The 288,358-nt window shown below is 34.6% G+C and overlaps 5 protein-coding genes, 1 long non-coding RNA gene and 1 other non-coding gene across 12 annotated transcripts; 4 read left to right on the plus strand and 3 right to left on the minus strand.

Moving 5' to 3' along the window:
- Positions 1 to 3,790: 3,790 nt before the first annotated feature.
- On the plus strand, positions 3,791 to 19,700 carry KCNE1 (potassium voltage-gated channel subfamily E regulatory subunit 1). Its single transcript, XM_074300688.1, has 2 exons — positions 3,791 to 3,938; positions 18,145 to 19,700. The coding sequence occupies exon 2, from the start codon at positions 18,179 to 18,181 to the stop codon at positions 18,566 to 18,568; it is 390 nt and encodes a 129-aa protein (XP_074156789.1). The 5' UTR covers positions 3,791 to 3,938; positions 18,145 to 18,178; the 3' UTR covers positions 18,569 to 19,700.
- LOC141565178 (U6 spliceosomal RNA) lies at positions 19,497 to 19,603 on the plus strand. Its single transcript, XR_012488872.1, has one exon. It is a non-coding gene; the product is annotated as a U6 spliceosomal RNA (small nuclear RNA).
- A 20,579-nt stretch (positions 19,701 to 40,279) lies between the features above and the next one.
- SMIM34 (small integral membrane protein 34) lies at positions 40,280 to 53,537 on the plus strand. The gene is made up of 2 exons (XM_074297354.1): positions 40,280 to 40,366; positions 52,450 to 53,537. Coding segments are annotated over exons 1-2 (312 nt in total). The 5' UTR covers positions 40,280 to 40,365; the 3' UTR covers positions 52,761 to 53,537.
- A 7,434-nt stretch (positions 53,538 to 60,971) lies between these two features.
- C3H21orf140 (chromosome 3 C21orf140 homolog) lies at positions 60,972 to 61,983 on the plus strand. Its single transcript, XM_074300689.1, has one exon. The coding sequence runs from the start codon at positions 61,037 to 61,039 to the stop codon at positions 61,784 to 61,786; it is 750 nt and encodes a 249-aa protein (XP_074156790.1). The 5' UTR covers positions 60,972 to 61,036; the 3' UTR covers positions 61,787 to 61,983.
- Positions 61,984 to 70,435: 8,452 nt separating this feature from the next.
- Positions 70,436 to 87,454, minus strand: SMIM11 (small integral membrane protein 11). Of its 4 annotated transcripts, none has more exons than XM_074300692.1 (5): positions 87,359 to 87,454; positions 85,864 to 85,929; positions 80,231 to 80,279; positions 73,212 to 73,393; positions 70,436 to 70,599 (listed from the first exon to the last, which is right to left on the minus strand). In XM_074300692.1, exons 3-4 carry the CDS (start codon positions 80,249 to 80,251, stop codon positions 73,226 to 73,228), a joined length of 189 nt encoding a protein of 62 aa, XP_074156793.1. In that variant the 5' UTR covers positions 80,252 to 80,279; positions 85,864 to 85,929; positions 87,359 to 87,454; the 3' UTR covers positions 70,436 to 70,599; positions 73,212 to 73,225. The 4 variants fall into 4 exon arrangements, with proteins under 4 accessions (XP_074156793.1, XP_074156792.1, XP_074156791.1 ...); XM_074300691.1 differs by lacking the exon at positions 87,359 to 87,454 and adding an exon at positions 86,862 to 87,296; XM_074300690.1 differs by lacking the exon at positions 87,359 to 87,454 and adding an exon at positions 86,862 to 87,280 and having other exon boundaries at positions 80,231 to 80,342.
- A 275-nt stretch (positions 87,455 to 87,729) lies between these two features.
- KCNE2 (potassium voltage-gated channel subfamily E regulatory subunit 2) lies at positions 87,730 to 143,826 on the minus strand. Of its 3 annotated transcripts, XM_074297355.1 has the most exons (5): positions 143,634 to 143,826; positions 97,750 to 97,847; positions 92,119 to 92,151; positions 88,687 to 88,722; positions 87,730 to 88,566 (listed from the first exon to the last, which is right to left on the minus strand). In XM_074297355.1, exons 1-5 carry the CDS (start codon positions 143,752 to 143,754, stop codon positions 88,180 to 88,182), a joined length of 675 nt encoding a protein of 224 aa, XP_074153456.1. In that variant the 5' UTR covers positions 143,755 to 143,826; the 3' UTR covers positions 87,730 to 88,179. The 3 variants fall into 3 exon arrangements, with proteins under 3 accessions (XP_074153456.1, XP_074153458.1, XP_074153459.1); XM_074297357.1 differs by lacking the exon at positions 97,750 to 97,847; XM_074297358.1 differs by lacking the exons at positions 92,119 to 92,151; positions 97,750 to 97,847.
- Positions 143,827 to 148,949: 5,123 nt separating this feature from the next.
- On the minus strand, positions 148,950 to 211,095 carry LOC141559484 (uncharacterized). Its single transcript, XR_012487432.1, has 3 exons — positions 211,035 to 211,095; positions 149,833 to 149,964; positions 148,950 to 149,457 (listed from the first exon to the last, which is right to left on the minus strand). It is a non-coding gene; the product is annotated as an uncharacterized LOC141559484 (long non-coding RNA).
- Between the last annotated feature and the right edge of the window lie 77,263 nt (positions 211,096 to 288,358).

The following is a 288,358-nucleotide window of genomic DNA, read 5'->3' on the forward strand; positions in this document are numbered from 1 at the left end:
TTTAACAACTAATACTTTCAAAGAAAAAAATTGAAAACAGAAAGAGAATAAAATCAATAGACTCAATCAACATATTTTAGTCAATGTGTATTTAGAATATGCTTACTTCACTTTATATCTGGCCATGTAGATCCTTCCATGCTTCTCTGTATTCATCATATTTATAGTCTTAACACATTGTTTAGTCATTCCCAAATTAATGTATACCTACTTTGTTTTCAGTTCTTTACTATCATAAAAAGTGCTCATATAAATATTTTAGTGTATATGAGCCTTTAAAAAAAATCAATGAAAACCTTGGGGTATGTTTCTTAAATTCTTAATACTTTTTGTTAAGAAAAATGAGGCTTCAATATCCTTCCACATGGATGATTTCTATTCCTGATTCTGTTTCCATTTGCTGGTGCTCAGGAAAATTTGAAATTCAATCACATCCTAGTTTCATTTTCCTCTTTTTGATTTAGGTATCCCTCATGTGTCCAACCAGACCTCACTTAACAACTGTGTTCTATTCCCGCTGTCTTCTGCTAATGATGTTCTTCTATCATGAAAGGGTGATTTCCTTTTTCTTTTTCCCTTATTTTTTGTCTTTTGTTAAATTTCAGTTGTTTTTTTTTAATGAGTTCCTGCTTTGAATGGTTCCTGGGTCTACAATGAAATCAGAATGGAGTCCCTGGGCACCAGAGGAGAGACAAATACAAATAGAAATCATTTCTTTGACTAGTAAGAGAAACCATTCAGAACCCTTTTTACCTATTAACTCCATCTCAAGTGAAAGTTCTTTTTGTTACAAAGAAAATGCAATAAAGGATTTGTATATGTGCTGATTTTCCCCCCACTTAATAGTATTTTATTTTTTCCAATTACTTGTAAAGATAGTTTTCAACATTTATTTTTATAAGATTTTGATTTCCATTTTTTCTTCCCTTTTCTCTCTCTCCCTAATACAGCAAAGCTTTATATTAAACATATTTCCACATTGTCATGGTGTGAAAGAAGAATAAGAACAAAAGGGGGAAACTAAGAGAAAGAAAAGAACAACAAAATAGAGAAAATAGTATGCTTCAACCAGATTCCATAGTTGTCTGGATGTAGATGGCATTTTCCATCATGAATCTTTTGGAATGTCTTAGGTCGTTGTATTGTTGAGAATAACTAAGTCAGTCTGAGTTGATCATCAAATCATGTTGCTATTATTGTGTACAATATTATCCTGATTCTGCTCACTTCACTCAGCATCAGTTCATGTAAATCTTTCCTGGTTTTTCTGAAATCTGAATGCTCATCATTTTTTATTGAACAATAGTTCTCCATTATATTCATGTGCCACGATTTGCTCAACCATTTCCCAATTGATAGTCATCCCCTCAATTTCTAATTTTTTTGCAACTACAAAGAAAGCTGCTATAAAAAGAAAATGCAATAAAAGATTAAATAAAAACACTTTTTTTTCCTCCATGTGTTGAATCTGTACTCAATTTTTAAAGCATGAAACAATGTCCAGGAAGCTTTCTAATCTCCCAGGAGTTAACTACCTTTCTCTACATGAACTTCACAAAGGGATTGAACCTATATTTTTATCAGGGTATAAAAATTACAGATTACCTTATCTGTGATTTAGTCTTAGAACTGTCTATAATACTGAAAGGGCAAGTGACTTGCTCAGAATCACTTATCCAGTAGGTATCAGACCTGAGTCCCTGAACCCAGGTCTTCCTGGCACCAAGGGCAGCTTTCTATCTGTGATATTACACTTTCTCTCTCCTAGATTTCTTATGTCACTTTGTTTTGTACTACTTTTATATACTCATATTGTATTTTATATTATAGATGTTCACGTACAGATTTTGTCCCCTCACTAGACTGTAAACTCTAAGAAGGAAGAAACCACATTTTACTTAAGTTTTCTATCTGCCTTAGCACCTACCATAGTGCTCTAAACACTATACGTTTTTCTGTCTGTGGAATTGTAGACTGCAGATAGTGGTGACAGGGGCTATCATAGATTCCTGACTAAAGACAGTAGGGAAGCATGGAGTTAGCAGTGATTGCACTAGTTTGTAAGGTCTTTTTCCCCTCTCATAAGACAACTAAGAATTGAATACGGAGGACTCCAGGAAGGGGATAGGAGGAGAGGATAACTACTAAGGGAGTTTAATGGTGGGGGATGAAAGAGGTATTGAATAGGTACCACAAAGTAGATTACATTCAATTGCAATGCAATCTAACATATTTATTGAGAAGTTTTCAGTTCATGAGGATTTGTTTTGGTGATCTTTTTGGGGGCATGGTTTTTAAATGAAGTGTCTATTATTCTGTCAATTTGGGGGTGATGGTGAAGGAAAAAAGTGTGTAAGCTTTTTAAGGTCATATAGTTAGCATATCTTGTTATAAACTTTTACAAGAAAAAGACATTAATGAAAGCAACACAAAGATCAGTCATTGGGAGGGGTGAGGTTAGGGAGAAAAAGGAATTCATTTCAATCTGGTTATGTTTGACTTGTTTCTGTTAATGGTTGGTAAGAATGCGAAGTTTGTGCATACCCTTTGACCCAGCATTGCTGCTATTGGGATTATATCCCAAAGAAATACTAAAGAGCGGAAAGGGACCTGTATGTGCCAAAATGTTTGTGGCAGCTCTTTTTGTTGTAGCTAGAAACTGGAAGTTGAATGGATGTCCATCAATTGGAGAATGGTTGGGTAAATTATGGTATATGAAGGTTATGGAATATTATTGCTCTGTAAGAAATGACCAGCAGGAGGAATACAGAGAGGCTTGGAGAGACTTACATCAACTGATGCTGAGAGAAATGAGCAGAACCAGGAGATCATTATGCACTTCAACAACAATACTGTATGAGGATGTATTCTGATGGAAGTGGAAATCTTCAACATAAAGAAGATCCAACTCACTTCCAGTTGATCAATGATGGACAGAAATAACTACACCCAGAGAAGGAACACTGGGAAGTGAATGTAAATTGTTAGCACGACTGTCTATCTACCCAGGTTACTTATACCTTTGGAATCTAATACTTAATGTGCAACAAGAAAATGGTATTTACACACATATATTGTATCTAGGTTATATTGTAACACATGTAAAATGTATGGGATTGCCTGTCATGGGGGGGAGGGAGTAGAGGGAGGGGGGGATAATTTGGAAAAATGAATACAAGGGATAATATTATAAAAAAATTACTCATGCATATATACTGCGGGAAAAATTCTAAATAAAAAATTATTAAAAAATAATAATAATTAAAAAAAAAGAATGCAAAGTTTAATTTTAGTGGGAGAGGATCACTGCTTTAACTCATTCTTCCTCCTCCCCCCTATCTCTGCCTCTGAAGAGGCTTTCAGTGAAAGGTGAGGCAAAGGGTCCTTAGGAATATGGTAAGCTTGTTCAGACAGTTGTTGAAAATTTCTTTGGATTGTTTTCCCAGTACCACTATTGGCTGAAATCTTGAGGAAGTTTCTTTATCTTTTGGAAGATTAGTCTTTCTATGTATTATATTTGTCAACATATTTGTTTAGTACATTGCACTCAGTGAGGTCCAGGGTGGTTCAAACCAAACAGGAAAAAAACCCCTTTGGTCAAACTGGGACAGAACAGGGTGAAGATTTTGCAGGTGTGGGTCTCATAAAGCGAAGCCTGAGACTTGCTCCATCAGAGACTGGTGGAGTCTCTTGGAAGGTGCACAGTTAGTTTGGGAACCCAGACAAGATCTTGGCAGGCGGGCGGAGCCAAGATGGGGAGTGGGGGAGGCTGGCTCCCTAAGAAGCCACTTTGGGGCGGAAACACCCTCGCAACACCTTTCCTTCACCTGCCAGAGGAGGGAGCGTGGCTAAGAAGGGTTTGCTCTGATCCTAGCTGCTCCGAGCTCTGCTCTCAAGCCGCAACTCACCTCAGTTCTCTTCTCTTATGATATATTTAGGTAAGTAAGAGGTTTGTGCTTTTAGATTCCGCGGGGATACTTTATTATTCGGGCCTCCAAATCTTGGAACTTAATAGGAGAGATTGCCTAAATGTGGAATTTCTGGTCCTTTGGACAGAGACTAAGTTACCATTCACCTCTGTTCAGCCAAACTCATTCTTTTAAGATAGTGAAAATATTTACCTAGATCTAAGATTTAAAATTATCTAAGTATTTTAAATATTCCATGGAAATTGATTTAGTGTTTCAGAAGTCTCAGCATACAGTAATACAGTTTCTATTAATTACAAACTATTCTTATCTGTTCATTAAAAGAGGCGCCCAATAATTTCTACTAGGTAGCTTTGGGGGTGGGATGGGGGCTGAAGGGAGGTTGGCCTGAAACATCTCAGCCTTCCTACCTTCACTTTACACTTTCAGGGGGACTAAAATAATTATTAGAATTCAGTGGAAATCTTTGCTTTCTGATTCTGGGAAAAAATATTCTTCTGACTCAGAAGATTGGATTTAGGCATTCCTCTGACTCTGCTACTTAACTAATTTTGTGATACTGAGCTATCTCCATTGCTTTGGTTCTCAGTTCAAAAAAAAAAGGAGATGAATTAGGTAACAATCAATCACTCCTTTGAATTCTATCATTCTGATTGTGACACTGAAAAAGATGTTAGCTACAGGTTTAGATTAGAAATTGTATATCAGGTGCCTACTGGTAGAGGGAATTTTTCATTATGATTTCGCTATACTAATGACATTGGAAGTTGAGAACAAAATATATGGTAAGCAATGCACAGTAGGAAGCACAAAGAAGTTCCTACAAAAACCCACATAATATACTAATAACTGAGTTAAATCTGAATCCTACATCAATAATCCAAATGTATAAAATATGGATTACTATTTTGTTATTTTCAGTCATGTCCAATTTGTCATAACCTCATTTGGGATTTCCTTGGCAAAGATATTGGAGTGGTTTACCATTTCCTTCTCCAGCTCATTTTATATATGAGAAACTGAGGCAGACAGGATTAAATGATTTGCAAATAAGTAATTACAGCTAAGGTTAAGTGTAGCAAGTAACTATCTGAGACTGGATTTGAACTCAGGAAAGTGAGTCATTCTGAATCCAGGTCTGGCATTTATTGTTCCACCTAACTGCCCATAATATTATTCATGACATATTTATTTGGACTTTCCAGAATATTACATGCAAATTGGCCAAATGCATATTTGAATTATTGTTGAAAAAAATGAATGGCTTAGTGATCATTTACCCAAACATTTATAATCTGCCAAAATATCCTTTCAGCAAATACCTTAACTGATACATGGTAAAGAAGAATAAAGATGTTTCAAGACATATTCAATGTCTTCAATATTAGAGAAAATAATTCCTTCTGTTTTCCTCTGGTCCATTCCATTTATATTGACTATAAATGACTTTAAAAATCTGTTCACAAATATGACTTATTCTAAGGATAAATTTCTGGAGATAAAAAGTTTTTATGATATCATGAGGAGATATCAACATCCTTTGAGAAGGAAAGGGATTGATTGGATCTGGGATTTCATTAGTATATGGGACTTTCAGGTAAGAAAACTCCCTCTAAAATGCAGTTGCTGGCTGTAATTTTGGTCTTAAAAAGTTGCCCAGAGCACTGAGAGCTTGAGTGGACTTGGCCTGGATCATACAGTCACTTTGTATCAGAAGTGAAACTTGAACTCAGATCTCCCTGGATTTGAGGTAGGCTTTCTATTCCTTATGACAAGCTTCTCACAGTCACTTCTTGTTACCTTGATTATTCCTAGTAATTAAATGGAAGGAAATAGTGTGGTTTATTAAAAACAAAAAGTCATAAAATCATAGAAATGTAGATTTAGAATCAGAAGGAATCAAATAAAGGTCATTTTGTCCAACCTCCTCTCCTCCATTTTACTGATGAAGTTAAGTCCCAGAGATCACACAACCTGTGATTTTCTCACAGGTTTGGGATTTAAACCTAATGTACTATATCACTAGATATGCTCTTCACTATAACACATAATTATTAATGCTATTATAATTATAAATACAGAGTGTTCCAAAAGTCTTATACCACTTTAAACTATTAAAACTTAAGTTATTTCAAATAGGTGTATTTAAATTATTAAAACTTAAAGCCACATTGTGATGCTTTGGGACATCCTGTATTTAAGTTATAATTTAAAATGTATCCTAATTTCTATGAAATACTCAATTTTGTTGTCTAACATTGTTTTCATTTATGTCACCATAGCTTTGTCATAGTAAATCCCAATCTCTGTCAGTTCCTACTTTTCTGAAAATGTTTCAAGTACAGTCCAGAAGATGGACTCACAAGCGTAAGTGTGGAGAGGCTTACTAGAATAAAAGCCTCTATTTTTCTTTGGCCACAGAAATTAATGAAAAGCATTTAATAAATGTGTGGAGGAGGGACTGTAATTTGTCTGCTAAGAAAGCACCCACACTGAAGAAGCCATGAATCTCTGAAGTTTTCAACAGATTAATTTATTATTAGCTTTGGTATACTTATTACTACTTTTGATACTCCAAAGAGGATGATATGAATGGCTGTGATCCTCAACTTCATGGCAACGTGTATATGTGTGGATGGCTTAAAAAACTCAGCAAACATGCCTATTTTTATCTGCAACTTTCATTTGGACAAACACCTCTGTTTATGATAAGAGCCTTAAAAATTTTCAAAGCTCTTTACAATCTCATTCATGTTTCACGATAGCACCAGTTAGGCACTGCAAAAGTCACAAAGATTAAATGACTTGCTTTTGGTCATACAACTAGTACATGTGACACGCAGGTGAAATTCAAACTCAAGTCTTCTGATTCAATATTCTAGCCACTATATCACAATGACTCTTTGTATTCTAGAAAATTATTAATATTTATGAAGATTTGGGGCCAAAGCTACAATTTGCCTTTGACTCTTGGTTGACTAGGGATTTCTATACACAAGGACCCATAATTTCTCTGAAACATAACCTAGTCAGGCAATTTTATGAGACCACATCCTGGGAAAGTGGGCTTTTTTCATGGATACCTATAAAGTTGTGGAGTTTTTACCTCCTACTTTTTTTCTTGCAATTACCTCACCTTATCACCCACACAAAAACTTCTTTAGGATGCTGCTGTCATTCCTTCTCCACACAAAAAGAGCTTTATCTGTAATACAGATGCCAGGAATCATTCTCTTTTCTACTAACTTCTCCCTCTTCCTTTCTGCCATTTGCTTACATTCTAAGTGGATATATAAAACATGTACACAAATAAGTATAGGAAAATTGTACAGTTTCCTGAAGGAGAAGGAAATGGCAAACTTCTCAAGTGGTTTTCTTTACCAAGAAAATCCCAAGTGGGATCATGAAGAGTCAGAAACAATTGAAATGACTGGATAATAATAAAAAAGGAACATTGAGGAAGGATATAGTCTGATAACTGAGCTGAGCCTAAAAGGAAGTCAAGGATTCTGAGAAACTGAAGTAATAGCTAACAATAATAATGGCAAGTGTTTAGGTAGTATTTACAATGTGCCAGGAATTGTACTTAGTGCTTAAAAATTATTTCTTCATTTGGTTCTCACAACAAATCTAGGAAATGATAGATATTATTATTGCCATTTTACAACTAGTAATTTCTTTCAAAGTTTCAACTGTGTCTCTTATAGACAATATATTGTTGGATTCTGGTTTCTAATCAATTCTGCTAACCATTTCTGTTTTATGGATGAGCTTATCCCATTCACATTCATGGATATGTGATTACTAATTCCTCCCATCTTAGTTTCACATCTATATGCATATACACACTTATACACATTATATAAAGATATATATATATATATGCATATACACATTATATATACATTTTCCCCTTCTTTGAAACAATTTTGATGATAGTGAGGTTCAAGACTTGCCTTCTATCATTTTTCCTTTTTCTTCCACTATAAAAGGTCTTCCTTACATATTTCTGTTATGTGAGAAAATTTCTGCCATTCTATCTCTTCCTCCCCCCTTCTCTCACTGCACCCCTCCACTCTTATTTATTTGAGATGATCCCAACATAATTGACTCATACTCATGGCCTCTGTTTTTGAAGACTTCTTGTTATTGTCTTCTTACATGTCCTAATAATGATAAAGTTCTTAGAAGTTACACATATAGGAATGTTAAAAAAAAAAAAAAAAACAGCTTTATTGAGTCTCTTTCATGTTGACCTTTTTATTCTTCTTTGAGTCTTCTATTTGAATTTCAAATTTTCTATTCGGCTCTAGTCTTTTCATCAGGAATGATTGAAAATCAACTATTCATTAAATATCCATTTCCCCCTGAAAAATTATATTCAGTTATGTGTAGATGTGATTCTTATTGTAAACCTAGTTCCTTTGCTTTCTAGAATATAATATTCCAAACACTTTTCTTCTTTAAAGGGGAAGCTGTTAAATCTTGTGTAATCCTAATTGTGCCTCCAAATATTTGCATTGTTTCTTTCCATCTGCTTACAATATTTTCTCTCTTTGGAATTTGGCTATAATACTCCTGGGAATTTTTATTTTGGGATATCTTTTAGAATGTGATTAGTGGATTTTCTCAATTTCTCTTGAACCCTCTGGATCTATTTTTTTTTTTTTTTTGGAGAATTTCTTGAAATACAATGTCTAGGCTTTTTTTCTGTTGTTCATAGCCTTCAGGTTATTCAATAATTCTTAAGTTATCTATCAATCTATTTTCCAGTTTAGTTGGGTTTTCTGATTTTTAAAAAATTTTCTTCTGTCTTCTCATTCTTTTGACTTTGTTTTGTTTTATTGTTTCATGGTATCTCATGGAGTCATTAGTTTCTGTTTTCTCAATCCTAATATTTAAGGAATTATTTTCTTCAGTGAATTTTTGTGCCTCTTTTATTCTTAGTCTAATTCTGTTTTAAAAGTGTTATTTTCTTCAATAATTTTTGTGCCCCTTTTTACCAAGCAGTTAATTTTCTTCATAATTTTAAAAATCACTCTCATTTTTTCCCTCTACTGCTTTTATCTCTTTCTTTAGCTTTTCCAAGAATTCTTGTTCGTCTTGGATCCAATTAACATTTTTCTTTGAGACTTTGGTTGTTGCTGTTTATGCATTGCTGTCTTTTTCTGAATTTATGTCTTGGTCTTTCCTGTGATTGTAGTAGCTTTTTATGATCAAGTTCTTTTTGGGGGGTTGGGGGGAGGGAGGTTGCTCATTTTCCCAGTACACTTCTTAACTTTGAACTTTATATTAATATTGGGCTCTGTTCATCTGGGAGGAACTTTGCCAAGGCTCTTTTGTGCATCTGTTTTCAGAGAGAATTCTAGAAGTGTGTCAGTTTTCAATGCTTACAAAGTAGTATGATATAGGTGGCAACTGCTATATATTCTCTGCTCTTTATCCAGGTAAGGCTGTTGTTTCCTTTCAGCTGGAATCACTAGTGCTCCTTTTAACCTTGAAACTGTGACCAGATGTCACACTCACCTGCAGCTTCAAACTCTGAAACTATGATCAGACCTTTTTTTGGAAGTGCTAGTGTTCCTCTTTGCCTTCAAACTATGACCCAGAACTTCATGAGGGTAATAGACTTTTCAATCAATGCCAGTTACATTCAATGCCAACAAAAAGTCACCTGTAATCTCTTTCCAACCAGTTGTTTAAATCTCTTACCATCTCTAGGTGGAAGCTCCCAAAGCAGCCACTATTAGGGGTGTCCTCCACAGCCCACCTCTTGTCCTACTGCTATGCTCCAGACTAGCCCTTTCTCCCCCTACCCCAAGTTTCATAGACCTCTCCTTCTGATATTCTAAATTATCTTAATGCTGGAAAAATGTCTCACTGTGACCTTTTTTCTTGACTCTATTGCTCCAGAATTTAATTTGATTTGTTTTTGCTTAAAATTATTTGGAGGGAAATGTTGGGAGATTTCAGCCAGGTTGTTGCCCGTACTCTTGTAATCTTGTCTTCCTCCATTTCCCTTTCTTTCACTCACTGAAAAAACAAAAACAGAAAATCATTATAAATACAGATAGTCAAGCAAAACTAATTCCCATATTAGCAATGTATATATAAAAAGATTGAATCTGCACTCTAAGTTCATCACCTCTCTGTATAGAATATTTCATTATGATTCATCTGCAATTCTGTTGATTTCATTGGATAAATCTTTCAAAATTATTTGTCTTTACAATATTGTTATTATTGTTTAAATTGTTCTAATTGATTCTGTTCATATAAGTTGCATTAGTTTATACAAGTCTTCCCAGGTTCCTTTTTAAACAATTCATTTTTTTTATAGCACATATCATTTTAAAACAAATCTTCATTTTTATAGCACAATAGAATTCCATCACATTCATATATTATAGCATGTTCTGCCATTTCCCAATTGATGGGTACTGCTTTCCAATTTTTTGCCACCATAAAAAGAGCTACTATAAATATATATGTGGATTCTTTCCATCTTTATTTGTTCTCTTTGAGATTTAACAATTTAGATCTTATTCTTAGATCAAAGCATATGCACAGTGTAATAACTTTGGGAGCATAGTTCCAACTTGTCCAGAATGGCTAGACCAGTTCACAGTAACACCACATACCAAGTTTGTTAATGTACCTGTTTTTCCACATCCACTTCAACATCTATAATTTTATTTTCTGGTCAACTTTGTCAATCTGATGGATATGAGGGGAACACCGCAGAGTTGTTTTAATTGGCTTTTCTCTAATTTTTAATGATTTATAATTTTTTCATATGGCTATTGATAGTTTGGATTTCTTTTTCTGAAAACTTGCTATACATATCTTTTAACCATTTGTCAACTGGGGAATGGCTCTTCTTTTTATAATTTTATTAAATTGCCAATAAATATTAGAAATGAGATCTCTAAAGGAAAAGCAAAAATGTTTGTAGCAGCTCTTTCTGATACAGCAAAGAACTGGAAATTGAGTGGATACCCGTCAGGTAGGGAATGGCTGAGTAAGTTATGGGATATGAATGTAGTGGAATACTATTGTTCTATAAGAAATGATGAGCAGGCTGATTTCAGAAAAGCCTGGAAAGACTTAAGTGAACTGATGCTGAATGAATTGAGAAGAACTAGGAGAATGTTGTTCACAGAAACAGCAAGATTACATGATGATCAATTGCGATGGATTTGACTCTCCTTAGGAATGCAGTGATTCAAGACAATTCCAATAGACTTGATATGGAAATTGCCATATGTAACCAGAGAGAGAGAACTAAGGAGAATAAATGTGGGTCAAAAGATAGTATTTTCATCTCTTTTTTTTTTTATTTGCTTGGTTTTTTTTTGCTTTTTCTTTATTATGTTTTTTCCCCTTATAGTCTGTTTTTCTTGTACAACATGACAAATATGGAAATATATTTTCTGTATTGGGGAGGAGGGAGAGAAGGGGGGAGGAAAACAAAATTTTACAAAAATGAATGTTAGAAACTACCTTTACATGTATTTTGGAAAAATAAAATGCCATCCAGAAAAAATAATTTAAATCTTTATCATAGAAACTTGCTGCAAAGAATTTTTCCCCCAATTTCCTGCCTATCTTTAGTCGCATTGGTTTTGTTTGTATAAAAACTTACATTTTCTGTAAACAAACTTGTTCATTTTACTTCCTGTGTGTCCCTCTCTATCTCTTCCTTGGTCATGAACTATTCCCCTATCCATAGAACTGAAAGGCAATTTCCTCCTTGCTTCTCTAATTTGTTTATGTTGTCACCTTTATGTCTAAATCATGTACCCATTTGTCTTGCTATATTGTTGGCTTGTACCTGGTTTCTGATATATTGCTTTCCTGTCTTTCTAACAAATTTTAAAAATCAAATTATAAGCTTTGAATTTGTCAAATATTCTACATATTTGTTTGCTTCTGTATATTGTGTGCCTAATCTATTGCAATGATCAACCTCTCAATTTCTCATCCAATACCAGATTGTTTTAATGAGTATGAATGACAAACTTCCTTTTTCACAGTAGAAATATTGGGTCAGTTCTTGTTGCCTAAGTTTTTCCTATTTGCTCACTGGAATAAAAGAGTCTGGCTCACTAAAAGGGGCAACATAGGATTAGAATATAGCTTTAGAATCAAAGGGAACCATTCAATTGCCATCTAATCCACCCCTTTCATATTACTGATAAGGAAATGAAGGCCTAGAAAGGTTACGAGGTCACACAGCTTTAAATATGAAAATATGACATTAAGATTCTCTCATTTAGTTCAGGAATTCCCATCTGGGGAAAGTTATTTTCTTTCAGAGAATCTGTGGTCTCTCTTTCTTTTGTGCTGCATATTTTGTCAGTTACTCTTCCTTTCTTTCTGTCTTCCCAACCACAATTAATGAAGCACAGAAATCAGAAAGCACCTCTGATTCAATAGGAATTAGTGTGACCCTGGGCAAGTCACTTAATCCCAATTGTTTTGCAAAATGAATATATAAATAAAATTATTATTATTATGACTGTACCCAACCCTCTCCTAAAATCCTATTCTTATTCCTCCTTTTGATGTGGAAATGATCCTGGGTTCTTGAAAGCAAATTTAGCACAGAGTGCTAGTTTTAAGAAGTTCTATCAAGTTGTAAAATTTTGACCCATGAAAAACCAACATAACAATTCTACAATCCAAGATCAAACTAATTAGGTAATGGAGATGTTCTTTATCAAAATGTTGGCCACTAAGGAATGGTTTTCAAAAAATCATGGCAGTGTGCTATAGTATAGTTTCAATTTTAGAGTCAAATGGTCTGACTTTAAATTCTGTGTCTGTTCTTTGTTTCTCACTCTATAAAATGAAGGATTTGCTAGATAGTCTTTTTAAAGCCTATTCCAGATCTAACTGTATGATCCTATGATTCTAGTTTACAACATGGTTCTCTGAATTATGTAAAAAAGCAAGTTCTTTGACCATTTGTATAGATGATCAGAATCTGGTGACCAAAGGACACACATTCATTAAGCACAAAATGAGAAGTAAATGTAATAACGGATTAAAGTGCTATATCACTACAAATTAGCATATAAATTGTATTATTCTCCTTATACGCAAATTGATAAATATGGCACAAAGAAGTAGAGATTAGAACTTATATAGTATAAATTTAAAGAGATAGCAAATGAGAAAAAGAAGATAAAGTCAATGGCTGCATTGGTTCAATCAGTTGACAAATTCTTTCTAAATAATAAGTTATCTCTAGTCAAAAGAATATAAATTCTGCAAAATAACTTTTTAGAGTTTAGGATGCCCTTCTTGATTTTATACATCTTAATAAAATTTTATTTGCCAAAAATGTACATTGCAAAAATTTCCAAGCAAACTATTACAACTTTCTTAAACAAAGCTAAATGATAAAAATCAAAACTAGATATTCTTCTAAAACAAAAACAACCAAACCCCTGCATTTGGTTAATCTATGTGGTTGAGCAACTTACTTTAGCACTAAGCAAAAAGGAGCACAATAATAGTTCACATAATATCCTCTTTAAGGTTATAAACCATTTCAACTCTTAACAATGCTATGAGGTAGGTGAGGTAGGTGAGCCAAATGTTATTTTGACACAAGAATACCATTATTATAGGTGATAAAATTCTCAACCAAATAACAGGTTTCTTGCCTCTTTTATCTTCTGTCTCTTTCTTGAATCTTTTCTGTACATAGGCATTATTTTTATTCATCTCTTTCTTCCATTTCTTAATGTTTTCCTATTATTATTCTTGGAATATGAGGATAAAATAGATTATTTAACTTGGCTACAAAAGTGACAGAGCTAGGATTCCTGACTCCAAACATATTGTTCTTTCAAATATATTATATAAATGGTGTTAGTGAATGTGATAATAGTATTTATTATCCCTTTTGTACTCATAAGTAAGCTGAGATATCAAAAAGCCAAGGCTTCCCTGAAGTCATGCAATTTATAACTAGCATGACTGCAGTTCAGATCTGCTGGCTCTCAGCCCAGTTCCCTTTCCACTAGATTCTCCCCTGTGGAAGGAAGTTTAGAATCAATTCTAAGATAGGAAGGAAGGTGCCAGTTCTGGCAGAATGTTTGTTCTAAAAGCTTTTAGTCTGTTATCAGTGCAGATAATTAAGTTAGTATGGGAGTAATAAGGGAACATTTAATACAGGGTGTTGACTTTGGAGAACAATTTATTTTAGTTCTCCAAAGTTCATACATTTTCTCTCTCTTCTTGAGGATTATTGGAAGTTCTGAGTTTCACACAAAATTTATTGTCTACTTTACATAAATTTATTGTCTACTTCAGGTCATTGGCATTCTATCACTTGCAGCAATACAGGCTAGTTTTCTTATATTACTGTTTATAGGATTGATTTCCATCATTTTCAAAATACTGGCAGCTGTTAAGGGAATTCTTTGGCAAATACTGGCTCTATTTAAAATATTAGAGCAACAGAAGAAAAGATGTATACATGCATGTATGTATGAGCTATTTATATCTATATCTATATCTATATTTATATCTATAGACAGCAGGAGCTGGTAAGGAAAACAAAGCTGGTTTACCGGTATTTGCTTTATTTTATTTTCCCTTCTTTTTGGAAAGAGGTAGAATATATGCTTTCACAAGACATCTCTCTCTGTGTTTCCCTTTTGCCTTTAGATGGGCCCTTCTACTTCTCTAAGGGGGCAGTGGAGAGGTGGCAGGTAATCACATAGCCTCAATCTAAAGTTCTGCTTGTTGGGAAATTTAGCAAATTTCCAACTATTTTCTAGATCTTATCACATTAGCATATAACTGAGAACTTTGATGGAGCTTATCATAAGAACAACAAATATTTATTGGGTTCTAATTATGTTCTAGTTCTGTGCTAGGGCTATAAAAACAAACAAACGAACAAAAAAACCCAAAATACGCAATAGTTATTGCTCTTAAGGACCTTACATTCTATTAGGGAAAAATATCATATACTTGGAAAAGTAAATAGAAAATATATACAAAAGTAATTTCGGGATGGAGGGTTCTTGCATGGGGGGGGGGGGATTCAGGATAGATTTCCTGTAGAATAGAATCCTATGATGTAGAACTAGAGAGAATATATTTTAGGCCTGAGAGCCTTTAGAAATGCATGGAGGTAGGAAATTGAATGACAGGAAAGAAAGACCACATACTAGTTTTATAGGAATGATGAATGCATGAGAGAAATGTATAATAAATCTGGCAAGATAGACTGGAGCCAGATTGAAAAAGATTTAAAGGCCAAACAGAGGAGTTTTATCTCAGAGGCAAGAGACAGTTTCTCTCGGAGAACCTGGAACTTCTTGAGCCACACAATGAAATAGTCAGATCTGTGCTTTAGAGTTTGACAACTGTATGGTGGATGGATTGAAGAGGTAGAAAGATCAGAAGCAGGGAGACTAATTAGAAGGCTATTACAAACTGTATATACCATACAAGATTATACAATGATCAATTCTGATGGATATGGCTCTTTCCAACAATGAGATGATTCAGGGCCATTCCAATGATCTTGTGATGATGGGAGCCATCTCTATTCAGAGAGAGGATTGTGGGAACTGAGGGTGGATCACAGTATAGCATTTTCACTCTTTTTGTTATGATTTGCTTGAATTTTTTTTTCATTTTTTCTTTTTCATCTGATTTTTTTTGTGCAGCAAGATAATTGTATAAATATGCATGCCTATATTGGATTTTATATAGATGTATATATATATATATATATACATATATATATATATATATATATATATATATATATATATATATATATATATATATATATATATGTATATATATATATATATATAACCATGTTTAACATATATTGAATTACATGCCATCTAGGGAAGAGGGGGAAAAATTGGAACACAAGGTTTTTCAAGGGTCAGTGTTAAAAAATTATCCTTGCATATGTTTTGAAAACAAAACAAAACAAAAACTTCAATAAAAATAAATTAAAAAGAAACAAGTTGCATATATCTTTTTATCTAGCAGTGTCTCTACTAAGTCTGCATCCCAAAGATATATTAAAAAAAGGGAAAAGGACTCACATGTGCAAAAATATTTGTAGCAGCTGTTTTTATTGTAGCAAGGAACTAGACATTGAGAGGATGATCATCAGTTGGGAAATGGTTAAATAAATTATAGTATATGAATGTAATGGAATATTATTATTCTATAAGAAATGATGAGCAGGCTGATCTCAGAAAGGCCTGGAAAGACTGAACTGATGTCGAGAAGTGAGTAGAACCAGGAGATCATTGTACACAGTAACAACAAGATTATGTGATAATCAGCTTGTGATGGACTTGCCTCTTTTCAACAAGGAGGCACCCTAAGACAGTTCCAATAGACTTTAGATGGAAAGTGCCAAATCACATGCAGAAAGAGAACTATGAAAACTGAATGTAAATCAAAGCATAGCATTTTCACCTTTTTTTGTTTTTATTGTTTTCATTTTTTTTCCTTTTTCCTTTTTTCCTTTTTGATCATATTTTTCTTGTTCAGCATGATGAACATAGAAATATGTTTAGAGAAATTGCACATGTTTATCCTATATTGGATTACTTGCTATCTTAAGGGGGGGGGAAGAGAGAAAGGGAGAAAAAAATTGGAACAAAAATATTGAAAACTATCTTTGCATGTATTTGGAAAAATAAAATACTATTTAAAAAAAAAAAAACAGAGTAGCCTCAAACTTACAGTAATACTGGCAATGAGACATAAGATACAAGTCTTAAATGGCCTGGACAATACAATAACTTCAATAAGTTCAGCAGTCAAGTTGATCTTTCTAATGAACAAATCCCATAATGTGTGATAAGAGCAGGAATTTCCTGATGCAGCCCTTTTTGTCTCTATTTGGAAATGTGTCTGGTCAGTTGGCCAGCATTTGTGACTCACATGGTCTTAGTCACTCACCAAACCTGAAAGGCACAGACTACATGTTGTGGGGCCTTTTATTACCCCCAGAACAGAGAGCTCCATCAGGAAAACTGTGGCTAATCAGATTATGGGGGTAGGTGGAAGAAACATTACTACTATTACATAGCATCTCTTTAAGGCAAGATTCTAAGAATTTTCTGGAAGCTCTTTCAACATTTAAATTAATAGTATTCGTGTCATCGTTAGTACTAAGAAAGAGAAAGGAGAAAACAAAAACAAAATAAAAAAGTGAAGTTGGAACATTCTCTCTTCCCTTTGGAAGGACCAAGTATCAAGTCTTTTATGTTATAGCCCTTCTAGAATGGATAGTACTAAGGGGGGATGGGAAAACAAAATAAAACAAAAATAAAAATGTTGCAGAATGCAAAAGCCATACCACCTAAGCCTTTTCTTCCTCCTTCAGAAAGATTAAATCTTAAAGTCTCATAGTCTGTTGCTACATCTTTGAAATTCACAGTAGGTCTCCTGATGGAGAGGGGTGATGAAGAACCAAAGCATCACTAATAATACCAGTGCTAGAGCAATACATAATGACATCTCAGAGTAGTCACAGATTCCTTAACTTGATATGAAGTAGTGGTGATGAACAGGAGCAGCTCCAAGAACATCAAAGCCTCTGCATTGACACTACTGCATAGCCAACTATTCTTCATCCTGCTTCAGGATGAGGGGGAGTGAAAGAGACTAGTATGTGAAACCTTTATTAAATAAGTATTAGCTTTGTTCTACTTGAGCTGAGTAAGGAAAACAAGGAGCAAGGGATGAAAGCTTCAGAGATACAGATTTAGTCTTGATGTCAAGAAAAACTTCCCTGCAATTAGAAGTGTCTAAAAACATAATAGAGAGCCTGAAGAAGTAAAGTTCCTCCTGAAGCAAAAGCTAGAAGACCCCCTGCTGGATATGTTATAGATGAATCAAGATGGGATTTAGACTTGATGACCAATGAAATCTTCCAAATGAGATTGTGTAGTTTTGTGAAGTTAAACTTCTGGAGGAGATAGTGAGACAGTTCTCTGCATAGGCTTTCTAAGCCAATAGAAGAGGAAGAGAAGAATGAAGAAAAAACAAACAAGATTTAAAATCCTTTATCCTGTCCATAGCAAATGAATAAACAAAATAAAAATTAAATTAAATATTAAAAATAGCATTAATAGCAAAAGAATTCACCTTGCATGATACTTTGAATAAAATTTAATTGAATTTAATTTTTTTTTTACTTTTCTTTTAGAAATCACTAGGAAAGCACCAATCAGGAACCAAGAATGACAATGATTGCCCTGTCTAATAGCACTGCCTCAAATCTCTTCCTTTCAAAACCAGTAGAAGAACATATCCAAAGAGTCAACCATTCCTCAAGTGCTACAGCTTACAGTGCTGGTGCTGAGTTGGAAATCTTGTACATTCTCATGATGCTTGGTTTCTTTGGCTTCTTCACCTTTGGCATCATGATGAGCTATATCCTCTCCAAGAAACTGGAGCATTCCCATGATCCATTCAATGTGTACATTGAGTCGGACACATGGCACAAGAAGGACAGAGAATATTTCCAAGCCAGGATTCTGGAAAACTACAAGGCATGCTATATCATTGAAAACCAGTTTGTGGCTGAACAGCCCAATATATACATTCCAGAAGAAAAACCCTTATCCTGAAGGGTAACATTTTACCTGAAATCTCATTATCATGTAGATTGATTTAGCTCTGATATTTAAGCACCCACAGGTGATTGCGGACTGGAGGATGAAACAATAAACTCCTCCCCAAACCTCTTTTTTAGAGGGCTCAAAATTGTCCAGTTGCCTTTATTTCCTATAAGCTGCTCTGCTTAGTTTCAACTTCCCAGCATATCCTGGTACCAACTATTGTCCAGTGGCTCCCTCTCCATTCCCTTCTCTTTTCTGCATCCTTTTATGTATTGTCTTCCCCTATTAGATTGTAAGCCTATTTAGGGCAGACTTTCTTTTTCTTATTTGTATCACCTGCACAGTACCTGGCATTTAAAAGGCACTTAATAAATGTTTATTGCCTGATACCTATTTTTATTTCTGGATGATTAGACCTGTAAGTTGATGTTTCAAACCAGATTATGTTCAGTAGTTTTATTCTCTTATTCCTATTACTGTGAATAATTTGTATTTTTGTAGTTTATGTGTTTGAGGGGTAATAGAGACAAGATTAAGATATTTTGTATTTTTGTTGCCAAAATGATTGTAAATTTTGTAATTTAAGTTGTAACCCTTCACTGACAATAATTTTGGGATCCTGTTACTTACCACAAAAACATTCCCACTCTCTCATATCTACCTCCCACCCAGTCATACAAAAATCCCCAAAGCACCCATTAACAAAGTATGATCTTGGAGTCCCTGAGACCCAACCTCTCAGAAGTTCCATGAAGTCAAAACTGTTTTCATAATAATATGAAAATGTAATTTTCCTATTAAAATACACCTCCTTTTTAAAAAAACATATGTCTGAGGCCATATTTTCTTCATATGCTTCAATAAGTACAACAAATTGCAAGGGTTTAAATGCAGAAGTAAATATGAGAATCCAGCTTCTTTGAGAATCAATTAGAAAGTGCTTGCTTTGGCAGCACATATACTAAACTTGGAATGATATGGAGAAAGTTGTCATGGAACCTGCCCAAGGGTGACATGAAAATTTATGAAGCACTCTATATTTTTTACTGTCTTTTTATTCTGGGGTTTGGGGGCCTCTGTTTTGCAACATGATATGGAAATGTTTTGCATGACTGCACATATATGATCTATATCAAATTGCTTGCTTTCATAAGGAGGGGAATGGGAAGGGGAAAAGGGGAAAATATGGAACTCAAATTTTTAAAAAATGAATGTTAAAAATTTTGTTTATATATAATTAATAAAGTTCAATATAAAAAGACATTTGCAAGACATTAAAAGACATTTTTCAATAATTTTTTTTGAAAAGAACATTTACTTTTCATAAAAATGTTATCTGTTGACATGTAATTAGTTTATTAATGTTATTTTAAAGGAATTAATAAATGTTTTAAAAATTGATTGGGTTTAGTGTTTAATCATGTAAATATCAATAAATATAAGCCACATAAACAAAAGATCTTTAGGGTCTTCACTAGTTTTTAAAAGTATGAAGGGGGTTTAAGACCAGAAAGTTTGAGAACCACCACCCTGAAAAAAAACTTAAGTCATTTGATCCTGGATAAGTCATTTAAATTCTCCAAACCTCAGTATGGAGGTTTCTAAAATATTTCTAAAATAAAAAAAAAATTTAAAAAAAAAATATATATATAATATATCTCAATGGCATCTACTTTAGAAGGTTGTGTTGAGAAGTAAATAAGTTAATATCTATAAAGCATATGAGCTATGAGCTATTCTAGCAGAAGACCTCTTCCTATAGGGAAGGGATGAGTACTAGAGAGAAAAAAAAAAAAACAAACTTCTCTAATTTAGTGGATATGATAGTGAGGAGTCAGTTACTCCTCCCCCATTGTTATGCACAGACTTTATTCCACTTCAACCTGAGGAGAGCTGAGCTAGAGGTGGCAATCCCTATTTAAATAGCATGCCATAATACTAGACATCATTTGAAGAAATATTAAAACCCAAACCATCATCCACTTTAAAAGAATGCCTCTAAGAGTGGAAGGGGAGAGGGATTGCTGCTGAAAGCAACTGTCATACCATGCATGTGAAAGAATTTTTTATCCAGCAACCCTGACCAAAGAGAAATACAAATTTTGAAACAGGAAGCCATTAAGTTGACCTTTAATTGTGACCCCACTTCATCTTCAGCAATCATCAGTGCTATCAGCAGCACAGTATTCTTGTGAAGAATAAAATCCCAGGAAAATGAAAAAACTGGGGCTATTATCCTTTAGGATGATATATAATTCAAGAGATGATGAAAGTCAGTCTGAACATCCTTAGACATAAAAAGAAGCATCTAGGTACTGAATTTCTCCTTCAGAAGGAAAATATGGCTTGAGAGTGATTTTACTTATTCTTTTTTGTAAATAGTGATTTTCCACATTTGCTTTTGGAGTCAACAAACACTAAAGTCCATCCTAGATTCATCATTCTGTATGGAAGTGATGGCAAATTCTTTAGGACCTTCCCAGCAAAGCTCAATCCTACCAGGTTTTTTACCATGTTAGAAAGGCTGTTTAAGTGGGAGTCAAGTGACACATTGGATCCCTGTCATTCAGAAACCAATCTAACAGGTCATAAATTCAGAAAAAAATTAATACCAGATTATTTTGCCATCAAGCAACTAATTTTTCACAGCAACTTACCTAGTCAATAAACATTTATTAAGTGACAGACACTGTGCCATATGTGTACAAAGAAAAGCAAAAGGCAGTTTCTGCTCTCAAGGAACTCCTGAATATAGACTCTTGGCATTTGAAATGCTTCTTTTTTTGGATGCATGTAGTATTTTTTCTTTAAAATGGGAATTCTGAATTTTGAATATGACATTCCACAGACTTTTCCTTTTGGAATTACTCTAGGAAGTGCTCAATGGATTCTTTGCTGACTGTTTATTTGGATAGTTTCTTTCCATCGCATGATTTCTTGAAATGTATTATCTAGCCTTTGTTTTATAATTCATAGTCTTTAGGGATTACAGTAATTAATGAATTACATCTCAAGCTATTTATAGATTATTTTGTATAGTAAATATCTTCCATTTTCTTCTTTTCTTTCAATCTTTTGACTTTTATTCAAATAGATTTTTTGCTTCTTCATAGAGTCATTGGTTTCTGTTTGGTCCATTCTAGTTTTCAAAGAGTCTGTTACTTGAGTATACTAAATTTTTTTTTCTAAGCTATTGATTCTCCTATTTTTCTCAAATGTTTTTATTTATTCATTCACTCATCTATTTGTCTATATGTTTATATATGTATATATATATGTATATATATATATATATATTTATTATAGCTTCTTATTGACAGAACATTTGCATGGGTAATTTTTCAACATTGTCCCTTGTAATAACTTCTGTTCCAACTTTTTCCTTCCTTCCCTCCACCCCCTCCCCAAGATGGCATGCAGTCTCATACATGTTAAACTATATGTTTTCTTTTTTATCACTTAATTTCTTTTAACTCATATAGTCCTTGTGGAAAATCAGTTTTGTTTTGTTTTTTCCTTTGAGTCTCTGCCTTCAGTTTTTATAGTTATTCTCTTTTTCATGAAAGTCTTTTAATTTGCAATAATTTTTATATTGACCAATGTTTTCTTTGATTTATTACCTTAATTAGGACTTTCTTTGAAGACTTGGCTCTACCCTGTGCTACAATTTTGGGTGGGACAGTCAATCCTCTTTGGTCATATCTTGGGTCACTTGGATTTTGTGCTAAACTCCTCCTCCTGGTATTAAAGCCCCTGGACTCTTGAAGCTCTTAGTCCTGGATCTTCAAGATTCTCTCTGTTGTTTTAGGATAAGTTGCTAGGGACCTTAGATCTCTTGGACTTGGAATAACCCAATCTAAGTGTTTATAGTTGCTGCTTCTGGCTACTGACACTTCCTGTCACTTCCAGGGTTCTAATACCAAGGTTTCTGATCATGGTGGACTTCTCTTTAGGGAGCTATTTTCACTGACTCTTCATTTCCCACCAGCTGCACTCCTTGAATTAGACTCCATCATATCCCTGTGCCTAGCAGCTTTGTCTCTTGCTTTTTACCCACTTCCTGCTTTTCAGCTTCTTTTTTATGTGTTATCCTCCCCAAAAATATTATAAGCTCCTTGAAGGCAGGGACTGTATTTTTCTTATTTGTATCTCCAGTGTTTAACAAAGTACCTGACATAAGATACTTAATGTTTATTGAATGCCTGATTAAACACAGGATATACAGGTACCTTGCTGATTGTGAAAATTGGAGACCTTTGTGCTTATATTGCCTTTGGTGGAATCCCTTTTCTTATTGCCCTCAGGCTTTTAGCTAACTTCTTGTGGAGTAGAAGTCACTCACTATAGTTTCTCTTTAATTTTCTTGAGAATATTCACTGTAGTGTGAACTTCAAATTCTTGCTGAGTAAGTATATAGAAGCTGAGGGGTCTGCCTCTTGTTCTGGAAATAAATATATGCCACTTAATTTTCATTCTATTTGCTGTTGTTTCTGGGCAAAACTTACTATTGCTTTATGTTTTAGAATCTCTGAAGATGGACAGACCATAGACATTAACAACTAGTATTTTTCTTATCCAAGAGATAAGCAGAAGAAAACTTATTACCTAGCTACAACTTCAGCCCATAAAAATTCTGAAACAAATATAAGATATCCAAATTCTTTATCAAGACTTTTCATGGTACTGGTAGGAAATACAAGTAAGCATATTGATTTAAAAGTATTCTGTCTCTAGCTGTGTAAAACCTGGGCAACATGCTTCTTTACAAAATAGTCCCAGAGATTAGTGAGGGCCTGGTAAAAAACAATGAACCTCAACCAAATAAGTAGAGATTGATGGACATGTCTCATCAGACTCTAAGTGAAAGAGTGCTTACCAGTTCATACAAAGACTGTTTGACCCAGATGACTCAGAAATGGACATTTCAAGTGATGATGACAATATATAATAATGTTTAATAATGGAATAATAGAATGATTGAACCCAGAGGCAACACCTATTTAAACTATATAGATTCTTAGGATACAGATATATCATTTAGTATACTTCTGTTTTATTATTTTCCTTTCTTTGTACTTATTTACATTCTATATATTTTGTGTATGTAGCTACATTAGTTTGTTTACTGTATTTTGTGCTTTGTTAACTGTGTGTAGTTCTAACAAATAAGAAATAAAAAGGTCATAGAAGTAGAATGGATCTGAGAGGCCATCTAGTCTATTTTCCTTATTTTACAGATGAGAAAAGGAAAAAGCAGAATCTGGAGAAAACTGTATACAGAATAAGGTCTGGCCAACAGAGTCAAAAGGTGCAGAGAAGACAAAGAGAATGAGGACAGAGAAAAAGCTATCAGTTTTAGCAGTTGGAAGAGCAGTTTCAGTGAAATGCTAGAATCAGAAGCCAGATTGCAAACAATTAAGAGATGAGTGGGTGCTGAGGAAATGGAGGCAATAGTAGTAGGAGTTTGGCAGTAAAAGGCAGGAGACAGAGGATAAAAGCTTGAGCAGATGGTAAGATCAAGTGAATGTTCTCTAAAGATAGATTAGATAAATGCTTCTTTTCAAGTTGTATAGAAGGAGTCAGTAAATGGAGAGACAAGGAAAATGAGAGAGTTCAATGGGGCAAGCACAAGAAGGCTAAGGGAAGAGATGAGATTGAAATCACAAGTAGAGTGATTGATAAAAAGAAGTCCTACCATACCTTTCTTAGAAATTGCCATAGGGAGGAAAAAGAGAAGAGTTTTGCTTTGTGAAACAGAAAAGGTGATTGAGCTCATGATAGATGGACTAATTTTCCTAATAAAATAGGAAGCAAGAGAAGTAGTGGACGGAGGAGCTTGAGTAGAGAAGGGAAGATTTGGATAGAATCTAGATAGAGAGCTAATCAAAATGGAATAAAAACTTTGCCACTAATAATTAGAGGTCTAATTGAAATTAGGAGACTTAGGGGCAGCTAGGTGATACAGTGGATAGAGCACCAGCCCTGAAGTCAGGACGACTTGAGTTTAAATCTTGTCTCAGACATTTAACATTTCCTAGCTGTGTGACCCTGGGCGAGTCACTTAATCCCAATTGCCTCAGCAAAAGAAAAAAAAGGTGACATAAATTTGTTGCTAGACTTTTAGTAGTATAGGAAGAGGGTGGATAAAAAAAGAACAGTTGAACTTGTAAATTATAAAGTCAAGAATCAAAAATAACAAGAAGAAAGAAAGCCTCATTCAATTGAAAAAAAAAAAAAACTGCTTTATCTTTGCTGAATATTCTTTCCATGCTATGATTAAGTAAACTTCCTTTTGTTAACTGTTGTATTATCTATAAATATCTTCTTCCATTACCATTCTTAACCTGAAGAGCCAGATCAGTCTGAGTCAGGCCTTGTCTACAAAAAGTTTTATTTTGAATACCCCAAATATTAAGGCAGGAATGTGGAATAAATAGAAATTCCATGAGTCAGCTGCTGAACTCCTTGAGAAAGAAAGGAAAATGTTGTGAAAGTCAGTAGAGTACTGCAATAGGAACCCAGATGGATAGATGGATAGAGGATGGATGGATGGATGGATGGATGGATAGATATAAAACATTTCAAAGATAATCGAATACTAAGTAGTAGTAACAAAGGAAGGTTCTTGAAGTAGCAGTGGAAGCAAGAAACATCCTAAGATTTTCTGTTGGATCAGTGTGTCAAGAGGTATGAGAGAAAAAATAATCTGGAAAGGTAGCCAATTATGTAGACAACAACAATATGGAAAGAGTATGAGAGGAGATCTAGAGGTTAGTGTGATATCTATAGGGAGGAAGCTCCAGGGGACACTTTTGAAGGAAAAGACAAAGGAAGGATAGAAATCACCTTGTGGGGGATGATAGTATAGGGAAAGGTAGTAGGTAAATAGGGTTTCTTCTCAACCGATATCATCTCTGAGTTTTAAAGATTATGAGAGCAGATCGTACTAGTTTGCTGAGTTTAGTATACGGAATGTTTATTTGACAAAATAAATTCAATTGTATAATAATGAAGGATGGTATTGAGGTGGGCATTCAACTTCTGAATACTTGGTAGTGGGAAATTCAGACTGAGAGTCTATGGATGATAATAACAATTATTGTTATTACATATGATATTATTATAGCTAACATTTATAGAATGCTTATTCTATGCTATTCTGAGCACTTTAAAATCATTTCATTTGATCCTCACAACAACTCTCTGAGACAGGTATTATCATTTCCCTCATTTTACAGATAAGGAAATTGAGGCAAACAGAGGCTAGATTATATGCTTTGGGTGACACAGCTAATGAATGAATGACTAAAACCAGATTTAACTCAAGTCTTCATGATTCCAAGCCCAACACTCTATTTATTCCCTGTGCGCTTGAGTGTCAAGTAAATAACTTGTGTCTATAGCAAATGGATTGAATTCATATAGAATGTCAGCTCAATAAACTTGGCTGTTGTAAGGATTAAATGGGATAATACATGGAAAACAACATATAAATGTTAGCTATGTCACTATTATTACTATCCCAAGAAGGAGCGGGCACATTCAGAAAATATTGCACAAAAGGAGAATGCATTTGGCTCTTGGTTGGACCTATGAGAGTTACCATAGTCTGGGTGGTGCTAATCCTGGATAGGAAAGGCATCAAGTTTTGGCAGCACTAGACTTAGTAAATGGAAAGTCTCCATTGGTCATAACCTGTGGCCTGCTAACATGCTCCATGTATTTTTCCATTGTCCTTGAACTGTGAGAGTATATTATCTCAAATACACAATAGTGGCTTTTTTGTTTATAAGTTTCATGATGATATCAAATAACTAAATCAAATTAATATTGTCTATAAAGGATGGGCATTCCTTACTGCTTATAGTTCAAGTTCAAAGATCAGATAAATGTTATAATGTGTGTTCAAAGAATTAGAGTTAAATGTAAACCTGGAGTCCCCTCATTTTAAAGACAAGAAAAACAAGTTATTATAACATTTAGAGCATAAGGTACAATATCATTCAATAGTAGAATTGGGATTCAAAGATAAGTCTTCTGATTATATTCCTGTTCTATTTCCATCATATTAACAAAGTAATATTGCATGAGTGAGCAGGCTCACAGATTAAATAAAATATATCCAACTGTAAAATAGGTCAGAAAAAAAACATACTAAATCTGTTAATTGCAGTGTTCAATCAGCTAATTATGGCCTACAAGTAGTAAGCAAGAAGGATCTGATCTTTGGGGGAGAAAAATAAAGTAATTCTGGCAAAATTCTGATTACCTAAATGGAGTGAGAGCATCCAGATTTCTTTTATCTACTCCATTAAAAACTTGAAGTTCAAACTAGACTAAATAATGATTAAGAAATCCAATGAGAAAATATAATAAAAGATTTCTTTCATTTCATAACTGCACAAATCATCAGAAGTCTACAGTCGATAGGAAAGAGAAAAATCTAAGACAAACAGAACCCAGACTATCAGCCCAATCAGCAGGAAAACAGAGATGTATAGCCTGCAAGACTCTATGTACAGATGAAACAAGAGCAAAGGGCTTTCTGAGAAAACCCTGGGAAGGTCAAAAATTGAAACACTGGCAACCCTGAGGAAATGCAAGGATCAGAGCACCATGGTGGCTTTTATACTGGAGACTCAAGGCACCCATGAGCTGTGAGATCTGCAGTAGTCTATTCTGAGACACCACAGAGATTCAGGATTCTGAAATTCGATGATTCAAAGGCTCTAAGATCAAGAAATGGAACTCAGTATTGAAATCCAGGACACCTAGGGTAAGACCAAAGAGAACTGACTACTGTATCTAAAAGCATAGCAAAGGTTCAAGCTTGGCCCTAGCATAAAGCCCCAATGCAGGAACTAAAGCTGAAGAGATGAATAAATCAAAGAAAACACTGACCAGTGTTTAATAATAATAATAATACTGTAGGTCTAGAGATTTTCCTCTCTATCTCCTCTCCTCCAAAGAAGAAAAGAATAGTTTTCCTTGCATAAATGAAAAGATTATACAAACATAGAAGAAGGCATGGGGGTAGGTGGCAAATGGGAGGGCAGAGCAATTATTAGATAAACCTCACTCATTAGAAATGGGCAAAAGAAACTTGACCACATACACAGAATTTGGCATAGAAATACATCAAACTTAATGGGAAAATAAGAAGGAATGGGAGAGGGATGTTAAAAGGGAGAATTTGGAGGTAAATTAGCAAACAAAATGAAACTTCATGATCCCTAAAGGGATACTTAACAAGGGACAGGAACAAAAAGCAAAAATCTAAGGAGGTGTCTGAGACAATTGGGAATGACTGAACAAATTTGGTATGTGAATGTAATGGAATATTATTATAGTAAGAAATGATAAGAAACAATTTCAGAGAGTCTTGTGTGGTATGACCTGATGCAGAGAAAAGTAAGAGGAACAGCAGAATAGTTTATATAAACACAACAATATTATAAAGAAAGTAACTTTGAAAAATTTATAAACTTGATTAATTCAATATTCAACCACTTCTCCAGAGGACCAAAAATGAAACTACCTCTGCATACATGATTAAATAAAAACTCAGAAAGTGACATACATTTTTGGACATGGCCACACGTGATTTATTCACTTGGTTATGTTTATTTATTACAAGAATATTCCACCTCAGCTTCTTTAGATTTTTAAATGGGGGGAAGGGCAGAGTTGTCATGTAATAGGAATGAAAAAAAAAAATGAGAAAGAAAGGCATCATTGAAACTTTTTCTTATGAGAATAGAACAAGTCTTTGGGGATTGGCTTGGATCATTGTATTTCTGGGAATAGTTAATTCACAATTCTTCATCTAACAATATTGTTGTTACACAGTGTACAAATTCTCTTGATTCTGTCTTATGAATCAGTTCATGTAAGTCTTTCCAGGTTTTTCTGAAATCATCCTGCTTGTCATTTCTTATAGCACAATAATATTCCATGATTGTATGGAACAACTGTTATGAATATGATACTTTATATTTTAAAATGACTTCTCAAATACTTGTTAGCTGTATGATCTTGGACAAGTTAAGACCTCAGTGCTTCAGTTTCTTCAGTTATAAAATGGGGAGAATCATAGCACCTACCTCTCAGGGCTTTTGTGAGGATCAAATGTGATAATATTTGTCACATTACAATCATACTATAGCTTGTTTAACCATTCCCCAATTGATGGATGGATGTCCCCTCAATTTCCAGTCCTTAGACACCCAAAAAGAGCTATACATTTATATATCTATATCTATATATATCTATATATAGATATATATAGATATAAATCCCTTTCCCTTTTTTGGGGTATAGAACTAGCATTAGTATCACTAGATTAAAGGGTATACACAGTTTTTATAGCCTTTTGGGCATAGTTCCAAATTGCTCTCCAAAATGGTTGGATCAATTCACAACTCCTCCGATGCATTGATGTCCCAATTTTCTCATATCTCCTCCAATAACCAATATTTTCCTTTATTGTCACTTTGATAGGTCCCAGGTAGTGTTTTAGAGTTGTTTAAATTTGCATTTTTCTGATAAATAGTGCTATAGAACATTTTTATGTGACCATAGATAGCTTAGATTTATTAGCCTGAAAACTGATGAAGTATACTATCCATCTACAGAAGAATTGATACTGATTGAATACAGATTGAAGCATGCTATTTTTCACTTTCTTTCATTTTTTTCCTTTTATTTGAGTCTTCTTGTACAAAATGACTAATATGGAAATGTTTTACATAATTGCACATTATTTGCATAATAACATAATAAGCTATATCTGATTGCTTAACATCTCAGAATGGGGAACAGAGAGGAAAGAAAGAAAATTTGGAACTCGAAACTTTAAAAAGCCTAGTAGACCTTTAAAATAAAAAAAAAATTGTAATTCATTATAAACTTTTTTTAAAGTAAATGGCATGAAATGAAATTTCATATGTAATTCTTTTTGTATTTTGCTGCATATGTGGAGATGTTTTGTGTGTTTAGATTCACAATTTAAAAAATAAAATTAAAATACAATGTTGTACCGACACCATCTTGGACTCTGAAGTAAATGACTGAGGAACAAACAGGCAATGGCTGCCATCTAGGGGCCATCATCCAATATCAATCTTGAAATGAGTAATTGAAACTCACTTATGTGATTAAGAATAAAGGTTTGTTCAGTATATAAAAAAACACATATACAAATTTACCTTGGAATTGACCCCCCCAAGAAACTGGCGAACTGCTTAAGACTAGAAACACCCTTAAAGATCATTTTGTCCAGATGTCTTATGATATTAAATGTAATAATTCTTTCTCTCCTATCAACCATATATCTTAAATTCATTAAATGTGTCAAAAGTAGAATTGAATTCATTTAAAAGATTATAGAAATATCAGTCTCACTCCCAAGTCTTGTGCCCATTTCCATCCCAAGATTGTGCTAGCAGCCAAAATCCATCAAATATTCCTTTAATATGAATTCTCTCCTGTTGACTTCCTGTTGCCATCTTGAGATGCAATCATAAACAACTTGGAGTAAGGGCTTTGTGTAGCTAGTGGCTTCAGTGCTTAAGTAAGCAAAGAGCTTAGATTGAAGATACTGGTTGTAACTACTCCTATAGGAGCTGAGTTAAAGCTATAAAAAGGTTTTATTCCCCCTGATTTTATTTTGTACTGTTTAAGAGTAACAGGTACTTCTACATTATTTTTATTGCTGTTTTCTTTTATGATCTAGTTTTGTTTCATATAGATCATAAGTATTTTATATTACATGTTTGAATTGCCAAGGAGCACTGGTGGATGACAATGAGTGCAGAGCAGATCTTCAAACATGTGTAACTAGAAATGAATCCTTATACAGTTCCTCTTCAATATCATTTGATTATGTTGGAGGAGACACCAAAATTAGGGCAGAAATCTCTCAAAAGATGAATCACTCATTTAACCGTAGTGACAAAGAAGTATGGTAAGGAGAGATTTGAGGCAGGAAGACCAACCAGGTGATGAGAAGTTGCACCAGGTGATGGCAGTGTCAGGAGCACACTGATAAGAAGCAGAAATAATAGAACTTGGCAAAAAAATTGGCAATAGGGGTGAGATGGGAGAATGAGGAAGCAAAGATTCAAGGTGACTGATCAAGAAAATGGTGATAACCTCCATAGTATTAGGAAAGTCAGAAAGAGGGGATGGTTTGGGGGGGGGGAAATGAGTTCAGTTTTGGATATTTTATATTTAAGGTGTCTATAGGAAATATAGTTATAGATGTGCAATAGGTAGTTAGAGAGTCAGGCTGGAGGTCAGAAGAGAAGTTAGGACTGAACAACTAAATCTGAACATTTTTCATAAACATGTTCAATGAATACATGGGAGCTAATGAGATCATCAAGTGAAATAGTACATAGATTAAAGGGGACCAGGATAGACCTTTAGGTAATTCTTGTGGTTAGGAGCATAACCCTGATGAAGATCAGCAAGGGAGAGTGAGGAATGGTCAGACTGACTGTGGTCAGACAGCAAAGAACAGTGTCATAAAAAGCTAGAGAGAAGAGATTATCAAAGACAAGAGAGTGTGTTAAAGGCTACAGAAAGATCAGGAAGAATGAAGACTGAGGAAAAAGTCCATTAGATTTGGCAATTAAGACATCATTCATAATTTTGGAGAGTAATGTTTCATTTAAATGATTGGAAGGTTGGAAAGTGAGAGGGAAGGAAATGTCAACATCTATTAGAACCTTTTCAAAAAGTGTGGCCAAAAGGGAGGATAAAGCATGATAGCTGAAATGGGATTAAAAGAAACTGTTTTGAGGATTGGGAGAAATGGGCACAGGGAGTCATTCAAAATTAGAGAGAGAAAGAAAAAACAAACAAAAAAGTGAAAATAGTATGCTTTGATCTGCATTCAGGCTCCATTTTTCTTTTGCTCAATGTAAATAGCATTTTCCTTTCTAGTGGCTTTCCCCTTTTGTTCTGATTCTTCTTTCATGGCATGATTAATGTGGAAATATGTTTAATATGATTGCATATATATACAACTTTTATCATATTGCTTACCATCTTTGGAAGGGGATTGGACAGGGAAGGAGGAAGAAAAAAATTTGGAAGCCAAAATCTTATAAAAGTGAATATTGAAAACTAACAATGTATGTATTTTTTTTGGGGGGGGGAATTCTATTAAGTAAAAAATAAAGTTAACCATAAAAAAAAAAAAGACTAGTGAGAGAGTAGGGAAAATAGAGGGGCAATCTGTTGAAGTCAGCCTAAAATGTAATTATTTGAGCTTACTGAAGGAAGTACTTATAGAGAAATATCTATTTCCCACCCAATAAAACTGCATATCCCTCAGGGCTATTTTCTGCCACCTTTTTTCTTCCATTTTTCTCCTTCTACGTTGTACATTTATTTCAATAATCTCATCAACTCCCAAGACCTGAATCATTATCTCTATGTAGATGAATATCTAGTCTATCCATCCAATCCTAATCTCTCTCTTGAAATCTAGTCCCATGTTTCCAAATATCTGTTGGAATTTCTCACATATATAATATGATCATCCAAAATCCAAAATGTCTAAAGTAGAAATCATTATTTTATCAAGTAGAACTACTACCAAATATTAGAAGGATCTCTCTTCCAATAGCGTCTTACATGCATATGTTAAGATTATAGGAAATTCTTTGATACCATCCCAAAGATAATTTTGTTCCATGATACTCAAAATGTGATAGTTTCCTCAATTACAAAACGCTGAAACTAGATTCTAAGGTTCCTTCTAACTCCAAATCTACATTTTTTTTTTCAATAGGAAGTTTTGGTTATAGCACCTTCTCCCCACAGGGTGGCAGAGCAACTAGCTATAAAATATAAGTATTATCTAAGCTAGTGGTATCCCTAGCACTTGCATAATAACACTTATTTAATTATACATTCCCCATCTTCCACCAATCTAAAATTTGGCATAATTTATATATATATCTCATGATATATGGTATATATTGGTATAAATTATGGTACCTAGACTGGTTTAGCTTTGTTTTTATAAAATCTATCTTCAGAGTATAAATTTGTGATAGGAGCAGTGTTTGAACTGATTGAGATCAACATTTTCAAGTCCTTACATGAAGCTTCTCCAATGGAATTATCCTATTTGATAATACAAGTCTTGGAGAGCAAGGACTCTTTTCTCTCTTTTTCCTTTTTCCCTTTTTTTCTTCCCTTTCTCCTCCCCCTTCTCTTTCCCCTACTCTTTCCACATTCCTTTCCCTTTCCCAGAGAATCTGGTGTTAAGTGGATTACTTTGCCTCTCATTACTGGGGACTAAATGAGTTACTTTTTTTTTTTTTTCCCCTCCCTTCAGGGGTTTCCAGTATCATTGAGGAGATTCTGCCTTCTCTGCCTTGGGCTAGATTCTCCACCAATTATATTCTTAATTTTCCTAATCCAAGTACTACATTTAATCTCTTACCTGTCAGATTAGTTTTTAAAAAGACATGTTCATGTCAATACCATAGAAAAATAAACAATTTCAGCCCCAAATCTAGGGGATATTAATTTCCTTAAACTTAAAATTAAATTAAAATTTTCCTTCAGTCTCTGGAGAGAGGAGAGTCAGTAAATTGTCCCTATATAGTGTTAGTTTTAAATTCAAAGTCAAAGTCCCTCTGGCTTAGTTTTCAGCTTCTCAAGGCTTTACCTTCATGTTTCAACGTCAGGCTGAAATCCTGATATCACTTTTGGATTTGGCTGGCAAAGACAAAGAGCATGTCCTAGTCAGGTAGTTTTAAAGTTGCAGGCAGATCCAACTATGTAGCTATTGGAAAATGGTGACTCTCAACCACATGGTAGGTCAACACATAATGCCCACACGCATTCCTCCTGTTTCCTAGAAGCAGGACCTTGATATCTCCAATGCGGGTGCCTCTGAACAAGTGGGATTTTATTGTATTTTTAGGCAAAGAACTGTTATATTAACTATAAATTCTTATCTAATCTATAATTATTAGCTTTCTTGGTATTATTACATGTATTTGGAACAAATAAAAGTACCCTTTAAAAATATTCTAAAGTTAATTTTTAAAAAATAAAATTTGACCTACTTGGAATTAGCACAATTTAATTAGTGAGATTTTCTGGCAACTATTTGTAGGAGGAATTTATAAAAGATTTTATGTTGAAAGACAGGTTTTGTTATGTTTCTAACATGCAATTGCTGCTGCTGAACTGAACAAATGGAATTTCCTTATTTCCTTACAAATTATGTAACACTTAAGTACCTAAGTATTGCTAAATTCCTAGATCAAGAATTCTTATTCTCATAAAGGGACCTGCCTTGCTAAGTCTCCAGTACTTGTCCCTAGAATTTCCTCTCTCCAGAAAATAGAAAGGGGGGGAGATGAAATGAATAGCCTGTTCTAAGCAGTCAAGGTATAACGTATTGTAATAAATAACATGTAAAAGTTTTTAAAATTGATTTTAAAGAATATATGGGTAAAGATCCATTGAAGAGCTCATCATCTTCCTAAACAGTAATTGGGGTTGGTTGGATGACCTCTTTGACTTTTGCCATTTCAGTGAAAAGATCCGGGTTTCCATCCCATTTTTTTGACCTATTAGCGGTCACTAGTCACTTTAAGTAAGTCATTAAACTTTTCTGAGCCTCAATTTCCTTTTAGGCTTGTTGTGAAGATGAAATGAAATGTTGTATTGTAATACCAGAGAAAATGAGCAAGATAGAGATTAGAGAGTATTCAATACAGAATTTATTAAGTGCAGAGATTTACTGGCACCAAATGGATCCATGGTTGGTCCCAGGGCTCAACAAGATATCGTCTTAAAGAATCCAGCCCTGAATATTGGATACAGGATTCTTTTATAGGGTAACCAGAACAATGACATAATGGGGGAGGTACTTGGATGGGGATGACCTAATGGGGGGAAGAACCTAAGATGAGGATGACATAATAGAGGCAGGCATAATGGAGAGAGGTACTGGAGAGGCTCCTGAAATTCTAATGATATCTAAAATGGATAAAGACCTTTATCCCACCAAACATTAAGAGGAAATATGTATAGCCTAAGGTCTAAGATATAAGACTTTTATCCTAACATTAAGAGGGAATGGTTATAACCTGAGACAGAGTAACTGAATAGGACAATTAGGGAAACTGGGTCAGGACATTAAAAGAACTAAGGCACAACAGTATGAGTGTATTAAGCTGTAGAAAGGGATGTAGAAAAGAGCTATAAAATTATTTCAAGGGAGAATTGAATTAAATACAACTTTTTTACTATCTCTTCTTTTTACCTCATTTGCTTTTCTAATTAGCATCTTCTTGTTTTCTCTTCTTTTTCTATTTTTTTTTCAATGTTTTTCTTTCCTTGGGGCTTCATTATATCTTTTGCCACTAGACCTCTCTAAAGTCTTAGGAGAAAAGAGATTTTCTTAACTCAGCTTTATTATTCTCTCAGTTCCAAATACAATTCTATAAATTTATTATTTTATCCATTAATCACTATGTTGACTCTCATTGTGATGCCATTAGAAATTCCCAAACCTGAAAGGATGAAAATCCCACAAATACATCCCTTCTCCTTAGAATTTTTTGACTCTTTCTACATTTTGTTTTCAATTTTACCCTGAATATAATCTTTATACATAGCCCTTTATATAATTCTTATAGCAGAGGCTCTCTACTAAGATGAAGTTCCCTTGCATACTTTGTGTCCCTTTCAATTGTTTGGTTCTTTTTTACTATGCCCCATTGAAACTGGAAACTCTAGAATTTGGTATTTCTTAAGAGAAACTCTCAGTTCTTTTTATAAACTGGGTCATATAGCTTCAATGTATGTATGGACTGCATAGAATCTTGAGAAATCTCATGGTGATCTATAAGGAGGGTCATCTACCTTGCGGCCCCAAGACATATAAAGAACTAAGAGGAATGACTATTAAATAACAAGTTATTGGGAAGATTCAAGATTTTTTCCCCCCTTTTATATCCTCATTCTCTACTAGATTAAACCAGCAATTTTAGGACAATGCTGATAATGAAATTGGATTAATTTTTCCCTCAATTTGATTCAGATCCCACTCCAGTGGAGAAGCCCATTTTGTTCTACTCAGGCTTGTGGGTAGAAGGGATAGATCCTTTATCTAGATTGCTTCAAGGCTAGGAGTATTCTAGAAGGCTTAAGTGATCAAAGTCATGTCTCCCAGCCCTTCACTAAAATAAGTCTACATTGCATCATACCATTCATTCTTCTCATTAATTGTTAGCCAATCAGAGTTGATTGCCCCTCTCACTCTTCCAAGGACATATGAGCATTAAATGGATTCCATGAGGGGTCTTTGGTTCAGGAGAGATTTCCAAATTCTTTAATTAATTATCTGCTAGCAATAGTTAATAAATAAAATTATTAATTATCGAGAAACTATGTCTCTGGAATTTTTTGTATGTTACAGTACTTAAGAGAACTTCCAGAAAAAAAGGCCAATTTGTATTCTCTGTGCCTATCTCTGTTGCTCTTTTTGCCTGCAGCTTTCTCTGCTCCTATATATAGTACTCCACCTCTCTGTGGCCTCCATATCTGTCAATTGTTGCTCTACAACACAACATTCATTTTCCAGCCTCTGCTCTGAAAGTCATACAATAATAATCATCAGTACTAGTTAACTCCCTTCCCACATACTTGCTAGCATCTGGTTTATGGATTGGTAATATTAGAATCTCTATTCCATTGCTTAAAGCAGTTTATAGCTCTTTCCCATATCTATGGCATTGAATGACTTGACACTATTTTAGATTTTTGTAGTTTTGTACTTGAGTTCTATAGCCACACATATCCTTTCCAGGTGGCTGTGGGAATATCTTTTTTTTTGGATCACTGAAACAAATCTTCCAATCCATATTAGGACATAGTGACCATATCATCTTTTGTTTTTGTTTTTGTTTTTGTTTTGTTTTTTCACCTGGACAGTATATTTTCTGTCAAATCTTCTCTTGATTTGTTGTTGTTGTTGTTGTTGTTGTAATCAGGCAGAATACTCTCATAAATTTGTCTTTTCACTTTGGGTTTTCTTCCTTGACAGCTGGGCAGGTTTATGAAAATAGGCAGGTTTTTTTTTTTTCATTTTATATAATTAGATAACAAAAACTCTACCAATTTTCACATTCCCCATTTTTTCACATTACCGTGATTTTCCCTAGAAGAAGACAGGTCTTCTTAAAGGTACCTTAAAGGTACCTCCTCTTCTTAAAGGTAAAATTTAGCTGAAAACTTTTGCCAAAATCTATACCAAGAAAAATAAGTAACCAATCAAAAGAAATTCACATTTCTATCACTTGATTTAATGTGACCATTAGCTCTCAGAGCCCCAAGGCCTTCTCTAATTAATTTAATGGCTCAACCCACAGAAGAATTTTGTAATAAGCTCTGTGAAAAAGGGCTTTTGTGAGAAATTCTCCAAACTTTTGTGACAGCTTTTAAAGGATAGACATGTCTTAAGCAAATCAATAAAACACCTTAATTATTAGTAATCTAGAAATAGAAATGATTTTTAGTCATGATAATTTTTTCTTAGAAATAATGAGTGATGAATCATTACCACCATCATCCCCTTATTGTTATTTCTCTTTGTTTTTGAAGTGGACCAATGACATCACAGGTGAAGTCTTGACTTGCTAACAATTCACTTTAATTGAGGTAAAATTACCCAATCATCAGTCTTACTGGTCCAGAGTCACCAAAGTCCAGTGATAGGACAATAGTCAGGACAACTAGGCCCAGCATGAAATAGTCTCTTTGAAGGCTGACCAGACTCTAAGCATTCCATAAGCAACTGCCTTCACAGCTGTTGGAACAGATTGTTCTGTTACACACCCTAAACGTCACCTGTTATAAAAATAAAATTAAATATATATATATATATATATATATATATATAGAAAAAATGAAAAATAAAAATGACTAAAAAAATCCAAACAATCCAACAGAAAGAGTCATTCTTATTCTCATAGACCCATGTGCTTCAAGCTCATTGAATCACTCAGGCTGTGATAACATGAAAGTGAAGTGTGTGAAAGAGAATTCAAAGACATTCTCTTAAAGTCACAAAAGAGTTTATTTACATCATCATTGACCTGCTAGACTATAAAGGAAATTTAGCAGATTAAAAATAGTTCAGTTATATGCTGAAAATTGGGGGCTTAGCTAGCAGGCTAACAGCTTTTTACAACAAAGTTATAAAAGATGGATAAGAAAGATCATAATATAGGAAAGAAGAAAAGTAAGACACAAGTGAGTATAGGCGGGTTTACAGGAGACAAATAAGGAAAAACAGATAAGAGGTTTTAATTTTGTAGTTTTTATTGCTCCATACAACTTAAGTAAAATCTGGGCTGTGACTCATCATCTCCCTCCCTTGATGTCTTTTGGGGGAAAGAAATTTGAGGGACAAGGGTTAGAGACCTATCAAATGGAAGGGTCTTTATGGAAAGAAATTCAAAGGGTAAGCAGACCTAGCTTTGAGACTTGCTTCTTCTATGAACTAGTTGATGATCTAGAACATCTCATTTCATCTCTTTATTTCAATTTCCTCACCTGTAAAAAGAGGGAGTTATACTGGATGCTCATTAAGGTTCCTTCTGATGCTAATAAACTGATATGTCCCAAAGTTTTTATCTGCTGCTTGCTTTAGGGAAAATAATATGGTCAATGAAAAATAACAAAGTAATCTTGCTACTATTACTCTGGAAGACTGAGAAACATTTTGTCATAGTGGAGAAACATAGTATCATAGTCAAAAGATCTGCCCTCAGAGCCAGGGAGATACAGATACATATGACTTCTGATAAATATTGGCTAATTGATACTTGACAAGAAATTTAACATCTCATTGTCCCAAGCCATGCTCTAAAGTTTAAGTTGCCCAGACATTGATCTGCATTAGGCAGGAGTTTTCTTGTATAGGAATCCCCTATGCCAATGGGCAGCTAGTTGGTGTAGTGGATAGAGTGCAGACCAAGAATCAGGAATATTCATCTTTGTAAGTTCAAATAGGACCTCAGACACTTAATAAAAAAATTATTACTCTGTGCATGTCACATAACCCTGGTTATCTCCATTTCCTCATCTGTAAAATGAGCTAGAGGAAAAAATAAAAGCAAACCTCTCCAATATATTTGCCAAGAAAGCCCCAAATAAGATAAAAAAGAGACAGGCATAACTGAAAATTACAACAATAACATTCTAGTAAAACTATAGGTCTCCTCCCTTTTCTGATCCACTTTAGGAGATATTAAAAGATAGCCCCTACTCATTTAGATTAATAAGAATGAGAAGTTATTTTTTTGTTCCTTCAATGTTAGGAACACTGTCAATTTAATGCATGAAGGGTTTTGACTGTCGTGCCACAGTTCTCTTTTATAGTCCTGACTCAGTTTCCCTAATTGTTCTACCTCAGTTTCCCTGAATTGTTCTGCCTCAGTTCCTAATTGTTCTGCAACAGCACCCCTCCCTCCTGAACAGGATGATCCAGATAAGAAGAAATACCTTCTATCGTAAACATTTTGACCCCAACCCTTCCCTACTTATCAGAATGTCTCCCCCAACCCTGTTAGATCCAATAGATGACAGTCCTGTTTCCTCTCTCAGCGCTCTGACGCCACTCCTGCCTCTGTCTACTCCTGTTCCTGAGCCACGTATATATATGAATTGAGAACTCACAATGTGGGCTGGATTCTTGGAGACCATGGATCCATTTGGTCCCAGGAAATCTCTCACTTTCAAATAAAATAACTTTCTTATCTCTAACTTGCCTCAGTTTCTCTGGCACTACATGACAACTAGACTAGAAATCCTGATAATTTGTTGTGGGATTTCAGGAGTTATTATACAAGAAGATACTTTTGATATCTTTCTCTAAATATTTAACTTTCATTAGAGGAAACAATATTTATCTTAACTCTAGGATTTTTTTTTTGGGGGGGGGACGGTATTTTGGACTCTCAGAAGACTACAAAGAGATAGAACAGGGTGATTTGAGCAATTTTCCAATCAACACAGTGAAATAACAAGGTGTGAATCATTAGCTGCAATAACTGAAGGGCACTTCCTCATGGAATGTAAGCAAATCCACTAGCAACTGTTTAAGTTTCAGAAACTGCAGCTGCTTCCTGATGAACAATTGGCTGAGAATTAGCCAGCTCTCTTGATTATCTTTAATAGTTGACTTAGGACTTCCTCTTAGTCTTTTTCCCTCTGGTCTTCTTTCAAAATTCATCAGGATGGAGGAGTGGAGATATCTTACTTTTTCCTTACTCTCTCCAAACTTCCTTGCCAGCATCCCCACACACAAAACAAGAGATGAAGGTGACCGATGGCCAAAGCAAATCAAGGCAGAATTTCTGGCATGAAGCCTGAGAGGGAGGTTGAAAGTTAGAAGGGAACTTAGAGGTCAATAAATCACAAGATCACAGGTTTATTATTATTTCATGACCTTCATAAGGAAATTGACACTTGGGACAGTTCGATGGCACAATGAATAGGAGCACTGGACCTGAGAATTATCAGCCTTAACATTTCCTAGCTATGTGACTCTGAGCAAGTCACTTAACCCCAGTTGCCTTGTCAAAAACAAACAAACAAAAAAACAAAAAAACAAAAAAAAGGAACAAAAAAGGAAATTGAAACTCAGAGAAGTTAAATGCCTTGCCCAAAGTTGAACTGTGGTGAGTTGGAGATTTTGAAATTAAGATCACTGATTAAAAATATAGCCTTCTGGTGGATGGACCCCAAATCCCGTATGGAAGAGTAAGAGTTTTGAATTCTCTGAGAAGTATGATGTTAGAATCTAGCCTTCTAACTTAGAGAAATGCAACTTCCTTTTTGGGCAGCCTTGGAAATCGCCTTATGGGTAACTCTAAGCTTGAGAGTTTATAAATTCAAGAATTTGACTTCTAGATCTTCCAGAAAAAAATATTTTCTGATGTGCTATATTACTAGGATACTATATTACTAGTTATTTGATTACTTTATGCTTTTCTCTATCTAGTTATGAGCTAAGTGAATCCTTTGTGCCTTATGCATTTGTGTGGTGAAATAAACACTGTCCTACAGTTCAAATGTACTTAGCACCTTAGGTATTTGTCCAGGAATTGGGAACAACTATCACTCACATTTAGAAAACCTAGACCCAGAAATGACTATATTTAGAGCAGGGATTCTCAAGCTTTTTGGATATGTCTTTAGTAGTCTGGTAAAGCCTACAAACTCTCAAGAATAATATTTCTAAATGCATAAAATACATAAGAATATAAGAAAATATATTTAAACTCTCTCTCTCTCTCTTTCTCTCTCTCTCTCTCTCTCTCTCTCTCTCTCTGTGTGTGTGTGTGTGTGTGTGTGTGTGTGTGTGTGTGTGTGTGTGTGTGTATTTTTTCCCCCCCTTAAGGAACAAGTTTCCAGACCACAGGCTAAGACTCTCTGATTTTGAGGTTTTCCTGGAACACTACAGATAAGGGCAATTAACCAAAAAAGAGACCTAGAACTGAGCCTGTTCCATATCCATACAGAGTACTTTTTGTTGGAGGGGTGCCCTAGGATTTGAATCATAAGTTTGTTCTACTTTAGAAACTTGAAGGACAGTAACAGGTGCTATGACCTAGAAAAATAGTAATCAACCAAAAGAATGGTAGTGATACAATCTGAATCATCAACTGTTTTCCATTATATGTGCTTTTACATACTCCATTATAAGGAACTGTTTGTATTAGGGCTGGATGTTGTCAGCTTAAGTACCCAAACAGGAAATGTGATTGCACTTAGTAGAAGCAGCAGGTAAAGAGTAATAGCAAATTATAGTTGCTTCTCTCGGAATGAAAATAGAGTTTTCTGAATAAGGCAGGATGAAGTTTTGTGATTGCAAAGGGCTAAGTGAGAGAGAATGGAGTACAACAATTATTGAATAATTACTATTAGGAATTAGACTAGGAGAAACTCAGAGGTGCTGTGGAGTGGGGAAGTAGATAACTTCTGACAAGAGTCTGTATTTGAACTCAGGTCTTTTTGACTTCAGACCTAATGCTCTGTACCACTTACTTCTTCTATGGAGCTCTGAAGAAGTGGGGTTTGACTATGGTTGAATCTAAAGTTGTTGAGACTAAGAAGGGAAATTTAAAAGTGTCAAGTTATTAAAAGATGATAATTGGTTAGAAAAATTTTAGATGTAAATAATCTGAAGTATATTTTTAAACAAGAGGCTAAAACTTTTATAGTAGTATAAAGAATAAGAGAAATTCTAAATGTGTGATGTTTGTATTTCTGCCACAGCTGAATGACTATTATCTTTGTGAGCTAACCTCCTTCTAAGAGAAGATGAAATGACTCATAGAATGCCTGTCCACATTTTATGTTCTTAGGAACAATAAAATGTTCCAGAAGGAAAAAGAAGTAACGTTTTAATAGAAGGAAAAAAGAGGGGGAAGTGAGATTTAGAAAGGGAGACTAGACCCTTCTTTAGATGTTGGAAAGTTGAAGAATTATACACAGAGAAAAGAGAAAGAAAAAGATGGCTGTACAATTAGAACTTAAAAAGAGATTTGAAACTCTTTCCAGATGGATATAGATCTGGACCCAATATTAGGAAGACTTGAATTCAGATTCAACCTCAGTCCACCCAATGACTTTAGATAAGTCATTTAATTTTTGCCTGCCTCAGTTTCCTCAGCTGTAAAATGGTGAAAATAGTACCTACCTCCCAAAGTTGTTGTGAGGATCAAATGAGTTCAACTTCAGAAGAACCAGCTGGGGAAAGCACACTGTGATATCCATTGTTCTAGAAAAGATTTCTTGATTTAAAATACTTGGATTAGTACACTCTTGGTCTTAGCAGCTCAAAATGAATTAGCAAAATGATATGGCAATCAAAAGAACTAATGTGATCTGGGCACACTGAGAGTCACCACTTCTGGGAACAGAAATGCCATCATTAAATAACGACATGGATAAGCCAAAGATTGTCTAGAGGACTGGGATCAGGATGGTGAAACAGTGAAAGTCCTTAAATTCATGTCATATGAGGATCATTTGAAAATACAATGGATAATTAACCTGGATTAGTGAAGTCTTCATGGTAACATGAAAACTATCTTCAAGTACTTGAAGGGCTAACATATTGGAGAGATATTAGACTACTTCTATTTGGTCCCAAAGGACAAGAAGCTTTGGATGATAATTGCAGAGACCAATTTTGTCTTGCTTTTAAAGGAAAGGTCCAGAAGTGGAATGGAATTGAACTTCCTTGAGAAGAAGTGAATTATTCCTCCTGAAAGGTCTTCCATAAAAAGCTAATTACAACTTATGTGATATTTTATAATAGGATTCCTCCTGTCTATAATTCCATTCCAATTCTCCAATTCTATCCATCTAAGAACAGTGTTCATGCATAACTGTCCTGATTCCCATCTCCCTTCTTTAATGCCATTTCTCTTAACTGAAATACTTTCTCTATACTTTTTTAATCATCTAAATCCTCCTGCTGATTCAAGATCTAGCTACAGTCGTACTTTTTCTATGATGGTATGCCTTAACTATCTTGTCTCTGAATTTCTACATATTTGACACTATAATTGCTTCATGTGTGTCAATGTTGCTTTCTCACCTACTTTGTAAGTTCCTGGAGAGCAGGGAATACATCTTTCATTTAACTGAGTTTAAATTATTATACTCGTACAGCATTTAGCTTAAAGATGAATACTTATTTAATTGGATGATTCTTACCTTGGTCATGAATAGAAACCAAAAAAGGCAGGAGGAGGGTGAAAGGAACAAATGACTAACTAGTGAGAATAAAAGGGGGAAAAAACACAAGAGTTTGGAGTATTCATGAAATAAAGAATAAAATACTATGATAACTTAGAAAAATTCTTGGTTATTTAGGCTTAGTTTTTTGCCATAGATTGTTTCTGCTCTAAACACGCTCACTTCTCCTTGCTAATAGCCCCCCTCCATTTTTTTTTCTACAATCTGCTTTGAAACTTGCATACTAGAAATGTCCATCTCCCATGTTCCTCCTATATGCTTATGGTGGCAGAAGTGGGCAACCAGTTAGAATTTCTTCATAAAAATTTTATTTCTTTCTTCCTCTATAATATTTGTTCCTTTTGCTTTGTTCTACTTTGGATTTCTTTAGTAATTGGCTGTCTTAATATGTAGACTGACCTTGTCATGAAGTTAATGTGGGGATATGATCTGCATCCAAAACGTGGGGAGAAGGAATTCTTTTACTATGTGAGGATTAAAATTATCCCACCTAAAATAAAAAATATTGAGGCAGAACTCTGAACCAAAGGCACTTTGTACTAAAAGGTCCATGGTACCCTCCAATGAAGTGAACCTCAGATTTTCCTCACAATCTGAGATTCCTCCTTCCAAGGCTCTATTTTTATAGGGCTACATGTCCAGGTATTTAAGAATAGCTATACTAAAACAGAATAATTCCATCAATTGATATATGAGGCATAAGCTAAAATAAGCAAAGTAATATGTTAGCAGGGTCACAAGTTGGATGAAACAAAAAATATCTGCACACAAGATTCACAGGCCTCTCCTTAGGTTGGTTGGGCAGGAGGAAATGGTACAAACTATCATAGTCAGTGACCTAAGTGATCATAAGAAGGTCACTTACTCCTATTGGATAAGAGATTGACATGGAGGTACAAATATTTTGGGGGACTTCTATAAAGTTGAGTCACCTCTGTAATGCTGGACTTGATTACCAAGATAAGAAAAAATAAGAGTAGAGGACCTTTAGTTAACTTTATTTATTTATTTATTTATTTATTTATTTATTTATTTATTTATTTTTACTGGATCAATACTTTTTTTTTTTCCTAGTTTGTGAGGACTTTTTTTTTCTTTATTTATAAATAATAATAAATAAAATAAAAAATAAATAAAGTTAACTCTCTATAATAAGGCAAGTGAATTTAGAATCTGCCATTCATAGCTCTGGGGCTTTCTATACAGAACTTTGATATGATTATATAAAATTGATTAATACTGACTGAAATACAGTAGGAGTACAAATGAATTATTTCTCATACCTGCCCTGGTGGAAAAGATAAGACTCAAGTTATCTGTCATATTGATTAGTAGTAATCAGATAGTTGAAGATTGGAATATCAACTTCCTTATTTCTCCTGCCATCATCTATTTTAGGGTTTCTTTCTGGAAAAATCCAATGAATTCTTTCTATTTTTCACTTTGCTTTTTGTTTTAAGATGCTCTAAGATGTCAATTTTCATAATTTCTTGAAATATGGCATTCAGACTTTTCTGTGGGGCACAACTTAAACTATTTTTTAATTTAATTTAATTTTTATTTTATAATTATAACTTTATTTTGATAGTATATATGCATGGGTAATTTTTTTTTACAACATTATCCCTTGCACTCACTTCTGTTCTGATTTTTCCCTTCCCTCCCTCCACCCTCTCCCCTAGATTGCAGGCAGTCTTATACATGTTAAATATGTTATAGTACATCCTAGATACAATATATGTGTGCAGAACCAAATTTCTTTTTGCACAAGAAGAATTGGATTCAGAAGGTAAAAATAACCTGGGAAGAAAAACAAAAATGCAGTTTACACTCATTTCCCAGTGTTCCTTCTCTGGGTATAGCTGATTCTGTCCATCATTGATGAATTGGGACTGAATTTACTTTCATCAGAATACATCCTCATATAGGATTGTTGTTGAAGTGTATAATGATCTCCTGGTTCTGCTCATTTCTTTTTAAAAATTTTTTTAAAATTTTTACAAAAATTTTATGCATAGGTAATTTTCCAGCATTGATAATTGCAAAAGCTTTTGTTTCAACTGTTCCCCTCCTTTCTCCCACCCCTTCCCCCAGATGGCAAGTTGACCAATACATGTTAAATATGTGAAAGTATAAGTTAAATACAATATATGTGTATATGTTCAAACAGTTATTTTTAAAAATTTTATTTATTATATTATTATTTATTATATTTATATTATTTTATTTACAAAAAGGATTAGACTTTGAAACAGTGTACAATTAGCCTCTGAATGAAGTCAAAAATATAGGCAGACAAAAATATAGGGATTGGGAATTCTATGTAGTGGTTCATAGTCAATTCCCAGAGTTCTTTCGCTGGGTGTAGCTGGTTCAATTCATTACTGCTCTCTTGGAACTGATTTGGCTCAACTCATTGTTGGAGAGGGCCACATCCATCAGAATTGATCATCATATAGTATTGTTGTTGAGATATATAATGATCTCCTGGTCCTGCTCATTTCACTCAGCATCAGTTCATGTAAGTCTCTCCAGGCCTTTCTGAAATCATCCTGTTGGTCATTTCTTACAGAACAATAATATTCCATAACATTTATATACCACAATTTATTCAGCCAATTCTCCAATTGATGGGCATCTATTCAGTTTCCAGTTTCTGGCCACTACAAAGAGGGCTGCTACAAACATTCTTGCACATACAGGTCCCTTTCCCTTCTTTAAAATCTCTTTGGGATATAAGCCCAGTAATAACACTGCTGGATCAGAGGGTATGCACAGTTTGATAACTCTTTGAGCATAGTTCCAAATTGCTCTCCAGAATGGCTGGATGTATTCACAATTCCACCAGCAATGTATCAGTGTCCCAATTTTCCCACATCCCCTCCAACATTCTGCATTATCTTTCCCTGTCATTCTAGCCAATCTGACAGGTATGTAGTGGTATCTCAGAGTTGTCTTAATTTGCATTTCTCTGATTAATTAATTAATTAATTAATTCTTTTCAGATTGCTAGAAATAGTTTCAGTTTCTTTGTCTGAGAATTGTCTGTTTATATCCTTTGACCATTTATCAATTGGAGAATGGCTTGATTTCTTATAAATTAGAGTCAATTCTCTATATATTTTGGAAACAAGGCCTTTATCGGACTGTAAAAATGTTTTCCCAGTTTATTACTTCCCTTCCAATCTTGTATGCATTAGTTTTGTTTGTACAAAAACTTTTCAATTTGATATAATCAAATTTTTCTATTTTGTAATCAATAATGACCTCTAGTTCTTCTTTAGTCATGAATTCCTTCCTTTTCCACAGGTCTGAGAGGTAAACTATCCTATGCTCTTCTAATTTATTTATAATCTCCTTTATGTCTAGGTCATGAACCCATTTTGACCTGAGCTTAGTGTATGGTGTTAAGTGTGGGTCAATGCCTAGTTTCTGCCATACTAATTTCCAATTTTCCCAGCAATTTTTGTCAAACAGTAAGTTCTTATCCCAAAAGCCAGGGTCTTTGGGTTTGTCAGACACTAGATTATTGAAGTTATTGGCTGTTTTTTTCCCTTTGAACCTAACCTATTCCACTGATCAACTAGTGTATTTCTTTGCCAATACCAAATGGTTTTGATAACTGCTGCTTTATAATATAATTTTAGATCTGGTATAGCTAGGCCACCTTCATTTGATTTTTTTTCCCATTAATTCCCTTGAAATTTTTGACCTTTTGTTTTTCCATATGAACTTGGTTGTTATTTTTTCTAGGTCATTAAAATAGTTTTTTGGGAGTCTGATTGGTATAGTGCTAAATAAACAGATTAGTTTAGGTAGTATTGTCATCTTTATTATGTTTGCTGGCCCAATCCAAGAACATTTAATGTTTTTTCCAATTGGTTAGATCTGACTTTGTGTGGTAAGTGTTTTATAGTGTTTTTGTTTTATAGTGAGAAGAACTCTTTTGGATTCCCCCCTCCACCCCCTTAACTCAAAGTACAATAATATCTTATACATGGCAATTAACACATATGCTTCCTAGCAGAATTTAAGCCTGGACCTCAGCCCCTGGATGCCCTATTAGCTTGTGTTTCTCTCCCTGATCATAGATTACTGAACAGTCATCCTAAGATGTATATTTCTAGTCTGAAAGACAATCTTAATCAGTTTGAGAGATTGTAAGTTCCTAAATTTTACAGTTAGGGCTGATTGGCAACAGGAAGTATTCTGCAGTTACATTGAGAGAAGATGACCACCCACAGGAAAATAAGACTAATCTGTGCTCTGATTTGCTCAAAAATATAGAATTTTGCAAAATTTTTCACACAATGCAGAATCAAGATGAAATGACCATTCAACAGTCCTATAAAGATATATATATATATATATATATATATATATATATATATATATATATATATATATATATATATATATATATATATTTCAGATTTTGATGTTTTAAGTTTGGCCTTTGAAGAGAATGAGAAAAGAATTATAGGTTATTATCTCATGTTTTTAAGGCTTTACTAATCTGTACTAATAAATTTTTTGTGGTTTTTGCATTTCTTTTGTGAAGAGGAAATAAATAGTTGTCTAACACCTGGTCTACATTGCATATACTCCTTTTTGAGGTTGCCCTAGACTTAAGTCAAATCTCACACTTTTAAAGTGATGATCCCCAGAACTCCATAGTCAGGGCTTCAAAAGCCAGAGAGTGCAAGAAATAGCTTGACCCTTCTCTTTGGAGCCATGCTCTTCCAAGATTTACTTGTACCTGAGCCTTGGGACCCTTTCATGGGAAAGGGTATCTCACAGCCAGCCAACATGTTTGTTTTTATGGTATGATGTAGGTTTGAGTGTGTACATGTATATTTAGAATTAGCATTATGGTGTGGTGAATATTTTGTTGGTATTGGACTCAAGAAAAGCTTAGTGTAAATCTTAACTCAGAAACTTGGAGTATGGAAGCATAATTTAAACTCTCTGAGCCTTAGACAATTCTATAAGTCTACAAGTAACAGATGACTGGTTCTATACCTTGGTGGAAGGAGTTTCCACATTGATGAAGTTATAGGTCCTTGAAGCATTCACATTCATATGTATATGGAAATTTTATTCCAAATTATAACTTTACAAAATTTAGAAGGCCTCCATACATATACTAATTTTTTATGGGACAAATTAAGCTAGAGCTTTCTTCAGTAGGAATTGCTTTTAATCATGTAACAAAGAATTTAGTGGGGATATTAAATAATTTTCTACTATTTCTAACGATTCAGTCAAATATTTGCTATGGGAATGACTTGCTTACATGACTGTAAGTCAGTGTTTATCTAGATTAAACCAGAAAATTTGAATAGGTTTTGCAGTTTACAAACATCAGCAAGAAATCCCTGGCATTTTAGTATGATATGAGTTGTATAATTCCATTATTAAATAAGCATGAATCAATAATATATAGCTAGTATTAAAGACAATGCAGAATGATTCCTACTTGATGCTTAATTACCTCTTAACCTTTTCTAAGTTTCCTTAGCCTCTTAAAGAGTGAGTGTGCCATATTGAAGGCAAAAAGACACTTTTGTCATTGAATCATAGTACTTATTTTCCTTGTGTCATTGCATAGAACCCTAGACTTTTTCTTTCCACTAGAAGAACACTTGTACAAGGGAGTTTTATTTTTATCAAAGGTTTGATTCACAGCTATAAGAAAATAATAGCCCCATCAAAGTGTCTTTAAGTCAACAACATTTTGTTTATACAGAAAGTCAACAATGGCCCTAAACTGCCCTGACGCTGAGTTTTAAGTCTATCAGTCTGTTTGTCTCTTTTTCTTTCTTTCCAACTTTCCTTTTCCTCCCTCCCTCCCTTCCTTCCTTCCTTCCTTCCTTCCTTCCTTCCTTCCTTCCTTCCTTCCTTCCTTCCTTCCTTCCTTCCTTCCTTCCTTCCTTCCTTCCTTCCTTCCTTCCTTCTTTCCTTCTTTCTTTCTTTCTCTTTCTTTCTCTTTCTTTCTTTCTTTCTTTCTTTCTTTCTTTCTTTCTTTCTTTCTTTCTTTCTTTCTTTCTTTCTTTCTTTCTTTCTTTCTTTCTTTCTTTCTTTCTTTCTTTCTTTCTTTCTTTCTTTCTTTCTTTCTTTCTTTCTTTCTTTCTTTCTTTCTTCCTTCCTTCCTTCCTTCCTTCCTTCCTTCCTTCCTTCCTTCCTTGGTGGATGGTATAGACAACTTTAGAAATCTGACATTGTAGAAGATAGAGAGCAAATGAGAGTGAGAATATATGAGGGTAAGGTCACATATCTTAGAATAGGTGAAAGCTAAATATATTTGTAGTCTGAGGCAAATGAGACAGAGCAAATGAGTGGGGGACTAGCTCTGTCTTAGAGTTGCTCTTTAAGCCATTAAGCAATCTCTGCAAGATGAATTAAACTGAAATAATTTTCCCTGCCTATCAAACTCCACATTCCATGCAAACATCTTCCCCAAGCTTATATTGAGCATTGCTGGGACAGGCGATATAAACCTGAGTCCTTTGATTATGAAGTCAGTGCTCTGAACCCACATTCTTTCCTTCCTTCCTCCCTGCTTTAATTTCTCCCTTCTTCCCTTCCTCTTCATTTGTTCAGATGTGTTGTTCTGATTTTCTTCTTTTTCATGGCACAAGTAGCATTATGTCTGACTGTTTGGAGTTTCCTAATCTATGCAAAAGGGTGTGCCTTCTTTGCCACACCTCTGGACAGGTGTTGAACTGAGGAATTTCAAGAAACATCCTGGTTATAAAGTCTGGCATCCCCATGTTGAGAATAACTTCACTTCATTAAAAGCTGAGGGTAAGACTTTGGATGGCTGGAAACAAGTAGGTTCTAACATTATTTTTTTTTCTTTCTGGCTTAGTTCAGACGCAGAGTAGGAAAGCTGTGTTCCTTCTGTAGAGTGAAGAATGGTATTTTACTTTGAGACTTCTGATTATGTAAATATATCTAGTCACTTGATGAACTGCTTCTAGAAATATCATATTTCTTGCTCAGGAAACTATTGTATGAATGCAGTTATTCACAAGAGAAAAGAGGAACAAATCACTCTTCAATCTTCTTGTCACTGTTATTGCTCATCCTCAACTTCAAAAGAGAAGCTGGCTAGGGGAAAATATTCAGACGTGAAGTGTAAATGTTTTTACTTATGTCTTAAGGGGACATTGATTGGAGTTTTTTCCCCTTATATTGTTATTATCAACAATATCATTGTTGGTATGTATTATAAATAGTATGTGACATAAGGAACAAGTTGTAAGTTATTTCCCATGTACTATATAGCATTAGTTTAGAATTTAGTAAATGATATAGTAGAGGGCCTAGAAGTACTAAATCCGAAGACCTGGTTAGAATCTCATTTTTGCTTTTAATAACTTGTGTGACTCTGGACAAGTCTTATATTTCAAGAATGCTGGGGGGGGGGGAAATTAAGTTTCAGAAGAAGTTGTTAATCCTATGAATTTATGTTTGAATTAATATTTTGCTTTTTAAGCATAAAAAGGTGATTATTTTATATTATTATCATCAGTTTTGAGATAATTTAACCTGTGAAGAATGACCTGGCTTTAACATTAGAATTCAGTATATAAGGCATCTCTGTTTGTGTTAAGAGTGTTCCTTAGACTTGTTCTTAAGATATATATCCTTTCTACCATGTTTAACATATATTGGACTACTTGCCATTTAGGGGAGGGTATGAAGGAAGGGGAGGTGTGGAAATTGGAGCACGGGGTTTTGCAAGGGCTAATGTTGAAGAATTGTCCATGTATATGTTTTGAAAAATAAAAGCTTTAATTAAAAAAAAATAAATTAAATAAATATATATATCCCAGGGGCAGCTAGGTAGTCCAGTGGATAGAGTACCAGCTCTGAAGTCAGGAGGACCTGAGTTCAAATCTGGTCTCAGATACTTAACAATATATAATATATTGTTAGTAATTATATATTGTAAGATAATCGGAAAGAAAAGCACGGAGCAAGCAATAAGTGATTGGACTTTTTTTTTTCTTTTCCTTTTCATTATTTTGGGTTTTCACACACAGTGGTATTATGGGAAACCCATTGTACTTTCATGAGTTGGTTATTGTAGCTGTTTTGAGAGAAAGGTAGATATTTATTGGCCAACTGTATATGTGAAAAGTTATTTATTCCACATCTTGTCTTATTAAATAAGCACATAATTAACTTTATTGTCTGTGTGAATATACTGTATACTGTACATCATCCCCTTATCTGAGCCCAACCTCAACATCTTGTTGCATGTTTGTTTTAAATAAAAAGGTAACAACAAGCATTTATTAAGAGCCTATTATTTTTATTATAGTTTTTGAACAATTAGACTACAATATATCTAGTAGATCTATTTCTACCCCTGAATATTTCTTTACAATACTCTGTACTGACTATCCTGTTTCTAATATTGCTTAAAATCAAGTATTACTGGCTCATTTGAAAATATTGTTCCGATAACATCTATGCTTGTTAGGTTATTTGCCATTTGAACAATATTTTCCTCTGAAAATTTCTGTGGGAAAATTCCCACAGAATCAAAATGAAATAAATAACTCTTAGTAGTGAATTAAGAAAGAATCAAAATTGTTTTTCTTCCATTAATCTGTGGAGTGTGCCATTGGGGAGAGACCTTAAGATGGGAGAATTAATAAGTAGGCAATAATTGGGTTTACTCCTAGGGGGGAAAAAAACACTGTATGCTGTGCACATACATTTGTGTGTATATGTATGTATATGTGTATGTATGTAATAACAGAGTGAAAAGAAAGACAGTTCTGTTCACAATGGCCATGTATGTATGTAATAACAGAGTGAAAAAAAAGAGAGTTCTGTTCACAATGGCCATGTCTTCTTTGTGACCTTAAACATATCCCTAAATCTACCAGTGCTTCCATTTTCTATCTACAAAATGGAATAAGCCACATGCTCTTTTTCTGCTTATTGATCCCCTCTAAAGAAAGTATACCAACCATTCCATACAAGAAATTATCGATATAGATGTCATTAAACTATAGGAAAAGAAATAATCTCATTTCAGTCTCTATCTTTTCTAGTGACTGAATGGATCCCTCAAATTGCTTCAAACAAAACCCAAGCCAACACTATACTGCAGCATTTGACTAAGAATTTCATAGAAGAAAAGAATCATACTAATTCCACCAGAGCCTTGAAATTTCCAGATGAGACAAGTGCTACTTGGTATATACTTACCATCTTTGGTATATATGGCATCATATTTTTCTTTTTGTTGGCCAACAATATCCTCCAAAATGAAAAGCGCTTGGAAGATATTTATTATCCAAATCTCACATCTGAGCTAAAAAGAAAGAGCTTCAAGAGAAACACATCAAAACCAGCTCATTAAATATGAATTTGTCCAGTTTTGAAATAAATCAAAGCCATGAATTGAGGAATAAAACATTTTTAATTGAGATAATAAGATAGTAAACTTGCCACTCTGTGGGGTGTCTCATGAGTGCAAAACACAATGAATTTCCCAACTTCAAGACCCATGCAAAAGCTTCTCATACCTTTAGGTGGAGAGGGAGAAGAATTATGAAGTAGCAAGATGTAGTCATAGGATCCCAGTGACCCTTGGAAATCCAGGCAAGGAAAACCACTTTATACTGGCTGTTTTGCAGTTTGTGCTATGAATACCAGTGGAAAGGGGCAAGAAAAAGAGATTGAATTACAGCTTAAATTAGGTTCCTCTAGGTGGGAAGGATTTAGGGCTCAGCTCAACAGAATTAAGAGTAAATATCTGAAGAGTAGGAATGTAAAAATATTACTGAAATTTTGACATTACTAGGATCTTTAAGGGAGTAGCAAGTAGTATTAACATTTTTCCATTATTATATTAACAATTATATCAACATTTTCTGTCATTCCCCATTCTGATTCTGAGAAGGCAAAGTTTTCTCAATGAATCACTAATTGGTATGACAGTCAATAATATTCGGAAAGGAGAGAGAGATTGATCAATTCATTGACAAAAACTTCAGCAAGCAAGCAGAACAAAATAGAATTCAGAACAGAGAAATATAAGAAAGACATAAAAAGGGAAGAATTTATTTCATTGGAAGCAAAAGGGAAGGGTAATCCACTCCTTTTTGTCCATTTCACCAGTTCATCATATCTTAGGGTGTGGATATCTCATAAAGTTGTTCGGTTTCTAACATCTCTTAATGTATCCTCTGGTATCTTAGATCAGTTTCTCGGCTGATTTGCTCCTCCAGTTCAGGCCACCCACAGATATTACTTTTCTGTTAGCACAAAATAAATCTTAATACACTTCACGTTTGGCCAATAATCAGGTCAGATATTGAGAATTAGCTCAAAACTTATAGCTCCAATAAAAACATCAAATTAGAAAATTATAGACCAGAGAATTTGCATTTTTGCATATTTTTTGCTGCTCCTAACCTTATATAAACTAGATATTTTACCAACAACAGGTAAGGAAAAATCTATGGGGATCTGATTTATAAAATTAGTCCTTTTAGTTATGAATTTGGTATCTGCCAACAGTTACATAGGCTATAAATCAGCATAGATTCCACCATCATTTAACTTTTAGTGTTCATTTATTTCATTCTTCACGTCAAATTCAAGTTCCAGAAGAGGAAGGAACTTCAGTTTATCACCTGTATCTGTCTTGTGATGTGGATTAGATAATTCCAGATTGATACATTTAGAAAATTCAAGTACAAACATGGAAGGAAATTCTGAACCTAGTTCTTATATTTGATATATATAATTATCTAATTTTATTAATGATAAATCCATTATGCTCTGCACTCATAGGACATCCCTTGGGGTAGCAGTTTTGCTACCCTGTTACCTCAAGTAAAGATGCTTTATTTTTCAATTCATGACAGTATTTCAGCACTTGATAAGACAGTGATGCCCTGGAACAGATCTAGGTGAGAATGAGACCAAAGCAGGGAAACAGCAACTTTTAACCCTAAACAGAAAGATAATCAAGCAGTCTAAAACAAGCATTAAATAGCACACTCCAATGACTATTGAACTTGAATGTTGATCATTTCTGGAAAATCATGTCTCAACTAAAGGCTTATTGATTTGGGATGATTAAACAAACCTTGGGGAATGGAAGTAGGGGAGAGGTCCCTTTGTCCTCCACTCCATAATGGCTGACCAAAGTAGTGGGAACACTGTTTCAAAGATGTGGCAGATAACCAAAAATAACCTACTCAATGTACTTTTAAAAAGCCCTTTTTGTCTCTTTTCCTTTGACTCAGTATGTGACAAGTAGCTTTCCTTGCTTGGGCTTCCCATGAGGGATAGAAAATAAACTACCCTTCCTCAACTCCAGCAGAAAAAGTGAACTGAAATCACATGGCAAATACCACCTGTGCTGATTTAAACAGATCTACACCTGGACTTTTGAACCTCAACTGCCTCTTTTGCTTTATATTCTTTTCCTAGTGACTGAGCAGTACTTTTGGGTGCAGGCAACCCCAGAGGCAATATTGTTAGTTTAAGAGGTCTGAAGATCTGAGGTCCCTCAGAAAGAGCTGACTTGACATCAGGAGAATTTTTGCATCAGAGAAGATGACCATGGACAAGGGGAAGAGTTCCACTCTTGTCTAGGCGTACCAGAAGATATGGACCTTGAGAGAATTGTTCACAGCACAGAGTAGAGATGGAATGCAAATCGTTTATTCAGCAGTCCCAAACCATCTCATATTTTTATGTTAAATTTCAACCTCCTGGAAGAATATGAGAAAAGTTAGTTATAAATGTGATGCTTGTTTAACTCTTTCATTAATGTGAACTTATAATTTTTTGTGTTTTTTAGCTTTTCTTGTGTGGAGGAAATAAAATAGCTGTCCTTAACTGGATTTATTGTACACTAAGTAACTTTCTATACCTCTTCCCTCATCCTATTTTCAGGAGACATCAGACATGAGCCAAATTAGGGCTTTAAGAAATTTTCCTCAGAGATCTGAGGTAGAAGTATATATAAAAAGGCAAAGAATAAAAAAAAAAAGTCAAAGAGAACAAGAAAAAGGCCTAGATTCTCTTTCTAGAGAGTCAGGCTCCCCTAGGACTGGGGAGTGGGGTAGGGGATATATCTAAAGCTGAGAGGATTCCTGGAGGGAATAGAGGGATAAGCACCTTGGCCTGTGAAGTCTGAGTTAGTTCCCTGTTGACCCACAATCGGCCAGAGTCAGGATCAGCAAAAGTCCTTGGTCTTTAGGGGGAGAAGCAAAGGAGATTGGCGAAACTACTACAAGCTCACCACCTACCTACCTCCCTTTCCTTGCTCTCCTCCAAAGTGACTCTGGCTTGTCTTACTCCACCCCTAATCCCTCCTACAATTATCTGTATACACCAAAAGATTGAGCCAGCACAGAATAGTGAAAAGGCCCATTTTCCAAGCATATGCTAAATAGAGTATTGTCCAACAGGTAATTAGCCTTAAGTGCTTAGTTGTCTGATTCCAGTGCACCTATTCAGAGTTTCAGCCCTTTACCTTTGCCATCTAGTCTAAAAGCAATTCTTCCTATGTTATTTATACAGAAACTTTTGAATAAGAAAACTTTCTTTACCTATGCTGTTGGATACCTCCCCCTCAACTTGAAGTCTTAGAAAGCTAAAAATACTATAGCTCTGAGTCTGTATACTTAGTCTTTTTTGATAATATCATAATTATCAGCTGGCAACTCCTTGAAATGGCTAGGGAAGGAGATAATAACTTGTTTTCCTTTGCTCAGCTTCAGTGAGAACAAGTTTTGAAAAAAACATATGTCAGAATGATGGATGGATATGGTATGTTTATATTGATAATAGGGTTGGTCCTCAGCCAATCAAAAGTGGCTTTTTCATTGGAAGATAGAGACTAACATTAGAACTCAGGTGGAGCATACAACAACCCCCAGGAAGTGCAGAAGAATTGTAGAGACCCTAGAAAGAAAGATAATAATTGAACCTGACTTAATTAGACTCAAAGTAAGTGGGTATGGCTGAAAGATCTTCAGAGGGATCTCTCCTCTATGCTTACTTTATCTTGGTTATTTCACTAACAGGTAGTAAAGTGGTACTACTTTAATTTTCTCTTTTATTTATTTATTTGTTTTATTAAAGCTTTTTATTTTTAAAACATAATGCATGAACAATTTTTTAACATTGACCCTTGTGTTCCAAATTTCTCCCCTTCCCCTCACTGCCTCCCCTAGATTAAGCAATCCAGCATATTAAACATGTACAATTCTTCTATACATATTTCTACAATTATAGTGCTGCACAAGAAAAATCAAATAAAAAAAGAAAAAAAATGAGAAGGAAAACAAAATGCAAGCAAACAATAACCCAAAAAAGTGAAAATATTATGTTGTGATCCACAAGTACCTACAGTCCTCTGTCTGGGTATATATGGCTCTCTTCATCACAAGATCATTGGAACACTCATCTCATTGTTGAAAAGAGCCACTTAATTTAGGATATTATCTTTAATTATTTATTCTGTTATTATATCAATATTGTTTTTTTTTTTATTGTACCTTTTAGGTAGCCCAATTATTCTTATTTTTTCTCTTTTCTCTGTTCTCCAGATCTGTTATTTTTCTTATGTCTTTAGATCTTTCCAGATGGATGAAGGAAAAAAAGTGGTAATAGCAATGTTCTCTGTCTTGCTTTCTCAAACTATGTATAGCTTTCTCTCACATCTTACATCTGATAAAGTCTGGCAAAGCCTTGGGTAAAAATAACCCAATTTCATCCTATTTATAGGCATAGTGGGGAAAATAATAATTGTTATTTATTTATTATTTTATTTATATTGTTTTAACCTAGCTTTGTATGACTGGAAATGATCTACTTCAAGGCTGTAGGAATAACTAAGTTCAGAGGATTTCACATTCAAAAGGCACAGACTTTAAAAGGTGAAATACAGAAGTTTATTATTCCTCAGAACCTTGATTTAAACAGGATATAAAAAAAGAGAAAATTAATAGCATAAAATTAATGTGCAATTAACAAACACAGTGATCACCAGGATAATATAATAAACAAACAAAACAACCTACATCATCACTACTACAAGGAAACACCAACATCTGAATTCCAATAGCTGGAAGAACCGGGGTCATAGCTATCAAGAGTCTCAAGTGGGAAACTTTGTTAGGCAAGTGGTACCCAATCTCCTAACTGAGTTCTCCAAGTCCCTTTCCACTAAGAGGATTTTATAGTCAAAGAAGGCACCATGCTAAATATTCTCAGTTGATACATGACCCTTGGGACATAGCAGCCTCCGCTTAGGTACAGGAATGCTCTATCACAAGAGGTCCTATCAACAAGAATATTTGTTTATTCCTTTAGGCAGATTATGTTTACTCCAAGCACTGGCCAGATGTCCAGGGTAAACACAGACCTAGCATAAAGAATGTTCACTAATCAAGGGACCAGGAAGATGGCCATTCTTCCTAATGTTTCTTGAGATCTATTAGATAACTGGGAGCATGTTCCAAAGTTCTCAGCAAATAAATTTACACAAAGTCATAACTGAGACTCACTGGAATTCCTCACTAGGATTCCTTACAAAAAATTGCAGTAGAAGTGATGCTGACATCAGAAACACATAAGGGAAGTCAGAGACACTGTAAGAAACACTTACATCCTACTCAGGTATGGTTTGGTATCTGCCCACCCAGATCTTGAGCTTACCAAAAAAGCTTGTGTTTTGGGTTCTCCAATATCTTACATTTTGGTTTTTGCCCAAATTTTATCAAATGTTTATACATATTTGCTGATATACATCTCAAGCAACCTTACCCAAAAAAATGCCTTTTTCTGTAAACTGTCTACTAGCTATTTGCTAGCCACCCAGCTGTTTGTCCTTACACCTTTGCTTAATAATTATATCAGTGGTTCTCAAACTTTTCTTCTCAGTATTCCTTTACACTATTAAAACTTATTGAGGATCTGTCCAAATAATTTTTGTTTATGTGGGTTATATTTTATAGATATTTACATATTTTTACATATATAATTTTTATAAATGAATTTGTAGACCCTCTGAAAGGGTTTCAGAGACTCCTAGAATTCTTTGGACCACACTTTGAAAACCACTAATCTATATAATATAAACCCCACAGAGACTCAAAAGAGAATCCACACCTTTTTACACTTCTCTTGGCCAAATGATAGTAAAATTACTATTTCAGATTTCAGGATTTGTTTTTGACTGACAGAATACTTATGTCTCTAAGGTTAGCATTATGTCCTCAATACACAGAAGTCATTTTAAATAAATGAATTTTTATTTTTATAGTTCTAGTTGCCTTGTAGCTAGACTTACTAACCAGCAGTATGATTTTTGGTTTTCCCATATATATATATGTATGTATGTAGGTATATATTTGTCTGAAGCAATTGGGATTAAGTGACTTGCCCAGGGTCACAGAGCTAGTAAGTGTTAAGAATCCAAGGTCAAATTTGAAGTCAGGTCCTCCTGACTTCAGGGCTGGTGCTCTATCCACTGTGCCACTTAGCTGCTCCAAAGTCATTTTAAATAAAATTAGTCATTTGTATTGAGCTGGAAATTATTCCCTCCACTAATGTTATTATCAATGATAATCACTGAGCCTCTGAAGCTAAGTAAAAGGTATGAAACTCTTCCCAGAAGAAAACTTGAAATTATTAGGAGGAAGTAGCTCTTTGTCTTCTAAGGAATAATGATGTGGCTCTACAGGTGCTCTCAGGTGAAACTTCACCAATAAAAGTCTGAGGAAGAAGAAATGCTAGTGGTTGTAAGTGACTTCCTGTTGAGCAGTATTAAAGCAGTTACTTGTCTTCAGAACAGAACATAAGTGTGCCTTGTGGATAAGGCATATATCTAAGACATAATAAAGAACCTCCCTTTTAAGACTTGTTAAACCAGATGATTATGATACAATTTTAATGACTTAAAATTGGTCACAAATGATACTTCAGGACAAAACTAGAAAGCAGTGTTAACGATGAACAGAAATCTTGAGCAGTTATTTGTGTTGAGAGAAAAAGAGAGAAAGAGAGAGGAAAAAAAGAAAAAAAAAACCAAAAAAGAAGCCCATTAATTTGGGAACAGTAGGATAAAATTATGAAATTTTAACATGAAAACTGTACCAAAAGAAGTGATAAATGTGAAAAATTCAGAGAAATAAGGAAAAACCTAATTGAGGTTTATTCAGGTTGGAAGTTAAAACTCAATACAAGTTAAGGAGATGATAAGAGAGCACTCTTGATAAGTTCAAGTCACCAGGTATAACCAAATAGCACTTTGAGGATTTGAAAGAAATAGATGATATTTTTGCTAAATCACTGTCAGTGGTATCTGAAGCAAATTGAGTATAGGAGAGGTATCATAGAAATGGAGAAAGCAAAAGTCATGATTTTTTTTAAGAGAGGGAAAAGGGGAGATCTGAAAATTATATGGCAATGAGCTCAACTTTGACTCTTGGTGAAATTTTAGAACATATTATTAGAGGAATGATCATTAAATATCTAGAAAATGAAGTAGTCATCACAAAGCACCAAATTGATTTCATCATTTCTTGGCAAAGATACTGGAGTGATTTACCATTTCCTTCTCTAGTTCATTTATAAACATGGAAACTGAGGTAAACAGGATTAAATGAGATGCCCAGAGTCACACAGATAGTAGAGCTGGAAGATGAATCTTCCTGACCCAGGCCTGCCATTCTGTTCACTTCACTATTTAGCTGCCTCAGTAGTTAAGTAGTACAGTATGTAAGTTTGCTTGGTGTACAGGGGGTAGGAAAGGGAGTAACATAAGTAAGAATGAAAAGATAGGCTAAGGCCTTCTTCCTTTGTGGTGGCAAAACCATTATACTCAGCTTTCAATTCCTCTCTTAAGATATCATTCAGAGGGATCATTTTGTTAACACTGTGAAGAGGCAATTCCTTCAGATTTATTGTACAGCCCCCTGTCTGCTAAGCAAAACACATTTGCTTAGCAAAATTTAGTACCCATTAAAGACTATCCTAGAACCTAACTAGAATATTTCTTTAAGTCTTTTGTTTTCATATTCACATTCATTTTGGATATGGCAACCCACTACACTCTAAATAGGGAGAGTTCTCTTTCTTTTTTCTTTAAGGGGTGACATGTATAGACATTAATTGATACATGAGATTATTGTGAAAGTGATGTGGAAAATAAAGAGAAGGAGCAGAGAGTAGGGCAAGAAAATTTACTAGAAAACTACAATAGTACTTGTGGATAGTTGGTGGTGGCAGTAGTGGGGAACAGATAGGAAAGGTTGAATGTGAGAGATATCAGAGGCTGGACTGACAGAACATGGTTTCTAAATGATTACAGCAGATAATGATGCTCTAGTTTTAAACATGGCAGTCAGAGTAAATAGTACTAAAGGCTTCCTCCCTAATAAACTTAAAAGAAACAGATATTTGGAAGCAAAATAAGCTTGATTTTGAATCTGTTGGATTTAAAATGCTTGGGGAGACATTCTATTGGAGCTCTGAAAACAATGGTGTTTGATTCTTGGAAATAACCCAGCAGTAATAAAGGCCATTATGAGGTCATCATAATCCCACACTTACCAAGTCTCTGAAGATGTAACTATGCAAGCTTTCTCTAACACTTAAGAAACCACCATGCTCTACTTTGCAAATCCTCTCTTAAGACATATCATTCACAGGAACCACTTTGATAGTATTGTGAAGAAGCAATGTATCCAGTATATAAAAAGTCTAAGAAGCCTACAATCTGATGGATTTAAAACCATCTTTTTAGGGGAAACAGATATTCCTGAACATCTTGTCACAGGAGAAAACGTGGGGGATGAAAACTTCACACGTAACCCTATATGGAGTGTTGTACATGCTGGAAGCAGTCAAGGATGGGTTCCTTGGAAATACCGGATGTTCCTAAGAGATGAGCTGTGTACCAGACAGGAAGAGGGTCTTTTTCTTGAATTCTGCAATGTGGTGAAAAAGAACTATGGAAAATGTGTCATTGTGGTCAGAGAGAAAAAACAAGTAAATGACAAAAAGCAAGATGAAGTCACAGAGAATAAAGAAGTTCAATCATCAGTTATTGATTTAACCAGCATTTCATGTTGTCCCAAGATAGCCAAAGCTAGTGGACATGAGCTTCTTCCTCTTCCATCCCCTTACAATTACCTAAATCCTTTAGATTCTGCCTGGTCTTCTCTGAAATGGTTTATCATCAACAATAGGAAAGAATTTTGTTTGAGATCCATTGACAATGTCTATTCTTACCAGTATATACTTTTCAGTGACTTGATTGGGAAAGGAATTGAGAGGATGACACCGAGCAAATGGAAAACAGTCATTAACAAAGTTCGAAGATGGGAAAACTACTATCTTGGTAAATGCTCTTGAAGGAAACTCTCAGCAAGCGGCTGCCCTTCTCCTCCATTGGGACATTCCTTCACAACTAGAGTCTTTGCTTTCTTTTTTACCGGCTGCATTGCTCTGGGCCATTTTGGCACTAACCTCACATTCCAATAGAATACTAATGCTGGTAGAGCTCTCTGAACTTGGTGGTGGCTGTCATCATATCATTAAATCAAAAGAAATGGGAATATTTGGTTGGCTGACTTCTGTAACTAAATCTCTACAATCACTAAGTGTGGTAAGTTTGCTGGGGTAAAGATGAAGTAAACTCGCATATAGTCAATATTTACCATTTAGTCAGTATAGAGACAACTAAGAATTCTGGTGTAAAATCAGTTACAGGCAAGCACAAAGGATAGTTTGCCCACGTGCAAGCGTACTATAAAAAAGATAGCTCATATCCCTAAACTTCATATAAAGGTTAATTAATCAATCACTCAAATCCTTTCGTACAACTCATGTGAGAGAGGATTGGGGGTCATGGTTGTGGGGGAAGTTAGGTTATTCTTGTAACTTTGTCCTTTTAGAAAACACAAATTGATCTGCTGGGAAGTATTCAAAGGGCAATGAACTAGGATCAATCAAACTGATCAATCAATCAATCAATATTTATACAATTAATTTATGAGGGTAAAGATACGTTAGGGGCAGCTGTGTGGGTCCCAAGTCTAGAGTCAGGAAGACTCTTCTTCCTGAGTCAAAAATCTGGCCTCAGCTACTTCTTAGCTATGTGACCCTGGGAAAGTCATTTAACCCTGTTTACCTCAGTTCCTCATCTGTAAAATGAGCTGGAGAAGGAAATGGCAAACCACTCTAGTATATTTGCCAAGAAAACCTCAAATGGGGTCGTGAAGAATCAGACACAACTGAATAACAATAACAACAACAACAATACTTGGGGGGTAGATAGGTAAGGTGATACTTCCTAGCTGTGTGATCCTAGACAAGTCACTTTATCCCATTTATCTCAGTTTCCTCATCTGTAAAATGAATTGGAAAAGGAAATGGCAAAACATTTCTTTGCCAAGAAAACCCCAAATGGAGTCGTGAAGAATCAGACACAACTAAATAACAATAATAATAACAAGAAAGATACTTGGGGGTGGACAAAGTGGAACATTTCTGTGAGGAGGAAATATGCTGCCCAGTTCTCAAAATAAGAAAGCAAATTCCCAATCACCTGTCCTTTTTATTAGTGATTTTTCTAGGCTTTTCTTCTTCCTTTTGCTTCTTCAGGTCTTTTTTCATAGCTTTTTGGCATTTCCAGCCAAAGGTGGTTGGGAAATAAAAGAGGAGATAAACACAAACCAAATCATTCTAAGCTTTCTAGTTAAACATTTTCCCATTGTCAACTCAAGCTTGAGATGTTCAAAATAGGATTTATCACCCGATGCTGCTTCTCCTGATGAACTTGCTTTTTTTTATTATGGGCACTTTCTAACAGGTCAAGCTTCATGACCTTGAAGTTAAGAATTGAGCTTTTTCCCTCCTGCAGATGGCATATAAGAAATTATAGATTCTGATAGGCAGAATAGAGAAGGGAGAACCTTCTGGCATGGGGGACAGCCACTCCAGAGGCATGCTGTGTCATGACCAAGAGATGATGCGTCTCGTGTGAGGAAAAATAGAACAGTGTGCCTGAACCAGAAAATTCATGGAGAGAAGCAGCTGTGAAAATACTGGAAAGGCAGAAGGGGCCATTTATGAAGAGTTTTAAATGCCAGACATAGGAGTTTATATTTGATTTCAAAGGAAATAGGAAGCCATTGGAGTTAACTGAGTAAGGGAGTAACATGATCACTGCACCTGTGTTTTAGGGAAATGACTTTAGCAGCTGTGTGGTCGATGAATCAGAATGGTGCTCTCCCCATACATGAGGCAGGGAGACCAATTAGGAGGCTATTTCAGTAATCCAGGCTACAGATGATTAGAGCATAAGCTAGAGAAGCTGGTGAATAGAAGTGAATCAGAAATGTACAAAAGATATTGTAGAGAAAAACAAGATTTAGGGACTTAAGATATATGGGTGATGGTAAAAAGTCAAAGATGAAACTGAAATACTTCTGGGTGACTGAAAGGATCGTGATGTTTCAATAGTGATAAAGAAAGTTAGAATAGACTGTGGGGAGTGGGATGAAGATAATGAATTCCATTTTGGATGTGTTGAATCTGGGATGTCTGTGGGGCATCTGGTTAGAAATGTCTAAGAGACAATGATACAAGATAAGAGTTTAGGGGAGACTAAGTCCTGTGAACACCTAGAAGTCATCTATATAGAGATGATTGAATCTGTGACTACCAAGAGGGACAGTATAGAAAGGAAAAAAAAAAAAGAGGGACTAAGACAGAAGATAGAAGATATCAAAAATTAGAGGGGCACATCAGGGTTGAAGATCTGGCAAAGGAGACTAAGTAGTTAAAGAGAAAGAAGAATCACCAAAACCCAGAGATTAGGAAGAATTCCCCCAAAAAGGTAATCAGCAGTGCCAAATGGGACAGAGAACAAGGATAAAGACTAAGAAACGATCAATAGAATTAAAACTTATGAGATGATTGGAGAGCAGCATCTAGGTAGTGCAGTTGATAGAGCTGGAGTCAGGAGGATGTGATCTGATCTTTAACACTTTCTAGCTATGTGACCCTAGACAAGTCACTTAACCCCAAATGCCAGAGAGAGAGAGAGAGACAGACAGACAGACAGACAGACAGACAGAGACAGAGAGACAAAGAGTCAGAGAGAGAGAGAGAGAGAGAGAGAGACAGAGACAGAGACACAGAGAGAGAGATTGATCATTGGTAATTGTGAAGAGAACAGTTTCAACTGAATGGTGTCAGCATTTATGGCTTTCACTATAGTAGAAAGTCAACCAGTGTGAGAGCAGACAAAGCATATGCTATATTAAAATGGAAGCAGAGGCATATAGTTTAGGATGAGGATGATGATAGTCCTACCCTGTCCAAGCCTGATCAGACAACATCTAGAATTTTGTGTTCAGTTCTGGGTGCTACATTTCAGATAGGAAAAACTGATCAGCTGGGAAGTATCCAAAATGGCACTCAGGAATAATAAAATAGTCAACCAACAGTTATGCATTGATTAGCTATATGCTTAGTACTGTTTTATATAGTAGAGACACAAAGACAAAAAAGTGGGGGGAAAATTATGGTTTTTACAGACCTTATATTTTCTCAAGAAAGACTGTGGTATGGTATATGGTATGTGGGGGGAGTGTGAGTGCACGAATGAATACAAAGTGTAAGGTGGTTAATCACTGGGTAATTAGGGAAGGAGGTAACCAACAGTTATGGAAATTGATAAAATTTTCTTGTACAAGGTAGTAGCTTTAAGTGAGAGATTCTATAAGGTGAAGCAGAGGGAGGAGACAGGAAGATTGCTGGTACAAATGTGAGAAGGTTTGAGGCTTTGAGTTCTTGCCATATAAAGTTCAGTCACAGGAAATGTGGATATTTTGGCTAGAGAAGTGGGGGCACAGAGAGGTTGGGGAATGAGAGATGTCTAAGTAATTAAAAGACTGTCAAGAAGTATTGGGATTAAACTTACTCTACTTGGCTATGAAGATAAAAAAAAAAAAACAACTATTTGATCAGTTGTAAAAGTTTATTTAGATTTGATATAAGGGAAATTTTCCTAATAATTATATCTATGAATGGTTCAACTGGAGAGTGGGTTTCTATCCACTGGAGATATTGTACAATGGTGCCCCTGTCAGGGAAATTCTGGCTCTTGCATAAGTTGGACTAGATGATCCCTGAGATTTTTTTTTTTAACTTGGAAATTACATGAAAATAAGTCTAAGATAAGCACTGTATATAAGTAAAGCAAATGAAGTTTTATACATTAAAAAAAAAGTTAGGAACAGAAATTCTAAAATTAGGAAACAATGCGTTACTAGATCAAGCTGAAATGGAAGTAAGATATTTCCAGAATTAATGGCATGTTAATATAGTGATTGTTCTTTTTAAAGCCCAGTGCACCCTTTAAGAAAATGACTCTATTTTTAGATTTTTTTTTCATTGCATGTAAATATAAACAACTCTTGGATTCATTGAGTAAAGCCAAATTGTTCTGTTTAGGCCTTCTTTTGAGATCATTTGCAATAGGTTAAGCCACTATAAGAATAAAGAAAAAAATTCTTAGCAGAGAGACATTAAAAATAGTTCATAATCTTTTAACAGTACCATTTTGCAATCTAAATAAGTTAAATTATTATTTTCTTGGTAACAATATTGAATAATATGTGTGTTTGCCATTATTATAATTACCTATTGCCCTATCACCTCTAGAATCAATTACAAACTACTCTATTTGACATTTAGACACCTGCATAGCCTAGCCCCAACTTACCTTCCCAGCTATATTTTAAATTACTCTCTTTCATGATTTCAAAAGTCCAGGCAAAACAGCTTTCTCCTTGTTCAGGTACCATTGCTCAAGAGGTGAAATTGAGTTCCTCAGATACTAATTATACATCCCCAACTCCTAATCATTCTCCAACTCTAAATTATTTTGTTTTTTATACATGCTTTCTCCCTTATAGGATATAAGTTCCTTGAAGACAGGAACTATTTCAATTTTGACTTTGAATCCTCTTTATCCAACATTGTGCCTGACACACAATAGGTATTTAATGTTTATTAACTGATTGTTTAGAGGAGCATAGATTTAGAACTGGAGAGACCATTTAATAAAAATCATTCATTTCACAGGTAAGGAAAACGAGATTTAGAGATAGTAAATCCTGGGATTTACTTGTTTTCAAATCCAGTATTTTTCCTACTACATTATACTGACTTCTTAATAATATAATAATGTTACCTAAAATAACATAATAATATGCAATATTATTCATAATATATGTAATATTATTATTTGTAATAATATATTAAACAGAGAATGAGAAAGCAATATTCTCCAGTTTAGTGATTCTGATGTCTTAGCATTACCTGTCACACATCTACCACCCATTAGGGCCACAGATATTGCCTAACTAATTGGCAGTCAAAGAAGCTATGACTCAAATAAAGCAAGTTACATGGGAGTTGATGATAGATGAACTTTATGGTAAGAGGCTGTGCTTTTGGATGATTTCTAGTGTCTGATCACCTCCAGCTGTGTTAGTGTTGTCATTAATGAGCTTGTTTTTACTGTTGCCTCTACCCAAAACATCAGATGGCTGTGTCACTTGAGTAGCTGATGAGTCTCCTGTTGAGTTCACAAAATGGAATGAAGAAAGAAGAGAAGGTAGAGGAGGAAGCCGCTTACCTTACAGGGCAAAAGATTCAATGACTGGAGCTTAAGGCTAGGGACTGGGTCGCACTTCTCAGCATTCTGTCTGGTGACAGAAGGCCAGCCGAGAGGCTATATTACAGAGCCCAAGCAACAAACACTGCTGTGTTTGAATTTATCCAATTACAATTGTTGGGAAATAATAGGCAATCTACCAGTTGCCAATCAATTTCTTGGTTAGTTAAAAGCTCCATGGTCCCACTTTCCAGGTTACTTTGATAGCTTCTGTGACATTTACCAATATTAAAAAACCCATGTTTTTTGTTAGTGTAGGAATTCCCTCCACTGAGGAAGACTGCAAACCATCTATAACCTGTAATCTTTGCAGCTTGAAATTGAGAAAGAGTAGGTGGATTTTCCATGATCTGATTGCTACCAAGCATCAAAGAGGAAATTTGAATGAAGGTCTTCTTGATTTCAAATCTAGCACTCTATCTCACTATACTCATCAAAGCTGAAAGAAAACATTTGTCAAACATCATAATCATACATTTCTTCCAGCCAGCTTATAAGTATAATTTTTTCTTCCTTTCCCACATAATATACAATCTATCATGATAGATAAAACAGCTTCAAATGACTTTGTCAGATTATATTTACATGTATGTAAATACATGTATAATAAATGTAAATATATACATGTAAATCATTTTGGATCCTTCCAAGAATCATGTGAAATAAGCAGAGAAAGTATTTAACTATATTTTACAGATGAGGAGAAAATAGACTTTAAAAAAAATTTAGGCTTAGATTTTTCAATATCACCTATCCTGATAATAAATTATCCTTTAGAAGATTAGACAATTGTCATATAGTATAATCACTATATCTAGAATCAAGAGGCTACCTTTGAATCTTGCTCCAACATTTGCTAGGAATCAGACCATTAAAACAAATCATTTAATTTTTCTGAATCCCATTTTCTCATCTATAAAATGGATTTGAACTAAATGATATTCCAGTTCTAAATGTATGATTCCAAATGCCATAAAGCACTATATAAATATTTATCATCATCATCATTATTTAAAGTCAAAAAACTTGTTTTGGTTCCTATCTTTGTTCTTCACCACCTGGGTAATTTTATCTCCTTGAGTAGGCCCCAATTTCCACATCTATAAAATGAAGGGGTTGGATTTAGACTAATGATAAGAAAATTACTAAAACATACATGGCCCTTTGATTTAGACTCCAACAATAGGCATAAACTTGAAAAAAGGTCAAGGAAAAAAAGTATCTAGAGTGACCAAAATATTCATAGCAATACTTTTTATAATGATAAAGAACTGGAAACAAAACTAGGAATGGCCAAATAAATTGTGGTCTATGAATATAAAAGTTCATTATAAGAAAAGAAATAAGAACATTTCACAAAAGCATGGGAAGACTAATATGAGCTGATATAGAATGAAGCAAACAGAACTAGGAAAACAACATAATGTGTCTTCTTCGCAGAGGTAGGGAGGGCTATAGGTACAAAACACTGCACATACTGTCAGACTCTGCTGATGAGTACATTAGTTTTGCTTAGCATTTGCATGTGGGAATTCCTTCTTAGCATGTCTTGAAAAATTTTTGTTTTTTCACCTGATCCTGGGAGAAACCATTCAAGAAATTGGGAAAAAGAATGAGAATTCTCTCATGGGAATTAAAAGTTAACAATTAACATGGGTATATTATTGGCTCAAAAGAATTTACTCTGATATCAGATCAAAAGCAAGAAGGGGAAATCAAGACACACTGGTTTCAGAGATTAAGGTCAACATTTCTAAGAACCAGGACAAAATGAGGAGGAAAAAATTGGTCATGATCTAAACTTGTGTTTGTAACTGTTGCCATCTTATATATGTATGTTTATAGCACTATCTGCTGCTAATGATGAGTCATTATTGTAAATAAATAAACATATGTTTGGTATACTTTATACAAATTATATAAGTTTTGTTACATGAAATAGCTAGTTTTTAGAAACAAAGTTAAGTCCTTAAATCAGAATTTTCAACAGGTGATTCTTTAAAGAAGGAAACTAGGAGACCTGAATGTTAGACATGAATATTATTCAAAAGCTACCTAATAATGTTTTTTTGGCATTTTTCAGTGTTTGAATACTTGCTATAGAATATAGTTTTTTGTAAAAAACCAAATAAACAAAACCCCCCACTACTGTACATTTATCCCTTCCACACTGCAATTTGCCCCATCATAGTTTTGATAAATGAAGGACAGACATAAGATATTAAATGCAGTGGCGAGAACATCAACCCTTCACATGCACCCTCTAACACTTTATATTTACAAGCTGTGCAACCCTAGCCAAGTCACTTAACCCCAATTGCCTAACAAAAATTTAAAAAAAACAAAAGACAAAAAGAAATTAAATGGGAATTTGGGGAGGATTTTGCAGAAGCCACAGATGAAACATGAAGCCCCAAATATAACCAAATATTTAATCCAGATTTCACAATAAGATACTGTAAATACCCCTTAAAAGAAAAAAAGAAAAAAAAAATCATACTTCTTCTCTGGTACAAAGGAAGGGTCAAAAAATTTTACACGAATTTTACAGACCTAGAAGGCGCCATGCCATCAACCTTTGTGATATAGAAGGGTTAAGTATATCATATTTCTTAAGTAATTGTTTTATATCTATAATAATAAATAAAGAAAATTAATATTGAAAGTATATCAAGAAAAATAAAGGAAATCAGTTAGCTTATTGTCAGATATGATTTAAATTATTGTAACAATAGTTTAGTTTGTAATAACAAGCCAAAAATATATTACTGTCAATCCTCTATATTCCTTTGAGTTTAACTTTCATGACTTTTAAATATTTGCTTGATTGTATTAATAACCTTATTTTCACTTTTGTGTTGGCAACTGAGCATATTCACAGCTACCCGCAATAGAGGAAAAAAATGAGCACAATGATGTACAAGTTTATATACAAAAGAGAAGGAAAATGCTTATAAAAGTGTTTGTAAATCTACTTCAGAAAGTGCTAATCACCTCTCAAGTTCATGATGAGGGAACTGAAAAAATGGAAAAGCAGCTAAATTTGTGGGTAAGTCAGATGGTATTTCAGTGACCAGTTGAGCCTTCCATCTTCCTCGATGCCTTTACTTTTAAAAAAAGTATATTATATGGGATGTCTCAATGGAAAGAAGAAAGGGAAAGAATATATTCCCAAATGAAGATGAGATAAAAACAAACTATATTAATATACATTTTAAAAAATCTTTCATGACAATACTAGGTTAGAAGGATTCTAGAAGTTCTAAATACCATGACAATTTCTAAGTATTCAAAAATTCACAGACAACAAATTGAGAAAACCATTTTAATATGTAAATTAGATGCCAATTCCTAATAAAGCATATGCAAACTTATACACTGTTTTAAATTAAAGTTACAGGTGAGGATATAATCCCTTGACACACCAAACTCCTAGAACCGGAGTATATCCAAATCATCAGACAGTTTGTAAAACCTAGAAAGAAAATGTTTTAAGAAATTAGTATTTGGGGAAATAATCACTATCACTTTCCATATTTTACTTTATAATTAAAATTTAGTCTCTCAAAACTTGGTTTTGTTTGGTGGATACAAATTTTCTTTACAAATTTTTTCCTCATAAATTGCCAACTTATTTAAAACATCATTAGCCAATATTTAAAAAACTATAGGAGAAACACAAAATAACCTACACCTGCCATCTTGAAGTTGGAGTTTTTAGAATTCAAACTTCTCTTTACTTTTCTTGCTCTCTAACTTCTGAATTTGTAGGAACTTACTGACTAAATCTTAAGTTTTTTAATATTCTCACACACCTGTTATTAATTCTTATTGGCTGGAGAGAGACTATAAGATAAAATTATATCTTGAACACAAGTATGCAGCATTTCTATGACATTTTCTTCTCATAATCTGTATTTCAAGTCCTTTCAAATGGGTTTATGTCACTAACGCAGTTAGTAATTTTGAGCAGATTTCTTTTAAAGTCAGGAGATGAAGAACTTATTTCATCATGAAGGGAGGAATAAAAATAAATCTTATTAAGAGGTAATTAATATATGTGGTTGACTAGATACAGGATTCATTTCCGTATCCTCAGCTGAGGACATAGTAGAGACATTTATATTCCCAATCTGAGAACATTAAAATAAAGCAGACCTGTGATTTCATTCATAATAAACTTCCTCTACCAATAAAGGAAACTTCCCCCTACCAAAGCAGATCAGTATTCTGCTCTGCAATTTATAGTCTTAGAGAATGATGTGGGGCACTGAAAGGTTTAAGTGATTTGTCCAAGGTCATACAGTCAGTATGTGGCAGGAGCGGGACTTAAACATTCAGATCTTCCTGGTTCCAAATCAGTTAATTAGTCAAGAAGCATTTATTAAGTACTTACTATTTGCTAGGCACTCTGCTAGGTGATGAAGATGTGAAGAAAAACAAAATCATAGTCTCTGTTCTCAAGAAGCCCACAATTTAATGGGACACAAGATGCTAGTAATTGTAAACACAAGATATAAGAGTTTTAAGTAGAAGGTGATCTCAGAAGTAAGGTACTAACAGTGGGGCTGGAGACTGAGAGGATAGGGTCAGGAGAGAGCTCCTACAGAAGGTAAATTTTTACAGAAGGTAAAAATAATCTTGAAACCAGAGAAGGGAGGAATCAGATCTGAGGAGGGAAAGAGGGAGAGCATTTCGGGCTGGAGAGAAAGCTATTTACGTGATATAAGGAAAGAGAAGAGAGAGATCTCAGAAAAATGCTTTTTTCCCCCCAGGAAATTATGAAACAAGATCCTCAACTGAAGGGAGGGGAAGATTTAATAAGGGATGAAAAAATTTGGAATAGCCACTGCGGTAAGTGGAACAGAAAAGTGATTAAGAAGGCACAAAAGGATTGCCTCGCCACAATCCACAGCCCAGTAAGGTTTATGTAGCATTGAACTGTGGAGGACCCAGTCAGTACCATTTTATGATTTCCTTCAATTCTGTTCAGCAGTTACATAAACAGGACTGAAGAAGGTAGATGGTAGGAGTAATCCAAGATAAGGGTTTAGCAAGACTTAATTCAGTGACATGAAAAGGGGTAAGGGATTTGAATGGATAATATTGTTGATTTTAATGGATTGATCAAGAGTAATCCAATCAGTTAATTAGTCAAGAAGGATTTAAAAAGACTTAATTAGTGTTATTAAAAAAAAAAAAAAGGATAAGGGATTTAAATGGATAATATTGTTGATTTTAACTCACTGATCAAGAGAGTAAAGTGAGGAAAATGTAGCCAGTGCAAGAGTGACGGCCTAAGAAAAAACTAAGGAATAAAGAGATTAGAGATGATGATGGGATGAATAGAGTTAGAGATCATAAAGTACAGGGAAAGATAGAATGAAAAAAGATTACAATCAGAGAAAGGAATTTTGGAATTCAAGAATATGGAGCTAGAACACCTGTGAGTGTTGGCAAAATAAGGAATATGATCATGTTTGTGCATTTGAGGTGGTACACAGGAGTAGATTATGAGAACTGAATAGACTGAGGAGCCAGAAAGTTATGGTAGTTGAGGGAGCATCACTATGTATATTGAAGTTCCCTATTATGAGGACAAGCCCTGAAATTCACTGAGAAAGAAAAGAAAATTTCAATTTTCTACCTACTATACTATGGGTCCTTCTATAATTTTAACATGGCAGGTTCTTAATAAACAGTTATTAAGTACTCTGGCTTGGATGAACTTTGACAGAACATTACTCTCTAGCTTGGAAGAAAAGAATTCAAAATGTATTTTCAAAGCTCACTCTATGAAAATTGCTGCTTAAGTCATTTTCTTTTTAAACTGAGTAAGTCTAAAATGGTTGTCTAGAGCCACTTATAAAATATTATAATAATTTTTTCTCAGTTTTCCTAGGATTTAGAGCAAAAACCCAGTTTAAATATGAAGAAACAAAAGGAGCTCACCTAAGAACATAAAGACCTTGCCTTGCCAAAGGTCAGGTAGCAATTTTATAGAAAAGCTGTAGCAACTAATTTTCAAATCTATTGCAAATACATTTACTAGCGATATGCATCATACATCAGAAAAATCCAAAGTACCTCTGTGAGACACATCAATCTTCTTTCTTCTCAATGGTTTTTTTCTGTGTGGCCTGCAATTTTTTTTGCATTTGTGCTTCCAGTCTTCTCCTCTGCCACATTTTGGCTCCAGCAAATGCCAAGCAAAGAATAATAGATTTTGCAATCAAAATATAGAGCAGAAGTGGAAAATTTTCCAAAGCCTTAAAGAAAAGAGAAGTAATTTTTGAGGTGTTTTGATAGTTTTTATATGGCATTTCTTCTGATAACTTCAACTTTGCTGTCTGCTTCTTATATGACTTTTATTCACATATGCACAATTATTAATATGGCAAACTTGTGTTTATTCAAGCCCTAAGCATTCAATTTATATTATACATGCTTTACAAAACACCACATTATATGTGATGCTTCCTAGAAAAAAGTTGGCACCCACCAGGATTAGAATCATGGCTCTGTCACTACTGACTATCTTTGGAGTATCTTTATAAATCATTTTCATTCCTCTGATCCTACACAAGAAATCAAGCATTGGACTATATGGAACAGTGGAAATCATGTTGGATATTGGTTCGAAGGACCTGACGTTCAAAGTCCAGCTTTGCTACTGAGGTTTGGGGGAACAGGGCAAGCCAGCACTCTGAAACTCAGTTCCTCATCTGTAAAAAGAAAATGCTGGACCAGATGGTCTCTAAGTGTACCCTCTGACTCTAAATTTATTAAGACCTCTTAACTTAAAAGTGTCTAAAGTCCCAGAAAGGCCTACAATGCCATAATTCCTTTTTTCTTCTGGTTGCCTATTAACATTTCCACTTGAGGATTAAAAATGTAACAAAAGTTAGATTTTACATAAAGCTTTTAAGGTTTGCTAAACACTTTATATATCATTTGATAATAGAAACCCAGTGAAGTAGACGCTATTATTTTCCCCATTATACAGATGAAAAAAATTGAGGCACACAGAAGTGACTTGCTTCCCCTTTAAATGTTTGTAAATTATTGAGATGTTTTTCTTATACCAAGCCAAAATTTGTTTCTTAGTAATTCAAGTTCAGCACATGGAAGCCAAGCAGACCACATCTAAATCATCCTCTTCAACAGGACAATTTCAAACAGCTGAAAGTAGCTAATATTTTCTCCCCCAAAATCCATACCTCCCTCTAATTCTTCTATTTCTGTTGATAACAAATAGCACCATCTTCATAATGATCTACATAATCTGAGAATCATTTCTGCCTTTCTCTCCTTAACTCCCAATAGCTAACCAGTTGCAGTCATATAGATACTATCTTTTTAATATCTTTCCCATCCACCTCCTCTCACTATAGAAGTTCAAACCATTCTTTCTTATCTAGATAAATGTAATAGCTTTCAAAGTAATCTTCCTTTTCATTCTCCATACTCTCTTTAATCAATCCCTCACCATGGTTTATATTATTTTTCTAATGCAAAACTGAGAGATGTCTTCTATCCCAGAAATTTGTGACTCTCATTATGTATTAAATAAGGCATAAACTTTTGATGAATTCAATCTGGCTCAAACTGATATGCTCCTGACCTCCATCTTAGACAGTTTTCCTTCTTCTCTATAATTTTGTTCAGACTGTTCTTGTTCCACTTCCTAATCCTGCTTCCCACTCATAAAAGCCAAAGTCTGAGATGAGTTCCATAAAGTCCTCCTTAGTCCTCAAAATCTCCTGGATGAAAGTAATTTCTTCCTCCTGAAATATCACATTGCACTTAAGACTTTTCATAGATCAGAGAATCTCAAAACTGGAAGGAACCTAAGATGCCATCTAGTTAAAATCATGCCCAAACCATACTGTACGCAACAATTGGCCACCTAGCTTTTGCTTGAAAACATCTAGGAAAAAGGAACCCACTACATACTAGTTTCTAATTTCTTCCAGGGGCATCTTTTATCATCTCCAAAATGAGATGGTTAAACTAAATAATCTCTAAAGTTCTTTCCATTTCCAACATTTTATGATTCCATATTAAAATATAAATAATGCTTTTGAATATTTTATGTAGGTTTCCATTCAATTATTTTTACTTCTTCACTGGAAACATTGGCATTCCTACCCCCATTCCAATCATTTTTTCCCTCAATAAAGTTAATCTCCTCCCCCATAAAAGTTTCAAGGCAAATGGCCCCTTTTAATAGGACAGTTTACCACAGAGTGACTGGGGCACAATCTTATTCTATAAAAATGGACTTTATGATAAACATTTCAAATATAGGTCAGTTCCTGTATCAAAGAATAGTATAAGGTTTTGCAAGGGTCAATGTTGAAAAATTATCCTTGCATATGTTTAGAAAATAAAAAGCTTCAAAATAAAATAAAACAAAGAATAGTGTTGCTGTATAATAAAACATTTAACTTTCAAACCTTACTTATATAAAGTAGTATCTAATGCCATGGAATTCCAGTACAGGAAAATAATGAGTATCCCTTTGGTATATATTTTAATAAGTTTTAGACTTGAATTTAATAAAGATTTTACAGAGAAGGAAAGCATATTATGGAAAATTAGTTATTGATATTGATTTTTTCATAATTATAAAATCCTAATTTTTCCAAATGCTTTTTATCCTCCCTTGTTTCAGATATGTTAAGAATTGATCCCTCAGTGTTTTCAAAGTTGTGTCACTTCAAGTGTAGCCTCCTCTATATTCTTGGTTTTATTCAGCTCTTTCCACATTTGTTTTCTTTAGTGATAGTCATCCTTTCTCAAGCTATACACAGAGGGAGTAAGAGTCCAAATACAATGAATTGACTATTACTGAAAGAGAAAATAGTTTAAAGTCTATCCTTAAATGCTGAGATGATCTGGTTTAAATAGGTCTCTTTGCTAAACTTTTCAATCAACTTGCTTTTCTTTTTTGCTGTCTTATGAAGTAATAATGCTCAAAAGATTCTATTCTCTTTCATAATATTTTACAAATGAGTTTATCTTTTAAACTGTTGTAACTTCTAGCTTTCCTTTGTAATTGGCAATAAGATCAACTATTTTGTAGCTAAGGCAGTTTCAAATCTCTATCTCTTTGTGGAAACTGATTTTCCTGTACTAGACACCAAGAAAGTTTCATTACTATATACATCATGTTTGATTTGCTCAAGAGGAGAGTTAATATTGATAGAGGGAAGTTTCTTCATTGGGAGTTCCACTTAGTGTAAAATTACAAGATAATCCAGAGTCAGGAGGTCTCGGATATGAGACCAAATTATATTACTAAGAGCAAAATTGATTTTATTTTTATGACAAGACTGTCTATGGAAGTTTGAATTGAAATTTTTGTATGTTTAGAAAAAGTAAGATGGAATAAAAATAAGAGGCTCATTAATTAGGAATCTCCAATTGGATCTATTTAAATAAGTTACTGATTCTAAAAAAAAATGAGTAGATGTAATAACAGATATTGACAGAGAAAAACCACCATTTCCTAAGGAATTGTATCTTTCACATCCTAAAAGCTAGTTAGAGAGATCAATATCAGAAACATAAGGAAAAACACTTTAATGAACTGGGACTATTTATCCTCAAGAAGAGCAGGCACAGTAGGACATGACAATTGCCTTTAAGTATCTGAAGAGCTGTTATACAAAGGGGGATCTGACTTAATTCTGCTTAGCCTTAAACAGAAATAGGAGCAACAGGCATAAATTGGAACAGCAGATTTAGGCTTGCTATAAGATAAAGCTTCCTAATAATTAAAGCTCTATCATCAAACAGAGAGGCTTGGAGAGACTTACATGAACTGATGCTAAGTGAAATGAGCAGAACCAGGAGATCATTATACACTTCAACAACAATACTGTATGAGGATATATTCTGATGGATGTGGATATCTTTGACAATGAGAAGATCCAATTCAATTCCAATTGATCAATGATGGACAGAATCAGCTACACCCAGAGAAGGAACACTGGGAAATGAATGTGGACTACTTGCATTTTTGTTTTTCATCCCAGGTTATTTTTACCTTTCTGAATCCAATTTTTCTTGTGCAACAAGACTGTGCAGATGTTGTATTGCATTTAAGATATACTTTAACATGTTTAACATGTATGAGATTGCCTGCCATCTAAGGGAAGGGGTAGAGGGAGGGAAGGGAAAAGTTAGAACAGAAGTGATTGCAAGGGACAATGTTGAAAAATTACCATGCATATGTTCTGTCAATAAAAAGCTAAAAACTCTATCATTAAGTGATTCAAATAGCTGCCTTGAGAGACATAGGGTCATAGATAGAGACATAGGGTCATAGATTTAAAACCAGAAAGAACTTTAAAGAGATCATTGACTACAAAGCCCCCATTTTAAAGGTGAAAAAACTGAGGCTCAAAGGAGTTTTTCTCCAGTACTATATAGTTAGTAATTGAATAAATCAGGATTCAAATTCAGGTCTTCTTGACTACTCTTAACAACCATAACATGATACCTCATTGGTTTTGGAGACTTGGATTCCTCATCTCATTAAGCAAATGCTGGATGAATATTTGTCAGGGATATCAAAGAGAATTATTTTTAAACTATGGAATGAAATAAGCCTGTGAATTCTCTTTTCAGGTCTGATATTCTGGGATTTCATTAAATGTTTTTCCTACCACACATGAACTACACAACCTAATGGTGTAAGCCATCTGGCAAGTAAATTGAATATGACCATTCTCAAAATGCAACTTTTAAGAATAGAGTGATCTTGCCCTTGTCACATATTTAGGACTTCACTTATATTTCCTCACAAAAAGGAAAAAAATAATTGTATCTGGAAATACCATCTACTGGAGCCTCAGCAGGAACCACAGACACTTTAGCCTCCTGGACTGTTTGTGGAGTGAGGGAACCTAGGCTGACTGGGAACCCCAGGCCCAGCTGCTACTGAGACTCAGCCCTGGGCAAGAAGGAACCAGTACTTGGTGAGTTTAGAGACAGCTAGGCAGGGGTACTGCTGGCTGTGGGCACTTTCAGGGGTGGGGAGCTCTTGGTTTGGGGTTCCTGGTCAGAGAGGAGAGCTGAATGGAAGCTAGAGGCACCTCTCCCCATTATAAGTGCTTACACTAATACTTGTTATTTAAAAAAATAAACCAGCAAAGAAGAATCCCATCATTGAAATATATCAAGGAAATAGGGAAGATGGGGGTTCATCTTCAGAGAAGGACATTTTAGTTAAAAAAAAAAAAAAAAAAAAAAAAAAAGCTTCTACACCAAAGAGTAATGTGAAATGTCTCCCTGCCCAAAGAGAATTTATAGAACTCAAAAAAGAATTTAAAAATAAAATGAGAGACATTAAGAATATACAAAATAAATATACAAAAGCCACCCAAGAAAAACAAGAAGATAATGAAAAAAACTTAAGAAACTAGAAAAAGAGGTAAAGAATCTCAAAGATAAAATTAATGCTTTGAAAAATTAGAACTGGGCAAGGGGAAGTCAGTGAAACTATGAGAGACCAAGAAATAACAAAATAGATGATAAAGAATGAGAAAATAGAACAGAATGTGAAACATAGGAATATAAACATAAACCACCTTAAAGAGATCCTGTGTGGAAAACACATAGGAATATTATTACCAAATTCCAAAACCCCAAATCAAAGAGAAAATTTTGCAAGGAAAAAAACCCAAAATCAATTCAGTTATACAGTAGAATTGTACAAGCTGGAGCTACAATTAGAATTGTACAAGAATTATCAGCAGCTACAATAAAAGAATGCAGGTCTTGGAATCTTATCTACCAATAATCAAAAGAACTAGGCCAAAAATATCACATCCAGTCAAATTATAATTCTAATGAGAAAAAAATAGACATTATCTTTTTTTTTTTTTTTTCCCCCTGAGGCTGGGGCTAAGTGACTTGCCCAGGGTCACACAGCTAGGAAGTATTAAGTGTCTGAGACCAGATTTGAACTAGGGTCCTCCTGAATTCAGGGCTGGTGCTCTATCCACTGCACCACCTAGCTGCCCCTAAAAATGGACATTATCAATCAAATCTGAACTTAACATGAAATTTAACATATAAGAGTCAATATAAGAGGTCAATTTCAATGAACTTAACATGGACAAACTGTTTAAATATATAAAATATTTTTTATATTTATGTTTTTATATATGTGTATACATATGTATATATACACATGTATGTATATAAGATTCACATCAACAATAGGATAGCTCAAAAGAAAGAGTTAAGGTTAAGATAGTTTAAGCAAAAATAGCAATCATGTTATGCAAATAAGGTGCAGAGGAAAATTAGACACAGAAGCATTAGAGCGGGGAGGAGGGCTTATAGTCCTGAAAATTTACTCATATTGGGAATGGGTTCAATAGGCAACATTACACATATACAATGAAGGGTATAGCATTCTCCAAAATCTAAAAAGAAAAAAGGCAGGAGAGATGGGCAGATGAGGAAGTAAAGGGTGAGGGAAAAGACAAGGGAGAGACCTTTGGTTGGGGGGAACTTAAGTAATAGCAAGGTAAGTTATGGAGCAGAATTTAATTTAAGAGGCAGAAAGAATAGTACAGACGTGTGTGAGATGTGTATATATGTATTTATATATCTATGTATGTATACATAAATATATCTTTTCTTAAATATAGCTTGCTTGGGGGAGGGGAAAAAGAAATCTTTCTACCTGGTCCCTTATTGCTCCTATTAAAATAGGCCACATAACTTGGGTTTTAGCTAGTACACCTTGTTTCTTATAGCATCTCACAGGTTAATCATCTTTCTTTGAAAACCATTATTTTCATAAGAATTTCTTCTCTTCCTTCAACCTTTTTGCTTTTTTTTTTTTTTTTTTAAAATGAGTGATTATGGACACCAGTCAGTTGGTGTACACAGTAATAAGTTTTCTAGGTCTTTCTAGTTGCCAATTCCAACTCCTGAATTTGGATCAATACTACCAATCAGCCACTGAGTAGGGAAAACCCTGCCATTTAGATTTCTATTAGAATTTTTTTTGCACTTTGTTAGCACAAACATTATGTCTAAAGCACAAGTCCAAGCTTTTGAATGTTCAAAATTCTCCTTACCTTCCAGGAGGGCTCCCACATATTGGATCAACTGTGAAACTGCTCTTGGCTAGAGATCACCAGAAGAGAACAAAGGAAGAATAAAAAAAGAAAAGAGGCAGATCCCACTTATCTGAAGAAACAACAAAGGACAGTTAATTTACCAACAATAACTACAATTATATAGTACTACATAGTTTGCAAAAACATTTGACACAATTTTCTCATGGAAGCATCACAGCTACCACCTGAAGGAGATATTAAAAACATTATTAACCCCAATTTCCATATAAATTAGCTGAGGGCTATAAGAACTAAAAAGAATTTACCAAGAAGCCCAAGATCATGGATCATATGATGTAGAACTGGAAGGGGCAGGATCTGAATCCATGTGTTCCTGACTTAAGATCTAATATTCTATCCACTAAATCACAGAGGATTCTTAATCAAGAGTTCTTAACCTGGTGCTATGAACTTAAAAAAAAAAAAAAACACACATTAATTTGATAAATGTATTTCAATATAATTGCTTATATTGTAATCTTATATATTTTATGCATTTAAAAATATCATTCTGAGGGATTCATTGGCTTCAATTTGACGGATTAGAGTCCAGAATCCTCTCAAAACAATCTTTCTAGTTAAAGAATGTGAAGTAATAAAACCTCTTCTCTGTTGCTCTTTATTTGTCTCCTGCAAAACCGCTTTCCTATATGATCAACACTACCTTGCTAAGACATCCTGTCTCCTTACCTGAATGAAAAGGTCCTTTCTAATCTTTCTTTTAAGATTTATAACCTTATAAGGCTGTTAGTCTGATACCTAAGCTACAAATTTTCAGCATATAAAACTTTCCCAAACTTCCTCTAATTGTTAGACTCTCTTACAGACTTAGCCCATCAGCAATGGTGATTTTTGTGACTGTAAGAGAATCTTTTGACTAACGATGAACCCTGACTCTCACACACTTCAAATTGACTGCTAAAAGGGTTATATTTTGGATCTTCATTTTCCCAAATGGAAATAACATCTGTTACAAGCATTTTCTCTAGGAGAGCTCAGTGTAAAATGCTGACTGACAGTAACAAAATTAATGGCAGCTTGGCCAGAAATGGATAGAGTTTAAGTTAAGTATCAATTGTATAAGCCCAATATAGGCTCTGACCCTTCTGAATACAGACAGATCCTTAAGGCAGCTGTTCATGAAGAATGTTCATGAAGAGATGAAGGAGTTTCATTGCAGTCTTGACTAAAAATTTACATGCCCTCTGAAAATAAAGTGGAAATAGGACGGTGATAAAAATTTGCCTCCCTCCTCCATCTCTGTGAGCTGTTTTGCATTTTAGCAGTTCTTTTGTTTCCTGATTTTCAAATCTCTTGTTAATAAATTTTAGATGTCCTCAATTTGTTTTTAGGCAATATCTAAAAGTAATGGAAAAACCAAAGAAAATTATCCATATAGTTGTCCTGAGAATTGAAAATATATTTAAAGTTTTTCTTAAGAGCTAAGGAAGCAATGGGGGAAAGAGAAATAGGAAGAATATTACTATTGTCATAACTGAGACACAGAATTTGTTTAGAAAATGTGGATTCTAATATTAAATATGATATTTGCTTTGTGTTTTTGGTAAGTTACCCCACTTTGCTTGGCCCAATTTCCTCAGCTATATGAAAGAGTGTGGAGAATATGATATCTCAGTCCCATTCCAGCTCAATGATCAGTAATTGTAAGCCTCTTGCTTTAAATTTTTTTTATTACCCATATCCACATCCCAAAGATAAAAAACACCTAATAAAAATATGCTCCCTGATTTCAAGTTTTATAATACCTCCCACCTTAAATTATTGACTGCTTCTCAACCAAGATCCCTGAGGAAAGATAAACCAACAAAAAACTAAAATAAACAAAATCTTTATTCTATTTTTATGCTATTATCAGTTTTAAATCTGGATTTATGTACAGACTTGAATGGCTAGCCTTTTTAACCAATGACTATTGGTAACTCAATTTGGGGGTGAATAAGCATGGTACTTTAAATATGTAGCTTGTATTCAACCCTTAGAACAAAAGTTCTTTATTTAGGATCTAAGAACTTGGTCTTTAAATATATATATGGGCACACACACATATATATACACACAAATATATATGTATACATACACATATATATATATAAAACTGTATTTCAATATAATTGGTTTTCTATCTGTATTCTGCATATTTTATTTTCTGCATTTAGCAACTAATATTTCTGTTAAAAAGTTCTTCTGGGAAGAGATAAACAAGATTCACCAGACTGTCAAAAGATTCCATGACACACAAAAAGATTAAAAACTCCTGGCTTAGGATTTCCTTCCTCATTAAAAATAACTCTTATTTTTACAGGTAGTAGTCTTGGTCAGAATAAAGGTAATGTTAGTGCTTGAGCTTGTTCCTAGGGTATCTATTTTTGTTGCTGGTTTGCAACTTGCCACCAAAAGAATAGTTTCAATACAACATAATAAAGATAATTAGCAGGATGGATCATTTTTAAATGTATTGAGTAAAAAAAAAATCATTATTTAACTTTGGAATATATTTTTGATAGCATATTTGTCTTCCTAATTATTTCAATTAAGCTAATGTCAAAGTCATATTCTCTGATAGTGAATGAGCCAAAAAAAAAAATGTGCAGGGAAAAATCAGTATCAGATTAAATTTTATTGCAAATTATTTTATGATCCTAATCTCTAAATGTTATAATTTATCAAAAGACAATAGAGAATGTAATGTATATAGACTAGAGATAAAAAAGAGAATCATACCAATGGTACCAATGAATCATTAGCAAATTAATGAATTAAACTATCAATAACTTACAATAAGTACAAAAGAGAATATTCAAAATGAGAATGGAAACTTAAAAAAAAACTATACAAATGACAATGATACCTAAAACATAAACCCAGAAAGATAATTCTTTTTGGGGAATAGGGAGTAAAGCAATCAAGGTTAAGTAATCTGTCCAATGTCACACAGTTAATAAGTGTCAAAGCATCAAACTCCTGGACTGATTGTCTATCTACTGCACCACCTAAATACCCTCAGTAGGAAGAGCTCTAAATATAGAAACAGCTTCTGAGGGGGGAAAAAAGGCTTATTTACAAGGTACCTTGCAGAAGTGGTGCTGAATATAAAGGTAGAACATTTGTTCAAGCAAACAAGGTGGAGAAATGTCAACAGAAAGAAAAAAAAACAATTTCCTTATTATTCTTCTGTAATTTGGGAATAATGTAACTAATAATCATTAATTTAAAAAATCAGTGAGAAGATGTTGGGTCAAAAACATTGAATCTCATGGATGAAACTGTAATAACCTCCCATTATAATGCTACACAGAGCTTAAATACATACACAAACCAACTATAATTCAGGTTTTCAAGGTTATTATTATCTTTAAAACAATTTGGTACAAAAGACAAAGTTTCCATGTGACTTTGCAAAGTCAGATAAGGTAATGGAAATAATGGAAGTATTTAGACCTGGCTGTATAAGGGTAGATAAGTTTGTGATCTGGCAAATGTGGTAGGACATACAGCTATGATGAGAAAACAAGTTACTATGACTTTTTGGTGGCAGTCAGGTAGTTTTGTGGACATAGTCAGCAAGACAGAGTTAAAATTTGGTCTGAGACACTTATAAGCTATGTGACCCTAGTTACTTAGCCCTATTTGCTTACAGTTTTGTCACCTGTAAAATAAACTGGAGGAAATAGCAAACCACTCCAGTAGCTGTGCTAAGAAAATCCCCAAAATGAAGTCATGAAAAGTCAGATATAACAGAACATTAAATTTGCATTTTACTAGTATTTTTGATGCCAGAAAATACTGCTCCATAGAAAATAGGCTCTTCATACATAACATTCCATTTCTCATCTCTTCTCCTTTGTTCTGGCCATTTCCCATGTATCCCCTCCTCACTTTCAATTTTTAAAATTTAATTTTCTCTAAAATTTATCTCAAAAGTCAGCACTCTCTATATGAAGTGGTTTTAAAGCCCCTACAAGCTGACCTTGTATTTATTTGGTATAAACTTAATGTACTTATTATTTCCCTCTAGAATGTAAAATCCTATTAGCAGTTACAGTTTCCCTGGAGTAAGTCAATATTCCCAGTGCCTAGCAAAGTGCCCGATGTATATATAATAAACATAGGTGTTGCTTTAATGATGTGCTTCAAAATTTGTTCCTCTGAAGCCTCAGCATCTCTATTGAATAGGACTGGTGGGTGGGAGAAAGTAGGGAATAAGGAGGGGCTAAACTTTGCCTAATGCAAAAAATATTTTGCCACAATTAAGCAAATAGGACAATAACAGAAAATAATTATCTCAGACCCAGTTTATTAAATTGTAGTTCATAACCCCATACAGAGTTTTGAATTTATTTGTAAAATTGTAATTTGTTATCAGTAAATGTTTGATTTGTATACCTATTTTATATACCTGTATACTCAAGGTTCTGTAAATATTGGGCAAAAAAGAATAGAAAAAGTTTAAGAAGCTCTGATCTAAATGACTTTTAAAATTCCTTGTGAGAGACACAATTCCTGAGAAAGATCCAGTCTCAGAAACTTACCAGCTGGGCAATTCACTTAACCTGTTTCCCTTAGCACATTGGAGAAGAAAATAGTGAACCAATCCAACATCTTTGTCAAGAAAATCCCATGGACAGTATGGTGCACAGAATAATGAAGAGTCAGACATAACTGAACAACATGCATCAATATTCTCTGCAAGAATTTTGACTTGAATTCAGTTAGCACTATAGCCCCACATAATTGGGGTCATAAGACTAAAAACGTTTTGGGGAAAATACTGTTGTAAAAGTCATCAATGATATAGTCGCTAGAGAGCTGCAGTATATAGATCTGGTTCAAAATCCTTCAGGTAACATATAAATTATATGACCCTGGGCAAGTTACTTAACTGAATTCCAAGCAACTATCTAAGATTATATAAATTGCAGAATAATTTCTGCTGGTCTGTTTTGATAAAGAGAGCACTCTCACTAGGAGTTACTATAGCAATTAGTATATTATATCACCATAGCAATTAAATTACAGGTTCTAGTTTTAAAATTAAATAAAAGCTCAACCGTAAAATTGAGGAAGAGAGAGAGGATTGAAATGAGCTTTTTTAGCAGTCACATAACTTATATTGAGCCTAAAGCCATATATTTTCATTCAAATAGCTCCCTTTCCATGTCTCAAACATCTTATAGTTGTGAAGCAGATTTTAAAAGTCCAAATGTGGGTCTTTATATTTATTTATCACTGTTAAATTTTAATATCTAAACCACAATTCAGTCTTACCAAGTTTCAGGGCTTGGTTTTTTGTTTGTTTGTTTGTTTGTTTTGTTTTTTAATTCAGTTTCTGATCACTGACTCTGAAGGGGTCCCTTCCTCTGCTTCATTTGAACCTCAGGTTTTATGGAATTGCCAAGGCCAGTCATATTCACACTTTCTTCATTCCTCTCTGCCTCCTGCTCTTAACACAACTTATTTGTGTATATTTATCTTCTTCCCCCAAGGCACTTGGTGGTATAATGGACAATGTGTTGGAGCTGGAGGGAGGAAGAATTATCTTCCCTAGTTCAAATCTGGTCTCAGTCACTTACCAGCTATGGGACTCTGGGCAAGTCACTTTAATCCTGTTTCCCTGAGTTACTCATCTGTAAAATGATCTGGAGAAAAAAAAACAACCATTTTAGTACCTGTGCCAAGAAAACTCCAAATGGGTACACAGAGTCAGAAATGACTAAAAAGTATTCCTTTCAGTTATTCCCCCAACCTTTTTGACAAAACACAATGTATCTTTTTTTTTCTCTGAAGTTCTATAAAGAGTATCTCCTCTGACTATAAATCTAATATTTTTTTCAATATGTTAAATGTAACTGGGGGTCCTTTCCTTGTCTCAACATAATGGGGCCAAATTAGGTGATCAATCAATCAATAAGAAATTATAAAATACTTATGATATACCCGATGCTGTTAGATTCTGGGGACACAAATAATAAAGAATGAAACTTCCTTGCCACTCCAAAAGCGATCTATCAGTCTAAAACAGTGGTTTTCCAAATATATGCAGCCTGTTCCTAGAAGTCCCTAAGATTCTTTCAGGGGGTCTTGAGGTCAAAATTATTTGCAGAATAATACTAAGATGTTTTAATTTCTAAAATGGCAAGCAACAATCGACATAATCTACACAAAAATTCTTTGTGATCTTCCATAATTTTTAAGAGACCAAAAAGTTTGAGAACTGTTTATCTAATAACTGTCCCTTTAAAGTGCGCTCAGAATGGAGGCTAGAAGACCAGAATATTACTGAAAAATCATTCCTGGACAATCTATTGTCTTCCTTTTTTTCAATTCTTCCTGTCTTGTCAGCAATGATACTTCTTTTTCCCTCTTCAGATAGTTCAATAACTTCTCAACCCCAGTGAGGAATATCTTTCCCACTCCATATTTTGTTCTCTGTTTTCCATTCCCAAATACCCTGATGCGTGCTGGGGTAAGACTGAAGAAGGGAGAAAGAGCATGATCTTTACACACTCACACGCACACTTCTCACCGTGGCAGGGCTCCGAGCTCCCTTCACCACGTGATCCCCTCTTACCTTTGCAGTTTTCTGACACCTCTCTACCCTTTACGTGCTCAGCTGTCCAGAAAGGCAGACTTCCCTGACGTTCCTCCCATAATACACTCCATCTCCTCACTCGGGGTTTTCATTGGCTGTCCCCAATGCCTAAAATACTCCAACTCCTTTCTTCCTTGGCTTCTTTCAGAGAAGATCCCACCTTCTGTGGGAAGTCTTTCCCGACCCTCTCAATGCTAGCGCCTTTCCTCTCTCTTGATTATCTCCCGTTTATCTCATATCTATCTTGAATGACTGTGTATTGTCTTTCCTGCGCACCTCCCACGCAGTGTGTAACACTAGAGTCCTAAAGAGCAGACCCTAGTTTTCTCCTTTCTCTGCATCCCCAGAGTGTTAGCCTTGGGCCTGGCGCGTACTGAGTGCTTGAAAAGTGCTAGCGGACAGGTTGACTGACTTGCCCGGGAGGGGATGAGGTCGGGGAGAGGCGATTCGAACAAATAATCTAGTTCTCCTCCTACCTTTACCATTCAGAAATCTCACCATATATACCACTCAGTAGCCATTTCTTTGCCGCAAGCAAAGTGCAGCCAAACTACAAGTCCCAGAATTCTTGTGCTCCAAAACTACATCTCCCAATAGACGTCCCTTATGTAGGAGGTGGGGCACGAGTAAGAAAAGTCTCTCCTGTACAATTCTCTGCTGCATGGATAGGAGCGTTCCGCATTTTACCCTTGCATTTTTTGTAACCATTCTTGCAGAGTTTGTGGGACCCGCTGTGACTTTGCTTATTTTTTCTGTTTATTTTTAATGCTGAACTTAAATGCCAAAAAAGAGAAGCAAATATTATCATACACACTTAAAGAAAAAAAAAATCCCTCATAGACAAAACTTTTCGCTTCAAAATTTGACTTTATTGTTGTTTTTGGAAGGAAGTTTACAGTGCCTAAAGAATAAAGAGCGTATATAACATAAAATACTAGATTAAATATGAGTAACATAGTTAATGATTGGCCTATTATCTGACTTGCTCTAGAGGTTTCATCAGAAAGGAAAGAACTTGATTTCTCTCAAACAAACCATCAATTTGTTTCACTCCTTTTGTCTTTGGAATATACACGCATGCATGTATGTACACCTGCATATACACATGCACATCCCCATGCTGCTTACTTAGCCAAAATACTACTACAAATAAGCATTTGCTTAGAATAATACATAACAGTGTACTAAACACACACGTGCATACATGTGCCTATACATGAATACATAGGCATGGACATGTACACAGAGAGGGGGCAGACGGTCCTTCATGTCTTCTGACTGTGAATTTTCTCAATCATCAAGGAGACATTTTGTACCCTGTCACATCCACGTTTTCATGAATGGTGGCTTTGGCATCTTCTAGACTCATGATTTGACTTTTGTACTTTTCACGCCAGTCGTCCACAATATACTGATGGTATGGGTCATTAGAGTGCTCCTGCCTCTTGGATTTCACGGTGCTCACCAGGATGGCCACAATAATGAAAGAGAACATTCCGATCATCACCATGAGGTACAAGATGACGTAGTAGAAATTCTCAGCATTGACTTTGGCCTGGAGAGCTTCTTGTTCTGCTGTTGTGTTGCTGCGCCAGTTGTCCATATAAGTAATAAAGATCCTTTTGAAAACATCTTCCAATGTCTGTGTTAAATTGGATAAAACGGACATGTTTCCCACAAACTTCTATTAGAAAGATAAAATGAATTATGGATGGTTTAAAAAAAAAAAAAGGATCATTCCAATTTTTAAAAATCTACAAGCTGATTTTCAGATCTTGAATCATACAAATGAAAATGTACTTACATGTGGGGATTGCCAGGAAGTCAAGGAAGGACTCTCCTTAAAAAAAAATAATAAAAAAGAATTTTTGTATTTTTTGTTACATTTTGAGTTCTGAGTTATGTCTCCCTCCCTCCTTCCCTCTCAACCCCAAATTAGAGAAGACCAACATTTGATATATAGATATACATGTGAAACCATACAAAACAGACTTCCATATGTCAGTTTTTTTCTGGAGATAGATAGTATCATCCTTCACAAGTCCTTTGCAATTGATTTGAATGTTCATATCACTCATAATAGTTTAGTTATTCACAGCTTAAACAAAATTGCTGTTACTGTATACAATGTTCTCTTGGTTCTGATCATTTTGCTCAGCAACATTTTATGTAATTTTTTAATGTTTCATTTCTTCCCACACAGTGGTATTCTGTAATAATCATATACTACAGCTTATACATCCATCTCTGGATAAATGGACAACGCCTCATTTTCCAGTTTTTTGTCACCTGCTCACCTTCAGAAACAGACCTAATGATGTTATTACTGGGTCCAAGGGTATATACACAGTTTTATACCCTTTGGGAATAATTTCAGATTGCTCTCTCCAATATTTCATTTTCCCCTTCTATCATTTTAGTCAATCTGATAGGTATTAGATAATATCTCAGTTGTTTTAATTCGCATTTTCTAATCACCAATGATTTGGTGCATTTTTATTTGACTGCAAATATTTTTGATTTTTTCTTTCCAAAAACTATCTTCTCATATCTTTTGACCCAGTAATATCTTCATATCCTGATTTGGGGAATGACTCATATTCTTATTTTTTCTCTTTTTTTATTATAGCTTTTTATTTACAAGATATATGCATGGGTAATTTTTCAGCATTGACAATTGCAAAATCTTTTGTTCCAACTTTTCCCTCCTTCCCCCCACCCTTTCCCCCAGATGGCAGGGTGACCAATACATATTAAATATGCTAAAGTATAAGTTAAATACAATGTAGACTCATATTCTTATAAATTTGACTCAGTTCTCTACATATTTGAGATATGCAGTCTTTATCTGGGAAACTGTGTATAAAATTTTTTCCCCATATTTCTTTCTATCTTGTCTACATTGATTTTACTTGAATAAAATCTTTTTAATTTAATGTAATTAAAATTATCTATTTTACATGTCACAATACTCTCTATCTCTTGTTTATTCATAAATTCTCCTATCCATAAAATGACAACTAATATGTTCCATATTCTTCTAATTTGCATATGATATCTCTCTCCTAGATTATATATCCATTTTGACCTTATCTTGGTAAATGGTGTAAAATATTGACCTATATCTAGCTTCTGTCTGATTGATTTCCAATTTTCTTAGCATTTTTTAAATCAAATAGTAAGTTCTTATCACAAAAGCTTAGATCTTTACATTTATGAAACACAGGGTTACTATAATAATTTACCATTGTATATTATACATCTTCTCTATTCCACTGATTCACCATTCTATTTGTTAGCAAGGATCCAATAATTTTTGATAATTGCCATATCATAATACAATTTAAGAGCTGATGCTGCTTCCTTTACATTTCCCCCATTAATTCTTTTGATATTCTTGACTTTTGGTTCTTTCAAATGAATTTTATTACGAGAGTTTTTTTTTTTCCTAAGGCAATTGGGGTTAAGTGACTTGCCCAGAGTCAAACAGCTAGGAAGTGTTAAGTGTCTGAGGCTAGATTTGAACTCAGGTCCCCTTGATTTCAGGGCTGGTGCTCTATCCACTGTGCCATCTAGCTGCCCTTACTAGAATCTTCCAAATGAATTTTGGGTAATTAATTGGGATGGCACTGAAGAAGTAGATTAATTTAGATAGAATCATCTTTTATTATATTGGTTGATCCCATCTGTGAATAATTAATATTTCCCCAATGACTTAAATTTGACTATATTTGAATAAAAATCATTTTATAATTATGTTCATATAATTCCTGGATTTGTCTAGAAGAGAATAGTGTCAGTACAGTGCTAAGTTATGAAAGCCAAATTGCAAAGATTTGATAAGAAAGTGGGAGGTGAGGAAATCACATGTAGATAACCTCCCCAAAGATCCATCTCAGAAGAATAAATGTTGGATGGGATGTGAAATAATAGGTGTATTTATGCTTGTAGGTAGTGAAGAACTGCCAGTAGGTAAATATGATGGAAAGTGAATGTTCAAGGAAGGAGTTCCCAGAGCAAATGGGAAGAAAATGGAAAGAAACCCAACATCCACTACAGAGATTGGAGCAAAGAAGTTAAGAATAGAAATGATAAAAGTTTTAAAATACAAAGTTCTGTGACTGATTGTCTCTCTTTCTCATATAGAATACAAGCTGGGTTCTCTCCTAAAGCAGCCGGGAAGAAGAGGCAGATAGTATAGGAAATCTGATGAGGAGAGAAAAAAGGTTTAGAACAGCTAATGTGGAGAGGGTAATAGTTATTTTGGGAAAAATAAAGAAAAATTAGTTAACTACTGCAACTAGTTTACTTTTCATTCCTGGAAAGTATATAAAATCTTGTACATGCTTTTTTACACATAAACACGTTTAAGGGGTAAGGCAGTCTTGGAATAGTAAATGAATATTTTATACAGTTTTATCTGTATTATTCTCCTTAACACACCTTTTGCTTCCCTCCTTGTTAAAGTTCTATATGAATTCCAAAAAAACAACCGCCTGTGAAATAAAGTATCATGGGTCAATTATTTCATAATCATAATGCTTTAAAACAAATGTTGTCAGAGAGGTTTGTAGCTAGTATTCCATAGAATTGGGAAGAGAAGATCAGAAAATAAAAAGCAAAGCATCTAGGAGCATTTTGAAAAAAAACTGTTAGAATAGATTCTTTTTCATACCTAGTAATGCCATAACTTCTAGTTTCTTTAAGATATAGCTACAAATGACAAATCTCAGATATCTCAGGGTTTAGATTCTGGATGATTTATTTGGTTTGGTTTTAATTCACTAAAAAAGGTTATAGCTGGAGAAGCCTTAATACAAAGTGTGGCAAGGATAGAATCTGAGCATGAACTGTTTAGGAATTAAGTTCTTTATGTAATTGGACACAAGAATGTTAGTGAAACAGCATCTTGTTTTTATCTCCAAGGGCCTACTCTAACGAAGAGTAGAATGGTCCTATTATCCTTGGATATAAGGAGAATATATTATTTAATTTCTACATTAAGAATAGGGAAATAAAATTACTTATATTTCATATAAATGTTACTTAATAACATTTTAGAAAGCTATTTACAATTTTTTTTTCTAAGCATGTAGGAGAAAGGGGTCTATCATGAGAAAAAAGAAACCATTGTACCATGAAAATAATTACCAGTTTTAAAAATTTCTTGGACACCAAAAGAAATAATTTGGTAACTAATCCATTAAAAAATAAATAATATGAAATCATAACTTACCTCTTGGTATGTTGTTAGTATGATACAAAATTCCTTGAAAAGCAGAGAAATCGCTTTTAAGTCTTATTTAATCCTAGTATAATGTTCTTCAACCCAGCAAATAAATCTTAGCTTACAAAGCTTTTGTAGTTTGTATCCAGTTACACGCTTGTCAACTCATTTCTATGGTGCTAGGATTTCATTAATCTGACTATTTAATCTAATCTTATGTGAAAGTTAAATACTAAATAACCAATAGAAATTAACCTTTATTTCTGATCTGATTTGCTTGGTGACAAGCTCTCTGCCTGGATTCCATAATGCCAGTTCCAACCAGAATTCATTCTCATGGGCACAGTTGGACCCATTTAATAAGCATCTAAAAAGATAACATCATCTTTCCCAAACCTGGCTTTGGCTTCTTTAGTGGTGTTGCCTCAGGGAGAAAATGCCCTGTTTAGGTTTTCTATGATGGAAAAAAAACCTCAACTCATCCTCCATTGTGTATAATGAGGAAGTCATTAGCTTGGAGTCAAATATGATTTGGGGGAAATCATATTTGGGGAAATTTGGGGGAAAGAAAGGAGGAAAGGAATGGCATCCTTACATTTATTTTAGCTACCTCAACATAAGCTATTTTAGAGCTTACTCTTTTCCAGTCATATATCAAAATCAATTAAGCAATATGCATTTATTAAATACCTGGTTTTTGCTAGGCATTGCACTAGGTACCAGGAATACAAAGAATGAGATAACCTCTGCTCAGAGATTGATCTGAAATAAAGGCTAATCTTTTTAACACTATTTTTATTAAAACTTTTTATTTTTAAAACATATGCATAATTTTTCAACATTGACTCTTACAAAACCTTGGGTTCCAAATTTCCCCCCCCCTTCCCTCTACCTCCTCCCCCAGATGGCAAGTACTCCAATATATGTTAAATATGTTTAACAATATTTTTTTAACCATTATTCCTCAGTGATCCTATATATCTGAAATTTATGAGCTATCAAATAGATTCTCCAAACAACTAAAAGTGAGGGTGACTCAAAAGTAAACAGGTGCATGGTAGGTGTGAGTAGGCTGTAGCATATTATTGGTGAAGAATTGTGAAAGAGAAATGGCATAAAAGATATAAAAGAGATGTTTAAAAAAAAAAAAGAAAGTGGGTGATAATAGAGCAAGAGGAATACTCTGTACTCAAAAGATTGAGAGGAAGGTTTCTAGTATTTTTTAGAAGAATTTGTAAGAGAACATGGTCAAGAATAAAACAAGATAAGAAAGCATGGATGCTCTATGATTTGTACCAATAGAGATATTAGCATATTAATGATAGAGTTGGAACAATAATCTATTTTCATACTGCTTTACTATTTACAAAATGCTTTTCTCACAATTCTTTTAGGTGGGCAGTGAGAAATGGACAATTTGCTCACTACCCCCAGCTCAATTGATGATAATAGAAGAAATCAAAGGCAGATGACAGAGGAAATGAAGTTAAGTTAATGAAATTCAAAGTTGTGTCCACTCCTCTTGCTACACAAGAAAAATCAGACTAAAAAGGGGAAAAAATGAGAAAGAAAACAAAATGCAAGCAAACAAACAAACAAAAAAAGAGTGAAAATACTTATGCTGTGGTTCACATTCCCCACAGTCCTCTCTCTGGGTGAAATGGCTTTCTTCATCATAAGATCATTGGAACTGGCCTGAATCACCTTATTATTGGATGAGAGCCATGTCTATCAGCATTGATCATCATGTAATCTTGCTGTTGCCAAGTACAATGTTCCCCTGGTTCTACTCACTTCACTTATATCAGTTCATGTAAGTCTCTCTAGGCTTCTCTGAAATAATCCTGTTGATAATTTCTTATAGAACAATAGTATTCCATAACATTCATATACCATAACTTATTCAGCCATTCTCTAACTGATAGGCATCCACTAAGTTTCCAGTTTCTTGCCACTACAACCAGGGCTGCCACAAACATTTTTGCACATGTGAGTCCCTTTCCTTCCTTTATAATCTCTTTAGCATACAAACCCAGTAGAAACACTGCTAGAACAAAGGGTATACACAGTTTGATAGCCCTTTGGCATAGTTCTAAATTGTTCTCGAGAATAGTTGAATCAGTTTCACAGTCCCACCAACAATGTATTAGTGTCCCAGTTTTCCCACATTCCCTTCAACATTTATCATTATATTTTCCTATCATCTTAGCCAATCTGACAGGTATGTAGTGGTACCTCAGAGTTGTCTTAATTTGCATTTCTATGACCAATAGTGATTTAGAGAACATTTTCATATGATTAGAAATGATTTTACTTTCATTATTTGAAAATTGCCTGTTCATATCCTTTGACCATTTATCAGTTGGAGAATGATTTAAATTCTTATAAATTCTATTTTAGAAATGAGGCCTTTATCAGAACACTTGAATATAAAAATTTCCCCCCTTCTAATCCTGTCTGTATTGGTTTTGTTTGTATAAAAACATTTTAACTTAATATAATCAAAATTCTCCATTTTGCATTCAATAATAATTCAATTCAAAGAACTTTATTTCTTCTTCAGCCACAAATTCCTTCCTTCCTTCCTCCTTTTTATTTTTTGCTGAGGCAATTGGGGTTAAGTGACTTGCCCACAGTCACATACCAGGAAGCATTAAGTGTCTGAAGCTAGATTTGAACTCAGGTCCTTCTGACTTCAGGGCTGGTGCTCTATCTACTACACCAACTAGCTGCCCCTTCTTCCTTCTTCCTTCTTCCTTCTTCCTTCTTCCTTCTTCCTTCTTCCTTCTTCCTTCTTCCTTCTTCCTTCTTCCTTCTTCCTTCTTCACAGATCTGAGAGGTAAACTATACTTTATTCTTCTAATTTGCTTATAATATCCCTTTTTATGTCTAAATCATGAACCCATTTCAACCTTATCTTGGTATATGGTGTGAGTCAATACCTAGTTTATACAATACTAATTTCCAATTTTCCCAAAAGTTTTTGTCAAATAGTGAGTTCTTATCCCAAAGGCTGGGGTCTTTGAGTTTGTCAAACACTAGATTACTATAGTCATTGATTATTTTGTCTTGTGAACCTAACTTATTCCACTGATCAAATACTCTATTTCTTAACCACTATCAACTGGTTTTGATTACTGCTGCTTTATACTATAGTTTTAGGTCTAGTATAGCTAGGCCACCCTCATTTGCATTTATTTTGATTAATCCTCTTGAAATTTTTGACCTTTTGTTCTTCCAGATGAATTTTATTATCAAGAAAAAAAAAAAAAAAAAAAAGCTCTGTGAAGTAATTTCTTGGGAGTTTGAGTGGTATAGCACTGAATCAGTAGATTAAGTAGTATTGTCATTTTATTATGGTAGCTTGGCCTACTTATGAGCACTTGATATTTTTCCAAGAGATTAGATGACTTTATTTGCATGGAAAGTGTTTTGTAATTGTGTTCATATAATTCCTATTTTTGCCTTTGCAGGTAGACTCCCAAATAGTTTATATTATCTGCATTTATTTTAAATGGAATTTTAATACCTTTAATTTATGCAGTGATTCGCAAAAATTTTTACACAAATGGAAAAGTAGACATATAGATCAGTAATTTCTTCTTCTTTTACAGTAATAATGATCAATATTTCTTTCATACTTATGAAATCTTTTCCTCTTTCAATGCTCTAAAATTGTGTTAGTTCCAGCACAGAATCTTTTGTGTCCACTTGAACTAATCCAAATGTTTTAGCATCTTTGTTTTCTTCAGTTTAGATGGAGCAATGGATAGAAAGTTAGAGTCAGGAAGAGCGGAGTTTATATCTGACCTGGGACACTTATTAGCAGTGTGACTCTGAAAAAGTCATTTAATCTCAGCTTGCCTCAATTTCCCCATCTGTAAAATGGGAGATAATAATAGCACCTATTTCTCAGAGGCTCAGAAGACAAAATGAAATAATTATTGTAAAGTACTTTAAACATAGAAAATGCCATATAAATGTTTATTGTTGTTGTTATCTTTAATATATATATATATATATATATATATATATATATATATATATATATATATATATATAAAACTTTGATGTTCTAGGCGATGTCCTATTGAGTTAAAAAATGGTGGCTTCACTATCCTAGTCAAAAAGAGTTGATTTCCCTTATAATGATTTCTCTTCATCCCCTTTCATCTATCTGTTGTCATTCCAATTTCTATCTTAAAGGCCCTTGGAGTGATTTTTACTTAGTTGTAGCTCTTGCCAACTTTTCTTAGTGTGTTGTTCCTTCCACTATTTTTCACCTTTTTAAAATTTGTGGTTAATCTTCCACCAGCCTTATCTAAATGGTTTTACAAATGACCTTTTATTCTAAAGTGGTATTGCCTTTAAGTGATTACATAACTTGATCTGGCAAGAAAGCCACTGATTAAGGTAGTATTTAAGTTCCTTTTTTCTCCTTTTTATTGTAATTAATTCATGTTATTTAAATTCCAATTTATGGAATTATTGCACTTAGTGTCAATTTCCTTTTCTTCATCCATTTCCCAATTTTAGATGTCAATAATTGTAGAGGGTCACAGACAGTGGGAGAACTCTGGGTAAAGTATAAGATCCTTCAGTCCAGAGGGAATCTGCTGACAATATATGGTTCGGCTCCCCATCTCCCCTAAGGGCTCTCCACATTCCTGAGAAGTCAGAAATCACAGCCAGTGATTTCTACATACAATAGCAAGTTGTTCATGTGGTCTCACATGCAGAGTATATATTTAGTGCATGTCCAGTGTTGTTTTGGTTACATAAGGGTATTATGATATAAAAAAGGGAAAGAACTAGAAATAAATGAACTCCATTTTTCTGATCTTTTCTTAGTCTTGATCTATGTGCTACACTCAGTAATGTTGATCAACTTCTGGATATTCTTTCCTCTTCTACTTAATTATGGGCATTCCCAAGGTTTTGTTCTCAGACATATCCTTTTATATACTCCATTTATACTTCTTATAATTTTCTCTTCCTACAATTTTTCTCTTGGTCACCTAGCAATCAATGGTTTTATGCTTATGCATATGATTCCAGAACTACCTATCTACCCCTAGTTTCCCTCCTGAGCTTCAATCCCAAATCATCAGTTACCTAGTGGAGGTCCCAGAGACATCATTTTTTCCCCCTAAGGCAAGTGGGGATAAGTGACTTGCCTAGGGCCCCACATCTAGGAAGTATTAAGTGTCTAAAGTAGAATTTGAACTCAGGTCCTCCTAACTTCAGGGCTGGTGCTCTATCCATTGCACCATCTAAATGCCTCCTAGAGATATCTTAAACTCAATACACTATATTTATTATGTATCTCCTGAAAACTTCTCCTCTCAAACTCTCTATTTCTGTTGGAGACATCTCCATATTTTCAGAGTCTCATATTTGTAGTCTTGGTGTTATTTTGGACTTTTCATTCTTCTTCACTTCATATACCCAATCGGTTGCCAAATCTTGATATTCCTAAGTTCACAAAAATCTCTTGAATCTGACTTCTCATTACTTATATTAATTCCGGACTTCCACACTTCTTGCCTACTAATAATAATTATTATTATTGAGCTACAAAGAATCCTTTTATTACAAGTGATGTGAGTGACATGATCTGAGAAATAGGGCTTTCTGTACCTGACTCAGTGGTGGAAAGCAGCAGGTGAGGCTTTCAGTGGGTACTGGCAACCATGAGCAGAGTCTGATGTTTGTCCTTTTAGGATCCTGCCCTTGTGCTGGGAAAGGTCAGAACAAAATTCAAGTTGGTTTCTCAAAGAGGTACTTGAGATCCAGAGCTCACCATCCCTGCTCTTTATTCTTGATTTTTGCCTATATTATTTAAACAGTCTCCAAATTAGTCTCATTGCCTCAAGTCTCTCATCACTCTAGTCCATTCTATACAATGCTATTATTTTCCTTCAGCAAGGATCTGACCGAGTGATCCCCCTATTTAATGAACTCCATTGGCTTCATATTGCCTCTAGATTAAAATATAAACTACTTTGTTTAGTTTTTAAATCCTTATCCAATTTAGCTTCAGCCTATCTTTTCAACTTCACTGAATATTGCCTCATAAATCATTCACCCTCAGCTCGGTGACCTAGCTAAATTCCTCTTATCTATACCTTTGCACTAGTATTCCTCCCTGCCTAGAATACATTTCCTATTTACCTCCCCCTCTTCCTTTAAGATACAGCTCGAGCACGATCTTCTGTATGAAAACTTCTCCCGATCTCTCTGTTAGTACTCTTTCTCCCAAACTATTATGTATTTAAGTAGTTGATATAGATTTTCCTTAATTAATTTTATAAGTATACAGTACATTTTTGTATATGTACTTCTTTTATCCCCCATTAGAATACAATTTTATTGTGAGTATTGATTTTAAAATTATTTTTACTAGTATTCCCAGCACTTAGCACAATGTACCCAGAGGGAGGACTGTGGGAACTGAGGGTGGATCACAACATACTCTTTTTGTTGTTTGCTTGCATTTTATTTTCTTTCTCATTTTTTTCCTTTTTGATCTGATTGTTCTTGTGCAGCAAGATAATTGTATAAATCTGTATGCCTATATTGGATTTAAAATATATCTTTGCCATATTTAACATATATTGGACTACTTGCCATCAAGGGGAGGAAGTGGGGAAAAGGAAGGGAAAATTGGAACACAAGGTTTTGCAAGAATCAATAGTAAAAAATTATTCTTGCATATATTTTGAAAATAGAAAGCTTCCAAAAAATTATGTATGTCCTTTGACTCATCTATACCATTACCAAACCCATATGTCCAAAGAGATCAAAGCAAGAAGTACAAAAACATTTATAGTAGCTCTTTTTTGTAGGAACTCCAAATTGAAAACCAAGTAGCTATTTAAATGAGGAATAACTAAACAAACAATAACAAATAAATGCAATGGAATATTGTTATCCCATAAGAAATGATGAAATGAACAGCTTCAGAGGACACTATGAAGATCTCTTTGGAGAGCAGAGTGAAATGAGAAGAATCAGGAGAACAATTTATAAAATGACATTTAAAAAAAACCAAAAACCCTAGTTTAAAATACTTTAGAGTTCTATTTAGCATAAAAGTAACTCAAAAGTCCAGAAGACCAAAGAAAAACATGCTTCTCACCCTTCTTTAACAAAATGATGAACTTAAAATGCACAAGGAACATGTATTTTTAGACATGGCCAGTGATAAATTTTTAAACTAGACAATACACATTTATTATGAAGATTTTTTCTTTTTCTTTTTTTTTGGGGGGGGGAGGGTTATTCAATTGGTTGTATGTGTTTGTAACTAATAGATTACAAATGTGTATAAAAATGATTTTAAAAAATGTAAACTAAAAAGAACCTATCTCTTGATTACTAATATCTTCCTTATAATATATATTACCTTTCAATGAGCATATCAATTGGAAGATAGACTTTCCAAGGAAACTTGATATTGTGTTTCTACATAGGAGTTGAGAATAGGATCAACAGAATATGCAACTATTTACAAAAAACTACATGCAAGAAATGTATTTACTGCTATGGCAAAGAAACCAGGATAAAAAAAACAGAGATAATTAATTTGAGGTGATGAAAAAAACACATCAGGCCAATGGTGAAAAAAGGAAAATGTGATTTGACCAATACTATCATTAATACAAATCTTTCTCAATTGCTTTATCCTTTAGCATCCTTAACAACAACATAATTGCTATTTTTCCTAATAACAACAATGGACAAGAAAAACATTTTATTTTTCTTGGAAAAATTTATTAGAACCTAAATATTTAAAGAAATACATCTTCAATTGAAAAAGGTTATTAACATATATCTCACCAGGCTCTTTCTATGCTATTTGACACAAATTTGGTCTAACACAGGTAAAACTAAAATTGACTGGGAAAGTTAATTCAGACATTTCAATTGGGTCAAACATCAGTATCCTGGAAGTTTCTTTTAGGGATATGATGCCACCTACTGTTGGGGAAAGGCACAAGAAGAATAATTACCTGCTTTAATGGAATTACCTTCCATTTAAAAATTATTTATTAAAGGTATTATTATTATTATTATTCGCTTTATTTATTAGAAGTAGCAGGATGTTAGCACTTGAAAGAAATTTAGGGATTATTGAGTCTAACCCATTGCATAGGTTAGAAACTGAGAGCCTAGAAGAAAGAAGTGATTTTATATGCACTAAGCAAGATATAGGTGTGAAGTCAAGGCTAGAAGTCAAGTTTCTTCTACTACAGTACCTGATTCCATCAGTGTTTTCTCTATGAATGGCATGTATTGAATGCTGGAGTGTCTGAGAAGAATGTGTAAAGACAAATAGGAAATTCATATTTTCTGCCCAAGTAGATTGAACACAAGGCACCATGAAATGATTATACACAAAGGTCCCTGGTCTGAGGATATGGGGAGGATCTTAACAATGGAACCTGAAGTAATTGTTACACAAATTTGGGGTTTGTTATTGTTTAGTCATCGAGTTTCAGACATGTTCAACTTTTTGTGACCATATTTGGGATTTTCTTAGGAAAGATACTAGACTGATTTGCCATTCCTTTCCCAGTTAATTTTACAAATAAGTAAACTAAGGCAAACAGGGTGAAGTAGTTGCTCAGGTTCAAACAATTAGTAAGTGTCTGAAATCAGATATGAACTCAGGAAGATGAGTCTTCCTAATTCCAGGCCTGGCATTCTATACAGTGCCACTTAGCTGCCCCAAATTTGGGTAGCTTCTCAAAAAAACATATGTACTATAGTGAAAGCAGGGGTATAAAGCACTCTGAAACCTTCAGGCATTATTTATTATTATTATCATCATCATCATCATCATCATCATCATTATCATTATTATCATTACTATATGCTACAGTACTAGGACTCCCGTTTGTTGATGACTTTATTCCCTGAGCTTTTTCTTATATTCCTACTGAACTGAAGCAAGGTTTTTTATAAATCACACTCATAGGGACATGCTGGTAAATGTTTAACACCTAGGTTTTCAAAACAAAAATGTAAGCATATTATTTAACATAGTTTTAAGTTTAATATGTATTAGTTAAAGTATTAACATTTTCTTAAACCTAAATAATCAACAAAATAATAAATCAAGTCCTGATTTGTAGTGATTGCTAATTTTTACTCAGAATAGGCTCCAGCACATGTTTGAATGAAATCCTGATTTGACAAGGTAAGTAAACCTGCGTGTTAATTCTATCCCTGACACCAAAGGTAAGGCAAACTATCTATATATCTTATCTTTTTTCTTTAATATTTTTGTTTTTCCCCACTTACTTTTAAAACAATTGTTTTACTTGTGTTTAAAACTTTGAGTTCCAGATTCTTTACCTTAACCCTCCTCTTAGCCCCCTTTAAAAAAAATACATGTGAAGTTATGCATTAAAGTCATGTTGTAAAAGAAAACATAGATCTCCCTCCCCCTGAAAAATCCATGAAAATAAAGAGCGAGAGAAAGAGAAAGGGGGAGGGAAGAGAGAGAGAGAGAGAGAGAGAGAGAGAGAGAGAGAGAGAGAGAGAGAGAGAGAGAGAGAGAGAGAGAGAAGAGAGAGAGAGAGAGAGAGAGAGAAGAGAGAAGAGAGAGAGAATGCTGCAATCTGCCTTCAGACAGTAAGTTTGTTCTCTGAGTATGGACAGGATTTTTCATAAGTCAGAGTCATCATGCTATAGCATCTTATCTTATCCTCACAAAAATTTATATTATTACTCCTTTGTTATAGGTATAAATAGAGCTCCTACTTGTAATAGGAGTCATGGATAACAGAGTTCAAGTGTAATAGTAATGATCCCCCTTCTCCTCCTCCTCCTTTGCATTCTCCTCTTTAACCCACTAGTAAATTGTATTTCCTGGCACATGACTATTACATTAAGTTCATGGGAGACCTAGTGGTTCCTCACACTCTTACAGCAGAGTTCACAAACTCCCACCAATGAATTTGTTTTTAATAGTCAAACATCAGTTTGCTCAAAGAAAAGATTAAGATAGCATGGGAAGAACAGAAGCTACAAAGCATCCTCTCATAACACACAAGTACTTATAACAGAATAGGTAACTTGAGACTATGCTGATAGTGAAGCCTACAAATAGGCACGTGTGTCCAATGCAAATAAAGCTTCTGGTGTTTCCTGCCTGGAATGCCGGTCTCGTCTGTATCTGTGTCTCTCTGGAAAGGTTGTTTCTGTTTCTTGATTTAATTCTCCAAACTGTCACCTGATGGATGTAGCATCTTGTACTGTACTGTGCAATTGAAGAGACAGAGAAAATGTCCTCTCCTCTATATTCATTAGATAAGTTGAGCCAATGCTCCACAAAGCTTCAAATGCCTCCATCATTCTGCTGTCTTCTTAACTTAGCTGGTTTAACTTTTTAAGACCTCCAGAGATGTGACCAGTCTTTGTCCAGTTCAATGACAACATCCTTTTGTGTAAAGTTCAAAATTTTCCAACCCAAGGAAAAACCAGGCTTCACCTGATCCCAACCAAAGGGCACCTCTCCACCAAAGGGGCAAACCGATATCAAAGAAAGAGGCTGGGAGTTCTAGTATGACTGTATAAGTGGTTTAATAATTATATGGGTTACTTATATAGGGAATGTCTGGGGGTGGCTGCTAGACAATTCACTGGATCTCAGATCCCTGCCATAGTCTGACTATTCTGTGGACCCCTATAAAAGATTCCACAAAAAATCCCATGATAACTATAGAAATTGGACAAAGGGAGGAAGAACTATAGAACATCATGCATACATTAGTGTGGTTTGATTTACTTCTTCCGAATTGGCCTGGTTCCAGAGTCTGGGTGCAAGGCCAGTAAAGATGGTTAAGTGTATGGACACTCAAGGCCGAGTACTAGTTAAGTTCCCAGACTCACACAGGGTTATTTACTTGACATCGTGTCTTTGTAATGGCTTTCACTCCTTTTTGGTATGACTTTCACTCCAATAGAGACCTCACATTCTACCTCTGAAGTCGTTTTTAATCACTTTCACCACTTGGGACCCCATATCTTCCAATGAAACTATCATACTAGGAAGCGACCCCTGTGGAGAAACAGCCTGACACCTACTCCCACTGATGTTATGGCCACATCTTTTGGCAGTCTCTAAAGAAAAATTCTAGTCACCAAAGTTCTTGGCATTATCAAATTGCTTAGGATCAGAAAATTGGATGTTTTTATCAGGGGGCATTGAATTAAAGAAAAGGAATTGTCATCTACTTTACTACTTTACCCTGAGAACAATGGGATTATTCCATCAGACTTAAAGCTGAAATTTTCCATATGTATTGTCTTTTCCATTAAAATATGAGCTCCTTGAAATCATGACCTATATTACTTTTCTGGTTGTCATTCCAATACTGAGAATATAAGTGCTTCAAAAACTGCTTTATTCATTGATTTTCGGATGACAGGAGGTGAACATCCTCAATTAACACATTAATACCTTATTATTTCTATTATTGGTTCCTTACTTTTTATGATTATATCAATTATGTGCAATTTTCTAGGGAAGGAGAAAATCAAATCTCTCACTAAAGAAAGAGGGAGGAGAGAAATAGAGAGTGGGGAGGGAGGAGGGAGGGAGAGAGAGAAAGTGAGAGGGGGGGAGAGGGAGGGGAAAGGGGAGAGGGAGAGAGAGGGGAGAAAGAGATGGAAGGAGGGGGGGAAGAAGGAAAGGGAGAGAGGGAGGTGAAGAGAAGAAGAGGCGAGGGAAGGGGAGGAGGAGAGAGGCAGAGAGAAATGGAGAGAAAGGGAGAGAGGGAAGGGAAGGGGGAGGGAGGAGGAGAGAGGAGATTGGGAGCCCTGTTTAAGTCCTGTTGAATGGCACTTCCTGATAAGGTTAGGGCTAGAACTCCTATGTCAGAGATATCATAGGCCAAAGTTAGGTATCCTTTTAGAAATAATTAGAAAATGTTTTTAAAATTATGCATCTGAAAGTTATTTTTAAGAATCAAAATAAGAAAGTTTACTAAAAATAGAGGAATAATAAACTCAATGTAGAAAAGAAGAGAAGGAAAAAATGTTAATCAAAGGAATATCCCCAGTATTTCCAGGAAAATCTCAAAATGTTAACAGCAAGAGAGATAACTTTTATAAAAAAAAAAAGTATATTGAGAACAAATTCTCATATTCAGTGAGTTCCCACATGTAGAAAAATAGAGGTCATTCATGCATGCAGAGATAGGATCCCACATGTATATAGAGTTCCCACTTGGAATAGAATCATGAATAAAAATAATGGTCCCAGATATAATAATAATAACAGTTATAATTATATATAGATACACACATATATAGCTTCCTTTATGAAAAAGTCTAATAAGAAACTGTTTTGGGTGCTAGAAATCTTTCTTTCTAGGTGACTAGCTACAGCACAGAATCATATCAGATTATGTCAATGCCAATCAGCAGCTGTAACTTTGCTTTCCCATCTTCACCTCAATTCTCTGTCTCTCTCCCTCTCCCCATGTCTCTTTCTCTCTCTGTCTCTCTCTGTCTCTCTCCGTCTCTCTCTCTCTCTGTCTGTCTCTCTGTCTGTCTGTCTGTCTGTCTCTCTCTCTCTCTGTCTCTGTCTTTCTCTTTCTGTCTCATATATATATATATAATTTTAATTATATTTTATGTTCCTAATACATGCAAATTTTCAACATTCATCTTTGCAAAACTTTGTGTTCCAAATTTTTCTCCCTCTCCTCAACCCCTCTCCCCTCCTCGAGGCAACAAACAATTCAATCTAGGTTAAATGCATGTAATTTGTCTTAACATATTTCTATATTCATCATGCTGTACAAAAAAGTAGGAAACTACAAAAGGGAAAAAATAAAAGAAAAAAATTAAGCAAACAACCATCAACAACAACAACAACAACAACAACCAAAAAAAAGTGGGTATACTATGCTTTGATCTACATTTAGTCTCCATAGTTTTCTCTCTGAATGTGGATGTCACTTTCCATCATAAGTTTATTGGAATTGTGAGATCTTTCTCTTAATGGCTCACATATGGATTCTCTCTATGTCTAGGGAATAATGCTGAGTGTTTTGGTCCTTTGTTCTTATCTTAGTTTTTGCTAAAGGGTAAAATTATGTTCTGTTTCTTTAAGGGCAAAACATCTTCCCAAATCTATTTCAAACTTTTTTACATCAAGCAGTCAAGATCTTGGTAGCCACCTGTTTTTATTTTATATCATTGGGAATACATTTATGAGCAATGAAAGGGGAGTAAACAATTGGAAAAAGGTTCATTTGGAGCACCAGCTGCTTGGAGTGCAAGCAAATAGGGAACAGATTAAGGTTCTCTGACTTACTGGGAGGAAAACCAAAAGTAATTAATTATTTGCTGGTAAAGAAGAAGATGGGGTTATGCTCCTTTAATGGCGGAGTAGGGTAAGCAAAGAATCCCTGTGCTTTGCCTTTCATCTAAAACGCCCCATCAGTTCTTGGAAATCTCTTTGCTCTTTCACTAAATTCCAGTTGCCACAATTTACAACAACCTTCAAGAATCCTGGGGGCAAGGCAGATCCCTCCCCCAGGAAACCTTGCTCCTCTGTATGGCTTCACCAGAATGGATTCACTACTTCCTCATTTTTCCTTTCAATGCCAAGTTCAAATGTCACCAGTCTTGAGAATATTGGGTAAAAATCTGTTCAGTTGCCATGGTTACCTCTAATCTCATGTTTCCATGGCAATGCTTCCAGGTAGCCAAGAATTATACAGATAAGGAAAATGAAAGCTAAGTGACTAGGTGAAAAGTGAGGTGACTTGCCCAAATTCACATAGCTGGATATGATTAAAGTAAAGATTAGAATTCAGATATCTTAGTTTCTAATCCCAGTGCATCTCTAACATGACTATGTTATCATATGATAGTAGTAAGCATTTATTTTAGATTAAATTTATCTTTTAGTTCCATTTAAGGCAGGACAATATTTTTGAATTCTGATATTCAGTCATTGTTCAAGTTATGAAAACATTTAGGGGCTTTGGGGCGAAGTTAGATACTACAGCTATATAACAAACAAAATATTGAACTTGGATATGTAGGGACTGTCTAATATAATCCAATGAAGCATGTAAAATTCCTTCCTTCTAATTACTGATTAATTACTACAGTAGAGTTTGAAACAAAATGAGAACACTACAAAGGAATAATCTTTTTTGGCAAATTATTTCAATTTTTTGGACCTCAGTTTCCTTATCTTTAAAATCTTTAAGCCCTCTCTCATTGCATAAGGCTATTGTTTCTTTGTTCAAGAATATATAATGTGCCTAGAAGCTAGCTAGATCTAATTCCTTCAACTTGTGCTCACACAGAAAGATTAGGTCCTTTGGAAGAGTGACTGCATTTCTTTCATAGGCATGGGTAATTTTTTTTTTTTTTTTTACAACATTATCCTTTATATTCACTTCTTTTCTAAATTTTCCCCTCCCTCCCTCCACTTCCTCCCCTAGATGACAGGCAATCCCATACATGTTAAATGTGTTACAGTATATCCTACATACAATACATGTGTGTAAAACCAAATTTCTTGTTGCACGGTGAGAATTGGATTCCGAAGGTAAAAGTAACCTAGGTAGAAAGATAATACTGCAAACAGTTTACACTCAATTCCCAGTGTTCCTTCTCTGGGTATAGAGTGACTGCATTTCTAAGGGTGGGAAGAATGACCTCAAATTTCTAATACTGGGCTAATAAACACAATTGTGTGTATCTTACTTGTGTCACAAAGGGTAGCTTGTAACTCTTGGATACTTTCTCTTTTTGTAGTCTTCACACAGCTCCTCTTAAGGACAATATCTCTGTTAAATGGACAACTCAGATAAACTCTTACACTCTACTCTCTTCTTTAGTTCATAGTGAGTTCTTTTCTGTTGTAAGGGGTCAGAATCATAGAGTAAATCACAGAGTTGGAAGGGACCCCAGAAGGCATTTTAGTCCAACTTATAAATAAAAAGAAACCCCACATAACATTCTTGACTAATGGTAATCTGATATCTGCTTGAAGACCTCAGAGGAGTGAAAATCCATCACCTCTCTAGGCAGCCTATATCCCTTTTGGACAGCTCTTACTGTTAGGAATGTTTTCCTGATACAAAGCCTAAGTGGACTTATTTGAAATCTCTGCCCATCACTCCTCATTCTGCTTTCTGGGGCCAAACAAAATAAGTCTTACACATACTTCACAAAATAACCCTTCAAATACTTGTTTCCCCCTGAGTTTTCTGCAGACTAAATATGCCTAGCCTTCTTATGGCATAGACTCAAGGCCTTTCACTATATTGATTGCCCTCCTCTAAATACTCTCAAGCTTATCAATATTCTTAAACAGGAATGCCCAGAACAGAACATACTATTCCAGATGAAGTCTGACAAAAGCAGAGTATAGTAGGAAATTACCAGCCCCAATTCCTATAATGCAATTGTATAGTTTTTTTAGTCATTACATATCACTCCTGACTCAGATTAAGCACTCACTTTGAGCTCACTAAAATCCTCAGATCCTTTCCATAACAACCATTGTCTAACCATTTCCCACCTCACAACTGTAAAATTCATTTTTCTTTTTAAAATATCTAAGTGCAGGAGTTTAAATTTGTTCTTAATGAGTTATATTTTACTAGATTCAGCACAGAGCTTGACCCATAGTATCAACTTAATAAATGCTTGTTTCCTTCCTTCCCAATAAGTGATCCCTCCCAACTATGACTAAGATCATCTATGTCTTTATCCAAATCACTGATAAAAATGTGTAATGTCATAAAGCCAAGCACAGATCCAATGGAGACCTTAAAAACTGACATTGAGTTCTGAACAATAATAATGATGATAAGCTCTGAATCCATTTAATTGTGTTATCATATGATTCAGAGGTATCAAAAATGCAGTCTATGGACCTGAGCCAGATTAAAATTACTTAGCAAAATAAAAATACAATAAAACCTAGATGATATCATATGTAGCTTTCTAACTTATTGTGCAGCCTACAAATATCCTTCAATACAGTTTAGTGGTTCCTAATCATATTTGAGTTTGACCCTACAGACCCAATTCATATTTCTTCATTTTCACCACAAAAATACTATAAAATAACTTATCAAGAGATTTGTGAAAATCCAGACAAAATATAACCACATTTTCATTAACTGGTTTGGTAATCCTATCAAAAAATAAAATGAGATTAGGATATGTCTTATACTAGATTAGGATGATATATCCTATACTTGATGAAACTGGCTTAAATTTGTAATCTCTGTTCCCTTTTTTAAAGGTTTGTTAACCATGTCTTTCATGGCTTCTAGAATTTTCCCTGGAATAGAATTCAAGCTCACTAGCCTATTATAGCTTATAGTCTGTATGAAATCTTGGTATCTAGTTATTCCTTCTGCCCTCTCATCTTAAAACACCAGATCTGGTTACACTTGTTTCCTTTTATTCATGTTCTCTAGCATGGCAAGTAAAAGATGAAATGGCTGAGTAAAAAAGGTTCACTCTTTGAACTGGTTGATTTGTTAAGCAATGCCTGCCAATTGCCCAACAAACCAGGACCAGACTTCTTCAACTTAAGTCTGGACTCCAGATACAGGAAGAGACAGAATTTTATACATTAAAAACAATCAAATAAGGCTAAGTAATTAAAAGAAAACAATACAATATTAGATAATCTGATTTATAATTGGATGAAAAAATTGGGATTTTCTAAATTTCGAGGAGAACAAATAAACAGGTGAAATTTCCTGGATTTAGGAAAAGAAGTGTCCCATTTCCCTTAATTGTCTATAAACAATCAAAGTAACATGGAAACAATAACTAATTGATCAGTTTGGGGCCAGTTTTCAGATAACATGTATGGGTTGCTTGAAGTGTACAATTGTGATTCATGGAACTTCCCCAATTAACTTCTGGCTGTCCTAATCCTAGCTAGACATATCTTTATCTTTCTTCCCTTTCTTGAAAACTGAAAATTTGCTCTTCCTCATTCTCATGAAACCTCTTCTGTTTTCCATGATCCTTTAATTATCACTGAAAGTAGCTTAGCAATTACATCTGCCAGCTTTTTTAAGGCCCAAGGATATGTTTTTTTGTTTTTTTGTTTTTTTTTTCTGGATCAGGTGACTTTTCAAAGGAAGCTAGGTAATCTCTTACTCATTATTTCCTTAGTTATTATTATTTACTTATTATATATCTTGGATATCAATTCCATGTTATTAAATTTTGTTCAGTTATTTTCACTGTGAAAGTTCCTTTGCAGAGAAAACAGAAATAAAAGTACAAATGACATCAGAATTTGATATAATAACAAAAAAAAAAAATGACCTTTCTAACAATTAAGCCTATCTACAAGCAAAATGAGATCTTTGCCAAATTTGATACTGATTTTGATTCTCTGTCTGAAATCAGATTGGCTTGTTATACCTTCTTCTCTCTCATCTTGTGTGGCCAGACTAGACCACAAATGATCCCTTTTATTCATGTTCTCTAACATATGTTTTCTAAGGATGTGTATATGAGAAGTTATACTCTGGGTTTATGGAATAAGTATTCTACTACATTTCTATGTTCTCTTCCTTCCTTCCTTCCTTCCTTTCTTCCTTCCTTCCTTCCTTCCTTCCTTTCTTCCTTCCTTCCTTCCTTCCTTCCTTCCTTCCTTCCTTCCTTCCTTCCTTCCTTCCTTCCTTCCTTCCTTCCTTCCTTCCTTCCTTCCTTCCTTCCTTCCTTCCTTCCTTCCTTCCTTCTTAAATCAATAAATTGTTCAATATTTGGTTCTAACTGGTGCTTCTTGGCCTCTATACATATTCCTCTGGAGAAAAATAAGATGATCTGATACTCTCATCTCTCACAATTTCTTGTGACTCACACAGTCAAAGGCTTTAGTGTAGGCAATGAAACAGAAATAGAATATTTTTCTGAAATTTCTTTACTTTCTCCATAATCCAATAAATGCTGACAATTTGGTCTCTAGTTCCTCTGCCTCTAAAAAACAGCCTGCTCTTCTGGAAATTCTCACTTCACATATTGCTGAAGTTTGGCTTATAAAATTTTACAAATAAACTTGTTAACATGTAAAATGAGCCCAATTGTTCAGTGATTTGAACATTCTTTGGGCTTGCCTTTCTTAAGAATTGGGATATACAATTGATATTTTTTTAGGCCAGGGGCAACTGCTGTGTTTTTCAGATTTGCTGGCATAATAATAAAGTATTATTAATTAGAAATTCACTGTGTGCAGAGTCCTTCTCTGAGGAAAAATGAAAAAGAAGCAGGAACTGGAACTTTGTTCTTGAGGATAACGCAGCTTAATAAGGAAGATTCAACATCATGTTACCAGAAAATAACATAGCATCTCTTATTAATATACAGTAACATGTTCAAATTAACATAGGACCTCTTGAACAAGCCATTAAAATCAAATCAAGCTTCATTCTCCTTATTTGTTGAACAAGGATAATAATATCTGAAGTATCAACTTCACAGGGTTGTCAAGAAACTCAAATGTCATAATGTAAGTACAGGACTTTGCAAATTTAGAATGACATACAAATGGTTACCACTAGTAATATACTATAATGGAAGTGATTTAAATGATGATGAATACAACTGCAACTGCTACTATTATTATTATTAGCATGAAGTAACCAGGTGGCACAATAGATAGAATATTAGACCTGGAATCAGGAAGACCAGAAGCCAAATTTGGACTGTCACTTGTTTGCTGTCTGATCCTGGGCAAGGAATTTAACCATTATTTTCCTCAGTTTCCTGTGCTATGAAGTGGGGAAAATAACAAGACCTACCTCCCAAGATTGTTGTAAGGATCAAAAGAAATAATATTTATGAAGTGCATAGCACATAGTCGGTGTTATATAAATCCATATTCCTTGCCCCTCTTTCCTTAATTATTAAAGCTATGTAAGTATATGTATATGTGCATGTGCATATACACATGTGTTGAGGACATTGATGTTTGTGATGTCTATATATATTATGCAATAGTACTAGGGTTGTAATTATTTAGGTACAGCCTATTGACTCAGAAATCCCTATAAAATATTTGAAATCTCCCAGCATTCAACCTTTTCATTCAATCACTGAAGGTCGAAGTCAAATGTAAATGTTATCCAGAGACCCTTTGAACAATTGTCTGTTTACCACCGTTTAAAATTAACCAGATAGTCAGCCAGGAGAGCATTGAGGGATGTGAAATGCAATAGGTTTTTCTGAGGAAAATATAAAAAGGTCAATATACCAGGGAGCATCTAAGGAGAAGAGGAAGGACAGGAAAGTGTGGGGGAACAGGTATGTTAAGAAAAGGTTATGAAAGTAGAACAAACATCAACTTTATCTGCTTCACAGTTTTGATACCTTTTGGAGATACGGTTGTCCAATTCTACATATTCAGACAAACTCCTTTAAAATTTGGATAGCCAACATCCTGTCACATTCCAAATGATCCAGTTTATCTGGAAAGATTGTTCACAGCAGTTCTAGGAACCACAGGGTGGTCTCCCTTCCATGAATTTCTTATTTGTGTAGCAACTGAAATCATGGGTGGGCTGATGGAACATCATTATCCAGTGGGAAGAGAGAATAGATCAATCAATCAGTAAGCATTTCATAAGACCCTGTGCTAGTTCTGGGAATATAAAGACAAAAATCAGTTGCTTAATTTGAAAAATTTAGGCTCTTTTTAAATTCCCTATTCCCTTCTTCCAAATATATAATACTTTATTCTAAGTTCCTGGCGTCGTAATATGCTCTAATAATGATTACTAACAAAAGAGGTGCACCTGGGCCTTCAGGGTGTGCATTTAAATCAGTTCCATGTCTATGTCAAGGCTAATATAGAAGAAATCTTGCTTAGTTCTGTGAGACATGATGGGGATTCCATCCCCTGGTTCCCACTGAGATTTCAAGTTTATCGCCTTTCTAGGTTAACTTAAAGGCCATCTTCCTTTGATACAAAGGCAAGTCTTTGATACAAAGAATTTACACTGTTTATCTCATCCATGGAGAGAGAAGAAAGAAAAAAACAAGTAGGTCCTCCAGGTGGTGTTATTTAAAATGACCACACTGTGTCTCCATTGCACTACAATATATGGACTGCTGTTGGAACCATAGCAGATCCTGGTTTCCACATCTGAATGTACAAGAGAAGATAGCATTAATGTGCTTAGTCAGATATTGATTATTAAGTAGTTCTTTTTCTGCTAACTTAGATTTCCATTACTGGGTCCTTTTATCTCTTGGTCACTTTCTTCCTTCTTGACTTACCTCAGACAGAAAGACTTTTAGCTTCTTTAGACTGTCCAGAAACTGATATAAACTAGAAGAGATAGAGAGGCTTCTGGAAGGAATATCATGATGGTAATTCAAAGAGAGCTCCAGGATTAGTTTCAAATTGTATTAATTGGTGATAGAGGTACTGGGACTGTGATACTTGATTAATAAACTTGAAAAGAATGTAGCCAGGGGCAGCTAGGTGGCGCAGTGGGTAGAGCACCAGCCCTGAATTCAGGAGGACCTGAGTTCAAATCTGATCTAAGACACTTACTTCCTAGCTGTGTGACCCTGGGCAAGTCACTTAACCCCAGACTCAGAAAAAGAAAAAGAAAAAAAAAAAAAGAAAAGAATGTAGCCACCTTATTTTTGCTCTCACAATCTAATGGGGAAGATAACATGTACCAAAAAAAATTATGTACAGAATAAACTAGAAATAATCAATAGAGAGAGGGGCCTTGGATTAAGAAGGATTCTGAAAGGCTTCCTTTTTTGTAATGGCAAGGAACTGGAAATTGAGTTGAATGCCCATCAGTTGGGGAAATGGCTGAATAAGTTGTGGTATATGAATGTAATGGAATATTATTATTCTATAAGAAATGACAAATTGGCGGAGTTCAGAAAAGCCTGAAAAGACATACACAAACGGATGTTAAGTGAAGTGAACAGATTCAAGAGAACATTGTATACAGCAACAAGAAGATTATGTGAAGATCAACTGTGATGAACTTGGCTCTTTTCAACAATGAGGTGATTCAAATCAATTTCATTAGACTTGTGATGAAAAGAGCCATCTGTATCCAAAAAGAGAGAACTAAGAGGACTGAATGTGGATCAAAGCATATTTTTACCTTTTTTTTGATTGTTGTTGTTTTTTTTTCTTTCTTGTGTTATTTTCCTCTTTTGATCTGATTTTTCTTGTGCAGTATGACAAATATGGAAATGTTTAAAAGAATTGCATACATTTAAGCTATATCAGATTGCTTCCTGTCTAGGAGAGGGAGGGAGAAAAATGTAGAACATAAGATTTTGCAAAGGTGAATTTTGAAAACTATATTTGCATGTATTTGGAAAAATAAAAAGCTAGTTTTTTAAAAAAGGAAAGGCTTCCTGTGGAAAGTGAGATTTTTAGCTCAGTTTTAAAGAAGCTAGGGAAGCTAAGAAGATGAAAAGGAAGAGCATTCCAAACATGGAGGACAGCTAGTAAAAATACCTGGATTTGGAGTACAGAATATCTTGTTTGAGGAGCAGCAAGGAGGTCAGTGTCATTGGATTATAGAATATATGGTGATATAAGCTCTGAGAAGCGGGATAGATAGAGAGTTTTAGATTTTGTTCTATAGATAAAAAAATAGACTTATCATTTATATTTTATTCCAAATATGTGATTTAGAACTACTGGAGTTTATTGAATGGGGGTGGGGAAGTGATATGTTCAGACTTTAGGGAAATCACTTTGGCAGCTTAATGAATGATGCACTGGAGTGGGGAGAAAGTTGTGGTAGTTGAGGAGTAAGGTGACAAAGGCTTGGACTAGAATGAGGACAAAGGGAAAGCAAGTGATATATGTAAGAAATATTACTAAGGTAAAATCAACAGGCCTTGGTAACAGATTGAGTGTGGGAGATGAGAGAGAGGCTGAGGAGATGAGGATGACACTTAGGTGACAAGACTAGAAAACAAATTGGAGACTAGGTAGGCCAGTTATGAAAGAATATCATGTTCTATGCTAATAGAAGTCTTTTAAAATTCATTTAATGGTATATAACTAACCAAGAGAAGTTGCTGGTATGAGAGACCATTTTGCTGCTCCTCAAACAAAACATTCTGTACTCTGTATGAGAGATGCTTATGACATCTAAGGTGAGTGTGTCATCAGTCTTGATTTAACATTAAGAGCTGTATCCAAATGGTATCTAAATGATTGTATAGCAACAGAATGTATATTAAAGACAATAAAGTCAAGGCAAAATCCATTGTCTTCTAAGGAAGTAATCTCCGTGATTATGTTTCAGACAAAAGTGACAACTATTTTGAAAAGTCTTTTTTTTAACTTCTTGGAAAATGTATTGGAAATTCTAATTTGGAATTTGCTGTTATAGACCCAGTGATTGAGACCAGGTGAAGCTTTTTCAAAAAGTCTATGCGTTAAGAATAGGTCAGACTAGGCCTCAGTCATGTGATCCTTTATTCCCAAAGGTCTGCAGAGCCAGAAGATGAGTTGCAAGAAATCACAACATAGGCCTAGAGATCTCTAAAGATCAGACCTTGGGTCAGCTTCAGGAAGTGACAGGAAGTGAAGTGACCCACAGGAAGCAGACAACATTGGAGACCATTGGTCAAGGATGGTTACTTCCTTTTTAGTCCATCCAATGAGAAGACTTGGGTCTTTTGCTATTTAATCAGCTTTATTATTTCTGGCTTGTCAGGTCAGGCATGGGTTGGGAGCTGAAATACTTCCCAGGTGCTGGGCCTCTCCCTGCAAGGACTAAATAAATGCTTTCTCTTTGTACCTGAAGATGTCTCTGATTAGTTAATTTGGGGAAAGGGGTCTTGCACCCATCCCACACACCAGCACATAGTATTGAGAGGGAACTACAGATTTCTTAGACCAGAGGTGTTCAGAAAAGAGAGACAAAATTCCCAATAAATAAAAATACAACATTAGATAATGAAATTTGTGGTTTTCCAAGTCAATATGTGGTCTGCAGGGATCCTTTCAATTTGAGTATGATAGAAAACTCCCCTAAGAAGATGACAACTGGAAAGGGAATAAAATTAAATCCCAGTGTTAGAAATTTAGTCAGTGGCATCTTATGTGTAATACTTGACTATGTAGTTGAACAGAATATGTGCTTTATTTAGGGTATGCTAAAAGAGAGGAATTGTGGTAGTCTAAACATATATATATATATATATATATATATATATATATATAAAATTCATATTTCAGACATGTAATTAACTATTTTAAATTGCAATTATATCCTCTTTCAATATGTCCTTCAAAAATAAAATTGAAGTCACCTCCCAATATTCAGTAATGAATCTTGCTTATTACTGTCCTTCCCATTCTTTTTTGTTTTAATCATGATGCAATTGTATTTCAAATATTAAAAAAAAAAAACAGCTCATGAACTGCCACTTTTTTTTTGACTAGACAATAAGAGAACACCACTATTTCATAGAAAGGCATTTAGGGTAAAACTTTTTATAAATACAAAATACCATCAGTGGAAAGATGGATGAATGGAAAGAAGATATGCCTAGAGAATATGCATATGCAGAGAATGTATGACCAGAAGATGATGGAGGAAACAAATAGTTTTCTGATGCTCTAAGAAAAATCCAAGGATGCAATATACTGGTTAGAAGGTACTAAAGACAGAATCACAACCTCCTTGGGAAGAAAAAATCAGCCTCCCTGATTTCAAACTTAGCCAGGGGAATATAGAAGCAAAATCAGAATCACTTTGATAAGGACTCCGTTTTACTTTTACATAGAGTTATTTATTAGGAATTGTTTTGTCAGTCTTACAAAATCTGCCTTTCTTCAAATTCTACCTGTTATTTTAAAAATCCTATCCTCTAATGCTAATAAAAACAAGCCTAATCACTCTTCTTCATGGGAATTAGCTAGTAGTCTTGCTTCAATGATGTATGGAATACACAAAGGGGAATATGAATTGAAGTCAGGAAATAAATTGTAGCAAAAATAAGGGTTTGTGAAGATCAGAATGAAGCTAAAAACCTCTCTAGATATGTATATATGGGACAGTAGGTGCTGAGTATATAGAGTTCTGGGACTGGAAATCAGGAAGACCTGAGTTCAAATCTATCCTCAAACATTTCTTAGCCATATGACTCAAGGATAATCACTTAACTTTTTTTTTTTGCCTCAGTTTCTTCAGCTGTAAAATGGGGCTAATGTTGATAACCATCTCCCAGGTTTATTGTGAGGATCAAATGAAATAATAATTGTAAATTGCTTAGCATAGTGCTTGGCATGTGGTAAGCACCATATAAATGTAGGGGCTTACAGTGAATTTTTCAGAAGAATCCAGGAATATTAAAAGGTGGCAACATGGACTTTGTCTACACCCTCATTTTATTTTAGCTTCAAACTTCACAGCATGGCTGTGATCTGCTGTTAAGTCATTGAGAGAGCAGACTATTGTAGAAGTTAGTATTTTTGTAGTCAGTATGTCGGTATTGTGTTGAAGTCCCTATTAGAACAGGGTTGTGTGAGCATAGGCTTTTCTGTAGCCTCAATTAAAGAAAATTTTTTCTAAGATGTGGAAAAATAGGAACGGAGACCTCTAAACTATTCTAAACTATTTAAGGATAGCTTCCTTTCCCACCATATATCAATTCCAAAATGAGCACATGTAGCAAATCACACAGAAACTTATTTGATCAAGTTAATAGCAAAATAAAAAGAAAAAATATACATAGGAGAATATATATCAGACAATGGATTTTATTTATTTATTTTAGTAATAGTTTTTTTTTATTTTTCAAAATACACACAAAAATAGTTTTCAACATTCACTCTTGCAAAACCCTGTATTTCAAATTTTTCTCCCTCCTTCCCATCTCCCCCTTAGGGCTTCTAGACAGCAAGAATCCAAAATATGCTAACATATGCAATTCTTCTAAATATATTTCTACATTTATCATACTACACAAGAAGAATCAGATCAAAAATGAGGGAAAAAAAAGAAAGAAAAAACAAGCAAGCAAACAACAACAACAACAAAAAGATGAAAATACTATGCTGTGATCTATATTCAGTCCCCATAGTCCTCTTTCTGAATGCAGATGGATTTCTCCATTACAAGTCCATTGGAATTGGCCTGAATCATCTAGTTGTTGAAAAGAGTCAAGTATATCATAATTGATTATCATATAATTTTTATATCAGACAATATAGATTGAAGGAACTCTCCTATGGGAGTGAGATATCACTCAGTGAAGACAGATGGTCCCAGATTTCACCCAAGGGAAATTCCTTAGTCTCTATTTAACAAGCTGGAGACAGGGACATGATAGAGAGTGTGCTTCTTTCATCCCAGCTTCTTCCCAGTTTTTCTTCTTCTTCAGTGACCTGAAGAGAGGTTAGAATCACAAATCTCTCTCAAAGCTTGAAACCTGAAGAAGCAGGAAGAAAAACTCTTCCTAACTCTCTAGCCAACTCCAGTCTATTCTTCATGCCTGTATGAGGCCTTGATTTCCATCAATTAGGAGAAAATCTCATACAACTGGCCCTTCTAGTCAAAAATTTACAAGTGCATAAAGATGACAGTCAGAATGGTAAGTCCCAAATCCAGTAATTAGGGACTGTTATTTTTTAATCACAGCAATTATATGTTTCTTTTTGCAAAGTTGGATGCATTACTTGCAATAATCTAGCAAACTCTACTTTTGACTTTTATTTTTTCAGTCAAAAACAGGCTCTGAAGAAAATAAGTTTGTCCTAGTGAATGACTGAGAGCAACTAGTACCCCTGAATGGGTTTACAGAATATAGATTTTTATGATTATCTTTTTGGAAGGGAGTTGTCCTGGGCCTTAAATGTTATATGAGTACTTATGCCCTGAAAAGTATGTTGATAACACTCAGAATTTGTAGAGTATTTGAAAAAGTTCTTTTTGCATATATGATTATATATATATATATGTATACATATATATATATATATATATATATATGATTATATAACCTGATCTTCTCAAGATTATATTTGACTCTTCCAACAAAGAGAATTAAACTATGGTCTTGAATCTCTTTATATGGAAAGTTCTTCATTCTGAAGATGGCTTTGTGTTAGGAGCCATTCCTTCTTCTTCCTGAGAGAGAGATGCATTGAGAGTATACCTGAAAGAATTTGTTTCCCTAAGTTATTTTTGAGAATTCTTTCTTTTTTTTTCCCTTTTGGAAACTGCTGTTCATTTCTTGTAATGGAAAACTGACACTTCTCAGGACCCAAACTAAATAACAGCTGTAGAGCATTTTTTTTTTTGTTCACTGAGCCCCAAGTGTATTTAAGATCACAAATCCAATAGCTTGCCTGCCAGTTACTGTAGTTAATTTTGAATGAGCTTGTCTGGGTCAGTAGAAACAGAAAATCCTATTTCCCAATTTGGCCAAGCAGTGGCTCAATCTGGAATGATTGGCTGTATCAGTAAATCAGTAGTCCATTCCTTTGAGATTTAGGGTCACTCTATCCAGACCTTATCTTTCTCCTCACATTAAATTACCCTAAGGGTATGGAATGATCCATGACTTTACTTCATTCCTCACTGTAGAATCTTAAAGTGTCATTGAAATAGATGCCATATCACACTACCTTGAATCTTGTTTACTAATGACTCCATAACCTAGGAATAAATGTCCTGAGTATTATAGTTCATTGGAGTTCTTTGATTCAGTAGCTTATTAAAATTATTGATAAAAATAAAACCCAACATTTCTCTTTCAGTAGATTTAATTCCCTCAAAAATCCTATTATTCTGAATCATGGTTCTAAGCATCATCCTGTTTAGTTCAGAGTATTCTGAAATATTCACTGGCTTCCTGAACTGCTTAGCCCCTTTGAATGCACTTATTTAACAATTATGAGTCACAGCATTTAATGATCAGTTATAATTTAACCAGTCTAATAAACATTTATTAAGAGCCTACTATGTATCAGGAGACATCCTAAGTGCCAGGGATACAATTTTTTGAGAAAATTTAAAAAGCATTTTATTTTTCCAATTCCATTCTTTTTTATTTTATTTTTGTGAGGCAATTGGGGTTATGACTTGCCCAGGGTCAGCTAGTAAGTCTTAAGTATCTGAGACCTCATATAAACTCAGGTCTTCCTGACTCCAAGGCCAGTGCTTTATCCACTGTAGTATTTAGTTGCTCTTAGGGCATACAATTAATAGAAAAAGAAGACAGTCCATGTCTCAAGGAACTTATAATCTAAAGGGAGAAACAACATACAAAATGAGGCATGGAAGAAAGGAGGATTGGGGAACACTAAGTAGCATCTAGCACAGATGCATCTTGTTCCATGGAATTGAAACCAGGTAGAGCAAGAGATGCACAGTGGAGTGAAGTGAAAGTCCAGTTTCTGTCCTCTATAAAGAAAGGCATTGGAAAGAGTTTGGTACTCCACCCTCCAATCCTTCATCAGAGGGAAGAGAAAAATGAGGAAGATGGTGGTGCTAGTCAAGGTTTGCATAAGCAGCATGATAGTGAATTTAGAAATGAGAAGCTTATCCTGGGATGGATATCTTGAAATCAGGTAGAGCAGCAAAGGCAAAGTGGAGTGGGAGATGAAATCAGGAATTGTAAACAACTTAGGAAAGTCACATAGAAAATATCTACCAGTTAAAGGTAAGAGGGAAAGGGAATGAGATTTTCACTGTCCTTTTACTGATCTCAGAGAGCAACAGCAAATAGTAACTTCAGTGTATTCCAGCCACACCCATAAGAAATTTATTTTTTCTTCTAATAAATAAAAACCTCAAATTCACATCTTAATACATCTAGTGAACCTGTTCGATTTCTTTGTCTAACTGCCATTTTCTCACTGCTCCAAGTTTAGCCTTCTCTAATCTCTCCTGAATTTCAATTCAGCATCTTCCCTCTGAAGTCTCATGAGCCTTCTCTCTCCAATAGTGGTGGTGTGTGTGTGTGTGTGTGTGTGTGTGTGTGTGTGTGTGTGTGTGTGTGTTAGAATTCCAAGAAAACATAATGTTCACAAGAACATTTCCCAGGAGACTACATATTTAGATATCAGAATCCCTCTTTGCCCATAGGGAAAATCTGAATACCTGGTTAAACTAGCTAGGAGTTCTCAGAGCAGTGAGAAAGGAAGCCATGTTTTATATATGACTTTAATCTGTATATCAGTCTGAAACCTGGCAACTGGATGTATTCTCATCAATTTTCTTCAACCACTAGAGTGGTAATCAGAAAAGAAAATGAGAAGGCTTCTTTATATTTGGGTCTGCCTCTGGAAAATAATTTTTGTGTACTTAAGAAACATTGCTTTTTCTCTCAAAAACCTCCATTTCTCCCAGTAACAACTCAGGGATGGTTTTTAAAAGAAGAAAAAAATAAAACAAAACTCAATTCACCATTGTAGGGTTTCTTTCTTTTCCACTCCCTAACCTAACCTCACAAAGCTTGGAGTCAACATAGACACTGGAATCCAACAGAGAACAACCAATTCTTTGTTGCATTAGCCTAGAAGCTGGAAAGGACAGAAAATAGCTAATACATGTAGGTCATTTGACCCCAGTGGCTATGCTGAAATATTGCTTTTTTTTTCTTGATGTTCTCCCTATCCTCGTGCCCCAACTCTTATTTCTGTTTTTGCAGCTAGAAGAGATTTGTATGATTGAAACATTATCTTATGATTTGACAAATTCTTCAGTTTCCTGAATGAGGTCAGTCTTCTTGGGGGTGTAATTTTTTTTTAGTCTTTACACCTTCTAAGTCCAAGCATATTTAAAGTCTTGTTGTTGACACAGGTTTCTGATTGAAACCAGATGCTGGAATAAGGCTTCTTCCATCAATATGATAGAAAGTTTATATTCCAAATATCTCCCAAGAATGGAGTATAATATTCCTAGACAACTTGTATTACTTTTAGATAAGTGAGCTCTTGATTAGAGGGAGCACAAATCTGTGACTTTCCTGAGTTATATCTCTATTAAGACTAAATATTCCACATCTTTTATGGTTGGTAGGGAAGAAAGTATACTGATATATGGATCCCATTTGTGTAGCCCTAGGAGACCTTTTTGGAGGTAAAATAACTGTCTTGGGAGACTAAACTAAAGAACTCAATTTAAAAATAAATATTCATACATACCTGCCCATAACCTCATGGCCATTCTGTGTATTATCAACCCCCTCAGCTTTCTTCCATAGCAACTGTTGTCTTATGTACTTAAATCACCAATAACTACCTAAATCACATGCCACTTTAGACTATTTTGGTTATATAAACATGGAGACATCTATATTTGGATTCCTAGGTTGGTTACAGGAATTTGTAAACAATGTGGTGTACGTGTTTCAAAGAAAACTACCCAGGTAATGCTTCTTTTCCCACTGCACATTACCCAGGTTTGCCCTTTACAGAGTCTGACTTGGAAGTTTATTTGGAATTGGGGACATTCTTTCAGTTAAGTGCCCATCCCAAGTATAAACAACAATTACCCTTTAAAAACTGTTCAGGCCTGGTACTTCCCTCTTAAAGACTAGTTCTGTTTTTGTTAAAAGTAGAAACTTTCTGGAAAGATAGTATAAAGGAGATATAAAGAAATGTTTGTTTATATATATATATATACAGACATATAAAACACATATGTTTATACAATACATATATGTATATATACATACACACATACATGTATATGCATGTGTATATATCTATATTTATATATATAAAACTCCTTTACAAGGCGTTGAATTTGCAGTCAGTCTGATGGATCATACAATATCCATCTTTGGATAACATAACTGACACCACATTGGCAGCTTCTGGCAACTAGCTGAGAGGATCAACCATACTTCTTGATAAATTGAAAACATGCACTTATACACACACACACACACACACACACACACACACACACACACACACACACCAGATTTAAGAAGAGAGTAGCTATAGAGGAAGCATCGATTTTCTTCGTCTTTCCTTTTGTGCTTCTTATATAAAACAACTAGTTGAGAGGGGGGCAGAATTTCTCTCTGTCCCTCCCCTCCCTGCCCAATATCAGCAATGGCATCTTGAACATCAGAGACACAGGAAAGGAAGAAAACAAACATTTATTAAGTGTCTATTATATGTTGAACACTATACTAAATTTTTTATAAATGTCTCTTGTGATCCTCCCAACAACCTGGGGAAATATTTTGATCTCTATTTTACAGTTAAGAAAACTGAGACAAACAGAGGTTAAATGACTTGAACAGGATAACACAGCAAGTAAGTGTTTAAGGACATATTTGAATTCATGTCATCCTGACTGCAGACCCAGTATTCTATCCATTGAGTCACCTAAATGACTTTTCCTCTACATGCCCCCACATGAAAAAGCCTCGTGCTGAAAAGCCTCCAGCTATGGAATTAAGTTGAAAAGGCACATCAACAAAGGCATCTTACAGTGAGTACACAGTCATTGGAGATGTCTTGATTTATCTTGCTAATTTCCTGGAAGAACTCTTCCGGCCTTCTGTCTGCTGTGTATCATTTCCTTCAGCCATGTGCTTCAGCTATAAGATACCATTACCAGTGGGGAATGGGGAGTGAAAGAACAATCTTGCTTTTTAAAAAATATATAAGCTTAAGGACTACTTAAATATGATTTATTTAATTACTGTTGATCTGTGTGTTGTCTTATTTTCAAACAGGATGGCTGCAGCTAAGAAAAATAGTGCTTAGTCTAGGTAACAATAATACAGAAAGGTTCTGAGTCCTGTCCCAAGAAGTGATGGACTTTCTCCACACTGAAGATTGGACTAATTGAAAATCCTGTTCATTATTAATATTTTTGATAAATTTCCTAAAAATTATATCTAAACTATATCCAGGGACATCCCTTCCCTTTATCCTAGAGTAAAAAATAAGTCAGGTTCTCATTTTTACTTAATGGGACAAAGTTGAATCCCTGAGATGCAGTCTCACTCATTTCATGTATCTGATAAGCTGTCTTATTTTGTTGTTTATAATCTTTACATCTCTTACTTATCTCTGGAGTTTTGTGTCCACTCATTTGAGACCCTAGTCTCAGCCCTCATTAGCTCTTACCTAGACTATTGTCTTCAAACTGGTCTCCCCGCCTCAAGTATCTCCCATTTCTAGTCCATTCTCTAATCAGCTACTAAGGTGATTTCACTTAGGAAAGGTCTGTCCATATCACCCACCCCTGAGTAATTCACTCCTGTGATTTCCTACTATCTCCAGTTAATTTAAATTAATTAACCTATTAAATTCTGTTGGCATTTAAAGCTCTTCATTGTCTGGCTCATTCCTACCTTGCAGTTTTCTTCTATTTAATATGATCCAGTTACACTGGCCCATTTGCTATTCCTTGCACATGGAATTCCATCTCTACATTGGCTAGACCTCATGCTCACAATTCTGTCTTATCACCTCTCCTTTTTGATTGCCCTAGATAATTCCTTCATTCTTTCCTTCCTTTCCTTATTCCTTCAGCTATTCAAGTCTTTTTCTCTCAATCAGGTTTCCATCCAATCTGTATATACACAAATATAACATATACCTTGCTATTTACATGTTGTCTTCCCATTAGAATGTGTGCTTCTTGAAGGCAGGGACCTTTTTCTTTGTACCCTGTCTGGCGCGTAATGAATATGTAATAAATGTCTGGGATGCTAGGTGATGCAGTGGACATTTTCTAGAGTTCAAATGTGGTCTCAGACACTAACTAGCTATGTGAACTTGGGCAAGTCACTTAACCCTGTTTTCTTCACTTTTCTCATCTGTAAAATGAGCTGGAGAAGGAAATGGTAAACCCCTCCAGTATTTTTGCCAAGAAAACATCAAATGGGGGCACAAAGAATGAGACATGACTGAAACAACAAAATAAATGCTTTTCTATGATAGGATCCATAACTATGAGATGTCCCTTTAGCCTAGATTTTCCCTACAAGAAGATGAATCCAGATTTTATTGGCCTAATGAGGTATGGTTCAAGTTATGCCTTCCTTGACTGGGCTTTCTAATGGCCAGTATCTGTAATAGGGTGTAAAACACTTATCAACGTGGGGTCAGCAATTTTCACATTCAGTGTATGTCCCAAAATCATAAATTTGTCATACTTATCCTAATGAATAGATACATTTCCACATGGAGAAAAATAGAGGCCAATTCTATGTAAGTAAGCTAAGTGCTACTGTATCCTTGCTCAATAAATCTGATATATTAGGACTAAGAAAATCTCCTTTTGTTAGCAGTTAAATGACCAATGAGTGCCTCATTTTGTCATGATATTGAACATGCACTAACAGTGTGCCAGTTTGAGTCAGGTTCCTTCTTAATATTGTCTGACATGCAGTTCTCAGGGGAGGAATAAGAAAGACCAGCACAGACGGTGGGGTAGGGGCACACTGCGCCCATTGCGCTGGGAGGGGCTCTGGGATCAGAGAAGCCACTGAGGTAAAGGAATCTGGCACAGGCTGTTAGCTCTTCTCTGCTAATTATTTAGCAGTTCAGAAGAGAAAGCCAAAATATTTTAAAACTCAGATTAGATTCCCCCCCCCCCACACTGGGGGTGACTCAGCAGAGAATCGGCACCAGGGGTGTGGCCTCAGCTCCCTCCTGAGAATAGTTAAGAGACTGACAAGTGGGTGGATACGGCCCAAGGCAACACACACGGCCTAGCTTAGCTGGAGGGAGTGGAACTCAGCTCCAGGAAGTCCCAGAGAAGCGGAACCTTTGAACTAGGGACCGCGGTTTCTGGCAGACACTTCCAGTTTGAGCGCAGGGGCTTCTCACGTCACCTGCTGCAGACATCCACTCCCCACCCGGACACATAGGCTGGGCTTCGTGCTGTCTTCACTATTCTACGCCCTCGAAGCACAGTAGTGCTAATCACCTCTGAGGCACTTCCAGGGAGGGGGTGGGGAACTCTCTCCCAGAGCTCTCTCTTAGCGCGGGCGCAGGGGCGGCTGCATCCATCCGGTCTGGGAGGAAGCTGGTAAAGAAGTAAATAATTTCCTACCCCAGGACAGACCCCAAAACATTTTTTAAGTATGAGCAAAAAAGCTAGAAAAACTATAGATTCCTTCTATACAGAGAAAGAGCGGGTATCCAACCCCGAGGAAGTTGACAGCAGAGAGTCAGCAGATAACAACCTAAAGGGGAACGATTCCTGCCCCCCATCACATAACTCTCTCCTAGAAGAAGCTCTTAAGAAATTGAGGGAGATCGAAGAAAAATGGGGAAAGGAAAGAGAAGTTATGATAGAGAATAACAATGTCCTGAAATTGGAGTTGGAAAAAATAAAGAATTCACAGGAGATGCAGGGAAACAAAATTAGTGAATTAGAAAAGGTTAAAAAAACACAGGAAAGTAGGATTTCTGAATTGGAAAAGATAAAAAAGTCTCAAGAAAATAGAATTTCTGAATTGGAAAAAGAAAATAATTCTCAAAAAAAAAAAATTAGGGAAATGGAAAAAAACTCAATAGAGCAAAATAACTCATTTAAAAATGAAATTGGGCATTTACAAAAAGAACTAAAAACTGTGAAAGAAGAAAATAACTCCTTAAAAGTCAGGATGGAACAAATAGAAATGAATGATTCACAGAGAACCCAAGAATCAGTCAAACAAAACAAAAAAAATGAGAAGCTGGAGAACAACGTCAAATACTTACTGGGAAAATCTATAGACCTGGAAAATAGATCTAGGAGAGATAATCTGCGGATTATTGGACTTCCAGAAAACTATGACCAAAAAAAGAGCCTAGATTCTATTTTACAGGAAATTATCAAAGAGAACTGTCCAGAGATAATAGAAACAGAAGGGAAAGTAGATGTGGAAAGAATTCATCGAACTCCTTCTGAAATAGACCCTAAAAAAAGAACACCACGGAATATTGTGGCTAAGCTGCAGAATTACCACACAAAGGAGAAAATCCTGCAAGCAGCTAGAAAAAAACAATTTAAATACCAAGGTGCCACAATAAGGGTCACCCAAGATCTGGCTGCCTCCACATTAAAAGATAGAAGGGCCTGGAACCTGATATTCCGAAAGGCAAAAGATCAAGGACTGCAACCGAGAATGAACTACCCAGCTAAGTTTAGCATCTTTTTCCATGGAAGAAGATGGTCATTCAATGAAACAGAGGAATTCTATATGTTTCTAAGAAAAAAACCAGACTTAAACAAAAAATTCGATCTACATCCACAAGACTGAAGAGAAACAGAAAAAGGTACACAGAACCCTTGAGAACTGTAACTCTGTTGTGGGTATATAAAAAATACTCAGGGATAATTTGATTTTACTGATATAAAAGAAAAAAAGGGGGGTGTAGTAAAGGGAAGGAGGTCGGTTCAGAAAAAGGGGAAGGAGTGATAAAAAGAGGGAAACTACATCCCAGGAAGAGACATAGAAAATACACCATATCTGAGGGAACTTAGTGAGGGGGAGAATCATTGTGTGAATCTTACTCTCATCAGAAGAGGCTCAAAGAGTAAATAATTAACATATTTGTTTTTCAGAGAATTTTCTCTCACCTCATTAAAAGGGGGGAGAGGAAAAGGGAAAAGGAAAAGGAGAATAAGTGAAAGGACTTGGAGGGAGGGGGGAGGGATCCAAAAAAAAAAGAGGGAGGGTTGTGCGGCACAAGGGGGGTCTGTAAATTAAATATCGGGGAGGGGGATCAGGGGGGTCAAGGGAAAAAAGCATAAGCTGGGGATAATACGATGGCAGGAAATACAGAATTAGTAATTTTAACTGTAAATGTAAATGGGATGAACGATCCCATCAAACGGAGACGGATAGTAGATTGGATCAAAAAGCAGAACCCTACAATATGTTGCCTACAGGAAACACACTTAAAGCAGGGAGATACATACAGAGTAAAGGTAAAAGGTTGGAACAGAGCCTATTATGCTTCAGGTAAAGCCAAAAAAGCAGGGGTAGCTATCCTTATCTCAGATCAAGCAAAAGCAGAAGTAGATCTTGTTAAAAAAGATAAGGAAGGAAATTATATCCTGCTGAAAGGTAGCATAAATAATGAAGCCATATCAATACTAAACATATATGCACCAAGTGGTATAGCATCTAACTTTCTAAAGGAAAAGTTAGGAGAACTGCAAGAAGAAATAGACAGTAAAACTATAATAGTGGGAGATCTCAACCTTGCACTCTCAGATTTAGACAAATCAAACCACAAAACAAACAAGAAAGAAATTAAAAAAGTAAATAGAACATTAGAAAAACTAGGTATGATAGACCTTTGGAGAAAACTGAATGGCAATAGGAAGGAATATACTTTCTTCTCAGCAGTTCATGGATCCTATACAAAAATTGACCATATACTAGGACATAAAGATCTCAAAATTAAATGTAAAAAGGCAGAAATAATAAATGCCTTCTTCTCAGATCACAATGCAATAAAAGCTACATTCAGTAAAAAGTTAGGGGTAAATAGACCAAAAAGTAATTGGAAACTGAATAATCTCATCTTAAAGAATGACTGGGTGAAAGAGCAAATTATAGAAACAATTAATAATTTCACCCAAGATAATGATAATGATGAGACATCATATCAAAATCTTTGGGATGCAGCTAAAGCAGTAATAAGGGGAAATTTTATATCTTTAGAGGCTTATTTGAAGAAAATTGAGAAAGAGAAGATTAACGAATTAGGCTTACAACTTAAAAGGCTAGAAAAAGACCAAATTGTAAACCCCCAACCAAAAATTAAACTCGAAATACAAAAATTAAAAGGAGAAATCAATAAAATTGAAAGTAAAAAAAACTATTGAATTAATAAATAAAACCAAGAGTTGGTTTTATGAAAAAGCCAATAAAATAGATAAACCTTTGGTAAATTTGATCAAAAAAAAGAAAGACGAAAATCAAATTGATAGTCTTACAAATGAAAAGGGGGATCTTTCCACCAATGAAGAGGAAATTAGAGAAATAATAAGGAGTTACTTTGCCCAACTTTATGCCAATAAATTTGATAACTTAAGTGAAATGGATGACTTCCTCCAAAAATATAGGCTCCCTAGATTAACAGAGGAGGAGATAAATTGCTTAAATAGTCCCATTTCAGAAAAAGAAATAGAACAAGCTATTAATCAACTCCCCAGGAAAAAATCCCCAGGGCCAGATGGATTCACATGTGAATTCTACCAAACATTTAAAGAACAATTAGCCCCAATGTTATATAAATTATTTGAAAAAATAGGGGATGAAGGAGTCCTACCAAATTCCTTTTATGACACAGACATGGTACTGATACCTAAACCTGGTAGATCGAAAACTGAGAAAGAAAATTATAGACCAATCTCCTTAATGAATATTGATGCTAAAATCTTAAATAAGATATTAGCAAAAAGACTTCAGAAAATCATCTCCAAGATAATACACTATGATCAAGTAGGATTTATTCCAGGAATGCAGGGCTGGTTTAATATTAGGAAAACTATTAATATAATTGACCATATTAATAATCAAATTAATAAGAACCATATGATCATCTCAATAGATGCAGAAAAAGCATTTGACAAAATCCAACATCCATTCCTACTAAAAACTCTTGAGAGTATAGGAATAAATGGATTATTCCTTAGAATAATCAGGAGTATATATTTAAGACCGTCAGTAAGCATAATATGCAATAGAAATAAACTGCAACCTTTCCCAGTAAGATCAGGAGTGAAACAAGGTTGCCCACTATCACCATTACTATTCAATATAGTACTAGAAACGCTAGCCTCGGCAATAAGAGCCGAGAAAGAGATTCAAGGAATTAGAGTAGGAAATGAGGAAATTAAACTATCACTTTTTGCAGATGACATGATGGTATACTTAGAGAACCCCAAAGACTCTGCTAAAAAGCTACTAGAAATAATTCAAAATTTCAGCAAAGTGGCAGGATACAAAATAAATCCACATAAATCCTCGGCATTTTTATATATCACTAACAAAATGCAACAGCAAGAGATACAAAGAGAAATTCCATTCCAAACAAATGTTGATAGTATAAAATATTTGGGAATCCATCTACCAAAGAAAAGTCAGGAATTATATGAGAAAAATTACAAAACACTTGCCACAAAAATAAAATCAGATTTAAATAATTGGAAAGACATTCAGTGCTCTTGGATAGGCCGAGCGAATATAATAAAGATGACAATACTCCCCAAACTAATCTATTTATTTAGTGCTATACCAATCAGACTCCCAAGAAACTATTTTAATGACCTAGAAAAAATAACAACAAAATTCATATGGAAGAATAAAAGGTCAAGAATTGCAAGGGAACTAATGAAAAAAAACTCAGAGGAAGGTGGTCTAAGTGTACCTGATCTAAAGCTATATTATATAGCAGCAGTCACCAAAACCATTTGGTATTGGCTACGAAATAGACCGGTAGATCAGTGGAACAGATTAGATACAAAGGACAAAAAAGGGTACATCTATAGCAATCTAATCTTTGACAAACCCAAAGATTCCAACATTAGGGATAAAAATTCATTATTCGGAAAAAACTGTTGGGAAAACTGGAAATTAGTATGGCAGAAATTAGATATGGATCCACACTTAACACCATATACCAAGATAAGATCAAAATGGGTCCATGATTTAGGCATAAAGAGGGAGATAATAAATAGATTAGAGGAACAGAGGATAATCTACCTCTCAGACTTGTGGAGGAGGAAGGAATTTATGACCAGAGGAGAACTAGAGATCATTATTGATCACAAAATAGAAGATTTTGATTACATCAAACTAAAAAGTTTCTGTACAAATAATACTAATGCAAACAAGATTAGAAGGGAAGTAACAAATTGGGAAAATATTTTTAAAAACAAAGGTTCTGACAAAGGTCTCATTTCCAAAATATATAGAGAACTGACCATAATTTATAAGAAACCGAACCATTCTCCAATTGATAAATGGTCAAAGGATATGAACAGACAATTCTCAGAGGAAGAAATTGAAACTATATCCACTCACATGAAGGAGTGTTCCAAATCACTACTGATCAGAGAAATGCAAATTAAGACCACTCTGAGATACCACTACACACCTGTCAGATTGGCTAAGATGACAGGAACAAATAATGACAAATGTTGGAGGGGATGTGGGGAAATTGGGACACTGATACATTGCTGGTGGAGTTGTGAAAGAATCCAGCCATTCTGGAGAGCAATCTGGAATTATGCCCAAAAAGTTATCAAACTGTGCATACCCTTTGACCCAGCAGCGCTACTACTGGGATTATATCCCAAAGAAATACTAAAGAGCGGAAAGAGACATATATGTGCCAAAATGTTTGTAGCAGCTCTTTTTGTTGTAGCTAGAAACTGGAAGATGAATGGATGTCCATCAGTTGGAGAATGGTTGGGTAAATTGTGGTATATGAAGGTTATGGAATATTATTGCTCTGTAAGAAATGACCAGCAGGAGGAATACAGAGAGGCCTGGAGAGACTTAGGTCAACTGATGCTGAGTGAAATGAGCAGAACCAGAAGATCACTGTATACTTCAACAACAATACTGTATGAGGATGTATTCTGATGGAAGTGGAAATCTTCAACATAAAGAAGATCCAACTCACTTCCAGTTGATCAATGATGGACAGAAATAACTATACCCAGAGAAGGAACACTGGGAAGCGAATGTAAATTGATAGCACTAATATCTGTCTGCCCAGGTTGCATGTACCTTCGGATTCTAATGTTTATTGTGCAACAAGAAAATGATATTCACACACATGTATTGTACCTAGACTATATTGTAACACATGTAAAATGTATGGTATTGCCTGTCGTCAGGGGGAGGGAATAGAGGGAGGGGGGGCAATTTGGAAAAATGAATACAAGGGATAATATTATAAAATATATATATAATAATAAAAAAAAAATTAAAAAAAAAAATATATTGTCTGACATGATAAAAAACCTTAGCCTATAGGTCGTGGTGAAACAGTAAATCTTTAAATCTCCTTCCCTCATAGTTTTCCCAATCACTCTCACTTCATTGTATATCCAAACATTGGTACACACAGCTTAACAGTCATTATGGTTTTAATAGGATTTAAAGGAAAACTCAGACATAAAACTTCTAAATACCTGTGGCTTAGTCATTCACTAAGGGATATAATATAGCAAAGCTGCTCTCTTTTTCTAGAAACTGTAAAAAATAGACTAGGGGAAGTTTTAGGCAATGGACTAGAATAAATCTCTAAATAACAAGCACCCCTTATCTATGCTGTATATCAAAGGTGTCAGAGTTATGTACTTCAAGGGCTACAAAAACCTGACTAAAATATAATTGGAAAATGTTTAATAAAATAAATACAAATATAATAAAATACAGATGATGTTAATTTTGATTTTCCTTTCACTTTCTATTTGAGTTTGAATTTGATACTGTTACTGTAGATTACCAGTGACCTCATTCTCCTAGAACTAGTCTATTGTGCCATGATGGCTCTCAGTGGTTCCTGATTCCAGATTTCCTCCTCCACAAGGTAAAAAAAAAATTCACATTATCCTCTATCTGTCTGCACTGTTGTCTAAAACTCCTGCAACCACAATTTGTCATGGCCGTCCTCCTGCTCTGGCAAGATCTTACTCCCAAGGTCAAACCCCTTTCCCCTGCTCTGCCCCCATCCTGTCCAGAATTACCGTGAACCAGAAGTAGCTGCAGATCTTAAAAGCCCATGCCTTGTTCATCATTTGTACTTTCAGCTTTCTTATACACCAAACTTTTGCTAATCTATGGAAAGGATATTACAAATATCAAACAAATATCAACACTTAAAAAAATAAGGATATACTAGCAGCATAACTTATGTCTCCTAGTACCAATGCATCAAATACACAACATCAATATATTTGGTGAACATAACACAATGTAAGCAATGATTGGCAGGCTGCTTCTCTAGTTAGGTAGCTATATTATACACAGAATATATTTTTAAAGCTTTTTATTTTTCAAAATATGCATGGATAATTCTTCGACATTAATCCTTGCAAAATCTTGTGCTCCAATTTCCTCCCCTTCTCCCACTCCCTCCCTAGATGGCAAATAGTAAAATATATGTTAAACATGTTAGAATATATGTTAAATCCAATATATGCATATGCATTTATACAATTATCTTGCTGCACAAGAAAAATCAAATCAAACTGGAAAAAAATGAGAAAGAAAATAAAATGCAAACAAACAACAACAAAAAGAGTGAAAATGCTATGTTTTGAACCACACTCAGTTTCCACAGTCCTCTCTCTGGGATACACAGAACATATTACATGCAAAACAGATTGTATGAGTCGTACAGGGAAGATAAGCTCTGACATGAGGGTCTGCTGAGTTCTTTTTATGGCTGTTTATCCACCTTTAGTGTCAGTAATCTTATATACTTGGAAGGTGGAGATTTACCAACATTTAAATATTAACAATTAAAACAGGACAATAACTTCCTTGGAGAATTATTAAAATAAGCACTTTCTATATGGCAGGGAATGTATGTATTCAAGAGGACTAGCACCTCTGGTGTGAGGGGTTGCTTTTTTTTACTTATTACCTTTGGTGTTTCCACTCACCAATTTCTCACTTATGACTTCAACAAGCTGTGGAATGTGCAGCAAGTATACCACCCTTTAGTAAAACTGATTCAGCAGATGGGCCAAACCAGAGTGAAGGTAACTAGTAGGATTCAAAGCCATTGGTGAGTTAGTGGGATGTCTACCCCATACATGTGATGACTCCCTTGTGGAATGAACAGAGGAGAATGATTTGTTCTAAAAGCCATGAAGGTGATTGAATGCTCAGAGTCTGGTCAGACATCTAAGCTTATACACTGCATCCCAGGCCATTGCCAGTGATTTTGACATTTGAACTGCCATTGGACTTTGATGCCTCAGGAAGAGAGAGTGAGGCTGATGACTTGATATAACTCTGTCTCACTTAAATCCAAGTGCATTCTTCATTGTTGGTATTTTTGCTTATTTTCTTGTGTACTATAGATATACACAAAGATATGTACTTTACATGTAGTGTTTATCCTTCATGTTGAAGAGGACTAATGATATCATAACAAAGAAATAACAATATTACTAGCCCCACAACAGCTGCTACATAAAAAGAAAATATGTATAAGCTTATATATCAATAAACAAACAGTAAATATATTCATAGTTAACCAATATAGCTACAATGCATACATGATAGCTAAAACTTAAAAACAAGTTGGGAAAGGTAGAAGGTAAAAAGTTTGATGAGCAGAATTAATATTTCTTTTTTTTTAATGAAAGATTTTAAATTTTCTTTTCATTTCTTTTCTTTTTTCTTTTTTTTTTTTTTTGGCTGAGGCAATGGGGTCAAGTGACTTGCCCAGGGTCACACAGCTAGACCGTGTTAAATGTCTGAGCTCAGATTTGAACTCAGGTCCTCCTGATTTCAGGGCTGGTTCTCTATCCACTGTGTCATCTAGCTGCCCCAAGCTTTCTAATTTTCAAAAGATATGCATGGATAGTTTTTCAACATTAACCCTTGCAAAACCTTATGTTCCAATTTTTCCCTCCCTTCCCCCCGTTCCCTCCCATATATGGCAAGTAATCCAATGTATGTTAAACATGGCAAAATATATGTTAAATCTAAGATATGCATATGTATTTTATAATTATCTTGCTGCACAAGAAAAATCAAATCAAAAGGAAAAAATGATAAAGAAAATAAAATGCAAGCAAACAACAACAAAAAGAGTGAAAATGCTATGTTGTGATCCACACTCAGTTCCTATAGTTCTCTCTCTGGGTGTAGATGGTTCTCATCATCACAAAACCATTGGAACTGGTCTGAATTATCTCATTGTTGACAAGAGCCACATCCATTAGAGTTGATCATTGTATAATCTTGTTGCTGTGTACAATGATCTCCTAGTTCTGCTCATTTCACTTAGTATCAGTTCATGTAATTCTCTTGTACAAAACAATAATATTCCTTAACAAATAATAATTCTAAGAGTGATTCCCTTTGTTCTCAACTCCTCTCTTCAGACATGGTTTCCTTTTTTAAAATTTCAAATTAAATTTTATTTAATTAACAGAAATCTATTTTCTCTTCTTCCTACTCTCATCTATTTTAAAAAACAGAAAGAAAAACAAATTTCTTGTAAAAAGTATTCATAGTCAAGCAAAACAAATTCCCTCATTAATCATGTCAAAAAAAAAAAAGTCTTATTCTGCATCCTGAATCTATCACTTCTCTGGCAGGATGAGAAGAGTATGCTTCACTTTTGAGTCAGGCCTATTCTTAATATTGTCTGATATAATAAAAAAAAAAAACCTTAATCTGTAGATTCTAGAATTATGGATGTCATTGTTGATCAAAGTTTATATATCTTAAAGCTGTTTGTTTTTACAGTGTTGTTAATTGTACAATTTTTCTCCTGATTTTATTTCTTCCTTCAAAATTATTTTATACACATATATGTGTATATACATATAAATATAATTGGTTTTCTTGTTCTGTTCACTTTACTACATATCAGTGAATGCAAATTGTTTCCATATCTCTTTGAAATCATCCTTTTTTCCTCATTTCTTACAGCATGACAATTTTACCATCATATTTATAGATCACAATTTCTTTAGCCATTTCCCAAATGATGGGAATTCCCTGAGTCTTCAGATTGGTTCTTGTTTGTTTGTTTTTGCCACCATAAGAGCTGCTATAAAATTTTTGTACATATAACAAACACCTTTAATCTTTCCTTTCTCTAATCTCTTTGAAGTATAGGCTTAACATAGACTTATAGCTAGATCAAAAGCAATGCTTAAGGCAACTTCCTTAAAACATGCTCTTTTGCTCTTCCTACATGGATTGCTTTAGGTTCCTTCATGCCTATGTAACTTGTGTTCTGAAAAAAAGTTCTCTCTATGTTGGGGAAATTTTTAAAAATATGAATCAATAATCTCTTTTTTAGTCTTTTACTTGTTTTTCAGTCTAATTATAAATACCCATATTTTTCCAGTGAATACATGATTAAAGCATATAATTTTCCCCCTTTAGGCAGCTTTCTATACAGTAAATCCCCTCTCAGTTAAGTTCAATCTGAAAGGACATGCATAAAGAAGCAAGACAATATACAAATAGGTCATTTTGGAGACTCTGATTTCTTTAGGAGCAGAAGCAAACAAACAAGCATACAAACAAAACCAGAAAGAAAACAAGACAAAAACTGGGGAGATGATTCAACATTCTTGCAGGAAAGCATAAGAGTGAAAAGACTAAAAAATCTGGCAATCTACTCATGTTTCATCTTGGATGGCAGTAAGAATAACACAATGAAAATATATTGTATGGCCTTTCTTAACTTGCTCTAATTTGAACTTCTTTTCTTCCTCTTCTTCCTCCTCCTGAGGAATGGGAATAATTAAATCTTCTCAGCATAGGTAGATAAACAGTAGACACTGGTCTCTAGTATCCAAATACACATAAACAATAAAATAATTAGCTGAGAACATGCTCTTATGTATAATAACATGAGGAGTATGAAAAGTTGGTTTTCTACAGATACTATCAAAATAGGATGAAGAGAGGGATGAAATATCTTGTAAAGATATCTCTAACAAATTACCATATGAGTCAAGAAACTGGTTAAATCTCTGACTGTAATCTGGCCAATCCGAACCTTGATGGGAGAGATAAGGAACCAAACTAACAGTATAAAGCTTGCTCCTGCGTAATACTTCTTGTATTTCATCCATGTGTGCACCCACTTCTCATGAGAATCACTGAATAAAGGATTCTTCTCACTCTAAAAGAATATTGTTTGTAACACTACTCCTGGACTAGCTTGCAACTAGGAAAGCAGTGAGCAACAGCTCATCTGAGATTTACTATCCAACCCCTGCTGAATTCCACGGAATCTTTTGTTAACAGTAATTAACACATGCATAGAGGAATATATTCAATTATATACCTGGCAATGATTCCATAGGGAGGTATTAGTATAATCATTTGGTTATTGTACATGTGTAACCACTTCTCCATTTTCCTCTATGTAACATCATAAATAATGAGTTATTTTGGTCACATAGATTGAACTATATGAATTGGTCAACATCATTATCAGAGTACATTATCAGGTACAATGCAGATCTGGAAGCTTGGAATCAGGAAGAACTGAGTTCAAATCTCACTTGCTAATAGTATGTCCTTGAGTCACTTATCCTGTTTTCTCTTTCCAGTTTCCTCAATTGTAAAATAGTGATGTTATTACTATTATTATCACTATTGTTATTATTACTTGCTTAAGATTGCTACTCCTAAACCTGAACTTGTTGAGTGTCCAGGATAGCTGCCTTTATTGCTAGACCCTGTGAATTGCCTTTCTATCCCAGAAGTCTTTGTAGCTTATGTCCTCAGCAGAAAAGGTGTTGCTTTTGGTGTTAATGATCCATTTTCCTTGTCTGAACTGTTTATTTGGCTATAGTATGCAAATTTCTTTTTATAAAACATCATTTTCTGGATCACTGTCTAGTTTAGGCAGTCTTCGTGCAATTAGTAGATAATCTTTTTTACTCAGAGACCTCTGAGCAGGTTGTCCATCATTTCCATCCTTCTATCAGGAGAAAATCCAACTAACTCTCTTGTGGACAACAAATAGTTTCAGTAAATTTTCTTTAAAGTGTCTATTTATAATGTCCAATGTCTATCCATTCCAGTCTTGAATTATTTTATAAAGTCTGAGCAAGTTGTCTAGTCTCTTAACAACTAAGAATGGGGAAGCTGCTAATGTGTGTCCCAGGAATACTTGAGTTTCTCAGTAAAACTTGGTCTTATTATTCAAGGTTGTGATAATGATCTCAGGCATCCTACCATCATTTTTTTCTCTCAGGTTTTTTTTAAGCTAAAGGAATAATATGGCAATAACGTTCTTTCAGTTTTTATTCAAGACTTGTATTCGAATGAATGCCTACAATCTCTCCATCCAAAGCAAAAGTTAATAACTACTTGTGTCTTTCACCAAAACATAAGCAGGTATAGTGTGACATTTGTACTGATTTCCTCACTTAAAACACCCCATTCCAAGACTGAAAAGTTTTCTTGACCTAATTTTACCTCATATTTCTTTAGCTATTCCTTTCCCTGAGGCATGTAGGTATTAGAGTGGGTGAATACTGGGCCTAGAGTTAGGAGAACTTAAGGTAAAATCCAACTCACATGCTTACTAGCTGTGATTGGCAAGTCATTTAATTTATGTTTATATCAAATTTTCCTACTGTAAAATGGGATAATAGCAGGGTTATTGGGAAGATCAAATCAGATAATATTTATAAAGTGCTTAGGATGGTGCCTGACATAGTACTTAAATAAATATATATACAAACAATAAAATTATATAATAATTTAATAATATATAGCATAATATGATATAAATTTTACTATAGTTATTATTTATTACATATAAATATAAAACATAACATCATATGAAATATTATAAATATCTAAATACATACATCTGTATACATATATTATACACACATATATAAAATATACACATATATTTGTATTATATATTATGTATATATACAAACTACTCTAGCTCCTTGCCAAGAAAATCATCTATTTCACCTTGCTAAATGAACCATGTTTTCTCCCTGTATCATCTTTTAAAAAGAGTTGGACATGACTGAAAAATGATTCAACAAGTTATTTATATGTTTTATACTCTGTTAGAAAATTGCTACAAAGATAAAGAGGACTCAAGAGTGTAAGAAGTAAATTGGTTTATTTACGGTACTGCAAGAAATAGATGATTCACTCAAGGACAGGCCCTGAGTAGATCCATGCTTATAGACATGGGGATGAACCTTTTAATTTCTATCCAGAAGTATGAAGTCCTTCCTCTTAGTGCCAATTAGCTGAGGATGGCAGAAATTAACAGACTTCTCGGTCCTTTCATTGCATGTTCTTTCTTGACATGTTACCCCTCTTTCATCATGTAATCCATGTTAAAATGGTGGAAAACTCCTCCTTTGGGGAGGAGTTCATATTTATTAACTCATGCTTAATGAGTTAATTAAGCATGCATACTCAGTGCTTGCAGTTATTTTTCACTCCTTGTTTTGGGGTGATTTTTATCAGTTCAGCAGCTTAACATCTTGATTTGTACAACTAAGCTGACTTGGCCTGTGTCTAAATCTTTGATCTTATATGGAAATACAACTCTATAGTTTGTTTATATATTCCACTAAAAGACAGGGATTGTTTTTGATTCTCTTTCTAACTCTAGTACTTAGCATGGTGTACATATATAGTACAAAGAAATGTTTAACTGACTGGTTTCCTTAAACTTCTTCTCTATGCAAATATCAACTAAACATTTCTTGACTTATTTTATTGATTTCATCTTTCAAAAAATGGCAAAAAAAAATACTGTAACTTTGTTCTTAAACCGATTCTCATTGATGAGAATCTGCTAGCTGAGAGTTGAAGTGATGGGATCTAAGGCACCATGGTCATTCCATACTAGAACTGGCAATAGAGAAGAAAATCAAGCATATTCTAACATGAATTCGGGAGGACATGTGAGAGAAATTCCTTCAAACCACACTTGCACCAGTAGGATGGGTCCCTAGAGGACTTTCTGAAGGAAAGCTTAGTATTTATTTAAATATAACTAAATAAGCACAATTCCTAATGGCACATGAGGTTTATTTCAGTTCACTAAATAATTAATATTTAATGAATTAGAATGAGAAATCAGGCTCATTAATGAGCTGAGAATGCAAGTTTATTAATGATATATAAATTATCCAACAAACCCTCAGATTTTTAAAGAGCTTAGAATTAATAAATTAAATATATAGAAATAATTCAAGTGTATAATTGAGTTTGGGTTGCCTATAAATGAGCCCCTCTATCAACTGTTATATGGGAAAGAGTCATCTGGGCCCATCCCTTTGACACATGTTACAAAAACAACATTTTAAAATTTAGAGACAATTAAATATGGGAAAAATCTTTGCAAATTTTTTCTGATAAAAAGTTCAATATTAAAGATACATAAAAATGACACAAACATGCAAAAATAAGATCCATTTGACTGGCAATTCTGAAATAAGAAAATGTAAGCTATTGCTATCAATATTAAAAAACAATTCCAAATCATTAGAGAAATGAGAATTCAAACAACTTTGAGGTTCTAATTTATTCCCATTAGATTAGCAAAAATAACAAAAAAATATGAAGTAACAATTTTGATAAGTTAGGTATAAACTGATATACTAACGCATGTTTGGCAAAGCCCTGGAATTAGTTCAGTTGTTGTGGAACATTTACAACTGTAGTCCTGATGTGTCTTATTCTCCAGTTATTTTCAAATATAATCAATTCCCAGCTTATCCTGTTTGTGTAGAACATTTGTAAGGAAGGAACTCTTTATCAGCCTTCATTGTCCATTTCCCAACCTCTGTGTATCTTTAAACTACCTTCTAAGAAGTTGATTAGCATATTTTTAGACAGTTGTAGAACTTGGTCTGCCAGATAGTCCATCTGACTTTGATTCTCACCTTGAGCTACTTCGCATTTCCTCTTCTCCTTGATCCCCCTTCCATCTAAGTTCACACTTTTACTTTCCTGAGAAACCCCAAGGTTATATTTCTCCTAGAAAAGATCTGCTTATGATGAAGATTTTTACTAAGTTCTTTTCAGGACTAAGCTCACCATGAAGTTATTCCGGTTTTCTCTCTTCAGAGTACCTTCCCTCAAATGGTGTCTTTCTTCTCACTCTAACTCTGGTTAATTTGTTAAACTCCTCTATGGATATAATCTGCCAGTAAATGGTATATCGAGGCATCACAGAGTATTTCCTTTCTACTGGGTAATTGTGAGTTCCATTGAGGATCTTGTCTTTCATATGCTCTCCCACTCTTTTTCATATTTACCCTTCCTGGAGCCTATTGTATCCCTTCATTTTTTCTGTAACCTATTCCTCTAAGTAAATCTACCTTTTGCCAAAGGAATGGACATTGTAAATTTGTCACATGTTTATTTTGAACTAGGAATTGCTATCCCGACTTCATCACTCCCAAGTCACTAAACTATAAAATTTGCATTCAGTGATACCACTATTAAGCATATACACCCAGGAGAGAGAGGACAAAGGGAGAGAATGCATATATACAATAACATTTATAGCAATCCTTTTTGTTATAGCAAAAAACCCACCACCAACAACAATCACCAAGAAACAAAATAGGTACTCACAAATTGGTGAACAATTGAAAAACTTGTGATATATGAATGTAATGAATGTTGTTTTACCTTAAGAAAAGATGATTATGATGGTGTAGAAAACATAGGAAGACTTGTATGTGCTGTTGTAGAATGAAATGAGAAGACAGAAGAAAAAGAATAATAAAAATAAAAAAGTGAAAAAAATAGCTTTGAAAGAACTCAATTTTGGTCAAAGGAGTGATCAATTAGAAATTGGAAAGACTGATGCTAAAACATTGCTCTTTCTCAGACATGGTTTATTTGATTTGCTTGATTTGTTTGAGATTACAATGTAGGATTTCTATTGTGGGTAGGAATGAGTAATTGATATACAACACAAAGAGAGAGAGGAAGAGACATTCAGAGAGACAGAAAGAGAGCACAAGCAAGAGCATGTGAGTATATATCAAAAAAACCCTGTAAATTCATAAAGAAAAACAAAAAGAGGCTTAGAAGAAGACAGAGATAAAGATACTAATTATATTACTACTTGATTTAATTTACTATATATGCAAGAATGTGCCACTTTTAGATTCTAACAGTTTAACTTTTTAACAGGTAAGGACAGGGATAAGGAGTATTATGGTAATACCTTTACCAAAGTAATTGTATCTTTTGGGGCCTTTTGAAGTATCTGAATTTTTTTGGGGGGTTGTTTTTTGCTGAGGCAATTGGGGTTAAGTGACTTGCTTAGGGTCACACAGCTAGGGAGTGTTAAGTGTCTGAGACAAAATTTGAACTCAGGTCCTCTTGATTTCAGGGCTGGTGCTCTATCCACTGCACCACCTACCTGCCCCACATATCTGAATTTTTGAGAAACTCATTTACTCATTTGCACACAAAAAGGTGGGAAATTTAGCTAAGCAAACAGCAGGGATGATGAACTTGCCTAGTTCACAGACTGCTTCATTATTGTTTTCTAGTTGCTCTTCTGGATGAACCAAAAGGAGAATATTAAAGGAAAATAGTAGTGCTTTAAAAATCATGGAACCTTGAATCCCTGAATTATTTGGTAATATGGACCATTTCTTCACTTGTAAAGATGATTTGGGAAATATGTTTGATGATATGAGTAGCAGGATCTTGGCAAGAAGTGTGAATGTACTTCTGTATCTGGCTTCTATATTTTCCTTCTTTACTCAATCATTAGGTACTTTATACACCTATTATGTTGAATTATGAAAGGCCTAGCCTGTGGGAATAAAAGGTTATCAGCAGGTTTTTTCTTCTTGAGCTCACTTTAAGTCATTTCCTTGAACTCCTGATCTGATGATTAGGGATTATACACTTTTAACATAATTGTTAAAACAGTTTTAATTGAATTTTGTGAAGTACCTCTTGTATTTTTTAAAAGCTTAGATTTATAGAAATACGCCTAATTTAGGCTTAACCCACAATAGTCACTGTAAGTTAGAGTGAAGTCTATTACTGGGGGAGCCTAGTCTCCCAGTAAAGTGTCCAAAGGAGGGGCTATATTGTCACCTCTTGCCTAGAAGGTGACAAAAAAAATCAAGTCCTTAAGGGAACAGAGTTAGAGAGGCTTCTGTTGATCCTTTCAATGGTGTTGTGAAAGAGCATAGACCCAGCTAAAGAAGATAGTAATTTAAATGAGATTGGAGATGGTGGAGACTACATCTCCCCACCAATGTGTGAAGGCAGAGATTGTAACAGATAAAATATCTATCTGTCAGAGACTCCATGCCTTGTGAGGAGCAAGTCTAGCAGCACAGCAACTTATTCAATAAAGATGGTATGCCCTCAGAGGAATCAGCCTAGCTTAAAAGTAAAATCTGTTATTAATACCATTCACTGAAGTGAACTCCATGAAGATTTTTGAAAAAAAGGGAAAAGACATTGCAGCTTTACAGTTCCCAGGTTGTGAATTGCCTTGGTCACATACCCACGTATTTGAAGTTTGTGATCATGATCCTCAAGAGACTCTGTATTAGTGAGATAATGTGCTCCAGTTTTGGGGGAAGAAAGCTTTGTATTAATTTTTTGCTATAGTATTTGAGGAGATGCATTTGTTTGAGGTCTAATTGAACCAGATTATTGTTAATGAGAAACATATTGGTAGGGTCTCATAAACTCTTCTAATAGGTATAGTCAACCACAAAGTTACCACTAGATTCTAAAGTAATAGTTATCTATGTATCCAAATTTTAAGAGCAATTACAAGTTTGGGAGAGTAGCCCAAGAGGTGATATACATATATATATATACATAAATGTGTAAACCCTTCTACCTTTGATTATATAATCACATATTTTATATATATATAGAAAATATATGTACACCTGTGTGTATACACATATTTCTTAAACCATTTATAACAAAAGTTCACAGTTTTTATACTCTTTTATGTTCTTTATGCTTTCTTATAGTCTTTCTTATTCTTCTTTGTCATATTGAAATATTTTTATTTATTAGATTCTAAAGGAAAATTTCATAATTGAAGCCTGAAAGGGGGAAGAATCTGCATGTTTGTTCTTTCATAAAATGGCTATATGATCTTGGGCAAGTGCTTTCACTTCTCTGTATCTCAATTTGCTTGTGTATAAACAAAATCCTGAGACTGGTTAATCTCAAACATCCATTTTAAGTGAAACATTCAATAATTTCATGATCTTTGTGCTTGTACCCAACTAGGTGCCTATTTAAACAATGCATTCCATTAATCAGCAAAACTTAATATGACATTGATTTCTGAGTTACTATCAAAGTGAATGGGAGCCAAACCATACTGGAGTCTTCTCTGAGAGACCAATGTTTCAAAATTGTGTCACACAAAGAACAATATTAATAATTCAGGGACTTTTAGGATTCCAAAAATCTCTAATCAATCAACCAGTGAGAGCATTTCCCTGATAAGAGATAATTGATGAAGTAGTTGAAGCATTATATTTCATAAGACTGGATGCTTCTGCTGATCCTGAACAACAATGAAATAATCAAAATCCTTGGCATATGGTTCTTTGAATATGTTTTGTTTCAGAAATGTTCCACTGAAGCAGCAGAAAAATAGGACACCAGACTGACACTGGAGCCAAGTCTTCCTCACAGCTGCAGGAATTGGAGAAAAATCCAGAGACACAATTCCTGAGATCTTATAGTGAGAGAGGAAATTATATGAAGTAGTGTCTAATTTAGCTTTGAGATAAGTACAAAGTATATATTAGGGCACTAAAATAAATCTGTTTGCCACTTACCCTTCTCCCAGGTGATATCAGCTGAGCATATTGAGAATGAAAGAAATTTAACCAACTTTTTTTTTTTTTTGAGTTTTCGTCCATTTTCCATGATCGTATAGCCATAGACACCTGGACACATCACTAATTTTCAAAGCTAGTCTGTATTCATTAAGAGAGCCAATCACAGAAGAGCAACAGATGACCTGTTGGCAGATACATTATTCTAAACTAAAGGGAAACAAAAACAAGGAGGGATATTTACCTTCCAGGACTGAAGAGCTTTTAGTAACCATCAATCAAATAGAAAATGCTTAAATGAGTCTGGCAGCTTCCTCAAAGACATTCAGGCAAACAATAGAAAGTTGCTTAGTGGTTTCAAGCACATGAGGAAGTATTTATGGCCAAACCAGAAATTGGCCTGCTCTGATTCCAGTTATGAGAACCAGGTGGCCACGGACAGATACAAATGTAACCCTGGTTTCTTGGGCTCCCTGCCATTATAGTACTGCTATGGAGACAAGAGACTCAAATAGGCTCAGTTCCAGAGCTCCATGGTTGGTGATGTCCAGAACATGGATTTCTGGAAGAGACAAACTAGAAGGGAAGATGAGCAGCTATTCCGATTTCCCACCACAGAAGAAATGCAGGCAATAGGTGCCCTTATCCCTTCCTTCACATGCAGATGAGTCTATTTGCAGATGATGGAACTCAAATTTGAAGAGTAACTTTGGTCTTGTTCCCTACAGAGAACTGATAAAATTTGCTTGTGATATTATTGAGCACCTAGATTGCTTTCTTGCATTACCTCTATCAATCTAGTAATGATATGTCTTGGCTTCCCCTCCCTCCAAGAAGGGGAACTTTTAGCACTTTTGGGGAGTCATTCTCCAATGTCTGGACCCAGATGACTCTGGAGGGGACAGTGAGGCAGGTGACCTTGCACAGCCTTCCCTCACTTAAATTCAATTCACTTGCATGAATCACCTCCCTAAGGTCATGATCCTTTTTGAGAACAAGGGACAAATAAGAACTCTCCAATGTGCTTATTATATAATATTATGTATTATAGAAAGGAAACAATCATTTATTAAGTGCCTACCATGTGCCAGGCACTGTGTGTTCATTACAAATATTATCTTCTTTGATTCTTATAATAATCCTGGAAAGTACATGCTATTATTTTCCCTATTTTTACAGTAAAGAAAACTGAGGCAAACAAAAGATAAATGACTTGGCAATGGTCACTAAGCTAGAAAGTTTTTAAGGTCAGATTTGAACTTAGGCCTTATAGATTTCAGACCCAGTATTCCATCCTCTGGGTCATTTAGCTGCTTCTATTGTTGCTCACTTGTTTCAGTCATGACAGTCATGTTCAGTCATGACAAAAATACTAGAGTGGTTTGTCATTTCCTTCAGCTCGTTTTACAGATGAGAAAACTGAGGTGAACAGGATTAAATTACTTACCAGCTAATTAGGGTCTGAGGCCAAATTTGAATTCAGGAAGATAACTCTTCTTGACTCTAGGCCTGGTATCCTGCTGCTTCTTGAGGTGTAGTCCAGAGAATCCTAGGGGTCTCTAAAAAAAGAGAGTCTACAAATTAAAAATTAATTTTCATTTCTACTATTGTAAATGTAACCCAAACAAACAAAAACTCTTTGGATAGAACCTCAGTAACTTTTTATAGTATAAAGATACTGAGAACAAAAGTTTAAGAACCCCTTGCTTTATCTACTGTGCTATCCAGCTGCCTTTCCCTTCCCCACCTTACCTCCCCAAAAACTACCTATACTATAGCTATTTATATTGGAATTTTATTCCTCTAGTAGATTGTAAGCTCTTTAAGAGCAAACATGTCTTATACAAGCTTTGTATTTTCCCAGTGCCTCATAGAGAGCTCAATATGCTTTGATATCTCAATGGATCTGGTTTATCGTTGATGTGAGTATTTCCTCCAACTATTGTAGACTCTATAATATTCACAGGGTTCAGCTATCATCTCTTTACAGATGATTTCAGATCTATAGATCCAGATGTGGTCTCTCTGCTGAGTTTTCATCCCATATCTCATATCTATTAGATATTTTAAACTAGATGTCCCCTAGGCATCTCAAACTCAACATGTTCAAAACAAAACTTACCCTTCTTCCAAACTTCCCATTTTCAATGAAGACATGATTTCTTTCAATCTAAGTTCATAATTTTAGCATTATCTTCAGTTCCTCACTAACCCTTACTTTGTATACCCAACCAATGGCCAAATATTGCTGATCCTACCTCCACCAATATCTTTCATATTTGTTCCCTTTTATTTACTCATAATAGCTACCACCATCAGTTTGGGCACCCATCACCTCTTATTTGGATAATTACATTAGCTTCCTAAAAGAGCTCTATTTTCTGAGTTTCTCCCCTCTCTAATCCACCCTACATATAGCTGTCAAAGTGATTTTCCTAATTATAGTATTCCCCTTCCCAATAAGCTCCATTGGTTCTTCATTGCCCCTAGGATGAAATACAAATATCTCTCTTAGATATTTAAAACCCTTTACAATGTGGCTCCAATCTGCTTTTCCAAGTCTCTTCTATGTTTTTACCCTTCACCCACTTTATAGTTCACTCAAACTGGCCTTTTTGTGATTCCTTTAATTTAGCACTTCATTTACCATCTCCACACTTGGATAGTGACTATCCATCAATGCCTGGGGTGCATTCCTCTCAGAACTCCTACTTTTCAAAGCTCATCTCTAGAATAACTTCCTGCATGAGACTTTTTCTGTTTCTCACAACTGCTAGTGTCTATTTGTATTTATTTTGTTTACAATTTGTAAATATTTATATATGATTATATAAATATCTTCAGGGCAGGGACCATTCAACTTTTTTCTCTGTAGTCCCCAAATCTGGTACAATGCCTGGAAACTTAGTAAATGCTTTTAAACTGATTACAGATTGATCCATTTTATCTTATCCTCTTGTTTATATCCTTCCATAAATCCTCCAACAATGATCCCCCTCAACATGCAGGGGACCTGCCTCTGTATCTCTTGACATTGCAAGGGTACTAATGAAATACAAAAGCTGTCTATCCTACTTTCTTCCTAAATCATATTTTTCTACTGATATTCTTTATGCTGCTTCCCTTTTGTAATTTGTCATTGATAATATGTTGCAATCTACTCATGTCCAACATGTGATTCTTTATTACCCTTTGGGTTATCCATAACTTTACATTTCCAGAAACGATAGCATCATGCTAAAAAGAAAGGCCTGGGTTCAGGGCAGGGGGTAATTTGGAGTCACTAAAAACAATACACAATTTTCCTGCTCAGCCAGGAGATCATGTGTTGAATGTGGTAGAACAGACAAAGGATAAAAGACTGAAAGTCTTCATTGCTTATTGCTTGTATTTTTTTTCTCTATATATCTTCTCTTTTTGATCAATCCCAGCTGTGAAAAAATTTCCTAATGTATAGATCTGGTCATATCATTCCCCTGCTCAAAACCCTTCAGTTCCTACCACAGAAAATATGAATTTTTTTGGCATGGCAATCAAGGCCTTTAATAATCCAGCTTTAGCTTATTTCTCAATCTTTTTTTTCCTTAGCATCATAGATTTAGAACTGAAACTACTGATAATGTAAAATATTTAGGAATCTATCTGCCAAGGGAAAATCAGGAACTAAAACTACAAAATACTTTCCACACAAATAAAGTCAGATCTAACCAATTGGAAAAATATTAAATGCTCTTGGATAGTATGAGCAAATATAATAAAGATGACAATATTACCTAAACTAATCTATTTATTTAGCGCTATACCAATCAGATTCCCAAAAAAACCTATTTTAATGACGTAGAAAAAATAACAACAAAGTTCATATGGAAAAACAAAAGGTCAAGAATTTCAAGGTTACTAATGAAAAAAAAAATCAAATGAAGGTGGTCTAGCTGTACCAGATCTAAAATTATATTATAAAGCAGCAGTTATTAAAACCATTTGATATTGGCAAGAAATAGACTAGTTGATCAGGGGAAAAGGACAAAACAGTCAATAACTTTAATAATTTAGTGTTTGACAAACCCAAAGACCCCAGCTTTTGGCATAAGAACTCATTATTTGACAATAACTGCTGGGAAAATTGGATATTAGTATGGCAGAAACTAGGCATTGACCCAAACTTAACACCATACACCAAGATAAGATCAAAATGGGTTCATGACCTAGGCATAAAGAATGAGATTATAAATAAATTAGAAGAACATAGGATAGTTTACTTCTCAGACCTGTGGAAGAGGAAGGAATTTATGATCAAAGAAGAATTGGAAATCATTATTGATCATAAAATAGAAAATTTTGATTATATCAAATTGAAAAGTTTTTGTACAAACAAAACTAATGCAGACAAGATTAGAAGGGAAGCAATAAACTGGGAAAACATTTTAACAGTCAAAGGTTCTGATAAAGGCCTCATTTCCAAAATATACAGAGAAGTGACTGTAATTTATAAGAAATCAAGCCATTCTCCAATTGATAAATGGTCATAGGATATGAACAGATTATTTTCGAATGAAGAAATTGAAACTATTTATAGTCATATGAAAAGATGTTCCAAATCATTGTTGATCAGATAAATGCAAATTAAGACAACTCTGAGATACCACTACACACCTGTCAGATTGGCTAGAATGACAGGGAAAGATAATGCAGAATGTTGAAGGGGATGTGGAAAAACTGGGACACTGATACATTGTTGGTGGAATTGTGAATACATCCAAGCCATTCTGGAGAGCAATTTGGAACTATGCTCAAAAAGTTATCAAACTGTGCATACCCTTTGACCCAGCAGTGTTACTACTGGGCTTATATCCCAAAGAGATCTTAAAGAAGGGAAAGAGACCTGTATGTTCAGGAATGTTTGTGGCAGCCCTCTTTGTAGTGGCCAGAAACTGGAAACTGAGTGGATGTCCATCAATTGGAGAATGGCTGAATAAATTGTGGTATATGAATATTATGGAATATTATTGTTCTATAAGAAATGATCAGCAGGATGATTTCAGAAAGGCCTGGAGAGGCTTACATGAACTGATGCTGAGTGAAATGAGTAGGACCAGGAGATCATTATATACTTCAACAACAATACTATATGATGATCAATTCTGATGGACATGGCCATCTTCAACAATGATATGAACCAAATCAGTTCCAATAAAGCAGTAATGAATTGAATCAGCTACACCCAGTGAAAGAACTCTGGAAAATGAATATGATCCACTACATAACATTCCCAATCCCTCTATTTTTGTCCACCTGAATTTTTGATTTCCTTCACAGGTTAATTTTATACTATTTCAAAGTCTGATTCTTTGGAATAAGTGTTTGGACTTGTATACATATGTTGTATTTAACTTATACTTTAATATATCTAACATGTATTTGTCAACCTGTCATCTGGGGGAAGGGATAGGAGGAAGGAGGAGAAAAATTGAAACAAAAGGTTTTGCAATTGTCATTCCAAAAGCTATTTAAAAAAGATTTAGAACTGAAATGTATGTATGTGTGTTGAGAGAGTGTGGGAGGGGAAGATGGAGGTTGAAATTCAGCTAGCCAGATCATCTCATTCTACAGATTAAAAAACTGAGTTACCCAAAGTCACAGTGGCGGAACAGAGATTTGAACTGAGTCCTCTGATTAAGCTTAATGATTTTTTCTTTTTTCTAGTCCTATCTTGTTTCTGTGTGTGCTTCATTCCTGGGAAAGGCTTACCTTATGGCATTAAATCTCTCTTCTCCTTCAAGGTCCAGCTCAGATGTCACATCTTTCATGAAGTCCTTCTTGACCCCTATAGGTAGAAATCATAGAATGAAATTTCAGAGTTGAAGAAATTGTAAAATTTATTTAATCCATCCCATCCTGAATAATTTCCTACCTCCTTGAATCTTTCATGTCACTATAATCTCTTCTATGCATTTAATCATTTTCCTGACTCTAATAAAAGTTTGTTGACTTGGAATCATGACACTTATATCCAAAATTTGTCTCATATCCTTTCTTTCCCATTTTTATTGCCTCTTTTTTCTCCATCCATATTCAACAATGAGATGATCCAAATCAGTTCCAATAGAGCAGTAATGACCATTACTGTTGGAAAATTACCCATGCAAATATCTGGTAAATAAAAAGCTATATATAAAAAAGAAAATTTCCATTCATATACTTTGATCGCTTGTCAATTGGAAAATGGCTTGAATTCTGGTTGATTTGAGTCAATTCTCTTCGTATTTTGGAAGTGAGGCCTTTATCAGAACCCTTGAATGTAGAGGTGTTTTTCCAATTTATTGCTTCCCTTCTAAAACAAAACAAAACAAAGAATCATCAGACCTCTTAAAATATAACAAAGAAAAAATAATAAAATCATGAGTACCAAATTTTTAAAAATTAAGAAAACTGGCCAGATCATTTCGAACAGGAGAGAAAAGCAAAACTGGGAGGAAATCTATTGATCACCTTTATGAAAGAAATCACAAATTAAAAACAAACATAAATGTAGTATCTAAAAATTCAGAGCTTCCATCTCAAAGAAAGAATACACTGACAGTAAGAAAGAATTCAAGTACCAACAAGCCATAATCAGGATCACAAAAGGCTATGACATAACTTGAGAAAATCTTAGAATATGATATTCTAAAGATCAAAAGAAAAAAAAGTCTTAAAACAAGAATTACTTACCAGATGCCTCAATAATTTTTAAAAGGAAAATGGAAATTATGATCTCAAATAAGGCAAAAATGAAAAAAAGACATGTTTAGAAGACATAATCATAGAGGTTATATTAAGCTCAAAAATGTCAAAGATAAAATAATATCAAACTTGTAAATATGTATATATGATAGGATGAAAAAATGTCTAAGTACTTAAAGAAAGTTAATTGACTTGAAAGGAGAATTGGACAGCAAAAACTATTATGTTGTGAACAGCAATGTGTCCCTTTAATAACTAGCAAAAAAGAAATAAGAATGAATTTATAGGCTTTAATAGAATTTTGAAAGAGTTATATCTAGGAAAATTACTAAATAATTACCCAAAATAATATACTTAATTGACCTCAGCCAGAATACTTCCTCATACAGTATCATTGTTGAGATATATAATGATCTTCTGATCCTGCTCATTTCACTCAGCATCAGTTCATGTTAAGTCTCTCCAGGACTTTCTGAAATCATCCTGCTGGTCATTTTTTACAGAACAATAATATTCCATAATATTCATATACCACAATTTATTCAGCCATTCTCCAATTGATGGGCATCCACTCAGTTTCCAGTTTCTGGCCACTACAAAGAGGGTTGCCACAAACATTTTTGGGTCTGATGATTCTTAAATCATTTCTCCTTAATCCTTTGTCTACCATATCAATCAATCACTTTATCTTTATAAATTGTACATGCTGTACATACTTTTTCTAAGTTTCCAGTTTTTTGACTCTGCTCTAAAATTTTTTTTTGCTTCATGAATGTATTGGATTATGTTTGCTTCATTTTATTTTTCAATAGTCTACTACTTCGGTAAATTTTTATGCTTTCCATTCTAAGTGATTTATTCACCTTGCTTTTTGTTTTTCCTCAATTCCTCTAGTTTCATTTTCAATGTTATTTTTAATCCTTTCTTTATTTCTTCTAGGTACCCTTGTTGTCTAGTCATTACTTGCACTTATTGTGGGATTACAATTCTTCTTCTGGTTTTAAACCCTGGGTTTCTGTTAAGCCACATAATTTCTCTTTTTAGTGTTTTCTTGTGTTTAATTACATATCCTGCCTCATTTCCTGTATTGACACTTTGCTCTACACTCAGGCTCTATCCTTTCCAATACTATTGGATGAGATAGATAGTCATTTTATATCTTCTATACTGTGTGTTCTGCTCACTGAAAATCTGGATGATGTGGTTTGTACTAGGTCTTGTCCTCTGTGCAAACCCCTGGCTTCAGTTCTTTTTCTTAGTAGCTCCATGAAGATGCTTCTCTGAGATCTCTTTCTGTCTTTTTTTCCCTGCACAATCCCCCAAGAGTTAAATCTATGTCCTGTTGTGGCTATGACAGGCCCCAATTGGATCTTGAGTCATGTTGGTCTTAGGATTCATGGTGGTTTAAAAATTGAAGGCAAAAGGGAAGAACACATTGAAGAGAAAGTGTATTAGGACATATATATTGTGAACTATCCCTGGGACATAAATAGGGGATAATTAAAGAAATTAATTTCCAGAGGAGTATGAGAAAGTAGGATCAAAAATATAGGTCAAAACCTGAAAGAAGCAGGAAGAGTCTGTCTTTTTCTGAAATTGGAGAGAAAAACAGACAAAGTTTAGAAGTAAGAAGGAGGCAAGTTGAAGGAGATCATGCCAGATGGTCTCAATCTTCTCAGCAAGGGAGAAAGCATGATTATTTGCCAATGGAAAATGGGTGAGTGGGTGGGATTAGGGTCTTGGGAAGAGTTGAGATGTTTTGGAATATAATTTATAGAGAGTGTGCTGGTGATGAACTAAGATTTCCAAGTAGCATTGAAGACCCAGTTAAAGATAGAAGCTATAAAATTCATAATAGTCTGTTTGTTACTTTTCCCAGACAAGGTTCTCTGGTCTGAGAGCATGAGCTGAGAAAACAGGCAGTGGCAAAGATCCAAAACTGGGAAATGGCAATGTGGAAAGTTAAGGAGTAAGGAAGTCTAAAGCATTCATAAGATAAACATTAGAATGACTGACCATAGAGTTGAGTATATTGTATATCTGACCGGTAGCCTGGGTTTACGGAGAGAACCAAGAGGAATATGAATACATTGGTCAAACTCCCTGTTCTAAACCACCCAGCAGCATACCATATTTCTTCACAGACAAAAAAGTCCTACAAATGATTGGAATTAAACATGTGGAACACCTTCATTTTTTCCCTTCTAGCTTCAAAATATTTATTTTTATTTTATACTTCACTAAAGAGAAAATAGGAATCACCTTGTTTTCATCTCCAATTAGACTTTTTAGTCTAATACAAAACACAAAAGTATATATCCTGAAAAGTTTGTTATAAATAAATGTTTAACTATATCTACATTTAGATACTTAATTTGATGAATATTTATTGGCAAACATAAAATAATTTTATATTTCTATAAAAAGAAATATTACTATAGTTATATTTTATAGGATCATAGATTTGAATTTAAAATGAACCTATAGACACCTTATCAAACACCTTCATTTTCCAATCACTGGAAGTTAATTAGAAAAATTAGTGACTTGTCAAGGAGCATAGAGATAATAAGTGACAATCAGGATTTGAATTCAGGTTCTCTGATTCACAATTCAGCATCCTTTTCAGAATACAATGTTTAATGTCTGCCTTCCCAATCCCAGGACTTAGTTAGACAATTACCTAAACCGATGCAGAAACATTTTCTAATGGAATTGGGAATGTAAAACTGCTGTACTAAAAACTCTGCTTTATGACTTAGTATCATGATCCTTCATTCAACCTGCCTTGGAAGTTTCCCACCAGTAGAATCAGAATATTTGAGCAGAAAGGAGGAATGCCACAAGATAATACAAACTAATACTAATTTAGAGCTCCTCAACCATTTTCTGACAGTTGATGTTCATCTGACTCTGTTCTTATTTATTTTTAAATAATTTAAAATTAAGAAATTCAAACAGAAGGCTAAAGAAGAGAAGCATTTGGCCCTTCTGGCTTATTCTGCCCCTGGCAAGATAAATTCTCTTTTTCCAGAATGGGATAGGATCTGGAATTTATTTATCTTTGCAGCACCTAGCATCATTCTGCACCTACTAATTGTTTAATATGTTTTAATTGAATTGATTAGAAATGTCTTTCTAAGTCAATCTCCTTCTACCTCTCCCCCCAAAACTAAACTCGCCTCAAGAAAATAAAAAAAAGGTTAAAGACCTTTGCTGTGGCATTCCAAATATCCCATCAGTTGCCAATTTTTTATAATTTCTACCTTCACAACTTCTCTTGCAATTTATTTCTTCTCTCCACTCTTATCATTAGCATCTTTATTGATTTTCACTTAAATTATTGCAATTGGTCTCCTTGCTTCAAGTCTTTTATCACTCCATTAATCTTATACACAAAATCTTATTTGATTTTACTTAAGCACAGATCATGTTACTCTTGATTCATCAAACTTTAGTGGCTTCTTCTTGCCTCTGGAATATAACATATTCCTCAGTTTAGCTTTTGAAGCCCTTCAAAACCTGACTCCAACCTATTTTTCTATCCCACTCAACATCATGTTCCTTAATACATACTGCAATCTAGCCATATTAGCCTTTTCTCTGTTCTTTACACTTGATGCTACATCTTTCATCCCCATGCCTTTGCATAAATTATTCTTCCATGCTTTGAATGCACTCCTACTTTACCTATATTTCATGGAACTCCTCTTTCTGTAATATGTAATTCAACTATCATCTTATACATAAAACCTTAATGATTCCCCACCTTAGGGGGGTGCCCCCAACTCTCTGACTAAGCTGTATTTAACTTCTTTGAATTTTTTGCAATAGGGAGCCACATAGTTTAGTGAATAAAGAGTGACATGATCTAACTTTATTTGAGGAAAATCACTTTAGAGTTATAATGGATTAAAATGGGGAGAGACTTGAGGCAGGGAGACCCACCAGCAGATTATTACAATAATCAAGGCATGAAATGATGTGGGCCTGCACAAGAACAGTGGCTGTGGCAGAGGAGAGAAGGGATATAAACAAGAGATATGGCAAAGGAAAAATTAACTGGTTTTAGAATAGGAACAAAATTTAATTAGAAAAAATATATATTTTTTTCTCAATATTTGTGGGGAAGAGATATATATTATGAGAGATTTCATGAATCTACAGGAGAAAATATGTTATTCATAAGAACTTGTATTTTATACTGGGAACCTCAATCTTACTGTGAATTGCTAAATTAGGAACTTAAAAATTTGAATAAATTTAATTAGTCTTTTACTCTTGTTCTCACAGATACTGGGAAATACAGGAGTTTCCTTATACCTGGTACTTATTTCATTTACCTCTTATAGGATATGATAAACATTTGTTATGGTTTATGATGATGATGAATATTTTTTAAGTATCCACTGTGTACCAGGGACTATGCTAAGCACTGAGGATGCAAATGAGAAAAAGAAAAAAGATAGGTCCTCAAGAACCTTATAATCTTTTTTCTTTTTTTAATTAAAGATTTTTATTTTCAAAACAAATGCATAGGTAATTTTCAACATTCACCCTTGCAAATCCTTGTGTTCCAAATTTTTCCCTCCCTTTTCCCCCACCCCCTTTCTTAGCAAATAATTTAATATATGTTAAACACGTACAATTCTCCTATCATGCTGCACAGTAAAAGTCAGATGAAAAAAGAAAGAAAAAAGAAAAAGAAAACAAAATGCAAGTATAACAATGATAAAAATTTGAAAATACTATGTTGTGATCCATCCTCAGTCCCCACAGTTCTCTCTCTAAGTGCAAGTAGCTCTCAATATCACAAGACAATTGGAACTAACCTGAATCACCTCACTGTTGAAAAGAGCCATATCCATCAGAATTGATCATCATATAACCTTGCTGTTGCTGTGTACAGTATTCTCCTGGTTCAACTCACTTCACTTCGCATCAGTTCATGTAAGTCTCTCCAAGCCTCTCTGGAATCATCCTGCTTATTTTTTCTTATAGAACAATAATGTTACATAGCATTCATATAGCATAACTTGTTCAGCCATTTCTCAATTAATAGGCATCCACTCAGATTCCAGCTCCTTGCCACCACAAAAAGAGTTGCTACAAACATTTTTGTACATGTATGAATAATCTTACAATCTAATAGGAAAGGCAATACATATAGGGAAACTAAAAAGTATGATGGGAATGCTAAAGAGCACCTAGCTTGGGAGCAAGATGAAGATGATGATGGATTTGAAACCAAGTAGAGCATCTGATGGTAAATAAAGACTGATTGGGTTCTGGCTCAAACTGAAGATAGATGAGGAATGTTTTTTCTCTACCCTTCAACTGTATACCTAGAATGACAGAAGCAACTGAGTTTAAGTAGCAAAACTGAAGCAATCTCTACAATGATCAGTTTTCTAATGATGAGTTTAGGCTGGGCAAAGCATGATGAATATGATTATAGAATTGACAAACAGAGCAGTTGGTGGCAAATAATATAAATATTTTTGTTCAAGCAGCCCTAGAATGTACAGATTGTTTATTGTTTGGTCTTAAATCAAACTGTGTTCAAGCTGAAACTGACTTTAAAAATATTTTTTCAATAGTCTTTTTCTTTTATTTTCCAAATACATGCAAAAATAGTTTTCAACATTTGCTTTTGTAAGACTTTGTGTTCCAAAGTTTTCTCCCTCATTCCCTTACCACCCCTTCCTCAAGACAGCAAGTAATCTGATATAGGTTAAATATGTGCAACATTTTAAAAACATATTTTTATCCACATTGTATGAGGAAAAAAAAAACAAAAGGGAAAAAAAAAACCATGAGAAAGGAAGGAAAATAAACAAAAAGCAAAAATACTATGCTTTGATTCATATTCAGTCTCCATGGTTCTCTCTCTGGATGTGAATGGCATTTTCCATATGAAGTCTATTGGAATTACCTTAAATAATCACATTGTTGAGAAGAGTCAAGTCCATCATAGTTGATTACATAAATCTTGTTACTGTGTACAATGTTCTCTTGGTTCTGCTGATTTATTAGGCAATTGATCTTAGTAGCCATTTCTACTAGAAGAGGAACTATTTTAAAGCAATACTTTTTTAAGTATAAAAGGTTTTATTTACCACCAGAGCCAAAAAAGAATAGATCATTTGACCTAATTAAATTGTTTGACAAGCTAGAAAAATTACATATAGATCAAATTATATTTATCTAAGTACCTAAATGGAATTAGGTTAAAAACAACTGTTTTTTGAATGAAGTAATTAGGATACTACAGAGAAATAGTGTTGAATTAAAAGAAGACAAAATTATGGGAAAAGGAAAACTAAAACTAATATTACTATTGAAAATTTGAAACATATTTTGTCACTTCCAGCAAAAATGGCAACATTAAATGTTTTAGTTAAGCTTGGCTCTCCTCAGAAAACTGTAGCAAAGTTGTAAAAGAATGCCAGATGAAACAAAGATTTAATCAATCCAAGGAGAAACACCAGGAAGCGCTTCCATCTAGTTTATGATAGCCCAAGAAGATTGCCAGAAGCCTGTGGAGGGTTGGACTGTCCTGTGATGGGGATTGGCAGAGAGAGATAAAACCAGAATTATCTACCACAAAAGTGGGGAGAGCAGACAAAAAAGGAAAAGTAGGGAGTAAACATTTATGTACCTACTTCACGCCAGGAATTGAAGCTAAGTGCTTTACAAATTTTTCTTATTTGATAATATAAGCTAACAGGAGTTCAGTTCTGACATTTAAGAGCTGCAGAAGGATATTGCTTTGTACAACCTATGCCCCAGTGTACTTCAGGAGACTTGATACCAACACAATCTCTAGTATAGAATATATGAAATCAGATCTAGCCTGTCCAAGGAGAAAAAATAGTTTCTAGTCAACGAGTCCACTTAAAGACAAAGTGCCTGAGTTGTGGAGGCAATTCACTCTTCAGGGGCTGAAGATTAAAAAAAAAGTTCTTATTTGTGGATCTGTCAGTCATAATATTGAACAAAGTCAAATCTTGATAGATAAATATTTAAGAAGAAGAAGACAGAGATTAAGGCTAAAGCCATGAGGTAGGAGACAGAGACAGAAAGTTAAGGCAGAAGGCAGGGCTTGGTCCAAGATCTAGACCTCACATCCTTGGTCCAGAATGATATATAAGAAAGAAGGATTAGTCACATGAACCACATTGGGAACAAAGTAAGGGATTGGCATCCATCCTGTAATGAACATAGGTCCTGGGTATAGATACCCTATCTAGGAATTTCAGCATAGTTATAACTTAGCCTTGACAAAACCCAATTTTAGAACCCGAGCCAGAAACATGAGTAAACAGAAAAATAAATATAATAAAAATAAAGAATTAATAAAGAAATATCATAGGATGAGAGAGACTCAAAGAGTAGAAAAAGCTAATTAGAAAAATGTTATTATGTGTATCAATATGACTCAGAAGAAAGAATAGCTTAGTCATAAGAACTTCAAAAGTAGATGAAAGAAATGAAGATTAAAAATTAAGCCTTTTAAGAGAAAAAAATTAGAAAGAAAATAAATAGCTTTTACTAAAGAAGACATTATTCAATAGAAGAAACCCTGAAAAGTGGAATGAAGCAAGAAGAATTCAATGATTTCATGAGACAATAAGAAATATTACTATAAAATCAAATGACTGAAATAATAGGACATATAAAGGATATATTACCAAAAACTAGTGATCTGAAGAAAATATTCTCTTTTATTTTGTATAGCTTTTGGGTAGTCTAATAATTATTTATCTTTCCTCGATCTATTTTTGAAGTCAGTTGTTTTTCCAATGATATATTTCACATTTTCTTCTATCTTCATTTAAAAAATTGGTTGTTTTGACTTTGTTGTCTTCTTCTGAGTTTGTGTTGTGATCTTCGCTGTCATCTTTGTTGTTGTTTGCTCATTTTTTAGACTATTTCTTGACTTTGAACTTTATGTTAAAAATAGGCTCAGCTCTTGGGGTGGAGATGGCACTATCCCAAATTTCAAAGTTTTTATGCAGCCATTTTCAGTGTTAGTTCTTAGTCTGTAAGTTTATTTTTCTTTTAAAATTTATTTTATTTGAAAAAACAGTAAGAAATAAAAAGAAATACAAAACAAAATAAAGCAAAATAAAAGAGAACATTATCATATGCTCAGAAAAATATCAGGGAGGATTCAAAATATATAATAATAAATTACCACATCAAGAAAGTAAATTTATAGAAGAAATTACATTCATGAATGTCCCCTTTTTCTTTAGATCTCTGCTGTGTTCCTTATTTATTTTATTCATTTTTCCCCTTTCATCCCTCCCCTACTCTCCAAACACACTACAGTTAAGAAAAGATATATTTATGTATTATGTATATAGATATATACATACATACATACACTCTCTCACGCATACATATACACACATCTTTCCTATACCTGCTGACTTTTTAATTAAATTCTGCCCTATAATTTGACTTAACTTTCCCCCACTCAATGATCCCTCTTTTGTTTTCTTCCCTTACCCTTTGCTTCCCCATCAGCCCATCCCTATCCCTTATTTCTTTATAGATTTTGGATGATGCTATACCCTTTATGGTATTTATGTAGAATGAGGGCAATTAAAGATAATTCTGGATGCAGTTAAGACCCTGGACTTTTTAAGCTAAAGTCTTCCAGGTCTCAGTTTGACTGAGGTAAGCATATGATTAAAGCTAGATAAGAATAGAGGCAAAGAATGTCCTCTTTTACCTGACCAAAAAGAGAAAAAAAAAAAAAAACAATTTGGAAAGGTAATACTCTCAGGATTTCTGGCAAAAATAGAAACAATTGCTATTTATACTCACTTCAAGTCAATTAGTATTTAAACAATGACCATTGGGGCTTGGTCTGAGACCTATTGTTACAAGCCAGAAATAATTCCAGCATAAGGAATTTTATTTTTTTATTTTTATTTTTATTTTTTAATTAATTTTATAATTATACATTTTTTGACAGTATATATGCATGAGTAATTTTTTTTAGAACATTATCCCTTGTGTTCATTTTTCCAGATTTTCCCCTCCCTCCCTCTATTCCCTTCCCTAGATGACAGGCAATCTCATACATTTTACATGTGTTACAGTATAACCTAGATATAATATATGTGTGTAAATCCAATTTTCTTGTTGCACGTTAAATATTGGATTCCAAAGGTATAAGTAACCTGGGTAGATAGACAGTAGTGCTAATATTTTACATTAAATTCCCAGTGTTCCTTCTCTGGGTGTAGTTGTTTCTGTCCATCATTGATCAGCTGGAAGTGAGTTGGATCTTCTTTATGTTGAAGATATCCACTTCCATCAGAATACATCTTCATACAGTATTGTTGTTGAAATGTATAATGATCTTCTGGTTCTGCTCACTTCACTCAGCATCAGTTCATGCAAGTCTCTCCAAGACTTTCTTAATTCATCCTGTGGGTCATTTCTTCCAGAGCAATAATATTCCATAGCCTTCATATACCATAATTTACCCAACCATTCTCTAATTGATGGACATCCATTCATCTTCCAGTTTCTAGCCACTACAAAAAGAGCTGCTACAAACACACAGGTCCCTTTCCCCTCTTTAGTATTTCTTTGGGATATAAGCCCAGTAGTAGCACTGCTGGATCAAAGGGTATGTACAATTTGATAACTTTTGGGGCATAGTTCCAGATCAGCATAAGAAATTTTAGATAGGATCACACAAGACTATGTTGCAACTAATATAGTGATAGGAAAGCCTGGATTGTAATCTATTAAAATGCAACAACAACAAATTCACAACCATAAATAACTTATCCTACATAATTGAGTGTAATTTTTAAGGAGAAAAAATGATCTTTAATAGAATAAAAAAAACTTGCAGGAATTCCTGATTTTAAAAAAGGCCAGAGTTAATCAGATAGACTCTTTGAAATTCAAGAAATCTAGAAAGTAAATATGTTTGATAAATTTGTTTTACTTTCTTGCTTGTTTTTTGATCCTGGGTTTCCCTTTCTTGCTTAGACTAGCTATATAACAGCTACTCATGGGCCCAGTCTCACTAGTCATCAGCACAGAAGCTTTGTCTTACTCCATTTCCAACCTCAGCTGGTTCATCCCTCCTTAAACAGCTTTCTAGCCTATCCTTCTGGGTCCTCACAACATTGGTGCCAGACTTAGTACAGACATATAAATTGATTTATTTTACTGCATGTCAGATTTACTAAGCTCAAACAATTCCTCCAGGCTCATCCTCTCCAGAAGCAGAGGCTATCATAACATACTACCATGTCTACCCATTTGATTGATTTGAAATGATAATCAAATATTTATAATAAAGGAAAAGAGAGAACTGACCCTTTAGAATTTTAATATATTGAAAAGTCATAAAGGATACAAAAAGAAACAAAAAAGGGCCTTGAGGTTCCTTTGAAGAAAGATACTAGTTTTGCCCTCTATACTCAAGATTAAGCAAGCCCTGACAACAATATAAAGTTACTGTGCTATTCCCAAGTGCAATAACCTCTACTCCCTATTCCCATCCCCAGAAAACCAAAGAAAAGTTGAAACACCATAAGTGGGAGAAAGAAACCCCATGAAGAAATATTTTGCTTTAAGAGGTAAGAAAGTAAACCATAAAGGAGTAAGCCAAAATGAATAACTCCACAATATTTCTAGGTAAAGCCTCAGTGAAAAAAAATGTTCTGGTAACAGGCATTACAGGAATATCTTCAGGAAATTTTAGAAGACATACAAAATGGAAAAATTAAGGAAAAAATAATAGAAAGAAAAATTAACAGCATAAAAGAGACTTTGGAAAATGTCCCTCAAGAAATGAATGCCTTGAAATTAAATTGGGACAGACAGAAGACAGTGACTTAATAAAACAAGTAGAAAAATCAAAACAAAACAAAAAATGAAAAGAGAAGAAAATCTATAAAGCATTATATCAAAGACAGCTGACCTGTAAAATAGGAGAGACAATATAAGAATTAACAGACTTCAAATATTATTATCAGAAAAAAAATGTTTGTTATTATTTCAGGAAATTATCAAAGAAATTGCCAAGAAGTCTTAGAACCAGAGGATTAAGGATAAATAGAAAGAATCTGCTAATCACCTCTAGAAAGACATCCCAAAATAAAACTACAAATATAAGTTTAATATCATGAGAAAAGGTAAAAATAACTGCCAACATTCTGGGTGTGATCCTTGGATGGCCCAATCTATCTTCTTTCATAAGATGAGTACATCAGTAAGGGTATAAAATAAGCCATGCCTTTGCTCCACTCCTTCCTTAAAAATGTCTCTTCTAATAAACTCTTAAGGATACTGCTATTCTCCAAGAGTAGGATCTAGAATCTGAAAAAGATACATAAAGATGCATAGAATAACTGTTATACTTTTAGCAACTATACCACATGGTTACATCTAAGGTATTTTCCTGTTTGAGTGTGCCAATGTGTGGTGTATATAAGTGGGGGTGAGAGGGTGGAACAGAATGAATGAAAGTTTTTTAAAATTGTTTACATGTAATTTTTCCCATGTAGTCAAACAGTACTTCAGGAGCTACCCAATTTGCTAGATTTGGGTTGTGGCAAAACCTTTCAGAGTAAAGAGAATAGCTCATCCTAACCACAGAATTTTTGTGTAAATATACAGATTGATTTTATTTAGTGGAAAAAATGTTATACTTAACGCACTTATTATATTTATATATTTAGCATTATAGGAATACATTCCTGTTACTAGACATTTACCAGCATCAATCTCCTCGGAAGCAAATAGGAAGCACCAATACTGGCCAAGAGACTAATTTTAATCCCTCCCAAAAACAAAAGATCTTCCTCATGATTCTTGACTTCTACAAAAATCATCTGTCCTTAACAAAGGATGTTAGCCATTTCATCAATCAACTATGCAATAAGCACTTAATTACCTACTCTGTGTCAGGAATCATACTGGATACTGGAGATATAAATGCAAAAAATTAAATAATCCATATTGGCAAGGAGTCTACATCACATGCCCATAGATTGTAAAGAAAACGCTAATATGTGGGTTGAATTACTTTGTGTATTGAAAGCACAAAAATGGGGGAATATTAAATGAGGATACTAAGTCTACCTTAACCTTTGTAAAGCTTCTATAGCCATTTCTTATTTCTTTTCTTAGTCTTACTAACAACAACAAAAAAAAACTAAGGGAATCCATTCTGCCACTAAGTAAAACAATGAGAGGTTTGTTTTGTTTATGTAATTTGGATAATTTATTATTCATTAATATTTTATTGTTTTTCTGAATACTCTAAAGGAGCATGCTAAGGCTCAGTGGTTTGCTTTTGATTATATCCATTAATTTTGTGAATATCTCCATAGATTCATTTTTCTCTCACATATTTGTCCTCTTGCCTTTATTATAACTCCTTTCATTTGAATCTTCACTTCCCATTCCTTGATTCTCTTTTCTCAAGACTAGAATAAGTTTTGCTTTGCTTCATCTATTGGGAAATCATTGTTTTCAAGACCAAATTTTGCATTTGTGGAAGGATTTTTCCATGTCACCCTAAGAAAACTGTCTAGGGTTTGGGCTATTTTTTTGTGTTTTTTTTTTTTTCATCAGAGATACAGTTATGGAGACCCTAATCTGTCTGAGAGCTTGAGTCAAAGGGGATCTAGTAGTCTAGGAATCCAGGCCAGAGGCTGCAACCAGTTCAGTAACAATGCCCTGAGGAGTATGGATCCAGAGCCAAGAGTCAAGAAGTCAGCACTTTGAACTAGACTTGGTGTGACTAATAGTTCATATAGGAACTGAACTAAATTTGTGAAGCTAATCTTCCTTTCTAAAGCTTGAGGTGACTGTGGAAGGACAAGGAAGTGTTGGGAAGTATTAGTATTGCTATATCTTTGAAGTAAATATCTCTTTCCAAAAGCTAATCTGATATAAAGTGGCTAAATAGAACTGGACTGCTAGTTATTGCTCCTAAAATAAAGGAAAAGCAAATAGCAGGGCTCAAGCCAATATCAGAGAAGAGAAACTTCCATATCCTTCAGGGTTTTAGAGAAAGTTAGGGGGATGAAATATACCTGACCTGACCCTCAGGAAGTGGGTCCAGAACAGTCAAGTTACATAAGAAAATGTGACAAAAGTTCACAAAGAAAAACTAAAAATAAATGAATTCCCTGAAAACTGTGAAGAAAGAAAGAATAATAGACAATAAAGTATTATAGTGGATAAGAGCCCTGGCCTATAATCAGGAAAGTCTGACTTCAATTCCAAATGCATACACTAGGTAGATGACCCATTAAAGTTACTAACTTCTTGGTGCCCCAGTTTCCTAATCTATAAAATGGAGATAATATTGGTACCTACCTTCCAGTATTGTTGTTATGGAAAAAAGTAAGATAACAAGCACTTTTCAAAGCTTAAAGTTCAATATAAAGCTGCCTATTAGTATGACTATTATGTCTGGGGAATTAATGATCGAAGAATTTTCTGAATCATTCAAATAAAAAGACAAAATTGACAGGATGCCACTAAGTTATTCACCTATTCACCCAGATATATTTCTATCAAATACTATATATACAATGCTAAAATGATGGAAAACCAGTCAAAATGGCAAAGTAGGAAGCAATATAGATCAGCTTCCCACCTACAAGAAAATCACCAAATAGTAAATGTTAGAACAATTTGATACAATTTTAAAAATGTAAAATCAATCAGAAGAATAGATTAAATACTTAACATAAAGAAGCAAATTAATCTGGTAGCCTAGTTATCAATAAACATAAACCCCCAATAACTAATTTAAAAAATTCTGCTGGGAACTTGGACATTAATATGGAAGAAATTAGATTTAAACTAACATTTCATACCTTACATGAAGATGAGCTTCAAATAGAGCCATGTCCTAGATGTAAAATGTTATATCATAACAAATTAGAGAAACAAGAGGGAAATATTTTTTAAATGCTCCAAATCATTAATAATGAGATGAATGGAATTTGAAGCAATACTGAGGTTTTATCTCATACACATCAGATTGACAAAGATGATTTTTAAAAGTAACAAATGTTAAAAAAAATATTCACCATGGGCTTTGGGAAAACAGTCACATTGATGTACTCTTAGTAGAACTATGCATAGGAATAACCATTTGGTAAAACAATTTGAAATTACATTAAAATGTATTAAACTGTGTATAGGCATTGACCCAGTATAGCAATGCCTATAGATAAAATAATAGATAAAATAGAATGCTATTATGCTATAAAAAATTGTGAAAGGGACAGTTTCTTAGAAATCTGGGAAGACTTTTATTTGCTGGTTCACAGACCTCTCTTTATGGAAAGATGTTCAATTCAGGTATAGAATGAGACATTATACAGATACACACACACACACACGCACACACACATATATATATATATATACACATACACACATATATGTATGTATATGCATCTATATAATATCTATATATTTAGTCTCTCTCTAGATATATGTTTATATATATTTATGTATATTCACCTATACATATACATATATCCACATGAGCCAATGCTGGCAAATGGTTTGATTTAAACTTTGGTATTTGTTATAAAGTCTTTCTTTTCCAATATGAGCTAAATGAGAGAGAGAAAGATTTCCATTCTTAGAAAAAAATTCATTTAATTTTAAAATTTAAAAAAAAGTCACCAAGAAAAAAAGAACATTTATTTAAATTGGATGGGATTTTTTATATAAGGGAATAATAAAAAGTACAGGAATGTGCATAATGAAAATCAAAATAAATTGAGTTACATTTAAGTCAACTTACAAATTAAAATGAGCATAATAGTCAAAGACAAAAGATTATTCTTTTCTTTTCGATAGAAATTTCAGGAAAAATGAACAAGAATGACCAAACTTTGGGTTGACTAATGCTAAACTAACTAACAAAAATATTGTAAGGTAAATCTAAAATAACACTTAACAATTAATATAAATGCTAAAAGGGGGTAGAAAAATAAAAGATTTTTTTTTACAGTACACAATTATCTCTGCAATAGGCCAATAACAACAACAACCAAAAACTATTGTTCTGATTAACAGCTACCTCAGCTTAACTACAATAGACACAGGTGTATATGTAGTCTAGATCTGGTGTTCTTACATAACAGGAAGAGCATTCCCATTGGTCCTCTTCTGAGGGCTGCTGGGTTACATAAAAAACCCAAAACATAAAAGCAAGTAGCTTTGATCTGCGTATCAATTTCCTCAATGTAATTCACATGAAAAAACAAGTCAGTAATAAAATTCCCTGGATTAACCACTAAAGAACCCAAACAAACTTGGGGGATGAAGAGTTGAATAAAGAAATAAACATTTGAAAAATAAAAATGACATGGGGGTGTAGTGATGTTTATTATGAACATTGCAGTTGGTAAAATGGGAAAAAACTAGGGAGCATAGAAAAATTTGGGCAATGAATTAAATTCTTATCTAATTCAGATAGAGCAGGGAACTCAAATTGTTTTTCTGTTTTGTTGTTTTGTTTTTTTTTTTTTTGAGAAATACTAGTAAAAAATGCACAAAAAGAGTGTTTAGTAGTGGTGGTGGTGGTGGTGGTGGTGTGTGTGATAAAATTAGAAATTTTAGCATTACATTAGAATCTCAAGTTCTGATATCATTATTTCCTTTAATTCATGTACCATTCAGGTTGGTCAAATCAGAGTCAGAAAGTTAGAAAGGTTAGAAAGAAAGTGTAAGGATAGGGTTGAAATTGATCCCACTGCATTTTAATCTATATTTTAACTCACATAAGAATGGGTCTTAAATCAATCCTTCCAGCTGTGATATTATACAAGAATTATTATGTAAGAATTGTGTTCATGTAGGCTGAAGAAGTTCCCTGGGAGTAATATATAAATTGTCAAGCTAGAAATTGGCATTCTAGCTAAAATCCCCGAGAATTCCCCGCTTAGGGAGGAAGAAGAAGCTTTGTACTTGTTCTTTGGTCTATCTTTGTCAAGAGGAGGAGTTGTTCACTTTTGAAGGATCCAGGGCATCTTGAACTTTCCAGTATCCTATTCAGTTTCCTCAGATTAGCTGACAGCATTGTCTGATTGTCAATAAGAAACTGAATGTGTACTCATAGGAACTCACCAAGAAATTCTCCTATGCCTAAGGAAAACTTCTTGAGATCTCCATAAATGGGAGAAGAAGGATTCCAGCAATCAGGAGCTATGAGTTATGTCTTTGCCACATGTGCTTTCCAAGCTTGAGCTCACTTTCTCCTGGACTCTATATGTACTTGTGGAAGAATATATTAAAGAATTTTGTGAGGATGCTTTGTACTTCCTACTCATTTGTACTACATTAGTAAATAGCTTTTTCTAAAAACTACTTAAGATTAGCTGTCTGAAATGGTTCTCAGCTGATATTGCAGAAAAAACACAAGTAGGGACTTGAGCCAATGGTATTAGTCAATCACAACTCAACCCTACCCCCATCTCCTGAGAAGTATCCCTAGGACCCAGAAGGGATTATGTAGGTCCCTTGGGCAACAAGAGCATAAAAATAGTTTTTGTGACTGATGAAGAGCCCTGTGATACCAGGGGACTAATTTGAAAAAAAACCCAAAAAACTGCTTTTTAAGCTTCTTGCCGTGGTTTCTATTTGTTTTTATCCTCTAAGCTGATTTTAAACTTCTTTGGGAATTGCTTCTACCTGGTTATGATTTTTTACTAAAAAGAACTGTTTGTTTAAACCATTTGGCTCTGATCCAGTGAAGCAGAGGAGGGATAGGAAGAGAGGGTGAGACTAATGGTCCTCTCACCTCAGCAACTCAGGCAAAAATAAGGGCAGTGACATTTGGACAGCACCACCAGAATCAGGATAATAGGAAAGCAGGGGCAACCTTATAACAGCAGCACAGTTATCACTGGGGGAATGACTTTGGCTATGATATCCAGCCTGCAGGCAGCAGCTCTGATAGCACTTGCAAGCACTGGGAAGGCTAGTGGCACCTTGGTTTGCAAGCTTTAGTCAGCTTGGGGTAATGAAGCCCTAATCAGCTGCTGGCAGGCTCCTGGAAAGCAGGGAGTGTATATAGATCTAAATTTGTTCCAGATGAGCACCAGTCTTTTGTGTGTAGGCCCAAGTAAGTTGGGCATATCAACAATAGAAGTAGGTTTATATGAGTTGTCCCCTCTTCCTTTTTATTTTTTTCTCCAAAGCATGTCCTTAGTTTTGCTTCAAGGATGAAGGGTTGGGCTATTGTGCTGGGAAGCTAAATTTTGTGACCCTAGCTGCCTATCCACTATCAAAGGTCAGTCAGTAGAAGAGTTGTAGGCTAGGATATTAGTGGAATTGAGGAAGAATAAGCTAATACTACACAGGCCCTTAACACCAGGAGGACTTTTGAAAACAAAGAAAGTTATGGTACAGATCTGAGGTGGCTGAAGTTAATTTTGCCCCCAAGGATGGGGAGTTGAGACTTAACTGTAGATTCCTTGGGCAAGAGAAGTATAAAAGGATTTTTTTGCCGTTTGTTACATACTCTTGAGACACCAGGGAACTGCTTTGCTTCTTGCTTTTAACCTTGTTACCATCAATTTTTATCTTCTTGAATTGCTTTTGAAGGGTCTTGAGAACTGTTTCTACTTGAGGGTGTTGGAATATGATTCAAATAAAAGAACTATTTGGAACTCTCAAGCTCTGGGTGATCCATTGTCCCAGATGTGCAGTGAACTGTTAAAGGAGCTTTTAGAAGATATAATTAAGTTGATCTAAAAAAGAAAGAGATACTAAATTGTTTAACATTTCTTTTAAAAAAATAGTACTATTGCATTTTAAAATAATAAATTAATAAATCTTGCTTTTTAAATTCAATGTAAATTTTCATAGATTTTAATTTTTAAATAATGAACTTTTAAAAATCAACTTGCTTGAATTTTTGAATTTTAAAAGTGTTATGTTCATTAACTTTATTACCTTATTAACCCAAATAGGGGAAGGGAATAAGCATTTATTAAATTCCTGCTAAGTGCTAGAACTCTTATGTCCTAAATTCTTTATAAATATTTCATTTTTTGTAACACCAATAGCTCTGTGAGGTAGTTATTATTATTATCCCATTTTATAGTTAAGAAAAATGAAGCAGACAGAAGCTAAGTGAATTGCTCAGAGTCATTCAACTAGGAAGGGTTTTAGGTTACATTTGAACTCAGGTCTTCCTGATTCCAGACCTAAAGCTCTAACTCCTTTAACACCTAATAGCCTCAGATATAAAACACAAGTATTAATATTTGCATAGCTCTACGCATAATATAAATAATATTGCTCAGACTAATGCCCTCAACCAACGTGTAAACAGGCTTGTTCCAGCATATACACACATTGATAGATATGCTCATCTGAGGGCAGGAATCCCCTGAAAAATTGAAAACATCTTTGTTTTTACAGCACAACTTTGTTTAAATTATCTGTATATGCTAAGGTTGCCAGAATCAAAGGAAATTGAAATTATTGCAGGGAACTCATCTCTTCCCAATGTAGAGCTTTCCTGTAATCCAAGGTGTTTCAGCTCCATAGTCATCTCTAATTATCAATGCATTGTAAGACAACTGCAGGCAATATGTTCTTTCCATGTGGTGAAGTGTCATAAACTGACAGGCCTAAATTACCACTTCTTTTTTTTCTCTACTGAAATATTAATGATACATTAATGGAAAAGCTTCTCACAGACAGACTTAAAAGAAAACACATGTTTATTTGCTGGAAACAGTCCTGGGCACTTCATAAAAAGACAGAATCATGTCTTAGAACAGTGTGATTTTGGAAGGGAGAGCACATTAATTGTTCTTCAGTGTGTTTTGGTTCCCAATACCCACATACTCCAGAAATAAAAATTTTTCTTTTGATGCCCAGCAAATCAAATAGCTACCTGCATTTCTGTTCAATTAGCAACTGTAACTCAATTTTCCAGATTAGCAACTGGAAACTAGATGAAGTTTGGATGTCTGTTTGTATATATAATACACACATGTACATATAAGAAGTATGGTTTAGAGGATAAAGAGCTGTTCTCAGAATCAGGAAGACCTCCTTCTGGCACATGTTGGTTTTATGACTTTGAATAAATAATATAACCTCTCAATGATTCTGGAAACTTTTTAAAACTATAAATTACAAAAAAAGGTGCCAATTTTTATTGGTAGAAGTTCTTTCCTGGGACCTCTCCACATCAAGGAAATCACAGCTTTGAACAGGAAGGAGAGGTCAGAATATCTGTCTGTCTGTCTGTCTGTCTATCTATCTATCTATCTATCTATCTATCTATCTATCTATCTATCTATCTGTCTGAATGTCTGTCTGAATGTATGTCTATCTACATATAAAATATATACATGTAGAGCTTACATATCTATACATGTCAGTCATTAAGTATCTGCAATGGGCAAAGTACTATTCTAGGGATAATGACAAATAACTGTTGTTTGTCCTTCCTTCTTGAAGATAACCATGACTTAAGACTAGTGATTCCCTGATTTGCAAGTGAATTGGATTAAGTGAGACAAGGCTGTGCAAAGTCACCTGCCTCACTTTCTCCTCAATAACCATCAGGATCCAGGGGACAGATATAGATCAGTACCACTGGAGGTGTTCCATAAATAACCAGGGATAATGAAATAGTCCCTTCCTCAAGGAGGTTATATCTTATAAGGTAAATCTATGTTAAGTAAATACAAAAATATATGCAAAGTAAATGCAAAGCAATTTCAGTTGGAAAGGAGAACTAATACCTGGAGGTTTAAAGAAAGGTCTTAAAGTAGGAAGGGGCACTTGAGGTGAGCCTTGAAGAAGACTGTTTTAACCGAAAAAATAACTAGTGATGATGCTTTAAAAATTGGGGTTTTGCTCCCTTAAAGCATTCAAAATATTTTTAAATCCTTTTTTTTTTGTAGCATGCCTTAAGGTCTAAGGAGAATTAGCCAATTTATACATATACACATATCTTTCTACAAGGGGTCCCAAAAGATACAGTACCAATAATGCAAATTTCCTGTTGCTAACCCACACTGTTTATGGGACTCCCAGAGGTACAGAATTGTGGCTAAATCCCAAGTCTGGGCAACATCCATCCCTGGAATGCTTGGGAAGGTAGCAAAACCCAGCAGAACAGAGTTTTCCCCACCCCCTGTGCCCACTCCCTTACTCTGGGGACTCTGCCCAGGGAATAGAGGCTAGACTTCACCAGGAAGGTTCTCAGGAGCACAGAGATGTCATTGCTCATTTTTCACTCCTGGGGTCTGGAAGAATTTCCTTCCAGCCCACTAAGTGCTGAGCCAAAGTCTAGAGACGAGCAGGGAGGGCAAATGGTTTGAATTTGGCTCTCTGTGTGTGATCAAGATTGTTTGTTTTTCTCAGTGGGATGTAACATTTCATAAAAAATATCTAAGACTCTTTGTCATTACATTATATAGACCTTTTTTTTTTGTTAGCATTTGAGACTTCATTGGATTTTTGTCGGGGTTGTAGGTTGGTTTGTTTGCTTGGTGTTTTTTTTTAAACCAAGTGCTTTATATGTGCTTTTATTAGAATTTCTCTCAAGTATTCTTTGAAGTATGTTAAAATTATTAATCAGGTAAAATACTAGCCGCAGTACAGTTAATTAACTTAACCAAAGTAAGAATGTATAAAGACAGAAACAAAGTAAGAATTCTCAAGTCTCAAGTTGTCTATTTTCCAGATTGGGAAACCAAAAGTATAGGGTGGTTATTCTAGGAGTCATAATATTATTTGAAAAGATTATAACCTAAGCTTCCTAACATTTATCCCATTGATACTCTCCTTAGACCAATATGCTTCCTAATACATTTGCATGAACTCTTTCTTTAATTATGGTTTGAAGTGTCTATAGCTAGATTTATTTTTAGAACAACTGGCATTCTTTTAAATTTTCCTTAAAATCATATGTTTTCATAATTATCCAAGCCAAAAAGAGGGGGGGAATGGGGAACCACAGAATAAGTAGTCACTCAAAAGAATCTTTCAAATCTGGTCTCAGATACTAGTCTCAGCAAGTTCTTTAACTGCTATTTGCCTCAGTTTCCTGATCTGTAAAACTGAAATAATAATAGCACCTACTTCTCAGGGTTGTTGTGAGGTCAAAATGAGACAATATGTATAAAGCACTTAGAAAACCTCAAAGTCATGAGTAGTGCCATCTTTGTCCTACATAACTGTTATTATTATTCATTTCAATTGCTTTCCTCTCATTGATGATAAGACCTGCTTTTCTTTTCTCTGTTGATTAATGAGATTCTCCAATGCTAGACAGCAGGAAAGAAGAGGAAGAGGAAAGAATAGAGTTACTAGTTTATTTTATAATTAACCCAGGATATCCTCTATATTTTAAATGTACTTTAAAATTTTTATATCTTAGTACTTTTCATTCAGATATATCTTATGCCATTTCTTACAGAAATCTTTTTTCTGGATCTTTTTAGTTGTGTGTGTGTGTGTGTGTGTGTGTGTGTGTGTGTGTGTGTGTGTGTGCGTGTGTGTCTTTGTCTGTCTCTCTGTCTCTCCTCCTTCTCCTTCTCCTTTTCCTCTCTTTCTTTCTTCATATTACTTCATATCTAATTTATCTATTTATGTATTATATCCCCCCAGAAGGAAAAAACTCCTTAAAGACAGGTACTGATTTTCATTTAGTCTCTGTATCCCATAGCACCTGGTACATTGTAGGTACTTTTTTAAAATGTTGCTTAAATTGAATTTATTAAACAGGAGAAGACTTAAAAAACAAAAAGATAGACAGTTTTCCTTTTTATCTTTGATGTTGTCCTTTCCAAACTGCTACTTTAGGAAAAAAGGCCCTTTTCACTACCTATCTTCTGTATTGTTCATGTATGAAAATGTATGTCCCATTTTGAACCTAGAATCTACCTCTCCATCAGTAATTGGAAAACATGCTTCATTATTAAAACTCTTAAATCTTTAGAATTTGTTGTCTTTTATAATGTTTTAGATTTCTATAGCTTCCTTTCAAGTTTTAGTTTTGCAGTGTTTTGACTTTCTAAGTTTTAAGCTTTCTTATTGAGTCATAGAATCTTGAGATATATTTATCTCATTCTATTTTCCATTTCTCCTACATGTGAAGTTTTCCATATTCTATTCAAAACTATTTATTCTGCTTCTGTTTCCCCCTAATAATTAAATTTACTTTTTAACCTCTTGTAGTCTTTGGAGCCAGCTATTCTTTTCTCTGAAGTTCTTTTTGTCCTTTTGTGAAGTCACAGAAATAATTGTTAAAATCATGGGAGTTAATGGCATTACTGAGAAAGAATGGAAAGGGAAAAGAAAAGGATCTTTAAGGAACACTTTAATTAGTGAGTGAGACATGAATAATGAGTAAAGAAGAGTAAGAGTGGTCAAACAAGTGAAATGAGAACCAGAAGAGAGTGATGTCACAAAAACCCAGAAAGGAGAGAGTATCTAGGCACAAAAAGGTGGTTAGTAATGTTTAATAGGGACAAGGTACACTCAGAAACAGCTTAATGAATTTGGGTTTTGAAGATGAGTGTTAATTGAATTTCTTTGAGGAGAGATACCTTTAGGGTATATTATAGGTCAATTACCTGATTCCTACACCTACCTCATCCCTGTCCTGGACAACTGACATGACTCAGAAATTGCACTCAACCTTTCCTATCTAGAAGGAGTAACTGAAGAATAATAGGAGATGGGAGTTTTTTTGGGGGGGGTTTGGGGAATTTCAGAGATTCTTGAAGAGAAGTAATAAGTGATACAAGTCCATGTGGGTGCCATAACCAGATAATCACAAGTGAATGGCACTATTCTCCTAAATTGAATATAATCATGAACAGTTGAAGGCTTGCCAACTCACTGACCCATTTAAGAAGTAAATTTTTGCTACATGCAAATCTTAAAAGTGCTTAATAAATGCTAGCTCTCTGGTGAATTCATGCCTTTCTGCCTTCTTCATTTCCTCCCCTTTCCCTGCCTCATCTTGCCTGCTGAATTAGCATTGATAACCTTAAATCTTGTCTATTTTTGGTTGATGATTTTTAAAAATCAATCTCCAGATAAAAATGAGTTTATTTTTGTTCCATTCTGAATATTTTCTATAAATTATAAGCCTATACTATGATAAATAAAGAACAAAGGGTAATCTCAAGATAAATGGTCCTAGATTTAACTGTCAGTCTAGAGTGAAGCTTTCTTTCTCTAGAAACACAAACAATGTCTTCAAAAAATTGTAACCAATGCTACTGGGTTTGTATCCCAAAGAGATCTTAAAGAAGGGAAAGGGACCTGTATGTGCAAGAATGTTTGTGGCAGCCCTCTTTGTGGTGGCCAGAAACTGGAAACTATGTGGATGCCCATCACTTGGAGAATGGCTGAATAAATTGTGGTATATGAATGTTATGGAATATTATTGTTCTGTAAGAAATGACCAACAGGATGATTTCAGAAAGGCCTGGAGAGACTTATATGAACTGATGCTGAGTGAAATGAGCAGGACCAGGAAATTGTTGTATACTTCAACAATAATACTATATGATGATCAATTTCTGATGGATGTGGCCATTTTCAACAATGAGATGAACAACTCAGTTCCAATAGAGCAGTAATGAACTGAACCAGCTACACCCAGCGAAAGAACTCTGGGAGACGATTATGAACCACTACATAGAATTCCCAATCCCTCTATTTTTGTCCACCTGCATTTTAGATTTCCTTCACAGGTTAATTGTACACTATTTCAAAGTCCGATTCTTTTTGTACAACAAAACAAACTGTTTGGTCAGGTATACATGTATTATATTTAATTTATACTTTAACATATTTAACATGTATTAGTCAACCTGCCATCTGGTGGGGGGGGAATTAGAACAAAAGGTTTGGCAACTGTCAATGTTGTAAAATTTACCCATGCATATATCTGGTAAATAAAAACTATTAAAAAAAAAAAAACTGTAACCAAGTTCTCTGTTACTCTCTATGAGTTGACCCTTTTTCAAAATGCTGGGACACAGAAAGCTTATTGAGGTAGCAATATGAGACTATATCCTTTTTCCTCTCTCACAAGTCAAGGAGACAGACTCCTTAGATCTGTCTACACACTCTCTTTAGGTTCTACTTTGGTGATTTCTTTTCCTCCTTTCCAGTTTTTCCCCATTCTTTTTAATTCACTTACTCCTTTCTCTTCTGTATGAAAATACTGCATGGAGAGTGGATGGTAGAAGGGAGCAGGGAAATATATAATAAAAGCAGAGAAGATTGGAGAATCAGAATGACTCTGGCCATGAGAACTAAGTTTCAGATTAAATTGGAGTTGAGTCTGAATGCTTTTAAAGGTAAAGATGTCAGTCTGTCAGAGTGAGAAATAGTGTAACTAGAAAATACTGGACCCACTGGCAATGTCCTAATTTTGTGGAAACCATGTTTGCATTTCCCTGACCACACCTGACACTTTATTCACATTGGTTTTTCTACCTTTCAATCTAAGACATTAAACACATGGTCAAAGCAAACTTAAACATTGTCTTATGGTCCCTAGACTTCCCTTGCTTAGTGTAGTTGGTTATTAACTTATTTAATAACTTAGATTACAAACCTTAACGAGTTAACTTCTGACTATAAAACCTTAGAAGTGTGTTCTTCAAAAATACTTCCAGAAGACAGCCTTAATTGTAGATTTCCCTCTTTGTTTCTTCATGAATTTCTCTTTAGTACACAGATAGCTTATTATTTCCTGGCCTCCACCCAGAATTCTTTTTGTTTATTGTCTCTCTTTGTTGACATTAGGTTTGTTTTTGACCATGTGTCTGTCCTTAATTGTCTAGCCCATTTCCAGAGTTTATTGTCAGAAGATTGGATGCTGATGAAAACTGATGATCAGAGGCTCTGAAAGCATGTGAAACTAATGAAAAGGCAGATGAGGAAGCAGAAAGCTACCAAAACAGACAAGTCCACCTTCCCCTCCTAAAAGAGTATCTGGAGTTGATTGTAGGCTACTTCAGTTCACCTAAGGAAAGTACTTGGTTCTCCTATAAAGAATGGCAAAGAATTCAGATATACATTAAAAGCTGCCCAGAAAAACAATCTTTGGCCATGTCCTCTAAAATTTAAAGAAACTATTTGCCTTTCTCTCCAACTCTGAATCACCCTTTCAGTTTTTAGACTTCTAGTAGAGAACAGACTTCTTGAAAGTAGGAGCTGTTTCATGTTGGTCTTCAATTCGACAAATACTTTTTAAGCAGTTCTATGTAGAAGACACTAGACAAAAGGATATATAAGATATATAAGATGGCATGGTCTCTATCTTCAAGGAGCTGATAACTTAATCTAAAAATTAACATGCCCTCCTGGCAGTTACAATTACTAGTCTGTGCTAGACCCACCAGAGTACCTTTGACCACTGACCTTTGCAGTGTCAACTCTACCCGGTTTGCCTCCTCTGAGGCCTTCAAAGGTCTCTGGCCACAATCTCTTGAATCTATATTTTAATAACTGGTAGCGCACTCAAGAACAGCCACGTGTAATCTTAAAAGCCTTTATTATACCTACTCACATAATGCCCTGACTTGATGCCCTGACTCGTTGGTTCCCTAGTGAACACCTTATCAGAAAACCCACGTGTTCACTACCAAACTCCTTACCTCTCTCCGCTATCTCTTGGCTTGGCTACCCCAGGTTATGGAGCCAGGTTAAAGATTAAAGATTAAAATAAGAATCTGAGATTATAAGTGTTGTGGTCAAAGGGCATGGGTGGATAGTCAAACCGACACTCCTATAACTCTGGAATAGTTGTAACTCTTGTGATCAAAGAAGTGATAAGAGTAGATCTGGGGCAGTTAGAATTTATACAAGAAAAATCAGCTCAAAAGGGAAAAAAAAGCTGAGGAAGAAAAATAAATTAAAAAAAACAAACAAACAAAATGTGAAAACACATTTAGTCTCCATAGTTCTTTCTCTGCATGGGAATGGCATTTTCCATCCCAAATCTATTGAAATTGTCTTGAATCACCACATTGCTAGGAAGAGCTAAGCCTATTGTAGTTGATCATCACATAATCTTGCTGTTACTGTATACAATGTCCTCTTGGTCTCCAGGTCCATTGATCTGTCACCCAACTTTGGGTCCTTTGAGGCAAGGAACATTTAGAAAAAATCAGTTCTAAAATTCTAACAGTGAGATGTTGAGATCTCAAAGAATTTCATTACTTATTTCTTTTAATTGCCTTGCCAGCAATTTTTAATCCTCTAGAATGAATTTTACCAGTTTGGGAATGGCTTTTACTGAGAAGTATTGGAATATGTTTTAGTACCAAATGTGAAATTACCACCAGGATAATCAGTTAAAAAGAGAAATATATGTAGGAGAAGTCAGAGGCATGAGTATGTGGAGAGAAGAACTATATCTGCACTTTGGTTGCACTTTGATGAAAGGGCAGAATTCTAAAGACTCAAAATGTAAAGGGAGTCTGTTTTAGAGATAGAACATTGTATATGCACATGGAGGGAGGCAAGATTAGGGCACTAGTAAGAGAACTGAATGGTCAAGAACATAAAGATGAGTGGAATTCAAACCATTTTTTCCTACTTTTTTGTTTTTGTAGGAGGTTGTAGAAGAAGCAAGAAAAGGACTTAAAGAATAAAATGGGGGATGGGTGAGTGGGAGTGGAAAGATGAAGGTTGTTTGTAGGGATATAAACTTATGAAGAAAGCCAGAAATTGAATTTGGAGGGGGAAAATTGGGGGATGTCTGAGAGAAATGGAGGGAAATTCAATAGCTTTACTTGAAAAGGAATCAGATAGAGAAGGAAGACTTAGATTTTTTTTTTTTTTTGTCCTTAGGGCTAGAATTAGGAGCAATGTGTTGATATTGCAAAGAGGAAAATATAGGTTTGATTTCAAGAAAAACTTCTTAATGAGCTGTGGAAAAGTGCAATGGGCTAGTTCCAACTTACTTGAAGTCTTCAAGCAGAGAATGAATGACAATTTGTTAGAGTAATAGTCAGACTAGATGGCTGTTGAGGTCTCTTCCTATCTAATAACACTTTGATTCTGTAATTAAGAAAAGGAGTATCTCAACCATTCTGGAAAGCAATTTGGATCTATGCCCCCAAAGCCATAAAACTGTGCATACTCTTTGATCCAGTAGTGTCATTACTGGCTCTATATCCCAAAGAGATCATAAAAGAGGGGAAATGATCAGATCCAAAAGAATATTGCACATAGAAACAACAAGATTATATGTTGATCAACTATGATAGACTGAGCTCTTCTCAGTATTACGGTGATCCAAAACTATTCTAGGAGAACTGGGATGGAAAATGCCATCCCCATCCAGAGACAAAACTATGGAGAGAGACTGAATATAGATTGTTTGATTGACTGACTTTTTTTTTTATGGCTTTTTCTTTTTTGGTCTGATTTTTCTTGCATAATAGGACAAATATGGAAATATGTTTAGAAGGATTGTACATGGTTAACCTATATAAGATTATTTGTCTTAGAGAGGGGGTGGTAAAGGAGAAAGGGAGAAAAAATTTGGAATGCAAAATCTTATAAAAATGAATGTTGAAAACTATCTTTATATGTATTTGGAAAAAGAAAATGCTTTTGATAAAAAAAAAGTTTAAAAAAAAGAAAAGGAAGCTCTGCGTTAGGAGGAATAAATGGAAGCAAACTTATTTTACTCATCAGCTATTGTTGTTTCTCAAAATTCCTGGGATATGCATTCTGTTAGGACCTGAGAGAGTAAGATTATAACTGTTATCTGACCATATGTCCAAAGAATATGAAAGATTGAGATATGATACACAGTTGGAATCCTCCTCCCCCAAAATTTTTTTATTCATTTTCAAAGTGAAATCCTTCTTAATGCTAAATATAATTTGTCTCTCCCTCCATAATAAATGTGTACATGCACACACACATACACATACATATGCACACACACACATATTCTATTTTCTTGGTTCTTAGCTTTGTCTGGTAAGCAGTGGAGAAAGGGGAATAGGGAGAGAACAACAGATATTTTTGCCAAACTTTTTCAATTATTTTCAAACTTAGCACCTTCCCTCTGAGATTACCTTAAGTTTATCCTATACATATCCTGTTTTTTTTTTTTTTAAATTTTTATTTATTTATTTTTTTTATTGTTTGCCTCTTGTTTTTCCCCATTAGATTTGACCTCTGTGGGAGCCAGAATTATTTTTGGTCTTTGTGTCTCCAGCACATAGAATAATGCTGGCATAGTAGATGCTTAATAAATGCCAGTTGACTGAAGACAAAGATGCTTCAAACCATTGAACAGTGTAACTATTACAGCTATAATATATTTGTCTCTTAATGGCCATTTAGAATATGGACGATCTTCGCTTAACCAATGGCCAATTTACTTCCCAATCTTAGAAATGATGTAGTAGCTAATCTAGAGTCAAGAAGATCTGAGTTTGAATCCTTACTCATACACTTACTAGCTGTAACTCTGGGCATATTGCCTTACTTCAGTTTCCTAAACTATAAAATTATAAAACCCTTGTTGGGTCATGTAAGGATGAAAGTAAATAATATGGTAAAGTGTTTAGCGCAGTGTCAGATGCAAAGTAAATACAACATAAATACTTATTCTTTTTTTTTTACTGCTTTCTTTTTTCCTCCCATTAATCCATCAATGAACTTGATCTTTGATAGCATATTAATACTTTATTATTTCTGCTATATGCTTCTCACTTTCTTTGATTACATCTCATTGTTGAGAAGAGTAACCAAATCTCCCTCTATCTTCTACCCCAACTATAAGAGATAAAGTTATCTCTAAATTGGGAAGTGGTAATTCAGCTGTACTCTGCCTTGGTCAGACCATATATCTGTTTAAGTCTACATATGGTCCCAGTTTTAGGAAGGACCTTGATAAGCCAAAGAGTACATAGTACCTAGCTCAAAGCTAATGCTTAATAAATGGTAGCTAAATGACTATCTTTCCAAAATCCTTTCCCCAAATTACCAACACCCAACTTCATACCACTCAGAGGTTATCACTACCTAAACCCTCTGGCTCCAAACTTTTTTGAGCAAAATTCTTATCTTGCCTCCATGAAGTAATAGTAATAGTGTTGGTGACAGCAATAGTAAAGTAAAAGGATTAGAAGCACAAAGCGGCAATAACAGTAAGAGCATCAGCAACAGAAGTAGTAACCCTAATGATAACAATAATGCAATACAAACAGTAAGGCTGAGTATCAGCAGCAGCAGTAATAAGCATGATAGTAACATCAGTAACAGGAGTAACAACAGTCATAGTATAAATAGGAGCAGTAATAGTAACAATAATAGTAGCAGCATCAACAAGTAACAGTAAAAGGATCAGCCAAAACAGCAGTAGTAACAGCAATAGTAGTAACAGCTGCAGTAAGAATAAAGAGCAGCAGCAGTTGCTATAATTACCATAAAGTATCAGCAGCAGCAATAGTAACAAATATAATATAAGCAGCAGCAATAATAGCATCAGCATGATACAATTAATCCCCCAAGCCTCCTCTCTTTCTGTTCTTGTCATCCCATTCTTTTTATGCTTCCCTCATCCTCTAGCACTGAGAATATCTTCTCTGGTGATAAATAGAAACAGGACCACTAAACTCTACATAAGGATTCCTGTATGGCAAATATTGACTTAGAAAACCATATATTGACAATATCAATATTCTTTGTATTTTTGTTTATTTTGTTAACCATTTCCCAATGACATTTATTCTTATTCTATCAGTACTCAGGGAGTGCTGTCAGGATGTATGTAGCCAAAAGACCATACATCTGAAACCCCTGATATAGAAATAGATGTCTGAATATATAGAAACCGGATGATAGGTGCTGGAACAGGATGAACTACTTACCTGCCTCTACCAGGCAATCTTGTCCACACAGGAGGATCCATAGATCTAGCCATTTTCTCACTTCATCTAGCAGGAGTCTCCTCTATCCTAGGGCCTATTAATTTTATTATAACAATTATCAATATGAACCCCCCCCCTTAATATCCCATGTCAGACACCATTGTTTATTTGATCTGTGATAATTACAGCAGTTCTTCTACTCCTATCCCTGCCAGTCTTAGCAGCTGGTATTACAATGCTTTTAACAGACTGCAACCTAACCATAACATTCTTTGACCCTGCTGGGGGAGGAGACCCAATCTTATACTGTGATGTTCTCTTTCTCTAAATTGTGATTGTTCTCTGGGAGCAGATTTCTTGAGGAGCTTCTGGAGGCAGCCTTAGTTTCAGTTCAGTTCAATAATCCCAAAATGCAGCCAGGAGTTAAAGTCCTTTACTGCCTCTTTCCAAATCTTCACTTGGGGCTCGGCTAGTTTTCTGGAGGCCCTCTCTCCTTGATTCCCAAGAGCTCTTGCCCAGTTAGCTGTAGTAGAGGCCTATTTCTCTTCTTGGCTCCAGAGAGCTCTTGTTTGAATATCTCTGAATCCAAAGGTTTGTCCTTCAGCCTCCAGCCTCTCTGAATCCCCAATCTCTCCAGCCAGCACCAAGGTGGAATCTCGAATGACTCTTCACTCTGAATCTCCTAGAGCAGTGGTCCTCAAACTTTTTAAATAGGGGGCCAGTCCCTCAGACTGTTGGAGGGCTGGACTATAGTAAAAACAAAAGCTATGAACCTTAGCCCAGTGCCGGAAGTGTGCATTGCTAACACAAGTTTAGGTCCAATGTCACTTCCGGTCTGATTTTGCCATAACCCGGCAGGCCCCATAAACATCCTTAGCTGACTACATCTGGCCTGCAGGCCGTAGTTTGAGGACCACTGTAGAGTGTGGGAATCAGACTCCGCCTCTGAGAGTGGGCTTGTGGGAGCTTCTTAAAATTATGCTCTCTTAAAGGTGTGAATCTCATGGAATTCTAGTAAATATATTACTGAACTAGAGAATTATTAAGTACCATGCTAAATTAGATAATTATGTCCATTCTAATGACTTAGTACCTTGTGAGAATCCTAACATTATACCAACACTTATTTTGATTTTTTGGACACCCAGAAGTATATATTCTAATTCTACCAGGCTTCGGAATTATTTTACATCATCCAGTTTTGGGGTTTGACGGAAACGATACAATTTAGTAAGGAGGGTAGGGGGGTTTAGTGGTAAAAAAAAAAAATTATAAATTATTTGTCTACACTACTTGTACTCATGCCTGGGTTCAATGATCTGTTTCAGGTTTTGGGGGGGAGAGGAGGAAGTATAAATGCATAGTCTATTGAGATTAATAGTAATATAATGATATGTCTAACGATCATTGATTATGTCTACAAAGAATTGATTATAATTACTTTACTTAATATCTATACAGTATTATGTGATAATTGATTTAAGTTAATATTATATCTTAATCATCATTCATTAAATAACCCCATTTGAAAATAAACACATGTACTGCAATCATCCTCAGTTGATGTCAGGTTGAAACCTCTTTGGCTCTCACTATGTATACTCATTTTATCACTAAGCCTCCTTATCGGCACTTGCCTCACCTTATTCAGCACATGCCTCACCTTATTCAGCAACCATGAATTCATAGCTTGGATAGGCTTAGAAATCAATACCCTAGCAATTATCCCCCTAATAACTTCCCCAAACAAACCACAGCCCACAGAGCTGTCACAAAATACTTCCTCACACAGGCCACCGTCTCCATAATAATAATATTTGCTATCATCTACAATGCATGATCAACAAATCAAAGAACACTCTTTCAACTCTCTGACCAATGGGCCTTTATCTCAATATCCCTAGCCCCCTCCATAAAACTAGGTCTCGCCTTCTTCCACTTCTGTGTGCCTGAAGTAACACAAGGAATCCCACTCCTAACTGGAATAATTTTTCTAACATGACAAAAAATCACCCCAAATTGCCCCCTGCCTAAATATAAGTATCCTCGTCACCTTTGCAATTCTATCTACTATCCTGGATGGATGAGGAGGACTTAACCAAACCCACCTATGAAAAATCCTACCTTATTCATCCATGTGGAATGAATAAAGGGTGGTAATTACTGTGTTAATACCTAGGAGGATAATGGAGAAGTTAGATCAGAAGAATGAGGTTATGATTACTATTAGTTTGCTTAATAGGTTAATAGTAGGGGCCTGAGCTAGGTTTGCCAGGCTGGCAAGTAGTCATTAGGCGCATATAAGTGGAAGTACTATTTGGAGGCCTTGGGTTAGGATTAAGGTTTGGCTGTGGATGCATTCATAATTAGTATTGGCTAAGCAGAATATTGAGGAAGTGAGTCCATGAGCAATTATTAGCACTGGGCTCCTATAAAGTTAAGTGGGGATTGTATGAGGGCAGCAATGATTACTAAACCTATATGGCTTACAGAGGAGTAGGCCATGAGAGATTTTAGGTCTGGCTCCTAAAAAGAATAGTTAAAGAATATGGGCTAACCACCTGGACTCAAGATGGAAGTTGGGGATATAGAATATAGATATAGAATCCCAATATATATGTTGAATAAGATAATTAGATTTCAAGCAGTTGTAGGGATTATCACCAATCAGACAACTAAGGCACTAGATCTGATTGATAACTAGACTAGTCCAAAACTCATTATCCAGAAGGATTAGGTTGGAAGGGAAAGCTGAAGGGTCTGTTATATTGATGGTGCTAAAAGGGTGGGAGCCAGTGCCCCAAGAATACTGACAGGAGCCAGAAGGGGATAAGGAATTAGATAGGGAATGTGAAGTTATGTTATAAAAATTTGAAGAGATCTCGATGTACAAATAAGAGGGGGTCTGAATGAGATGAGGTGAGATCTTTCAAAACAGTTGTGAAAAAGGCTTCATCTACTTCTGAGTTGGAGTAGGCCTGAAGGTCTTGAGCATTGATTCAAGGGCATACTTAAGTCCCCTCCCATGACATCATTTTTTTCCCTATTTCAATCAAATATGGGCAACTATATTTTTGGTCAAGTTCAATTTCTTGGGTAGTTCCCACATTTAGAATGTAAGACCCTCAGCCAATGAGGATGAGGGTCAGTGGTGGGAGGTGTAGTGATCCTAGCCCATTGTTATTCCTCTTTTTCCTCCTCCTTAACAATTTGTGCCTTTTCACTGCATGTTCCTCATTCCTGGAATTCTTTTCCTTCTTGCTTCCATTTTCTGACTTCCCTGGTCTCTTGTAGGGCTCATCTCAAATTCTACCTTCTGAAAGAGGCTTCTTACCATCCTTTTTCTTCCCCCACCTTCACTGCTAGTTTCTTTCCTCTGAAATAATCTCTCATTTACCCTGCATATTACTTATGGTTTTTTTTTTTGGGGGGGGGCATGTCCCTTCTATTAGAATGTGAGTTTCTTGAGGGCAAGGACTGTGTTTTTGCTTTTTCTTTATAACCTCAAATGCTTAACTCATTTCCTGGCACAGAATAAGCACTTAATAAATGAATGTTGACTGACTGGCTTACTAAATATCCATCGAAAATAACAGCTAATGAAGAAAGTGGGGAAAGAATAATGAACATGAATAATTTTTATTTCTTCCAGATTGCAAAACCACGGGATAATTTTAAAATGAGGCAAATTGTGTTATCACATAAATAAAGTCATGCTAGATTTATGGCTGAAGCAAGGCAGACCCTTTTGTCAAACAAATGGTCATACCAAAGTGTTTGCTGTAGTAATGCAGCACAAGTGATAATCATTAAAAGCTGTATCAAATTTATAATGAAAGAACCTCCTCCTAGGTAAAGATGAAATATGCCAGGGAGGCAACAATAATGACAGGCTTTTATATATCACTTTACAATTTACCTGGCACTTTAGGCATGTGATCTCCATAAATACCATAAGCAAAGTAGCACATTATTTCACACTTAAAGGAAGTGAAGATCATACACTTGTCCGATGTCATATAAATAATAAACAGTCAAATCAGGATCCAGACCCAGTTCTTTTGGCTCCAAATCTAGTGTTCCTTCCACTATACCACAGCTGTCCCCTGGAGAATCATTAGGGAATGTTTAAATGAATTTATTTGTTTGTAACTGGTTAGTTCAGTTGATTAGCACCTGCAGTTAATAAGATCTTTGCTTAAATTCCTCATGAGGCAGCTTGATTCTTATTGTTTATAATTACTAATTATATCAGAAGCTTCAGCTCCCTATATTGGTCACAAAGGGGAACGAGACACAGACAGAGGGAGAAAGAGAAAGAGGGAGAGGGAGAGAGGGAGAGGGGGAGAGAGGGAGAGAGAGGGAGAGAGGGAGAGAGGGAGAGAGGGAGAGAGGGAGAGAGGGAGAGAGGGAGAGAGGGAGAGAGAGAGGGAAGGAGGGGGGGAGAGAGGGAGAGAGGGAGAGAGGGAGAGAGGGAGAGAGGGAGAGAGAGAGAGAAAAAAAAAAAGAGGATCAGTGGGCATCTACTTCCATTCCTCAGAAAATGACTAGAAGTCATGTCCTAAAGATAGGTTAGAAGTAGCAGCTTAATTCCCAGAGGGCAGCATTATCCTTATTTTGTTTCCTATGGATTAATGATCTTATTAAATTTATACACCAGCAGTTAGCTTTTGAATGCACATTCAACATCCTTACCAACTTCATTCTAACTCCAATCTTCCTTTTATCTAAGAGAGGGGGGGGAGGGGGGGAAGGAGGAGAGGAATAATGTCAAGCACATCTTTAAAGAGAAAAAAAATCATTTCCCAGATGACAATATCTCCAAATGAATCTCCAAAGTCCTCTTCATCTTGCACATTAAATTCAAGAGTTCAAGAAAACTAGGTCTGGCTAACTTGTATGACGTTGTAATGATCTATTTCACTGAGAGACACATTTCTTATTTCCTTCTGCTTAGATTGTCGACTAAAGCAAAGGATAGTCTGTAAAATATCACTGCCAGAAATGTAACTCATAGTTTTCCATTTAAATAAATTACCTCAATCTTTGCAAATTATACAGTAACTGTCAGTTTCCAACCAAGGTCCTAAACCATTGACTCTCCATCTAGCTTCAGGCTAAACTCCTTTTGAGACCACAGATGGGTAAATATCACCATCACTCTTGCACTGTGTTCTATTAATGGATCAGTAATGTCCACTTAACCTGTCACAGACATTCAGGAGAGAAAAGTTTGCAAGTTCCCATAGACAGCCTTTATACTGCAGGCTTTCTTAAACCTTTTTTACTCATGACCCCTTTTTACCTGAGAAATTTCTGCATGACCCTGGGTATATAGGTATATCAGTCATACAAATCAAATATTTATTGATGATAAAACATTATTTTGCCACCTCCACAGTCAGTTATGAGATGCCATATTGGCTGGGTTTTATTGGACATGGTGCAGTGGAAAAAACATTGAATTTGGAATATGAACTGTGTGAGAATTTAAGCATTTATTATATTATATCTCTGAGCCAAAGTGTCCTGATCAAAATTATGGAAGACATTATTGGAAGAGACTTTAGAGGACATTTAGTTCTGCCCATAATTGACCAAAAGATCCAATTTTTACATAAACATGTGTCTTGATATTAGTGACTTCAATATAGAAGTGAAGATAGAGAAAACAATGAAAAAGTATATTATAATATATTATTTGGGATTGAGAAATAAAAGAAGCCAAAGAGTTGTAGATCATGCAGAATCTCACTCTTTTATATCCTGATTACTTTCTTCTAAAAGAACATTTCAAAGTGTCAAACATGGATAAAATTAGAAGAAAGAATAAGGATGGGAAAAAGATACTTCAAACAAACAAACAAACAAAGAAATTAATGAATAAACAACCTCCAAATAGCCCTAAAATTATTGATTCTGAAAAAACAGTAAATGAATTAAAATAAGTTACCATTTTCTAAAGAAATTGTACTTATGCAAAAAAAAAAAGTGTCATCATGGGAGCAATGAACCCCAGCAACCTCCTCAGTCAGTGAAAATTCAATCTCTTCGACAATCTTAAACACATGGCAGCCCAGGGCCAATTCAATTTATAGTACAGACTCATCACAGAGGAAGATAATAGGTGATTGCAAGTAAAATTATCTGACAAAATTGCAAAAAGCAGCAGAAAGGAAAGAAGGAAAAGGAGGATAAAAGGGGGGAGGAAGGGAGAGTTGTTGGGTAGAAAAAATATCTACTAGAATTCTTACCTTAGAGTCTAGGCTATGATTTTTCTCTAAAAAGCAAAGAAATTATCTTTGAGATATCATTAGTCCAGAAGGCTTAGACTCAAGCCATTGACATTAACTTTCTAATCACCTGAGGACATAAAGGAATAAAAGACTAGTCCAGGAGAAACTAATGGCAAATTCCTATTGCCATGTGAGCCACCATGCTGACTAGATTCTCTTCTGCCTCTTCCTGAATCAATATTATACCCTTGCTAAATATCCTTCCCATATTATGGCTAATTGAATCTTCTTCTTCTTCTTCTTCTTCTTCTTCTTTTTTTTTTTAAATCTATTACATGGTCTGTGAGTGTTTTATTTTGATCTGATTTTGAACTACCAACACTCTGAATCAGGTTTGGCCTATAAGAAGAAATAAACTTCAATAAATTTGAAAGAAAACATGATTCTAAATAAATCAAAATCATTAAATTCATTTTGAATATAACATTAAAGATCACAATTCTCCCAGAATAACATAATAAATTTCAAAATATGAATACTATAAGGGGCAGCTAGGTGGTGGAATGGATACAGCACCACCCTGAATTCAGGAGGAACTGAGTTCAAATGTGGTCTCAGATACGTAACACTTCCTGGCTGTGTGACCCTGAGCAAGTCACTTAATTCCAATTACAAGAAAAAAATTCTATAATGTAAATTATATAGGAAAAGTGCCTAGAATTCTTGATACAGAAAAAGTGGTTATTGAATAAATCCACAGAACCCCATAAAATTCCAAGGCATGTAGTGGTTAAACTTCAAAATAAAATAATAAATAATAAATTTACAAGTAGCTAAGAGAATGATTTTGAGCTGTGAAGTAAATTAAGGAATTTAATGGAGGATTATTCTCCAAACAAGATATTCTAAAAATCAAAGGCCCTCAAACTGAAGCTCAACATGTCCTCCAAATTCATTATTATTTGTCAATGAAAAACATATATCTGAAACAGAAAAACGTTAATCCAGGGAAATTCTCTAAGTTCTACTTTCATCTATAGATCCTTTATACACTTTTAGAAAGAAATCTCTTAATGATTACAACTTTTCTTGGTAACAATATAATTATTTTTCTCTATTTTTTTTCTCTAGAGATAGAAACATGCAATTATATTTCTCTATTTTTTTTTCTTTTAATATTCTCTAGAGATAGTGTTTTTTTTTAATTTAAATTTTGCTTTCATTCAAAGTCATATTTATTTACTTTTTTTGTTTCTATTTTTTGATGTTTTTGAGAGGTTTCCAAATTGAATAATCTCATCAAAACTGTATTTTAACAAATATTTCAAATGTCTCTTATTTAACTCCTTTTTTTTCCCCAGTGATGATTAGACTTAAATTAAGTCTTAATTAATTCTGTCATTTTGGGTTGCTTTTCAGAATGTATTATTCCATTTTCTTCTATGGTTTCTGGTAAGCACAAATAATCTTGTGCTATTTAAATTCCTCTTCTTTTAAATTGAAGATCTTTTTATTGATCACTTGCAGAATTCATTTGGCATTAAAACTACTGTCATTCAATCATTTCAGTCATGTCTGACTTTCATAACCTCTTGGTAAAGATATTGGAGTGGTTTGCCATTTTCTTCTTCAGCCCATTTTACAAATGAGGAAAACTGAAGCAAATGGGGTTAAATGACTTGTTCAGGAGTACACAGCTAGTAAGTAACTGAGGCCAAATTTGAACTTGGGAAGAGTTGTCTTCCTAGCACTCTATTCACTGCATCACCAAACTGCCCTATTTATTCTTTATTTTATTTACATATGTTTATTCCATTTATAATGACAATGCTATTACATATAATCATTACATATCCTAGAGTTTGAGATAGTATTTTTTTTTTGTTTGTTTGTTTTGTTTCCTGGAGCTAATCAGTGGAATTTTTTGATTGGTGATTCCCCCTCTCCCCCTAAATTTTGGACTGTGTTTTTACTTTATTTATTGCAGGTTGTGTTCAACTGCCTTTTTTTTTTTTTTTTTTTTTTTTTTTTTTTTTTTTTTTTTTTTTTTTTTTACTTGTGATATTTTTCTGGGAGGCTTGTGAGTCTTATGTTGTCTCCACAATACCTGTCTTCATTTGCACGAGTAGGGAAAGCGTGAAAGGGTAAAATTGTACTCTTACTGGAGTGGTCAGAGAACTGAGGACACTAGGGCAGGATGCCAGTTCATATGAAGAACTTAAGCAGTTCAGGAGGAAAAAGAGACAAGCATCCTTCTGGAGCCAGTCCTATCCACACATAAGTTACTTTTGAAAAGTGAGCTACCCTATTTTGGAGATGCCTAAGGTAGTTCTGAGGTCTAGTGCCCTGGGATAAGCCCTTCATCAAAAGGGAAGAAGTTTTAATATTTTTCCTGATGAGTTATCTGTTCATAACTTGAGTTCTTACTGAGTTTCATTCCTACATTTGATTTGGTGATTTGGTGCTTATTTCCTTATATTGCTCTGAAGAATTTGTGGATTAGAGTAGGGGATGATTATGCTGAAGGTGTTCACTAGAGATTAGCATTCTCACATGTTAATTCACAAGGCTATTTTCCTGTTATACTTCTTGGTGTCTTGGCTTATGGAAACAGCTGTTAATGTTTCATTTATGATGTTTAATTCCTCTTTTAAGAGTTTTAAGAGTCAGTGGGACCTGGAAAAGAGTCTAGTCTTCTATCATATTGGTTATGTCACTTTCAAAAGAAGAAAGGTATTTGAGACATTATTGCAAAGGACACAACCACACAGAGTTGAATGGAATACCCAATTTACAAATACTCTAAACAAGAAAATCACAAAAAGTAGCATGCACAATTATGAATAAAGAACTAAACAATGAAATAAAGATGTCATGTTTATAAAATAGTTATTTTTAAAGAATTTAGATAGTAGCCTAAAGGAAAGAACAAAAATGAATCAGAGACAAAAAAGATATAAGGAATTACAGACTTAAGAGGATCATAAAAAATCAGAAAAAAAAAAACAAGTAAGCTTATTCCACATATTAAAGAGTTTCTTAAAAGGATAGAAAGTATAATAAGATAAGAAAAGCAAAAAGGGATTAGATTTTAAAGGACTTTAAAAGCAAAGTAGGATTTTATATTTGAACCTAGGAGGAATAGAGAGACAATGAACTTTATTGGGTAGGTTGTTCAAGTGTGGAGAGTTGCATGATCAGATTTGTGCTTTATGAAGAACATTTTGGCAGATGAGTAGAGGATAGAATGGAGTCAGAAGAGATTTGAGGCATAAGTCAACTAGAAGGCTATTTCAGTAGTCTATACATGAGATGATAAGAGTCTGCCCTAGTGCAATGGCTATATGAATAGAGAGAAATGATGTTATAAAGATAGAATCAACAGGCCTTGGTAACAGATTGACTATGAGGGCTAAGTATGATGGAGGAGGGAGTGTGGGTGTCTGAGAGAATAGTAGTGACTTTGATAGTAATAAAAGAATTAAGAAGAGGGGGAAATTGAGGGAAAGACAATGAGTTCAGTTTTAGATATGTTGAATTAAAAAGGACTAAGGTTTAATAGGAAGTTGGTGATGGAAGACTAGAGTCATGAGATAGATTAGGGCTGGATAAATCATTCTGAGAATCATCTGTATTGAGATGATAATTGAATCCAACAAATTTGAGCTCAACAAATAAAATAGAATAGAGGTATATGGAGATCATCTAATCTTCACAATAAACCTCTGAGGCAGAAGCTGAGCCAACTGTACTTTATTAAAGGGTTCATGGATCCCTTTAAGGAAATGGACTTCATATCATTCTCACAATCTGAGATGTCCCCTTTCTCCTGGATCTTAGTTTTATAATTCTTGATACACAGACAATATAGATGACATAGACCAAAAAATACAGAATTTCATTGGTTGATAGTCTTTGTCCTTTATCCTCTAGTAAAATCTATACAAAATGAAGAATCCCATTGACAAAATGGCCTAGGGAGCAGACCTTAACAGTTATATCTTGACCTTTCAAGAGATCCTATCAAGCCAAAGAGCACATCCATGATGTGCTTACCAGGCCACCGGCTCACAATCAGGATCACTCAGTGGCCACATCCTCATGGTCATTTCCTCATGTTGGGCAATAAAGGGATGAAAAGGAAAAGATAGGCAATATCATGTAATTAAGTCATTTTTGTTATGCTGGGCTTGGAAATTAGGAAAAACAAGGGTAGAGGTCCTCTAGTTAGCTTCCTATAATTAAGCAACTGAAATTATAATCTGCAAGTCACAAGCTACATACAAGCTCATAGCTCTAGGACTCAGATCTTATAATCACCAATTGGAATAAGATAAAGGTACAATAATAATTTCTTTCAGGAAGAAGAAAAGAAAGTCCACACAGAGCCTTGGATCGTATGCATGGTTGCAACCAATAGTTGAACCATGTACCACATATACTTTCAAAGTTTGGTGTTGAAATACATTAAACTTAACAAGAACACAGGCAGGGGCAAGAAGAAAGACTGGGTTAAGAGAAAGGGCAGAATCAAAGATAAGTCATAAGCAAAATTAATGCTGAGGAATGTGCAATATAAAATGAGGTTAAGAGGAAAGAAAGATTAAAAACCTGTAATTGGGGACAAGATGATGGAAAGAAAAGAGAAACAGCAGAATCAAAAGAGACAGCTTTAATCGTGGATTACTAGTGTTAATTACACCCAATTTTTTGCATCTTTGTTAAAGTCGAGAATGAAAAGGGGAAAAGAAAGAGAAAAATATGAAAAAATAGGGTCGAGAGAAATACATAAGTATCAAAACTATTAAATGTAAATGGAATGAGTAAACCATAAAAAAAAGTGGAGATCACAATGGATTCAAAAGCAAAATCTAGCAATATGTTTACAAGAAACACACTTGAAACAGAATTAAATGGAGGAACTATTGCAAAATCTATTATACTTCTGTAAACTCAAAAGACAAGGGGACAACATTTATGTGAGATGAGGATACACATAATTAAGAGAGATCAACAAGGAAACTCATTCCTTTCAAGGAAACTTTCATTATGCTTAAGGATGCTCTCTCCACTCCAAAAATGAAGTAATATCAGTGTTTAATTTATATGTACCAATTGGCATAGCATTGAAATAATTAAAGAAAACTCCATCTAACCTCAATGAGAAATAGATAATAAAACTATACTATTAGTTTTGTCAATGGGCTAGACAAATCAAACATAAAAGATAAATAAAAAAGAAGCTGAAGACCTGAACTTTCCCCCCAAAAAAGTTAATCATGATAGATTCCTGGTGATTGCTGAATGGGAACTAAATTGGAATTAAAAGAATATTTTTCAGTTTGATTAGAGCACTAAAAACTTCATGAACTAAATGAAAAATAAAATATGAAACATCCTTTTCTGACCATACTTTAATAAAATTATATTTAATTAAGGATAAATGAAGAAAATCTTAAACATTAGAGAATAATTTAATCCTAAATAATTGGCAAATCAAGAAACAAATCATGAAAACAGAATATTTCATCAAAGAAAATTATGAGACAGCATACTTTTGGAATGTAACTAAAGTAGTCTTAAGAGAGAACTCTTATTTCTAAACATTTTCATAAAAAATAAAACATAGGATGGAGTGGGAGTTAGATCAATGAACTAATGACTAATTTTTAAAATCCTAGAAAAGCAACAAGTCAAACAAAAAAGACAACAACCAAGCACCAAAATAGAAATTTAAAAATGAATATCAAGAAGTGATTAACAAAATTGAAAGTAGTAAAAGCCTTTAATTAAAAACAAAATAGATAAATAGCTAGTTTGATTTTTAAAGAGAGAAAGATCAAATTGGGTCAGTCCTTGCCCTGCTCTACAATGTGAGTTAAAAAACTTTTAGTATTATTCTCCTGCCTGCCTCTTGTGAAATCTTTGTTTAGCAGGTCCACAAAATACCTTTAATTTGGGAAAGAGTTTAGTAGGTAATGGGTTATTATTTTGTCTTCTCAACATTTCTCAATATGTGTTTATAAGTCTTTTGTGTTTTAAACATTTCTTTTGTATTAGTATATTATAGCTCAAGAAAATAACTAACATAAAGTATGTAAAACAGGGTTTGAAATCTGATCTTCTAGGACTCTTATCCATCAAGTCATCCAGGTAATAGTCTCCCTTATTCTTAATGCTTCCAGAGTTAGGCTGGTTGAAGGATCTGGAAATGCTTCAACTTTAGAAGACAAAATTTAGTGGAGATATAATAGTTATCTTCAATCACTGGAATGACTGTCATGTAGAATAGGTACATATAAAACTCATTCTATTTGACCCGAGAATGTAACAGTAGGATCAATACATGAAAGTTGCAGAGTGACATTTATATTTAATATCAAGCAAGTCTTTTTATCTATTAGAGATATCCATAAGTAGAATAAGTTGTTTCGGAAGATCAATGGCTTTTTTTTCTACTGGAGATTTATGATGGGAGTGTTGTAGTGGAATTCTTGTTTAAGTAAGGGTTGGATTAGACACATTTGGAGGAGTCTTTCTGATATCTGATTCTGTGTTTTTGTAAAGTTATTGTAAGAAATGTTAGTGATAAGCTTCAACCATCTCCTAACTGGTGTTTTTGCTATATTTTGCACTTTAAAGTAAGATGTCCAAGTCTGAAATGGGTGTTTTATTCTTTAAAGTCAAATTAGTGTTTCTAATGAAAGAATTTATAATTTAATAGTGTTGTCGGATAAGGATGCCTCTTTGAGTAAATGAACTAATTAAATGAACAAACTAAGTGTGAACAATTCCTAAACCCTTTTACTGAATCAATCAATGGCATGAATGAGATAGGAACAACCTAGTTAATTAATTTGGCAAGGAGTGAAATACTGGGAATCCTACTGGATGAAATCAGATAATGAAATGTGTTAGAATTTGGTAAAAATAATTTTGAACCACAAGATTCTAGAAGGAGAATTCCAGCAACTACTTTGAGAATTAAGTTTTGGAAGTATTTTCAGTAGTCTTACTCTTGGAGTAAGTAAGACTTGAGAGAATAGGGGGTAAAGGGAAAAAAAGTTAAGAGGGAGTATTGTGCTCCATTTCCATTGCTGATTGACCACTTCCATCAGAAAGACTGAAATAGTAACAAATAATGCATACAGCTGAAAGCTGAAAAAAAAAAGCTATACATTTCAAGGAAAGCAAGCTTTAGGAACTGTGATCTCTTTGGGGTGGAAAAAAGGTATCTTCTAGATTTTAAAGAGTATGAGCTTCAGAACCTCGCAGAAAGAAACATATATTTTAAGAGAACTTCATGAGGACTCCAAGAAGACAGAAAAGGACTTTGATCCAACCAGTAGCTGTGATACAATATTTAGCAAACCTAATCCCACTTTCCCCCAGACACTGTATATACTTGTGAGACAGTGCATCCCAGACTCTAGGGAATATATTTTGTTATGGCTTTATCCATTGTGTCTCTTATGTTCTTTCTCACTATTTCTATGTTTAGACTAGTTGAAGGATCTGGAGGTGTTCAACTTTAGAAGAGAAAATTTAAGGGACGTATGATAGCTATCTTCAAGTACCAGAATGTAGTCATAATAGTTCATAATAGTCATAATAGAATAGTTCTTGTAATATTCTAACTACTCTTGTAATAATTGCTTAATAAATATGCCTACCTAAAAGCTAATTAACTCTGGCTGATTAACTGATAAAATAATATTAAGCAATTGATAAAAGAATAGAAAAGTGAGGGCTTGTGAATGAGAATATATTAAAAAATACCACTAATCCCTTAGATTTGTCCCTAGAACTCTAAGACTATATATAGAGTTAGCTCTTCTCTAGGGATCCAAACAGTTCATATGAGTGAGAGTTGAGAGTGAGTCTAGAGAAATGTGGCACATATGTATTCTACAAATCATTAAAATAGCATTTTGTAAATGTAAACTAATCCTGAAAATATTTTGGTTTCCATTATTAATCTTTTCCAGATAATAAATAATCTTTGAGAAGTCAATTATATGGAGCTTGCCTCTGTTCTTTATTTTAATTTCTTTTTATAGACTATAAGCTTTTTGTTTCAAAAATAGGTATTCATCATTAATTTAAAAGGATGGAATTTGGGAACTTTGTTCAATCAAATCATGACTTAAAAGCTAGTATACCAAAAAAAAATAAAAAGAAAAAGAAAACCTCAATAAAAAATCTAAGATACAGAAAAATCTATGAACCTTTGGGAAAAAAAGCTTTCATGTTATAGGACAATGAAACTGTTATTCTTGGATTGGTTAATAGTCTTTATCCTTAAGACTCCTGCCCATTTGAAACAAAAAAATCGTAGACCTTGTACCCTTGAAAGTATTCACCTAAGAAAACAAATAAACAAAACAAAACAAGGATATGGATACAATGATCTTCCTCTGTTAATATGTTAGAGCCAGAAATAAAGATATATAACTTTTAAAGAATTCTATATTATAAAATATGATATGCTACAAACAACCTTTTAATTGTTTTGATTTGAGAGTATGATTATCTCAGAATCTTAAAATTGAAAGGGACACCTTGACAGCATCCAATTCAACCTGTACTTGAACAAGAATTTCTACTATGTCATGTCCAGTAAATAATTATCCAGCTTTTGCCTGAAGAATGTCAAGGAGAAAGATAATATTATCTTCTGAAGCAATCCATTCAATTTTTGGATAGTTCTAATTTTAAGGAAATTTTTTCATAAATTTTCCCTCAAATATAAGTTTGCACCTCTGTAATTTCTAACAATTACTTCTAGTCTAACCATTGAGTCTAGGCAGAACAAATGAATTCTTTTTCTAAAAATCCTTCAAATGCTGGAAAATGACAATCATCCTCCTGATAACTCTTCTCTTTTCAAGCCTAAGTACTCCCAATGCCTTTAACTGTTTCTCCTTCACCATGACACTAAAGGGCCTTCACCCTCTTGATTACCCTACTTATTATAGCAATCGGCCTTCCCAAAATATTGCATTCAAGGAATGCCATTTAAGATAGTGATTTGAGAAGTCATAAAGGAGCCAAAGATGAAGAAAACCTAAATGAAATAAAAACAAGCTCCCCCATTCAGTGAAAAAATTCACAAAAATTAGGCCAGGATATGTCCTATGCTTTTAGAAGGGTCATACCAAAGGAATTAATGAAAAGTCTAATAAATTAGATTAAATAATTTCTTTCATGAGGTGACCAGTAGATTCTTTCAATTTCTCTTTTGTAATCTACTTCTAAGAAATCTATAGAATTCTCTTTTATATTTTCTTGAAATATATGTGTTTTTCTTGTTTGTAACTATTAGAAAGAACATTAATTCTTATTTCTCTTCATTTTTCTTCAATTTCCACATCAATTGTTTCTCCTATGAAATATTTCAAATATTCCTTTTTTTCGATTTTTGACTTTGTTTTATTGTTTCTTATCTCTCATGGAGTCATTAGCTTCTACTTTTTTGGTTTGCTATTTTAAATTGTTTCTTTAGCTCTTCTAGGAATCTTTGTTGATCTTGTAATTTTTCTTTGAGACTTGCTTGCAAATGTTTTTAGTCATTGTCTTCTTTTAGATCAGATTCTTTATTTTGTTTGCTTATGATTTCCATCTACTTGATTTTGAGCTTAACATTAATGTTGGGCTTTGCTCATCTTTTTTTTTGGGGGGGTGAGTTTGAGTTAACTTTTGTCTTTTATGTTTTTTTTGCTACTTGCTGGGGCCTGTATGTTGTTTGGTGCTTCCAAAGTAGTGTGTGTAGGGAAAAGTTTGTTTATTGCTTCCTGGTCTGAAAATTCCAAGACTTAGTTTAGATCTATTGACTTGTGTGTGATTGAGTTTCCATAGACTACAACAAGAGAGTCACAATTACTCCCACAGGGAAATAGAACAGGTTCAGAGCAACTGAGCTGCTAGGTCTTTCTTATTTTGGTCTTTTGCCTTGGTATATTCTACTGCAGGGTTATGAAGGTCTAAAGATTAGAAATTATTTTCTCTCCCCTCTCCCCCAAATTTTTGGGCTAAGAGCCATACAACTTTAGTTCTAGAATTGCTTCTTTGCTCCTTATACAGTTAGGGCTTCTGTTCCTTTACGATCACAGCTGTTACCCTCTGCCCTGAAACTTTTAATAGGTAACTAGAACTGGGTAATAGACAACAAAGCTGCCAGATGATATCTGCTCTTGCTCCTAATGCTGATACAGAGGTCCCCTGGAATCTCTTTATGCTCAGGTGTTCAGTCTTCTTTTTGTCTTTGGGTACTATGTTGCTATTAGCTACTGTTACTTCCATCCTGTTGTAGTGCTGCTGTTACTTCGTTGTATTCTTGGCCAGGCTCCACCTATGAATCTCTCTTTATGACTAAAAAATGACTCATTGTGACTTTCTTGTTTTTATTTTCCCAATAATAAATCAGTCTGGTTCTCTTTATTTGTCATTGTGAGGGAGAATGTGAAGAAATTGTTAGCAAAACTATCAGCTCTCACCCTGCCATTTTGACAAAACCCTTCTATTAATAGAAACTGAGAATAATTTGATAAAATCCAATACCAATTTTTGTTTTAAAAAATAACTACTAAAGCACATAGGACTAAATTGATCAGTACTTAATAGTATCTATCTAAAACCAAGAGCTGATATTATATGAATGGAAAAAAAAAACTTTTCCCAAAAGATCAGGCATAAAACAATAATGTTTTCACTATCACAGCTGCTACTTTATAGAATTCTAGAAATATTATCTGAAGCAATAAGACAAGAAAAAGAAATTAAATTAATAAACATAGGCAGAGAGGAATACAATGATCATTTCTGCAGATTAAATGATAATTTATTTTGAAGGCCTTAAAGATTTAGTTAAGAAATAATAGATTAATAACTTCAGGAAAGTAGCAGGTATATAAACCATCAACCTTTCTGAATATTACTAATAAATCCTAACAGGAAGGGGAAAAAAGAAAAACTCCATTCAAAATAACTATAAAATATACAAAATATTTTAATGCATCTATCAAAATACAAATGTAAAATTAAATTAATATAGCTACAAAATGCTCTTTAAAATTGCATAATTGGAAAGATATCAAGAGCTCATTGTTCTTACTAATATTATAAAATGATAATACTACTTAATTTAATTTATTTATCTGAGCCATGTCAACCAGATTACCAAAAAGCTATTTCACAGAGCTAGAGAAAGATAATAATATTCATCTAGAGGAGCAAAATATTTTTAGAATGAAAAAGAATGGAAAAATGTAAGAAGAAAGGAGACCTAGTTCTACTAGGTCTTAAATTATACTACTGACTAGTAACCATTAAAATTATTTGACATTCATTTCAAAAAGTATCATTTTCTAGATTAAAGTATAGAAATGTTCATCAGTAAGAAAGATTATATATACAAAATTCAGAAGCAAATGATCATAATAGTACAAAGTCTGTGAAACTTAAAAGATCCCAACAATTTGGAAAACAATTCTTTATTTGCAAAAGTTGCTGAAAAACCCGAAGAAAATTAGTTGAAATTAACATTGCACACCATCTATCATGATAAGTAATAAATTGTATGTTATCTATGTTAGGTGTTTTCCAAGGTTCTGTCCTGAACTCTTTTTCTATACTTTTTCTATATTCTTTTTCTTGGTAATCTTATCAGCTTCCATGGATTTAACTATCTCTCTATGAAGATGGTTCTCTTTTTTTTGCCTTTTTAAAAAATATTTTTATTTTATCAAATATTCCTGTTACATTTTTTAAAAGTAAATTTTAAAGATTTTGAGTTCCAAATTTTCTTTTCCCATAAGCACTGTGGTAACAAATATACATGTGAAGTCATATAAAATATATTTCCATAGTAGCCATGATGCAAAAAACAAAACAAAACAAAACAAAACCAACACACACACACACACACACACACACACACACACACACACACACAAAACAAAATTAAAGAAAATGTTAATATGCTTCAATCTGTATTTAGAGTTCATCAGTTCTTTCTCTGAGGATGGAAAGCATTTTTCAAAATGAGTCTTTTGAAATTGTCTTGGATCATTGTATTGAGCACAATAGCTAAATCTTTGACAGTTGATCATTTAATAAAATATTGCTGTTAATGAGTATAATGTTTTCTTGGTTCTGTTCCCGTCACTTCCCAGGTTTTTCTGAAATCATCCTGCTTGTTATTTTTTATAACATAATAGTATTCCTGCATAGTAACATATCCTATTTTGTTTCATCATTCCCCAAATGATGGGCATCCCAGATTTTTCTAAAATCATCCCTTTTTTATTTCTTATAATACAATAATATTCCCTCATAGGGATATACCATGTCTTGTTTCATCATTCTCTAATTGATGGTTATCCTCTCAATTTCCAACTTTTTTGCCACCACATAAAGAGCTGCCATAAATGTTTCTTTGCCAAATTATTTTCTTTGGTAAATATTTCTTTGAGATATGAAGCTACTAGTATTATTTCTAGGTCAGAGGCTATGAATTCATAATTATATAGCCCTTTTGTCATTGTTCCAAATTGTTCTCCAGAATGGTTAGCCAGTTCACAACTCTACCAACAATGAATTTATCCTTTCTTTTTCTGTTGTGTTTCCCAATCTGATAAATGTAAGGTGATATCTTAGAGTTTTTTTAAATTTTCATTTCTCTATCAATAGTGATTTAGAGCACTTATTTATGTGACAATTGATAGCTATAATTTCTTCTTTTGATAATTGCTTGTCCAGATTCTCTGACCATCTATTAATTGGGGAATGACATATTTTTAAAAATAAATTTAGCTCAGTTCCCTATATATTTGAGAAATGTAGCCTTTACCAGAGAATCTTTCTGTAAAAATTTCCCCAGATTCCTGTTTTCCCTATGATTTTGGCTGCATTCCTTTTTTGTGAAAAACTTTTAAAATTTTATTTAAATTATACATTCCACTAGCCTTTATCTTCTCTATCTCTTATTTGGTCATATACATAAATCCATATATCTGACAGGTAAATTTTTCCATGTTTCCCTAACTTGATTATATTACCCTTTATGTCTAAATCATTTATCCATTTTGACCTTATTTTGTATACAGTGTAAGATGTTGGCTATGCCTATTTTCTTCCAAACTGCTTTTTAATTTTCCCAGCAGTTTTTGTCAGATGGTGAGTTTCTTCTCCAAAAGTTTTGATATTTGGGATTCTGTACCTAATCTATTCTACTGATTGACTTCTCTATTTCTTAGCCAGTAACAGATTGTTTTCATGATTACTGCTTTGTAATTTAGTTTGAAATCCCTTACTTCTATGCAGATAATTTTCAAATTTACTATCTAACCCTATTCTCTCTTTTAACCTTTAGGCTTATGTTTCTACTTCCTTTTTATATATCTTTAACTGTATTTCCTATATATGTCTTAAATCCAACAAGCCTATAACTGAATTCATTATATTTGCACTCAAGCCTTCCCCTTGTCCCGTTTTATTATTATTATTAGAATCATTCTCCTCCCAGGATTCCAGGCCCCCCAAATAAATATAATCCTTAATTCCTCTCTTTCACGCATCTTCGCCCATATCCAATCTGTTGCTAATCCTGTCAATTCTATCTGAGTTGCATCTGTTATGCATACCCCCATTCTTTTTTCTGACATGGTCATTACCCTAGCCAATAATTGGCTATGAGAATCATTTTCTAGTAGATCTACCTACCTCAAGTTTTTCATCTGCTATAAAATTGTTCTTCCTAAAGTACAGATCTGATTATATCATCCCCTCTCCCCATTCAATAACTTTCCATAGTTTCCCATTATCTTTAGTATCCAATATTAAATCCTCTCTTTGATATTTAAAACTATAACTTAGATCTCTTCTAACTTTCCAATCTTCTGAAACCTTATTCTTCTCCAGCCCCTACATTCTCAGAGAATCCCTGACACTGACTGCCTTGCTATTTGTCACATAAAATACTTCATCTTTGGCAGGGCATTATTACTGGTCTTAATTTCTTTTCTTTCTAATATCCATTCCCTGGATTCCCTGATTTCCCAGTCAAAACCCCAGCTTCTACAATAAGTCTTTTCTAATATCTTTTAATGTTGATAGTTTCCTTCTGTTAATTATCTTCAATTTATCCTATATGTATCTTGTTTATACATAATTGTCTCCCTCAATGGACTGTGAATTTTTTGAGAACAAGGATTGCTTTTTGCTTTTTGTTGCATCCCTGATGCTTAACAAAGTGCCTGTAACATAACAAATACTTAATACATGCTTGATGACTAGCCTAGATTTAAAAAGTCAAGCAAAACAAACTCAGAACCATTAAGAGAAAAAGTTCCTGGTCAAAAAAAGAAATGGAGGAAGAAATCATAGAAAATAAAAGGGACAGTTTTTATTTTTTTACATTGAAAGATTTTGCACAAAATCTATAGTTAAAATTTAGATATTCTAGATATATATAGAATTGATTAAAATATATAAGAACAAGAGCCATTTCCAATCAGTAAAGTGTCAAAAGATATAAACATATTATACTAAAAAGAAGAAAAATAAGCCATCAACAACCAAATGGAAAAATAATGTTCCAAATAACTAATGATGAGAGAAATGCAAATTAAAATAATTGATGTTCCACCTCATACTCTTCAGATTAGTAAAGATGACAAAAAATGGAATATGACAATTTTTAGACAGGATGTCAGAGGACAGGCACACTAATGTACTGTTGGTAGTGCTCTGAATTATTTCAGCTATTCTGAAAAGCAAACTGGAACTCTTCCCAAAAAGTCACCCAAGAGAAAAATGCTGATCTGGTGTGGGAGAAAGTGAATTCCAAGAGCCACGTATTGCAAAAAGAAAATGGGGGCAGAGAAGGAATGATCTCATTTATTCCAATTGGATTTATAGCATGCCACATTAAGGAGACTCTACAGAATGAGAATGTAGATTGTTCTAGAGGGTGGTACTTAACTTACCCTTATATGTTACTCAGTCTATAAAAGATACTTTAGAAAGTCCCTTTGTAGTGTATGAAAGGCCTATGACTAAATAACTGAATAAACTAAATAAATATCATTACTAAGATATAACTAAAAAATTATATTGATATTTCCAAAGGCAACAAGAAAGTAGATATTTTAGCTGCTTTTCAGTGTGCAATCTAGAGAGTTATTCAGGTAGTTATTGTAGATGGCTATTTTGCTTACTAGTTAGATTGGTCCCTACTTAGCTAAGAAGATGTAGGTAATTCTGGCTGGGTTCAGGGAGCAGTTACCATGATAGCTGAAATAGACAGATCATCTTTATGATCCTGTCATTTTGTCTAAAGCCTTCTAAAAATGTTTTGTTTCCTATAATCCAGCCACCCAAACAAAAATGGCTCTAATAGGTTTTCATTCCCCTGGAGGGTGATTTAGGGTAGATATTTATATGAACCAAAAAGTATGTGACTATTTCACAAGTTGAAGACAGAGTTGGACTTCCAGCTTAATTTATAATTTTGAAGAATAGCAGAATAGCATGATCTCAGCTATAAGAATAGATATCAAGGAATGAAAAAGATCCTTATCCACACACAGAGGGCTATTATCACTAAAAAGTTGTTTTGTCACTCCTATCTCCTTTAATTTGTAAGGAGTCCCTTTTTCTTCTTTTTTTTTTTTTGCTCTGAACAATAGTATGTCCTCAGCAACTGGCCCCATGATCTTGCCATAACTATACCATATGTATCTCTGGAAGAATCTGAGTTCAAATCATGGGAGTACCAGAAGAGTGAAGGCTACAGAAGGTAATAAAAGCAACTTTTATTGAATGGGGATAAGCTCACATTTCCATAAGAAAGGGAAAACTCTGATAGGAACACAGAAATTGTAGCTTGTGTAGAATCCTCCTAACATTACCAACTGTCCAGATAGATGTTTCATAAAGAGGCAAGTTAGAGTAGTTCCTTTGATTAAGGGATATGCAATGTAGGGAGTTAAGTGGTTCTCCAGGAACATATTAACAGATACAAAGGTTCCATTAGCCAAACATTTTTATGTCCTAGTCACTCCATGGCTAAGTTCAGGCATTGGTTACCACTATGACTGAAACCAACTCTTCTGAAAATTTTGTCTTCTGAAAATTTGGAGCAACCTTTAAGGAGAGGGATCAGGTTTTTCTACATAATTGCTTTTCTCTCTTTATATTCCCACCCTAGAAATTCAGTGAAGGTCACTAGGAAGCTTAGGTTTGACATACTTCCTTGAAAGAACAGAATAGAAAGGTATTCAATGTACAATCAGGCATAGAATAGTGAGTTTTTCTCCTCCAGCACACAAAAGAAATATTTAGTACAAGAAACTTAAAAGTATGTGTTAATGAAGATTTAAATAATCAGCAGTAACTTACAACTACTGTTATAGTCTCCCAGGAGGTTAAGACTCAAACATCAAAGTATAAAGTAGTTTGCAGGACAATTTAATTGGTATTTCATATTTCACCAAGTCTCTGAATTCTCCAAAGAATCCTCTCCAAATACATATCTTCTAACAAGCCAAGTCAGGGTTTGATCTCATTAGCATCCTGGTGGACAATTCTGAAAAGGCTATACAGTTGCAGAAAACTCCTGTTACTGTGTAGCTCCAACTGAGTGACCCAAGATCTCTTGTCCTTTTAACTTCACAAGACCATATCCAGTTTTGAACACATTCATCTTTGAATTACTTTTTAGGTATCTGTGAATATGAAAGAAGCGCACACACACACACACACACACACACACACACACACACACACACACACACATACACACCAGAAATAGAATTTTAAATTGACATAATGCTCCTACATCTCTTCTGGCCATCCCCAAAACTGCCCCATACAGTATACTCCAATTTATTCCTCCTAGGCATTTCTTTATTTATTTGTGTAAATGTTTTTTTCTCTTAGTAAGCTCCCTAGAATCAGCAACTGTTATCATATTTGTTTTCATATTTCCAGTGTCTAGTGTAGTTCTTGGTATATAGCAGGCATTTGTAGAATTGAATTGAATTGAAGTCAGTTTTTTTTTTTTTTTGGATTTTTTTGTTTTTGTTTTTGAAATTTCCATCTCCCTACCTCTCTTCCCTATTCCAACCCAACACTGCTGTATTGTATGTTGTCAGTGCTCTGTGGATATCAGGTTAAGTGGTGATCTCAGGAAAGCAATTCATTTATTTTAGTTGTGTTTCTAGAACCCTCAATGCTTAATTACTGTAATTGAACTACAAATAAATTGAAGAATTATCAGAAAGACACAGAGATCTTTATACATAATCTAAGGTCAAAAGGATTCTCTTTAGTCTGAAGTCCTTTCACAGGACTCTAATTCCTGAGTCTTGCCCCATTAAACTTAATTCCTATACTGAATTCCAGTATAATAAAATCTGGATTAAGCTGTTGCAGCATTTAGTAGAGCCAAATCATGTTGCCAAGTTTCACTTTAATACTTTTTAAATGAAAATACACAAAAAGGATTAAGGCAAGGGTCAGGAACCATAAAATAAATAACATAAAATAATTTAGTGTTGTGAAATGATGAGTATCTTTTCTATGCTTTCTGAGTCTCCCAAATTTCTCCTGAATTATTTTACTTGATCAGACTCTGCTTTTATCTTTAGAGAGAAGGGTAAGGAGAAAGATAGGGTTCCCTGAAAATAAAACTTTGACAACACTCTTTGCTAAATTCAGGTCCAAGCATTATGAAGGTTTTATTTTTTCTAGGAAAAAAAAAAAAGACAGTGAAAGGGACATGGGGGAAAACAAAACAAAACAAAACAAAAAAAAAACCAGATTAAGGGTTAGAGGAGGGAGTAGGGCAGGGTTATGCCTGTGAAAGGCCATCTGGCTATTCAAAGACATAATGAAACTTCTGGACTAGTTTTGGGAACAAAGGTCTTTGGAGATTCCCTTGTCTATTGTGGCAGAAAAGCCAAGCAGTTAATTTAGCTTGGGTCAATTAAAACAATTTGCACACAGAATCTTGGCTTCAAATTTGGATCCCCTTTCAGGGAGTGGAATTTCAGTCAGGGATAATTTTTGCCATAAGCATAGTTCTGGCTGGGAGTTTTTTGACCTAGGAGGGCAGATTTATTGCCCATTCTCACCAGTTTTAGGAGATTCTGATCATTTCTAGGTCTGAGTAAGGTGATCATGTTTATCACTGATGAAATGCTAGTATTTAGTTTATCTTTACCAAAACTTTAAACACTAAAACCTAAGCTAATGTAACTACCATACCCCTTCTCCAAGGAAAGATAGATGCAGGCTGGATTAAAAAATATCTTGAATATCTTGCCCATCTACCAATATTTGAGGACAGGAGCCAAACCTGTCAAACCTTTAAGGTTTGAAGATAAAAAAATCTTAGAATTGTAAAATTTAAAGTTGGAATAAACTTGAGACAAAAATCCAATTCCTCCATTTTACATGTAATTTGTGATCCACAATCCTTCAAATACTCAAGGAGTAATCTTAGGACCCCAAAACTGGCCCCAAAAGGTCAGTTTTTCTTCCTTTAGTTTAGTATCTCCCAATTTGAATTAATCTAGTATTTTCCAAAATACTGAGGTGGTCTGACATTTCTTTTTCCAGATCATTTTATCGATGAGGATCTGAAGCTAGCAGTTATATAACTTGTTCAAAGTCACGCAACTACTAAGTGTCTGAGTCAAGATTTGAATTAGGGAAGATCAGTCTTTCCAACTTCAAACTGAGCAATGTACTTATTGCAATATCAAGTTGTCCCTGATATGCTTTGGAGATTGCTAAACAAATCAATCCTTCTTATCTGACCAAGATGAGAGTTAATTCTACCTAGAAAAACTCCCTTCTCTTCAAGAAGGATAGATTCTAGGATCTTGCTATATGGAAAATTTGAAGTCCACCTTTCTCTCCATAAAAAAAAAATTGAATTCAAGAAGCATTTGTATCTTATTGCCATATATTTATGGTGTTAATCACCATTATTGCTTCTGGTGAGGATAGGAAGAATGGGGAAAGAAGCCTCTGCCCAAATAGAAGAGTCTTTTGGCTTAGTTATTAATTATCTTTTTTCTTTTCCTATGTGCCTCTCTCTGTGATTTACTGGTTTTCCTCATGGGGAAGAAAGTATTATTTACAGCAATGTCAGTACTTGTACTTACCACTTATTCATGGTTTTTGAGAAATGAAATGAAAAGTTATCTCTTCTTCAACAACAATTGGAGGATCAAGTTGTTCTATTGTCCTAGACCTTTCTACTAATACCAAATTAAGACATTTTGACAATACTGTTTATTTAGTATTTAACTCTATGAAAGACTCTAGTGATTAAAAAAAAGAAGAAAAATTATATAGTTCCTGCAAGGACTTGACATTCTACTGGGAGATTTGATGTTTATATGAATAAATAACTAAAAGGTAGGGAGTGATTATTGATGCAAAGGGGGAAAAAAAGAGAAAACTGAGGAAGGAGGAAAACATTTTCAACTTAAGGAGACTCAGGAAAAGCTTCATGGAGGAAGTGGCACCTAAGATGATCCTTAAAGGAAAGAAGGATTCTAAGATGATCCTTAAAGGAAAGAAGGATTCTAAGATGTCATGATGAAGGTATACTTGGGGGGATAATCTGGAGAAGTACATGGGGGTAGTTCCAAGAACAACTAATTTGTCAGCCAGATTTATTCTAGATCTTTTAGAGGTCTTGTTAAGTTGGAATTTTAGTTTTGCTCTTTTAAAAAAATGTGTACACAGATGGTAAAATAGAAAAAGCAAACTTTTTTTTTGGCAAGGTGAGAGAGGAATAACATCATGCATCCAATAAATATTGACTGAGTGCCTTCTGTGTACAAGGCCCAATGCGGTTGCTTTGTATATAAAAGCAACCCATGGCCTAGAACCAAAGCTCTTTATATGACTGTGTTCAATTTGGGGGATTTCTCACTAAGTAGCTTTTTGGCTCAATCATCCAACTTAAGTTTTCCTTTGGGAATATTAGAATTTGGCTTAGTTTGCTCTGACCCAAGATTTCCCTTGGGAACATCATGTCTAATTCTCTATAATAGAAAGGAAAGGGCCTTCAGCTCTCAAGTAAGGACTCAGGCTAACAAAACTTCAAATATAAGCTCTATTTACCATGATATGAAGGGCTCAGAGCTGAACAGATAAATAATCAAGACAACTCTTATTCTTCCTCTGGTCCTTCCCAAGAGCCTATATAATTAGCCAGACTCATAGCCAGACTCACTTCCACTCCTTGAAAGGGAAAAGCACTCAGGGTTCCTGGACAGTCAAGCAATCCTACTTTCTAATGAGTTCACCTCTTAATGGGACCTATATAAATTTTCAGACTTATAATAGTATACTGGGATTGAAAATCCCCCCAAAATGGAAGATACTTAGAACTGATACACAGTCTACCCTTATTCTCTTAAACCAGGAAAACCCACAAAACTCATAATAGCAGTGAAGGTACTAGTGAAGGGTAAGGTCCAAGATAACCTTCAAGTTTCAGCTCCTCTTTGGGCTATTTCATTGGCCTCAGGAGGCTTAACTGAGAACTTTCATATGAGTACAAAAACTTTTTTGCCTTTTCACCATTGTCGTTCCAGTGTTTCTTTCTCTGACTCTTACACTTATTCTTACAATTCCAACTTCCAATGAAAATCAGTCTCTGTCTACAACCATCCTTGAAGTGCATGGTTTTGGGGTTTTATGGTTCCCTGGAGGGATTATATAGCTGAGTAAGCTTCCTTCTAGGAAACTGAGTCCATATGGGTCTGATTGGTTTCTCTTTGTCCAACCTCCCAGCTCTCATTCTCTTCTCTTTTGGTTTTCTATCTATTTAAAAGAAAACAGATCTTTTAAAATTCAGGTCCAATGATGTGTAGCCCAGATGCCTGAAGTGACCATGAGTCAGTCTACCAACCTCAATCAACCAAGCACGCAAGGCAGAACAAGGCAAAGAATTTACATGTTATGGAAGGGTTAACCTTGAAAAGAAACATTCATACAATACACATTTGATAATAAAGTTCTCACCAGTAGATGACAATGAGTATCCAAAATAAAGCTTGTGTAGATTACCTTGGTATTGTAGGACCAAAACATCTATAAATGTGGTCACATATCTGAACTTCATCAAGGTCAGCTTCCCTAGTCTAATCTAGAAATGTCAGAGGCTGTTACAGCCACTACAGAATTGTGACTCCTTTCCTGAAAGACTACTTAAAGTAAATAATAATAATGATGATGATGATGAGGTTTTGAGCCCTCTAGACAATAACAACAGCAACAAAATTACAAATACATCATCCCCTAGACCATAAGAAATTTGAGATAATCAAGGTAGGTGAAGAGGGCAGAGATCCCTCCTAAATCTGAACTGAGCTTCTGTAAAATTCAAAACTAATTGTTAATAGCATCATTAAGAATTAAAACTATCATGAAGCCAAATATCATAGATGAGTAACTTGACCTTCAAGTGAAAAACAATGTCATGTACTCAAAATATATATGGATGGGAAATTTGGGGCATAGTTTTAAGGACTCAAGAGATACTCTGGAACCCAGGAGAAGTTTGAAATCCCTATGTTTGGCTCAGAAAATAACAATTAATTGTCATCTTGGCTCCAAATACAAACCTTCATTTTCATACATACTTCTACTGCTGGGTTTCAGCCAGGTCTGGTGTGCCAAGAGCAGAAAAACTATGAGAAAGGTTATTTTTCTAGCATTTTTGAGCTGACAAGAAACAGAAGGTACCAGAAATTGGGAGAGTGGAAGGCAGGAAGAGAGGAAGTGAAATGGAGAAAGGATGCCTGCTGACATAATTTTCTGGGCCAGTTTTTGCCAACCCCATCAATTAGAATGGTACAGAGAGATATTCCAAATGGCAGGTTATTTATCCAGACACAAGAGAAGGATAAGAATTGAGGCAATTATAGACAAGACAAGAAGAAAAATACTACATTTAATGTGTTAATCATGATTTAGGGGTAAGGGTATCTATTGAGAGTAAAAACGCAATGAAGCACAAATTCAAGGAAACTATTACAGGAGTATCATGATCTATTTGAAATCAGCCCTATTAAAAAATGCTTTAAAGAAGTTACTTTTAAATGGACCATAACCGTTTCTACTGAAACCCAATATTTTTACCTAAGACAAAAATCACCACAGCATCTCAAAGGCATATGTCATCTAGTAGCCAGAATACTAGACTCAAATTTGGGTGTGAATTACTGTGTATATTTTCCCGAGTGTGACCCTGAGACAGTTAAGACTGAGAATTAGCTCCCCATAAAATGTAGATAATAATACTATCAAACTGACAAGGCTATTGTGAGGCTCAATAGTATATGTAAAACATTTTTGAACTACAAAGCACTAAATAAATGTAAGTTATTAATCTGACTGGATGGGAGTCTATTAGTTATGCTAAAATTCTCAATTGGCCAAATAAGTGATGAATTATTATATTTTTGCCATCAGAGTTCATTGTCTTATCATAAAAGTAATGGTTATATATTATATCTCACCCTGATTTTAGAGGCACTTTTCATCAATTAAAAGCATGTCATTCAAAGTAAATAGTTTGATACAATTTAAATATAATTTTTAAAAAATTCAACTAGGATTAAAGGACTTAAGGAAGAACACATAAAAAATCTTGACCAACACTGAGTGACTACTAAATAAAACTGTCTAGAAGGTGAGGAGGAGGGATATATTTGAATTTCAATTAACACTACACAATGAGTCTTATCTTCATGTGAACAGTAGGAGCTAATCGATTACCTGGGGGCAAACAAATCTCTACTATCTTGCTTCTTCATATACTCATACATAAGTGGAAATAGTAGTCTCCAATGTGACATAATCTTAGGGACCCTAGCAAGGTGCCCAATCCAAAATTATTGCCACCCTTGCCACCATGCCTAAAATCCCATCATATGACTTTCCTTTTGTATATCTTATAGTAAGAACCCATTGATGGACCCAAGGACTGTCCACTCTCTTCCAAAGACTTCCCTATGCTCTTGATGCACATTGAAATTAGTCATGAGGAAGCTTGCCTTCTATTGAAAGGAAATAGGTCCATGTTTCAAACACTCTTTGATTCATAAAATCCCTTCCCCTCCCATTAATTTTAATTTCAGTCTCTTGTAACTTCCTTTGACCACAAATAAGGATACACACAATTTAAAAAATACCAACGATTGATTAAAAACATATTTAGGATAAGCCAGCTTTAAAGATTGAATGAATTAGGAATTACAAAAAGACTGAAAGAACAAAGAAAATTTGGGATAAATCTCTGTCACTTCTGGCAGAGATAGAGAGAGGGAGAAAAGCTGAAATGTTTATCTGTTTTCAGAATTAAACTTTTTTTTTTTTTTTTTGTCTATTATAGGTACAATTCTCTTTAGGGTCTCCAGAAGCAGAGAAACAGTGGTTTAAAAAGCCAAGCCACCTTACTTTCCAATCACTTTTCTTCAATCCAATTTTCATTCTTTCTCTGCACTGACTTTCTGTTAATAAAAGCAGATATAGTATTTACATGTCTGTAAATCCTACAGAAGCATTTATCTCAAAGCTCAAAATAATCTCAGTTTGTCCAAGGACAGGTAGAAACAATACTTGGCTATTTTTCCCAGAAGTTCATGCATCTAGACTTTTACCTGCAGGATCCTTTTCCAAAAACCTATTATATATTAATGAAATAAAAGTAAATTACATGAAGACAGGGTCATGGGATCAGCAAGATAGATGACTAAATATTTTCTACAGTCCTTATGACTCTAAAATTTTTCTGAAATAGAAAATTGGGCAATAGAAATAGCAGTTTCATCTTTTTTCTCAGTCTGAATTACCCAAAACCTTAAGAAAACAATACACTCACTCAATACCTCTCAACTTACCTAGCATATTTAATCTTTTTCTCTAACAAATATAGTCTGGTTGGGCTGCACAAGTCAAACCATGGACTTGCAACAGAACTCAACTTTGCCTTCTGACCCCACTTAATGTCTCAGTGAGAAATTCTCTCTGCCTGGGATGGCAGCATGCTGTGCTAAAACAGTGTTCATTCAAGGAAGTGAGGAGCAAGGGTAACTGAGTGGCATCCTATGGAGGGAGAAACTCCACCAATTCTGAAAAATACTGGCATTAAGATGAATCCAGTTCTATTCTCCCAGAAGTCAATTGAAGAAAAAGTTATGACTAGTGAAAAATGAACAACTTTAAACTCTAGTCCTCAAGAAAACCACCATGGATGAAGTAGAAATCAGATAAAAAGCAATAAGACAATATAAGGGGAAAAGATTAAAATTGCCATAGATAAAGGTAGAAGAAAGCTTAGTTAAAAACTCTAGCCTAAGCAGATAAACCAAAGGGGAATATTTTAAGAACAAAAGGGAATATGATTTTTAGATGAGCTTATAAATCCAAATATCTCTGAAAAAATATTGCAAGGCAAAAAAAAAAAAAAAAAAAAGTAAAATAAATACCTGATGAGGCAGAAGATCCTGTGGATTTTCAAGAGTGGATCAGACCACAGACAGATGTTCCTCAATGGTGCAAAAGATATGAGAATTGTAAAGTTTATACAATAGAAATAATTGGTAGATGAGATATATTTGAATTTATGATAAAAAAATCTCACAAAATAAGCAAAAGACAGAACAAATGATTGAGAATACACATTCACAGGAATGAAGAACAATATGGAAAAAGAGAAACAAGAAGCAATAATATTAAAAGGAAATATGATCTCCATATAAGGAAAACATATGTCTCAAAGACAATGTCTAAAATAATTTAAGGATTATAGATCTCTCAGAACACAAATCAATAACCTTAAACTTTTTTGTTAGCTTAAAAAAGAGAGATTTTCAATTAAAAAGAATGATTTTAAATATTTTTATAAAGAAACTAGACCGAGAAGATGTGAGCTTTGCAAATAACCTAGAAAATAGAAATAGATATAAGAAAGTTAAACAAAATTAAACATAAGAAAGGTATAGATAGAAAAATTAACCTAAGGGAGAAGAAGGGAAGCTGGACACAATTAAAGACAAATGGGGGGAAAGCTAACTCTAATAACTGTAAGTGTAAATGGCTTATACAACCAGAAAAAAGAATGACAGCTTACATAAAACAGAATTCTATGCCTAAACATAAAAAAGAAGGGCTGGAATTTTTCTTTTAACATTGCAGCAGATTAAATATATAATTATGTAACTATATATATAAAACCAGGAATTGTAATCATACTACCAGACAAAACAAAAAAATTCAAAACATAAAAAACATAAAAAGGAAATTTTTATGCTAAAAGAAACCATATATATAAGGAATTCTGCAGGCTTTAAAAAACACTTTTTAAAACTTTTTAAAAGATACATAAAGACTTTTAAAAAATACATATTAATATTATATTCTATTGTATTTTTATTAGCTATTTCCCAATTATATTTTAATTCAGTTTAGTCCAGCCGGAGACTATGACAAGCCACACTATGGCCACAGGTCATGTGTTTGATACTTCTGTTCAGAATGATGCTGCTAATGAATACATACATATATATATATACATATATTAATGCATATTTATCAATACCATATGGTACTTTTACAATGACATGTGTTAAGGCAGAGATATTCCAAAAAACTGTAAAAATAATGAATATCCTTTAGAGACTATAGCAATGACAATGATAATCAGTTCAGGAAACAAAACAAAAGAGACATACTCAAGTAAACACAAGAGCAAAGTAGTAAGTAATGAGTTGGTCATAGAAATAATAATGTGAAATAACATGATAATATTGAAACTGCATCCTAAAATTTCTGGAATTGAGATTTTAGGGGGAAACATATCACTAAAGTCATACATTAAAAGTGAAAAGAAAAACAAATAAACTTTTTAAAAGCTCTAGAGGAGAGCTAGATAGATGGGGAACTAAAATAAAATAAAATTGATAAAACTGAAGACTGTTACTCTGAAAAGACTAATAAAAATGTAAAACTATTAGCCAACCTGATTAAAAAAGAAGCTGAAAGAAAAATCAAACCAACAAAATGACAAATGAACACGAAAAAAATCAGAAGAAATAAAGTAAATTATCAGAACCTACATGAACAGTTATATGTTACCAAATCTGAGGATCCAAAAACACCTAAACTAACATAAGACAAAAAAGAAATCTTAAATAATTTAGTTACAGAAAAAGAATAGAACTGAGCAATGAATTGCAAAATTTAACATAATGTTAGCACAGATACTCCCTCACCCTGTCCCATTTGACTCTTTCTCTTCTTCTGCTAGGTACATTAAATTGTGCAAGAGCTTTTTAGTTGAATAAAAATGGAACAAATATGACAAATGATGTGAATTTGATATTGGTAGAGTTGGAGGTAAGATAAATGGTTTTTCATTGTTGGTAGATCTATGAATCAATATAACCATTGCGGAAAGTCATTTGGAATTATGCAAATAAAGTGACTAAAATATAATAACTCTGGCTCTATTTCTAGGCTTTTATTCTGAGACCATGATAAGAAGAAAGTTCTCATATACATCAAAATATTTATAGCAGCACTTTTTGTAATATCAAAAAAAATTGGAAACAAAGTAAAAACTGGTGATGAGAGTATGGCAAACATTCTATACAACTTATGGGACATGAATATAATGGAATATTGCTACAGCAATTGCTACTATAAGAAATGATGAACATGATGACTACAGAAAAACATGGAAGGATTATATATTATGTAGAAACAAAGTTAAGAGAGCCAAGAAAACATTATAGATTATGACTACAATATAAATGGACAAAGTAATCACAAAGAAGCAGGGTTTCCAAGAAGAGACATAAGAAAACATTTCTATCCTGCTCCTTTCTTTTTCTTTCTTTTTCTCTCTTTCTCTCTTTCTCGCTTCCTTCCTTCCTTCCTTCCTTCCTTCCGTTCCTTCCTTCCTTCCTTCCTTCCTCTTCCTTCCTTCCTTCCTTCCCTTCCTTCCTCCTTCTTTCTTTCTTTTTTTCTTTTCTTTCTTTCTCTTTCTTTCATTTCTTTCTTTCTTTTCTTTCTTTCTTGTCTTTCTTTCTTCTTTCTTTCTTTCTTTCTTCTTTCTTCTTTCTTTCTTTCTTATCTTTTCTTTCTTCTTTCTTCTTTCTTCCTTCCTTTCCTTCTTCCTTGCCTTCCCTCCTCCTCCTCCTCCTCCTCCTCCTCCCTCTCCTCCCTCCCCCTCTCCCTCTCCTCCTCTCCCCCTCCCCTCTCCCCTCTCCTCCCCTCCTCCTCCTCCTCCTCCTCCTCCTCCTCCTCCTCCTCCTCCTCCTCCTCCTCCTCCTCCTCCTCCTCCTCCTCCTCCTCCTCCTCCTCCTCCTCCTCCTCCTCCTCCTCCTCCTCCTCCTCCTCCTCCTCCTCCTCCTCCTCCTCCTCCTCCTCCTCCTCCTCCTCCTCCTCCTCCTCCTCTTTCTTTCTTTCTTTCTTTCTCTCTTTCTCTCTTTCTTTCTCTCTCTCTTTCTCTCTCTCTCTTTCTTTCTTTCTTTCTTTCTTTCTTTCTCTCTCTTTCTCTCTCTCTCTCTTTCTTTCTTTCTTTCTTTCTTTCTTTCTTCTTTCTTTCTTTCTTTCTTTCTTTCTTTCTTTCTTTCTTCTTTTTGGTTTTACATAGTCTTTTTTAAATTATAGCTTTTTATTCACAAGATATATGCATGTGCAATTTCTCAGCATTGACAATTACAAAACCTTTTGTTCCAATTTTCCCCTCCTTCCCCCCACCCCTTCCCCCAAATGGCAGGTAGACCAATACATGTTAAATATGTTAAAGTATATGTTAAATACAATATATGTATACATATCCATAGAGTTATTTTGCTGCACAAGAAGAATCGGACTTTGAAATAATGTACAATTAACCTGTGAAGGACATAAAAAATGCAGGTGAACAAAAATAGAGGGATTCGGAATGCTATATAGTGGTTCACACTCACTTCTCAGAGTTCTTTCACTGGGTGTAGCTGGTTCTATTCATTATTGAACAAATGGAACTGATTCATTGCACCTATTTTTAAACTTTTTATACATATTATTTTGTAGAATTTTTCCTTTTTAACAGTAATATTTGTTACATGGAATGAGAGATTCTGGTGATGTAAAATGTATCGACAAAAACATATATTAAAAAAGTAAATAGAAGGAATTGTAATGATTTAAATTATATTGATACAGTTGAATGCTAGATCAAGGGTCAAGACACCACTGACCCTCTAGCCAATACAATACACTATATTTTTAAAAACCCATTAAGCTGAAAATAAATATAAGCAGTAGACTAATATATCATTATTAAACTTATATATTTCAAATGTCTTAGCATCTAAATTCATAAAAGAAATATTACAAGAAGCCAAAGATATAAAATATCTCAACAAAAACATATCTTTATAAAATAAATAGATGGAATTATAATAAATTATACTTAATACACTTGTAAACTAGAACAAGGATCAGGAGACTATATGGCAAGGAGCTAAGAATTTTTTTTAATAGTTTTAAAGAAAATAACATTTCATTTAAAATTTAAAAAAAAAAACATTCTTATCTCTCCTTACAAGAATAGACATTGCTGTATTTACCCCAGGACCATAACTTCCTGACACCTATAGTAGAAGAAATTAATATCAAATCATCATAGGACCATAGACCTGGAGGAAGAAATCTAAGAGGTCATCTAGTCCAACCAAGCTTCTCATTTTACAAATGAAAAACCTTAAACTTGGGGAGGGTAAGTAAATTGCCCAAGATCATATAAGTACAGTTCTGTCACTCTGAGATCAGCACTATTTTCATTGTTTCCCTGGATATTCATATCATGTTACATACACAGGTCAGAAGATTTGGAAAAAAAGTTTCCCAAAGACAATTGTACACTGAACAATCATACGAAAAGCATTTCAAATCATTAAAATAATGGAAGAAATGTAAATTAAAGCACTTTGAGTTGACTAGTCAAATATTGTATCAATTAGCTTGATTGAGGGTTAGGTTTTTTTCCATGCTCAGTCAAAAAGAAAGATAAATTTGAGAATATTCTGATTGATTTTTTGAGTGTAGGGGATAGAGGAGAAGAGAAGTGACTGGGGATGGAGCATAGTCATGTCTCATTAAAATGTTCACCTCTATTTTAAAAAAATATTTAAGAAATACCAGGTTCCCATCAATTTCATCCTAATATTGAACCATCATAACTTTGCTCCAGGCTATCACATTCCATAAAAATGGGAGCACAATGGTGTGCTTTATGTGTGTCTTGCTTAATGTGCAAAACAGATGCAGAGTAGATACTCTCCATTTCAGATGGCTTTCATAAAAAACCAATAACAACAACACAACTTTGGCATGTTAAGAGAATTCCTGGGCTCATGGTTTAGTGGTCCCAAAAGGAAAGGATGCCCATAAATCAGACAAATGATTCCTATTCTGAAACTAGTAACAGACTTTTGGCTACTATCATCTAATTTTTAGTTTAAACTTTTCTTCTGATTATTTAGTCTACTTAAAATGATATATGAAGTAAAATTGGTTACAAAAAGTGTAATGATGATTCTAAGTGATATTTTAGTTAATTTTTAGAATGTCTCATTTTAGTAGCCTATTAGTTGAAGATGAAGGAAACTAGCATATTATTGAAAATTCTGCCAGATAAAATCAGTACTCAAAGGAAGTATCTATCTAACCCAAATAATATGAAGTCTAATCATTAGTATTAAGAATGATTAATATAGGGGAAAGTAGGTGGCACTGTGGATAAAGCACCAGCCCTGAAGTCACGAGACCTGAGTTCAAATCTGGTCTCAGACACTTCACACTTCCTTGGGCAAGTTACTTAACCCCAATTGTCTCAGACGGGAAAAAAAAGAATAATTGATATATTATTCTATCAGTGTCATAATCATCTCTCCCAGGAACATAAATTAAAAGACTTTATTTGTTTTTAAATATGGCAAAGTATTATTTACTGCCACTTTCCAAGGTCCATTTAAAAGTGTCAATGTTGGGTTATCCCTTGTCCATTCCATTGCTGCTCTCATTGATTTTTATTTATTTTTTTGATAGCAAAATTAAAGAACAGGCTTACCAATGCTTTCTAAAAGAATTTATTAAGGATGAAAAAAGAGAGATCTATGTGATCACTAGAGCTATAATTAGCAATTCTAGTGAGCTCTAAAAAGAAATCACAAAACATACTAGGGGCTGGGGCAAGCAGTTGGAACAACACCTTGACATCAACACGGTTTTTTTCAGGAAGTGATTGGCATATCTTTTTGATTGGAACTTTGTTCTTTATGTCCAGAATTCCTGAATACTCTCATTATTTAATTTCTTGCATTCTGATATTCAAGGTTGTTTTTTTTTTTGTTTTTTTTTTTTTTACTTATTATGTTCTTTTGGGAGATCTATAAACTTTAAGTTGTATCTAAATAAATTGTGCTTGAGATCAATGTTTTGCTTTTATTAGATTCATACATTTTACTTGGAAAGATCTTGGCTTGTGGATCATGATAATCCTTCAAATGTTTCAAGGGTTATCTTATAAAATTAGAAAAAATTAGAGAAATTAGACAATCTTTATAGATCTAGAAGAAAGTATTAATAAATAGAAGTTAAAGGGAGGCAGATTTCCACTTAATTTAAGGAAGAAGTCTAATAATCAAAGAAGTATAACAATTGAAGGGAAAGAAATGCATCCATTGAAATCATGTCAAAATAAACATTTGGATTTTTGTATGATAGATGCTTTCTTAATCCAGTATGGCAAAAAAAAAATGCTCCAAATAGTTATGATTGACCTAATTAAATTGGCACAATTTAATTTTTTATGATTTAAAATTAATTTATTTTGTTTATCCTTGGTAAAATAAACATATCATAGCTGAGTTCTTTTTAAATAAGGTAGTGAAATCAACCTGAAAAAATAACAAAACAGATTTTTATTTTAAAGTGTTAGAGTATATTTTACAAAATAAGTAAGTTAATAAAGCTTACCTTTATTTCTGGATTATGAAGAATATATATTAATGCCTTTGTTGGAAGGAAAATCTTATAAACTGTTTTCAGCTGATTTAAATCAAATCCATCCTACACAAAGTCTCCAATCATCTTGTTATTTTAAAGAGCACTATTAAACGCTAGGGCAGCTAGATGGTTCAGTAGATAGAGTGGAAGGAAGATTTATTTTTCTGAGTTCAGATCTGGCCTTGGACATTTACTAGCTGTGTGAGCTAACAAACAAACAAACAAAACACTGCCTCAATTTTCTCATCTATAAAAATGAACTAGAGAAGGAAATGGTGAACCACTCTAGTATCTCTGCCAAGAGAACCCCAACTGGGGTCGTGAAGAGTTGTACATGCCTGAAAAATAACTGAACAAAAATTAAATGCCAACTAGCATCAGAAACTTGAAAATATTTTAGCCCTTTTAAATATTTTTGTCTCTTCAAAGTGCTTAGGTTCTCAAAGGTCTTGCTTTCTGAAGATCAACCTTTCCTAAGTACAGCTAGACACTTCACCAATAGATTGATCACTTGATTTTCTAAAGGTAATTTTATTGTTTTAGTCTTACTTAAATACCAAAAAGAACATTTACATATAGATAGTAGAACACCAAAAAAAGGGTTATATGTGATATTCTCTTTTCTCTAAATTGTTTTTGTTCTCTGGGAGTAGGTTTCTTGGGGAGGCTTTTGGAGGCAGCCTTGGCTTTAGTTCAATTCAATAATCCCAAAATGCAGCCAGGAGTTAAAGTCTTTTATTATCTCTTTCCAAATCTTATCTCCAGATCCTTTATTTTCTCCTTCAAGCCTTGTTTCCTTCACTTGGGGCTCGGCTAGCTTTCTTAGAGGCCTCTCTCTCTCAATTTGGTTCCCAAGAGCTCTTGTCCCTGTCTCCAGCCAGCACAAAAGTCAAAGTTGGAATGAATCAGACTCCTCCTCCAGAAGACAATCCTAGTTGTGAATCTCCTCTCAGAAGTCCATGAGCAGGCTTTTCCTTTAGATTTGTGAATCTCCTGGACTTGTAAATCTCCCCACTGAATGCTGGCTCCTTATATCCTCCCAGAGAATGGGCTTGTGGGTACTCCCTGGACTTGTGGGAGCTCCTTAAAAGTATGCTCTCTTAAAGGAGTGAATCTCATGGAATTCTAGTAAATATATTACTGAACTAGAGAACTGTTAAGTACCATGCTAAATTAGATAATTATATCCATTCCTAGAGTATATTTTACAAAATAGGTAAGTTAATAAAGCTTACCTTTATTAGGTAACTAATGACTTAGTTACCTTGCAAGTGACTTAGCACCTTGCAAGAATCCTAATATCTCCCCCTTTCTTTTGATTTAGAACATAGGGTGGTCATGACTTTAAAACAGATATACATAAATCCATCAATATGGGAGGTAATACACATAAGTACATAAATTACATAAGCACATAGCAATATAATACAGGCTAGAAGTGATGTAACAAACAACATGAATCAACATGAGGAATTTATACATGTCCATAAGTCCTAGAAGTAGTCCAAAAGGAATCCATTGTTCATTAGTTCATGTGCCAGGAATCCAATAATTCCTCCAAGTTTTGAAATCCTGCAATAGTCTCATCAACAATTTTTCATCTCAAGGAATCCAATGATCTCTGCTGGTTTTCAAGTCCTTCAAGAGTCTTGTCTTGTGTTAGGGAATTCAATGATTCCTCCTTATCAGACATGTTCTCTCAGTGTCAGATGTTTCTTGGATTTTCTCCTCTGTTTTGAGGTTTTTCTCCTTTTCTGTCTCTCTCCAGGTGCTTGTTGCTACCCACCTGTTTCCTTCTCTGTCTGTAAAAATACAAACAAACCCTCTCTCCCAGGCAGTTAACATACTTAATTTCCTTCTATTTACCACTTTCTAAATATCTTCTCAGCATCTGGTAATTACATTGGAGCTGTTTGCACTGAACACTGCCCTATTTGTTTAAAAGGCCTGTATTCTCCCCAAGTGTAATCCATTTCTGCTATCTGATTGCTTTTCTGTTGGTTGACCACATCAGAGTCCTGACCTTCTAAAAGCTTTTTGGGTGTAACCTCAGCTGCCATCATGCCCCTCCTATTTTTGATTTCTATCTTGGAGCTGGGCTCTGCCTCTTATTTCCCTGGGTCAATCTACATTCTGAGGCCCAGTGGAAGTCCTTGTGGCATTTGGACATGGGGTTTTAGGTCTTCTCTCAGCCTGTCTTCTCACTCTATCCTCATATCTACATTGGGCTCTTAGATGTCCAACTTTTCCACATTGAAAACATCAACCAGTTTCTCTAGAAGTCCTTTGCCAAAAGGTATCCTGTCTTTCCATGTTCATAATTGTCTGGGTATAATAAGCATTTGTGCCCACTATGGCACAGTGTCAGATCTCCTCTAAAGAAGCATCTTTGGGTAATCCTCATATAATTCTCTTGCAAACCTTATTGGCATTTTCCATAGCCAGATATCTGGTCATTATTTCTGTAGCTGCATTTTCTCCAATTGTTCTTGTGACTGCTGTTTGCAAACATCCCACAAAATTCATAAAATTAAAAAAAATAATTTGTTGAGTCATTCCCCAATTGATAAGCATTTCCCAGTTTTACGTACAGGAAAAGCTAAACGGCATAGCGGATAGAGTGTCAAGCCTAAAGTTAGGAAGACCCAATTCTTTGTATATATGGATCAATTTGTTTTTCAGTAATCAGTCAACTACTTGAGCTTTAGTCAGAGAATGAGGTTCCTAGTTCTGCCTTTGAACAAGGTACTTAGCTTCCTCAAGATTCTATTTCTCTGGTTGTAAATAGCTGTCTCATAGAGTTCTTAGAATAAATGAGAATAAAATATTTTGGAGGTAATCTAAATGTAAGATATCTTAAAATTAATACCATGCTGTTCATTAATACAGTTATCACAGAGAAAATACATCTCTCTTCTCAGTAATATGAAATTCCCAATGCCATTATCTTGGAGGTAAGATCTCACCTGTGACAGAGGAAGTTCACAGATTGCTCCAGGAAGGACACTTTACCAATGTAAAACTTTAATTAAGCTTTCCTTATTGGCTACCCCTGAGAAGTCTGTGATTTTTTTCATTTCCCTTCCCTCTATTCTCTTTAATTTACTATATTCTCCAATGATTTATTGATTATCATGGATAACTACAGTGCAGGTATCATCGTGCATTCCTCTCAAACATATGTCTTTAAGACCAAAATAAGGCTAAGAATATGCCAAAGGCCCATTCATTGTAGGGTCCATGCCTTATATATTGGAAATGGGCTTTGTCCTTTCCTCAGAAACATGAATTCTGCCTTAAGGAGTTTAACCAGCTGCACTGTTTTGAAGACAGAGAAGTTCTGTGGTTTCTTAATGAGACCACAAGAGGGAGACAGCTTTCTCTGCCAAGTCTACATTCTTTGGAAAAGTGTGAACAGTGCCCCTCCCTGAGATAGATACAGACCTGGATAGAGGTATACATTGAAAAACAAATTGAAGAGTCCCTCTAAAAAGATGGATATTCACTTGGAAATGGGGTAGCCCTTGTAGAAATCATCATAATCATAATAATCATATCTTCTCTGTATATGTTGCATTCTCTCCTTCTCATATTCAAGGGGACACACCCACACACATTCTGTTGCCAGTAGTCCTCCCAAAGACATCAACCTTTGTTCTCTTCTGAGGCTGCTCATAGGCAATTTTAAAAAGCTAATAACATTTAAAAAATTTTAAATACAATTTTATTATTTCAAATTCATGTAAAAATAATTTTCAACATTCACTTTTGAAAAACTTTGTATTCAAAAATTTTCTCTCTCCTTCCTTTACCTCTCTTCTCCTTCTCTTCTAATATAGGTTAAATATGACAATCTTTTTAAACATATTTTCATATTTGTCATGTTGTGAAAGGAAAATTATCAAAAGGGGGAAAATTATGAGATAGAATCAAATGAAAAGGTGAAAATACTATGCTTCTATCCACATTCGGTCTCCATGGTTATCTCACTGGTTGTGATTAACATTTTCCATCCTAAATCTATTGGAAATGCCTTGAATCACAGAATTGTTAAGATGAAGCAAGTCTATTTCAACTGTTGTTGTTATTATGCACATTATTCTCTTCGTTCTGCTTACTTCACATCAGTTCATGAAGGTTTTTCTAAGCTTTTCTGAAATCAACCTGCTCATCATTTCTTATAGAACAATAATATTCTATTACTTTCATATACTATAACTTATTCAGCCATTCCCTACTGATGGGTATCTACTCAATTTCCAGTTCCTTGCTACTACAGAAAAGAGCTGCTATAAACATTTTTGCACATAACATCCTTTTCCTTTTTAAATTTTATGCATAGCTCTTTTTCTACAGAGCCCTCCTACTATTAGCTAAAGGCACATCTCTCAGCTAGTGGTCCATGAATTATTGGACTGAGGGTTCAATCCCTAGGAAGTCTATCTGCCTAAAAGAAGAATTAAGCTCCTTCTCTGGCAATATCTGATTCTTTATACCACCACCAGCAGCAGCACCACCAACTCCAAAGCCCTAGGGGATATTATTTAAAGATTAGAAATGATCATATAGTTTGCAGAGTTGCTAAATATGCATTTTACATTTCAGATTGGATCTGCAAAATCAACATAATTCCCTTTAAGTCCATTATTTCTGGAGAGCCAGGCCAGGGCTTAGGATCATCTTTCAGTCAAGAATCATATTCTTTAATAAGTTCTAGAGTCTAGGCCTGTATCTCTTCTTATTGTTGTTATTTGTCCTTTATCTCTATATAGCCTATATCTCTAAGAGATCAAAAAAAGAAGAAAATCAATTACATATGGTTTTCTTTTATTCTTTAAACAATATAAGAGAACCAGAAATGAAGGGATATCTATCATTTGGGGAATGGCTGAAAAATCATGATATAGAGATATGATGGAGTACTACTGTTCCATAAGAAGTGACAAGACAGATATTTTCAGAACAACATAAGAAGACTTAAAAGAACTTATCTAGAGAGGCAACTAGGTGGTGTAGTGGATAGAGCACCAGCCCTGAAGTCAAGAGGAGCTGAGTTCAAATGTGGTCTCAGACATCTAATACTTCCTAGTTTTGTGACCCTGGGCAAGTCACTTAGCTCCAATTGCCCAGCAAAACTAAATAAATAAATAGATAAATAACTGATCTATACTAAAAAAAAAAGTAGTTTATGTAATAACAACATTATAAAGACAAACCACTTTGAAATAATTAAGAGCTCTGATTACTGCAAACTAATTATGATTCCACTTTTTGATTGGCAGGGTAACTGGAACCTGTCTTTAAAAAAGCCTGAGTTGATCTTGGCATCATCTCTGATTCATTTTGTGACAAAATTATTTGGTGACAATAGTAATGACTGTTGGTACAAAATATCCCTCTAAAAAAATCTTTGATATATTTTCTAACTAGTACATATAGGTCTAGGGAAAAGTAGACTCAAGCTAAAATCATAATAACTTAAACTATGACCCTTATGTACCTTTTTGCTGAACTATTTATAGAATTTTAAAACTTCTTTTCCTCAGATGCCTTAGTGCCCAATTCAGAATTGCTTACACCTTCTGACACCCCAGGGATATTGCTATAACACTGATGAGAAAGGACAAAATCCTCTAGTTCTTTGAAGCTTGCAAGATCAAAAGGGGTAGGAGAGATAAACTGCTAAACTTACACAATTCATGTTAGCAGTTTGAATGGAACTTGTCTTATTCCATTCACCAATGGATCCTACTGGGTTCTGAAATGATATGCTATTTTATAGTAAACACACAGAGCATGACAATGGCCTCAGCTAATATTAACATGATGTGTGTTGTATTACTCCATTTCATCTATGGTTTTTCAAAGATTCTTCATAGCAATGTCCTTTATTTACTTCACAAGTACTAGAAAGTCCACAAAGTTTAAGGCAAGTAATATTCTCAAAAAAAAGTTGCATATTACAAAATAAATTCTTAAAATTATCAGCATTCCTATTTAAAAATAACAAAATCCTAGAAGCAATAATAGACAGGGAATTACCATTTCAAATGGCTACAAAATGCCATAAGAATGTGAAGATCAACTTACCAAAATGCACATATTTGATTAAATTACAAAGTACTCTTTAAAGAAATAAAGAAAAACTTAATTGGATAAGAGGATAATCTGTGCCTATAGATGGGTCATGTCAATATAATAAAAACAGCAATATTACAAAAGTTAATTTATAGTTTTAATGCCATATCAACAAATTAGCAAGGAGATATTTTATAGAACTCAATAAAATAATACAAATCCATTTGGAAAAATAAAAACCTGGAATACAAGGGAAATAATGAAAAGAGTTAAGAGAAAGAGAAAAAAAAGCATATACAAAGCAGCAGTCATCAAAATAATCTATTATTAACTTAAAATTTCAATGGAAGATCAATGGGTCACACTAGACAAGGGAAAATCAAAACCAACAGAACTAAACAACCCAGTTCTCAATATACCAGAAAGCATATATTACTTAAGAAAGAAAGAGACAAAACTATGGGGAAAACTAGAAAATAGTCAAGGTTAAGACAAGCACTTCAGATCATTTTATAATTTGTTCTAAAATAGATATATAACCTTAACATTAAAGACCATATCATTAAAAATAATAAAACAGAAGCAGATTTTATATTTTTGCAGCAACAAATAAGAAATATACTTAACAAAATAAAAGATAAAGGCAATTGTAAAAGATCAAATAGGTGGCTTTTAGAAATCCCTTTTACACAGTTCATGTGTTATTTCATTTTGCTAAACTATTATTTTTCAACATATTTATTTTTTGTCTTTTTTATAATGGATAGTCAATAAGGTAGTAATCTAATTTCAATAATTTTAATACCTTTCCTTTCTTAACTATTTGAATTAATTCTGATTTATTTTGTATAAAACTTATTTATACATATTTGTTTGTTTGATTTCCTCTAGTAAATTATGAGCTCTTCAAGGGCAGAATGGTCTTTTGTGCCTTTTAAAAAATTCCCAGTGCTTAGTTTAATTATGTATGATTAATAAGTGTTAATAAATGTTTATCAATTTATTGATTGATCAGTTTGTAGAGAGGACATATTTGAAAATATCAATGATTTAAAGACAAAAGGTATCAACAAAAACATTTATTTTAAATAGGAATAAGAAAACCTGACTTATGTATTCCTCTGAATCATAGTAAGGATGAAATCATTTGTACAACTAATAATAAGAGAAATTCAAATCAAAACAATCTTGAAGTTTCATTTCTTCCCCTGACAATTGGCAAAGATGACAAAAATATGAATTAGTGTAAACATTTTGGAAAGCAATTTGGAATAAATAAAGTGACATTGTTTCCACAATGATTCCATAACTAGACTTTTATCCCAGAGAGGTTACTGATAAGAAGAAAGTCTCAATATGTGCCAAAATATTTACAACAGCTTTTTTTTTTTTTTTTTGGCAACACCAAAGAATTAGAAGCAGAGTACTACCCATTAATTGGAGAATGGCAAAAACAAAGTGTGGCTCATGAATGTAATAAATTACTCTACTATAAGAAATGTTGACAAAAAGAGGTCTAAGAGAAGGAAGTAAAGAAGGAATAGGAAGAAGAAAGGAAAGAAAGAAGAAAGGAAGGAAAGAAAATAAATAAAAATAAATGCACAAACAAAAAACTCAAAAGAGGATGCAAGACAGTTCTCTAGATAAATTTAATTCACACTTTAGAAAAAAAAACAAACTATAACCATTCATAGCTTCAAATACAATTCTTTGTTTTGTTATTTGCATATTTGAATGTTTTTCCTAATGTAATTCTTTTTAAAAGGTATATTTTTAAACAAAGTTAAATAAGGACAATGATATTTTGGGGGTGAATTACTAGTTAATTTCTTATTGTAAAAGTTGGTTCCAGGAGTTTTGTGAATTTTGCTAAGATGGCAAACTGCAAATAAATTTCAAGAAATCTCAAGAGAAGTATTCCCAAGGCAATTATCTGTTCTGATTAATATAGAGAAGGAAATAAATGACAAAATCTTGCAAATGGCAAAATATTTATATGAAATAAAACAGACTTTAGAAACTGCTTCTTCAGCTCCTGATAAAATTAGTTCATATGTCCAAAGTTTCCCATCCAAAAATTGCTTAGTTCTCATCAAATATCTCCAACTTTTTCAGATGCATTTAATTTGTTGTGTTTTTGTTATTTCTCTAGCATTCAGGATCACTGAATTTTAGAGTTGGGAAAGACCTTAAACTTCATTACTGTAACTAAAGTGCAAAGCACCTAAGTATGTTATCTCATTTGATCCTCATGACTCTACAACAAATATGATGAATCTCACTTTACAGATGAAGAAATAGAGGCTGAAAGAGCTTTAAGTGATTTTACCAACATCACACTGCTAGCCAGTGTCTGAAACAAGACTGAAACTCAGATTTTCCTAACTCCAAGTTCAATGTGTTACCTATCCTTCAAGTATTCAAAGTCTTTCATGATGTAATACATCTTATACCTATCCAACTTTATCTTCCATTACTTTCCCAAACATACTTTTTTATACTAGTCAGGCTACTGTTCTGCCTATTCCCTGAATTCTCTTTCAGGAAAAACAGGTATAAAGAAATGTGTGCAAAACGTTTTTATTATTCTTGAATTAGTCATGGGTTTGAGAATCCAAATTTCTTGATTTTTCATCCAGGATTTTTACTTCCCTCCACATTCAGTATATTGCCAAACACTGAACTTTCTAATCTATTTCACTTTAAAGGTATTGGGAGGATGGAGAGGTCAAGGGAGCCAAAAATGGGAACCAAACCACTATAAAGTGCAAAATGATTAGTTAATTTTCATTCAAGGTTCCTGTTATTAAAACAAAACTCATCAGAACAGATCATTCTCTTTACATAGAGTCACTAATCTCCAAATAATTGTCAAAGAAAAATAAAACTGTTAATGTGTCACAAACATTGGTACATCTAACCTTGTGAACTATTACTGGGCCCATCAGGACTAAAGTACTGTGCTTACTCCCTATTCTATATTCAAGCATGCATTTTTTAACAGGTTCAGCCCTAAGGAACTTGGTATATGAAGAGAGGCAGCTACTCTCTCTGCCTTTAATTCTCTTCAATTCATTAACCCCACCTCCAGATGATTTTTCTCATAGCTTAGGTCTATAATTTTCCTCAAAAAATGTAAAAAAGTACTCAAAGTACAATGTAAATCAAGTGGAAACAGGTAGTTTATTCATTTACATGAACAAAATGATAAAAATAAAGTGCTCATATCATGTATTAAGACTTAAAAAGATGAGTAAATAATTTGATTTACAATTACTGTTACTTTTTTTGTTGATATTTTAGCCTCATTACCAGCCTTATTACCAAATATTTTACTTGTTATTGAGATCTCCAAGAGTATTAGGATAGGTGCTAGAGACACATCCCCTGCCATCATTCAAGTGTAATGCAACTTACAGATTTCTTCATTCAGATCACTTCCAAACTTGGACAGGCCCATCTGAGGATTGTCAACTGGACCAAACTGACCTTTAATCTGTGGATGGCCATAGTTGAAGAGAGCAGGTTGGCAACAGAAGAGTCAAAATAGAAGTTTATTTTCAAAGTGAGGAAAATTTCTTGCAAGCAAGGACACATGTCTCTCTAGCTGGGGGTGAAAGGGTTGGAGGAAAAACCAGAGGCAGTGTAGGGAGATGTCAATACTTACACCTATGATTATGTAGTAAGCTGTAATCCTGATAATGAGATGTGTAACAGCAACAAAATGACAAATTTGATTCGTATGTAACAGGGCTGAGATCATCCAGAGGCTGAGCTCAAAGAATTGCTGTTATTCCAAGTTTAGGGCACAGCTTACTTGCTGGTTCTTAACTCTAGAAAAAAGGTATCTTCTAATATTTTGACACTTCCTCTCTTGGCCAAAGGGAAAGGGTCTGAAAGAACCCCTATCCTTTTATCCAATAAAGAAGAGGTAGGTATAAATGAAGATGCCACAAGAAACTAGTTGGTCCAGGACAAACATTTTTATGTCAGATCAGTTCCTTGAAGGGATCTAATGGGCAAGTGTGTCTCAGGTTTTGTTGCTAGTCCTTATTTGCTTGCAAGCAGAAAAGGGGAAATGAGAATTTGGGGTGGGGGATGCCAACATACAATTGAATCAATACCTGGGCATATAACAAAAAAGAAAAGGAGAAAAAACACTTGGATAGTATACTCAGTCTTCATCTGGAATCTTGGGATAGCTATCTCATCTGGATATTTACTACTTTTGGGTCCATACTAGAGAAACCTAAAGTCCCTGGAGGGGTCTTCCATTCACTCAAGAATAGGAGCATATTTCTGATGATCCAGGATTCCACAAGCACAAGTTTGAGAACTGTGGGCATGGTCAGAAGGACTTATAGGAGCCTTTAGAAAACATATGGGTTGATAATTGTGAGAAAGTTCCTTGTAGAAATCTTTACATCTGAATTAAGAGCATAAGCATGATAAATGTGAAAATATGTGTAGAAGAATTGTTCAATATATATTGACTTTCCTGCTGTCTAGGGGAGAGGATGGGGAAAGAGAGGGGAAAATCTGGAACACAAAGGTTTTGCAAGAGTGAATGTTGAAAACTATCTTTGCATGTATTTTGAAAATAAAAAGCTATTTTTTTAAAGTAAGCATATCATAGGTCTTAGTTAAGAGTTTCTAATTAGCATGTAGAAATGACCCAGTTTCCCAGATACACAAGGCTAGATTTAAACAACAGAATAAAGTTTTTCTCATAATTCTCATGATTGTATAATTACATTAAGTCAGATACAGATCAAACTTCTTAGAGAATACAATGAACTAGTTTTGAGAAAGAAGATTTACCTGTTAACAAAATAATCAAGAAAATATCTTAAAACAAAAGACTAAAGCATACAATAGTTATCACCAATATTAATTAACATCAAGTTTCCTTGTATCCCAGTAACCAATTCTCAATATTCAGTTAATTAGCACATTTTGGGTCTTATGTTTCTCATATAGTTTATCTGAGTTATAAATACTTCTTTTTAGACAAAAGATTCTTATTCTCAGGACAGTTCTGAAGGTGGTTCTGCTTCTCTGGTCCCAAATCTAAAGCTTTCTAAATAATTCTGTTAGTAATGTTATTTAAATTTGGTTTTACAATTTTGAAACTTCAGGGAATTTGTTTATATACATTTGCTAGAATCTTTAAAAAATGTATGAGAGGACAACTGTAAAATAAAATCTTTTGTTCCTTAAGATTATCAGACAGATACCTTAAAATAGGTAAATAATTTCACTTTTAAAAATAGTTATTAATGCAGTTTGTATGTAAAATCCTTAATCTAAGTTTAATAACTTATCTAAAACATGCTCAAAGTCTGAATTTTTATGATAGATAAATTCTGGAAGTCAATTATGTAGTTCTGTGTATAGTTCTTAGAGAAAACAGTCTGCAGGTGTTGCTTTCTTGAAATTAACTATTTGTTTATTTTAAAACTTTTACATTACATCTTTGAATTAATCATTTCTCCCTTAAGAAAATATCATCCCCATATCATAATTTGACCACAAATGGAGGTTAAAATTCTAAGATATTCATACTTGCATCCTATTATAGCAACTCAGAGATTTTCTAGTATCAGTCTATTATTTAATAAATTTGGAATTGTACTTTACAAAACTTTTTGATTATAGAAATTTCCTCTAAAAAGAAAAATCAGGACATAGTTATAACATTATTACATAGCATACTTACCTCGGTTTGATTCTAAGCATTAGTCAATCTTATAGCTAGTCATGTAGTCACAGGATGTTAAAAGCAAGGTTCAGGATTAACCAGATGGAAATTTTTGTTTTGAGAAAGGAAATAGCACAATAGGGAAATAGAATCAGAAGGCTCCTACCTGGAATACCAAGAGGATATTCAGATCATGCCATGGTTGTCCCCAAAACTTTCCCCAGGTACAGACATCTATTTTTAACAGCATCACATGCCATTTTCTAATATTGGCTTCAAGACAATTCAGACATCTATCCATGTAACCAAATCTTAAAACAATAGTAAATTACAGTTCCAAGAATTTTATCTTAAATAACAAAATTTCACTAAACACAACTTAGGGCTTGAATATTTTTCCTGATGTTTCCCTAATCATTAACATTTCATTTATCTTTTACTTATAAATTTAAACTATCCAAATTCTGGAGTTTCAGACATACAGCAAATACTTGATAGTTGACTCATCAATAATGTGTTGAATGTTGAAGCAACATCTTTAAACCACCCTATAAACACTTTCAAAATAGCCAAGAATTTCAAATGAAAATTTGCTATAGTAAACATTTTTATTATCTTCTGCTTTATAACAAAATATTCCTCATTAAATTTTCAAATATCTATTTTTATCATATCCTTTTATAAGCTCAATTTATATGTAGCAACATTCATATGAAAAAGTTGTTTTGTCTAAGAACACTTCTGTTACAATAGTCTTTCAAATTTCACAATATACAAGAATTTAGAAATACAATAATAACATAATATCATGTAACTTCAGATGATATCAATTGCATTTCTAATTTATCCCATATAAAATCATTAATCTGATGACCTTTAACATTTAAAACCTATTCTTGTATGAAATAATTACATTCAATTAGAGAGATAATAACAGAGTGCTTAACAAATGCCAGTCATTATATTAAGCACTTTATAATCATTATATTATTTTCATCTTCACAACAAACTTGGGAGGTGAGTATCATTATTTTTCTCTTTACAAAACTGTGATGAATAGAGATAATATAACTGAAGATTATACAGCTAATAAATTTCTGCAAATAGAATACACTTTGTTTCCCTAGATTTATCTAGCATTTTTTCAATACTTATTTGGAAATCTGATCTGAGATGAGAGGGATTAACAAGGAGAAGGAAGGGGTCTCTGAACTGAGTTGGTCATGGGAGATATTTGGTTTAAACCAGGGCTTCTTAAACTTTTTCCATTCACATCCCCCTTTTGCCTAAGAAATTTCATGTGACCCTGGATATATAGGTATATAAAATAGGTATACAAATTATTTACAAAGACCGCATATGAAGTTGCTAACCACAGATTAAGAAATTGGGATTTAAACAAACTTTTCTAATTTCATGGTCAGAAATGTCACAGAAGGGTTAACAAGAAGTTGCAATAAAGTACAAATCATTTACCATATTTTTCCCCCTTCACTTTGGTATTACTTCCAAACTAGCTGTCTTTTTTCATTGTACTAGAGCAATGAGGCTATTAGCCTTGCCACTTACTTCTAAAACTTTAAAAATTTCTTTCTTATTCTTCCTTAAAAGAAATTCTAAAATGGTACCCCAAAATTTACTAAGATATTTCAGAAGGAAGTGAGTGTCTGGAATTACCTAAAATCACAGAAGTTCTCCTCTGAAATCTTAACAATGCTAAATCTTTAAACCTCCAAAATCTGCTAAGAAGTTTTTAGTAGTTCTATAAACTTTGACTATCTAAGTTTTTTATTATCTAATCTTTTTTCTAATCTCCCAAAAGAAAACCCAAAATGTGAATTACTCCTGATTACTGGGACATTTGCTTCAACTATAGAAGTTCATTAATCTTTCCTAGTATTAAAAACTCTCTGACTTTGGCCTTTGGAAGTTTTTCTGGTTGGCTTCATTTTAAATCTTTCAGAGTAACAGAATCTACACAGACATTTTACATGACACAAATATTTTACATGTTACAAAAACACAGAGACAAAATTACAAGACAAATATAAATAGAGCAAAGTGCTCAGTTATACTCTCTATAGACCAGTTTAACAGATGCATAAAGCTAATTGAACATTCACTTAAACTGGGATGGTGAACAGAGCCCAAACAGAGCAGATTAAAGTCTCCAGGTCTATGGAGGTTGGAACCAAACAAAGTAGGCAGGAACAATTCATTAGGGAACAGAAAATGGAGAAAGGATATCTTTACCTGAGATGAATCAGGTCACTGGAGGGCCCCAGAGTTTTTGTCACAAAGTATGGAAAGCTCAACACCAAGGCAGGAGATCAGAGATTGGAGCAGAAACAAGGACAGAGGACTCATTGGACCTAAGTAAGTCAGCCTCAGGACGATCTTGTAAATAAATTGCCACAGACATTATTATTCCCATTTTATAGATAAAGACTGAGACTCAACAAATAGTAAAGTGACTTCCCCATGATCACACAATTATTAAGTGGTAAAGATGAGATTTGAACCCTGATCTCATCCTATGTCCATATAGCATATGGACTCACTCATTGAGTAGTGTGTTCCACCAGGTGATAACACCTAATCACACCTGATCACACTCTTCACACCCCAGTGGTTCTGAACTCCTGTAGATCATCTTCCTAACTCTATTCCCCACCTCATTCTGTGTTTCCTTATTTCCATCCCCTTCCACCCTCACACCACAAAGTTTCAACCATATACCACCCAGTGCTTCTACTATGCTCTTTTTAATTTCCATACCATTAGCAACATTAGCAAATCATTTCCTCTCCCACTTTTTTCTATTAATTCTTACTAAAACCTTGCTCTCCTGATGACGCAGCCTCCCTAACCCACCCTTTACAATAATGCCTGAAATTTCATTTATTCTTGTATAATGATTGATCATTTCTTGTTCCCCATTTCCACTTCCAGGTTCTCCCTCTTCCTCTATCATTTAGTAGCTCTCTTCATTTGTGATCCATGCTATTTATATCTACCACCCAATCAAAATTCTGGTGGCTATTTTCTGTAGAGTCCCAGGTCATCTACTTTCCTTTTTCTTCAATGAATTTAGTAGCTGGCTCATATGTCAGTGCAGTTGTTCAGAGAAGATTAGTACCTCTGGTGTGAGGATTGCCCAGCTCTTTTCAGGGCTGCTTTCTACCTTTTAGTGTTCACCTGCCACCCAACTCTCACCCAGGGCTCCAAGAAAGTATAACATGCCTAGCAGCCACTCTAGGAACTATAGTCACAGCCTTACAGGCATTCTAGGTCATAGGATCATCTTCTCACTGAACTGAAGCAGCAGTAAAATTTGGCAGCATCCTGGGTGATTGAGCAGCCATTTTTAGAGATTGCACTGCTCACATCCTGGTGTGAGAAAAGGGCTGGGAAAAAATCCCTATAAATTATCTGTATTACTCAATCCTAGCCTGCTTACTTCAGCAGATTCTATTCTGACTTCAAAATACATGCCAAAAATGTACAAAAATTTTTACAAATGATTCCACTCACCATCAGTACATGAAATGTGTGCATGTCTATTGATAACACAAAATCCAGTAGACCTGAAAGATGAGCAGCTCTTGTTGTGAGAGAACTCAGGAGGTATCACATGTGAATAGCAGCCCTGAATGAAACAAGGCTAGCAAATGAAGGCCAGCTTACCAAAGTCAAAACTGGATATATGTTTTTCTGGAGTGGCTGCAGTGAAGGGGAGTGCTGGTATAAATTTCACAATCAAAACTGATCTAGTCAACAAGCTATGTTTCCTAAAAGGAATGAATGACAGGCTTTGACAATGTGATTTCCCTTTGCATGAAAATATCACACTACCAACATCAGTGTATATGATCCCACTATGACTGATGAAGTCAAAGAAAAATTTTATGAAGACTTATGGTTCTACACATGGAGGGAGTGGTACTGGCTAGTGGAGAACCTCTCCAACAGATCACTCTCTGTGTTATTCTCATTCTATGACTGGCATTCAGTCTTTCTCTATGTACTAGTTCATTCACTATTTTCCATAAACATATTCATTTTTCCCCTATCTTGAAAAGCTCTCACTTGATCCTTCCATCCCTATTATTCATTTTTATTTCTTTTGCCCTTTATACCTAACCTCCTCAAAAAGACTATCTATAATAGTCTTTCTCTCAATCTCTTAATTCCTTACAATCTAGCTTCTGACTTTATCATTTCACTAAAATTACTCTGTCCAAAGTTACCAGTGATCTCGCAGTTGCCAATAACCTTTTTCTCAGATCTCATTCTTCTTGCGTTCTCTTCAGTCTTTAAATGTTGGGTTTTCTCTCCTCTTTGATATTCTCTTTTTCTAGGTTTTCAGGATGCTGCTTTCTACTGGTTCCTCTCCTACCTATCTCACTACTCCATCTCAGTATCTTTTGCTGGATCCTCATCCAGATCACACTGACTGTAGGTGTCGCTCAGGATTCTGTTCTGGACTCTCTTCTTTCCTTCCCCTTCATTTCTTTACCTGGTGATTTCATCAGTTTCCATGAATTTAATTATCTTCTCTATGCCTATGATTCTCAAATTTACCTTTCCCACCTCAATCTCTCTGCTGATCTCCAAACTTTCATCTCCAACTGCCTTTCAGGTATCTCAAACTGGATGTCCAGTAGACAGCTTAAACTAAATACATCCAAAATAATATATCTTTATCTTTCTCCATAAACTCTTCTCACCTCCTACCTTCTCAATTATCCCTGGAAAGTAATATCATCCTCTTAAGCTCTCAGATTTGTACCTGAGGAATTATCATCAAATTCTCATTATCTCTCACCTCCTTCCTTGTCCAATCTATTGTTAATTAGTTTCTAGAATCAGCTTCCTTCTCTCTTCTGACATTATCCTCTAGTGCAGGCCCTTATCACTTCATGTTTAGATTATTGCAATGTTTTTTGTTGTTGTTGTTGTTGTTGTTTTTTTTGTTTTTGTTTCTCATTCTTCTTTATTAAAGAGAACCAACAACATCAAGATATTGAGGTCAAGGTATAAGTGTATTTGATATGGCTCACCAATTCAATATGAGCTTGGAAGACTCTACCATAGGTCAGGAATAAATAATCCATTTGAACATTTGAGATGGAGTTGTCTTGAGAGTTTCACATCTCATATTTCCTCTGTGCTACTGCAATTTTGTTTTGCCCATAGAGCACAGCAATAGTCTACTGTGGGCCTTTCTGACTCAAGTCTCTCACCACTCCACAACCATCCTCCATTCTGCCATCAAAATGGTTTCGTCCAAAGTATAGATTTGACCAAATCACCCCCAACCTCCTACTCAGTAAACTTGAAGGGCTCTCAATTATCTCTAAAATCAAATATAAAATTCTCTATTTGGCAATAAAAGCCTTGCATAACTTGTTCTTTTACCTTTTAAGCCTTCTTAAACCTTATTTGCAACCACATATTCTTCAGTTCAGTGATACTGGCCTCCAGCTAGTCCATTAACAAGACATCCATCTCTTAGCTTTGGGCATTTTCTGTGGCTTTTTCCCTATGTCTGTAATGCTTTCCCTCCTTAAATTTGCCTACAAATTTCCACTTATTCAAGAACTTAAAAAACCTTTTATAGGAAACCATTACCAATCATTCTTAATTCTAGTGTTTTTCCTTTAAAAGAAACTATTTATTTCCTATATTTCTTATTTAGATGTTTTTAGATATTTCCTATATAGGAAATTATTTGTATCCTTATATAGGTGTGTATATATATGTATATAGGGATATAGGTGTATATATAATATATACAAATAAGGATATATGTATATATACATATATATACAAACATACATACATATATATGTATGTATATAATATATAATGTACACATATATTATATTTATATATATATGTATACATACATATATATATATATATATATATAATATTGTCTCCTCATTCAATTGTGAGTTCCTTGAACTCTTTTGCTTCTTTTTTGTATCTTCTGATACTGTCATATAATAGGTGCTTAATAAATGTCTATTTATCTATTGAGATATATAGGGTGTTTAGAGAGGACTAGCATCTCTGGTATGAGAGCTTGTCAAGCCCTTTTCAGGGCTGCTCATCCATCTTTAGTGTCCACCTTCACTCAACTCTCATCTGTGTTTTGAAGAAGCTGGAACATGGGCAGCAACTTCACCCTAGTAAATCATCTTGGCAGACAGGCTAAAACCAGACTATGTATAACCAACAAGCTTCAAACTATCAATGAGTTAGGGTGATGTCTACCCCAAGCATATGAAGACTGTCCCCAGCAGATAGGATGGATAAGAACTTTTTTTGCAAGGGCTATAAAGGTGGCTGAACTAGATGCTATAGAGAACTAAACTTGGTCAGACATCAAAGATGCCAAGATCATTCACTGCATTGCAGACCATTGCCAGGTGTCTTGACTGTTGCTCTGCCACTGTCCTTTGATGACTCAGGAAGAGACAATGAGATTAATGACTTTATGCAGCTCTGCCTTTCTTAACTCCAATTCACTTGCAAGTCAAGATGTCACCTGTGATGTCACTGGTCTTCTTCAAAAACATAAGATGTACAACAACAGAAACAACTATTATTGATTGACCTAGAACCCCAGTTTTCTTCTTTCATATACAAATAAAATCTTCTTAAACATTTTAAATTTAAAAAATTTTGAAGCTGTAAAATTGGTTTTGTTTCTAGCTTTTCTATATAGCATCTATTAAACTCTCCCTGGAAAGGGAGCTCCAGAAATGTTTCCAACTTTTCTGGTGAGCCCTTCAAGTGAGCAGGAGGAAACATAACCCAACTATTCATGTTACCCGTCCTACAAGATCTTCTTTCAGATCTGCCACTCTTCTCTCTTACTCAAAAAGCCTAAACTGAAACAACACATGGTGAGGTTTATATCTTAACACAGACCAATTTTCTCTGCTGCTCACAAAGCTGGCATGAATAGCATTAATAAAGCATACCATAGTTAATAAGTGACATAAATAACCATTAAAATGTCAAGTTCTGAGCCCAAAACTTGACAGAACCTTTCAGCTCCAGCAGAGCTTGGCACCAAAAAGCATTCTCTGAATTTGCACATAATCTGCTTTTTGCCCCTCCTTTAAGAAGACACTATTCACCCAGTAAGCATGTTTTTCTCTACCACACATTATATTGATTCCAAGCCAGTTAACTACATTCCAATTTAAAAGGGGAGATTTAAATAAATGATACAAAGGCTATGCAGAGAGGACATAAAGAAGGTTCTGAGATTGTGAGCACTGAGTATGCCCAATTGAATAATTCAACTCTCCTTAAAGACTGGCACATTATGCCATGTCATTTCATGTGAAAAGAGTTTTTACTCATATTTGCAACTACAATCCACAGGTTACTAAAATAATCATATTTAAGTTTTTAATCCTCACTCGTGTTTATGATGTGGTGGAAACAAGACAGAAGCAGTATGAAATAACAGAATGACAGGACCAGAAAAAAAAAAGCCATCTACTTAATTAGTCAATTAATTAATGAGCATTTATTAAGTCTATTCTGTGCTAAATATATAAGGCAATGGAGATACAAGAGCAAAATTGAGATACTTTTGGGTCTTAAGGATTTCACATTCCTCAGGGGACATAGCTCATCAAGGGACACTACAAATTCATGACCAACTTTTGAGGAAATATCTGTTTCCACATGAAATACCTATTTTTGAAGAATAGAGAGCTCATTCTTGGAACTCTCTCCACTACTGCAGAATGTAAGTTAGTAAGCAATTAATAGAGAGTTGCTTGAGTTACTAAAGATTAAATGATATAACAATAATAAAATAACTGTCATATATAGTGCTTTAAGGTTTTCAAAGCACTTCATGAATGTTATCTTATTTTATCCTCACAACTCTGGGAGATGGGTGCTATTAATATCTCCTTTTTATAACTGAGGAAACTGAAGCAGATCAAGATCAAGAGCTTGCCCACACACAGTAAGTATAGAGGCCAAATTTGAATTCTGGTCTTGCTGCCTCATCAGTAGGCCACCTAGTGGTTTGTGCCAAGACAATCAATTGATAAGTGCTAGAAGCAGGATGTGAACTCAGGTTTTCCAGGATCTGAGCCCAGCATTTTAGTCTCTGAATCATGCTAACTCTACTGATTCATAGTAAAACATAAATGACAGATAGACTCAAGTGCTCCTTCTTTCATGATAGGAAATTTTACTTCTAGAAGTCATTCTACATTTTAAAACCTTATATTGTACAAACATGAAGTGATCATTTTAGAAACTCACACCCCAGAATATTCTACTGTCTGAGAGAGAATTAGAGCAAGTGAGCATAAAAAGAATTACTTTTTAGTCAGCTTATAATAGTACTTTCATGGACTTGTCACTGATATAGATACTCTGACACTGGCATAAATGCCAACTCATCCTTGGCTTCTTATCCTGTGCAACTCTTGTCAATACCTCTTGTAAACCTTCTTTGTGGAAGTTAGGTGAAGCTGGGCTTAGAATCAGGAATACTCATCTTTCTGAGTTCAAATCTGGCTTCAGACACTTTACTAGCTGACCCTATCTCTAGCATGTTGGTGGCCAGGACTTACATAGGAGTTGCACATGATAGATAGGCATAGATGAAACAATTTCCAAATCTATGAGATCACAGATCCATTTGTGTATCTCTTAACTATTATTTTGCACATGAGACAACTAAGACAAAAACAATTGAAAGGAATAGTTTACAGATCACTTTCTTTTATGGAAAGATCTTAAAGTGAAGCTAAATAAAATTCTAGCCAAAGGTGTCAGAACTGCTAAAGTTTCTAATTTCTGGATTTATTTAGCCAGAAAACTCATGCTCTTGCTGCATGACTGACCCACCTACTTTTCCGGTCATCATTTCTTCTGCTTCTACCACACAATTCTTCATTGCAATACTCACATCCATCATGTGTCTCTCTGTTTCCATTTGAGTGACCTACAACTTTAAGTCTTCAGAGACTTGCTGTAATATTCCATAATACAGCCACATAGCATCACTGGTGGAAGAATACTAAAATGTTTGGGGCTTTTTTTTTTTAATGGCTCCTTGCTTCAGGGAGAAATTTGGAAAAACTTATGGCTTTCTTCCTCTTCTGCAGAGACAGTGCAAAAGAATAAACAGGAGAGTAAGTGGTGAAATCACAAGGTCAGACTATTGATGAACATAAACTCAGTTCTTGGGACTCTAAATATGACATTCCATGACCAAATGGGTATAACTTAAGAGGAGCTGATCACTCAGTTAGCTGTGCTGTGTTTTTGTTTGTTTGTTTGTTTGTTTGTTTTTTTAATAAATATGAGAGTGTTACATTACCCTGCTTAAGGTGGAAACAGTCAAGGTCAGCTGAAAGAAACAGGAATTTGATAGGTAGGTCAAAGGGACACACAATTTTAGAGCTGTAATAGAAACTGCTCTTTTTGGTAGCAAAAATTAGCCCAGTTAAGAACACTGGGAATTTCCATGCAACCTGATAGTCAAACAAGATGGCATCAACTATGAATCTAGCAGAGCTGAAAAGGGTAGACAGATTACATCTTGGGACAGGAAATGGATTTGTGGATAAACCAAAACCCCACCTATGTAAACTCAGAAATCAGAAATCTTTAACATTTCCAAGGTTAGAATTTTGCAGTTACAATCTGTGATTGGAATTTTGATTATCTTTACTTTTGTACCTGTCCATAAAAGAAAGTGCTTTGTAAACTTTCAACTCATGCCTTTGTTGCTTTTCTTTTAGTAGCCTCATACTCAAATACTTTTAAAAACGTACTCAAGTAGTTTTGAGATCTCATCAATGTGGAATCTGTCTCCAACTTGACAATGGACAGCAGATGCTGGTGCTCAGAGTTTGATTTATCAATGAATACCCAATTTATATCTTTTGTGATTGATCAAATGACATCACAGCAAGAGTTTATAGTACAATGAGGACTTAGTAGTCACATTAATGGCATTCTGGCAAGACTCTTGAATGGCACTATGTAATTTAGAGTATGTACATTCAGTTTATATGTACTGAGCATATCACATATGCCTTTATGTGTAAATATGTATTGAGTATCATTCACATGGTCTAATCTTACTGTAAATATTAAAAATAAAAGTAGCTATATCAGGTTATCTCTTCTTGTCAAGGCACCCAAGATGAAACTTTACCAAGAAGAATAAATGGATAGAACATAGCTCTTTGTAGAAGTCAAAAAGATGAAGTCTTTACTCACTCTCCCATTGGAGTGGGAAGAATTTAGTGGAAAGATAAATAAATTTTTAATTAGAATGTCAGCTTCAAATCCCACACTGCTCATTCCAATCTATGTGACCAGGAGTGAATGGGCCTTTCTGGGCCTTATTTTATTCATTGTAAAATGAAAGGGTTAAAGTACATAGGTTCTAAAGTCCTTTCTAATTCAATATCCTCAGATCTTATGTTGAATGCCTTGATATAAGTGGGAGGCAGAGGAGGAGCTGGCAAGCATAATTTATCAGCTCAGACCCTGTTACTTACCCTCCTATGATACACAATCCATTTCAGGATCCAAAAAGCTCTCAAATTATCAAATTACACATCAGTTTGCCAGCAGAACAAGATTCAGAGCCATGAAGTAGGTTAAGTGCTAGATCTTTTGTGTCTCTTCTATGCACATCAAACAGAGCATCAGTAGTGTGCATAGTTCTTTGGTGAGTTGGTCTTCTGATCTACTTTCATTGAAAATGAAAATATTTTTACACATACACACACAAAAAGATCTTTCATTTACTATTGGTGAGTTATTCTGAAACCAGGCAGAATTTTTAAATCCTTTCTCCTCTATCTTGTCTCCTACCCCCTGCTATCTGCAGTATGACAATCTACTATGAGAAATGGGGACTTTTGGAATTTTGAAATTCTCACCCTGCTCCTGTCACTAAATAACTGTTGGCATGCCCCCTGCTAGAGTCCCCTACAAAAAAAAATGGACCCAATTACCAGAGGAACCCATTGCAGAGAATTAAGAAATGTTTTCTGTTGTTATTGTTTACAATATATTTCATCTGAGATGCTGCACAAACACTATTTGCAATGTTTATTTTAACTTAGAAAGGAAGTTAGTGGCAAAAGAACAGTTTGATAATGAATGGAAAACTTGGTCATGACATTTTTGAGGGAAAAATAAAAATAAACCTTTTAAAGTGAGAGCAGCCTAAAATGAGGAAGGAAAGGATGCATGAGTCACAGGGAGATTTAAATGCTCGATATTTTAGGTATCTTGATCTCCTGCTACATTTTCAAATTTTATCCAAGCAGAGACTGTATGTGTGTGAGCATGAATACCTCTAAAAATTCAATAATAACTCATTGAGATGCTTTTAAAATACTTGGAAACTGATCTCAGAACCTTCCTGAACACTGTGGCATCTATTTCAAAACAATCTATGATTATGTTGACTCTGCTCTGGCCCAGTAAATTTCCACAGAGAAGCAGTAGCCTTTATGCTTGATTCTTGCTTGCTTAAGGGGCCTAATTCAATTAAGCATTTCCTCATTTTCAATTGTACCCTGATCCCTCAGGGCAATATTAATTGGACAGCATGAAGTAGGTTGGGGTGCTGGGTGGGAATGGAGAAGAGAGGAATATCGATAGGCAGATATGGCCTAGCACTACACCCATTCTTTATGTGGCTACTTGTCCTGTTCTGGAACACTTGGAATTTCTACAATACAAAGGCTTATTGTCAGACTGTGTGTGTGTGTGTGTGTGTGTGTGTGTGTGTGTGTGTGTGTGTGTGTGTGTGTAATTCATAATCCTCCTATCATGTGCCTCTCTTTTCTTACTTCTTTGTTCTTTCTGGATATTGTCCTTCACCCTTTTGTTTTTCTCCTGCTACTTGAATCTTGTTGCCCCACTTAAACTCTAATCTCTACTCAAATTTATTGAGCCTGCATCTAATCTCATCAGGACTGTCAATTGACTGTTCCATACAAAAATCCAATGTAAACCAAGTTGCCATAGAGACCACCCCACAATCTGCCAGCTGGTGACATTTTGGAACTGGGATTAGTGGATTGTGTCATAGAGATTTCTGGAGGAAAGATTCTAGTAGGATTTAGGATTGAAAGGTTGAAATTTCCACCTCCACCTTGGAACTGGAGACCATGTACAAGACAGACTTGAGGTCTTGATATTTTGCCCCCTATATTTCTTCTCCTGAAATATCATGAGGAGGCATTGCTTCTATGGTGGCTACTGCTAATCTGGCATTTTCTACTTGAAATTTTAAAAGAAGCTTTTCCCACCTCCACACCCCCACCCCTGATCAGTAAGAAACTGGTGTCAAAGAATACACATGAGGTCTTATGGGAGATTTTTTTTTTCTCCAGATTGTTGATCTGGTCACTTAAATAGAGAGGAAAGAGTTGAATTCTTTTAACTTTGAAATTGATTCTTTTTATTTCTTACTTATTAAAGTGGGTTTTATTATATCTTCCATGAGTGCCTAATTTCATTTTAACCCTCATGTCCAAATTATTGAATTGGCCCAGTTTAAACCTGGTCTAGAATGCAGTGCCATCCCTCCTGTATTCTTCTTTTACTCTGTCCTATCCTTCCAGTGTATGGGGGAATCCTTATTCTATTGTTAAGAAGTTGCCCTTCATATTAGACCCTCTTCCTCTCCCAGGAAATAATTGTACACACTTTGTATTTACTTTTGTAACTAGAAATAATTTTGTACATACTTTGTATTTACCTTTGTAACTGGAGTTGAATTAGTAAAACTGTTCTGTCTGATTACTTGGACACTTTGGGAATAATAAATGAACTGGCTGTTTCCAAAAGGTTATGTATGACTCAGGGTATGACAAAGCAGCCCTGTATTGTCTACTGAGCAGGAATAGGAAGAGCTGCAGAACCTAGTCAAAGACTTTAAACTACTTTCCACAAGAAGGGAAAGAGGGGCATAGAACAATTTAGCTGCCATGTGGCCATGAGGACATGGAGGTTTAAACACATATTCTTTGCAGGGAGTCTCACTGGAGCTCAAAGCTCTGTCTCTTTGCTTTTGTGGAGTTTTTTAAAATAAGTTTTGATGATCAAATATTGACCTCAAGATAGACGTGTCTACGTTGGCGGTGTCTGGCTTATGCCTTAAGCCCTGGGAATTCTAAGAAACACTGGATTGCCCTAAATCTAGCCTGCCTTTCTTTGGCTTCCTGATTCTTAGGATTTCTACTATATCCTGGATCCAGCCACCCACCTGTGACCTCTGTATTCACTCTAGGGATTTTGCAGAAAATAATGTGTCACTTAGAAACTACTCTGAACACCTGTAGTTTCTGTCTTTATTCCTGGGACATGGAAGAAGGCAAGCATTGTGTTGCTCTGAATCCAGTTTTCCTGCCTGTGGCCTCTTTAGATCTTAATCTGATGACTTGTCATTTCCTCTCCACTTCCCAACCAATTGCTTCTTATGGCAAAATTAGAATTAAGTTTTCTGTGTCCTTGTCCTTCATTTATCATTCTTTATTATGCAATTCAAAAAATAACCTTATTTCATGGGTCTAGACTATTCTACTGCCTCATCCCAGGGGTGTCAGGCCAGTCTTCTATTAGTGTCATCTCAACTCTTCATTATTTGGGGGGGGGGAACTCCATATAAGTGAGCATTTAGTGGTCAGGGGCCTGGGATGAGAAAGGACAGGCTTTTGCATATATTAACTATTAGTCTATCCAAGGAATTGGCGACAGTGAAAGATACTAATACTGTTCTTCATTAACATCCCCCTCCTATGATTTCCATCCCTGTGTGGTAGTGTCTTTTCTGGGAACAGTTCTCTACCCAATTGTTTATAGGAAGAGATGGAAGATTTCCATGTCACTCTAGAAGGGGGAATAGAAGTTGCTGATAAAATTATAAACTGATCAACCATTCTAGAGACCAATTTGAAACTATGCCCAAAGAGCTATAAATAAAACTTCATACCCTTTGACCCAACAATCCCACTACTAGATCTGTGCCCCTGAAAAGATCAAAGGAAAAGTTTTCTTCCTGTGTACAGGAATATAGGAACTGAAAATTGAAGGGAAACTTATCAATTGGAAAATGGTTGAACAAGTTATAGCATGTGATTGTGATTGAATACTATTGTGCCAAGAAATGGTGAGGGGAGAGGTTTCACAAAAAAATGCTAAGACCTCTATGAGCTGCTACAAAATGAAGTGAGAAGAATTGGGAGATCATTATATAGAGTAATAGTAAAGTTATTATTATAAACCTTGATAGACTTGATGTAGCGAGCTGTCGTCTCTAGAAGCTGCCGGATCGCTCTCTGGGAAGAGATCTGCTGTGTCTACTCAAATCTTTAAAACAGATTCTTCTTCCTGTAGTGAACCGTTGTCTCCAGGCAGTTGCTGTTAACTCTTATCCTTAGAAGTGACTTCCCTTCCTGCAGAGAGCCCCGTCAGGCCTGATGTAATGCAGAGAGTCTTCTTCTTTCTCTGAGAGTCCTCTCTTTTATTCTCCCAGAGAATGGGCGTGGGATAATGCAAGGGCTTCTGGGAAGAACCACCCCAGCCAATGAGCTTGCCCCCTCTATCAAGTCAACCTGAGTTCTCACCTTGTAATTGTCCAGAAAACCTGAGTTCTCACTTAGTAATCCTAACATCTCCCCCTTTCTTTTGATTTAGAACATAGGACAGTCATGACCTTGAAACATAAATCCATCAATATGGGAAGTATTACAGATAATTACATAAATGACCTTGAAACATAAATCCATCAATATGGGAAGTATTACAGATAATTACATAAATTACATAAGCACATAGTAACATAGTAACATAATACATTCTAGAAGTATATAACATAATCAAATAATCATAAATTGAAAATTTATAAATGTCCATAAGTCCATTGTCCATTAGTCTCATCTTGTATGAGGAAGTCCAATGATTCCTGCTGGTTTTTAAAGTTCTTTAACAGTCTTCTTATTATCCATGCTCTTTCAGTGTCAGATGTTTCTTAGATCTTCTCCTTTATTTTGAGGTCTTTCTCTTTTTCTGTCTCTCTCTGATGGACAAGGCGAATATGACTTGTTGGCACCCATCTGATTCCTTCTCCTGCTGAAGAAATACAAGCAAACCCTCTCCCCCAGGCAGTTAACCTATCTGGTCCCTTCCATTCACCACTTTCTGGGTCTCTCCACATCACCTGGCGATTATCTAAGGACAGTGGAGATGCTCTCACTGGACACTGCCCTTCTGGTGGGTTATAAAACCTGTCTGCTGGAGCCAGCGCATCTTTGTCAAAAATTAGAAAATTAATGGTATAGAGAACTAAATTTAGAAGTTCCCTAGGGCTACCTGTGGCTCCCCCTTTCTTTTGTTTTTGGAGGAGTGTCTTAATATCTCTGTTTCTTCTCTCTACTATTGCCTGCCCTTGAGGATTAAAGGGTATGCCCGTGGTATGTAAAATCTTATACTGTGCACAAAAGTGTGTAAAATGTTTGGACGTATATGCAGGTCCATTGTCTGTTTTTATTGCTTGTGGCACACCCATAATTGCAAAAGCTTGTATAAGGAATTCAGTGACCACTCGGGCTGTCTCTTTTGCTGCTGGCATTGCAAATGTGAATCCTGAAAAGGTGTCTACCACGACATGAATAAAAGATAGACGACCAAAAGATTTATAATGGGTCACATCCATTTGCCAGATTTCATTGGGTCTCAAACCACGAGGATTCTTCCCTGGAGGGAGTGTAGGAGCATGGAAAGGAAGACAAGCTGTACAGCTTTTTACTATGCTCCTAGCTTCCTCTCTTGTGATTCCAAATTGTAAACGTAAAGCTCGAGCAGCCTGATGATATTTACAATGAGATTCTTGTGCTTCCTGAAATAAAGGACTACTGGCTAACATGGTTAGAAGGCTATCTGCCTTTGAATTTCCATCAAAAATGGGACCTCGAAGTCCACTATGTGAGTGGACATGCAAGATATAAATCTTGCCTGGATGTTTTCTCACTTGCTCTTGAAGTTCCTTAAAGAGCTGATAAATATTGGAGGCTGCAAATTTTATTTGGGCTGTGGCAATTCTTTGTACTACACCTACTGAATAGGCTGAATCAGTAATTATATTTACGTCTCCTGGGTAATAAGTGAGAGCTAGCATGATAGCAAATAATTCATTCTGTTGAGTGGATTCAAAAGGAGTCCTGATTACTCTCTTTATGGTTAAATCATGAGAGTATATGGCACAAATATTTTCTTTGGAGGCATCTGTAAAGATTGTTGGTCCTTTAAGAGGAACCTTAGAAACCTTTTCTTCAAAAATCCATCGCCAATTATGTAGTAGCCGGGTAATCTTTAATGGAGATCCATGTGCAAAATTTGGAGCGGTGGCCAATAAAATTTGCCATTCTGGGATGTTCTCACAGCATACATTAATCTGTGCGTTAGTATAGAATGTGTATATTTTTTCAGGACTTATCCCAGATAATTGTGTTACTCTCTTAATAGCCTTTAATAAAATCCTAGCCACAAGCACTGGGTAAGGTGTAAGGCTTTGTTCTGGTTGTGCTGGGAGGTTCACCCACTCAATCACTCTGTCTCCTTGATGAAGGACTGCTGTGGGTGCCTCTTTTGTAGCAAAAACTGATATTTCCAAGGGTTTTTGAGTGACTCTTTCAACCACATTGGATAAAGCCAGTTCAACTTCTCTCAAAGCCTTTTGTGCTTCTTTTGTAAGCTGGCGTGGTGAATTTAAAGCACTGTCTCCCCTTAAAATGTCATAGAGAGGTTGTAGTTGATTGGTAGTTAAGCCTAACACTGGACGCATCCATTGGATATCTCCTATTAATTTTTGAAAGTCATTTAAGGTGTTCAACTTCTCTGTTCTTAAAGAAAGCTTTTGTACTGTGAGTGTCTTAGGATATACTTCATATCCTAAATATTGAAAAGGAGCATGTCTTTGAATTTTTTCTGTAGCTATATGCAGTTTGTAGTACTTTAATTTTTCCATGGTCCTTTGTAGACATGCCTCTAACATTTGTTCCTCAGGTGCACATCCCAAAATATCCATATAATGTAACAATATTACTTTTGGAAAGGCTTTTCTTACTGGAGCAAGAGCAGCTGCAACATACATTTGGCACATAGTAGGGCTGTTTTTCATTCCCTGTGGCAAAACTGTCCATTCATATCTTTTATAAGGCTCAGCCAAATTAACACTAGGCACTGAAAAAGCAAATCTTTTCATATCCTCCTTATCTAGAGGAATAGAATAGAAACAATCCTTAATGTCTATAACCCATAGAGGCCATTCTCTTGGCAACTGAGTAGGAGATGGAAGTCCAGGCTGAAGAGTTCCCATAGTTTCCATCTGTTCATTTACTCTTCTTAGATCAGTTATCATCCTCCATTTTCCAGATTTCTTTTTCACCACAAATACTGGGGAATTCCAAGGACTTAGAGAAGGCCGCAAGTGTCCTTGGTCAAGTTGTTCTTGCACTATGTCTAATAAGGCCTGAATTTTATCACTTCTTAAGGGCCACTGTTCTACCCACACTGGTGAATCAGTCTTCCACTGAATAGGAACTGGTGAAAGTGCAGGTAGGCCTTCAACAGCAGCCCTGCCTAAAAAGCCGAAGTGCTTATTTGTAATCCTATCTGCTGTAAAATGTCTCTTCCCCACAGATTGATGGGGATTTTTTCAACCACAAAAGGAGTAAAAGCTCCTGTTTCTCCTTCAAATACCCATCTCAAAGGCCTAGCACTAACTTCTGCTGCTATTGATCCTCCCACCCCAGACATATAGGTGTCTGCTTTAATCTTTGGCCAGTGACTGGGCCAATTGGCACCTCTAATAACTGTACGATCTGCACCCGTGTCTACCAATCCTTCAAATGGTATTCCGTTTATATAAATAGTAAGCATAGGTCGGTCAGCTGTCACAGCTGCTGTCCAATATATTCCTGGATTTTGTTCATTGGAGTCAAAATCTAGGCGACTATCACTAGGTTGCTTATTAGGGGTCCGTAACAATAAGCCTGATGCTACTACTTCTCCTGGTTGATAAATCACACGTTGTCTGCCTGTGTTAGTGACTGGGATATTAGATACACGTTCTCCAGTCTCCCACATCAGTGTATGGATGGACACTGTTTTGTAGGCACTCTCAGAAGGTGAAATGGTCAAGCCTACTGTGCCTGGAGGCAAAGGATCCATAGGCTCAACAGGAACAGATTTCACTTCTCCAGGGAGTATCTCGGTAGTCTCTACTGCACACAACTCTATTTTTCCTAATTTCAATCCCTTTCTTCCATCTGATTGCCTTTTGGCTGATTGATCGTGTCTTAAAATTCTCTGGATGTAACCTCGGCTGCCATCATGCCCCACTTGGGGGGCTGAAGCTGGGCCCCACCTGTCATTTCCCTGGGTCAATCTACATTCGGAGGCCCAGTGGAGGCCCTTGTGACATTTTGGACATGGAGTTTTAGGTCTTCTCTCACTCTGTCTTCTCACTGTATCTCCATATCTACACTGAGCTCTTAGATGTCCAATTTTTCCACATTGAAAACATCGCCGAGTTTCTCTAGAAGGCCCTTGCCAGGAGGGACCCTGTCTTTCCACATTCATCATTGTCCGGGTGTAAAAAGCATTTGTTCCCACTGTAGCACAGCGTCTTATGATCTCCTCTAAAGGAGCATCTTTGTCTAATCCCCATATAATTCTTTTGCAAATCTCATTGGCATTTTCCTTAGCCAGATGTCTGGTCATTATTTCTGTAGCTGAATTTTCTCCAATAGTTCTTTTGACAGCAGTTTGCAAACGTCCCACAAAATCTGCAAAAGGTTCATTGGGACCTTGCTGTATTTTAGTGAAAGCCTCTCCACGATCTTTCTGTCCAGGAAGGACACCCCAAGCTTTTATTGCAGCCTTAGCAATTTGTTCATATATTGTCATGGTATAATTAATCTGTTCCGAATTCTCTCCATACTGACCTTCACCAGCTAAGTGCTCAAAAGTGAATTGTGTGTTAACTCCTATTTCCAAATTGCATCTGACTTGAATTTTACATAATTCATGAAATTCCGCAAGCCATAATAAATTTTCTCCAGGTTCCAGACATGTCCTTGCTATGGATTTCCAATCATTCGGGGTTAGGACTTCATAAGACAAACCATCTAGTAACATTTTGACATAAGCTGATGTAGCCCCATAAAGGGTACAACCTTTTTTCAAATCCTTAATTTTATTCAAATCTAAAGGTGCATATCTTCTCCTTTTTTTACCTACAGAGTCAGTGTTTTCAATCACAGGATATGCATGTATAAAATCACTTATATCCTGTCCTTCTCTCTTAGCTTTAACCAATGCTTTTTCTAATCTTGTCATAGGCTTAGGCTTCTTCACAGGCAATTCTGTTTGTGTTTCTGCCTCTTCCCCTCTTTCTTCCTCCATCTCTGAAGGTGGGGTTGATGTGGGCCTGTCAATAATCTGTTCTCTAGGCAGGGTTGAAGCTTCTTCAAGAGAATCATACCATAATTCCTCATTTAAATCCTCTTGCTCTAGGGCAAGATCTTGATCTTTCCTTTTTTCCTCACACTTCCTCCTCTGTTCATTTTTAGAACTTTTCCTTTTCCTACAACTTGCTTGATAGTTTAAGGCTAATTGAACTATGTTGTAGATATAAAATACTTCTGCAGAAATTGAACGAGGCCCATTTTTTGCTTGAAATTCTTTCATTTCATATCCCACTAGCTTCTATTTATCTACATCTATCTTTTCTTCCTCTAAGAACCAAGGGGATGTGCGTCTTAATGCAGCCAAGAGTTTAGCAATCTGTACCCAGGTTACAAGTAAACTCTGCTCCTCAATTATGTTGATTATACTCTCTATAGTACCACTCCTGAATGGGGGTGGAGCTGAGGTTGCTTCTGGGGCTGGGGATGAGTCGGCTGAGGTCCAGGGATTGAATATAGCTAACATCTGCCCCATTTCAGCTATAAGAGATTCCTGGTTTAGCCCTTAACAAGTTAAGTTCCTTATTTATCTATTAGCACGCTCACTTAATCTTTAACAAAGTTTCCTCGTTACTCACGGTTCTGGGTCAGAGAGACTGAGATCTAGATCAGAAGCTTTTCCACTGGAATCAGGACTGTGTCTGTCCCTGTTCGGGCGCCAAATTGCGAAGGTCTGGTCTAGCTCCTCTTGTCAGGATAAGCAAAAGTCCTTGCCCCACGTGTGGACGCCAATTGTAGCGAGCTGTCGTCTCTAGAAGCTGCCGGATCGCTCTCTGGGAAGAGATCTGCTGTGTCTACTCAAATCTTTCAAACAGATTCTTCTTCCTGTAGTGAACCGTTGTCTCCAGGCAGTTGCTGTTAACTCTTATCCTTAGAAGTGACTTCCCTTCCTGCAGAGAGCCCCGTCAGGCCTGATGTAATGCAGAGAGTCTTCTTCTTTCTCTGAGAGTCCTCTCTTTTATTCTCCCAGAGAATGGGCGTGGGATAATGCAAGGGCTTCTGGGAAGAACCACCCCAGCCAATGAGCTTGCCCCCTCTATCAAGTCAACCTGAGTTCTCACCTTGTAATTGTCCAGAAAACCTGAGTTCTCACTTAGTAATCCTAACAACTTGACTGTTCTGATCAATATAATGATTCAAGAAAATTTCAAAGAACTCATGATGAAAAAAATTCTATCCACCTCCTCAGAGAGAGCTGATGAACTTAGAGTGAAAATTAAAGTATAATTTCCTCACTTTTTCTTAGTTTTCTTTTTTTGCTTTTAGCTTTTTTGGTGATGGGTTAATATGAAAATATGCTGTATGTATTTTTTCCATGTATAGTTGTTATTCTGCTTGTTTTCTCAGTAGATAGGTGAGAGATAGGAGGAAAGGAGAGAATCTGGAACTCAACATTTTGAAAGAAAAGAATACTTTAAAAATTTAAAGTTTTTCAAAGAAAAGGAAAGTGTGTAGTCCATAAATTTTTTGGGAGAGTCAGCTGTTAAATATTGACCAATATATCCCTATTTGAATTATAATTTCTCTTTTTTTTTCTGAATTGAAGGAATAAAATTTTTAAGTGAATACATTTTCTCCCACTTCCTGGATTCTTTCTCTGTTCTGATTGGTTCATATCTTTGTCCCCCTCTTTGCTTTCTTCATCCTTCTTCCAATCTTTTCAGTGAATGGGCATTTATTATGTCTCATTGCATTACAAGATATGACAAGAGAAAATGTATAAGAAATGCCCTGTCCTAGAAAAGTTAATGACATAGGTTAGGAAAATTACATACATAAAGGATTTTTTATTTCATTGGACCATTAAGATAACAAATATTCTTTACCTTGCTAGAGAGTTTTTGTGAAGTACTCTGATTGAGAAAATTTATCAGCTTAGTGGAGTACCTTCTGGTAACAGTCTTCTGCAAACTTACTTTGAGTATTCAGTCAATACTCATACAATCTACCTCTATCATTACTACTTGGTGGCAACTTTTATCACTTTCCAGACTGGTAGAACAACTAATGCTTGTGTTATGCCATTATAGTCTTTGATGATGCTGGGTCATCTCCATGTCAAGATAAAATGTCATAGCTAGAATCAGCTCCTCCAAGCTAGTTAAATTGTTCATGAGCAAGAGCTACAAATCACAGGTTGATTTATTTTGTCTTTTATTGTGTGTTAAGAAAGTGATGGAGAAAACATTAATAATGAAAATTAAACTTAAAATTATGTCATGCATTTTGGAGAGAAGGCCGTTAAATATTTGTATCCCTGAAAGAGGGAGAGAGAATATGCACACACACGTGTGTGTGTGTGTGTGTGTGTATGTATATATACAGAGAGAGAGAGAGAGAGAGAGAGAGAGAGAGAGAGAGAGAGAGAGAGAGGTATATAGATGCATGGATATATTTTACTTGGTGCCAGATGAAAGAACCAGGAGTAGTTTCTGGAAAGTTCAGAAAAAAAAAACTTCCTGACAAATGGATTAAATAGAAATGTAGAGGACTGCAGATATTGACTGGGAAACTCTGAGAAAATTATACTTGAAACAAAGATACTTGCAACAGGATGTTTACTCAGCGTGATTAATGAGATAATTCACATATACTAGTTCACATATACTTAGTACTTAGGATGGTGATATAATAGTTCTACAATTGGCACATTCTCAATGTGCTATAGCAATGTAATTGTACTAAAGTATATAAGGGCTGACTCAAGTGAGAGTCACTAATGGTGACCCTCCTGCTAAGGCTAAGGTCCATCCAGAGATCCTTGAGAAAGCTAGCCCAGATATTACACAAAAAAGAGTAAATGTACAATAAATTTGCATATATTATACTTCTATCTATATTTTATAAAGACATATATGTATGTCAAGAGAAAATGTATGCAAGTATATATATATATATATATAGATAGATAGATAGATAGATATATCTATCTATCTATCTATCTATCTATATATATATATATATATATACACACACACACATGTATAGCCATATAGGTATACACACATATGTATATATAGGTTTGCATACCTGCATACATTTGTTTTCATACTCATACACACCTATGTACAAAGACATAGAAATATATGTGTATATGTACACGAGTTACATATATATTCCTATATAGCTATATATGTTTATATTTATATATAAATATATACATAAGCCTATATGTCTGTATGTATTTGTATATGTACTTATATATATATATATAATATACATATATATATAAATACATATGCACATAAAGATTTATAGATATATACACATTGTACGTGTGTTATACATATATTTGTATTATACATGTGTGTATATATACATACATATTATACATTATATATATTTGTATTATACATTTATACACTTAATATATTTCCTGCATACATTTAGATATATATACCAATATATGTTTACATAAAAATGTATACCTAAATATACCTGTGTGTATATGCATGTATATTGAGATAAGATACATGTACACATATGTATAAATACATATATAGGTATATACACATTTATGTATATAGATAGATAAATATACCTATGCTTATATATTGACATATATTTTTTTATTTCATTGGACCATTAAGATAACAAATATTCTTTACCTTGCTAGAGAGTTTTTGTGAAGTACTCTGATTGAGAAAATTTATCAACTTAGTGGAATACCTTATGGTATATCATAGGTATAAGTATATATTTTATATAATATGTATATATACATACACATATACCTGTGGATACATATATACACATATACATCATATACCTATGTATATGAGTATTATATACATATATATACACACATATACACATACCTCATTTATGTACTATATATACATATATATAAAGAGAGAAAGGAGAGAGAGAGAAAGAGAAGAGAGGGGACACTAGTACTATAAGATTGTAAGGCAGTTCCAAAGTCTTACATTTAGTTTAAACTAAAATCAACTTGAAAAATTTGAGATGGGGAAAATATTGCTATATAACCATTCACATAAAAATAATTTGGGAGCCTTAGTAGATTGAAAGCCCAAAGATGAGTCAATAGCAAAACATGGCAGTCAAAAAACAAGCCAAAACCAATTCAATACTATATTACATCAAGAGGATTGTTACTTGCTTCAAGTATGGAGGGTTATAAGCTAGATCTGCCATAGTTAGAACACAGCTGAAATATTATGTTGAGTTCTTGAGTCATATTTTAAGAAGAATATTAAATTAGAAAGCATCCAGAGAAGAGAGATTAGGATGGTGAAGGTCCTCAAGATACGAGGGTTGATGAAAAGAACTGAGGATATTTAAGATTGTAAAAGACTTAAGAAGATACATAACTATCTTCAAATATTTTAGGGATGACACATGGAAGAAAAATTGTATGCATTTCACTTGGTGCCATATGGAAGAACCAAGAGCACTATGTAGAAATTTCAGGGAAAAAAACAAAACAAAACAAAACAAACAACTTCCTGGCAACTGGATCTAACAAAAAAGTGGACTGAATAGTCTCCAGAGGTCATATGTTTCCCCTTCATTAGAAGTCTTCAGGTGAAGCTGGATCATTATTTATCCAATGTCTTTAAGAGTCTGAGATTCTATGATTTTGTAAATAAACTCATCTAGAAGAGTAGAAAATTCATGTCAGGGGGTAGGAGAGAAAAGTATATAAAGGCAGATTAGGCATAGGTTCTAGAAAAACCTAAATGTCAGGCTAAGATGTTTGAACTTTATCTAATAAGCAGTACTGAGGAGAGGATTGAATTTAGCAGCAGCAGCATCATTGTCAACATCTTCTTCATCATTATCATTATCATCACTATCATTGGAAAATTAATCTGGTAATGGTAAAAAAACAAACGTGGGAAAGAGTGGAGGGAAGGGGACTAAGTCAGTGTTTCTTTTTCCACTTAAGATTAGGATATTCCTCTCAAAATTCATTTCCCCCTTTTTACGCTAAATCTCCCTTCCCCTTCATTTTCTTTTTCCTATTTTTCTCCTTTCTCTAGGTCAGAACCTGACTTTCTTTTATTTTATTTTGTATTTTCTTATGTAGTGTGCCAGCTGCTGCCTAGACTTATGTCTATATATTATTACCTCCCCCTATAGGCTAAAGGTATCTTGAAGGCAAGGATGATTTAATTTTTTACTTTGTATGCCCATTGTCTACCACAGTGTCTGGTTCATAGTAGGTGTTTCATAAGTATTGATTAATTCCTTAATTAATCTTATTTTTGCTCAAGAGGTTATGCTGAGGCATTCTCCCTTAACAGAGGATTGAGACAAGGATAGATGGGGTAAGGAGAGGTCAAAGGACATTTTCAGGACTGCCCAGACAAATCAGCAGTAGATATGGAATCCTAAGGCTCCAGGCTGGGCAATTGCTCTAGAAATGAAACCACACTCAGACATACAGTGGCAGCCACTGATTCCTGCTTATTTGCAAGCTGGTCATCGCTCTAGCAATTAAACCACATTCAGGAGGCAATAGGGGATTTGTCTGCCTATGTGGAAAACAAACATTTTTTTTTTCCTTTTAGAGAGGATGAGAAGGAACAGCAATGGCACATTGGCTCTGGAAATTCTTCTGGGTTGTGCTACATAATCGGAATTTTCCCAGCTGGCTTTGTATAGTTAAGTCCAGCCCTGGGCATGTTCCCCACCTGATTGGAACTGAAAAGCTTTGGGCTTCTCAAGTTTAAAAACTAAGGGAACAGAAGCCTGAAAAGCAAAGTGGTCTCTGGGGCAGCAAGCAGTCTACAATTCTCTCTGTTCCAGAAATTCCATTGTTGCCCATTAATGAACCTGGGGACAAAATTCACTGACGTTGAATTAATTTTTTTTTTTTGTAAATGTCTCAAAGGGAACATTTTCTTAATACAACCAAAAGTTCATTTTGTCCTTAATAAAGTTTGGGCATAGGTCACCTTCAGTGTGTGTGTGTGTGTGTGTGTGTGTGTGTGTGTGTGTGTGTGTGTGTGTTGCCCATAGTATAAGGATGTGTGTAGGTGTGTGTTTATACACAATAATATGGCAATGTGTTTTTGTGTGTATTCATGAACCATGGCAAAATACAAAGCTTTCCTTCTATTAAAAGGCTGCCTATGTCATTTGTCCAAACCCTAGTAACTGAGTGCACTTCAGTGGCTAACAACCAATTCATCACTTAATTAGCTTCTGTTTTTTACCAATAGCTTCATGAAATAATATTTTCACCCAATTAAACAGTAATCTAGAGGAAAGGGACCATGTTTTTTTATATGTTTTTCTATCCTACCTCCTTTCCCTAGCATAGTACTAAGCACATTTGTTGATAATTTCCCAGAAATACTGTGGCATTAATTTAAGTTAAAAAAAAAAAGCCAACAACATTGTTTCTCCTACGACCTCCTTATTCTTGTGACTATAGAAACTACTGTTATCCTCTCTTATTAGAAAAGGTGTGTACAAGGCTTTAGAAAGACCTATGGATAATATCTTTTTTGAAATATTAGCTAGTTTTGTTGAAAAGTTTTTTTTTTCTCTTTTTTATTTTGTTATAATAGGAAGCATGGAATAGACAACAGGAAAATAATAAGCATATATTATATAGCACCTATTATGCAAAAGGCACTGTCCCAAGCACTTGTTTTTTTTTTCAACAAATATTGTCTCATTTGATTCTTTACAACAACATTAGGAGAGTTGGTGCTATTAATATCACCATTTTATTTGAGGAAACTAGATTAACTACAGGTTAACTGTCTTACCCAGGGTCACAGAGCTTAAGAACTTCCTGATTCCAGACCTAGCATTCCATTCTTTGGGTCAGAACTACCCTAAAATCAAGCAGAGTTCAAGTTTCATCTCTTACACATACAGGCTCTGAGATGCTTGAACTCTCAGTTCCTTCAGTATCTCTCTAACACTATTAAGTCCAAAAGAAAATTTCAACCTCTGTTGGTAGAAAGAGTTCCTTATATCATGACTTCTTAAACATTTCTATCATGACAACTTTTTACCCAAGAAATTTTTGTGCAACCCCAGAGATATAGGTATTTAAAATAGTTATACAAATCAAAATTTACTGTTAATAAAACATAATTTTGCATCTCCTTAATCAGTTATGATACACCATATGGGGTCACAAACCATAGTTTAAGAAGCTGGAGTACACCAATAAAATCACAAGCTCAGTTCTTATTCATATACTTTGTTATAATTGATGACTCTGTGGATGGGGGAAAGATAAATTTGGATGTAAAAACAAAATTTCAATAAAATATATTGTTTTAAAGCCCACTCTGTTTAAAAAATTAACTTTAGGGGTTTAGCCACTTCTATTCAATCTAGACAATCTCTAGTCAATCTAGTCAAGCCCTCCAGAACCCAAATTAATTCACTGAGCTCCAGTTATAAGTAGTTCTCAACAAATATTACTGAATTCACTAACCAGGCAGACATTATTTCTCGGGGTCTCACTTTTCTCATCTGTAAAATGAGGGCACTGGACTCATACACACATTACCCAGAGTATACTTATCTATGAGTCTGTATTAACAGATAGATAGAATATGATCTCATAGCTAGGGGGAACAGTGGATAGAGTGCTGGCCTGGAATCTGGAAGAGTTGAGTTGAAATCCCTCTTTAAATAACTATTAAACTATGTGACCCTGGGCAAAGAACCTGAATTCTAATGACCTAAGTTCTCTCAACTGAAATGGGGATAATAATAGCACCTGTAAGGTCACAGAATTGTCTTGAGGATTCAATGACAAAATTTGTAAAGTGCTTAGCAGGGGATGTGGTAGAAATGCTCTCTTCCTTTCCTTTTCATTCTTTACATCCTTAGCACCTATAATGATATCTGTCATATACTCAAATGGGCCTTTGACATTACTGATTCCTGACTTCCTGCAAATGATACAGATCACTCACAACAAATCAAAGTCTGCGTAACCCCTGCATATGTTGTTCACATGTGTAGTTCAATCAGTCTTCAGTGGTAGTGAGAAGTCTCTACTATACCTCTGTATATTCAAATCAAGAACCCAAATTAATTCACTGAGCCCCGGTTACTAGTGATTCTCAACAAATATTACTGAATTCACTAGCCAGAAAGACACTATTTCTCTGGGCCTCAGCTTTCTCCTCTGTAAAAAGAAGGCATTGGACTAACTGACATCTCAGTTTGTTAGGTAGGGTATGCTAATTCATCCATATATCATCCAGAGTATACTTATCTGTGATGCTGTATTAAGAAATAGAATGTGATCTCACAGCTAGGGGGCATAGTGGATAGAGTGCCCAGAGGAAGTACTTCATAAATACCTGTTGAATTGGATTGAATTAGCTGAACTTTGAACTGCCCTTCAGCTCTAAATCTCTATATCTATTTGTTTAAAAGCATTTATTCTGTATTAATCACAACAGCATCAATTAAAAAAATTGAAACTATTAAAAAATAGTAATGCATGTTCACATGAGACATTAATTATTCTACAAAAAGTAACTTTTGTTATATATGTGTGTGAGGGCATATATATATGTATACACACACACACACACACACACACACATATATATATATGATTGCCTTTTATTCTTACTTTACAGTCATTTCTGGACATCCTGAATTCAAATGTTGTCTCAGACACCTGTTAGTTATGTGGTGCTCTGCAAATTATTTAACGTCTCTCAACCTCAGTTTTCTCATCTGTAAAATGGGAATGATAATGGCACTTATCTCATAAATTGTTGCATCATCATTACCATCATTATCATCATCATTGTAACATTTTATATAGTCCATAAATGTTTTCCAAATATATTATTTTATCTTCACAACAACTTCCTTTCCATAGATGAAGAAACTAAGATAAGCAAAGGTTAGATGATTTAGCCAGGCTCACACAGCTAGTAAGTGTACAAGGTTGAATTTGAAGTTAGGTCTTCCCGGCTCTGGTTCCAGGCTCTATCCATTACACCCCCCAGACAGGAAATAATTTTGTAAAGTGCTTTATAACCTTTAAAAATTACATAAATTCTAGTTATTATTATTAGTGTTATTATTTGTCCTTCCTCAACCCCAGTTGAGCCTTCTCTCCCTTGTAACAAAGAAAAGCAGTTAAATAAAATCAGTCTGACAGCACACAGTATTCCAACTCTCAAAAAAAAAAATGGAGGGAGGTACAATTCCTTATCTTTTCTCAGAGCTAAAATTGGTCGTTTTTTGCATTGTTTCCTATATAAATAAAACTATTGAAGATGTTAATCTGGTGCTACTCACATTTGTTAAGAAATTACTAGGGACCCAGCAGAGCATTATTTTATAGTAAGTGGGCTTTCAATCTCACCTGTTCGTTTTTTTTTAATAATTTTTCACACTCTGGTAAGGGGGCTCGGATTGCTAAAGGTTCTCAGACTACCAGGATAGATGGATCTGTGCTAGTGCTAGGGGAAGACTCCTCGGCATCCCGGACACAGCTTTCTTCATTTGTGGAAGAAGCCCCAGTGAAGGGTCGTTGAAAATGGTTACTTCTCACGGGGTGCAACTTGTGGGAGCAGAAAGAAAGCGGGGGCCTCTTTAAAACGACACCTCTGCCTCACCAAGGAATGGTAAATGGCACTGCTCAAGGAATTCTCCAGCTGACCCCGTGTGGAAAACAATATCATCGCGGCAATGGCAGCGGGGGCGGGGCGGCGGAGGCAGCAACAGCAACAGCGGAAAACAACAGCTCTCAGTAATTTTCCAGGGAGGGATGAAAGCTTGAAGAAATATACTTCATCCAAAAAGCCAGACACGTCTGTCCTGGATCCTTTTCAGAGATTAGCAAAGGAACCCACTCATCACTTATTGTGTTGACTTTGCAGGGTTTTCTCTGGTTGTGTGTGTGTGTGTGTGTGTGTGTGTGTGTGTGTGTGTGTGTGTTTTAATAAGGTCAGTAGTGAGGAGTGAGGGGAAACGGTTGGAAATTCATACCTGGCGTCTTATTTGTATAGTAACACACTCGCACACAATTTAGTAGGGCATTAATTCACTCTCTTGCTCCAGAAGGATGCACAATGTGGTAGATTATTGTAAAGATGGCTGAAATTCGATGTTTTTAAGAAAGATTTTTTTTTCAACTTCAACAACTTGGCAGATAAAATAATAAAAGACAAATGGATATTAATTTCCATGGCCTTTTACAGCTACATAATTTCAGCAAGAAATTAAAAACAGAAATTAAAGCCAAGTACAGAGTGAGGTAACATGACTGGAAAGAGGGTCAGCTGTAGAGTCAAGATGTGGGTGCAAGTTCCACCTTTGAGTGACTATAGGCAAAATCATTCAACCTCAGTGTAGTCGTCAACTTTCTCAGACTACACAGTGATAAAATGGCACTAACAAAATCTTCATTGGTAGTTTTCTCTACTTAGATAAAATCATTGATTTGGACCTACCCCTTCTCAGAAAAAAATAAAACAAAGTAAAGCAAAAATCAATATCCAGCTGAAACACACCTAGCTACATATTCAATTATGTTTCTCAGTTGCATCTATTTTGAAATAGATATGAGCCAAAAGGCATATTAAGTGTGGAGTAGGAGGAGATGGTAGTTATTTAGGGAAATAAAATAATACTGACTTTAGAATATGAAAAGAGAATTTTTCAGCTACTAAAGGGTATACCTGGAAGAAAAGGTTAAGAGATCTCCATGTTCCCAATATCTTAAGTAGAATCAATATCCCAGGTTTTAAAAAATTACTCAACCAACATAAAAGAAGATGTGGGTGTTTTTGGTTTGTTTTTGTTTGTTTGTTTGTTTGGAGGAGGGAGTGGGTTGTTTTTTTTTATTTTTTTTTAATGACTCAATCAGGGTAAAAGAACAAAGTAGTAAAAAAACAAGAACAACTAAATGAGAGTCTCAAATCTCCTCTGATCTTCTAGAACTGGGGTTAAGAAGCAGAATCATTGTTTGAATAATGATGCTAAATCAGCCTACGACAGGTTGGAACTTAATATGTTAAAAAAAAAAAAATTCCAGCTGAGTTTAGATCCATCTCTGTCTCCTCCCCTGCCTGAAGGAATCATGGAGATCTTCGTAATTGCCTCCATAGACATTTCTAATTTCTCTGTGCCTAAACCAATCTTAGTTTCTATATGATCACTGTTTCCCTAGAGACCCTAACCAGAAAAGAGAATTGCTCTAGTTATCCCTGACTATTTATGATATTACTTACATAAGACCTAGGAATGACCTACAAAATGAAATATTGTTTTAGTGAAATTCAAGTGGTAAGACTGAGCTGGGAGAAAAGGCCTATATACTTTCCCTGTCAACCTCAGGAATGAGCAGAGGCAGGAAGAAGAGTTCAGGACTCAAGAAAGAACAGACATTTTAAAACACTCATAAATAGGAAAGAAAGATTGGGGTAGGGGGGGGCAAGTGGGAAGAGTTTTCATAGGATCATTTCTAGACTTTGTGGGGGCTAAATAAGTTATATTGTATTCCCCTTGTCATCAATATTGACAATATTGTTAGGAAGACAGAATGCTGAAAATGTACTTTGAGTATGGAAAATTAGATTTTCCTGATTCCCCACAAGGATGAATCCCTAAAAGTCAATAATACTGTTTCTGGGATTGGTTGACACTTACCTCCATTGATGCAGCTGTCTTAGTATAAATTTGAAAACTACATGTCACCATAACCTGCCCTGTTGAACAAACACTTTTCCACATGGAGTTGAAGGGAAATTGTATCTAGAAAAGCTAATCTCACAGTATCCTTGCTATGTTGGAGCTAAACAAACTTCTGAAAAAAACAAACCAACAAAAAATCTTTTGTAATGACTTTCATTTTGTCCAAATATCAAACTTAAGCTAATAGAATGCTGGTCTTAGGCTCAGCCCTAACACCTTAGTTCTGACACTTAATAGCTGTATGAAAGTGGTTGAGTCACTACCCTTTCCTAAACTTCATTTTCCTCATCTGTACAATGGGGATAACAGTACTTTTATGATCTACTTTATACTTTATTATAAAGAAAATACATTATAAAACTTAAGCCATTATATAAACATGATTATTATAGATATGATTAAAATTAGCAACAAAAGTAGCCTGAAGAGGAAAAAAAGTAACCAAAGAGTAACAAATAATCTATATAGAATATGGTTATGTGAAGGAGTGGTCCCATCAAACCTGTCATATGGAAAAGAAGTTAGACATACTCTGCTAGGAACAAGAAGCAGTGGGCAGAAGATGTAGAAAGGCATAGTTAGGCATAATTTAAGAAAAAAAATTCTGGGGACTTCAGGCAAGACAGCTAAGTGAAGAGTTGTATTTAACTTCAGTTCCCCCTTAATTTCTCAAAAACAGCATGAAATTTGCCAAATAAAGTAAAAAATAAAAAATTGGGCAATCTATACATGAACTTCCAAGTTTAAAAAGTTAGGCCTAAATGGATTTTTATCAATTATTTGAAATAACTTAGTCATTATTTTCATATGTTGAAACCATTTGTAAAAATAGAAAAAGCAGGCATCAATTTTCAAATTATTTTTATGAGAGAAAATACCCCTGAAACCAAATCAGGAAGAAATAAAGCAGACAAAGAAAACATAGGCAAATTAATTGATGGATATTTTGTTATACAAACAAGTTTGTTATCTCATTGACATAGGTATGAAACATAATCCATCCACACCTGTTTAACCTTTATACTTCTCTTCTATCCCTTCACATAAGTCTTTCAACACTCTAAGATTCTTTCCCTAGTGCTCTTGACAATGTGTAAATCCCAATGGAACAGAATATCTATGCCTCCAGTGAATAATTTAAATAGTTATTCTTCATTCTCATTACCTTTTTTTCACTAATTGATTTTTAAAAATTGTATCATTTATGCCACCTCTGCACAATTACTTATTTTTAATGTCTTTCAGTTTATTTTCATGAATCTCACTATATACTTTTGGATGATCCTTAGTTTCAGTTCTTCAGATCATCTTATATTTGATGACATCACTAGAAGACTATTGATGCTCAATAATAGGCTGTTATTTTAGGGAGATGTTTATCCTTCTACTCCTGTTCAATTTTGAGCAAAATTCATTATTGCAATATTTCTAACATTTCTAATATGTATGGATAAGCTTCATGAGTTTTCTACCTAGCTGTGCTGCATGAATATTTTTTCATCCTTTTCTATTTTCCAATAAGACTACTTAGTTCAAACCTACAGACTCACTTCTGAGGCTTTATAACATTGCAAGATTTGATACTAATACTACTCAGAATCTTCATCAATTCATCATCTTCATCAATTTTATATGTAAAATTTTATAAATTAGTCTATATTCTAAAGCTATGTTGCTCATATCTCTCTGTTTTCTAGAAGATTAAATGTTTTCTGCATGAGAGTTTCTATGTCCTATGTTAAAATGGAATAAAATGTTAATGAATGCTGATACACAAATACTAAGATTGTAGCAAAGAAGCTAAAAGAACATAATAAAAAAGATATTTACAATGAGTCCAGGTTGAATTTTTATCAAGAATGCAAAAATGATAAATGTTAGGAAAAATAAAAGCATAATTAATCATATTAATGAAAAAAATAATTAAAATCAAAATATTTAGAACAAACCTTTGATAAAATACTGCAATTCCATAACCATTTATTAAGCATTAACTATGTACCAGGCATTATTCTAAGTACTGAGGATGCAAATAAAAGGAAGAAAAACAGTCCTTGACCTCAAGGAACTCATAGTCTAATGGTAAAACCCATTCTCCAAAATGGTTGGATCCATTCACAAACACAATGTTCCAGTTTTCCCACATCCCCTCCAACATTTGTCATCTTTTTTCCTGTCATCTTAACCAATCTGAGAGGTGTGTAGTGATATCTCAGAATTGCTTTAATTTGCATTTCTCTGATCAATAATGATTTAGAGCACCTTTTCATATGATTAGAAATGGTTTCAACTTCTTCACCTGAAAACTATCTGTTATATCTTCTGACTATTTACCAATTGGAGAATGACTTGAATTCTTATAAATTTGGATCAGTTTTCTGTATACATTGCTTGCTGTCTTGAGGAGGGAAATGGGGTGAGGGAAAGAAAAAAATTGATACATGAAATCTTATAAAAATGAAACTATGTGTATTTGGAAAAATAAAATACTATTGAGGAAAAAAAACTATCTAGAGCACCTTCACACAGAGCTTTATAGGTTCCTGAAAAACAAAAACAAATAAATAAAAAATATATAATTTTCAAGGATGAATTGGAGAGTGAAGGAGAATAAAAGCTACTGCCATATAACAGTTGATAAGGAGCTGAACCAAAGTGGTGTTTCTTTAGGTGGAGAGAAGGGAACAGATAAAAGAGATGTTATAGAGGTAGATGTAATAAGATTTGGCATTTGATGTCTATAGGGCCTGAAGAAGCATAAAAATTTGAAATTTTTTGTATGTGCATATAATGAAATAGTTTACTTAAAAAATCTCAAAGTATTAACAGAATAGCTTTGATAATGTAGAAGATACAAAATAATTTTATAAAAATTTATCACTTTTTTATTATCAAAACCTAGAAGGAAGAAATGGGATACAGAAATTTCATTTAAAATAATAACAAAATCCATTCAATATTTTGGCTTTAACCTACAATGCACAAGATCATAAAATAAATATAAACATATTTTACATAAGTAAAATACTTCAATGGTAAGATATTCAAAGTTTATGAGTGGACCATTCCAAGATAACTAAAATGACATTGCCTCTCAGATTATAGATTTAGTTGCATACCAACTAAATTACTAAAGGAACATTTTGATGAATTAGATAAAATAATAGGAAAATTCATTTGAAGAGGAAAAAATCAAGAAGATGTAAAGATATAATGAAAAAAGGAAAATGAAGGTGGCTTGGTGTTATGATTTTTACAAGGTATTAAGAATTGATAGAGGCAATAATTATCTAATTTAGCAAGGTTCAGTATGATTGATCTGATCCTCCAAGGAGATGTTATGTGCCAGAACTTGAAACAAGGTAATAAGTGGAATTGAGGAGACAATGGTTAAATCTAATTTAGCATTGATTTAATCCTACAACAAATAATGGTTTCCTAGTGATGTAATGATTGGTGTATGCTCAGTGTACAGTATATAAGCAAGAAACTCCCACGGCCAGACCCGCAAGCCCACTCAGAGGTGGAGACAGATTCATTCCATTTTCCATCTTTGAGCTGGTTGGAGGCTTTGGATTCAGAGGGAGTTAGAGGCAGAAGCTGAAAGAGACAAAGGACTAGTGGCAAGATCTCTCGGAACCAAAGAGAGAGATAGGCCTCTAGAAAGCTAACTGGGCTATTTTGAAGGAGACAATAAAGGATCTTAACTTTTAGCTCCTGGCTGCATTTGGGGTGATTATTGAACTGAACTGAAACTAAGGCTACTCCCAGAAGTTCCCCAAGAAACCTGCTCCCAGAGAACATTACACTTTTTAGAGAAGAACATTACAGCTTGGCACCTTCTAAAACTATATTACAAAGCAATAATAAAAATTATAAGGCCCCAAATTAAAAAAAAAAAAAAAAAAGGATCAGTGAGATTAAAAATAGTAGCCAAAAAAAAAATCCCTTTTCTCAACCTGTCTAATCTTTGTTAAAGTCAAGAATACAAATTACTAAAAAGGGGACTCTTTATAAGAACTTCTGGGAGAACTATAAAGCAGTCTGGAAAAATAGTTTTAGACTAGTATCTTTTTTTTTATTTACAAGATATATGCATAGATAATTTTTCAGCATTGACAATTACAAAACCTTTTGTTCCCACTTTTCCCTTCCTTCCCCCCACTCCTTCCCCTAGTTAGCAGGTTGACCAATACATGTTAAATATGTTAAAGTATAAGTTAAATACAGTAAATACAGTATCTTACACCAAATACCAATACGAATTCCAGATATATAAATTATTTAAATATAAAAAGTCACATCATGAAAAATCACAGGATAGACAGTTTAGATTGTACAATTATAAGAACAGATCATAACTAATAAAGAATACGGAGTGAAGAACATTCAGTCAGTAAATTTGATGTGCCAGTCATCAAGAGGTACTAAAAGACAAACAAAACCACCTAGACTATATAAAATGCAAAAGTTTTAGAGTAAATACACAAAAACAGGATCAGAAGAAAAGATAGGTTTGGACAAAAATATTTTCCTTAAACCATTCTGCTAAAAGTTTAACATAGAGAACAGATCAATTTTACAAGGTTAAGAGACTTTTTCTAATAGATATTAACAAATTAACTGCTTAGTAAAGAAACCATTTACTAAGCATACTAAGCACTACGCTATATCCACTACTGTGGATATAAATGCAGACTAGAAAAAATACTTCTTGTCTTCAAAGAATTTACATTCTAATAGGGGAAAATAACATGTAATTGGAGAATGAGATGGCCAGAAACTTAAAATATGTATGGCTCATCATGTGTGATGGACCTGAATTGGAGTAGTTATGTGAGTGAAGAGATTTTACAGATATAAGAGATGTTGAAAGGTATAATTGATAAGATTTGGCAAGACACTGAGAAAGCTCACCAAAACAGAATCCAATATTCCTGGGGTGGGGCCTATAATTGTAGTGGGATGCGAAGGCTAGAGATGGCTAGTTTGCCATCTAAATGGAAAATACAGATCAAAGAAATAAACAAGCTTTCAAAAGAAAAAAAAATGCACAAATTATCAAAAACCACCTAAAATTGATCAAAATATGTAAAAAATGAAATGTAAACAATGTTGAGGCATTATCTCATGTTATAAAATCAGTAAATACACTCAAAGATGGAAGAAGCATGCAAATCCAGACACACTAATTACTGTTAGTAAAGTTCTGAATTGATTCAATAATTCAGGAAAATAATTAAGAATTATTCTTACTCTTTGCCCCAGAGATTACACATATGAAAGTAGTTACAAGCAGAGTGGGTACAAACACCCCTCCATTGTCCTATTTTGAGCCTCATATCCCTCCCTTAAGTGTGTAAGATACCACCACTACTTGCTAGATTTGGCTTGCTCAGTCCTTTCTGCTTTCACACTGACAAACCAGCGATAAATCACCAGCACATGGTTATTTTAACACTCTCTGAGTCCTAGAAGTAATCAGTTGAGAAGAAATATATTTCCCCTATTCACAATTCTAATTCTATATAAGCAATCACTCACAAAACAGTGCATGCATACAGTGTGTGATATGTACACAAGCCATTCATAATCATCACTTTTATACCTTAAACACAATCATTTACTTAACAAAGCAAAATAAATATATATTAACAAATAGTATGGAGGCTAATATTTTTGTGCTGTCATATCTAGTAACTTTATTTTAAAATTTATTTTATTTATTTTTCCCCAATTGCATTCAAAACAATTTTTTACATTTGTTTTTAAATTTTTTTAGTTCTAGTCTCTTTTCCTTATCCACACCCACAATTAAGAAACCACATGTGAAGTTATGTAAAACATTTCTGTAAACGGCAAGTCGTGAAAGAAAACATAGATTTCCCACCCTGATAAAAATAAAAACCCTCAAGAAAAATTGTTTAAAAAAAAGAGAGGGAAAGAGAGAATGCTTTAATCTGTATTCAAACACAATCAGTTCCTTCTCTGGCTATGGATAGTATTTTTCATAAGTCCTTCAGAGTAGTTGTGGATGGCTGTATTACTGAGATTTAGTAGTACAGATGGTCATCCCAGAACATTGCTATTACTTTGTATACAGTACATTTTACTTTACTTGAGTTCATGGAAGACTTTCCAGGGTTTTTTTCTTTTCTTTTTAGTAGATGCCAATATATTAAAGCTAATATATTGCAATATATGTATAAATTCAAATCACATTCTCTCAGTAGTGCAATCTATAGCTATATGAAGAATAGGTATACCCTGATAGTTACCTAGCTATAAAATACATGACAGAGAAAGAGCCATGTGCTTAGGTAACTCATACTTCAGTATTTCAGGCTTCAGTGTCATTAATCCGTTCTTGTACTCTACTTAACTGTTGATCTTCACTCTTCTTGAGATGAGGAAAACTTCTCTACTGGAACACATCCTTTAAACTCTTTCATAATCGTCATCCTCAAAAATAATATTTAGAAAATGCTAGTGAGTGTGAACAGGAGTTATCTGGATATCCAAGATGATCAAACTGTTTATCTCTTAGGCTATGCAGCTCAACCTTGGGGGCTATTCACTAACTAGGATACTTCACTGTCCAATAAACATATCAAAGCAGCTCTACAATCCCTTTGCTTTTCTTTCTCAAACCAGAAGTGGCAGCAGAGAGCAACAAATCCTTATTTACTTTGTCTACTTAATTCTAGATGATGCAAAAGAGCAATAGCTGTCATTTGATCTCATAATCGGTGAAATAATTTCTTATCAACCAATCAGGAATCGCTCAGCTGAAGCTTTCTTTCAGCCCACTGCTTCTAACTACTATACTAATGTCAGATTTTCAGCATCCCATTCCCATCTTTGTGTCATCATTTTTTCTCATAGAAATCTTCCCCTTCTGTTTTGCACAATATACATTGAATAGTCTAGCGAAAGCTCCTTGACCATTAGTGACTTTTCATTTATAAAGTCATAGTTCCTCAAATTTCTTAAATCAAATTAATAGGCCTCTTTAAAACACATTTAAGTCTTCAAATATTTCTATGATCTCTCATTTTCTTAATCATAAAATATGCATTTGAAATAAGCTAATATAACATCATATTTTGCAACTCTGATGATCTCAATCAGATGATTATCTGTCTCTTTGGTGCCTTTTAAACTGTTTATTTACAATCATATTTCTCTAGTTCTCAATACATAAGAGATTTTTCTATTTTTTTTATTTTAAACATTAAACTGTTCCCATATAAGACCTCTTTCCCAGACTATCACCCCTGCACTGTCTACAACCTCCTCCCTTCCAACTTGACAATCTTCTCATCTTGAATCCTTGATGAACCAATTTATCTCTACAATGCCCTCTTCCCTTGAATTCTTTGTTCTCTTATTCTATTGAAGATTTTGCCTTGCCAAGTCCTAACCTTGGATTAGTCCCAACATGTGCCTACTTTGTTCTTATTCACATGCTGCTGAATAAAGCTAAGGAAAATCATTAAACCATGCTGACTGGTACAATTACAAATTTATTTACTATAACCTCAACTAGAATTTCACTGTAGTAAGACAATCAATTTACACTTCTCTAATTAGCTCATTATCCAACATACCTTCGCGTATTTTCCAAATCTATTCATCTCTACTCAAACATCCAATGGTTTCCCCTGCCCCAACCTTCTCAAATGGAAAATGTGCCTGATATTTCACTGAAAAAAGGAGAGCATTTCTTAGGAGATCCCTCTTATCTCCTTTTCATTTCATCTTAATTAGATGCTTTTATTACTGTTTCCTTTATCCCTACTTTCCTTTGCCATGCATAGGGAATCCCATTCTATTTCATCTTCTCCAAATGATTGCCTCCATCATCCCTCCTCTGAATCTTCATTTGTTCTCTGTCTACTGGCTGCTTCCCTACTTCTTACAAACAAACCTACGTCAGCTTCTTTCTTACTTGTTCCATCCATCCCTACTAGCTATCATCAATCTCTTTAACTTCTGGCTTCCTTATTCAATCCAAACCACTCTTTCCAAAGTTGCTTCTAAATTGCTAAGTCAATTGACCCTTTCTTAGTTCTCCTTATTCTTAACTTCTCTGTGATCTTTAACACTGTTGATCACCCTCTTCTTAGGCTTTGTAATTCTACTCTTTTCTGGATCTCTTCCTACCTGTATGGTCATTTCCTCTTTACTAGATTTTCATCCAAGTAGTGGCTGCTAACTATGTATCTCTCTAAGTTTAGTCATAGACCTTCTTCATTTAATGATATCATCAATCCAATTATTCCACTATTATCTCTGAAGATGATTCTCAGATTTATTTGTCCATCCATCATCTCTTTCCTGACTTCTAGTCTCTCATCTCCAACAGCCTATTAGATATATTGATATACATGTCTTATATATACCTTAACCTCAATATGTCCAAAATTGAATTCATTAAATATGCATTTTCATTGGCTATCCCTCATACCTAAATTAATGAATGCCACCTAGGCAGATAAATGGTTCAGTAGCTAGAATATCTGGAATCAGATACTTAATAGCTGTGTGATCTTGGGTAAATAACTTAATTACTATCTACCTTAGTTTCCTCATCTGTAAAATGAGGATAATATTAGCACCTACCTCCCAGGATTGTTGTAAGAATATAATAATAACAAAATGATATAATAATTGTAATATGTTTATCATATTGTTTGGCAAATAGGAAGTGCTTAATAAATGGTTGTTCCTTTCTTCTTCCCTTCAGACATCCCTGCATTCCTTCAAGACTCAGCTAGGATCTATATTCTGAAAGAAGCCTTTCTTAGTAGTTCTTAATCTTAGTATCTTTCTGAGATTATATACAATTTACACTATATGTATCTTGTTTGTACATAGTCTCCCACTAGACTTTGAGCTTTTAAAGAGTAGGGACTATTTGATGTTATTTGTCTTTCTTTGTATACCTAGTGCTTAACATAGTACATAGCAGTTATTCATAAGCAAATGCTTTTGATATGATTTGACCAGTGAGGAATAACCTTACATTGTTGACAAGTTCCAAGTCCTCACTTCAACATTAGGGATAATTTTCTCTCCAAAACCATCATAATTTTTCATTTCTTTTATATATACATTTTTAGCATTTTACATTAAAAATACAGTTCTTTTCTATCCTTATTAGGTATCAAAATGTTCAAATATAAAAATTGCCACACCTTTTGATAATTATTATAAATTTCTTCCTTTGCAAAACAAAATAAAACATTTATTTATTCTTTTTAAAAATCATTAAGTGACCCTTATAAAAAAGACTCTTAAAGAGATAGTATGCCCTACATATATTATAAAGTATTACTAAATTGTGAATATAAGAAATTAAAAAAAACTTGGGGAAACTAATGTGAAATTCTACAATGTGAAGAAAGAATCTATTTATAATTATGAGAATGTAAATAAAATCATAGCTGAGATGCAGCAATACTAAGATCAAATTACTAGGGTCAATGCTAATACTATATTATCAAAGCAAAAGAATACATGTTTTTCTATTAGAATATAAACTAAAAAGTAGAGAGTGATAGCACTAACATTTAACAACTTTGCTTAAAGGTTTTCAGAGAGTGTATTATGAAGATAAATTTGAATATTCTCCAGTTCTCTTATGTCAAAATTAAATCTATAAATTCTTATTTTAAAATTATTTTTTAATCATAAAATCTAATCTCTTGCATTGGAAAGGACCTCAGAGGCCATTGGTCTAGTCCCGCCTAGAGATAAGGAGATGTAGTAAACATCAGAGGCAGAATCTGAGAGAGAATTAGGTCTTCTGATTTTTCAAGCTATTAGCTTTTAACCTCCTAGTACACTCCAGGAACAGGCCTCATGCAAGGTAGGTGCCTCCAGCCAAGGCATAGATATGGTATAGTAGAGTACCTATAAATGAAGAATTTATAATCTTTTGAAAATATGAAAAATTCAAATTAGAATGGTACAGGGTTAGCAAGGCAAAAAGTACAGAGTAAGGATGTTAATAAAGTTATACATTAGGAAATAAATTAAGGGATACAAAATAGAATCAGCAAACCTCAGCAACTGAATTTTGTTTGGTTTGTTATTGTTGTTTTTACAAAAATATTCAAAGGAAAAAAATTACATATTTATGTAATTACTATAAATTGAGCAAGTATTTTCCAGTGGATTACTTAGATACAAGCAGTAGAGTTTCCCATGTGAAAGCACTTTTCTCATAATCCTTCTGTTGAATAACAATGTCTAGCCTACCTTTACCCTTTGCAGTGATTCCAAGCTCTGCAGCAGCACAACCAAATAAGGCAGGTCTAGCCTTCATCCACAATATGAATCCAACTTCTGGCTTCAGCTACACAATCCATGGCCACAGTTCTACCTCTTTCTCATGAGAGAAAAGGCATTTTTAAAGGCATATTTCTTTTTAAAAAGCAACTGCCAAGTGCCATGGAGATTTCTACCTACAGCCTTGCCCAAGTGTATTCATGGCTAAATGTCTAAATTCTCACACAACAAATTCATTCTTACGCAACCTATTCATGCTTTACCACAGGTGTCTCCCAAAATGCATTCATCTAAATTATACATATTTTAATGAATATTTTGAGAGTTCTATATTACCTCAATTAATGTCAGCACTGGACCAGCAAAAGTCTAGGAGTAAGAAGTACTTTCTAGCCTTTTTTTCCTGTAAGGAAGTTATCTGTTTGCTCTTTTCCAAAGTCTTACTTTCTTCTCCTGCAGGAAATAGTTTGCCCTAGGCACCAAGTCCATTAGGACACAAAGCAGAGTCTTCCTAGTTGACTACTGTCTATGTCCTTAAATTGAACTTCTTGGTCTAAAACTTGGTTCTCTCCGTAGGAGATCTAAATAAAGTTTTAGAAGAGTATTCATATGCTTCTGTAGCCAGAAACTTTTGTTGCACTCTCCCAATGCAGAAGAAAGGGTCACTATTTTTCCTCTGTTTAATCATATTCCCTTATGCATATATGACAGCAAAGCCATTTCAGTTTTTGAATTGAAGAAATTGAAGGCCGTAAGTGGTTAATTGTGGGAACCAAATGAACTACACTGACTCCATCTTATGATTCAGTTCTGGAGCTAGTTCAGTTCCCTTTCTGTTCAGTTATGGGCCTAGTCCAACTTCTGTCCTGTGAGAAAACTTTATTCAATTATAGGAAGTGAGATAAAACCTTGTTGCATTGTTTTAACCTAACCCTACATAGCTGGAAGCTGAACCACCTCTACCTGCATGCTGAGAGACCCTTAATTAAGGACCTCAGTTTTGCTAACCAGAAACTCAGTTAGCTTCAAAGATTGAAAAAAGGAGTTTTCTCACAATTATCCTTCTCAAGCAGCCCTTACATCTTATCTGAAAATTGGCTCCATTACTAATCAATCAGTTATTGTTTCCATGTTCCTTTGATTGTTTACAGACACTCTGGGGAGTGGGACATCGTTTCTGATTTCAGGGAATTGCATCTCAACTTGGAAAATCCTTAATCTTTCACCCAATTAGAAATCAGGCCACCTAATGCTGTATTGTTTCCTTTTTATTAATTGGTCTTATTTGATTAATAGTTTTTAATATATAAAAGTCTATCTGCTCTTGTATTTTGGTTCCAGGTCTAAGCCAAGGATGTCTGGCCTCAGTTTTGGGGGCAATTGACATGCATTGCTTAACAAATTGATATGTTCAGATGATTGGACCTTTGTTTCCTCAGTCATTTTGTCTTTTACTCATCACAGAATCCAAGCTTATACTAATGAATAGAGCTTTCCAACAATGAAATAAGCTACCTCTGGGGGTGATGAGTTTCTCTTCAATAGAGGTCTTACTGTAGAAATTCAATGACCACTTGTAGGGAATATGCAAATAATCTTAAAATTTCATGATGACCTCAAAGGACATTTATTCCAAGCCATGCCTTCTCAAGAAACCCTTCTACTACATATTTGAGGTTTTCATTCAGCCTTACATATTCTTTCTTCTTGAACCCCTTGCATCTTCTGGCTCTTAAGGACATTATTTTCCTTGCCAACCTTTCTAGTACTGACAATGTTTTTCACTTATAACAACTGTCTCATTGATTAAGGTTTGCCAGATTGAGTCCTCCTTTTTCTACTTTGCCTCTTGTATATTCTCCCTTAACCACCATCAGTCTAGCAGCTTCTCCTTTTAATTTCATAGTATCAAAATGTGTCATCTAATCTATATACTGGTGGCTATTATTTACTGACTTCCCTCTCAGGAAATACTTCCTCCTTCCTCAATGAGTTCAGTGCCTGACTCATAGTCTTATTCTCCACTACAACTCTCATTCTAGTGATATTCAACCTCCATGTTTCTTCAATAAATTTATAATTCCTCAATTTACACCACCAACAACGATTCTCTCTCAGGCACATATGTAAATAATTATGCCCTTGATCTTGCCATTACCCACAAATATTCCACTTCCATTAATTTCATTATTTTTTTCATCTTTAATCATTCCATCTTTGACCATGCCTTAGAATACCTATTCCTAATCCTTTACTCTAGGACCTATATCCTCTCTTCCTCGAGTCCATTAAGTCAAGACTTCCTCACAGTCCATCACTGGCAACACAAGAAAGGTAAAAACAAACAAATCCATAGGCTTTGCTCTCAAGGACCTTATAATCTGAGAGAGCCAACATGCAAATTATTATGTAAAAACCAAGTATAAACAGGTTAAATTGGCTCTAGTCTCAGAAGGAAATCACTAAGATTAAGGAGGACTGGGGAAGGAATTCTTGAAAAAGGGTGACTTAGTTGAATCTTGAAGGAAGCAGGAGAACCAAGGAGTTGAAGTTGACAAAAGGAAAGGGTTCCAGGCATGGAAGACTGTAATGTTCTTCTCTAAAAATGTAATTTTCTCTGAGAGCAAGTTTCTTAGGGGGCTTCTGTAGGCAGCCTTAGTTACCGTTCAGTGTAATCACCCCGAATGCAGCCAGGAGTTAAAGTCCAAATCCTTTATTTTCTCTTTCCAAGTATTGTCTCCTTCCTTGGGCCCAGTTAGCTTTCTTAGAGGCCTATCTCTCTCCTTGGTTCTGAGAGCTCCTGCCGCTAGTCCTTTGTCTCTGCCAGCTTCTGCCTCTAGCTCCCTCAGAATGTCTCCAGCCAGCACAAAGGTGGAAAATAGAATGAATCTGTCTCCACCTCCGAGAGAGGGCTTGTCCTTTAGTGAGCCCCTCCTTATATATGCTCTCTTAAAAGTGTGAATCTTGTAGAACTCTAATAAGTACTAAATACATTAGTGAACTAGAAAAATGTTAGGTACCATGCTAAATTAAATAATTAAATAATTATTGTCTCTATCAATTCCAGTGACTTAGCACTGTGTAAGAATCCTAACACTGAAAACTCTTGGAATAAGAAGATACAATTCCACATGAGGAACAGAAAAGAGGAGTATATACTCAGAATTCATTTGGAGGGTTAAGATGTAAGAAGATTGGGAAGGTAAGAGAGAATCAGCTTTTGATTTGATTCTGGAGGTAATAGAGGTATAAGCAAAAGAGATGCCAATTAGCTTCTATTTCTGCTCCTGCCCCACTGTCAGACTCATCCCTGCTATATCCTTTTTACCCTAGTAAACAGCCTATGCTGGTCTCTTCCACTAGAATTAAGGGACTATTTTTTCTTTTCTTTGTATTCCTCAAAACTAAGTACAGCATCTGGCACAGAGTAAATGCCTTCTAAATGCTTTTTGATAAGTTGATTGTGTGACTCCTTTAGAGAGAACTTGATTCCCAAGAAAGCCCATTAAACTATGTGTGTTCACACATACATAAATACATGCAAGTAAATACACACACGTCCATATACCAATGTATAGTTATATATGTGTACATTGTATGCACACGTGTATTTTTGCATGTGTTTAGCACAGATTAGACTAGATGACCTCTTAGATCTTGTTCAATTCTAAGATTCTATCATCCTATGAAAAGATAATGGAAGTTTAGGTCTTTTTTTGAGGAAAGTTATTTCCTATATTTTTGTAAGGCAGCTCCCACAGCCTAATAATCATAAATGCATTTAACCCCACCAACACCCTCTCCCAACACACATACACACAAACACACAAAGCAAATACAAACACACACATACACACACACACACACCCCCATTGTAAAGGATAAGTGGCATTTTCTATATATCTATTTTATTTAATTTTTTAATATCTATTTTAATTTCTTTTCTTTTCCTTGAAGGGAACATTTCTTAGATATATACTCAGGAGTTATGAGATAAAATATTCATTTATCTTAAGAATAATCAAGATTTACATATGGTTACTTTTTCTAAAGCACTTTTGGATATGTAAAAAATAATCTGCAAATTCTTAAAACTCTGCCTACAATGTCTATTACAGTATGATTTGCCCCTACTTTGTAAAAAATGACAGAGCTTGGGGTATCCAAAGAATTTCTTTTTATATTTAGAATTGTCTAATTTGATCCTCACAATAATTTTGTGAGGTAGGCATATTTATTATGGAGTGAACTGATCTAAACGCAAAAAAACCTGTGTTCAAGTCTCACCCTGACACATATTGATTCTGTGATCTTCAATAATTCATTTAATCCCTTAGTGATCTCAGCATTTTTTGAGTTGATAAGTCATATAGAAGGTGCCAACTTTCACTGCTAAAGTTTCCTCATTTGGAAGTTCCTTATATAAATGAAAGCAGAGATTCAATTCCAATGTCTGTTTCAATTTTACAAAAAGGAAAACTGATTTCTAATAAAAATTAAATTACTTATTGAAAGTTGCACATCTAGTTAGTAGAACCAGGGAGAGTCAACTGTTAAATTTTCAATGTGCATATTTAGACCTTGCAAATAAACAAGTCCTACAAAGCAGGGCTTGATCTATTATTTTGTTGATTGTCTATACTTAAGAAAGTGAAGAAGGGAGGGGGGAAGGAAAAAGAAATTTTCTTGACAATTTCATTATATATTTAAAAGAAATAGGAAGTTGCACATAATATATTTGCAGTTTCATGTGCAAACATCCTTTATTATTATTATTATACTGTTATGGAATTTTTTTAAATTCCATACATTAAAATTTAAAGAAATAAAAATTTTTTAAAAAGAAAGTGATGGAGAAAATGGTAATAAAAGATAATTAAAAGTATATTGTTCATTCTTCCTCCCACCCCACCCCCCAGAAAGTCAGTTTTAATTGCTCATGTCTCCTGATTTCTAATCTAGAGTATTCTATATCACACTACCTCTTGTATTTAAAATTAACAAGTAGAGCTAACAAGTGGAAATAAGTTTGCTAAAGAAGGTAACTTCTCTCAGAGGAAGGTTGATTTCTCCTTAGCTGGAGAGATGGTGGGTGAAGACAGCAGGTAATGCAACTCCAAAGGGAATTAGAGACCAGAAACTATATTCCAAGATAACGTAATTGAAAGATGCCAAAAATAAAGTAATGATATTTTAGTTAGATTTTTTTTAAAATTCCTGGTATTTTTAAATTGTGTCTAGTGTATTGTTTGTTAAAGTCATACTGTCTGGTGGGGCAATTGGGTGCTAAGACCATAGATCTATAGAAAGGACATTGACAGATTGTAGCATGTCCAAAAACAAGTTAGGAAAATTCCCATATCAGACCCCTAAGCAGAATTGCATGTCACCACTATCCCTAATTTGGACAAGTAGAAAAAGTGTAGTTATTAGCTCTATGGTAACTTTTTTTTTTTTTTTTAGGAACTAGGAGAAACTTCATAAGTAGGAGTATATTGGAGTTTCAATTGTAACAGACTCAAGAGAACTGGTAGTTAAATTTTCAGTGTGATCATTTACATCTTAGAAATTACAATCAGAGTTTATTCGGTTAAATGCCTAAACTTAAGAGAGTATTAATAATGCACATTTAACTTAAAAATGTGTACATTTTTTCTTCCCAGAGAGGTGTTATTAAACATTTATCAGCACACCACTTCTCCTAGGCCACTTTATCCAATCTGTACTTCTTTTTATAGCATTTCTAATGAGTTATCATCTATCCTGTTATGTCTAAATAGGAACAAAGAAATATGGAACCCCTGGATCACATAAGTAGTCAAGAAAAACAAATTTCCACATTGATCATGTCCTAAGACCAATAGACTAATATGTCTATCATCTTTTTGTCATGAGGGAGGGATGCGTTCTAATTGATCAAATCAAGTGGTAGTAATAGACATCTATATTTTATTCTTGTTCTTATTGGAAAATATTCTAGTTTATCACCATTATGTATTTATTCTGGTGTTTTTATTTTTATTTTTATTTTTTACTTTATGGTCAGATGGTTTTTAATATCTAACTCCTGGAAAAGTATAATAGAAATTAGTGCAGTTTTTCTATTTTTTAAAATCTTTTTTTGTCAATGTACATTTAATAATAATAACAGCATTAGTAATAATAATTAAGATTTCTATAACAAAGTTTTGCAAAGCTCTTTGCAAATAATTTCTAATTTTGGTCTAAAAACTATACATAATAGGTGCTATTTTATCACTATTTTGCAGTTGAAAAAACTGCGTCAGATAAAGGTAAAGTAACTTTCCCAGGGGGTTCTGGTGTTTTTAAACAGAAATGGATGTTGTATTTTGTGAAAAGTTTTTATGTATCTATTGTTATAATAATAATAATAATAATCCAGGTTATGGTTTTACTAATATTAAATGTATTTTGTGTTCTTAGATTAAGCTTCTTAAAAAATTAAAAGATAAGATTAAGAATACAAGAGGACAAAAACAAAACTCTCAGAGAAGGCAGCAAAAGAGCAGAATATTGGATGAAAATATGAAGAGATTTTTTTAGCTGTGGAAGACAATTATACTTATTTTGGTAGAAGATAATGCTGGTGGTTTAGGAAAGCCTAGTATAGAAATTGCAAAAGAATAATATGAACATACATATATCTACACATATATGGATATTCATACATATTAATGCCACTTTTAAGATTTTGAAATATTTTCTAACAAAAAAATCTTGTAAGGAAAGTGCTGTAAGTGCTATCCCCAAATTCCAGATGTGTTAACTGATATTCTGAAGTACTTCCTTATTGTCATATATCTAGCAAGTATTTTAATAGGATTTGTAGGATTTGAACCTCCATCTCATAAATTCATTTGAACATTTCTTCTGAGGGGAAATTTATATGAGAGTCATCCTCCCTTAGACTTCAGCAGATGTGAAGGTGGGACAAAAATTGGGGGTAAGGCCTTTTCAAGTGTGGTTATATTTTTTTTATGACTTTGAACAATTTATTTGCATGTGAAAAGGCCAGAAGCAGTCAATGAATTTACCTCCAAGGCATAGACTGTTCTGGGTGTGTTTATTTGTTTGTTTGTTTGTTTTTTAATGAGAGAACATTAAATCCCAGATATAATTTGTGAATATTGGGCAAAAAGCCATTACTTGGTTCTGGTCTAATTTCCTGTGGAGAAGAACAATTTCTTAAGCCTCTTTCCTTAATCTTACTACCTTGTCACAAAAGTTAAAATTAGTTTTTATTTGTAATATTGAAATTATCCTTATTGATTTAAGAGGAACAAAGATCCAATCAATGATAAGACTTCCTGGTCTCCTTGTCACCTGGGTGCAAAATTACTAGGACATGATTTCCTCATTTTTATACCACAGACCATCAACATGAGCTGTGCTAAAAAGATGTTCCTAAAAGAATTGATTTCTCCTTTTGTTGCTCTGAAAGTCCTCCCCTGATGGCTAAGTAAACCTCCTTTAGCTAAGAGTTGGATTATGAGCATCTTATTTCAGAGAAAGAAGGAGAAGAAATTCTAAGCCACTGTGACCTTGACTTTCCATACCTGGAAATGGTCCAGTGCCCAAAAATTCAGCTTTGTAGAAGCAGTCTACTTCCCTTACATTCAGTATAAATGAAAAATGTTTATAAATCATAATAGAAATCAGAGCAAATTATTAGGCCTGAATTGTGATCTGGCTTGAGATACATCTACAGGGACTATAACAATATACCCACAATTCAAGGTTATTACGAAAAAAGTGTTTTTACAAACTTGAAACACTAAACTAAAGAAATGTGCCGATATGGTTATGATTGACTGGGCAAGATGTCTTTTTTCCTCCTTCAAAACAATTGCTTCTGTGATCCTTATTTTGTCTCCTTAGTCCAGAGTCTATTTTCCACATTTATGAGTTACCCTGTAAAAACAAGCCATTGTATAAGCACAATGGAAGAAAAATATTGGGAGTGAGGACCTGAATTTTCCTTTTGGTCTCTTTTTTCAACAGTAAAAATTTAAGCAGAGATGAAAACAGTTTTTCAAACTATGAAAAAGCTTTTTAAATGCAGTCTCTTATAGTTTAAATAAAGTCCAGTGGGAATTAATATTACTAAAATTAGATTTTTAACTTTAGAAAGACTTGTTGGGATTGGGCAGTGTCTTTTGAGTTCTATTTTTATAGTTCACACCACCTAAAATAAGATTCTTCAAGAGGGGGAAGTTTAAATAAAATTTGAACTTTTTAAAATGCCCTCTGTAATAGGACTAATATTACAGGAGCCTACTCCTATTCAGATTAATTTTTCCTTTAAAAGTACTGAAACCATCCTCAAGACTTCATTTGTTCAGGGAACTAAAGACTTACACTCTGAAATAGTTGTCTGATGGTTTAGGTACAAAAAAGTCAGGGCATGAAAAATAAGTCACCGGTTCCTCAAGCTTCAAACTGATGGATCATCAGTCAGTGATGTATTCAACTAAATAAATGCTATACTCTTGCTGGATAACCTTTCTTTACTCTTAACATTCTTCTCTTGCTCTAAGTAAATCTCCCTTTATTAATTGCCAGATATTGCATGAGTGTCTCTTTTAATCTTATTCTCAAATAAAATTGAGTGTCTCTTTTAATCAAACAATCAAACAAAAATGACTAAATCAGTTCTGTATTATTATACCTTGATATTTAGGATTGAATGACATTAAAAGAGGCAATTAGTTCTCCCACAAATTTATTTTACTTTTTCCTGCTATCATTATTAGCCATCATCTAATAATATTTTTAGTGACCATTCAATTAGTCAGTAAATCAATCATGCTTTACAAGGTGACTGAGGAACTATGGGTCTAAATTACATAGAGAGCCACTTTCCCCAAAGGACAGGTTCATTCTCTAATCCACCAAATCCTTGGAGAGACTAGAGATGAAATGAGATTTCAGGGTTTACTCTAATGACTAAAAGATTTATAATTCCAGGAAGTGGGAACAGCAGCTCCATAGGGGACTGGACTCCAATGTTTCCTACAGAAATAATGGAAGAGAAGAAGCACAAAGAAGTATGGATATCTATTAGGGACAATTTGGATTCTTCATTCACTTGGCTGTCACATTGGTGCTCATAAAATACCGATCTGACCATATTACATACCAAATTCAGTCACTTTTTCATTCATTGCTTTTTTTCAATATCTCGAATGCTCTCCTGCATCATCATTAATTCCTTTCTTTCCTTTGCTTCTTTCAAATCTCATCTAAAATTTCATGTGCTGTTAATATCTTCCTTAAGTTGATTATCTCCAATTTATCCTGTTGTATATCTTATCTGAATGTAATGTTTGAGTTCCTGAAGTTTCTCTATTCTCCGAAATTTCAAAACACAACTCAAGAATTAAGCAAATCTCTCCCTCAAATATTGTACATATTATATGTGTGTATATGCATATTTACATAATACATATACAGAAGAGACATAATTTTTTCTTGATGACTTGATCAATATCCCAAAAATTGTAGTATATTGTTTTCTCAGTATCATTTACTTTGGCATGATTGTTGCGTCTATGATTTGTTTTTGGACACATTCATTATTTAGAAATGTTATTATATTCTGTTCAAACAATACTAATGCAAACAAGATTAGAAGGGAAGTAACAAATTGGGAAAATATTTTTAAAAGGAAAGGTTCTGACAAAGGTCTCATTTCCAAATATATAGAGAACTGACCCTGATTTATAGGAAACCAAACCATTCTCCAATTGATAAATGGTCAAGGGATATGAACAGACAATTCTCAGATGATGAAATTGAAACTATTTCCACTCATATGAAAGAGTGTTCCAAATCACTACTGATCAGAGAAATGCAAATTAAGACAACTCTGAGATATCACTATACACCTGTCAGATTGGCTAAGATGACAGGAACAAATAATGATGAATGTTGGAGGGGCTGTGGGAAAACTGGGACACTGATACATTGTTGGTGGAGTTGTGAAAGAATCCACCCATTCTGGAGAGCAATTTGGAACTATGCCCAAAAAGTTGTCAAACTGTGCATACCCTTTGACCCAGCATTGCTGTTATTGGGATTATATCCCAAAGAAATACTAAAGAGTGGAAAGGGACCTGTATGTGCCAAAATGTTTGTGGCAGCTCTTTTTGTTGTAGCTAGAAACTGGAAGTTGAATGGATGTCCATCAATTGGAGAATGGTTGGGTAAATTGTGGTATATGAAGGTTATGGAATATTATTACTCTGTAAGAAATGACCAGCAGGAGGAATACAGAGAGGCTTGGAGAGACTTACATCAACTGATGCTGAGTGAAATGAGCAGAACCAGAAGATCACTATACATTTCAACAACAATGCTGTATGAGGATGTATTCTGATGGAAGTGGAAATCTTCAACATAAAGAAGATCCAACTCACTTCCAGTTGATCAATGATGGACAGAAATAACTACACCCAGAGAAGGAACACTGGGAAGCGAATGTAAATTGTTAGCACTACTGTCTATCTACCCAGGTTACTTATACCTTCGGAAGCTAATAATTAATGTGCAACAAGAAAATGGTATTTACACACATATATTGTATCTAGGTTATATTGTAACACATGTAAGATGTATGGGATTACCTGCCATCGGGGGGAGGGAGTGGAGGGAGGGAGGGGATAATTTGGAAAAATGAATAAAAAAAAAAAAGAAATGTTATTATTAAATAAGTAGTAAATAAATTAAATTTTTAAAAAAAGAGAATTAAATCAAATAAATTGAATCTTGGTCTTTTATTTGTGCTCCTTGAACTGATTAAAGGATATTTTTTTTACTATTTCTGCATTTGTACATTAACTTGAAATATTTCTATGCCTTAATACAAGGTACATTTTTTAGAGTTTCATGCATTGCTAAGAAATGAAATTATTCTTTATAAGTCCCATTTCATATATTACAAATGTTTTAATTGTAGTTTATCCAGATATATTTTCTCTTTTATTTCTCTCTCTATTAGATTTGTCTAAAACTCAAAAAGGAATGTTATCATCACCTATTATTGTATTACAATATATGTCTTTTATATTCCGTTAATTGTTCATTTATGAATTAAGATGCTAAGGCATTTGGAGTTTAAAATTTTAATATAGATATTATTTTGTTGTCTGATTTATTTTAGTATAAATTTCCTTGAATGTCTCAATTTATATTGTGAATTTTTGTTTTTGCTTTACCTGATAACATAATTGTGACTCATCTTTTGGATTCACTTGATGCATAGTAAATTCACCACGCCAGCTTACAAAAGAAGCACAAAAGGCTTTGAGAGAAGTTGAACTGGCTTTATCCAATGTGGTTGAAAGAGTCACTCAAAAACCCTTGGAAATATCAGTTTTTGCTACAAAAGAGGCACCCACAGCAGTCCTTCATCAAGGAGACAGAGTGATTGAGTGGGTGAACCTCCCAGCACAACCAGAACAAAGCCTTACACCTTACCCAGTGCTTGTGGCTAGGATTTTATTAAAGGCTATTAAGAGAGTAATACAATTATCTGGGATAAGTCCTGAAAAAATATACACATTCTATACTAACGCACAGATTAATGTATGCTGTGAGACCATCCCAGAATGGCAAATTTTATTGGCCACCGCTCCAAATTTTGCACATGGATCTCCATTAAAGATTACCCGGCTACTACATAATTGGCGATGGATTTTTGAAGAAAAGGTTTCTAAGGTTCCTCTTAAAGGACCAACAATCTTTACAGATGCCTCCAAAGAAAATATTTGTGCCATATACTCTCATGATTTAACCATAAAGAGAGTAATCAGGACTCCTTTTGAATCCACTCAACAGAATGAATTATTTGCTATCATGCTAGCTCTCACTTATTACCCAGGAGACGTAAATATAATTACTGATTCAGCCTATTCAGTAGGTGTAGTACAAAGAATTGCCACAGCCCAAATAAAATTTGTAGCCTCCAATATTTATCAGCTCTTTAAGGAACTTCAAGAGCAAGTGAGAAAACATCCAGGCAAGATTTATATCTTGCATGTCCACTCACATAGTGGACTTCCAGGTCCCATTTTTGATGGAAATTCAAAGGCAGATAGCCTTCTAACCATGTTAGCCAGTAGTCCTTTATTTCAGGAAGCACAAGAATCTCATTCTAAATATCATCAGGCTGCTCGAGCTTTACGTTTACAATTTGGAATCACAAGAGAGGAAGCTAGGAGCATAGTAAAAAGCTGTACAGCTTGTCTTCCTTTCCATGCTCCTACATTCCCTCCAGGGAAGAATCCTCGTGGTTTGAGACCCAATGAAATCTGGCAAATGGATGTGACCCATTATAAATCTTTTGGTCGTCTATCTTTTATTCATGTCGTGGTAGACACCTTTTCAGGATTCACATTTGCAATGCCAGCAGCAAAAGAGACAGCCCGAGTGGTCACTGAATTCCTTATACAAGCTTTTGCAATTATGGGTGTGCCACAAGCAATAAAAACAGACAATGGACCTGCATATACGTCCAAACATTTTACACACTTTTGTGCACAGTATAAGATTTTACATACCACGGGCATACCCTTTAATCCTCAAGGGCAGGCAATAGTAGAGAGAAGAAACAGAGATATTAAGACACTCCTCCAAAAACAAAAGAAAGGGGGAGCCACAGGTAGCCCTAGGGAACTTCTAAATTTAGTTCTCTATACCATTAATTTTCTAATTTTTGACAAAGATGCACTGGCTCCAGCAGACAGGTTTTATAACCCACCAGAAGGGCAGTGTCCAGTGAGAGCATCTCCACTGTCCTTAGATAATCGCCAGGTGATGTGGAGAGATCCAGAAAGTGGTGAATGGAAGGGACCAGATAGGTTAACTGCCTGGGGGAGAGGGTTTGCTTGTATTTCTTCAGCAGGAGAAGGAATCAGATGGGTGCCAACGAGTCATATTCGCCTTGTCCATCAGAGAGAGACAGAAAAAGAGAAAGATCTCAAAATAAAGGAGAAGATCTAAGAAACATCTGACACTGAAAGAGCATGGATAATAAGAAGACTGTTAAAGAACTTTAAAAACCAGCAGGAATCATTGGACTTCCTCACACAAGATGAGACTAATGGACAATGGACTTATGGACATTTATAAATTTTCAATTTATGATTATGTTATATACTTCTAGCATGTGTTACGTTACTATGTTACTATGTGCTTATGTAATTTATGTAATTATCTGTAATACTTCCCATATTGATGGATTTATGTTTCAAGGTCATGACTGTCCTATGTTCTAAATCAAAAGAAAGGGGGAGATGTTAGGATTACTAAGTGAGAATTCAGGTTTTCTGGACAATTACAAGGTGAGAACTCAGGTTGACTTGATAGAGGGGGCAAGCTCATTGGCTGGAGTGGTTCTTCCCAGAAGCCCTTGCATTATCCCACGCCCATTCTCTGGGAGGATAAAAGAGACAGCACTGGGCGCAGAGAGCAGATCGGCCTGGAGAAGGATAAGAGCTGGAGGAGATTCAGAGCCAGGATTCAAGAAGGAAGACTCTGAATTGCATCAGGCTTGACGGGGCTCTCTGCAGGAAGGGAAGTCACTTCTTTGGACAAGAGTTAACAGCAACTGCCTGGAGACAACGGTTCGTTACAGGAAGAAGAATCTGTTGGAGAGATTTGAGTAGACACAGCAGATCTCTTCCCAGAGAGCGATCCAGCAGCTTCTGGAGACGACAGCTCGCTACAATTTTGCTCCAACCCCTTGTTTTTATTGTGTGTATGCCTTCCTTGTATACCTGATCATGCAGTCGAATTTTACCCCTTTCTCTGCTATGATAATTTTCTTTTCCATTTTTCATAGATTCTCTTATTTATCCATGCCATTTTATCTGAGTCATGATGTTGACTCTGGAGGTACAACATTCTCTCAGAGATGTTGGGCTGATTAGATCCAAGATCCCTGCAGATTATACCCAATTGTAAGGTAACCAAATCTCTTTACAGAATATTTTTATTCCCATGGAATTGCCCTTTAGTAGAATCCACTTCCACAGATAAATTGAGATTTCTCCTTTTTTTTCTCCCCTGTTTCCAATCCCTCTTTCTTACTTTGTTACCTATCCTTCTATGGCCCCCTCTTCCTGAGAACTTACAGGTGTTTTTAGTTCATTGTTTATTGTTTTATTAGAACACATCATCATTTCCATCTATCTTCTATTTTCCCCATCTCCTTTTATTCTCCCTGCCCCCATTTCTGCATTTTAGTCCTACAAAAAAGCATTGACTCATCTGTAAGAGGAAGGTGGGAATGAGATTTAGTCTATGGTGTTTCAGATTAATTTTTTCCTTTTAAAAAATATCTACTTTCATTTTTATTTTCCACTGTACTTTAACAAAGAAATCTTTTTAAAAAAATCTGTTGTTTCCTTTTTATTAAATCCTCAAAGGTATCTTTATCTTTTATTTTTCATTTTAATAGTCTGAAAATATGATAGTTTATTTCTTTACTTGTGTTTTCATTGGTAATTGAATTTATTTATCTTTCTTATGTTCTTATTATTTGGGATATAACCATTTCAGTTGTATCAAACTCATTTGCTTTTAGAATATATTACTCCATTCTCTTTTATGGTTTTTGAAATGTGCAGGATAGTGTTGGATAATAGATAACTATGACATTCTTTTTTCTGATTTAGATAAATCCAATAGAGAGACAAGTATTTCTGGATAAACTAAAGTTAAAGCATTTCTAATATATATTAAATGGGATTGATGATAATTTCATTCATTCACCACATGAAATTATATATGTATATATTCACATATATGCCTGTATATATGTGTATGTATACATGCATACGTATCTTGTGTTATTAAAATTTCTTTTCCTTTATGTTTGAAATTCCTTTTCCTGATTGTTTATGGGATATATTGTTTGTTATTGGGATTGTTCAATTTAATTACTATGTGTCTCAGAATTTGTGACATAGGATGTTTTTCTTGTAGAGTTAATTTGTAGATTCTTCCCATTGGAACTTTGTTTCCTAAATTAAGAAGTTCTAGGCAATTTTCCTGCATTATTCATTGCATTATTATGTTCAGGGATTTTTTTTTAATTATATAGTCTTCTCAAAGACTTGTAATTCTTATGTCGCACCCTGTCTTTATGATTAATGCATATTTTTTTGTACCAAGATCATGTAATTTTTACATTTCGTCGCATTTTTCTTCCTTAAATCTGACTTTATGAAAGGCCTAGGTTGTCTAGCAGTATTATTATTCTCTGTGATCTCTATACTCTAGGAATATCTCTGGCTAAAATTCTAGCCAGAAAAGCTGTTGTTTATGGGTTCTATTCTCTCTCTCTCTGAATTGATGGTTAAGTTATAATACTTAAAGCGTTTTTCATTAAAATATCTGTTTCCAAACTATTTTCCAGTTCTGACAATCTTATTAGCTTTCTATCCATGTGATAATTTATATATTCCATAAATAGTAAGATTTCTTAGCAAAATGTTGTATTGCTGTAGATCCTGATAACAAGCATCATTTGTTTAATAAAAGACAATATTTTGTGAGTGTCTGAAGTTTCTCTATTCTCCAAAACTTCAAAACACAAGCCAAAATTTAAGCAAGTCTTTCCTGAAAATATCCTGCAAAAATTCCAGCATGTAAGCTCATGCTGATAGAATTATATTCATGTACCAGGAATGCCACTTGTTGACTCAACTGAGATTTTTATTTTGGTGTTAGTTTCCCTAACCTATTCTTTCAATAGTATAGGGTTGAAGTGCTTAGGCTGTAGGTCTCCATGAAGGTGATTGGGAGAATAGTGTTTAAGTGTTCTGAGGGGCATTTGTGAGGAATATTAGGAACATGATGTTATCATGATAGAAAAAAATATCAAACCATGATCAAATCAGTTAACCTATAAACATTTATACCTACTCTGATGGCACTCTGCTAAAATCTAGGGATACAAAGTCATGTAAAAGAGACAGTTATTGCTCTCTCCATGCTACAGCCTTTATATCCAAATGGCTTTAAGCCTGATTCCACAACCTTAGTGCCCAAGTGATTTTGACCTGTAGTCCATCTAAAAGAAAAAGAGGAATAGGAGGCTGGTTATCCCCCATAACCTGTCCAGAATCTCTTTTGTTGCTACTTCAGAACTGCTTGCTTGCTTGCTTCTGGGAGCAAGATACTAAGAAAAGATTGTAGTTGAGCCTATTGTGGAAGCCAGACTGAATGGATGCAGAATGACTTTAACTGTCCTTGTTGCCAAGAATGAAACTGGCAACCTCTAAACATAATTGATTATTGTGTAGAGTATATGTCCCCAATCTTCATTTTTAAAGTTGCTTTGATGTCTAGATTTACCACACATTTCTCTAAAAGATTTTCATTATATGAATGTGTTCTTAAGGGATTAAAGGCAACTGAGGGAGATTATAGTCAACCAAGGATATAGAGGGAAAGAGAATTTTTTTTTCTAATCATTGATACTACCACTTACAGTTTCAAAGTGAACAAAAGCTATTTTGTCAATATATATTATTAAATCTCATCTTTCCTTTCCCCAAAAACCGAAAAGAATAAGTGAATCTGGGCCAGTCTAGACATAGTAGATAAACTACCAGTTCTTTGAAAGGAGATGTGGTAATTGAGTCAGTCATCCTTATGAAGAATCTTGGACAAATCCCCAATACACCAGAAAGGACTGAGAGAGTTGACTAAAGGGAAAGTGATGTCTGCTTCCATGAGATTCCCAAAGACAATGAGAATAAGACCAAGAGGCCAGAGAGAAAAAGAGAGTATCCAATTCTCACTAATCATCATGAGATTTATTTATACCCAGTATAACTTCAGACCAGGGAAATCAGAGGGAATGAAGGTGGAGGGGAATTCCAGGCATGAGGGATAGCCAGTATCATTCATAGAGCAGCCAAGAGGCCAGTGTCGTAAACTGAAGTGCACAAGATAGAGAATGAGATGTAAAAAGACTAGACAGATAAAAGTAGGCTAGGTTATGAAGGGGTCTGAATGTCAAACTGAGAATTTTCCATTTCATACTGGAGGCCTTAAGGAGTCACTAGAATTTACTGAGTAAGGGAATATCATAGTTGATTTAAGAAAATCTCTATGGTGCCAGAATGGAGGATGGGTTGGAATGGGAAAAACTTGACTCAAATAGATTTATTGGCAGTCTACTGCAATAATTTAGGCAAAAGTGATGAGAACCTACCTCTACTAAGATGGAAGCAGTGTCAGAGGAAAGAATGGGGTGCCTTAGAAAGATGTTGCAAAGGTGAAATTAGTAACCCTTGCAACAAATTAGATATTGGAAAAGTGAGAGGTAGTCAGAAGTCAACGATGGTATGTAACTAGGTGATGGGTTTCAGGGACTGGGAGAACAATACTTAAACTCCTTTTTTTTTTTTTTTTTGAT

This window comes from Sminthopsis crassicaudata, chromosome 3 (genome assembly GCF_048593235.1).
Source record: "Sminthopsis crassicaudata isolate SCR6 chromosome 3, ASM4859323v1, whole genome shotgun sequence".
NCBI lineage: Eukaryota > Metazoa > Chordata > Mammalia > Dasyuromorphia > Dasyuridae > Sminthopsis > Sminthopsis crassicaudata.

What these genes read in the sequence shown, in the direction of transcription:
- KCNE1 (XM_074300688.1), top strand. Translation starts at nt 18,179, where the DNA reads ATGACAATGATTGCCCTGTCTAATAGCACTGCCTCAAATCTCTTCCTT.
- SMIM11 (XM_074300692.1), bottom strand. Translation starts at nt 80,251, where the DNA reads ATGTGGGAGCCCTCCTGGAAG. An exon ending in TGTGGGAGCCCTCCTGGAAG is followed by an intron (nt 73,394 to 80,230) that starts GTAAGGAGAATT and finishes CTTTTCTTTAAG; the next exon opens with GCTTTGGAAAATTTTCCACT.
- C3H21orf140 (XM_074300689.1), top strand. Translation starts at nt 61,037, where the DNA reads ATGCTCTACTTTGCAAATCCTCTCTTAAGACATATCATTCACAGGAAC.
- KCNE2 (XM_074297355.1), bottom strand. Translation starts at nt 143,754, where the DNA reads ATGTGTCCAGGTGTCTATGGCTATACGATCATGGAAAATGGACGAAAA. An exon ending in TACTAACAACATACCAAGAG is followed by an intron (nt 88,723 to 92,118) that starts GTAAGTTATGAT and finishes TTTTTTTTTAAG; the next exon opens with GAGAGTCCTTCCTTGACTTC. An exon ending in CTTCCTGGCAATCCCCACAT is followed by an intron (nt 88,567 to 88,686) that starts GTAAGTACATTT and finishes TCTTTCTAATAG; the next exon opens with AAGTTTGTGGGAAACATGTC.